At 38.6% G+C, this 288,358-nt stretch overlaps 1 long non-coding RNA gene across 1 annotated transcript; it reads left to right on the top strand.

The window, feature by feature from the left end:
- Positions 1-49,111: 49,111 nt before the first annotated feature.
- Positions 49,112-173,079, top strand: LOC105739642. The gene is made up of 4 exons (XR_001115592.1): positions 49,112-49,274; positions 67,123-67,259; positions 170,881-171,100; positions 172,941-173,079. It is a non-coding gene; the product is annotated as an uncharacterized LOC105739642 (long non-coding RNA).
- Positions 173,080-288,358: the final 115,279 nt, after the last annotated feature.

The raw sequence follows: 288,358 nt of genomic DNA, 5'->3' as shown, positions 1-288,358 counted from the left end.
CTGTCAAATGTCAGTCAGTTGGGGCAGGGACAAGATTAATTTTTTCCTTGAAAATTGATGTGAGTGGTCTGCTGCTGCAGGCTTCATCTTCAACATTGTCTTCAGCATAGCTTGTAAGTGGCAGAGCCAGGATTTGAAGATATGCCATGAAAGCCAGCATCTGTATACTCTTAACCATTACACTATGTGATAGAGAAGCAAACTCTGATGCTTATCTGTCCCTTTGCTGAGACATACGTGACTGATGTGAGCAAACCAGAGAGTGTGTGTGCCATCCAAAGAAGGCAACAGACCCTCAATTCCAGGCACTTCTTGCCATGTTGGAATACATGTTTAGTGTTGCCAGATCTTCTGAATTTTATATAGCATCACTCAGTTTTAAATATGTCAATTAAGTAGACATGTTCTTTAACGTATGTATGTATATGTGCGTGCACACAAATATACATGTATATGTATATTAAAGCAAAGTTCACACCCAGCAAACATGTAGGCTGTGTTTGGTTTACAACTCGCATTTGTGAATTCTAACTTTACTGAAACCAAATAACAATCTACATTTTCTAACACACACACACACACACACACACACACACACACACACACACACAGATTAGATGACTTGTTCAAGGTGATAACAATTTGTTAACTCTGGGCATAAGAAAGGCATAGCTTTTGATCTTACTACCATATCTATTCTATACAGTGTTTATGTAAAGACCAGGTGAAAAAAGCAGCAGCTAACGAGGAAGTTGCCAGCCCTTCACATAGAATGCATCTCAACAAACCTGTAGTACATTAAACTGGTAACAGATTCTTTTCTGTTCTTGTCATTGAGAGATGGAGTCTAATTCTGCTTTCTTGGTGATTTGCTTGACCAACAGAATGTGGCAGAATAAAATTCTGGCATTTCTGAGATTAGTCGTATGAAGTCTTGTAGCATCTTGCCTGACCAAGTGTCAGCTCTCCACCTGACAGCCACAGCTGAGATCCCAGCCATCAGAAAGACTCAAAAGTCAGGCATCCCAGTCCAGGCTTCAGGGAAGTAATTGAAGATACCATATTAAATGTGCATCCTCCTGCCTCAGCTGTCCCAGCCCCTTCAACCACCCAGTTGAACCTTTTCTAAATTCCTGACCCACACAAGTGTGAGTCAAATCAAAATTAAATTTTAAACAAATACAGTTTGGGGTTGTTTGTTATACAGTAAAAGATAACTAGACCAATTCCTTTAAGCAATTTACCCAGGAAAATGCTCCAAAGCCATCCCCTTTACCTTCGAGTTCTCCCAGAGGAATTTCATTTACTGCTGGGACCTCACATAGCGTTGGCGTGCAGAGAAGTCATTTTTATAAAAGATGACTTGGGAGATTCCATTTTCATATTGAATGCATTTGTCAATTGGACACAGCTAGCAGGTAGAAACCTTCAGACAAAGGAGGTGAGTGACATATGAGTGTATGTCCTTGCCCATAGGATTTATCACTCCCTCTCTGTGGACCTTTGGAAGACAAGTAGAGTTGGAAGGATGAAAGGAGTCTCTGTAATGATTCTGGGCCCTCTCAGGATTCCACCTGGATTCATGGTGTTGATTAGAAGTGATACTTGTGGAAAAAGAGAGCAAAGTGTGGGCCCTGGGTTGCTGTGTCTGATGGCTAGGACTTGTGTATGCTCCAGGTAGTGACATTTCTGGCCTTAGAGATGGCTCTTTATCTTCATCTCATTGCAAGTGGGTGCCAGACGCTGAGGATATTAAAATGAACAAATACGCTCTATTCCTCAAAAAGCTACAGACTATATACTTTTATAAATACAAATGTATAAAACTAATTTATTACTTGGGCTGAGCTTTATAGAATATAAACAGGAAATGGCTTTATTTTTCTCTGATTATTTCCTTCAATGTGTTTTATCTCTTCATTTTCTTTCCTTGCAGTTTGATGACATCTTGGGCAGATTCCATAAGTGTTCAATCCTTTTAACTACTTTTTGACAATATAGAGTCCATTCCAGGTTTAAAAAGCCAAATTCTGACTTTTTTAAACCCTCAAGCTCATGTTTAATTTAAAGCTTCTTTCCTTCCTTCAGATTGCACCTCGGAGACCAGAGTGGGGTCCAATATGGTCTCTCCTCAATCTTCCTTCACTTTCTCCCACTTCTACTTCATATTCCTTTAAGTTCTGCCCTGTGGGAGGTGGGAAGGGGTGTGAGGAAACAGACATTAGAAGAATAAAGGATACAATGACTCACATGGCTAATGGCTTGTAATACAGGCATCTGCACTCCTGGCTCTAGCAAGTGTTCAGATACTGTGGTAAGCTGTTCATAGGGTTTTCCTGCACAACACCCTACCCTCAACATGGGGATTTCTGCAGTGTAGTTTCCTGACACAGGTGGCACATTTTCTTGCTGACCCTTTGGAACCTCCTTCTAGCCCCTGCCCCTCTGAGATCAATCCCAGGCACGGAGCCCTCTTCGGTAGGATCTCATTAAGTTGTCTTAAGCTCAGCCATTCTCTACCCATTGACCCATGCACTGAGTCCAGAGGAAATTCACATATATTCTTCAAGCCCAACACAGCTCTCCTGCTACCTGCTGCTCCTCCCTGCCATCCTGGACTGCTCTGGCAACCCTATGCTGCCAGAGTCTTGCCAGTGGGAAGCAGGCTCCATTCTCTCTGTCCACATATACCCCCAAACTCAAGCTCTCCCACAATCACTTACTGTATGCTTCACTGGAATCCCGAGCTGCCATGAGGCCTGTGGTTCATGGCACAGTAGACATTCCTCTGGGGGGCTGGGCCTCCAGCCTCCCTTTCTTGCAGACACCCCCAGGATCTACAAAGGATGCTCTTCAAGCTTCTTCCCCAGCTTTTTGGTTGAGAAAAGTCAAGTACTTTCAATTCCTCCCTGAGCCTCCTCTCACATTTCTAGTGTCTTTCACACAGCCTGGAGGATGTAGTGGTCTTCAGCTTCTCTTTCTTTAGAATGTGTGAGGACTCTATTGCCCTCAGTTTTTGCCCAGATTCTAGGACAATTTCATTAAATACAAATGATTTTGAACCACGTTGGTAATTGTTGAAATGGAGCCATGCCACTGAATAGATTCAGCCAGAGAAAGAGCAGGAATACCTCAGGCAGCCAGGCATGGCGGAGACCGAGTTCTAGGAGAACAAATGGAGGTTCATCAGGAAGGAGAGTGAGGAAGAACACTGGGCAGAGACATGAGAACATGCTTGATGACAAAAAAGGGCTTGGTGAACTCAAAGCACAGCACAGTGGCTGGTCATCTGCAGGGAGAAAGGATTCAAGACTGCAGAGGCAGCTTGGAGGCAGAACAGAGAAGGGGTGCCGCTGAAGAGCTTCTTGGAGGGAAATGGGGTGAAGTCATTTTCTAGTCAGAAGGGGCCAAGGGACAGAATCAGGAACAACAATTAAGAGGCACGGGGTCCTCCAGGTAATCTCATTTACCTTCAAAATGTTACCCTCTTACATATTCCTTAGGTTATTCAGTTGTCTTGGGTTCCCAAATCTCTTTGCCTTCCATGTTCCCTTCTAGAAGGTTAACAGCCACGGGTAAATGGATGGCAAAGGATTTATTTGGTAGTGGTGGAACAGGGTCATATGGCCACAGTCTATTTTTAGTCACCTCGGTGAGAATGAATGAAGTAAGATGTATGAAAATGTTCTATAACATTCTAACCTTAGAAAACATAGGGAACACTTATTGTTAGGCAGTTAATGTTTGTGCAAGTCATTTGGCAATTAATTATGAATTACCTGTGACATTTCTTCTCTAGTTTTCTGGAATTGTTATTTAGGTCTATAAATCCACTTGCCTCATCCCTCAGGGCTCTGCTTCTCTGTTTCCAAGGTGACAACTAGCTAGCATGTGGATTAACCCATGCTAATCTGTTAGTTACTACCAAAGGAGGCAATGCTGAGTGATGGCATGCATTTTAAGCCTAGTAATGTTCAGATTTCTTTTTAAATAAAAAAAATTATTTCAGATCCAAAGTATTGACCTAGATAATTATTAATTATAATTTTAATTATATAGGTATGTAGACCATTTGGGTGTGTCAGATATGTACCATTACTTTGTATACTTACATTCAGATTGAATAAGATTGAGCCTTCTTCCTCTCATCAGGCTCACAGGAATATTAATCTAGTTATTTGAGGGTTCCCTGAATCTCAGCTGACACATCCACTAAAGGTTGTCCAAAGGTCTTGGGAGGGGGGTCTGGGGCAGTGCCAAAGCATGTAGGCCATTGGCACCTTAATTATCAGTGACACAGCCTTATCCACGTTTCAGGGCAACTTAAAGTCCGCTGTTCTGATCCCTTTAGGACATGCTTGAGGCCCAGGAATTGAATTCTAAAATCTCTAGGATCCAGTTTCCTAAGGTGAACTAAGCAGCACTTTATCCATCTCCCAAGCTTGTCCTGAGAGGGAGTAGGACGTGGAGGCACCCTCAGATATTCTTCTCCTTTGAGACCTGGGTAAATCTGCCATCCCTTACTCTACCTCTTCTCTTACTAGCAAGAATCATTGCCTTTTTTTTTTCCTCTTTTTGGTGTACTTTGCATATATCCTCCATCAGCGAAGCATTCACAAAAAGCCCTGTGTGATATGTTCCTCCAGTAGTTTTGGTTGTGACCCTACAAATTCTCCTGATGTTAGAAAACATGGGTAACTGACTAGCTACTGGAATGAAAGAGGGAAGTGATGCAGACCCCAAATGCAACCTAACATCTCAATCAATTCTCCTACCCACATATAGACATAAAAGTGGATATAACTTTTCAAATGACTCTAAATCTTCACAGAACAATAAACATAATCATTATTCATTAAATACAAATATACAACCCAATCAAATTTATATTAACAATATTACTCACATGTGATGATGATATTTGTGAAGGAAAATCATTGTTCCTTACATCAATATAGCTCTGATTATTGTTACATGGCCCTTTTGAGGTAAGCATGGGTGTACTATTATGAATTGTGTGATGATGACTTGATTTTCCCACAGTTTTTCTGCTTCAGCTACTTTGACCTTTTTTTTATATATACCATCACCTGTGATGCGGTTTAGACTTTACATTGTGCCAAAGTCATTATTTTCACAATAAACATACTGTACTCTATTTAAATTATTCTGGGACAATTAAGGTAGTACTAATTGATATAGGCTCCATCACCAATACAAACATAGGCTTGGCCATGGAAATTGTGGGCTATTGTCTGAATTAAGATAAGTCCATATACACTTACCTTTTCTATAATACCATTGAACTGCAAATGGAAAAGTAAGAATTTTTTTGGGTTGAATGTTTGGAACTTCCGGCATGTATTTTTGGAACTCCAGGGCCCATGGAAGCCAGTTTGGAAACACTGCTGCAGTTGCTTGAGTATGAGCTCTGGAGTCAGATGGAGCTGAATTTGAACTCCACCTCAGTTTCCACATTTGTAGCATAAATATGGTAATATTACCTTCAGTATTAGTTTCTAGTGCTTCTATAAGAAATTACTACAAACTGGGTGGCTTAGAACAAGAAACAATTATTACCTCACAGTTCCAGAGGCTAAAAGTCTAAAAATTAGGAGTTGGTAGGGCCATGCTCTCTCTGAAGTCACTGGGAAAGGATCTGCTCAGGGGTCTCCTAGCTTCTGGTAGCCTCAGGCATTCCTTGGCTTGCAGATGCATCATTCTGATCCTCTGTCTTCACCTGGTGGTCTTCTTGTGTCTTCATATCATCTTTTCTCTGTGTGTGTCTGTCTCTGTATCAGATTTCCCCTTTTAATAAGGACACCAGTTATATTGGATTAAAGCCCACACTAATGACTTCATTTTAACTTGATTACCTTTATAAAGACTCTTATTTCCTAATAAGGCCAGATTCTGGGATACTAGGGGTTAGGACTTCAAAATATCTTTGTTGGGAGGAGGCACAATTCAATCCATAACACCTTTCTTTGGTGTTCTGAGCAATAGAGATAATGGATCAAAATTGCCAGGCTCATTTTAAATGCTCAGTAAGGAGTCCTCAGTATGTTCATAACAGGATGGTTCATTGCCCCTTTCAGATACATATGTCATGGTCATATTTACATTTAGCATTCCAACTGTAGTTCAGAATTTCTGGCATTGCGATGTGTCAGTGAGAGAAAGGCCCTTTGCTGTAGACCAAATTCCACTAAAATGTTTACTTACGCTCAAGGCTAAGGCTGTCAGATTTCTTTGTTTACTGTGTTAGTTCTCAAAATCACTTTGGACCAGACTCTGAATCTTTTGATCACATTTACTGCTTTATCTTCTTTGTCTAACAGCTGCTTAGTGCATACTCAGCCCCTCAGTCCTTCCAAGTTTAGGCTGAGTTTCTTTTGTTTGAAAGAAGCAGGCTGCTATATATTTTTTCTTTGTTTTTACTTTTTTTTCAGTTGAATTTTGGGGCTGAGCCTGACCCTCCCACAAAGAAGAAAATTAATGCCAAGCTAGAGGCAGTGATAATGAGGAACATCTCAGAAAGAGGACTTTGAAGGGAAGGGGATGTGTGTGATGTGCTGTCATGGACATGGCTAACTGCATCAAAAGACCTTAAAAGTCTCTGCATTCCAATACTGAGTTATCATATTCCTTGCAGATTAGATTGCTAAAGAGAATCTGATCTGTGGCCTTTGCCTCATGGACATAAAAGTTTTTTTTTTGAGTCTCATGCCCATTAGAGCAAGGAATGGAACCTGGCTCATCAGGCTGGCTGAGGTTTTTTATGTGGTGGAGGGAGAGCAGGAGACCAGCTTTATAGAGTGCCCTATCAGGTAGATACACATTTGACACAAGAACGCTGAGTTATCAAGTTTTCTCCAAGGGCAATCATATATCTTGGGAATCCAGAGCCAAATTATATTTGACATTTCATTTAAAGCCTGAGACATCTTGATGTTAAACCAGAGTCTAAGAGTGCTAAAGCAGGAGTCCATTCAATTTGACAGAGCGGATGTTTCTATTCCTATCTCGCCTGCATGGGTAATAGACAAATCCTGATACTTCTTCCTTATTTCATCCACATGAAAATCACTGAGTTAGCTCCCTGCCGAAATGATACTAGCTCAAAGTTATTTTCTCTTCACATCTCTGTGCAATGTGAAAAGAGTGTATCAGGAGTCATTTGGAAGTTGAATGGTGGCTGGTCTTATTTATGCAGTGGGTAACAAAGTTATATTTACTTGGCTTACATTCCAGATTGAAGAGATATGGGAAGCTTATGTGTGGGTGGAAGATACATAGGCACAATACTCATCAAGTGACATACCCTTCAGATGTAGTGGGTGGGGCTGGGGGCTTGGAAAACTGCCTTTAACTCAGGTTGCTGCAATTTCCATCTCTTTCCTTTTCATGAGAATTTTATACTTGTCCATGAGGATGTAGGAACGAGGACAGGGAGGAGAAAAACAGGCAAAAGGAAGGCTAGTTTAGCCCAGTATTTTCCAGAGAGTGTGCAAATAAATATTGTCTAAAAATAAGAAAAACATTATATTATGTTAGCATAATGGTATATGTATATAATTCATAGAGAATGAAACATACATATGTTGAGAGACAATGCTCACTTTGTATTTATTTTCTTTTTTTACTTAGGAGAGTACATGATTAAAAATGTCTGGAGATAACCAGTCAGTGGTTTTTACTGGTTAGTATGTTTAATTAGTCCCTTAGGAAGTTACAAAAACAGTGAGTCCACCTTATAGTCAGTAATTATTTTATGAATTCTTAATATGTAAATAGTTCTGTGCTAAACTTTGCAATAGAAACAAAGAAGTGTAAATGATGGCCCTTGTCTTCAAGACACTCCCATAATGGGGAAGAATAAGAAGACTGTTGAATTCCAAGTTAGTTGATGTAGGCTTGGATCATGCATCCGTATTTTCATGCCAAGTTGAGAGGTGCCGAGCTTCACCAAGTAGCTTGGGACACTTAGTGAAGGGATGGAGAACAATTGGTGGAGTAAAGGAATAAGGGACTGAGTGAATAAAAAACAATGAAAAAGTGTTCTGGCAGACTTCAAGCTGAGGGAGAACTCACAATGGATTGGGCTGTAGTGGTCGCAGAGGAATGAAAAGAAAGAAGAAAAACATACAAGCTGTGAGTTCCTACTTTATTTGTAAACTTCTGCAAGTGCAGCCAGTTTCTCTTTCAGGGGTCCCAAATAGGTCCTCTGGCCAAAAAAGGCCTCTTCAAGGATACAACAGATGCATTGAACCCCAGACACTATCTATTAGCGTACCTCCCTGCTCCAAAATGTATGTTTTGCCTCATTGTCATCTCTCTTTAAAAAATATCACCATAATATTACAACCAAATGTTATAGCATTGGTGGAGGTGCCTTAGAAAATTTAGGTAAATGAAAAAAAGCATATTCTCATACTCTCATCATCCAGAAGCCACCAGCATTAGCACCTTGTTGAATATCCACCTTAGCATATTTACAACATTTTACATCAAAATGAGAGCATACTATATACACTGTTTCGTAACCTGCTCCTTTTTCCAGTAATGATGGCTACCTTTCCATTTAATTATATTGTAAACTCATCAAATATTCTCCCAGATGACATTCACATGACTTGTGCAGTTTGTTTCTTCTAGGACCACGCTGAGCCAGGTTGTAATGTCACTTAAGCAGTGATATGTTGCAGCGGCTTATACCTCGCACAATACTCAGTTGTTAAGCTTTCAGGAATTTTAGGAGTGGGTTGAGGTCACATTGGTAGCTTGAAAGTGCCATGGTGGAAGTATTTACAATATGGAAATCAGCAAATATTGCAAATCAAAGCCTCCTCATCACTCCAAATTGGTTGTGAAATATTACTAACACATCTTTGCCCCTGTTTGCCACTAGTCTCTTTTAATCCAGAAGAGCAGAAGAGCACCCCCTTGCTTCTTTGCTCCTTTTTTTTTTTTTTTTTTTTTGAGATGGAGTCTCGCCCTGTTGCCCAGGCTGGAGTGCAGTGGTGCAATCTTGGCTCACTGCAACCTCTGCCTCCCAGGTTCAAGCGATTCTCATGCCTTAGCCTCCAGAGTAGCTGGGACTACTAGTACGCGACACCACGCCCAGCGAATTTTTTGTATTTTTAGTAGAGAGAGGGTTTTGCCATGTTGGCCAGGCTGGTCTCAAATTCCTGGCCGTAAGTGATCTGCCTACCATGGCCTCCCAAATTGCTAGGGTTATAGGTGTGAGCCACAGTGCCCAGCCTCATTTTTTTCTTTTATGGCACTGACTTGTTAATGAGAATAGATCAGTTGTCCTATGAATGTGCTATCTTCTGTATCTGGCTTGTGCTGTCATTTAGCTCATAAGTTTCTTACATTTTACATGTGTCCCATATCCTAGAAATTATGTTGAAAGGCTTAATGCATTCAAATTAAACATTTCTGGCTGATTTTAATTGATTTTAGATATATGGGATTGTAGTACACTGGAAGACATATAATATTTCATTGACCCATCATTAATGATACTAACATTGACCTTGGATTACTGTAATGACAATTCACTCCTCCATTGTAGAATAACACTTTTCTTTTGGGCCCAGAAAGTAATCTATGTAGTATTAATTTGCACTATATCAAAGTATTACTGTGCAAACCACTCACCTAGTGGTTGTGACACCAATTGATAATCCTTGCCTGAAGCAGTTAATTTAATTAGAGTTTCTAAAACGTTTTAAAATCCCACCACTCTTTCTTCATTTATCAGCCAGGATTTCTACGTAAAAAAGGTTTCTTCACCAGGTGGGCAATTTTGTTACCCTGAAACCCAGTTACTAGCAGAAAGGCAGAAAAAAAAGATCAGTTCTTTCACTTTATTTCCCAGTTTTCAAAGAATTGTTTTAATACCTACCTCAAATGGTGACGAATGAGGTTTCTATGACTTTCTTTCAAAAATATCATTATGGACTCATTGACTTTTCATTGATTCAATCTGTTTCAATCCACTAAACTCATTATTCTTTTTGAGGTTCAAATTGTCACAACTTTAACCTATGGATGGCTCCACACTGGCTCCTGGTCTGTTTGTCACAGCCCCATTTGTCTTTGCAGGCTTCCTTGCTTTCTAGCGCAAGAAGTCCTAAGCTTACATTGCTCTTATTCTGTCCCAAACTTGAAATCAACCATTTTTCTGAGGAGCCTTGTGTGTGTGTGTGTTTTTTTTTCCCCATGGGAATGGTAATAGGGCCATACCTGGATATGAAGAATATTAATTGCTATTGAGGTTACATTGCTTCAAGGACATTTCAGGCTCTTTAAATATATATTTGAAAAATCATGACATCATATTTATAATTTAAATAAAATATTAACATTTGAGTGTTTTCACTTTTTAAAATTTTATGTTTCTATCCCATTTTTTGCCCAGAAAGTTTTGATACCTAATGTCATTAAAATAATTGTTTCCATATTTATTATTAAAAATATTTTGAAAATATCAATATTAATTTTACAACAAGCAATACAATTACCGAGGCAGTTTAATTTTTTTTTGTGTGGTTATTTTTGCCTTAGAATATCTCATACCACATACCGACAATCAAATTACTGCATTTTTTTAGTTCTTTGAATGAAATAATTTTGCTGTTACCAATTTGATATACAGTTAGGTTCTTTTAGTTCAATTTGTTTTCAACTTGAGAAGTTATTTTCCTAATATAATTTTCTTGAAAAAGTTAATATATTTACATAATTAAAAGGTCAAAACAATACAAAATGTGTGCACATAAATATTTTGCTTTAATTATTTCCCCCTTGCCAATTTGTGGAACAATTTAATAATTATGTTCTTGTTTATCATTCTAATCTTTTGTTTACATAAATATAGTTTTTCATATTCTATGTATACTATTCTGCATCTTGCTGGTGGTTATTCTATGATAGTTATTGTGATTTTGCTATGTCAGTACATAAATATTAGTCTCACTTTAAGAATCTTTGCAAACACTCTTTCTTGAGGGTGCACCATAACTGTTTAACCTGTCTCGTCTTCCTGGATAATTAGATTCTTCCCAGTATTCCCTTATTACAGTGAGCGATCATGTATAAATGCCATTTCACCTTTTTTGCAGGTGTATATGTGGTATAGGGTCCTAGAAGTGCAATTGCAGGGTGAGAAAAAATCCACTTGTCATTTTGTTAGGTATTGCTAAATTCTCTTCCTCAGAAGCGGTATCATTGTGCAGCCTCACCAGCGATATAAAACCATGCACTGCAGTATCTATAATTTAGTACTTCAACTACAGAATGTATTGTGAAATTTTAGGTAAAAAAATAGTATCTTGTTAGAGCTTTCATTTGCATTTCTTTTAGTGTATGTGCGATATTGAAAGTCTTCTCCTATTTTTAAGGGAAACTTATAATTTGCTGTTGTCTGTTGCCTCTTCTCTATTGGATGGTTGGTCTCTCTCCTCTAGATCTCTAGGAACTTTGTATAATTATCTTAGCTCTTTGTCTACAATGTAGGCTGCACTTTTTTTCTGTCTGTCATTTCTCTTGGCTGTCAGTGATGCTTTTTACCAAACAAAAGTTTTTATTTTTATGTGTTCACATTTGTCATTCTTTTCTCTTGTGGCATCTGGGTTTTCAGTTATAGTTAGAGAAACCTTCTCTGCTCTAAAGTTTTACAGGCATTTGCTGTTTTTTCCTGATATTTACATAATTTCAATTCATTTGCATTTAGATATTTGATTCATTTAGCTTGTTATTTTCCATCTGTTTTCAAAGCCCTTGACACTTTCCTCTCACAGTGATATTTTTCACTGATTTTTATGGTACCCTAAGTTATGGCTCAGTCTCTTATACTTTAGTTCCTCTATACCTCTGCTTACACAGTTCTTCTCCTCTAGTACACCCCTTTTCTCTGTGCCTTTCAAAATCCTACTTTTTCTTGTCTCTAAGCTAGTCATGTCTTCATTGATGATGTCATTGACTGCTATAGCCAACGTTTGCCTCTGTATCCTCTGAAGTTTCTATAACATTTGCCCACTGGTATCTGTGGCATGATGGAAGATTTACTGCTTTGTATTTTTAGTTGATGCCTATATGAGATACATAACAATTAAATGGTAAGACACTTGAAATCAGGAATCACATTTTATTTTTCTATGCACCCCCTTCACCTCCTGAAAAGCCACCTGCCTCTGTTTCCTATCCAAGACCTCTGGCCATTTGAAGCATCTCATTCCAAAACAGCAAAGATATTCTCTCTCAGGCCTTTCTAGTTGGCTGAGAAGTTAACTGTCACTCCTACTTTGTGTAGAGGAAAATTGTATTAGATAAATATTTGGTGCCATTTATTAGTGTGAACAGGAAAGGATATAAACATAATGTGTGAAAAATCATGACCAGTAGTTCTGATTTCCCCATGAAGGCCATTGCTGCTGGACAAACCATGGGACCAAGATCTATCCTCTGAGACAGAAAAACACAAGGCCCGACCAGATTTTCTGCTGATTGGGCAACTCCAGAATGTACTTCCTCAAAAAAATGACTCCATACAAAGGTATTCATTTTTACTCTGTTTAGAGCCCTTCACTGTCTGGTACCTCGGACAGCAACCCAAGCAGGGAAGCAGTCAACTGTTCATTGGCTGTGGTTGGTAGACTTGGGTCTATCACCGGTGGAGAGAGAATAAAAGCAGAAGGGGAGTTGGGAAAGCAAAAACCCACCGTATTGCTTGGGAGAAATCACAACAGAGCCAGAGACAAGGCAAAGGAGAAAAGGCCAGATTTATGCCAGGTAGTAAGAAGAGTATGTTTGGGGCTGGATAATGTTTGCTCAGCTTACACTAGATAGCTGCCTTCCTTCTTAGGGGCTACAATTTTCTTCAACAACTGACTCTTCCTTACTCAGCATGACAAGGTGCAGACCTGTCTGTGCTGTAGTGAGCCTGCAAATGAGAAAGGCCAGCCTTCTTTAGACAATTTCAGGGACTTCTCCAAAGGGGTCTGATGACCCAGGAGGGGATGATGAGTTCAGGCTTTGTATCCTGTGTAGAAGGAGGCTGATGATTGCTATCACTGAAGTTTTTGCTTAAGATTGGGTCCTGAAGAGTTTTGTTCTTAACTGGTGAAAATTTGCTCTTACATGATAGAAGAATACAAAGTTCATAGCTGTTTTTATTTATAACTTCATTCGTTCATTTATTCAATATACAATTATGGACTGTCTACTACTTTCTAGCAGCTTAGGCTCTGAATATGTAAAGCAAAAGAAGATATAATCTTTTTTCAAGGATCTTTTTGTATAGAGCAATGGTCCACCAGTTGTTATTTTTTTTTAAATCTCACATATGAGCACTAAACACTTTCCAATACGTATCCTAATTATTCTCAGTTTGTTTTTTTATGAGACAAGTTCTTGCTGTTTTCCAGGCTGATCTTGAACTCCTGGATCCATGCAATCCTTCCACCTCATGCTTTCAAGTAGCTGATATTACAAGCACATTCCACTGCACCCAGCTCTTCTTAGTTATTTACAACAACATATTTTACTGTCCTAATATAAATGTTATAAAACTCACACAAAAGCAAACGTTACAAAGGGGTTATAAAAATACAAATCCAAGTTTTAATATCTTTCTCTCTTAGAATGGTTTTGTGAAAATTACTAAATACAACACAAATACAATATGGACTATTAAAACCTGTTGCACATCCAAGCATAAATTAGGCCAGTTAAAACAGAATTTGTCAAGGGTCTCGTTACTTGTTTTACCCTATCTAGGCACCAGAAGATCATGCTTCCAATGTTACCATGGGGTTGTCTAGCTCAACTAAACCAAAGTGACCTTTTCTTTTTAAAAATAAGACTTATGAGGACAATAAAATATTCTTTGGGAGAGAAAGGAGTGCTAATATGCAACGTGTACCACCTAGTTAAAGGCAAAAAGTCCTGAAACTGGACCCCAGTTCATTCACCATAAAGAACTGGGGCTGACTGAAGTGATGTGGCTAAGGGGCCAGTTTGGATCCAGGCTTTATTTTCTTCCGGTTGCTCCGCAGGGTTCTTTTCTCTAAAGTTGGATGCTAACACATCTTACTCTTGGGTAATGGCACTATTACTAAGGTATAGTCTATGCTTAAGCATTTACTCAAAACAAAAGCGTTATATATCTAACTTCTATTAGCTGTTATTCGCGTAAGAGTTGCTGCCACTCCAGTGGTCTCTGAGCATAGCAGCCTCTAGCTATGTGAAATTGCAACATTTTGTGACCTGGGTCTTCTTGGTGAAGTCATTTCTGTATGAATTGTGGTGCTTGAGGGTTCAAGTGGTGTGATCAACTCCATTTTGTAGAAAGACTTACTTCATTTTTGAAGTCCTGGTTGAAAATGAGTTCCCTCATTGTGCAAAACATAAGCAACATGACATTCCCTGCAAACATTTAAAAAATTCATTATTTTTTAAATTTAATTTTAAAATTGATACATAATAGATGTACATATTTATTCTCAGGGTCCTGTAGAAATTATTAAAGATCTCTATGGGAATAGTGAATTACGATGCTGCATTCATCACACATGTTCAATATTTTGTAGGTAACAATGAGATAATAGTATCAGTGCTGAATGTGACATGTAAACTACTTTACCTTCAGGCTTACTACCCTAAGTTCAAAGGAAAATTTAAATGAAATATTTTTCAAGTGTTCCACAGGAAACTCATTTTCGAAGATGCTTGCAAATCATTTACAAATATTTTAAAAATATGTCACTCCAGTTCTCAGCATTTTACTTTGCAATATCAATATACTTAGCAAAACTCCCCTCACAGACAACTTAGAAAAAGACTTCAGCCTGAGTCAGAATTATTTAGGTTTCAAATGGTACAATCCAAATTACTGAAGCCTCAATTCACTTTAAGACTGGTTTAAGGTTAAGTTAAACCAAGAGGAAGTCACGCTTGGTGGTGAGGCCCTTCTGTGGGCAAGAGATAGCCTCTGATGGGGAGAGTGTTGGCAGGTGCTCTGTTCTCTCTTTATGGGCCTACTTAGCTCTCTCTGTGTGATTTCCCATTTGCAATATTAACATAATAACATGCACATACATATATTTATAGAGTGCCTCCTTTCCAAGGAGGAAATACATTAAGATTAAGCCAGATATTTTCATTTCTCCAACCACAATGTAAACAAAACAATTGATTTCCTTACCTCTGGGGTGGAAAGCCTCAGTTGTCTCCAAGCTACCAAACTATACTGAAGATAAAAGTGGCTGAAATTATGGCATTGTTTTAAACAACAGATAAACTGACACAGCCTTAATACAACTTTTGGGATTACTGAAAATGAATTTGAAACCTTAACGTTTTATTAGGGAGCATTTGGTCATCCATATGGTATTAAACAGCAGAGAAGCAGTGCCTTCATTGAGATGATCCTCATGACTCATTCTTTGCAGCAGTGTCCAAGAATACTTATTGGTTATTAATTAGGTATTGTGTGATGCATATACATGTCCTGAACACTCTGCACCTGCATCTTCCCTTATAGTCCTTTAATATTTGCACCTTATGTTTGAGTGATTATTTTATTAATGTCTCTATTCCCTCAGGCTACCATGAATACTTCATGAATGCAGAGAGTACTTCTGATTTATACCCTGTCTCTGTACAACGACTGGCAAATAGTAGTGCTAAATCCATATTTTTAGAAGGAAGGAAGGAATGAGGAAGGGAGAAGGAAGGAAGGAAAGAAGGAAGGAAGGAAGGAATAAAGGAAGGAAGGAAGGGAGGAAGGAAGGAACAAAGGAAGGGAGGGAGGAAGGAAGGAAGGGAGGAAGGAAGGAAGGAAGGAAGGAAGATGAGATAGAAATGAAAGAGAGAGAGAGGGACGGGGGGGAGAGAGAGAGAGAGATGGGATTTGGAAATAGCCCAAATGTTCTGATGTTTCGTTGTTTACCTGACTATTTTCTCACCATATATAGCTAGTAGTCATCTGGCTTCATACTTCCTTGGGAAGGACAGCAGGGCCAGACCTGCCAAATGTTTAATTGCAGCTCATTGTAAAAAGAATAAACACTCCAGTAAAAATGGACCCACAAGCAAGCTGCTCAGATCATTGTAGATCCTGAATTTCAGAACTGTGAGGAACTTGGATGCTTATCACATCCTCATTTTGGCCTTGAGGAAATTGAAGCTCATAAAGGCTAGGTAACTTGCTGAAGGTCACACAGCTGGTGGCAGAACAGTGTTACCTCTATTTCATGCTGCTGCTTGGGTAGACTGCAGAAAACATGTACCAAACTTTAATTTCTATTGCTGTCAGTGCTGGGGGGATGCCAGAGTTCTTGCTTCACAATGAGTGTTCAGAAGCAGAATAATTGAGGAACATCACAGCAGGCTCTGGGAGGAATTTGTGGTCAGTCATATGAAATTTGAGTGTCTGGCTGAAACTGACTCTAGTCAATCACTGGCTGTTTCTCTGGCTATTGAGAAGGAGGTAGTGGATTTTTGGGGTATTGCTTTAGTTGCTATTACAGAGTGATATTTTGAACAAATATGCCTTTTTTTCTTTCAAATCTCTATTTCTGGTAAAGTTAAATTCAGCACTTAATTTATAGTATTCAGCACCAGGGAAAGATTAGTAACTTCTCCCTTCAAACCTAGCTGTGGTTTCCAGCCCTGGTATTTAATATACCGCAGGCCATGTAGGCCATTCATCTTAATTATGTAATTATTAAAAAGATTCCGATATTGTCTACTTTTTAAAGATCTCTAGAATACATACCACACCCCTATGATTAGGGGTGATTAGAGAAATACCTGAGACCAAACTATTTTCACATTTCCTTCTCTATTGATTGTCCAAAAGGTGATTATTGCGGCTGCTCAGCAGGCTGTTCTGATTAGGGCTCCATTGATCGTGAGCTGGTTATGGTTCCAAATGCCAGGCTAAGTGTGTTGTTTTGAATTTGTAGTGTGAGGCACCCAGATAAGATAAAGAAAAATTAAGGCCAGCATTTTAGTCTCCAAGTTCTGGTTAAATTGTTCCACCTTCATACAGCTTTCCCAGATTCCTGCCCCAAAGAAACAACATTAATTAGTCTTTTCAGCTATGCAGTCTTTGGAAGCAATACTCTTGATTTATTGAAGGCTGCATTATTAAAATTATCTGCTGTGTCTGTCCTTAATAAGGTCAAAGAAGGAATCTATGAAAGCTGTTTCATCACAAAGGCTCTGGGGATGCACATCACTGAGAAAGCCAATTTTATTTTCCCTACTGCAAGACAAAACCGGATTGCAACTTTCCTTGCTTATCAGGAAGGCAAAGCCCAGAGAATCCACTATTAATTTGGAGAACGACCTAATCAGGACATCTGGCCTTCTTTGTGGAGGATTCCTCACGACCAGGCTGCATATGTAGTATGGAGTGGTAAGGGAGGGTTTTAACTGTCTAAGTGAATGATAAGTTCCTCTCAGGAGATGCTTGTCGGAATAGATTTCCCTCCATGATCTCAGCCTACATTTCTTTAATAGTTATTAATGCCACTGTATCAGCAATCCTCTTCTCTTACCATGATAAAATCTCCCTGAAGAGAATTGCTGTTGTGTACATTTAGCAGGATTTAGGAAGACAAGATGCAGGGGAAGAGAATTGATTTTCCCTCTTTCAGTAGAAGGCAATGATGGGGACATCAGTGTGTCGTGTATCACACAATCTGTAAATTACTTCAAAATTGCACGGGATGTTCTCCATAATACCCTCAAAACGTAAAGTCTCCCAGCTTGACCTATTTGGCTTAATTTGTGCTTTCTGCAAAAGAGTTATTTTTTTCTTTCCAGTGAAAAATTGTAGTTCTGGAATTTTGGGGGCAGCCAGCATAAGAAAATAAAATCGTGTTTGGCCTTGTATTGCACCAAACACGTAGTAAGTCACCTGTGAATATTTGCTGAATTGTGGATACGATGACAAGATAAAAAGCTACAATTTCCCATGAGTTCATTTCAAAACAGTTCCCATTTACAAAAAGAAATTAGAGCTTTGTCTTCAACATAATATATTTATTAAATAAATGTAACTGTGTAATCATGGAATCTAAGCACTGGAGGATTTCCAAGCTTCACCTCACATCAAATGCAGGCATCATATAGCCTCTAGGTCTTGGGTTATGTCAGGGTTTTTTGCTTTCCACTTACAGACTTGCAGTTGTCTTTCTTAGAAGATATGAAACATGTTGGTCCCACCTCTAGTCAAGTAAAAACAGGTATGTGAATAAAATGAGTGTCAAAACAGGTTCTTTTTCAAAGCCTTGGAAATATTGGATTTCTCTTGGCTGTGAATGTAATGGGAGTCTTGATGACTTCGTCATATTAGGGAGCTTTTTATTCAGCATACTCAAAACATGTATCTAGCAATTTCTAGAGGGTTCCAGGCCTTTTCTTGGGGTTAGAGTAATGAAGATGATTAAATAATGACCTCTATCCTGTTGATGCAACTGATTAGATTAGCTAAATGTTACAGGGCACGGTGGTATAAAAAAATTCCTAGAAGATGGAAGATTTTGTTCACCACATAGGCAGTCATGGGGTAGGTGTTCCACAACTAGTTGGATGTGTCAAGGCACAGCATCCTACAAAAACATAGTCTGTTTTGAAAAATTCAGTCTGCCTGAAGGTGGGTGGCTGGAGAAAACCTTGAGAAGTTAGGAGGGACCAGGTCACTCAATACCTGGTTAACCAACTAGGAGAGATTGAATGACTACCTGTATAGCCAGCAGAAACATTTAATGTGGGGTACAAGATCACCTTTGCTCTTTAGGAAGTTTGTAGTCATTCATAAATCCAAAGGAAAAAGCAAAAATTCAGGCCATGTTATGCCTCACATGTAAAATATCCTGCTATCCAGCCCTGGGCATTGCATTATTCCAGTAAGGGCTAATGTTGTATATTCTTCTCAACTATTTCAATAAAAAATGTGGAGGATACATTCCGGTTGAAAGATCACTTATTTGAATTTTACCTTTTAGTGCCAAGATTGCAGGGAAAAATATCATTTCTGAGCCTCCCGGAGGTTGGCTGATCTGCAGATGGGATAAAATATCCTGCATGTACTCTTCATTTGATTTGTAATTTACATAGTATCTCTTTGTTCAGCAAGGAACACCCTGCATGACTTCCTGACACTGACCTGGATTTTACTTACAGCTGCCCTAAATTGTGTTATCACGGTGTACCGGTTGTTCAGTATTCAGCCTTGCTCCTCTGTAACTTAATATTATGATTTATTTCTGACTTGGCTTTTCTTTATTGAATGCTGACTTTTTCTAAGAGGTTCATGTGGAAATGTGCTACATGAAAAAAAAAAAAAAGGAGCACAGTTTGGCCTCAGGGCAAAAACATGAATACTGACCCAGGGACATGAATACAGGGCAGAAGAGAGTGGCACAGGCAACAAAATTAACTCATTCCTTTGCCTTTTGTGTGTTCCTAAGTGTGTGGAGTGACTCAAATTTTAGCACAGAAAGTAAAGTTAGAAAGCAGCTGCTATTTGCCAACAACCCATTCTTTAATTCTCAAAGATCAAAAGTTTGCTTGAAAACTGACATTTTCATTTTCTCCTGGCCCAGTGAACAAAGTTTTAAGGTATGTGGTCGCTCTGATACCACCTAAGAAGCAAATATTTCTTGCAGTCTACTTCTAGATGTGAATGAGCTCAAAGTAAATGACTCAGAGATGGAGTAAATGTCCCTTGAAATACACCCAAACTTAATAATTAGGAGAAGAGTGCTTGAATAAACACATTTAGAGTGTTATTGAGCATATACAAGCTTAGATGGTCCATATTTCTAAAAGACAGTGAGTCTATCGCACATTCTTTGGAGATGAGAAAATTATGCCATAAATAAAACTGGCAGTGGAGGCATTTGTTTTATCATTCAGTTAAGTAGAAGGAATTCTTTCATACCTAGAGGGACTTAGGTAAAACTAATGAACAGACATACTTAACAACAAGAACAACAAAAAAACAATAAAGCATTACCATTCAAGAGTGTGAAATCACTTCTCTGAGAGCCTTTTTGGATTGAATACTTTTTTTGGGCTGGTAGTGTCAAACTAAAACTTTACCTAAACACAGATAACTAGGTGGCTCTTAGCATACCTTTCAGGGCTTATGGTCTCCAATTCTTCCACTCACATCCCCCTATACATTTCCAAATCACCTCTTTCAGTGTCTCCAGTGTTTAAACATGAACTGGATAGAGTGTTGCGTGGTAGTATTAAATAAAATTTAGCCTAAAGCTGTTTCCTTACATATTATAAGTTCTGTCTAAAGGTTTCTACATGCATAGTGTACATGTCATTGGATGTGTAAACAGACTATAACCTACTCTGATACCAATCACTGAGTTTTGGCCAATCAAAGGTGGCCAACTGCTCAAACCACATTCAAATATGGCAAATGCTGAGCTGTAACCAATCCCGTTGTTTCTGTACCTCATTTCTGTTTTCTCTCTGTCACTTTTCTTTTTCTTTCCATAAATCTTCAACCACCTGGCAGTGCCAGAGTTTCTCTGAACCCATTCTGCCTTGGGGGATGCCTGATTCACGAATCATTCTTTGCTCAATTAAACTCTGTTCAATTTAATTTGTCTAAGGTTTTTCTTTCAACAGTAGAGATAGGAGTACAATACACTTTGAGGTGTACAGGAGTGAGTTCAAATCCTAGCTCTGTTATTGGCTTGATTTCTCATCTTGAGCAAGGTACTTAGTTTCTCTGAGCCTTAGTTTTTGCACTTGTAAATGTGGAGAAGTGAAACACCAGACTTGGGAGGTTGCTCTGCTATCTGAATGAGGTAATGGGAAAATGCTCAGCCAGTGTTGTAACTCAATCTTATCCAACAGTGAGCCCCTTGGGCACCCAGACGCAGACTCGCCCTTCTAGTCTCACCTCTTGCACTCTCTGGCACATCTCATGTAGGCTCTGTTGCCTGTCATGTTTTCCAGTCCACAAATACCCTTGGCATGCTCTCATGTCTGTACTTGGTCCACATTATTCTAATGTGAATACTGAAACTTCTAATGACAGTGCAATCTTTCTAGACAATCTCTGAAGAAGAAATATTACTAGTCTGTGGTGAATATAAAAATAGGCTCATAGGGAAAAAAACTGTGATTGAAGATGTAATTCTGCATTTTCTTGGGATATACATAAATAGCAAGTAGTCATTTTTTACTTAAAAAAAAAAAAGAAATCTACAGAAAGAAAATGTAGCTGTCTTTCTGTTGCTAACCTTCCAGGAGGCCTTGGTTCTCCTTTGAGGCTGAAGTTTGTTTGTGACAGGTTAGTGCTGCTCATGTTTGTGGCTTTCCAGAAGCCACTCTGGAAAAGGCAGAAGTCTTCTCCTCCCATTATGCTGAGTCAGACATGGCATCTACATGACTCATCACCAAGTGGTTCTCCAGAATTCACTTTGCTTGCTTTTCCCCAATCCAGATAATCCTCAGGACTGGTAGCCCACCCAACTCACTCCTGCATACTGCTCTTCCTCTTTAGAGGCATCCACCATGCCTGTCTGATGCTGCCCCTCAAGGTCACATCGGAGTCTCCTGTACCTACCTTGTCTGTGGCTACCCAACTCTATACAATTTCTGAAGCTGTCATAACACCCAGATGGTCTATAATGTAATATGTGTTTAGATAATCCTTAGGCCAAAACATCTTTCCAAAATTTAACTGTAAATATGTCACTTCCCTGGGTTATGTTAGTCTTTTCCATGTTCAAATGGCTCTCTGAGCTCCTGGGGAGGGGAAGTCACTCCTGGAGTTTTCTCTCCATCATTCATAGTGTGAATCTCACCTTGGGCTGGGAGGAATTTGTCATGGGCATACAAGTGAGAAAAAGGGTGCAAAGGGGTGAGATGGTGTGTTAGTCAGGGTTCTCTAGAGAGACAGAATTAATAGGATAGACATATATACAAAGGGGAGTGTATTAAGGAGTATTAACTCACAAGATCACAAGGTAAGGTTACATCATAGGCCATCTGCAACCTGAGGAGCGTGGAAGCCAGTCCAAGTCCCAAAGCTGAAGGACTTCGAGTCCAATGTTTGAGGGCAGGAAGCATCCAGCATGGGAGAAAGATGTAGGCTTGGAGGCTAAGCCAGTCTAATCTTTTTTTTTTTTTTTTTTTTGAGATGGAGTTGCCGTCTGTCACCCAGGCTGGAGTGCAGTGGCGCCATCTTGGCTCACAGCAACCTCCGCCTCTCAGTACCTGAGATTACAGGTGCATGCCAACATGGCTAATTCTTGTATTTTTAGTAGATACAGGGTTTCACCATGTTGGCCAGGTTGGTCTGGAACGAACTCCTGACCTCAGGTGATCCGCCCACCTCAGCCTCTGAAAGTTCTGCGATTACAGGCATGAGCCACTGGGCCTGGCCAAGCCTAATCCTTCCACGTTCTTCTGCTTGCTTTTATTCTAGTTACGCTGGCAGCTGGTTAGATGGTGCCCTCCCAGATTGAAGGTAGATCTGCCTTTCCCAGTCCACTGACTCAAATGTTAATCTCCTTTGGCAACGCCCTCACAGACACACCCAGGATCAATATTTTGCACCCTTCAATCCAATCAAGTTGACATCCAGTATTAACCATCACAGATGGCTAATATGGGAGATACTCATGAAGGGTCTGGGAAAGGGATTTGGAAAAGATATAGACCCAAAGGAAGGAGGAAAGAAAAGGGGAAGTGAGACGGGAACCAAACCAAACGCGCTGTATTGCACAATTGAGCCTGGAGTTGGCCTGCTCGCCACACAGCAGCCACAGGTTTTCAGGATGCTTTAGTGATAGCAGCCGTCAGTACCTCTCATTAGGAGCAAAAGCCCTGATTGGTAATAGCATATTCTATTTATTTAGAGAATAAAAGTTGCCTGTTAGAACCAGCCTTCTCAGAATGGCCTTCAGGTTTTCAGAAAAGCACAGCACCAGCATATTTCTTATCTGCCTTGAAGGTTATACTAAATCCCTTCTTCTATTAATTCATAAATCCTTTAGCCCTATGCCATTTTGGGGCCATAGGCTTTCTTTCCTCCCTCTAACCCTTGGAAAGATCTTTCATGTCCAATCTCTGTAGATAATCTGAATGTGAAATCAGGTATGGTTATCTTATCCCTCTAATCAGAAGGTCAGCAGTTACCTGCGGCTTTTCCATCTGTCCTCCAGCTGAATGCTGCCATTTAGTAAAACAAAAATTGGTTACAAATTAGCAAAGCTGACTGGCTCAATGAGATCTCGCCTGGAGTCTTTGCTGGAAGGGGAGAAGTTTAAATACGGTTTGAAGGGAGATTTGAGGTGAACTCTATTTGTCAAAGCCGTGGAGTAGCAGCATAAAAGATGAGAGATGTTCTCCTGGGTAAAAATGTCAAATCACATGGGAAATGGGAGTATTTCACAAGGTGATTACTGAATTTTACAATTGTTCGCAAATTGATTCAGCCCAGAAATCAATTGGGAGTCTCCCACAGGTGTCCAGCACTCTGCAGGTATTAGCGTGATACGGGTAAGTCTCAAAGTACAAAAAAAAACATGTGAAACAATTTGTAAACAATGAAGTGCTAACTTGTGTGGTGTGAATTACAGATGCATTAGGACACCAGAAAAGGAAGAAAAGACAGTGGCAGCTGAAGACATTTCAGGAATGTTTCATTGAGAACTTAAGTCTTGTTCTGGGCCATAAAGAAAAAGGGAGGGTGTGGTTTCTATACCAGAGATAAGAAAGGAGAAAATTGGACACGGAGGAAAGATACAAGTACCAATCCCAGTGAACAAGGAAGAGTGAGTAAATCTGTCCAGCTGGAGTTGGAGGTACGTTCTGGAAAATGGTGAGAGAGGCTGTGTAGAGTAGGGGGACACGGAAAGATGGGCCAAGACATTTGGAGTTGATATTTGATATGGTTTGGCTGTGCCCCCACCCAAATCTCATCTAAAATTGTAATCCCCATAATCCCCACGTGTCGAGGGAGGGACGGGGTGGGAAGTGATTGGATCATGGGGGCAGTTTTCCCCATGCAGTTCTCGTGATAGTGAGTGAGTTCTCACGAGATCTCATGGTTTTACAAGCGTCTGGTATTTCCCCTGATTGCACTTCTCTCTTCTGCCTCCCAGTGAGAAAGGTGCCTGCTTCTCCTTCTTCCATGATTATAAGTTTCCTGAGGCTTCCCCAGCCATGCGTAACTGTGAGTCAATTAAACCTCCTTTGTTTATGAATTACCCAGTCTTGGATAGTATCCTTATAGCAGTGTGAGAATGGACTAATACAATATTTTAGATCAAAGGGACTCACTGATGTTTCTCAAAAATAATATAAGAGGAGAATATAGGTGGTGGTTTAGTGTCCGTCTACCTGACCCCTAGGGTTGAGCCTGGGAAGCAAGGCCTGGAAGGGTTAGCATAACAATCTGGGCATGATTTAATGGGACTGGCCTGTGATAGTGAGGTGGAGAGAATAGGCAATGTGACAGTGAAAAATATAAATGAAAACCAACAGGACTCCAACACAACAGAAAGAGGACTTTCCAACCTGCAGGGGAGAAAAAGGTTGTGCCTCTGGCCATCAGGAGCATTCAATTGTAATGTCTCCATTTCAGCCAAACTGCTGTGCACACATGTGAAGCCTGGGCCCCCTTTAACAGCAAGAGGTCTGTTGTTCCCATCCTTGTGAAAGTGGGTTCAGCTAGTCAAATCGAGGTCTTGATGTAGCCTGGGGCTGCCACTCTCTGTGGAGCCGAATGGGCCTGACGGGTAGACAGGTGCTGGTGGTGATACAGGAGCCTCAGTGGTTTGAGATTTAACAGTCCTGGCCTTCTATGTTTTGGACTTTGGGGCTCCCTGGCTACTTGCACTAGGTTTAAGGCACAAATTTGAATTGTATGTGCTGAGAGCCAGGTGTAAAAGTTCTGGCAGTGATGAGCTTGAGTGTGGACCTAGCTGACCACCTAGTATTTGCATCTCAGAATAGCTGAGGGTTTCCTTTCTTACCATTTTACTGTACATAGTAACTCTTATTGAAGGTCTGAAGGGGGCACTGAATGTTTTTCTTTTAGAATTTTCTGTATTTTATGTCAGAAACAATATGCTAAACTATGATTTGTAAATCTAGGTAATAATAAACATCTCTGAACATATTCACGAATATGAAAGAAGCAGTAGAATCATGTTGGGGCCTGAGCCTGTTCAGTCTTGGTGTTGCCAAGATGTGTGGGAGGGGAGATGTGGGAAGAGGCAGGGCAGATGGCAGTCAGGGATGCAAGGTCAGGAATTCTACTAAGCTGGAGAGAGGGCAGGCAGCTTAGGAGAATGGTAAATCAAGAGGAAGAGAGTTTCTTTGCCTGCAGCTGTAGGTCTACAGCTACCATTTATGGCAGCGTTCACTCATTTAGGGAAGATAAGTGAGGGGCCAGCAAGGGCTCCGTTGGAGCCAAGATTGGGCCCCTGCCAGTGATGAGTTTTCTGAGCTAGTGACAGAGGCAGTTCTTCTTCCTCAGTGTGGCCTGGGGTTTTTGAGGCTGTCAGAAAGAAACTGAATTCTTAAATCCCCAGGGCCATCACTGTCTTATTTGGTCCCTGCAGCTGGGGCTGAAGGCTCTGAAATGGGGCATGTAACTAGGGCTCCTATTCCCCTTAGCAGTCATTTTCACACTTGCAAAAAATGATGTATTTTCTCAGGCGGGTATGTGGCTGCCTGTAGCAGCCTTCAGCTAAATGAAAGCATTTTCTTGGTCTCTGGGGAACCAGAGGCTGACAGATGGACTTCCAGGATTTAAAATTTCCTAGGTTTGTTATTTGAACCTAACAACAGAGAAAAATCCATCCTGGATACAATTAGAGCATTTTTTTCTTTGTCTTACCCTCCCACCCTCAGTGAAACAGAGAAATGTGAAGGACATACTTTTAGTGCTGTTATTGGTCATTTTAAGCTCAGTGTGGGTGAGATGATATCTGATAACAAATAAGTTTGTGTGTGTCCTTTCAGCTCTCCGAAAAGGCTATAATGTCATGAGTATACTCTGTGCAAGAGGGAAATTCTCAGTATATTTAAATAACGGACAGTTTTACTGTGATACATCATGCAGTAAGGCTTCTGTGCAGGCTAGAAGCTCCCAGAGGAAAGCAGTTTCCGAGCAACTACCACTGACTGGGAAGGGCACTTTGACCCTGAGGGGTATAGCAGAAGAGTGTACACATTTTCATTATACAACTTCATAAACAGGGTGTCTTTCCTATAGGTATGTGGTAATCAGTTGTGAGCTGTGTCCTCCCAATCTTGTTACTAATAAAAACTGGCATACTTTTAAAATTAACTTTGTTGACTTATATTTGCCTACAGTAAAATTTACTAATTCTACAAGCGCAATTCAATGAGTTTTGACAAATGTGTACAGTCTTGTAATCTCTACCATAACCAAGATTTAGAATATTTCCATCACCCTAAAATGTTCCCCTTTGCCCTTTTATAATCAATCTCCTCCATTCCCTCTACTCTGTGGCAACCACTGTTCTGATTTCTATCACCATAGTTTTGTCATTGTTTCTCCTTTGCTGTATTTCTGAACTTACCTTCTAGGTAATTACCACACTGTTTCTATAACTATACTGGTATTACTTATCCCATTTTTGCCAAGTCTTTGACTTTAGAACCATTAAGTCTCTTTAAAGTAACTTGTAGGTTTCCACTTTGATCCATAACATGTGATCCATACATGATTGTAGTTTAATTCTCATTTCCTCCCCCCTCCCCAGTTTCTTAGTTGAGGGTACCTCATCGTCGCCTTTATTTATACTTCAAAAGTTGTGAAAGGAGATCATACATATGCTGGGAGGCAGGGTGGGGTCAAGAGGAGGGGAAAACTAGGAAGAGGCTGAGTGGAGAAGTAAGTCTGGCCTCACAAGAGGGGCGAGCATCACTGATGGAGCAGATCCTGGAGGAAGGAAGATGGAATATGCTATTGGCCTGTTGGCAGTTGGTGGGTGGGTAAGGGATGTGATAAAGACACATCTTCCTAGACAGCAACTTAGGATAGATAGATATTGTCAACAGCTTAACCTGGAGGTGAAGAAAATGCCAGCAAGTCATGTGATGACAATAACTAGAATGGATAGTCAGGGATGCTGAGGAGTGTGCTGGAGATTTACAGATACTGGAGTAAATGTAGCACAGTAATGGCTTAGTTTAAAGAAATAAATTGCTAAGGGGTATAGGAGATCGGTCAGAGTTGTGGGAGAAGCTATAGGGAAAGGAACAGGCCTTCTGAAAGGTTGGAAGGCTCTGCATAGCTTTAGAGGAGAATAAGCTGAAGGCAGCTGTTCTCTGACCTTGATGCAGAGGGTGAAGAATAGGTACAAGGGAGTGTAGGGGAATTTATCTTAATTAGGCTTGTTTACTTATATTGTCTGGAAACCGACCTTTGATCATCCGCATGCATGTCTGCTCCCTGAAAGGGGGAACAATAATGTTAGTTACCCGCAAATTGTGTTTGCTCCAGGCTTTCGACATCATGTCTGTACTGAATAAAAGCAAGCAGCTCCAGCTGTTCAGGACTACTTACTCTTCTGCCACTAGTGCTGGGCAGTCCCCTAGCTGCTCTTACACTGTATACCTGTGTCTGAGTACTCCTTTCATCCCTCACTTGGCCAGGGTCTATGGGACAGACCTGGCAAAGGGGCATTCAGGGGTCAGTTGCTCCTTTAGGTACCACTTGGGTACCATTTTCTGTGGGTGCTTCTTTGGTCAGGCAGATCCTTAATCCTGCTCAAATAAATTTTTTATTAAAAAATTTTTCACACCTAAAGAAAAGTTTCCAGAATATTACATTGTACTCCCATATTCCTTCACTTAAATACAATCCATTGTTAACATCTTGCCACATTTGCTTTATCTCTTTCTCTTTTACATAAAACATCCACAATATTTATTTTCATAACTATTATAATTGTGATGATTATTATATTATTATCATCTTGCTCTACCATTTGGGAGTAATTTGCAGAGGTCACCACTCTTCATCCCTTCAGCATACAGTTCATAAGAAAACAAACCTTTTTTTTTTTTTTTTACATAACCACACAGTAAAATTCATCAAATTAAAAAAATTAACACTGATACAATGGTACTACCTAACATATAGTTCATATTCAATTTTGTCCAATTAAAGGGGCTTGCATTTTAAATGATTTTCTTGGAGACCAAAATAGACTAATGACTCAAGAAATGATGCTTTTGTGGCCAAGAAACAGGAAAAAATGCTCACATCACCAATCATTAGAAAAATGCAAATCAAAACTAAAGTGAAATATCATCTCACACTAGTCAGAATGCTATCATTAAAAAGTCAAAAAACAGGGCTGGGCTCAGTGGCTCACACCTGTAATCCCAGTACTTTGGGTGGCCGAGGTGGGTGGATCACTTGAGGCCAGGAGTTCTAAACCAGCTTGGCCAACATGGCAAAACCTCGTCTTTACAAAAAATATACAAATTAGCTGGGCGTGGTAGTGCATGCCTATAATCCCAGGTACTTGGGAGGCTAAGGCAGGAGAATCACTTGAACATTTGAACCTGGCAGAGGTTTCAGTGAGCCAAGATCACACCACTGCACTCCAGCCCAGGCAACAGAGCAAGACTCTGTCTCAAAATAAATAAATAGATACAAATAAATAAAATGGAAAGTCAAAAAACAACAGATGTTGGCGAGGCTATGGAGAAATGGGAATGCTTATACACTGTTGGTGGGAATGCAAACTAGTTCAGTCACCATGGAAAGAGTTTAGAGATTTCTCAAAGAACTTAAAATAAAACTATCATTCCAGCCAGCAATCCCAGTACTGGGTACATACCCAAAGGAAAATAATTTATTCTATCAAAAAGACACATGCATTCATATGTTCATTGCAGCATTATCCACAATAGCGAAGACATGGAATCAACCTAGGTGCCTACCAATAAGGGATTGGATAAAGAAAATGTGGAACATATTCACCATGGAATACTGTGTAGATTTAAAGAAGAAAATCATGTAATATGCAGCAACATGAATAGAGCTGGAGGTCATTATCTGAAGTAAACTAACACAGGAACAGAAAACCAAATACCACGTGTTCTCACTTATAAGCAGTAGGTAAACATTGAATACACATGAACATAAAGACGGGGACATTAGACACTGGAGACCACTAGAAGTCGGGGGAAGAGAGAGAGGCATGGGCTAAAGAACTATCTGTTGGGTACTGTACTTACTGCCTGGGTGACTGGATTAATGGGACTCCAAGCCTTAGCATCACACAATTTACCCCGTGTAACCTGTGTGTGTGCCCGTTAATCTATAATAAAAGTTGAAGTTAACTTAAAGAATAAAAACACAAAACAAATCAATATATTTGTAACTATTTGTAATAAACAGTTCATTGCTTTATTAAAAATAATGCTTTTGGGGAGCACTAATTGATGGGGGTTGCTATTTGAGAGCAGAGGGGTAGCTATTGACCACATTTGAACTAGTCTTGTAGAAAGTGTGCAAAATGTGTTTAGGTGACCTGAAGTATTTGTATATTGGTTAAAAAATCATTTGCCTATTTTTCATTTTTTATTTTCAGCTTTAGGGACCCTGCTGGTACTGAGTGAACAAGCCCAGGCCATTAGCTATTTGGAACATTTCATCTCAGCACCATTTCTCTGGCGACTTGTAACAGACAGGGCTATACAAAAGAAAATCCTTTTTACTACCCCAATTCATATCAATCAAAGACCAAGGAAAGGATCCTAATATCTTTTTAAAATGTTTTCATTTATCTTGGAGTTTACTTGTCATAAAAACCGCGTGTTTAAAGTGTCCGTTGGGTGTAAATGGTCCCATAAACTCTTGTAACTGAGTGACACGTGATAATGAAAGTAGCTTCACAAAGAACAACAAAATAGATCTCTTTTTTTATTGTAATCATCAAATAGTGTGCCCCAAGGTATTGATTGAATTATACATAAACCTGATATGGAGCTATAAAAAGGATGATAGCATGCTGCTTCAAAACAAACCACAAACAGATTAGCCTTTGAGAAATAACCTTAATTCCAACAACATTCACAACCTTTGCTGGATGAATCACAAAACAAACATATTTCTGGAAGAAGGTATTTCCTGTATATATGTAAACTAAAAGTACACTCTGAGAAATTTTATCAGCCAAAAGGTAGAATTGTGTATTCAAACAAGGAAGAGACATATTTACTTACGAGGCAAGACTAAATACACAGGAGAATATCTGGTATCTAATAGTCCAGGTGAAATCCAGAGTTTCACTTTTTGTGGTTTCTGAAGTCAACCACAGTCTAAAAACATATGGAAAATTCCAGAAATAAACAATACATACGTTTTAAATTGGGCGCCATTCTGAATAGCATGATGAAATTTCCCATTCTGCCCAGCACATGAATCATCCCTTTGTCCAGCATACAGGCTGTAGACACTCACTGCCCATTAATCACTTAGGAACTGTCTGGGTTATCAGATCGGCTGTCATGGTACTGCAGTTCCTGTGTTCAAGTAATCCTTATTTGACCTAATGATGGCCCCAAGCCACAGTAGTAGTGATGCTGTAATATTGTTATAATTATTAGTTATTGTTGTTAATCTCTTACTGTGTGTAATTTATAAATTACATTTTATTATAGGTGTGTAAGTATAGTAAAAAAGTAGTATATACAGGATTCATTACAACCTGTAGTTTCAGGCATCCACTTGGGGTCTTGGAATGTATCCCTCTTGGATAAGAGGGAACTACTGTATCTTGATAAGATGCTGTAATGAAGTTGTTAGTGTTCAGAGAAGCTCAAGGTCTGGAAAAATCTAGGGAAGACTTTGTGGAGAAAGGTGGTTTGACCAGGGTATCTGGTTTTGTATACTTTCTACCTGAAATGTTAAACTGTTTTAAAGAAATAAATTATTTATTTTCTTTGAATTTTCCAGTTTAAATTGATTGAATGGTGGACTGGGCAAGATATTGGAATTTGGAATTCTGTTTTTTGTTTTCGTTTTTGTTTTTGTATGTTTTTTTTACTGGTTCATTTTCCTCCAGATAAGGTAACTCTTTAAACATCCTTATCTGCAAGGAATATTCAGGAATGGAAAACATACTGTTACTCACATTTTTCTTCGGTTTACATTTTATTCTTTTGATATGCCCCATGTTTTTTTTGTCTTCATGCCTCTGCTCATGTATTTTGTTCCTGCTGGAATTCACTTTTTCTCACTTCTATGTGTGCAAATCCTACCCTTCTGTCCTCTTCAGTGAGAAGGCTCCCCTGAATACCCTAACTGGGAGTTTTTTTAGAAAATTCTTTTCTAATTCTTTCACCTTTCTTAATGTCTCTGAATACTTTTAACTGTCCCTCTCTTATCACCCTTACCAGCTTCTATTTGGTATGGTGGGTGTGAATTAAGTATGCTTCCTATTCCTTCTGGCCTATGGACCCCTCAGAGACAGAACTTGAACATATTCTTTGATGAACAAATTTTTGGTGCCAAACTTGTGAAATTATTAATGAACATTGCAGATTCAGATTCAAAGCGTAACAGTCATGTCAACTCATCTTTTCAATGAATTATTCTACAATACATAAAAAAATGCTGTCCTATCTGATATTTTCACAGTCTGTTCTGTAATTTTAAAGGTACCTTAGGGTTTCTCTTTGAAGGCAGATCCACATGTATATGGTTAATTTATTTTTTACAGAGGTGCCAAAGAAATTCAATGGGGAAAGGATAATTTTTTTCAACAAATAGTGCTGAAATAATTGGATAGCTATCTGTAAAAGAAAAAAAGAACCTCAATCCTTGTCTCACACCATATAGAAAAATTAACTTGAAATATATTTTATTCTTAAGTATGAGCTAAAGGTATAAAACATTAAAAATAAAACACGGGAAAACATCTTAGTGACTTACAGTTTAGTAAATATTTTTTAAACACAATACAAAGGCACAATGTACAAAAATTACTGATGTATTGGACTTCATCAAAATTAAAAACATTTGCTGTTCAAAATACACTGTTATAAAAAGGACAATACAAAGGCCCACTTTGGGAAAAACATAGTAAAACATATATAGAACAAAGAACTTGTATCTAGAATATATGAAGTGCTCATACAACTAAATAAGAGGAAGACAAAACACCCAATTTAAAAAAATGGGTGAAGAATTTTAGAGACAGTTCACCATAGAAGATGTTCAAATGGCAAATAGTCATAATATTATTAGTCACTAGGAAAATACAAATTAAAAGCCATAGTGAGATACCACTACACTCTGTTGTAATAACTAAAATAGGAAGACTGACAGTACCAAGTGTTAACAAGAATGTGGAACAACTGGAACTCTCCTATATTGCTGGTGGGAATGTAAAATGGTCTAACTATTTTGAAAAGCAGTATGACAGTTTTTTAAAAAGTTAAAAATCTACCTCTCATAAGACCTATTATTCTACTTTTAAGTATTTAACCATGAAAATAAAGGAACATAGATTCATGACATACAAAGACTTACATATTAATTTTTACATATTAATTAATACATATTAATTTTTATATAGCTTTGTTTTCAGTAGCCCTCATTTGGAAACAACATAAATATCCATCAACAGTTGAATGCATAAACATATTGTGGTACAGTTATACAATGGAATATTCTTTAGCAATGAAAATAAGTAGACTATTGATACATTCAACAACATTGCTAAATCTTAAAATAACTATGTTGCATGGAAGATGTCAGATTAAAAAAACGCGTACATATTGTATGACTCCATGTATATGATGTTCCAGGAGATGAGCACTAATGAGAAAAAAACAGATCAGTGATTTCCTGCAGGTGGGACAAAAAATAGGAGAAAAGAATTTCAAATAATTACAAGGAAACTTTGGAGGTGAGGGTTTTGGGTTGCTCATTATTTTATTGTGATGGCGATTTCACAGCAATGAACATATGTTAAAATTAATCAAATTGTATACTTTAGACATAATGCTTTTTTGTGTGTGGGGATGTCAGTTTTACTTCAACAAAGATGTTAAGATTGCTCCCAAACTGATATTTTTGCAATCTGTTTTGGAGAGTCAAAGTGATCTTTTGGTTTCTTTTGGAAGGCAGATATGATATAAAGCAAATGGACTGCTGAGTTATGGAGATATGAACTTGTTACATTGGTGTGCATTTCCCAGATGAATTTAGAAACTTAGCTCCTTCTCTTCTAGAATTCTACAGGAAGACTCCGGAGAAGGCACTGTGTAAGCCCAAGTGTGCACAGGACTGTCTTAGTTTATACTGAGGTTTGAAATTTAGTTCCCTCTCTTCTGGAAAACAAGCATGATCATAACTACCAGATATGAGTGCTGAGAAGATTACACAATGTAGGCAAAGCACACAGCACAATGATACAGGGTCCTTCCCTTTCTTTTTCCTTTATTTTTCTCTCTTCTGCACAAAGCCAAGCACAGGTTGCCTGTGTAACAAGTGTTCGATAAATCTTGAATTATTCACCATTGACTGTTCCAATTCAGCTAGTTAAGGCATCTAAAAGAATAAAGAATTTTCCAATCTATTTTTTTAGGTCTTGGAATAAAACAACAAAAATTTTGAGTACAAGCAATTAGAACACTTGGGACAAATTTGACAACTGATACAATATTCACTAAGGTAGTTATAGAAATTCGAACCCCTGTTTCACACAAAGCAACTAGTCCAGATTTAATGAATTATTGGCTTTGAAAAACTTACATAATTATTTTGAAAGTCCAGTTACCTGACTTTGTCAAAATTATGCAATGCATATTTCTTTAATTTAGAAAATAGGACAAGCGCAGTGGCTCAAGCCTGTAATCCCAGCACTTTGGGAAGCTGAGGTGGGTGGATCACCTGAGGTCAGGAGTTCAAGACCAGCCTGGCCAACATGGTGAAAACCTGTCTCTACTAAAAATACAAAAAAAAAAAAAAATTAGCTGGGCAAAAAATTAGCTGTGGCAGGTGCCTCTAATCCCAGCTACTCAGGAGGCTGAGACAGGGGAATCACTTGAATCGGGGAGGAGGAGGTTGCGGTGAGCCAAGATTGTGCCACTGCACTCCAGCCTGGACAACAGAGTGAGACTCAGTCTCAAAAAAAAAAAAAGTTTGACTAATCAAGCAGACATTCAGGAATGCAAGCAACAAATGCTTTCTTTAGACTTTAAGAGACTCTATATGGAATATGCCACACTGATGGAATTTCTTTCAAGCAGTTGCTTATTGCCTCCTCAGTCTGATATGAAAGCCCAGGAAGGTACTGGGAAAGAGGGACAAGTATTCTATTTTTAAATATCTTCAATAAGGCCATAGAAAAAGTTTCCTGTTAGCCTCAGGCATTCTGAAACTGTGGTTGACACTTAAAGACAGCTTGTTTTCCAGGATTGATCAGATCAGATGGAAATTCCTTTATATACTATTAGGTAGCCAGGAAGGAGTTACAGAAAGCTGCAATCTGGGCAGAGATAATTTCTAAAAAGCTGCATTATCAGTTGGAAAAGTGTAAAACAACTAAATTTCTGTGAGCCACTGTGTAGTGACCACTTAAAAAGTTACTGTCATATAGAAAAGCCACAGACTAACCAACAAAATCCTTTACAAATTCGATCTTGGTTAGTTGGTATTTGAGGTGTTCAAATAGTGCTTGGGCTGAAGTTTGCATTTGTTTAGAAAATTCTTTTGTCAAAGATTGCTAATCAGATTGCGTTGTGATTATAATGAAGATCCATAAACTATTCAAGCATATTAACCTCTTCAAGAATCTATATATAGTTTAAAATTTCTCACTGTTAGGAGGCTCTTAGGCGTGTTACAAACCATGCAATATGATTTTATCTCATTAAATGTGCATTTGTGAGAATCAAATTAGTTTTTAAAGGAAGCAGGTAATTCATGAATAAATCAATAAGAAATAGGACCTTTTAGCTGACATTGTCAATTCCCTACCTACATCCCTGTGGCAATGGTGCTTCATACATGACTTCCAAACTTCAGTCTACCTGCACCTGCAGCTCTGTCTGAGTGTTGTCTGGCTGTCGAAGCCACTGAGCAAGCCAACATTGCCCATATAATCTCCATTTCCCTTTGGGTGGGTAGTAAATACCCACATTCGTGTCCTCATGAAGTGGGATAGCTTTGAGGCCCATGTTCTAAACTATTTTCTAGTTCCCAAGATAAATTAAGCTCCAGTTGTCTACAGTGGCAACTTTCTTGAGGACACACCCTTTGTTAGCCCTTTTCTTTCTTACTTCACCTCCCTACTCTCCTACCAGTTTTCTAGAATTGCCTTTCAAATAAATCCTTTATCTTCCTCTCAGGATTCTCTTCTGTTGGAATATAAACTAAGACAGAACTGTGCACACTGGAGCTTACACAGTGCCTTCTCTGGAGCATTCTTGTAGAATTCACAGGCTTCTAGGAAGGGGAATTACTCCCGAAAAACTTGGTGTGAGTCCATTCTCAAGGAGTAAAGCCTTATACTATTAAACAGGACACTTCTGAAGAAAGAGAAAGTTAAGAGGGAGGGTTATTTCCAAAAGCCGTATTTCCCCTTTTCACAACTCTTTGGGTGGGGAAGACTGACTATGGACATTAGGAAACCCCTTCACTAAATGTGGGAAGGGCATTTGAAAGGGGCACGTCTGCTTTCTGTCTTGGAAAGTGTTGCTTGTAGCATATTTCCTGACATTTCAGTAGAGAATGGGGCTCTGTGTAAGTTCAGAAGCAGCCCCAGAACCACCAATTATAGAGACAATAATTTCTGCTCAATAATATGTAAAAATGCTACTTAAAGCTAACCCTCAATTATAGCCTATAAATGATGACAAACATATTTCTCTGTTGTGGCAGGAATTAAAGGCTTGCTTACTGCTTAAGACATAATTTATTTGATGGGAAAACAAATGAATGACAATATGTGGTCTTCCTTTAGTAACTGTATTTGCTGTGGGGTTAGCATCAGAAGAGTGGGGAAGGAGGCAGGGTAAAGAAATATGCGTATGTTGTATGGTGAAGGCAAGGCAAAAGGTCTATCCATGGGTGAACATGGGGCTGATGAATCCATGGTCAGGAAGTCAATTTCTACTTGGACAGGTGAATTTCATGGCAAGAGAAAAACAGTGGTCCTGGAATACCAGGTAGGAATCAGAATTCCAGCTTGTCATGCCATGCAATGCAAATAACCTCTACCTTCATCTTCTTGTAAAAATATGAATTGTCAGGAGGATACTTTAATTTCCAGTAACACCATGGGGTGTTTGCCTGCTTCACCCCCAACTCTAATTGTAGGCTAGAACTCTTGTGTGCGGATGTATTAGTCTGTTCAGGTTGCCATAATAAAATACCATAGGAATGGGTGCTTAAACAACAGACATTTATTTTCTCATAGTTCTGGAACCTAGGAGGCCAACATCAAGGCGTGGTCAGGGTTGGTTTTCGGTGAGGGGGCTGTTGCTGGCTTGCAGATGACCACCTTCTGGCTGTATATCCTTACATGGCCTTTCACCTGTGCTTCTGATGTTTCCTCCTCCTCTTATAGAGACATCAGTTCTATTGCATTAGAACCCTTGTGACTTCACTTAACCTTTGTTACTTCCTTACAGGCTCCATCCCCAAATACAGTCACATTGGGGGTTAGGGCTTTAACATATAAATTTTAGGGGAGGACACAGTTCAGTCCATAACAGCGAGAATTAACTGCTTAATGATCACGGTTCTAAAAAATACTTCTGTTCTTTCTTCCTCCACCATCCCCAGAGTACTAGGGTCACACAAAAATGCCTTGTACTCTGCAATCTAGAGACGAAATAAATAAATTTTCATTTAGTGAATATTTATTCTGTGGCAGGCTATTTGGTATAATATTTTAATTCTCACACCAACTAGGTCCTATGCAACAGATACTTTTTTATTTTCTAAACCAGAAAATTTAGGCACAGAAAAAGTTAGGTACATAAGCCAGGGTCCACACACAAAGCTCTTGTGTTTTCTGTTTCATTACTCTGATTTTCTTCAATGCAGAATTGTTTTGATAATTGATTATGGTTTTAACTTTCTGTACTCTTCCCTGATATTTAGTTTTTTCCAATTGTTAAAACTTAATGGTGAAGCTTTCAGATAAAGACATATAGATAAAGGGTTATAGGTTATTAAAGGTTTTTTTTCCATTTGAGATTAATTACACATAAGTGAATGAAAGCATTTTGAAATGTATCATAGAAATCAATGAAAATATAGCATTTATTTACCAAATGTTAACTTACAAGAAGAATTCTTCAGAAAGAAAATTTATGAAGGTAGTAAAGGCTATTAAACATGATGGACTTATATTTCATTCCACTTATGGAAATCGAGGATAGCTGCTGTCCTACCATTTCATTCACTCATCTATCTTATACGTATACATGGTATTCTTTTTTTATGCAAAATTTTATGCTGGACCCTGTTCTGGCTGTACATAGTAAAGAATGTACTTGAGGTACTTTTTACTCTAGTAAAGGCAATAAAGATACCTAAAAAACTATTCAGAAAGAGGGTTCAAGATAAGCCAAATAATCCAGATTAAAAGCGATAACAACAACAATTCAATTTCTGTATCTTGTTATGTCAAGTTTTACCAAACCCTTACCCCAAACTTCATTTATATGAAGACAGCTTGGTATAACCCAAAATAAATATGACTATAATATATAGTCACATTTATTGTGATTATATGTGATAATATATCTTTTTCAGAAGAGGAATATAACTAAAAATACCCAAATCATTGAATTCTTGATATTGAGGCTTGAAGCCTTCTTCAAGGTTATGTGAGCCCATCTCTTGCCCTTTGCAGGAATTTTTTCTCTTGCAATAGGTACTTCCGCTTCTATGTGAAGACCTCTAATGATAGATTTTTAAAAATATTCTGTTGATGCCCACCTTGAGACCATGAAGAAGTATTAATACAAGTAAAATTGACCTTCCAGCTGGAAGTCTCATGTATTGATTGCACAGGGTTTTTTTTTTCCCCCTCTCAGCAATGTGCTATTTCAATTTTTTTTTTTTAATACACTCTCATGCTCACATGACTCTTAAGATCCTGGTCACACTCTTTAATTTTCACAAGATATTCTCAGGCCCACTGCATTCTTTTTCCATTACGTTTCACGAAAATCTTCCTTTGAGGGTAACTAAGTTTTACATTGGTGACTGATATCTTGAATTTTCAGCATTCTGCTAACCATTCATATACAAACACAAATGTGCACACACACCAGCACACACAAACCATCCTACATTGACCCATTTTATAGTTTGCAGTTTAAGCTAGGCAGTAATCGATAACAATGACTTTTACTGTAAGCTCACTGCCTAGGAAGATAGTCTTCTTTCTTAGAAAGAATTGTTGTGATCTATCATTCCAAGTGTTGATTTATGGTTCTTTATGCCAAAAGGAGTAATATGAGTCTACTTCAAGATGGCAGCCCTATGATTATATTTTTTTTTCTTCTCCATTTCAAACCATCACCGATTTCTCCATTGCTTTTTCTATGGTATGGTTTCCAAATTCTTTACCATTGTGTCTGCTTTTCTGGTTTTATTGCTTATTGATGTATCTTCTCAAAAATGGCTTCTACATATGACGCTAACCCTGACATTTTGTGATCCCTGAGTGTGGTTGTGATACTGTTACCTGCTTTCAAAATATGACATTTCTACTAACATAGGCTAAGATTACAGAAACTGCAACAAATCAGCATCACATAATTGGTTGATATTGGGCTTTCAGTCACCCTGAAATTTTCACATGAACTCTGGCTAAATTAGGTATTGGTCATTATTGACTATATTGTCTTTGGAGAATTCCCTAACCGCCCCTTAGCCTCAGTTTCCTGAATATATCTATCTTACTAATTGTTACAAAAGATGAGAGAAAAATGCATGTAAAGTGTCAACTCTTGCCTGAAACTTAGTGTTTATTAATTAAATAATTGTTGTTATATTTATTCTAGCTATCGATTTCCAAATAATGGTGAAATGTAATTCAAGGGTGAAAATCTCCCCATCGTATGAATTTTAAATTAAACTTTCAACTTCTAGGTCTATCAAATTCTATTTTTAACACATAATTGATAAGCAATTTTATATGCATTGACTCACTTGAGTGGTATAAAACCTGTGAGATAGAAGTGACAGGTATTATTATATCCATTTTGTAAAGGAGGAAATAAAAGTTCAGAAAGGTTAAGTGACTTGTCCATTATTCTATACTTTCTAAGTATTTAAGCAAAATATCTTTGGGATTTTTTTATATTTTAGTGTGGCAAAATAAAATATATTTTGTTGTTTATAGAATTTGCAATAATGTCCAAAAGCTAATTGTCCAGTTAAATATATTTTTATTGCCCAGAGTTAAATGAATTTTAAAAATACATAAATTATCCCAATTTATAAGTCTAAGAGAATAGCTAACTTCATTTTAGCATATTGTTTTCTTTCTATTTTCATTGATATACAACCATATTGTATGTAATTATAGAAATTGTACATTTCTGAATCTAAATTTTTAGTTAATAATGTTATAAACATTTTTCCTTGTAGTTACATAGACTTCATTGCTATTGTTTTTTAAAACCTACATAATATTTTATTGATTTTAATAGTTTACTCAATTTTTTCAAAAAATATAGGTTAGATAATGCTGCAATGACTATTTTAAAAAATATATTATTTTCTTAATATAAATTACCTGGAATGATTAGGTCAAAAAGTAGGAATATTGATCAAATTGATACGGATCAAGTTACATGTATTTATGTTGCATTTCAAAGTCTTTATATGCCAACAATGTAGACATGGCCTAAGTTAGACTGAGTTCTAATAAATTATTTTGTAATAATTTTGCTAATTTTGATATGAAATGCTATTATATTTTTATTTTTAATTAGTGGTAAAATGAAATATTTTTCCATATTTTGGACATTTCTTCAGAAATCCCTCATAAGCTTTGTCAATTTACTTTTTAATAAATTACCTGCCAGGCCGGGAGCGGTGGCTCACGCTTGTAATCCCAGCACTTTGGGAGACCGAGGCCGGCGGATCACGAGGTCAGGAGATCGAGACCACAGTGAAACCCCGTCTCTACTAAAAACACAAAAAATTAGCCGGGTGCGGTGGTGGGCACCTGTAGTCCCAGCTACTCGGAGAGGCTGAGGCAGGAGAATGGTGTGAACCCGGGAGGCGGAGCTTGCGGTGAGCCGAGATTGCGCCACTGCACTCCAGCCTGGGCGACAGAGCGAGACTCCATCTCAAAAAAAAAATAAATAAATTACCTGCCAAACATTTCTGAATCCCAGTGATGGATAAAGCTGAGGGTGCAACTTGTACTCCTGATGACACTGTAATTAGAAATAAGATTGAATATCTCTAAAGGAGTTACTTCTCCATATCTGTTACACTGGATGTTTTTTTTGGAGTCCTCTTGTGAGTAGGGCTCAGGTGAACTCCAGCAGTGTCCCTGGTGTGGTGGGCCCTCCTGGCAGTAGGAAACATCTCAGCCATGCACACTGGGCATGGGCTCTAGAAGAGGGACCTCACTCTCTTTTTCTTTCCTTTACTTTTATTTAATTTTATTAATTTATTTGTTGAGACAAAGTCTTGCTCTGTCGCCCAGGCTGGAATGCAGTGGCAGGATCTTGGCTCACTGAAAGCTCCACCTCCCAGGCTCAAGTGATTTTCAAGCCTTAGCCTCCAGAGTAACTGTGATTACAGGCATGCACCACCACACCCGGCTAATTTTTGTATTTTTAGTAGAGACAGAGTGTCGCCATATTGGCCAGGCTGGTCTTGAACTCCTGACCTCAAGTGATCGCCTGCCTCGGCCTCCCAAAGTGCTGGGATTACAGGCATGAGTTACCATGCTGACCTTACTTTCCTTTTAAATAGGAGATTTTTAGAACAGGCCTTGCACCAGGGGACAAATAGACTGCCTCAGCCCCACGCACTTGGACCTCACATGTCAGCTCTCCGCACCTGCTGATCTTGTGGGAAACTGGGTTTGTGCACAGGCTGTCCTGCTGGGAAAGAGTGCCTGGACACAGTTTAGTTTTATTAGGTGCTCAGGGAAAGTTTCCAGGGTGGGGTTGGGGATGTTCATTGGATAACAGGCCTGTAGGTACACAGGACTCAAATGAGATAAGGTACTTGGAGCCATTATGAAATAAAAGTTGCTAGACAAGGTCAAGGGCTGAGTGATTCCCAACATGAGCACTTCTCTAGTAACAAGGGTATGGGAATGGAAGTTTCTAAAGTCTTTTATAAATTAACCAGTGATATGGTTTGGCTGTGTCCCCACCCAAATCTCATCTTGAATTTTAGCTCCCATAACTCCCATGTGTTGTGGGAGGGACCAGGTGGGAGATAATTGAATCATGGGAGTGGGTTCCCCGACACTGTTCTTATGGTAGTGAATAAGTCTCATGAAATCTGATGGTTTTATAAGGGGAAACTCCTTCCCCTTGGTTCTCATTTCTCTCTTGCCTGCCACCTTGTAAGATGTGTCTTTCACTGTCAGCCATGATTGTGAGGCCTCCCCAGCCATGTGGAATTGTGAGTCCATTAAACCTCTTTTTCTTTATAAATTATCCAGACCTGTATATGTCTTTATCAGCGGTGTGAGAACAGACTAATACAGTAAGTTGGTACTAGTAGGGTGGGGTGCTGCTGTAAAAATACTAAAAAATGTGGAAGCAGCTTTAGAACTGGGTAACGGGCAGAGGTTGGAACAGTTTGGAAGACTCAGAAGAAAGAAGACAGGAAAATGTGGGAAAGTTTGGAAATCACTAGAGACTTGCTGATTGGCTTTGACCAAAATTCTGATAATGATATGGGCAATGAAATCCAGGCTGAGGTGGTCTCAGATGGAGATGAGGAACTTCTTGGGAGCTGGAGTAAAGGTGACTCTTGCTTTGTTTTAGCAAAGAGACTGGTGGCATTTTGCCCCTGCCCTAGAGATTTGTGGAACTTTGCACTTGAGGGAGATGATTTAGGGTATCTGGCAGAAGAAATTTCTAAGCAGCAAAACATTCAAGAGGTGACATATACGCTATTAAAAGCATTCAGTTTCAAAAGGGAAACAGGGCATAAAAGTTCAGAAAATTTGCAGCCTGACAATGCCACAGAAAAGAAAAGCCCATTTTCTGAGGAGAAATTCAAGCCAGCTGCAGAAATCTGTATAAGCAAGGATAAGCCAAATGTTAATCAACAAGACAATGGGGAAAATGTCTCCAGGACATGTCAGAGACCTTTGTGACAGCCCCTCCCACCACAGGTTGAGATGCCTAGGGAAAAAAAATGGTTTTATGGGCTGGGCCAAGGGCCCTCCTGCTGTGTGCAGCCTAGGGACTTGGTTCCCTGCATCCTAGCCACTCTAGCCATGGCTAAAAGGGGCCAAGGTACAGCTTGGGTCATGGCTTCAGAGGGTGCAAGCCCCAAGCTTGGCAGCTTCCACATGGTGTTGAGCCTGTGAGTGTACAGAAGTCAAGAATTGAAGTTTAGAAACCTCTGACTAGATTTCAGAGGATGTATTGAAATGCCTGGATGTCCAGGCAGAAGTTTGCTGCAGGGGCAATGCCCTCATAGAGAACCTCTGCTGGGGCAGTGCAGAAGGGAAATGTGGGGTTGAAGCCCCCACATAGAGTCACCACTGGGGTACTGCCTACTGGAGCTGTGAGAAGAGGGACACCATCCTCCAGACTTCAGAATGGTGGATCCACTGACAGCTTGCACCGTGCATCTGGAAAAGCCACAGACATTCAACACCAGCCCAAGAAAGCAGCTGGGAGGGAGGCTGTACCCTGCAAAGCCACAGGGGTGGAGCTGTCCATGACCATGGGAACCCACTTCTTGCATCAGCGTGACCTGGCTGTGAGACATGGTGTCAAAGGAGATCATTCTGGAGCTTTAAGATTTGACTGCCCTGCTGGATTTTGGACTTACATGGGGCCTGTATCCCCTTCAGCCAATTTCTCCCATTTGGAATGGCTGTATTTACCCAATTCCTGTAACCCCATTATATCTAGGAAGTTAACAACTTGCCTTTGATTTACAGGTTCATTGGTGGAAGGAACTTGCATTGTCTCACATGAGACTTTGGACTGTGGACTTTAGAGTTAATGCCGAAATGAGATAAGACTTTGGGAGACTGTTGGAAAGGCATGATTCATTTTGAAATGTGAGGATGTGAGATTTGGGAGGGGCCAGAATGATATGGTTTGGCTGTGTCCCCACCCAAATATCATCTTGAATTATGGCTCCCATAATTCCGTGTGTTGTGAGAGGGACCAGGTGGGAGATAATTGAATCATGGGAGTAGTTTACCCCATACCATTATCATAGTAGTGAATAATCTTCACAAGATCTAATGGTTTTATAAAGTATTTCCCCTTTATCTTGGTTCTCATTTCTCTATTGCCTGTCACCATGTAAGAGGTGGCTTTTGCCTTCCACCATGATTGTGAGGCCTCCCCAGCCACGTGGAACTGTGAGTATGTTAAACCTTTTTTTCTTTATAAGTTACCCAGTCTCAAGTATGACTCGAAACATACTTATAAATTACCCAGTCTCGGGTATGTCTCAAGACATGCTTATACCCAGACATACATATAAATTAGCCAGTCTCTAGTATGTCCTGAGACATACTTATAAATTACCCAGTATTAAGTATCAGCAGCATGAGAACAGACTAACACAACCAGTGAGTATACAAAGTCTTTTGGTTTTGAGAGAGAGAACAGTCATCTTAGAGATAGCAAGGTCAGAAGTCTAATAAATCACATTTTAATTACGAAAAAGCAAATATTACCTATTCCAATTGTATTAGTATATTAGATAATTACATGATTGTTTTTAAAGATTGAAAACTTGAGTTTTAATATGGCAATAATTACTCCTCCTAATTTAATACTTTTTCATTTCAAATATTACTCAACTGCTGTAGTGTCACACTTATTCTTTATTTTTGTACTCGTATTTCCTTTCTACGAATAGAATTAGGTTAGAATCAGTAGACTAAAACTTTAAAATAAAACTGTTTTCTTCTGAAGCATTTTACTTGAAAGACAATTAGTTTTGTTTCTGTTTCAAAGGTAACCTTTCTATTGAAGTTTAATATTAATGCAGAAAAGTACATAAATGTATACATTTCCAATTTCCACAAAATGAACACACAGATGTACTTAGCAATAGATAAAGAAATCAAAGTTAACTAGTTCCCAATGAAGGTCACCACCATCCTCTAGCACCATGGATTTGTTCTGCCTGTTTGTGAATTGTATGTAATGGGATAATGCAATATGTACTCTTTGGTGTTTGGTTTCAAAAGGTGTTTTACAAGGAAATCTCCATATGTACTAAGAATGTATTTGACTATTTCTTTTCCCAATAAGGTTCTTTTGCAATTGAATCAGCCATGCATGATGATTACAGTAAACTTAAAAAATATAGAACAGTAGGGAAAAACAACAAGGATTTATAATCCTATCACCCAAAGACAACCATCTGGGCATATTGCCTTCTAGTATTTTATTTATACATTCATTAACTGATAAGTGTATGCATCAAATATTTATGGAACATCTACAACATGTAGACATTGTGCTAGGCACAAGAAAAACGCAGGCAAACATAATCGTTTTTACATAGTTATAATGAAACTCTTTGTAAACTCTTATATCATGCCTTTTTTTTTTAACCTTATAGGTCCCATGCATTTTCATGCTGGCTGTTTAAAACAAAGGCAAGAGGGAGGAGATCTCAGTTATGGAGTAGCTCTCAGGTCTTCAATATGTTATTTTTGGACCTCATTATCTTTCAGAAACAACAGAAGATTTCTTGTGACCCTCCTGATGCAGGGAGTGGAAGAAGATGTGATGGAAGGGAATAAGGGACAGGTTCCAGTGACAGAGTGATAGCTTCTTGCACCATGATGGTGGGCAAAAAGAAAGGGGTTGGTCTGGTGACTGAGAAATAAGTGAATACAAACTTTGGGGCTTTAAAGTTGGCAGAAATCCAGAGGTTGGGAAATCTGGAAATTAGGGAAACAACTAGGGAGCAGCTAAGGAGTGAAAAACAATGAGTCCAGGAAGGTAGTCAACTATTCTTAGAAGTAGATGCAAGGAGAGTGAGTATTCATAAGGGCATTAAAAGTAAGAAACAACAGAAGAAAATGTAAGCTCTGTGGTATGAATATGTCCCCTTAAAATTCGTATGTTGAAAACCGATCCCTAATAAGAGGTGATTAGGACATGAGGGCAAAGCCCTCATCAATGGGAGTAGTGCTCTTATTAAAAAGACCCAAGAAGCTTGTTTGCCCCTTCTGCCATGTGAAGACAGCAAGAAGGCAGCACTGGTGAGGGGCATGGCCCTTCTCAGACACTGAATCATTTGGCACCTTGATCTTGGACTTCCCAGGCTCAAGAACCGTGAGCAATAAATCTCTGTTGTTTATAAATTACCCATTCTAAGGTATTTTGTTATAGCAGTCCGAATAGACTTAGTCAGAAAAGTGAGGTGGCCCTGAATCAGAAGCTTTCATAACTGGATGTGAAGGTCAGTGGAAGAGCCTGCTGCTTAAAGGATAGGTTATAAGCTTCAGATGTACCAATTCAGCCCACTTCAGGAATAAAAGGAGAGCCAATATTACAGGGAGGTTTTTCTGGCCTCATCCCATTAGGTCATAAGGGATGAGGAGGAGAAAGGGAAAGAAACTAGTGATAAACTCACCTGAGGTTTTCAGGCCTAAAGGAGAGAATTACAGAGCCCATTGCTTTGATGAGACAATTGTCACATTTATTTACACACACATTATCTTGTAACTCTATCAATCCAGGTAAAAATAGAACTTTTGAAGCTAGTTAACACTTTAAATGATACTTTTAACAATTTAGTCCAAGAAACATTTATAATAACTATCATTTTTATTGGTTAAAATATATTGAAGACCTTGCAGTGTTCCTAATGAACCTTATTCTCATGAATCTTTACAAAGACCATATGACATATGTAAGTCTATTCCCATTTTAGAGATGAGGAAACAGTTTCAATATGGTTTGGTACTTTGTGCAATAGACTCAGCAAATACATGGCAGAGGGAATCTATATGCCATCTGACCTTTCTAGTAAGTATTATGAAAAAAAGAGCTTCTTTCTTCATGGAGATCTCGAGACTCCTCCATAGGCAATCACCCCTGCCTACATAAGGGGAGGTGACAGCGGGTAGCATTCCCTTACTCCCTCACTCATGGGGTGGCCCATATTCACAAGGGCTTATGTGTAACTAGGACCTCCAGGCTCCGTGGGCAGCTGCAGAATACTTGTTCCTTTTTTTTTTTTTTTTTCTAAAGGGATAACCAGGGTGGTAGATGCTGTAGATGTGTAGCAAAATTCTAGGAAGGCAAGGATTATATAGTTGGAATAAAACAAATGCCTCTTCCCCAGTATAACTGCCAGATACTTGCATGTGCATTGCAAGGATCTTCAAAGAGAGGTTTTGTCAGGCTCCAGGCAGCCTACCTGGCCTGTCAAGTTCAAAACCTGATTCCCTCTGCTCAGCTGAGTTTACCTTTTAATCTGGTGAGAAGTTGTCACTTTAAAAATGTCTTCATGGGCATGATAAATATTTTAAAACCTTTAGAAAGGCAGGTGGACTTTAAAGCTTTCTGTTCTTCCTTGGGTGATTTTGCAAGCTCCTGCTGTGTCTTCTCTTCCACAAACCCCGGGAAAAGCATGAGAATATTTGTATGGCATTCTGGGATATGCTGAGGGGATTTAGGAAATTCTTACAGGGCTAGGCTAAAATGGTCATTACCTTTTCTTTATATTATATAAGAACAGTAAATACAAAAAATAAAAGAACATAGTATTACATATTTACAAAATTTCAGATGAATTTCTATTTATTTTATTATGAAAACTGGGATTTCTTCCATGAATATACCTTTTTAATGTGAAGGTTAATGCTTGAAATGATTACATATGATTTCTGAAGAGTTTTTAATGATGTCTTCAAATTCTTCATTGTCTTTGTAGACAAAGAAATTTTATTCCACAATGGTTTTACAAAAAAAACCGTTTTTTGTGATTATTTTACAATTTACAAGAGTTGACATTACGTTGAAGGATCTAACAGCCCTTCCTTTTCTTTCATGGACTAAAATTTCCTGTGATAATGTGAAAAGATTCAAATCTAATTGGACTTTTTCATATCAAGTATTTAGAAATAATGATGGAGTTCTAATTTGTAGAATGTGCATGCATTGTTAGAGCTGTCACACTTCAGATAGTTTGGATTCTATTAAAAGGGCACATTGGCTGCAGATTGATAGAAGTTTTGACATCTATGAAGGCAGGGAGTCAGGGTGCTGCTGACACTTAGCATACTAGGCACTTGTGCCTGGCCTGTCGTATCCCCTCACGCCCCTACCACCACTCCCAACTGGCCACACCTTGGCCTGGATAGCACTCCTTGACCACTCACAACATGACATTTTCTAGAAGTGTTGTTGGCTCTTTCCTCCATTTCCACAGCAAGGCTGTGCTTTGCAGCTGGCTTCTGAGGTGTAATGCCAAGTAGTGCAGCACCTCCCTGTCTGCATTCAGCCTAACTGGGCACACAGCAACAATGACAGACATCACTCATCTTGTCAGTGGCCTGGAGGTATGTAGAACCTCAGACCCGGCTTCTCTCCAAAATGCTCCAAGGAGCCTGAAAGAGGCAGATTGGGGTTGCAACTGACCTGGCTTTGGCTACCCTAGACCCCATCTGGCTGCCCCAGGGCCAAAGGCATCAATATCTCCTGGAACCTGTTGCAGCATTCATGTTTTGGAAAGCTCTCATTTACAGGGACAAATTTCTTCTTTTCCCTGAATCCTTAGGAAATTGAAGGGTATATGTGTGTGTGTGTTTGTGTGTGTGTGTGTGTGCGCATGTGTGTGCATGCTAGTCCTGTTATTTTGCTTACCATCTTACTCAATATTCTTGCAAATAGCCTATCTGGCAATATAAGAGGCAGCAAAGTGTAATTCCTCAGAAGGTAGATTCTGGAGCCAGACTGGCAGGTTTCAATTTTAGCTCAGCCAATTGCTGGCTTCCTGTCCTGTGTTCCTCTCCTAATCTATATATAGAGCTAATAATAGTGCTGTTTTTCTAGAGTTGTTAATTAATTAAATTAACTAATGCATGTTAATTTCTTGCAGTAATGCCTAGAATAGAGTAAGTGTCGGTGATAACGTTACTGGTGTTGTTAAAAAGTTGACTGTTATTCCAGTAGAGAGTTCTTTGTTTTTACCAGACAATAGTCATTGCTTTGGGTTTCTAATATTTTCCACTAACATTGCACTCTTTGTAACCAGAATGGATATTATCTATTCATTTTAACCACTTGCAACAAGACAACAAGCCAGGAGTAGGGGTAGGGTTTGAGGCATGGAATAGTATCAAGCTACTTACCTCTAGGAAGACTGAATCCTACATTCATTTTCACTGAGTTGGCTAGAGTAACCTGTAAGCTAATGCAAAAACTCATCTTAAACAATGACATAAGTTTTAAAAACTGTATTATGCTCCTTGATACCCATAATAATCTTGATTTTTCACGTTCTTTGAAACTTGGACTCAAAGACTAGCCACAATAATCAGGAGACCACTTAAAATTTTAGTCTTAACTGAAGACATAAGTTGGCTACACAATTGAAATGGAAAGTCTACAGAGGGAACAGACATGTCTTTTGCCTATTACAGGTTTTGTCACAGAAAAGTGGATTAATATAGTAACGCTTCATTGTAAATGGACATTAATGAATGCTAAATTACCACCAAATTCCTATGGAACTGCACATAATGGCTACTTTCACATTCAAAGAGTTTTTCATGATTAATGTTATTGTAATGAATACCAAAGAAATTAATAACCATTTGTCACTTTAAGAAGTGTTGCTGATTAATTTTATGCTATTTTTTATTCTCATTTGCTGTAAGAGTGAGGACCTAGAATTTTGATGTCTAATATGTGGTGTGAATTAAAGAAGTGGCCTTGCTATGCTGACCTTTTCAATATTCTCATCTTTGTTTTGCTGACCTCTCAGACCTCTTCCTGGCAACAGTTAGGCTTTTGAGAGGAGGGAGAGCTGAGCCTGTTGGGTAAGTGAACAAAGTGATGAAATATTTTAAGACATACTTTCATAATTCACTGACTGTACTGGAAATTCAAATTTTCAGACTATTCATTATCTTGACAAACATTGTAATGTGTGCAGAATATGGCACCACATAAATCCATTCTAGTGACAAAGAGTGTAATGAGAATGGGAAATAGTAGAAACCCAAAAGCAATCACTTTACAATCTGGAAACTGTTTAGAGTTAAACTCCCATCAGGTTTCACAGCAGTTCTTTTTTGGCCCTCCTAACAATTGCTTTTTACAGAAAGCACAACATGGTACCACCACAGCCAGGTACTCATAATGGGAGTCTGGACCCATTTATTTGGAAAGCAGTCTTCACGTAGAACATCAATTTAATGAATTTATGTTCTGTACTGTCTGTGGAGCAATGATTTGACAACATCATTGATTTATAGTAAAAATGATTCACCTCTACTTTGACAAGACATAAATATTTTCATGTATTAATTTGTTCATTTAGTATTTCATTTATCTATTTAACCAGTTAGTATCAAATAACTGCTGTGTGCACAGCATTGTGCTAGCTAATATAAGAGGCTTACAATCTAAAAAGATTGAATATAGATGAATGAACACTGAAATACAAATAGCTAAGTATAGATCCCCTTGTAATGAGACACTGTGGCTATGTTTTTCTGGAAAATATGAAGGGGATCACTCTGGCCCTGGGGAACCTTGGAAGTGGTGAGTCAATAAATGTTTACTGGGTTTCTGAAAATATGGGAATGACCCGTTTGCATGAGAAGGGTTTCTAAAAATATGAGGAGAGATGAAGGAACATTTGTGTTTTTAGCAATTTTATAAACAATTTGGTGCACCAGTGTAAGGTTTTACAATTTTTCCCAACAAATTTTAGCTAGTCAGAATTAGCATAAACATAGCACCAACAAATGTGCCTAGCACCTATTAGAAGACCTCATCCTAGAGAATGTTTAGGGAGGTAGAAATCAACGAGCTCTGGTGTTTGACACTATGTCTCACTCAAACTTACCAATATTTTCATGCCTTTGATGATCACACAACCTTATACCTAGAAGAGCACAAATAACCCAAAGTGACCAGGCAAAAATCATCATCTTAGACTAGGGTAGGCTTTAAATCCATAGACAAGAATCCTTTTAAGAAAATAGAAGGGAAGAAGATAGAGAGCAGAAGGCAATGTAAAGACAGAAGCAGAGATGGGGTAGCAGCTACTTGGAGCTAGACAAGAGGAGTGAAATGTATTCTTCCTCAGGGACATGGAATTGAGTCTAGGAACCCATCTCCAATTTTAGACTTCTGGACATCAGAACCTGTACAAATAGGTTGCTGTTGTTTTAAGCCACCCATTCTGTACCAGTTTGTTATGGCAGTCTTCAAAATCGAATACAGATAGTAATGCTAGTAGAGGCATTGTGTGTATTAAAGGTAGACTCCGAGCTAGAATATAACAATGTCAACCAAAATAAAACTTCTCATTTTCAAGGTAGCTTATCCAGTGTAATGAACTTGCCACCAGGAGTCTGTTCTACGTGAGGTTTGGTATCATACTGAAGTATCAGCATTGGCCTCTATTGCTGAAAGACTGGATATTATTAGTGACTAGATCGGCCTTAGTGAGATCATACTGTGAGCCATCATGGCCCTTGTGTCTGCCACTTTAGCTAATTCATTCATTTTCTTTTCTTTATTTTTTATTTCCATAGTTTTTTTGGTGTACAGATGATGTTTGGTTACATGAATAAGTTATTCAGTGGTGATTTCTGAGATTTTGGTGGACCCATCACCCAAGCAGTATATGCTGTACCCAAATTGTAGTCTTTTATCCCTCATTCCCCTCCTACCCTTTCTCCTGAGTCCCCAAAGTCCACTGTATCATTATTATGCCTTTGTATACTCATAGCTTAGCTCCCACTTATGAGTGAGAACATATGATGTTGGGTTTTTCTCTTCCGAGTTAACTTCACTTAGAATAATGGTCTCCAGTTCCATCCAGGTCACTGTGAATGCCATTTTTTCATCCCTTTTTATGGCTGAGTAGTATTCCATTGTATATATACACACACACACACACACACATACACACACATACACATACATACAACAATTTCTTTATCCACTAATTGATTGATGGGCATTTGTGCTGGTTCTATGTTTTTGCAATTGTGAATTCTGCTGCTATAAACATGCATGTGCAGGTATCTTATTTTGCATAATGACTTCTTTTCCTCTGGGTAGATACCCAGTGGTGGGGTTGCTGGATCAAATGGTAGTTCTACTTTTAGTCCTTTATAGAATCTCCACACTGTTTTCCATAGTGGTTGTACTAGTTTACAGCCCCACTGACAAGCAGTGTAAAAGTGTTCCCTTTTCACCACATCCACGCCAACATCTATTATTTTTTTATATTTTGATTATGGCTATTCTTGCAGGAGTAAGGTGGTATCTCATTGCAGTTTTGATTTGCATTTCCCTGATCATTAGTGATGTTGAGCATTTTTTTCATATGTTCGTTTGCCATTTGTAGATCTTCTTTTGAGAATTTTCTGTTTATGTCCTTAGCCTCCACTTTTCAATGGGACTTTTTTTTTCCTGATTCATCTGAGTTTCTTATACATTCTGGATATTTTTCCTATGTGAGATATATAGATTGCAAAGATTTTCTCTCACTCAGTGGGTTGTCTGTTTACTCTGCTGATTATTTCTTTTGCTGGGCAGAAGCGTTTTAGTTTAAGTCTCATCTATTTATCTTTGTTTTTGTGGCGTTTGCTTTGGGTTCTTGGTCATGAAGTCTTTGTCTAAGCCAATAACTAGAAGGGTTTTTCTGATATCTTCTAGAATATTTTTGGTTTCATGTCTGAGATTTAAGTCATGGATCCATCTTGAGTTGAAGTTTGCATAATGTGCAAGATGGGGATCCAGTTTCATTCTTCTATATGTGGCTTGGCAATTATCCCAGCACCATTTGTTAAATAGGGTATACTTTCACCACTTTATGGTTTTGTTTGCTTTGTCACAGATCAGTTGGCTGTAAGCATTTGGCTTTATTTCTAGGTTCTTGGTTCTCCTCTATTGGTCTATGTGCCTATTTTATACGAGTACCATGCTGTTTTGGTGACTATGGCCTTAGAGTATAGCTTGAAGTCAGGTAATGTGATGCCTCTGGATTTGTTCTTCTTGCTTAGTCTTGCTTTGGCTGTACGGACTCTTTTTTGGTTCCATATGAATTTTTTTTTCTAGTTCTGTGAAGAATAATGGTGATATTCAGATGGGAACTGCATTGAACTTGTAGATTGCTTTTGGCAGCGTGGTCATTTTCACAATATTGATTCTACCCATCCATGAGCATGGGATGTGTTTCCATTTGTTTGTGTCATCTATTTCTTTCAGCAGTGTTTTGTAGTTTTCCTTGTAGGGATCTTTCACCTCTTTGGTTAGGTATATCCTAAGTATTTTATTTATTTATTTATTTTGCAGCTATTGTCAAAGGGGTTGAGTTCTTGATTTGATTCTCAGCTCGGTCGCTGTTGTTGTATAGCAGAGCTACTGATTTATGTACATTAATTTTGTATCCTGAAACTTTGCTGAATTCATTTATCAGTTCAAGGAGCTTTTTGGAGAAGTCTTTAGGGTTTTCTAGGTATACAATCATATCATCAGCCAACAGTGACAGTTTGACTTTCTCTTTACTGATCTGAACGCCCTTTATTTCTTTCTCTTGTCTGATTGCTCTGGCTAGGGGTTCCAGTACTACGCAAACAGAAGTAGAAGTGGTAAGAGTGGGAATCCTTGTCGTGTTCCAGTTTTCAGGGGGAATGCTTTCAACTTTTCCCCATGTCATAGATGGCTTTTATTACATTAAGGTATGTACTTTCTATGCCGATTTTGTTGAGGGTTTTAATCATAAAGGATGCTGGATTTTGTCAAATGTTTTTTCTCCATCTATTGAGATGATCATTTCACTTTTGTTTTTAATTCTGTTTATGTGGTGTATCACATTTATTGACTTGCATGTGTTAAACCATCCCTGCATCCCTGGTATGAAACCCACTTGATCATGGTGGATTATCTTTTTGATATACTGTTGGATTCAGTTAACTAGTATTTTGTTAAGAATTTTTGCATCTATAGTCATCAGGGATATTGGTCTGTAGTTTTCTTTTTTTGTTATGTCTTTTCCTGGTTTTGGCATTAGGGTGATACTGGCTTCATAGAATGATGTCGGGAGGGTTACCTCTTTCTCTATCTTGTGGAATAGTGTAAATAGGATTGGTACCAATTCTTTGAACGTCTGATAGAATTTAGCTGTGAATCCATTTGGTCCTAGACTTTTTTTTTTTTTTTTTGCTGGCAATTTTTAAATTACCATTTCAATCTTGCTGCTTGTTATTGGTCTGTTCTGAGTTTTTATTTCTTCCTGGTTTACTCTAGGAGCATTGTATATTCCAGAAATTTATCCATCTCCTCTAGGTTTTCTAGTTTACACATAAAGGTGTTCATAGTAGCCTTGAATGATCTTTTGTCTTTCTGTGATATTGGTTGTAGTATCTCCCATTTTGTTTCTAATTGAGCTTATGTGGATCTTCTCCTTTTTCTTGGTTAATATCACTAATGATCTATCAATTTTATTTATCTTTTCAAAGAAGCAGCTTTTTTCACTTATCTTTTGTATTTTTTTGTTTCAATTTTATTTAGTTCTGCTCTGATCTTTGTTATTTTTTTTCTTCTGCTGGGTTAAATTTGGTTTGTTCTTGTTTCTCTAGTTCCTTGAGGTGTGACCTGAGATTGTCTATTTGTGCTTTTTAGACTTTTCAACGCAGGCATTTCAGGCTATGAACTTTCCTCTTAGCACCACCTTTGCTGTATCCCAGAAGTTTTGATAGATTGTGTCACTATTATTGTTCATTTCAAATAATTTTTAAACTCCATCTTGATTTCATTGTGGGCCCAATAATCATTCAGGAGCAGGTTATTTATTTTCCATGTATTTACATGGTTTTGATTGATGCCTTTTGGAGTTGATTTCCAACTTTATTCTACTGTGGTCAAGAAAGTACTTGATATAATTTAAATTTTAAAAAAATTTATTGAGACTTGTTTTGTGGCCTATCATATGGTCTGTCTTGGAAAATGTTCCATGTGCTGATGAATAGAATGTATATTCTGCAGTTGTTGCGTACAATATTCTGTTAAGTCCATTTGTTCTGGGTATACTTTAAATCCGTTGTTTCTTTGTTGACCTTCTGCCTTGATGACCTGTCTATTGCTGTCAGTGGAGAGTTGAAGTCCCCCACTATTATTGTGTTGTTGTCTATCTTATTTCTTAGGTCTAGTAGTAGTTGTTTAATAAATTTGGGAGCTCTAGTGTTAGGTGCATATATATTTAGGATTGTGATATTTTCCTATTGGACAAGTCCTTTTATCATTACATGATGTTTTTCTTTGTCTTTTTTAACTGTTGTTGCTTTAAAGTTTGTTGTCTTATATAAGAAGAGCTATTCCTCCTTGCTTTTGGTGTCCATTTGCATGTTATATATTTTTTCACCCCTTTGCCTTAAGTTTATGTGAGTCTTAATGTGTTAGGTGAGTCTCTTGAAGATAGCAGACACTTGGTTGGTGAATTCTTATCCATTTTGCCATTCTGTATCTTTTAAGTGGAGCATTTAAGCCCTTTACATTCCATGTTAGTATTGAGATGTGAGGGACTATTCTATTCATTATGCTGTTTGTTGCCTGAATACCTTATTGTTGTTTTTAATTTATTGTGTTTTTGTTTCATAGGTCCTGTGACATCTATGCTTTCAGGAGGTTCTATTTTTGTGTATTTTGAGGATTTGTTTCAAGATTTAGAGCTCCTTTTGGGAGTTCTTATAGTGCTGGCTTGGTAGTGTCAAATTCTCTCAGCGTTTGTTTGTCTGAAAAAGACTGTATCTTCCCTTCATTTATGAAGTGTAGTTTCACAGGATACAAAATTCTCGGCTGATCATTGTTTTGTTTAAGGAGGCAGAAGATAGGGCCCCAGTCCTTTCTAGCTTGTAGGGTTTCTGCTGAGAAATCTGCTGTTAATCTGATAGGTTTTCCTTTATAGGTTACCTGGTGCTTTTGCTTCACAGCTCTTAAGATTCTTTCCTTCATCTTGACTTTATATAACCTGATGACTATCTTCCTAAGCGATGATCCTTTTGCAATAAATTTCCCAGGTGTTCTTTGAGATTCTTGTATTTGGATGTCTAAGTCCCTAGCAAGGTAAGGGATGCTCTTCTCGATTATTCCTCAAATAAAGTTTTGTTTATTATACTGGATTTGTGCTGATTGGCCTCCTGCCAGGAGGTGGCACTTACAAGTTTTCCAGACTTCTAGGTTTCTCTTCTTTCTCAGGAACACCAATTATTCTTAGGTTTGGTCATTTAATAAAATCCCAAACTTCTTGGAGGCTTTGCACATTTCTTTGGATTCTTTTTGTCTTTGTTGGATGGGGTTAGTTTGAAAACTTTGTCTTTGAGCTCTGAAGTTCTTTCTTCTGCTTGTATAATTTTTTTGCTGAGACTTTCCAGTGCATTTTGCATTTCTCTAAGTGTGTTCTTTATTTCCAGAAGTTGTGATTGTTTTTTATTCATGCTATCTATTTCACTGAAGATTTTCCCTTCATATCTTGTATCATTTTTTTTATATTATTAAGTTATACTTCACCTTTCTCTGATGCATCCTTGATTAGTTTAATAACTGACCTTCTGAATTCTTTTTCTGGCAATTCAGGGATTTCTTCTTGGTTAGGATCCATTGCTGGTGAGCTAGTGTGATTTTTTAGGGGGTGTTAAAGAACTTTCTTCTGTTATATTACCAGAATTATTTTTCTGATTCCTTCTCATTTGGGTAGACTATGTCAGAAGGAAGATCTGGGGCTCAAGGGCTGCAGTTCAGATTATTTTGTCACACAATGTGTTCCCTTGATGTAGTGCTCTCCCTTTTTCCCTAGGGATGTGGCTTCCCGAGAGCCAAACTTCAGAGATTGTCATTTCTCTTCTGGATGTAGCCACCAAGTGGAGCTACTGGGCTCCAGACTAGTACTGGGAGGTATCTGCACAGAGTCCTGTGATGTGAACCACCTTCAGTTCTCTCGGCCATGGATAGCAGCACCTCCTCTGGTGGAGGTGACAGGGGAGTGAAATGAACCCTGTGAGGATCCTTAGTTGTATTAATAGTTTTGTTTATTGCACTAGTCTTTTGCTGATTGACCTCCTGCCAGGAGGTGGCACTTACAAGACAGTATCAGTTGTGGTGGTATAAGGAGAATCAAGTGGTAGATGGGTCCCTAGAGCTCCCAAGAGAATATATCCTTTGTCTTCAGCAACCAGGGTGGGTGAAGAAAGACCATCAGGTGGCCGGCAGGGTTAGGCATGACTGAGCTCAGACCCTCTTTGGGTGGAACTTGCTGCAGCTGCTCTTGGGGATGGTGGTGTCATTCCCAGGCCAATGCAGTTATGTTCTCAGGGGGATTACGACTGCCTCTGCTCTGTCATGCAGGTCTCCAGGGAAGTGGGGGAAAGCTGGCAGTTATAGGCCTCACCCAGCTCCCATGCAACCCCAGAGGCCAGTCTCACTTCCACCATGTGCCCCCTCAATAGCACCAAGTTTGTTTCCAGGCAGCAAGTGAGGAGAGCTGAGAACTTGCCCCAAGCTGCCAGCCTCCTGGCTGTGAAAGTAGGCAGGCTTTTCAGGTTCAGCACCTCCCCACCTGCCATGGCTTCAGTGCTATATCTGCACTCCAGGTTCACCTCCTCCCCTAAGTTCTGTGTGGGAAACTTCACACATGGTCAAAATTGTTACAAAGTTCAGCTGGAAGTTTCCTTCTCCCTGTAGTCTTTTCCATTTATCTGGCAGCCCTTCCCAGGGACCTCTGTGAGACAAAGTCAGAAATGGCTTCCCTGGGATCTGAGAGAGACCACACAGCTCATCCTGCTGCTGCTTCTACCCCTGTATTTCACTCAGATATCCAAAATTGTCTCAGCTCCAGGTAAGATCAAATTCTTCCGTGATTCGGACCTTCAGGTTCCTCAGTGAGGGTGTGTGTTTGGGGTGGACGATCCCTCTTTCACACTTTTACACTTCGGGTACTCACAGTTTTTGGACTGTCTCCCAGGGCCTTCAGAAGCAATCTGCTTCCTTCAAAGGGTCTGTGGATTTACTCGGCTTTCCTGGTATGTTCCTGGTATGTTCCTCTCTTGGAGAGAAAGTTCACAATGTGAGTCTCCATATGCTGCTCTGTCCATCCAAGTGGGAGCTGCAATTTAGTCCTGCCTCCTATCTGCCATTTTCCTGACCTGTTGTGGTTAATTTATTCTTGATTCCATTGCACAAGTCCTTGGATGTCTGAGGAGAGAGGCTAACTGACATATACTGGTAAAGGCATCTTCTCCACTTGGTTATTTGAACCTCTTTTGCAAATGATGATTTATTTGGGGCATTAAATTCAATATCAAAATTCTCACACTTTGTATCCACTACCCTAAGTCTAACATTTGCCTCTTTCCAAGATATTCTTGTACTAGCTTTCCAATGTTGTAACTTCAAGGCCTCTGAGCAGGTAGGCAAGTCATCTACCACCTCACATAGTACACGTATCATCTTCCCTTGGATCACTTCACATTCTACCCAAAGTGAATGGCAAGTTTCTTCACCCAAATCTCTGCCATTGAGAGGACTTCTAATCTTTTTCTTGCAAAGCCACTCCTGAGTGGGGCTGTCATGAAGCAGCAGTCTATTTTTGGTTTCTACCAATATTTCAAGCTGATTCATCCATGAACCAAGGTTGAACTTCTTTTCCATTAAATGGTCTTAGTGAATGTCTCATAAGACCATAGGTATGAGCCCCATGGATTTGCTCAAACCTAACTTCTGATATAGCATTTCCACTTTTTGATTTATTGTTACTGGACTTGCCAAATCTCATGATTTGATGCATCTAATAGTTTGGAGTATACAGTGGGCAGTTATGATCTTAGGGTCCCTTGATTTTTTTTTTTTTGTCTTGGAAAGTGTCACTAGTCACATTTTTTTCTTCCCCAGAATACAGTACTGTTTTGAAGAAATTACTATCTTCACTGAAGGGACAAATTTTAGATGCTTTCCATTTGACTTTTCCTACACATTAGCCTTTACTTTTCATGTCAAGGGGCCAATGTGAGTTTTCTTAACTGCATTGTATGTCCCTTCTAGTTATATGGTTTTTAACTAAGAAACAACTACCAGGTGGGCTTATGGAGTTATCAAACCCATTGTGAGATAGCTCTGGGCCAATACTGCATTTATTACTGGAGACCTATACTCTAACAGGGCACCATAAGGACTTCTGTGGATAGCTGGTTCTCAGCATTAACTTCATATCCTATATACAATTGTCTTGGAAATAGTCTAGTTATTCATCTCTCTCCAGGGCATGTTTATCTAAGTAAAGAGCAATGAATCCCATTTCAAAAAGTCTGTGAAGAACACTATTGTGCCTACTTTCTGTGGTGTTACAGAGTCCTTCTTTATCAAGACCTGGCCTCTTCTTCAGTTGGTGGATTCTGAGTCTGATAATTGACTTAGGTCTGGAAACTGGCCAAATCCATTAAGTGGATAATCTCAGCTCTGTTCATCCATTGTTTATCTTTTCTCATTATGATTTGTTGAGCAATGGCCTTAATGGTTGTCCATCTTGTTCCTAGGCATACTATATTTTCTTATCATTTTCAGTGAATAGCCCTGCCCTAGCTGCTATTCCAACCTTGCTGCCTATTATGGTAATTTTTACCACCTTGCTTATGATTATTAAGTGCTGCCAGCCACCTGGCCTCTACTATTCCCAGCTCTGTCATTCCCATGAACATAAGTTCAAGATATTTTCTAATTCTCCTTGTGATTTATTTCTTTTACTCTTGGGATACCACTTTGGTAAAAACATCTACTAGCTGCTGATTTTTTTTAAGACTATGTTTTTGGCCAGGCATGGTGGCTCATGCCTGTAATCCCAGCACTTTGATAGGCTGAGATGGGAGGATCACTTGAGCCCAGGAGTTGAAGACCAGCCTGGGCAGCAAAGTGAGACCCTGTCTCTACAAAAAATCAAAAAGTTATCTGGGGATGGTGGTGCGCACCTGTAGTCTCAGCTACAGGGGAGGCTGAGGCAGAAGATCACTTGAACCCAGGAGGCTGAGGCCATACTGAGCTGTGTTTGCACTCCAGCAGTCCAGCATGGATGACAGAGAAAGACCCTGTCTCAAAACAAAACAAAGCAAAACAAAAAGCAAACAAAACATACAAAGTTTTTGGAGTTCTTTTCTTAGTAGTTACTAGAAATTACAGTATACACCTCAATTTATCTCAACCTATTTCAAGTAAATACTGACCTAATTCCAGAAAAATATAGCACCTGTATTCTAAAATAGCTCAATTTCTTCCAATCTCCCTGTAAGCTATAAACCCCTAGTACAGTACTATTCTTATTGCCCTATACAATTTTATTTTTTATTATAAAAATTAGAAAATATATTTATATACTCTTATTTACCTATGTTTTTACCATTTTTGTGACTCTTCATTTCTTCCTGTGAATTTAAATTGCCATCTGGTATTTCCCTTCAGCCTGAAGGACTTCCTTTAGTGTTTCTTGTCATACAGATCTGTTAACAATGATTTCTCTCAATCTTTGTATATCTGGGAATGTTTTATTTTTGCCTTCCTTTTTTAAGAATAGACTTGCTGGTTAGATAATTCTTTGTTGACAGCACTTTGCATGTGTCCTTCCACTGCCTTTTTGCCTCTATTGTTTCTGATCAAAGCCAACTTTAAATAGTAGCAGTGATTCCTGTGCACAATGAGTCTTGCTGCTTTCAAGATTTTCTTTTGTCTTTGTTTCACTGCACTTTGCCTATGATGTGTTGAGGTGTTTATCTCTTTGTTTTTAGTCTATTTGGGTTTCATTATCTTGGATCTGTAGATTAATGTTTTTAAACAAATTAGGAAGCTTCAATGATTATTTCTTTAAATGTTCTTGTTCAAATAAACTTTATTTTTAGAACAGTTTAAGATTTACAGAGAATCGTGAAATTAATACAGAGAATTCCTATATACTTGATACCCAATATTTCCTATTATTAACATCTTACATTATTATTTGTTACAATTAATGATCTTATATGGAGACATTATTGACTGAAGTCTGTACATTTTTCAGATTTTCGTGGTTTTTACCTAATGTTCTTTTTCTGTTTCATGATTCTTTCCAGAATATCACATTACATTTAATCACCATGTCTCCTTAGGCTCTTCCTAGCAATGACACCTTCTTAGACTTTCCTTGTTTTTGATGATCTTGATAGCTTTCAGAGTTAATGCACAGGCATTTTGTAGAATGTTTCTGTATTGGGATTTGTCTGCTGTTTTTCTTATGATTAGACTGAGATTATGTGTTTTTGGAAAAAAGATCATTGAAATAAAGCGCCATTTTATCAAATTATATCAACCAACATAACTTATCACTGTTGGTGTTGACCTTGATCACATGGCTAACAAGTTTGTCAGACTTCACTGTAAAGTTATTTTGTTCCTCCCTTTCTGTATTATATTATTTAAAAGAAAGTCACTAGGTACATCCTATATTTGAGGAGAGGTAAAGTTATTCTCTACAACCTGAGGGAGGAGTATCAATAGAAATTACTTGGAATTCTGCAGGAAAAATTTGTCTATTTTACCCCAATTATTTAGGTATTCAATATTTTTTTCCATCAGTATGGACTTATTTATTTTATACTTTGGGTTATAGTTTGATATTGTTTTCTTGCTCAAATTTTTCCAGTTGTGGCCATCAGAAGCTCTTTCAGTTGTTCCTGTGTCCCTTTGATAATATTCCACAATTGTAGTTTTGTTGCTGTTTATTTTCTTGTTGTTGTTGCTCTTATTTGGTAAGAACATTTTCTTATTTTCTGGCACTGCAATTGCTCCAGGTTCATCTTACATATTTCCTGCCCCAGTCCTAGAATCAGCCATTTCTCTGAGAAGCTCTGGTTTCCCTTCTTTGGAGAATGCTATCCGAAACCAGTGCCTGGACATTAAGAGTGCTGGTTGCTATTTTGGCGTCATTGTTTTTAGGCCCTCTCAGCTAAACAGAGAAAGGAAATATTTATGTGTATACTGTCCCATGAGTATACATATATATCTGGAAATATTTCCATATGTAACCATCTGTATCTATATTAAAATAAACACGAGTCCGTGCTGATGTCTCCAATTCTAATCCATTACCACATGGATCATTCTAGCCTCTTCCATGTGCTTATTTGTAAACTCTGATTACAATATTAGGAAACCTAGCTCCCACCATCCACAATTCATTTGCTTAATTGTTCAATTCTAGTATGTATGTATCAGAATCATTAGTTCATACCTCCATTAGGTATGTGTTCTTTTTCAAGTAGAGTATAGTGCTTATGAACAGCCATCTTTTTTAAAATTAATATTGTGTATATTTAAAGGATACACCATGAGGTTATGGGATACACAGAGATAGAAAAAAAGTATCTAACTATAGTATTTAACTATAGTGAAACAAATTAATAAGTTCATCATCTCACATGTTTACTATCTTTTTTTATTCTTAGTAAGGTAACTAAAATCTATTCATTTGTCATGAATCCCAAATACATATGATTTTATCACCTATAGTCCTCATGCTATATATTAGTTCTCTAGACTTTTTGCCTATTGTTTGGCAGACTACTCTAATTTCCAAAGTTGCTCAGGTCAGCCTCCTTTCCCCAGCTTTATTCGAGGTTGTATTAAATGCATACATTTGTAATATAGTTAGATTGTTTCATCACATTCAACATTCCATCCTGGGATTCCTCTAACATCTGAATTATTTTTTAAGTTGCATACATTAAGGTTTACTCTTAATGAATAAGGTTACTCCAAAGAGTAAGGTCTACTCCTTTGTGTAAAGTTCAGTGGGTTTTGACAAATGCATAGTACCATATGTTAACAGTTACCTATCATATGGAATAGTTCACCACCCTAGAAATTCCCCGTGTTTCACCTAATTCAACCCCTCCTCTCATCTCTCTGGACCCCTGACAAATACTGATCTTTTCACTGTTTCTATAGTTTTTCCTTTCCTAGAATGTCATCTAATTGAAATTATAATCTTTTTAGATTCTTTTCAAAATATTTCACTAAGCAATATGCAATTTGTAATTCATCCATGCCTTTTCATAGCTTGGTAGCTCATTTCTTTTTATCACTGAATAATATTTCATTGTGTGAATAAACCACAGTTCTATTATCTACACAACTTTTGGAGGACATCTTGGTTGCTTCTGGTTCTTGTCTATTACAAATAAAGTTGCTATAAACATTCACATGCAGGCTTTTGTGTGGATGTGTTCACCTCAAATTATTCTAGTGAATACGTAGGAGTAAAATTGCTGGATTATAGGATAAGCCTATGGTTAGCCTCGTAAGGACTGCCAAATTGGCTTCCAAAGTAGTTGTACCATTTTGCATTCCCACCAGCAAGTGGAAGAGTTTCTTTTGCTTTGCATCCTTGCCATCAACTGGTTTTAGGAATTTTCAGATTTTAGCCATTTTAATAAGTGTAACATTTTATTTTGTTTTACTATTTTATTTTGTTTTATTGTTTTAATTTGTATTTCCCTAGTGACAAATAGTGTTGTGCTTCTTTTTCATGTGCTTATTTGTCATTTATGTATGAGATGTCTATTTGAATCTTTTTTTTTTTAACTGGGTTTTTTGTTTTGTTATTGCAGAGTTTTAAGAGTTCTTTGTGTTGGATACAAATCATTTATTAGATAAGTGTTTTGTGAATATTTTATCCTAGTTTATAACTTCTTATTCTCTTAACAGTGTCTTTCACGGAACAGAAGTTCTCAATTTTAATTAAATCCAACTTAACAATTTTTTTTCTTTCATCAATCATACTTTTGATGTTGAATCTGAAAACTCATTGCCAAACCAAGGTCTCCTAGATTTTCTGTCATGTTTTCTTCTGTAAGTTTTATAGTTTCGTGTTTTATATTTAGGTCTAAGATTTACTCGTTCTCATTAATTTTTTTGAAAGATGTAAGGTTTTTTTTTTGAAAGATGTATGATTTTTTTTCATGTGGATGCCTACTTGTTTCAGGACTATTTGTTGAAAGACTATCTTTTCTTCATTGAATTTCTTTTGTTTCTTTGTCAAAGATTAATTGACGATAGCTGTGGGGGTCTATTTCTGAGCTCTCTATTCTATTTCATCCATGTATGTGTCTATTCTTTTTTGAATACCATGTTACCTTGATTACTGTAGCTTTATAGTAAGCCTTGAAGTTGAGTAGTGTGAGTTCTCTAATTATCTTCTTTTTTAGTACTGTGCTGGTGATTCTAGGTCTTGTGCTTTTCCTTATGTACTTTAGAATCAGTTTGTTGATATCTAGAAAATAACTTACTGAGATTTTCCACTTTAGGTGAGTCTCGAGGGCTAGACAGGCCTGTAGTTAGGGAAATAGTTTTCTCCCAAGTAGGGATAAGGCTCTGGTAGCCTTTCTCCCTTGAAAGTATAGGCCTGTGTTATGGAGAGCACTTTGGGTATATTTCACAATAGTACTTTTACCCTCTTCTTGCCAAAGCTACAAGGGAATTTTTGTTGCTGCTACACTGTGAAAGTATAATCAGATTCCTAGTGGTTTAAAAAAAAAAAAAAAGAATGTTTGTATCCCTAAGACTGCAACCCTTAGGATATTCTCACTCTCAAGTTAGTTTCCTGGCTCCAGCAATTAATCAAAATTACCATTTAAATATTTCTACCGGTTCGTTACTCCAGTGGCTCTTCCTCCAAGGCAGCAGGTATTGGCTGTAACTCTTTGGATGAAGCTGTCTTGCCAGATTCGGTGTGGCAGTTTGCCTTTAGATTTCAGTTCTCTAACAGGTCTAAGAAAAGTCATTATTTTTCAGTATGTTCAAATTTTTTCTCATTGAAATGATGGAAGTAATGACTTCTATTATTTTTTGATATCAGAGCTGGAAACAGAAGTTCACGACAAATATACTTGTCTGCCATTTTCTTTCTTTCCTCTTGCTGGGACTCTCATTTCATGTATGTTTATATCATGGGAAAGGAAAAAAATGCTTTCATCTGCCTTGCTAGGCTCTGTGACCAGGCCCGAGAATTTGGCCTGAAAATCAAACACATAAGACAGATTAACAGGAGAAAAGCATATGCATTTTATGTAATGTTTTTATATGTATTTGGCAGCCTTCATAGAAAAAATAAAGATGTGAAGAAGCAGTTAGGACTGAGAGCTTATAAACCTATTTACCAAAAGAATAATAATTTTGTGAAGAAGTGATAAGACAAAGGAAAAGGGATTTAAACTTCTGTGGTGGTAAATTGTGGGAAACTCACTATGAGATATATACATGAAAATAATAGAAAATAAGAATTATTTTAGTAGGTTTTATAGATACATTTTGATGTTGACTCCCAGTGTGTAGTGAGTAGAATATTCTTCTCTGTGTTAAAGGGAAGACAACTTTTTAATGGGAAATTTTATGATCTGCTTTTAGGTAGAAAGGAGGAGGTCAGAAAGCCCCTCCTGCATTTGCTGTTTCTCAAGTGGCTTCAGTTCAAAACAATCAATATGCCAAAGTGCAATATTTTGGGGTGGCACATTCTGAATCCCTTCAGTTTGTGTACAATTTTCTGACAAGTCTCTGAGTCTCCGCTTATTTTTCTGTAACTATTTTCTTTCTAATCTTAAGGTAAATTAATTTCTATTTTTTTCTTCAAAATCATTGATGATTTTTTCTGCCATCACAAATTTGCTATTAAATCCATCTAGTAATTTTTTCATTTTTGTTATTACATTTTTCAACTTAAAGATTTCCATTTGGATTTTTTTAGCTTTCTATTTCTTTACTGAGCTCCCTTATTTGTTGAGTCATTGTCCTCAAATTTTTTTAAATTCTATGCAATATATTCAGAATAGCTATAATGAAATTTTTGCTGCAGAATCCTACTTCTTAGTCTACTTACAGTTAGTTCTATTCAGTGGTTTTTTTTTTTCTAAATCTGGTCTATACTTTCTCTAAATATGGTTTCACACAGTATTTTTTGTATACTCTAATATTTGATTGGACACTGGACATATGAGGTAATACAGTAATTTTGTGTTCTGATTTTACTTTTTCTTTCTTTTTTCTTTTTTGTAACTCACTTGAACGTTAACTGTGAAATTGATCTCCCCTGTAGCATATGGCCATTTGTATATATGCTAAGATTTTTTATTTTTGTTATCTAGCCTGGCTTCCTAGGGGTCACCCCAGTGTCTGCATAGCTTAGTGGTCATCCAGTGATTTGGAATAGGCTATACTCAAATTCCATGTGCCCATAATTCTTCCTCCCTCTGCTGACTGGTCTTTGGGTGTGGGCACAAAGTTGTCAGTTTTCAAGTCTTCTGTGACTTTCACTTTACACTCAAACTTCCTTGGTTTTGCCTCACACACATGTATAGCCTCCTAGTCAGCCAGGTGTTCATGAATAGCTTCTCTCATCTCTTCTATGGCTCTCTTATTTCTAAGAGCTCTCCGCTAAGTTTATGCCTGGTTTACCATTTGCCCCAACCAGTACCACAAATTTAGGCTAGTAGACCTGTCAGTCACCCATTTATTTTCTACTGACAATGCTGCCTGTTGTAGGTTTTTGTCCTATGCCTGAAATTGAGCCCACCTGGTCTGGCATCAAAGTTATAGGTTTCCTGGCCAGCTGCACACTAGCAATGCTGTCATTATTATTGACCAAGCTGGGATGGGTGGTGAACATTGGCTCCAGACAAGATTACAGGCATTATTGTTTGTAGCTGAAGGACTAGCAGTTTTTCATAAATATATATTTCTCAAATTGTTCTTTGCATTTAGTCAGTTTTTAGAGTTCCAAGATGGTTGTTTTTGACAATTATGTCCAGTTTTATCCTTTTCTTGTGGAGGTAAGAAGAAGATTTGTTAATCTCTCCACTCCTCTGTAGCTGTAAAGCTCCCTCCCTATTTTTCCCTTTTTTGTTTGTTTATTTTAGTAGAAAATTATGCTTACGGATCATCATCTGGTTGCTAAGGAGAAGTCATTGCTACCAGTTTTGGTGCTTTTTAAATTTATATGATAAAATACATCACAAATTCACCTGATAAAAAACTTCAGATTTAAATTTAGGATTAAAAGGTTTTTTTTTTAATGTAATCTCTTTGATCTTACATATGTATCTTTTTTTCTTATATGCCAAAACTCCTGGTTCTTAATAATGTCAATGTAATTATTAATTTTGTCTAACAATATACATGCATCAACCTCAGAATAATAGCATCAACATTACCACAAATATAGTTACTTAAAATGATTTGATGGTTTTTGCGTGTGTGTGTGTTTTTTTTACACAGCACCGTATGTTTTATAATATAATGGTGATGATCTCTTCAGCTGCAATATATTTCTATATTTTCTACAGGTATCAGAGTATGTCTGCTTGTCCTGGGGAAAAAAAAGTCTACATTCTCTCTTGCCGAATCCATAAACATGCTGTGCTTTACATCCATGATCAATTATACAACACATTTCAATGAAATTCAGAGCTATTTCACTGTCCAGTTCTGCTGAGTGTTTTTATTACACCATAATTCTGTTCACAACCTGATTCATTTTACATTCTGACTTTATGTCAGATGTACTAATCTACTTTTAAAATAACGAATATTAAAGATTTTCAAAAATAGTTGTAAAATTGAGTATTTTCTGCCATTTCACAGCTCCTTCCCATTTATGAGAGAGCCACATGACATCAGCCCGTAGACTGTGGAGAGTATTCCAGATCAATCACATTTCTGTGATTCCCAGAAGGCTGGTCATGAAAAAATTCCCTCTTCAGTTTATATATATGGCAGTAGTAAATGGAGGCACCTAGATAGAAAATTTTACTCTGGCGAATTATATCTTGTATATTCTTCAAACTCAAAAGAATAAAAACAAACTAAATTCTAGAAAACTAATGAACAAGCAAAACCTTCCAAATACCCCTTCTCACCATTACATTTATTTGGAAAAATACATTTTTAAAGTATCATGAAATTTTTCAATCATATGCAGATGTAGAAATAATAGTAAAGTAAAACTCCATGCACTCACAACCCAGCTTCAGAAATTATACAATCATGACAAATATTGTTTAATCAATACCTCCATTCACTTATACTCATTGAGTATTTTTGAAGCAAGTCCCAGAAGTCAAATTATTGCCTTTGAAACAATTTCAGTGTGTATTTCCAAAACATAATACTTTAAAAAAGAACTACAGTTGCAGTCACAAGTAAAAATAATAATTTAATATCATCAAATACCTAACCATTATTCAAATTTCAAATTCTCTTACAAGTACTATATTTTTGTAACCATTTGTGTGAATCAAGTCCGAAAATTTTTAATTCTTTCCATTGTTGAAGGAACCAGGTTATTTATCCTGTAGAGTTTTCTGCCGTCTGGATTTTGATAATTGTGTCACCATGGTGTTGCTTAACTTCTTCCTATACTCTCTGCTTTTCCTGTAAATTGAGCATTGGTGCTAGTGGTTTAATCAGATACAGGTAGGTTTATTTGTAGCAATTCTACTTGATAAAGGTTGCTGTGTTTTTCCTTATTAAGCATTTACTGTCTGGTTGCCTCTCTTTTAGCAGGTGGTGATGATCAATGACTAGATACATCAGTTCATTAAAGGTTGCAAAAGGAGGCTGTTCTAACTCTATTATTCTTACTTTATACATCTCTTAGATGTATATATAGGTGTATCTATGGATATATTTCTGAAATATGTTTACCAATAGAAATTTTATAAACCAAGTAACACAGTTTTTATAGGAAAGGCAGGATAAATGCAAAATGTTACATCTCACAGATGAGCCATAAGCATAAAAGCATGTGGTGCAATGCCATAGGAGAAGGCAGTATCTCCAAAAGCTTTCTCTCTTCCTCAGATTCTAAAAAGCCCTTTGCAATTTTTCACTCAAAAGTTCTAATTACATATATTCCTAATATTTAAAAAATAATGTTTATAATTGTTTTCTGTCTAAAGAGTTATGCATGCTTATTTTAGGAAATATAGATGGATCTGAAGAAGGGGAAATCTCTAATTTCATTGCCTGGGGAAAACTACTGCCCAAGTGATTTCAAAGATGACTATTCTATAAGGGTCCCAGAACTTATTAAAGAATAAAGTCAGTAAAGAGTGATAATACTTGAGCTACAGAATGAAAACACAAATGATGTTAAAAAGTACTTCAGTGAGATTTTTTTCTGGAATTTTATATTGTGGTAAAATACACACAACATAAAATTTGCTGCAGTAACCATTCTAAACCATTCAGTAGCATTAAGTACAGAACCCATGTTGTGAAACCACCACCACTATTTAAACCCAGAACGTTCTTATTTTCCCAATTAAAGATCTTGTGATAGGTCTACAACTCTGTGAATATACTAAAAATAATTAAATTGTATATTTTAAGTTGTTGAATTTAATAATAGAACAATTGTATTTCAATTAATCTGCTTTTAAAAAAAAATAAGAGCAGAGAATAAAATAGAAAAAAGTCTCTTGCCTTCAGGGAATTTGCCTTCTAGTGATAGCCATTACCATTATAATTCTCTAATACCTTTAGCAGAAACACAAAGTGATAGCCATTGCCATTATAATTGTCTAATACCTTTAACAAAAACACAACAAATGAAACAGATTGCCTGTAGAAGATAAAGACTGGATATGCTATTTTTATAGACACCCTCGGATTTCCTGAATATAACCTCAAGTTTACTGTATCTGACCCTAGTTCCCATGAACAGATGGCCAACCAAGGCTGAAATGGGGCAACTAATCCTGTATTTTCCTAAACTCCTAAGTTAAAATTTGCAAGATACATTATAGAAAGATAAAAACAGTATCTTACAGAGTGATGCTGATGTGGACTTTTAGATCTGGAAATAGCCTTAGAGATTATTAATTTTAGCCTAATTATTTTACAAATAGGCAACTGACACCCATGTAGATCAAGGATTTAGCCATAACCGATCAAGCACGATCTGACTCTACAAAGCAGTTATATCCGAAGGCAGTGTTGTTCTGTTCTGTTTTGTTTTATTTTGTCTGTGTGTTTTTCAGAAGCATTATCTGCTTGACAGCCCACTGATGATTTTACAAATCCTTATTTGTAAAATAGACTTTACTTTGCTATCCCAGAAAAGACGAAGGTTGGGTTAATACAGTGTATCAAAGAAACACTTTTAGTTTAGATTTTTTGATGTCAATTAATAATGTTGAACCACAAAGCTGCACAAGAATGAGAGGCAGAATTAGGAATGATACTGAATTTTTACCTGTCTCATGCATGACTGTCCTGGGGTATGGCGGGTTCCCACATGAGCCTGAAGAACAAACTTAGTGTGAAAAGTCTTCATTTTGTCCAGTTGTCTCAGAAAAATGTGTACATACAGAGAAAGTGATGTCCCTGAGTGGTGAACCTCTTCCTTTTGTTCTTAGTTGGTGGCAGAGTCAAAACAGACCTTCAGGCACCCAGTCATGTAGATTCTTTGGTTTTGCTGCTTTGCAATATAAATAATTTCCAAATGACTAACACTCTCTTATGCCTCAATTAATCTAACCTAGTGAACATGACTGAAGCTTTCCTTGCCAATTAAAACCCTTGCCAAACCGCAGCACCCTGTTTCTGAGATTTTTGTTTTTGTTTGTTTGTTTTTGTTTTTTGAGATGGAGTCTCACCCTGTCACCTAGGTTGGAGTGCAGTGGTGCGATCTTGGCTCCCTGCAACCTCTGCCTTCCAGGTTCCAGCAATTCTCGTGCCTCAGCCTCCTGAGTAGCTGGGATTACAGGTGTGTGCCACTATGCCCAGCTAATTTTTGTATTTTTAGTAGAGATGGGGTTTCACCGTGTTGGCCAGGCTGGTCTCAAACTCCTGACTTCAGGTGATCCGCCTGCCTCAGCATCCCAAAGTGCTGGGATTACAGGCATGAGCCACCACACCAGGTCAGGGCTCTGTTTCTGAAAGTGAGTACTCATTCACCTTGTGAAGTGTGGATTGTGGATGGAGAGAAAAAAGCATAAGGAGATTAGACTGAAGCTATCAATACTTAAAGTGAGACCTTTCAAGCTCCAATGGGACCACTGGCATGACTTTCAATATGGCTTCCATATTGCTTTGGTGACAGGATGAGAAGAAGGCAATACTGAGCTTGGCCTGCTCCTCAGAGATTGTGGGATCTCTTAATCAATTTTCTGTTGCTTACAACAGAATACCCGAAACTAGGTAATTTATAAAGAAAAGGAATTTCTTTTAGTCCTGGAGGCTGAGAAGTTCCAGGTTGAGGTGATACATCTGGTGAAAGCCTACTTGCTGGTAGGGGCTTTCTGCAGTCCCAGGGTGCTGCAGTGCATCGCATAGTGGGTGGCTGAGAGCACTGACATGCTAGCTCAGGTTTCTCTTCCTCTTCTTACAAAGCCACCAGTTACACCCCATGATAATCATTAATCCATGAATGGATTAATCTATTCAAGAGAGCAGAGTCCTCATGAATGATCCATTCAACTATTAAAGGACCCATTTTTAATGCTGCCACATTGGGGATTAAGTTTTCAACACATGAAATTTGGGAGACACATTCAAACTATAGCATGAGGTGAAGGAAGCATGAGTATTTCCTTGGACTGAATGTGGAGCCCAGGAAAGGGTAGCACTGAGGCCTTTGTTTTTGAGGGGTGAGGAGGTCTTAGCAGAAAGAGGCAGCTGGACATGGCTAGCAGCCTACAGGCTAAGCACAGATTTACGGTGCGTCAATTAGAACAGAAAGGAGCCTGCCAAAACTCATGTAGGGTCTCAGATTTTAGTCCTCTAACAGGGTGGTGGGATAAAAATGTAAATTAAACTATATGTTGAAAAACAAAATTGCATTTTGTTTACATTCAGTGTAGAGCTTTTCAACATACAGTTTAATTTGAAATTATGCTGCAAGCTTAGGAATGGGGAGGAAGAGGAAAAGTAGGGGTAGTAGTAAATGAAGGGTCCACAATTGTTACTGAGAGCAGGCTTGCAATTTCAATAGGTGCAGGCTGTGTGGTGTCTGAGTGGCTGGCGTGATTTAATAGGAGCAATTTGGACTCATTATACATATATATTTCTTTTTAAAAATTAAGCATCGTAACAGCTATGATAGATAGATTAGACACATATTATTACCTTCATTTTAGGTGAGGTGGTCCAAAAACAAGGTGATAGCTTTCCCAAGGTCATGGATTTGTTTATTCAGTGGTGTGAGTTAGTTGAAGTGGAGCAAGCAGTCAGATCTAAGGGTGAGCCAGGTGGCCTTCCTTCTACCAGTTCCCTTTATCATGCTTCCTTTATCATGTCCATTACAGAACCATGTTTCTTCTAAGGACCCTCAGATTGCTAGGGCAGATCCTGTATTCAAGTATCTTGTTTTTGCCTACTGCTTTTGCATCAGTCTGAGAATTTGCTTGAAGGCATCTATCATGCTGATGGTTAGAACATAAACCTGTTTTGGGGGAAAAGATTTGAATTGCCTACAATAATTTGTGGTTAATGAATTGTCCTAAGGGTTTTATGTGTCCCTCTCCCACTGTTTTGCTTGGTAGTTGTCTCATCCCCATTAAAAGAGTTTTCTCATTTGAATTGTTTTTATGAATAAAGGGCTCTTTCATTTTCCACAGCCGATTTCCTTTTATTATCTTTATTGTATTTTAACAGGGAGACAAATGACACCACAAACAGAGGCAAGGGAGACTGACTTCTCCTGCCTTGCCTTTATGTGTTTTTATTAACCTTTGTTCATCCCTTAGCTCAGCCTGTGGGATATAGACCTTTAATGCAGGTCATAAATGAACAGCCAGATTTGAAACTTGATAGAAAAGCTCTCTAATGGGACAGAGGAGTCACTGAAACAATATTTGTTTTTAAAATTGTGTTTGAAGTTATAATGACAATGATAGAAATATCAATTATAGTAATAAACATTGTAACACTGAGTATTGAGGTATATAGGCAGAAAGAAATATTTAGTATCCTCTATATGCTAGGCATGCTATATATTTTTCTGCTATATAAATAATATGTGAATACATTTATATGATACAAACTTTAAAAGATACGGGAGTATATGTGATAAATGGTCAAAATTATCTTTCTTTTTTCCCTCAAATGCCACTAGTTTCATCATATGTATCTATTAACAATTTCATCTGCATATACATATACACATTCATATCTTAATGTTTTGTTTTGTCATGCATGAGTTCAAAACCTCTGCATATTATTCAGTGACATTCTAATTTGCTTAACAAAATCTACTCTGCATATTATTCAATGACATTCTAATTTGCTTAATTTTAAAAGGCTTACTATTTGCACTTTATATAAATCTTCCTTACTCTTTGTTTTTTTGTTGTTAGCAGCATTTCCCTCTTAGAGATTTAATTTTTTTGGTGGTTGTTAATACAGTGAAAGCTTCAGTAAACATCCTTCAACATACATGTCTTCCCGAAGGATACATTTCTAGAAATGGAATGCATGTGTGGAAGGATTTGTACATCTTCCATGTGTGGAAGGATTTGTACATCTCATGGTTTGGTAGATAGTGACCAATTCCCTGTAGTGGCTATGCCACTTCAAACATCCACCGTATTGTATGAGTGTGACTCCCATCTCTTTGTGTGTTCTTTTATTCCTCAGAATACCCTGACAAAGGAAAACTCTAATCCTTATTTTTATCAACAGAGAATAACAAGCTTCAGAAATGTTAAGTAAAATTGCCTGAGGTTACACAGCTATCATGTGGAAGATGAGCTTTATTCCCCACAAAGGCCCATACTCTTTCTGTATTCAGGACATTTTCGGCATGAAGTCCATAATATCTAGCTTTGCTACTAAGTTGGTTTTATGTGTTTGGGAAGTCACATCACCTCTCTGGTTCAATTTTCCTTTTCTATAGAATGAAGTAGTTAGACCAGGTGCCTTAGTCTCCTTTGGCTTTGAATTGTAAACCTGTTTTGGGGAGTATTTTATAAGTGCTAGTGCCAGTATCATTTTGCCTAGATTTTGAACATATTTCTTCTACTTGGGAGTTCACTTTTCAAAGGGGAAAAGGACTTGAATTGGGCTTAACATTAGGAATGTTAATAAGGTTAATATTCATCATCATAAGTAAAATTGTTAAGCATGGTCTGTGTGCTAAATACTGTTCACTTTTCCAAGTGGTTTACATCCATTATTTTGTACCATCCTCCCTGCATTCCGGTGAGCCAGGTGTGGTTATTGTCTTAATTTTACAGATAAGTAAAAGGATGAGGGATGACAAGACTCTTGTCTAAGATCACACAGCATGTGGTGAGCATTTGAACTCAGACATTCAGAGACTGAGCTGAGAAGCAAATTTTTTTGTGAGTGTGGGAGGGGGAGGCATTTTGTGGAGGAAAAATACAGTAATTATTCCTTGGACTATGATTAGGAAAGGAAGGGTCAAAAAACAATGAATTTTCTTGATAACTAAAACCCTCTTTAGGTTCAAAAGTTAAGCTTTAACAACTTGGGATAAAAATCCTTTTATACTGTGTTACATACTCTTCTATTTACATTTAATTTGTTTAACCATTTCTTTTGGGGACAGTGTCATTGTATAGGTATTTGTTAGTTCCTTAATAGATTCCTGCTCTTGGGAATAATCAAACTGAATAAACCATTCTCCTTTTCTCTGAATGATCTCAAATTGGCATGCATTTTGAGTGTTTTAGGTTCTTTTTTACAGTTATGTTTCTCTTGCCTCAGTGTCAAGGTGTCAGCTTTGAAGGCCACTCTTGTGTGGAGAAGGTGGGACCAACTGACTGGGGACAGGGTGTGCCCTTTGGATAGGGGACCACATAACTCAACATCCAAACTGGGACACTGTTATTATTTAAGCAGGACAACAGGAATAAGATGAGTCTGCTTATTCAAACTGGGATTTACAGTCACTTTACTTAGGGCCAGGTCCACATCCTGACTCACTTGCTTGTTAAGGAATCTTGTCACGAAGTATTTAGTTTCTCTGAACCACAGTTTCCTCAGTTGTAAATTGGGAACAATAATGCCAACTTGTAAGAATTAGAGAGAATGTACATAGTAGGTGCCTTATTATAGAGCTGCCACATGGGTTGTTGAGAGGAATGAAAGTCAAGGGCATAACACAGTAACTACTTTTTGCCTGTTAACTTTGCTATTGTTTAGGCTATGATTATTCTGCTTTCTATTGCTGTAATTGTGTCTACATCTGGCTGCTCCCTCCAGCATTCTCTTCTTAGCTACTTCCAATCTGATGTGGGCCCAGGAAACAAGATAACTGAAGTGTTAGTATTCCAGAAAATACTCATCTCTGAGTTAGGGGCGAGTTTTTCGGTTTTGTGTTTTGTATAAGTTTTCATCTTAACTGCTTAAAGTATTAGTCTTTGACCTTGTCATTGGCCTAAACAATAAATGTTATGTGATAATTCATCACTATATAGGTAATGCTTCTTGGTGATTTTCTGTATTTGAATATTATAGTTTGTCAGCATGGTACTGGTATAAAAATAGGTATAAAAATACAAATATGTTTTATTATGTAAAAATATAAATCAATAGAACAGAATAGAGAACCTAAAAATAAAGCCAAATTCTTACAGTCAACTGATCTTCAACAAAGCAAACAAAAACCTAAAGTGGGGGAAAGAACAGACACACTATTCAACAAATCATGCTGGGATAACTGGCCAGCCATATGTAGAGGAATGAAACTGGATCCTTATCTCTCACCTTATACAAAAATCAACACAAAATGGATCAGAGACTTAAATCTAAGAACTGAAGCCATAAAAATTGTAGAAGATAACATCAGAAAAACCCTCAAGACATTGGCTTAGGCAAAGACTTCATGACCAAGAACCCATAAGCAAATGCAACAAAAACAAAGATAAATAAATAGAACTTAATAAACCTAAAAAGCTTCTGCATAGCAAAGACAAAATCAGCAAAGTAAGCAGACAATCCAGAGTGGGAGAAAACCTTTTCAATCTATACATCTGACAAAGGAATCCAGAATCTACAAGGAACTCAAATCAGAAAAAAAAAAAAAAACACCAAACAGTCCCCCAAAAAGTGGGCTAAAGACATGAATAGACAATTCTTAAAAAAAGATATACAAATGGTAAACAAACATATGAAAATATGCTCAACTTCACTAATGGTCAGGGAAATACAAATCAAAACCACAATGTGATACCACCTTACTCCTACAAGAATGGCTATAATCAAAAAATCAAAATATAATAGATGTTGGCGTGGATGTGATGAAGAGAGAATACTTTTACACTGCTGGTTGGTGGGACTATAAACTAGTACAACCACTGTGGAAAACTAGAAGTAGAACTACAGTTTGATCCAGCAATCCCATTACTGGGTATCTGCCCAGAGGAAAAGAAGTCATTATACAAAAAAGATACCTGCACATGCATGTTTATAGCAGCACAATTTGCAATTGGAAAAATATGGAACCAGTCCAAATGCCCATCAATCAACAAGTGGATAAAGAAAATGTGGTGTATATATACCATGGAATACTACTCAGCCATAAAAAGAAACAAAATAATGGCATTTGGAGCAACCTGGATGGAATTGGAGACCATTATTCTACGTGAAGTAACTCAGGAATGGAAAATCAAGCACCGTACGTTCTCACGCATAAGTGGGAGCTAAGCTATGAGGATGCGAAGCCATAAGAATGGTACAATGGACTTTGGAGACTCAAGGGAAAGGTTCAGATTGGGGTGAGGGATAAAAGGCTATACTTTGGGTACAGTGTACACTGCTCGGGTGAGTGATGGGTGCACCAAAATCTCAGAAATCACCACTAAGGAACTCTTCACGTAACCAAACACCACCTATTCCCCCAATATATTGAAATAATTTTAAAAATTATAGTTTTGTTGACAGGATATTTTTAGCTATTAAGATAGTTTAGCTCAATAAGGTTTAATTTCCCACCAGCTTGCAGGGAGGGGCTTCTCCAAAGCACTGAAATTGGGTATAAAAGAACTTTTATAGTATCTGGTAATTTGGGAGGTAAAGTTCCAGAGTGTGAAAGTAGGAACAATCTAATTTTTTGCTTCCCAGAAAAACAAGACATATTAATAATTATTAAGAAAGAAGTGAACTTAACTGTCCTTTTTACACAAAGGGAAAGAATTGCAGAAGTTTATAACATGCTTGTAATATGAAAGGCTCATGTAGGATAAATTAAATTCTGCTTTAATTTTCCTTTGTAGTTTAAAAATCAAAATAAGGAATTACTATTTTTTCTATTTTCTCTACTAAAATAGAAGCCATATATGTCTTACTACTTTATCCCCAGCATCCCACACAGACTGTGGCACATAGTAACCTCTCAATATTTAATAATTAAAAAGAATATATCTCAAATGCATATTGACAACATGAAGTATAGATAATTGCAATCTAGTAAATTAAGTGTCACTCTCCTCAACAGCTGTGTAAGAGTATATGCAGAATAAAATGACTTTTGCTTCATTCTGCATCTTTTTCAGATAACCTGGTGACCTATTCTCAGTAGAGACTAATTATTTGGGGGATATGGAGATATCACTGCAGTGTGTGTAAATAAAGGGTAATAGTATTTTTTCCTGAGCAAGAAAACATCTGTTTAAACTAATGGTCCCATTGTACTTATTTATTTTACGCACACTAATTCAGTCACTCAAACATTTAGAATACCTGCTATATGCCAGGCACTGTACTACATATTAGCCATGGCTGGAAAAAAGAAGGAGTGGTGAATGAGTCACTTTATAATTATTCGTGATGAGTATGAGTATTTTGGTTTTACTTACAAAAGCTACCGAGTATGTGTGTATGTATACTTACTGGTCATTTTTTCTTTTGTGTGTGTGTGCATGTGTATGACAAGATGATAGCCATTGTCTTTGTTTCCCTGTGTTTCCCATTTCTAGTTAAATGATTGGGCATCTTTCTTCTGCCCCAAAAAATGAGAGTCTATAATATGCCTCATCACTGTAAAATGGAGTACACTCTAGACAGCCATGGTGAATGACTAACAGAAATGCCAGATGCTGGGATAGTTAATATTGAGTGTCAACTTGATTGGACTGAAGGATACAAAGTATTGTTCCTGGGTGTGTCTGTGAGGGTGTTACCAAAGGAGATTAACATTTGAGTCAGTGGACTGGGAGAAGCAAACCCACCCTCAATCTGGGTGGGCACCACCTAATCAGCTGCCAGCACAGCTAGGATAAGAGCAGGCAGAAGAATATGGAATGAATAGACTTGCTGAGTCTTCCTGCCTCCATCTTTCTCCTGTGCTGGATGCTTCCTGCCCTGGCTCTTCAGCTTGCAGATGGCCTATTGTGGGACTTCACATTGTGATCCTGTGAGTCAATACTCCTTAATAAACTCCCTTTCATATATATGTCTATCCTATTAGTCCTGTCCCCCTAGGGAACCCTGACTAATACAGATGCCCCCTTCCTTTTTACCAGTTTTTGTTGTGTTTGGGTGGAAATGTTTGCAAATACATCCATGTTCAACTGTTTTCATTAATGGTGGTGAACAGAATGTGGGTGGGCAAACTCAGCAGCAAACACTTCCAATGTGATTTTTGGGTTTGGCATGTGGTCAGACTCTGCACAGCCAGCCAGCCTCTCCTCTGCCTTCTCCCTCTCCCCGACCTTCCTTTCTCTCCTCCTGCCCCCACCTTTAATTCTCACTCTTTTAAATTTTTGATGATCCTTTTGTTGGTTATGTATTTAGCCACCATTTGCTGAGCCCCAGCTTATGGTCCACTGTGTCAGGGCCTATGGCTCTAAATGTGGTTTCTAAGCTTTAGAAAGCTAACAGTCCAGAGAGGAAGATAGATACAAAAATAAATAGCCATGTGAATATGTTTAATTAAACATTTGTGAGAAGAATTATGAAACCCCTGAGGAGGGCTTGATTGTGCCATCTAGGGAGTAGGAAATGGCTTCATAGAGACAGTCAAGAGTGGACATCAGGGGCTATGTCATTTCCAGGACCAGTCTCAGGCCATGTGTTAGGATATTTAGGCTCAATTTCAAGTCTTCTAAAGAGTTGTGTGAGTTAAAGAAAATATGTTAACTTTTTAGTGCTTCAGTTTTCTTATCACTAGCAGTGGATAAGAATCTTCACTGCTGTGAAGACAGAGTAAGACAATGTTTGAGAAAGCTCTATGATAAGTTTTAGGCAATTCCAAATGTTATCTTCATTTTGCTGTTATAAGAAATAGCCTGGGCCATTGAACTGATGGTTCTTCCTAGCCAGTTCCTCTCTCTACATCTTTCTGGAAGAATCTATGCAAGACCAGGCCCCTTTCCTGAAAGATACAACAAAATGAGACATAAGAGCTTGAATTCTAGCCCTTCAAAAAGCTGGAAGTTTTAAAAATGATGGTAATGATGGCATTGCCTTATTCTCTTGGAACTCTTAGTGCGTATCCCAGCACTTACCCAGCCAGGATCTCATATGTCATTTAGGTTAGAACAGGTATCACCATCTTTGCTTTATAGACATGTTTACCATGGGACAAAAAACAAGGAGGATTGATTTGTGCTAACACCAGAGTAGAGTGATTGAGTGTCAGGATTCTAAAAGGCAAGAGATCTTAAAAATAGCAGTGTAACCACATGTAAAGAAAACAATACAAGCATAGATTTAATAACCTTTGCAGGGTCACATAATTAATTAGGGAATAGAAGCAGACCTCCAACCCAGGGCTCTTCTGACTGTTGCTGAAACATACTGGACCACATCTTCATCTGGAATTCATCTTCAGTGGTTGAGCTTTTCAACTTTTGCCTTTAAATTTGATGATGCACACTCTTCCTTCCTACCTCACAGCTTTCCTATCAATTGACTGATAATTTTAAAAACTAGGACTTAGTTGTATTAAGGGAACTTACTAGATGCAGTAATCCAACATTTTGCAGATGAAATAACACAATTATTTTACCATTTATAGGTCTTCCTCCATTTTACCAATTAGCTCATTTTGTAAAGTTGAATATTCTGCTCTGGAATTTACCTAAAGCACTCTCGGCATGTCAAGACTTGCTGCAGGCGCTATGGACTTCAGACTTAGCCCTTGACTCCATCTCGTGCTCTGAAGGACATAAGGAGGGCAGTACATCTGCAGAGCTTCAAGCGTTAACTCTACCTGCTCCCTAAACCAATCTTGGCAAAATTGACCCTAGGCTCTACCCCACCAGTAAATATGCCAGACAAAAATAGATTCAATTAATTTCCTCTCATTTAGATCACTGATGAACTGACACTTAAGATACCAGTGTTGCTTTAGATGGCTTTTAGTCCTGTGTTCATGTTCTGTGATTCTTTGGCATAGATAGTAAATGGCTAGGTCTTGGGTAATCCTCATTTCTGGGGAAACAGATATTTCCCCTTACTTCCCTCTTTCTGCAACAACTGATCACAGAAAAGAGGGGACTAAAAACTATTTGTTAGATATTGATAAAGGATGTAATATCAATAAAATAGAGTGAAGACTATTAGCATATTAGATAGAATGGCCCTGCAGGAGGGATGAACTTTATCATATAAGTTTACTTCAAAGGAAGAGCTCATATTCCTCTTCCTCAAGTGCAAGCCCCTCTTAATGAAACTGACGGTATGGAATCTTCCAGTCATTGAAGACCTGCTGCAAGCCTGGCCCTGAGTACAATATTAGAGGCTGGAGATTTTAAAGAAAAATAACATCCAGGTCCCAGCAACCAAGATGCCTATAGTGTAATTGTAGGAAAAAAGCAAAAGACAAAAAAGAGTTGAGGAAGTTTCTTGGAGGAGGTGACACTGGAATACAGCCCTGAAAAAGGCAGAAAGAGAGAGACATGAGGTGGAGGGGAAGAACTAATTGTGTTTGAGAAAACATTGATGAGATAGTCAATGATTAAGAACAAACTGTGGGATAAAACTTTCCAGGTAATCTATGTGCATTTTAGCTAAAACGCTTTTTAGTGTAACTGCCTCCCTCATTATTTTTTTGGCTAACCAAATATATTTTAACATAACAGTTGTGAAAAGTTAATTTATAGAAGACACATTCTTAAGTATAAAAAATTAATTTACTATTAATTAAAAATACAAAATAAAAAAGAGATAACTAGCTTTTGCCTATCAATTGGCATAGGTCTAAAAATAACAATAAAATATACTGCTGGTGAAGATAAAGAAAGACAAGCAATCCCATACATTTCAGGTGAGAAATTTGGTACAATTATTGGGAAACCATTTGGCAATATGTATCAAAGCCTTAAACATATTTATACCCTCCAAGACACTAACCGTGTTTAAAGAAAGAGTGTTTTTATAGGAGTAAATAAAAACATATATTCAAAGAAATTCATTGCAATGTTCCTTTATTTAAAATAAGGAATATTAGAAAAAAATACCTACATATGATAACAGATGGTTAAATATGTTACATACTTAGGATATTATTCTTGCATTAAAATAAGATTTTAGCAGTACTATGTAGCAATAGCTACCATGTATTGAGTATTTACTATATATCAGGCACTATACTAGTAACATTGACTATAAATCTTACTTTTTTTAAATTTTATTATTATACTTTAAGTTTTAAGGTACATAATCAATCTATTGTATTAATGATTAAAAGTAAGATTTACAACAGGACACATGTAAATCTTACTTTTAATCATTAATACAATAGATTGATTTCTCATTGAATTTTATATACTTATTATTTTTATAAATTTATGGGGCACAAGTGTAATTTTATTACATGCATAGATTTCATAATGGTGAAGTCAGGACTTTTAGGGTATCCGTCACTCAGTTAATATGCATTGTACCTGTTAAGCAATCTTTCATCATTCTCCTCCTCCCACCCCTTCACCCTTCCAAGTCTCCACTGTCTATCATTCTATACTCTACATCTATGTGTACATATTCTTTAGCTCCCACTTATAAGTGAGAACATACAGTATTTGTCTTTCTGTCTGACTTGTTTCACTTAAGATAATGACACCTAGTTTCATCTAGTTTTCATTTTTAATGGCTGAATAGTATTCCATTGTGCATGTAGATCACATTTTCTTTATCCAGTCATCTGTTGGTAGACATTTAGTTTGTTTCCATATCTTTGCTATTGTAAATATTGTTGTGATAAACATACAGGTGCAGGTGTCTTTTTTATATAGAAAATATTTTCCTTCCTCATTGAATTTTATTATTGTTTTAGAGGAAATGTTCAATGAGAGTTGAGTATTAAGATGTTTCCAAAACTGGCCCTGACCTACCTTGCTAAGCTTCATATTTTCTTACTTTAGAGATGGGAAACATGAGGCCCAGAAAATTATTTAAAGTCAAAGAACAAGTCAGAGGCAAAGTCAAGAGTGAAACCTCCAGATCTTGATGTCATGTCAATGAACTTTTCATTCCGTATGTTCTTCTGGAATAATTACATCTCGCCTTACAAACATTTATGGAAAATCTATCATGTGCCAGGCACTGGTCTAGGAATTAAACACACAATAAACGTAAATCCTGTGCTCTCAGTTTACAACCCATGGGGAAGACAGACTCACTAAAATAAATAAATAAATAAATAAAATAAATAAATAAGCTGGCTGGGCGCAGTGGCTCATGCCTGTAATCCCAGCACTTTGGGAGGCCGAGGCAGGTAGATCATGAGGTCAAGAGATTGAGACCATCCTGGCCAGCATGGTAAAACTCCCATCTCTAGTAAAAATAAAAAAATTAGCTGGGTGTGGTGGTGCACACCTGTAGTCCCAGCTACTCAGGAGGCTGAAGCCGGAGAATAGCTTGAACTGCGGAGAAGGAGGTTGCAGTGAGCCGAGATTGCACCACTGCACTCCAGCCAGCCTGGTGACACAGTGAGATTCCATCTCAATAAATATAAGCAAGCTAGTGACTGAACCACAAATCAAGTCCTTTTTGGATGAAAACAGGGTATCAAATGACAAAAAAACTCTCCAGTGTGACAGATGTGATAACAAATGGACATACTGAGCCCAGTGCTGGCAGAGAGGAGGAGCTTATTGACCTACCATGAGTGGGTTAGCAGAGGCATCTCAGACTGATGACTAACATTTGTTCAGAACTTATCAAATCCCATGCACTCTTCCAAATGCGCTATGTAGGTTAACTTAAGTAACCCTCCCAGCAATCCTGTGAGGGTAATACTATGATTAGTATTATTTCCCACTTTGCAGAGGATTAAATCAAGGCAATGAGAGGCTGAGTGACTTGCCCAGCCAGTCAGTCAACAGGAGCCAGAGTTTGAGCTCCAGTCTCTATTGCCCGCTTGCCTCTCTCTACCCAGTATGATGCTTGGATTGGCAATTGAAGGATGTAGAGAAGAAACTAATTCTAGGAAGAGAGAATGAGATGTTTGCCACAGGGTGCTGAATTTGTTTAGAAAACTTTAGGAAATTCACTTTTGGGAGGTGGAGGTGATCTTTGCACGGTGGGGGTGAGGTGTGCTCGGCCATGAGGCATGAGCCTTACCAGGCCTTACTGAGGAGCTTGGCTCTTCTCCATTAGGCAACTGGAAGCCATTGAAAGCTTAAGCAGGGAAGAAACACGATCCAGCTTTCCTCTTTGAACAACTTCGCATTCGTCAGTCCACAAAGTGACTGAAATGGGTTCAGCCAGCTTCTAGATCCCTGACCCTGTGACCAGGGTTCGGCCACACTCTTCTTCCAGTAAAAAAGGAATGGCCTGAAATGGAAACCATTGCTACAGGGGGGTTAATAAAATCTCCCAGGGCCAAGAAAGCTAAACCACAATTTAAAAACCTTCCCGCATAGCTGGCGGCTGCAGTGCGTGGCTTGTAGGGGTGGGTGATCTGTGTCGTCTTCCTTGACAGTATATTGCTTTGCATCCTCCTCGTAAACCTGTTTATTTTGTGGGAGGGTAAAGTACCTGACAGAACTTATCTAGGAGGAAAATAAAAAAAAACAGTGGGCCTTAAATCTTCATCAAGTTTCAGAAACCTGCAAACCAACACAAGAAACTCTCAGATTTGGGACTTGGAAAACTGGGGGCTTTACCTGCCTCCTGCCTCCCTCCCATTCTTCGCTCCTGATTGCATGACACCTTTTCCCTTTCTCAAGTCTTATCTTTGAATTCCACCTCCTAACAGACCAATGTTCTCATAGTGCCAAAGCCTCATGCTGCAGTTCCCCAGGGCAAGCTTGCCCTTTCCAGAACTGCCCACCTTTCAAAATTACTTCCTTACATTTCTAGTTACAGCTATTAAATTCCTCCTGGGGCTGAGTTCAATCAAATATGTGTTAGAAGGAGAGTAATTTAATTAAATTGCATCCCACTAAGGGGTAAATAACATATAGCCCCAAACCCATCCCTACAATCATCCCAGGTATGTGGAGGTCACATTTCAGGATCCCTTAACACATGCCTCCTTTCTAGACGCCCTTGCCAGAAGCTGAGGCAGACTTGCTCCTCGTGTACTCTAGCCTCTATCCTGCAGTTTTTGAAACATTTGTATTCACCTACTTAGGACCAGCTGCTGTCCCTTCCCCCGAACTTGGGGTGCCCTGGCCTGTTCCCTACAAACCTGTGAATGTTTGTCTTTGCTGTGTGGATCATATTCAGTCTCAGAGCTTGGAAACAGGAAGGGTAGACAAATGATTAGGAGACAGGGGACAGGTGTGGTGTTCACGCCTGTAATCCCAGCACTTTGAGAGGCCGAGGCAAGTGGATCACCTGAGGTCAGGAGTTTGATACCAGCCTGGCCAACATGGTGAAATCCTGTCTCCACCAAAAATACAAAAAAAATCAGGCAGATATGGTGGCAGATGCCTATAATCCCAGCTCCTTGGGAAGCTGAGGCAGGAGAAACACTTGAACCCATGAGGTGGAGGTTGCAGTGAGCTGAGATTACACTACTGCACTAAAGCATGGGCAACAAGAGAGAGACTCTGTCTCAAAAAAAAAAAAAAAAAAAAAAAAGAGGTGTCGCTGAGAATGAATTATGTACATCTAAAAGAGAAATGCAGTTTTCTTGAAAAAACAAGTTTATCAGATGTGATTAGAGGAGTTTGCAATGACAATCGAATGATGTGACAAAATATCCAGCAAGTTTATGGTTGGGTGCTGAGTTTGGACTAGGAGATGGGGGACTTTCTAACTCCAACTTTGTTTAAGTTACCACCATCTTTGGGTCTAAGTGTCATTATCTGTAAAATGAGTAGGTTGGGCCAGATAGCTTCAGCTCCTTTTAGATCTAATTATAATTATCAAGTATTGGATATCACATGAAGACTTTGGACCTGTGTGCTGTAACACTGACCTCCTGTTCTGTGGACCACTAATTTCTCTGCTATAGTGCAGATGAAAGGCCACACTCACAGAGAGACATGGTAGAAAACACACTGAACTTGGAACCAAAAGACTTGGGTTCCAGTCTGGGTTGGCCTAGTAATGCAAACAAGTGGTGTTTCAGTTTCTTTGTCTATAAACTAGGGTTAGCAATTCCTCTCCTGTTTTTTTTTTTTTTCTTCCCATGTTGGAAACCACACAGCTACATACTTGCTGACTCTTTTTATTATTTTCAGAAATGTCTCTGAGCTGTGTGTGGTGGCTGACATGTATAATTCCAGTGCTTTGGGAGGCCAAGGTCAGAAGATCAAATGAGCTTAGGAGTTCGAGGCCAGCCTGGGTGACATATAGAGACCGTATCAGAAGTATTGCTTGAGCCCAGGAGTTTGAAGCTGCAGTGAGCTATGATCATGCCACTGAACACTAGCTTGGGTGATAGAACAAGACCCTACCTCTAAACATAATAAAAACAAATTAAAAATTGAAAAAAAAAATTAAAAAGAAGCTACAGATATGTATTTTAAAAAAAACATGGCTTTGGTTCTGAAAGTCATGTGTAACTAGAATTTGTATTACCTGGTGGCTGCTGAAGGCAGGGACAGGTGCAGGGGTGAAGATAGAGTTTCCTGACTTGTGTTTAACAGACCTTTGTGCCCCAATTATATGTAACTGGATTACTCTTTTGTAAGCCACACAATGGAAAATCATCAATTACATTCCTGAAAATGAACACTAATAATTAAATAACATGATAGCATAGAATAATGACATTTCAGTTGTATGAGATAAACAATTTAAATGTTTTCTTGCCTTAAATCTCTAAGTGAAATGCTGAGGAAAAACAAGAAGATAAAAGATCTCCCAACCCAAAAAGGGAACACTTTCGAAAGCAAGCTCAGGTCCTGGACTATCAACTCTGTCAACAAGAGGAGAATAGAGGTGAGGTTAATGGCATTTTTCTTAATTCCATCTGTTTCAGGCACGGATGATCTTTGATCTTTCTGAATTTTATCTATCACTGAAAAGATTCTCTTGGACTACATGGGTTTTAGTGTCTTCTCTGACTGGAACACATGATTGACAAGCATATACTTCCCATCATAGCTAAAGGTGCTGGTTACAGGCAAGAATGAAAGGAGTTTCGACCTCAGCCTCCTTCAAGGGCAGGACCCCAAGGGAGGTCATGTTTGCTTTGCATGGTTGGGAATTGGTTACCCGAGCTTCTGCTTCTTTTGTGCTTCACATTACACAGTTTGAACGTCATCTTGAAGTTATAAAAGTCACTCAGGTTAGGACTCTCGCTGCCCTCATTCACACTGTGTGCCCTCCCCCTGTTTACTCATCTTGGCAGAAAATGATTTGTAATTTCATATTGCCATCTTTTCGTGTGGCTATGCCAAATATACTGAAAGAAATTATAAGCTCTTTTGGATCTGGAGCTCTATTTTGTACCTCTTTATCCCTTAACTATTGCATTTCTGAGTCAGAACACACACCCCTCCTAGGTTTAAATTTCTTCTTTCATCTTTGTACCTTCAGTACAGTTCAGTTGGACACAGAGTAGGCACTTTATAAATTCTTATTGTGAAACAATATATATTTTTTTAATTTAATGAAAGCCCTTTATCGGTAAGATTATGACTCAATGATAATTCAGTCAGCAGCAAATAGGGAATCTCTTTGATTTGAGAAGTGCAGAGATTGAGGATCTCTTCAGAAGCTATGCCTCTCTAAAGTTAGCCTCCTGGTAAGATAAGACTGTATTTCTACATCTCTTGCAAGAACCCAGGAAGGACAGAGGAGGGAAGAAACCAAAAAGTCAGCTTGGTGGTACTGAAGATATCGGCTTGTGGCCAACCACTTATTTACTGCAGGGAACATTAAACTACAACAATCCCAGATCCCTGCAATTGGTGGTTGGCAGATCCTTAGAAATGATGTAATTCAATTTTCTTATTTTACAAATAAGGACACCGAGGCCAAAGAACTTAGGAGATGACTAATTTAGAAAATATTGTTTTGGGAAGTAATTGTATTAAAAAAATAACTCCATAGCTTAACAAAAGTGGTTTCTATGTTCAAGTTCAGTGTTTGTGTGGAACACTTGAAATTAAGTTATAACAGCAGAAACACAACAATGAATTTCTGTGGCTGAGACCTCTTAACTATCCTCCAAAGATTTCTTCTTTCCTTCCATGTCACAGGATTGTTTCTAGGAAGCGGATGCTCAGCTAGGGACATTTTTTTCTAGCTATCTTCGCATTTACTTTGGACCTAGTATCTAGCCTGGACCATGAGATGTAGGTAAAATTCTTATATTTCACCTGCAGAATTCACCTCCAGGAAGTCACACCATCCTCCACAATCTCTTTCCTGCATGGTCTTACTTTGTCAGAAGTTACCATCATTGATAAACTGGGAGTTAAGACAATTAAGGAATAAGGATCTAACCTCAGCTGAAATTTGCCTATCAGATTAAGTACCTATAGGACAGTATCGCCTTGCCTGTATCCACATAAGCTCAGGGAAATTTTTTTTCCCATCTGTCAGATTATCAAACTCAAAGTTTGAAATGTTCTTTGCTGGTGAAACTGTGGTGAAATAGGCTCTTTGATGTATTGCTGATAAGAGTATGAACAGGTACAGCCCTTGTAGAGAGCAGGAAATATGTATCAAAATTAGTTATGGGGCCAGACATGGTTGCTCACACCTATAATCCCAGCAGTTTCAGAGGCCAAGGCGGGAGAATTACCTGAGATCAGGAGTTTGAGACCAGCCTGGCCAACGTGGTGAAACCCTGTCTCTACTAAAAATACAAAAATTAGCTGGGCGTGTAATTAGCAGATGCCTGTAATCATAGCTACTCCAGAGGCTGAGGCAGGAGAATTGCTTGAACCTGGGATGTGGAGGTTGCAGTGAGCTGAGATCACACCATTGCACTCCAGCCTAGGAGACAAGAGCGAAACTCCATCTCAAGAAAAAAAAAGATTTTACACTCATTTAACCTGTAACTTAGTAAACCCATATCTGGCATTTATTCTTTACACACACCTGCACATATTTTAAATGGCATGTGGGAAGAGTTATCCATTTTAGCATTATTTGTAACGTTAACCTGTGAGAAACAGTCCAAGTATTAGAGGGCTGGTTACATAAACTGTGTATTAGTCTGTTTTCACGTTGCTGATAAAGACATACCCCAGACTGGGCAATTTAAAAAAGAAAGAGGTTTCATGGACATACAGTTCCACATGGCTGGGGAAACCTTGCAATCATGGTGGTAGGCAAGGAGGAGCAAGTCATGTCTTACGTGGATGGCAGCAGGCAAAGAGAGAACTTATGCAGGGAAACTCTGCTTTTTAAAACCATCAGATCTCATGAAACCCACTCGCTATCATGAGAACCGTATGGGAGAAACTGCCCCCATGATTCGATTATCTCCAACCAGGTCCCTCTCACAATATTTGGGAATTATGGAAGCTACAAGATAAGATTTGGGTGGGGACACAGAGCCAAACCATATCACCCTTGCACATCCACACAGTGCAATACAGCACAGCTGGATGAAAGAACAAGGAAGATTGCTATTTATGGTTATGGAAAAGTCCCCAGGATATTCTGGGAAGTGTAAAAAGCAAAGTTCAGAACAGTGTATGTAGTATGCTACCATTTGTTTAAAAAAGGAGAAAAGGGATAAGATATATTTTCGCATGTACTCTCAACTGCATGAAGAAATTCTGTGTTTGAGGAGAGCTGAAAAAGGAGAAGATAGGCACAGAAGTGAGAGGAGGGTTTCTTGACCTATACCTTATTATATCATTATTTTAATCTAAGTTAATTAACTGCTTATTAAAATACAATTAAATCAAAAATAAAATGGAAAAAAACTACAGAGCCTATCCCTGTTGGGTTTTACACAAAATGGCAGAGAAGCAGGAATTACTAGCTAAATCAATGTTAAAAAACGATTTGTTATTAAAGAAAAGACAAACTTCTCCTTGGAATGATTGCTGTAGAATTACAGCTATGCTTCTGTCTGTTCCAGCTAGGTCAGTATATTGCATTCATTGACTTTTGTTTTCAACTCTAATCATTTACTTGATTGAATGATGCTTTCCTGCCTTCCTTACATCGTTGATACCTTTCAATAAATAATAAATTTTGCTCCCATAACCTTATTTGTTTAAACTTCTTTCCCTTTGTAGTTCCTAAGAACTACAAAGTCTCCCACCTGTCAGATGCTATGTTTGGGGCTGGAGATACAAAGACAATAAGACACGGCCCTAAGAGATCATAGTTAGAGGAGAGTGAGAGATAAATATCTTGTTATGGGTGAAATTGTGTTCCCCCAAAATTCATATGTTGAAATCCTAACTCCTAGTAAATCAGAATGTGACTGTATTTGGAGAAAGCATCTTTGAAAAGATAATTAAGGTTAAATTAGGTCATTAGGGTAGGCCCAATCCAATAGGACTGGTGTCTTTATAAGAGAAGATTAAGACACAGACATGCAGGGAGGAAAGACCATGTGAAGAAAAAGGGAGAAGACTATCTTTGAACAAGCTGAGGACAGGTGCCTCAGGATGAAACCAATTCTGCTAACACCTTGATCTTGGATTTCCTGCTTCCAGAACTGTGATGAAATAAATTACTGTTGTTAAAATCACTCAGCTTGAGGTACTTAGCAAACTAATAACATCTCTAATGCATTTCAGTTAGAGGCGTGATGAGAGATAAAGAAGCACAGAATAGGGACCCCTACTTTAACAGTTCGGACAAGCAGAAAGATGGCACCTGAACAGAATCTATGAGGCAACTCTTTTGCTATCCTACTTTACAAGTGAGGAAACTGAAGCACAGAACTGTTATGTAAATTGCCCAAGATTACAAGACTAAGAAGTAATAGGGCCTTCATTCACATTAAGGCAAATTCCTCTGAATTGGTGCTATTATGGCTATACTATGCTGTGCCTGATAAAATAAGTTATCAGGAAAAGTGATGAATGGAGGAGGGAGAGCACATAGAGTGTTCAGGGAGTTACATGTATGTGGCTTGAACATAAAGTAAAAGGTTAAATGGCAGCAGGTATGTTGGGGTGGGTCGTATGGGCCTTATATGTGATACTAATTTTGCATTTTTAAAAAATCCCCAATGCATTAAATCTAGAAATCAGTGAAGCCCCATTTTTGCATTTCAAAGTAGGAATTTAAGCCCCTGTGCCCAAACCATAACTATTCAACTCAGTGAATTTTCACAAACTGACACACCCATGTAACTGGCACCTAGATCAAAAAGCAAAGCATTATAAGCCCCTCCAAGGTTTTCTCCTGTTCCTTTCATTTACCTTCTCCAATTATAACTACTATACTGACTTCCATGTGCATAGATTCGTTCTCCCTCATTTTGATCTTTTATATAAATGAAATCATACAGAAGGTACTCTTTTGTATCTGGCTTCCTTTGTTCACTCTTATATTATGAGATTCATCCTGTTGCATATAGTTATAGTGATTTCATTCTCTTTGCTATATAGTATTCCAGGGTGTACTTGCCTCAGTTTACTTATCCATTCTATTTTTGGTTGACATTTAAGTGGTTTCCAGCTTGAGGCTATTTTGAAAAATGCTGCTATAATCATTCTTATAAATATAGTGAACATATGCACCTAGGGGTGGAATCACTGGTTGATAGGATATGCATATATTCAGCTCTACTAGATACTGCCAAATAACACATATACCTAATTGTGAAATACTGAAAGCTTGCCATGTTGACTTTCTATTTACTGGCGACACATAGGAAACAAAATTTTTTAATGACACAATTATCCATAGCTTCTTAAAGCATCAATTAAGAATTAGTTGATTAAAAGATACTCATTATTTTTGTACTGAAAATTACAAAACATCATTAAGAAGAATCTATAGAAGAATATTCCATATTTCTGGGATAGAGGAGTCAATTCTATAAAGAGGTCTATTTCAACTTCCATAAATTTCCATTTCTGTAAACTCACACCATGCAGACTCTACATGAATGAATGCACTTTCTTTTCTTTTGTGGAATGCTTGTGATGACAGCAACCACCAAATAACTTGATAGAATTTTAAAAAATTGACAAGAACAAATTTAGTTCAGTCACCTGAATTCTGTGCAGCGGTGCGTTTGAAAGGACTAGAAACGTGCCATATTGGAAACAGGTACGCCATTTCTCGATAAATCCAGTGCTGCTTATTTTTTTCTTCCAGTATTGAAGCATCCAGTTATTTCTTTAGCTGAGTATTAGATGAAGTGGTCAGCTTGCCTTAGTGCATATTGTAAAAGCTGTGTCTGTTCTCATTAGGTTTTCACTTAAGGGAACTAGGACCAGACTGAGAAACAGCAGATTGATAGCTCCCACCTCAAGCGCACTCCGAGGCATATGCTCAGTGGAGGAGAATAGCTGGTTGGGTCGCCCACACTATTTAAATTGTTGGTTCTTTTTCTCACCCTTTTTTTTGGTTTGTTTGACAAACATATGTGGGTAAATTGCAGACGTTAAATGTCTATGTGCTGAGATTGCCTTATATCTGGTTACATATTCTTTCTTCAACCCTTCCTACTTTATTATGATTGCTAGCACCTCAACATTCCCTGACTACAGGGGTTTATGATTCATTTTGGTTTACAATTTGCATGGGTAAGTGTCCCATTTTTGGATAACAATATAGTTATTTCTTTAAAATTGAAGAAAACAAGATGCTGGTAAAAAAAGGAAATAACTCACTGTTTCTTTTCATGAAAATAACAGGTTGTTTCCTTGTTAAACACTTTTAGTAATTTGTCAAAAAAATTACAGTATTTTCCATCCTCATCTAACAGGTTTTCACATGCTACAGTTACAAAGGCTGAGTTTCTCCAACAGAAGCCCATGAAGTTGTTGGCATATCCTTAAGTGTGTTTCTCATTTTAGTGCTGGGATATTTGAAACAGGCCATCACATTTTCCATAAATCTCATCTTTTCTAATTCACTTCCACTAATTCTAATTCTATCTGAAACAATGAGGCTTCTAGGTTGCCTTGCATGTCTGAGCAGGACAAAAAAATTAATGAGGAAACAGATAATGGGGCTGAAAAAACTGAAGGAAGTAAGAAAAGTAAAATCTTGTGTTGGAGAAGAAAAAGTGAGTGAGAAAAAGATTAGATGCAGCTACCTTTCATAGCTTAAGACACAGAGGAATTATAGAACTTAATTACCGTATGAGAACTTCACCATCATTTACAATAGATAAATAGTTTGACTATTAACAATTAAAACCAAGTAAGCATTGTAAGGTCCAAGTTTTTGAAATTTCTTGGTGCAGATGCAACAGTTTTTCCCCATGTTTTTGTTTGGTATTTTGTTAATGTTGCATAGCAACAAAAAGACTTAATTCAAAGTACTGAAAAATGTAATATCTTGTAATTTACTGTTGCTCAAATTAGGGATGATTCATTGATTTGGAGAAGCATCTTTGTGATCTTTCTCTACTTCATGCCAAACATTCCTTCAATTATTTAATTCCAGGGAACATGATTCACCAGATTGGTTACCTGTGTATTTTTGGAGGCTGGAAAAATGTGTTTTGTTTTTTATTTTAAATATTTATTTTAAGTTCGGGGTACATGTGCAGGTTTGTTATATAGGTAAACTTGTGTCGTGGAGGTTTGTTGCACAGATTATTTCGTCACCCAGGTGTTAAGCCTAGTATCCATTAATTATGTTTCCTGATCCTCTCCCTCCTCCCACCCTCCAACCACCAATGGGCCCCAGTATGTGTTATTCCCCTCCATGTGTCCATGTGTTCTCATCATTTAGCTCCCAATTATAAGTGAGAACATGTGGTATTTGGTTTTCTGTTCTTGCATTAGTTTGCTAAGGATAATGGCCTCTAGCTCTGTCCATGTTCCTGCAAAGGACATAATCTCATCCTTTTTTTTTTTTTTTTTAAGACAGAGTCTTGCATTGTTACTCGGGCTGGAGTGCAGTGTAACAATCTCAGCTTGCTGCAACCTCTGCCTCCTGGGTTCAAGTGATTCTCTTGTCCCAGCCTCCTAAGTACCTGGGACTATAGGTATGTGCCACTACACCTCGCTATTTTTTTGTATTTTTGGTAGACACAGAGTTTCACCATATTGGCCAGGCTGGTCTGGAACTCCTGACCTCAAGTGATCTGCCCACCTTGGCCTCCCAAAGTGCTAGAATTACAGGCGTGTGCCACCACACCCAGCCTCTTTTTTATGGCTGCTTATATTACATGGTGTGTATATATCACATCTTCTTTATTCAATCTACCATTGATAGGCATTCAGGTTGATTTCATGACTTTTCTATTGTGAATAGTGCTGCGATGAACATATGTGTGCATGTGTCTTTATGATAAAACAGTTTATATTCCTTTGGTTGCAGATCCATTAATGGGACTGCTGGGTCGAATGGTAGCTCTGTTTTTAGGTCTTTGAGGAGCACAATGGTTGAACTAGCTTATACTCTTACTAACAGAGCATAACTGTTCCTTTTTCTCTGCAACCTTACCAGCAGCTGTCATTTTTTACTTTTTAATAGTAGCCATTGTAACTGGTGTGAGATGGTATCTCACTGTGGTTTTGATTTGCATTTCTCTAATGATCACTGATGTTGAGCTTTTGTTTATATGCTTTTTGGCCACATACACGTCTTCTTTTGAAAAGTGTCTGTTCATGTCCTTTGCCCACTTTTTAATGGTGTTATTTGTTTTTTTTCTTATAAATTTGTTTAAGTTCTTATAGATGCTGGATATTAGATCTTTGTCAGGTGCATAGTTTGCAAATATTTTCTGTCATTCTGTAGGTTGTCTGTTCACTTTGTCGATAGTTTCTTTTATTGTGCAGAAGTTCTTTATTTTAATTAGATCCCATGTGTTAATTTTTGCTTTTGTTGCAGTTGTTTTTGATGTCTTTGTCATAAAATCTTTGCTTGTTCCTACATCGAGAATGGTATTGCATAGGTTGTCTTCAGGGTTTTTTATAGTTTTGGGTTTTACATTTAAGTCTTTAATCTATCTTGAGTTAAAGGAAGGGATACGGTTTCAGTCTTCTGCATATGGCTAGCCAGATATCCCAGGACCATTTATTGAATAGGGAGTCTTTTCCCCATTGCTTGTTTTTGTCAGCTTTGTCAAAGATCAGATAGTTGAAGGAGTGTGGCATTATTTCTTGGTTCTCTATACTGTTCCATGGTCTATGTGACTGTTTTTGTACCAGTACCATGCTGTTTTGGTTACTATAGCCCTGCAGTATAGTTTGAAGTCAGATAGTGGGATGCCTCCAGCTTTGTTCTTTTTGCTTAGGTTGACATTGGCTATTCAGGCTCTTTTTTGGTTTCATATGAATTTTAAAATGGCTTTTTCTAGTTCTGTGAGGAATGTCATTGGTAGTTTAAAAGAAATAACACCGATTCTGTAAATTACTTTAGGCAGTATGGCCATTTTAACAATATTGATTCTTTCTATCCATGAGCATGGAATTTTTTTTCCATTCCTTTGTATCATGTCTGATTTCTTTGAGCGGTGTTTTGTAGTTCTCCTTGTAGAGATCTTTCACCTCTTTGGTTAGCTATATTCCTATGTATTTTATTCTTTTTGTGGCAATTGTGAATGAGATTGTGTTTCTGATTTGGCTCTCGGCTTGACTGTTGTTGGTGTAAAGGAATATTAGTGATTTTTTGCACATTGATTTTGTATCCTGATACTTTGCTGAAGTTGTTTAGTAGCTTAAGAAGCTTTCAGGCTGAGACTATGGGGTTTTCTAGGTAGAGGATCATGTAATCTGCAAACAGGGATAGTTTGACCTCCTTTCTTTCTATTTGGATGCCTGTTATTTCTTTCTCTTGCCTGATTGCTCAGACTTCAAATACTATGTTGTTGAATAGGAGTGATGAGGGAAGGCACCCTTGTCTTGTGCCAGTTTTCAAGGGTAATGATTCCAGCTTCTGCCCAGTCAGCATGATATGGCTTTGGGTTTGTCATAGATTATTCTTATTATTTTGAGTTATATTCATTCAACATTTAATTTATTGAGAGCTGTTAACATGATGGGGTATTGAATTTTATTAAAACCCCTTTCTGCATCTATTGAGATAATCATGTGTTTTTTATTTTGAGTTCTGTTTATGTGATGAGTCACATGTATTTATTTGTGTATGTTGAACAAATCTTGCATCCCAGAAATAAAGCCTACATGATCATGGTGGATAAGCTTTTTCATGTGCTGCTGGATTCAGCTTATGACTATTATATTGAGGATTTTTGCATAGATGTTCATCAAGGATATTGGCTTGAAGTATTTTTTTTTTGTTGTTGTGTTTCTGCCAGGTTTTGGTATCAGGATGATGCTGGCCTCATAGAGTGAGTTAAGGAAGAGTCTCTTTTCCCCCAGTTTTTTGGAATACTTTTAGCAGGAATGGTACCAGCTCCTCTTTGTACTTCTGGTAGAATTCAGCTGTGAATCTGTCTGGTTTTGGTTCTGGGCTTTTTTTCTTTTCTTTCCCTTTTTTTTTGTGGGGATGATGGTGATAGGCTATTTATTACTGCCTCAATTTCAGAGCTTGTTATTGGTCTGTTCAGGAATTCAATTTCCTCCTTGTTCAGTCTTGGGAGGGCATATGTGTCTAGGAATTTATCCATTTCTTCTATATTTTCTAGTTTATATGTACTGGGGTGTTCATAATATTCTGTGATGGTTATTTGTATTTCTGTCAAGGTCAGTGGTAATATCCCCTTTGTTTCTGATTTTGTTTATTTGGATCTTCTCTCTTCTTTATTATTCTAGCTAGCACTCTATCTTATTATTTTTTTTCAAAAACCAGTTCCTGGAATTGTTGATATTTTGAATAGTTTTTCATGTCCCAGTATCCCTCAGGTCAGCTCTGATTTTGGTTATTTCTTGTCTTCTACTAGCTTTGAGGTTTGTTTGTTCTTGGTTCTCTAGTTATTTTAGTTGAGATGTTAAGTTGTTAAATTAAGATCTTTGTAACTTTTTGATGTGGGCATTTAGTGCTATAAATTTCTCTCTTAACACTGCCTTAGCTGTGTCCCAGAGATTCTGGTATGTGATATCTTTTTTTTTTTTCATTAGATTCAAACAAGTTGTTGATTTCTGCCTTAATCTCATTATTTACTTAAAAGTCATTCAGGAGCAGGTTATTTAATTTCCACTTTTTTTTATGGTTGTGAGTGAATTTCTTAGTCCTGATTTCTAATTCGATTGTGCTCTGGTCCAAGAGATTGTTTGTTATAATTTCAGTTCTTTTGCATTTGCTGAGTGTTTTATTTCTGATTATGTGATTGGTTTTAGGGTTTGTGCCCTGTGGTGATGAGAAGAATGCATATGTATTAGTCAAGGTTCTCCAGAGGAACAGGAATAGTTGGATAGATGTATGTATAAAAGGGACTTTATTAAGAAGTATGTACATGTACGATCACAAAATGAAGTCCCACAATAGGCTGTCTGCAAGCAGAGGAGCAAGGAAGCCAGTCCAAGTCACAAAACCTCAAAAGTAGGGAAGCTGACAGTATAGCCTTCAGTCTGTGGTCAAAGGCCCAAGAGCCCCTGGCAAACTTCTGGGGTAAGCCCAAAAATCCAAAAGCTGAAGAACTTGGAGTTTGATGTTCAAGGGCAAGAAGCATCCAGCACAGGAGAAAGATGAAGGCTGGAAGACTCAGCCAGTCTAGTTCCTTCCATGTTCCTGTGCCTCCTTTTATCCTAGCTGTGCTGGCAGCTGATTAGGTGGTACACACCCAAATTGAGGGTGGGTCTGCCTCTCTCAGTCCACTGACTCAAATGTTAATCTCCTTTGGCAACATCCTCACAGACACACCCAGGAGCAATACTTTGCATCCTTCAGTCCAGTCAAGTTGACACTCAGTATTAACCATCACAGCATATTCTGTTGTTTTGGGGTGGAGAGTTCTGTGGATATCTGTCAGGTCCATTTGATCCAGTACTGAGTTCAGGTCTTGAATATCTTTGTTAATTTTCTGTCTCCATCATCTGTTAAAAGTCTCCCACTGTTATTGTGTAGGGCTGTAAGTCTCTTTGAATGTCTCTAAGAACTTGTTTTATGAATATGGGTTCTCCTGTGTCAGAAGCTTATATATTTAGGATAGTTAGGTTGAATTTAACTCATTATCATTATGTAATGCCCTTCTTTGTCTTTTTTGATCTTTGTTGGTTTAAAGTCTGTTTTGTCTGAAACTAGGATTGCAACCCTCAATTTTTTTTCCCCGTTTTCCATTTGCTTGGTAGATTTTTCTCCATTCTTTTATTTTGAGACTATGTGTGCTATTGCATGTGAGATGGGTCTCTTGAAAACAGCATCCTAATGGATCTTGGTTCTTCATCCAGCTTGCCACGCTGTATCTCTTAATTGGGGCATTTAGCCTATTTATATTCAAGATTAGTATTGATATGTATGGATCTGATGCTGTCACCATGATATTAGCTGGTTATTTTGCAGACTTGTTTACGTGCTTGCTTCATGGTGTCACTGGCCTGTGTACTACAGTGTGTTATTGTAGAGGCTGGTAACAGTCTTTCCTTTCCATATTTGATGCTTCTTTCAGGAGCTCTAGTAAAGCAGATCTGGTGACAACAAATTCCTTCAGCTTTTACTTGTCTGAAAAGGATCTTATTTATCCTTCTCTTATGAAGCTTAGTTTGGTTGGACATGAAATTCTGGGTTAGAATTTCTTTTCTTAAGAATGTTGAATATTGGCCCTTAATCTCTTCTGGCTTGTAGGGTTTCTGTGGAGATGTCCACTGTTAGCCTCATGGGCTTCCCTTTGCAAGTAACCTGACCTTTCTCTAGTTGCCTTTAACATTTTTTCTTTCATTTCAACCTTGGAGAATCTGATAATTATGTGTTTTGGGGATGATTTTGTGAAGCATCTGACTGGGTTTCTCTGCATTTCCCAAATTTGAATGTTGGCATGTCTAGCTAGGTTGGGGAAGTTTTCATGGATGATATCCTGAAATATGTTTTCCAAGTTGGTTCCACCCTCCCCATCTATTTCAGGGATACCAGAGTCATAGATTTGTTCTCTTTACATAATCCCATATTTTTCAGAGGTTTTTGTTTGTTCCTTTTCATTCTTTTTTCTCTATTCTCTCTTTTTTGTTTTTTTTTTTGAGACAGAGTCTTGCTCTGTTGCCCAGGCTGGAGTGTAATGGCACAATCTCAGCTCTGCCTCCCAGGTTCAAGTGATTATCCTGCCTCAGTCTCCTGAGTAACTGGGATTACAGGCATACACCATCACGCCCAGCTAATTTTTTTTTTTTGTATTTTTAACAGAGACAGGGTTTCACCATGTTGGTCAGGCTGGTCTCAAACTCCTGACCTCAAATGATCCACTGGCCTTGGCCTCCCAAAGTGCTGGGATTACAGGGTTGAGCCTGCATGTCTGGCCTTTTTTTCTCTATACTTGTCTGACTGTCCTATTTCAGAAAGCCAGTCTTCAAGCTCTGAGATTATTTCCTCCACTTTGTCTACTATGCTATTAATATTTGTGATGGCATTATTAAATTCTTGTAGTATGTCTTTCAGCTCTATCATGTTGGTTACATTCTTCTCTATACTGGCTATTTTGTCTCTCAGCTCCTGAATTGTTCTATTATGATTCTTAGCTTCCTTGAATTGGATTTCAGTGTACTCCTATAGCTCAATGATCTTCATTCCTTTCCATATTCTGAATTCCATGTCTGTCATTTCAGCCATCTTGGCCCAGTTCAGAGCCCTTGCTGGAGAGGTGATATGGTCATTTGGAGTAAAGAATGCACTCTGGCTTTTTGAGTTGTCAGGGTTCTTGCACTGGTTCTTTCTCATCTTTGCAGGCCTATGTTCCTTCAGTCTTAGAGGTTGCCATCCTTTGGATGGGTTTTTTTTTTATTTTACTTGATGACCTTGAGGGTTTGATTGTGGTATAAGGTGGATTTAGCTGAGGGGCTTCATTTCTAGAAGATTTTAAGGGGTCAGTGCTCAGTTCGCAGCTCCTGGGCTGTGTCCTCTAACTCTGGGGGACTTATGTTGGGCCCCAGCTTTGTTCTCTTGCTCCTCAACATTAGAAATCCACTGTGCCAGAGGGACCAATGTGCCCTCAAACCTCTAGTTACTACACTCTGATTGGTGGTATCAGCCAAAGTGTATTGTAGTGTGGTGTGGTGACCACAGGATTCATCCTCATTCACACCTGCCAGCAGCCATGCTAACAGCAGTGCAGTGGGTTGCACATTTGTCAGCTGCAGCAGGGTGCTCATGGGTGCTGGGGTGCCTGCCTCTCTGCAGGTGTTCACCACAGTGACAGAGGCAATGCAGCTTTGCAGGGCGGGAGACTGTGGCAACTGTTTGAATGGTCCTGCTGCTGGTGGTAATGGCTTGGGGGTGGGATGCTGTCTGGTGTAGGTCTCTGTGCCTTCTCTGTTTGCTGCAAGCAGGAGTGATTGCTCAGTGCAGGGGAGGATTCACTGTTCTCTGCACCTAGTTTCACTCCTGTGGCAGTGTTAGTGCAAGGTTGGGGCACTGGCGGGGGGCAGGGCTGGCTGGTTCTGTGCCCTTCAAGTCTCCATCTGCAATGACATTTGGGGAGTGATGGAAGTGGGCTGTACTTTCACTGCAGCAGTGGCAGTGGTGTGCGCACATACTTGCACACTGGTTGGACAAGGAAAGCAAAATCTGCCTGCACAGACATGTGCAACCAAAACAATGTGGGGCATTGTCATGAATGCAGGGTGGGATGAGTGGGAAGCTGCAGTGTGGGGAAGGAGCATGCAGGTGGGTGCATGGCCATGGGGGCTGCCCCCTTGGTGCTTTCAACCCATCAGGCACAGTCTTCCAGTGCAGATGCTATGATACATGCCCTCAGGGAACCCATGGCTGCCATGCTAGCAGATGTGATCAGGCTTGCCCCAGGAGAGGCCAGAAGACCAAAGAGCACTCGGGTCAGACCAGCGCTGTCTGATGGGCGACACCACCCTGCAGAGTTCAGGCCTGACATTTTCCTAGGGCTAAAATCTTCTATGGGAGCAAGTCAAGCCTAGAAGGATAGCCATCCCTGGCCATGTTCTGCTGCAAATACTCCTGCACCAAACACTCTGGGCTCCACATCAGCTGACTTGCTCCCCCTGTGACTTCTCTAAATAGCTAATTCTGCCAACTTGAGTGCCTGTGGTGATAGAGGGATCTCCTCCTACTGGCGTTCCAGAAGCCTGTGGTGAAAGTGGGTTGCTCCTTGCCAGTTTGACTCAATCGTTTCCCCAAAGCTGTTGGGGCATCAGGAACAAGTCCAGGTGTGCAATAGCCCTGTGTAGGATTCCCAGCTTTCTCCTGCTTCTGCTCAGCTTCTGTGCCTTCCCTCTATTTGCTCTAGATACCTTCCCTCTGAAGATCTGTTAGGAGTATGCCAGTCATCTTAGTCCCTCCATGGCAGCTGTTCCACCTGGTTATGTCTAGTCAGTCATTTTGCCCTCCCTCTTCTCTGGATAAAGGTTTTTATTGAACTTAACTACTTGGTAATTAACATTGGTGGATATTTTATACTATCTTTTAGATAAATTGGCACATTTCAAAAAATTTAGAATACAGCAGAACTGTCCCTGTCACAAAAGTGTTTTCACTCTGAGTAATAAGTCTATGTATCATCTTGACTTGTGAAATAGGTCTTCCTAATATATAGTCACACTGAATACAATGTATATATAAAACAGAACAAAAATTAAAATTTTCAAAGGGAATTTCATTCAGAAATTTTTAATGGATTTTATGATACAATGGAAGAGAGTGTAATAATATAAGTGCATTAAATCTTTAAGTCTGCCATTTTAAAACTCAATAGGCATACCCACTTATTCTTCTATTCATTGATCAATTAAGCAAATATTTAATGAACGTCTCCTAAATGCCAGGCATCAAATTAAGTGAATAAAAACACTATCAGGAAGCCAATAAGAAAGAACTACATGTAATTACTACTTGGTCCCAAAACTTGGGAGGGACAGAACGTGGTTCTTTGAGGTCAAGAACAAAAAACCTTGATGTCACAGGACTAGGGTTGGGGTAGGGACATGTATGAATTGGAATTGGCAGTGGTCTGGGTCAGACAATTGCAGAACCTTGCAGTCCATGTTAAGGATTATGGCCTTTGCCTAACATCTTCAGAAAGGCCTTACATGGTTTTATATGGATGGAGATATAATCTTATGTTCATTTAGCAGAATAAATCAGAGGGATCTAAGAAGATTTTTCTTAGAATCAGTTAGTAGTTTATTTTTGTGGTCCCGGTGAGTGATAAGGAAAAGGCATCTTAGACCAGTGTTGTAGTCTTGGAGATGGAGAGAGAAGAGATGTCCAGGAAGAAAATCAAGAGGACTTAGTAACAGAGTCTTGGGAAGGAGGAAGATGTCAAGGATCACTTGTAGGTTTCTGCCTTAATGATTCCGATTTACACTATCAAAAAGGGTTTGCATGTTAGTATGGGGAGATAGATGATCAGCATCACTTTATCCTGCATAGGTTTTGTGGCTCAATGAATTATTAGCATAAATTCATAGATCATTGCACAATATTAACAAAACCTGAGTCATAAGTTTTACTTGACCCCTAAACAATTTAGTTAACTTTACTGTCTTGCTTGACCACAAAGTCTATTCCTCATTACCACTTTCTTGAAAAGCATGTTGATCACAAATGGCCCTGGGAGGAAACATGAAGCTGTTTCATTACAAATGTGTCTTTAAAAACAACTGAAAATGTTTGTTCTACTGATACAGATAATGAGTTCCTTCAGGAAACTCTCAGCACAGAAGGAATTAGTACATCCTGACTAGCCTAAGGGGAGAGGGGTGGCAGGTAAATGTATGTTATAGATTTGTCTCTCTGAGCCTACAAACCCTTAATAAAGTATCTCAGGTGAGAGGTAATAATGGAACTCAGTAACACAACCAGAAAAAGGGAGGAAAAACTCTGGGTCGTGAGATGTTCTTGGGGATTAGAAAATGACTTGGTTGACCGTCCTCCAGGGGCAAAACCCATTAGTAGAAAGCAGCCTGTTCTCTGATCCTGTGGAGCCCTTGTAATTACTGAGGAAGCCATCATTCTCAGGACTTAGATCAGGACTTTAAGCTTAGTGACTGATATGGTTTGAATCTGTGTCCCCATGCAAATCTCATGTCAAATTGTAATCCCCAATGTTGGAGGTGGGGCTGTGTGGGAGGTGATTGGATCGTGGGGGCAGTTACCGTCAGTGCTACTCTTGTGATAGTGAGTGAATGCTTGTGAGATCTAGTTGTTTAAAAGTGTGTAGCACCTCCCCTATCTCTCTCTTCCTCATGCTCTGGCCAAGTAAGATATTATCTGCTTCCCCTTTGTCTTCTGCCATGATTGTAAGTTTCTTGAGGCCTCTCCAGAATCTGTATAGCCTGCAGAACTGTGAACCAATTAAGCCTCTTTTCTTTATAAATTATCCAGTTTCAGGTGTTTCGTTATAGCAGTGTGAGAATGGGCTAATACAGTGATGGAAAGAACCAACTTCATCCTGCTCACACTCAAATCCCCAAAGCACAGCCAAGTGCCTGTCTTATGGTTTATGTGTAATAAATATTTTATGAGTGATTGAATGAAAATGTTCCGAACCACAGTACCCAAGAGAAAGTAGAGCTCAGTCATTGATTACTGCTTGTGCTCTTACCCGCTGATGAGCAGCTACAAATTTAACTAGCAAACTGTATTGTAGAAGCTGGAGTCAGTTTGGGCAGTCTTTTTCTCAAGTTGTAGGGGCCCTACCAGCATCAAGGTATAAAGATAATAGCCTAGACACACAGGTAATGGGCTAGAAGGCCCTAGACTAGCTATCAGGATATAGACTAGGTAGTCCATAGAGGCATGTCTTTCCAAACTTAAAAGAAAATGACTCTTGGGTTGACTGTTTTAAGAATTTCAAGGCTGGATGCGGTGTCTCACATCTGTAATCCCAGCACCTTGGGAGGCTGAGGTGGGAGGATCTAGAAGTTCAAGGCAAGCCTCGGCAACATAGTGAGACCTTGTCTCTGCAAAAAAAAAAAAACAAAAAAAAAAACAAAAAAAAAACTAGCCTGGTATTGTGGTACATGCCTCTAGTCACAGCTACTAGGGAGACTGAGATGAAAGGATGACTTGAGCCTGGGAGGTCAAGGCTGCAGTGAATCGTGATTGATTGTGCCACTGCACTCAGCTTGGGCAAGAGTGACACCCTGTCTCAAGAAAACAACAACAACAAAAAAAGAATTTCAAAATATAATAAGTTTCTTTTTGTAGAAAGAAATGTACAGAGAAGACATACAAACAAGAAGCTTATAAAAGTCATATAAAACCCAGCTTCTTAGAGACAATCATTGCAAATATCTTGGTGAATACTCTTCTAGATATCTTTCCATATGTATATACACAGAGATACATTCATATAATTTTACTAAAAAAAGATTCATACCAGTATGCTGTTTTTTCTGAAAGCTGCTTTTGTCAACATCATCAATTTTTAATGGTAATAACTAGAGATAAATATCATAATTTTAAATTACTGCAAGGTTACCCATCTCCTGTATGTCGTTATTTACTGATTCCCTAATGATAGATAACTGATTTGTTTCTTAGTATTAGCTTTTATAAACAACATATCAATGAACATAACAATGGTAGTTCGTGCATCATTTTACATTTAACAAAAGTTAAAACTTAACTCAGACAAAGACTAAATCCATGTCAAATATTTATTTAACTCAATTATGAAAAAGCCATCAGGATAGTAAAGCTGGTTCATTAGGCATTTGCACAACACATTTACACATTTAGAAAGAAAAGGCATGCTTAAGTTTGGTAAGTTGAAAACACCATTTCAGGGCAACACAACTCTAATTTTGAGTTTATCTTGTCTACTAGACAGAAATCATTTTTGCCCTCCACCAGACAGGAATCTACAAATTAACATGTAACTTAAGAATGTCTGGAATGTAACAATAATACCTTCTATATCAAAATAGACCCGTTATCTTAGAGAGTTAAATAATCTTGGGGGAGATCTATTAGATGGTGCTCCAGTATAAGATTGTAAGCGCTTGACTTTTTTTCCCTCTATTTCCAGGTTTTATATAATATTTCTTAGGACATATGTGTTGTCTAACTTGACTCCATTTTGAAAGATGTGGATTTTGAAATATGAGAAAGATGAGATTAGGCAGACCAAGTAGACAGGGGTGAGGATACCTAGAAGGGTGACAGAGATTTCCTCAGGCAACCTGTGAAGAAGGATCTGATTAACTTTATTGCAAATTTATTAATCTTTGATTACCAACTAGATTGTAAGTTCCTCAAGGGTGGGGACTGTGTCTTAATTTCTCCTGTATTCTTCAGAGCACTTAGATGGGCTTGTTAGAAGCAAATTGAAAGCTATCTCAGAATGTGCATTTTAATGGAGATGAGTGAAGAGTTTCCTTTCTATACAAATTTATAAAATAAAGTTTAAGTGGCCTTTGGGCATTACTGGAATAGTGGAAGAGGAAAAACTTTCTTTTTAGAATGTCTTAGTCCTAAAGGATTGATTGGTCTAGCAAGTAAGGGATTAAATGTTGGACTCTGACTTCACAAGAGGTAAGTCCTACTTTGCTACTGGCTTCACCGTCAGTTTTAACCTGGACTTTTCCCCAGTTCCTGGGCTGGAATATGGAGGCCAGTTGTCAGCTTTCAAACTTTGAGTTCCTCCTTCGAATTTTGCCTTAAGTTTTGTTTACAAAAGAGTATGTACCCAAACAGCTAGAGGGAATTAAGATGGCTGTTTTGAATTGCCAAGCTCCTCTTGACTAGAACAAGAAGAGTTTCTATGTGATGGCTGTTTTTCACTTCACAGCTTGATCTGATTAACTCTGATCTCTGGTGATGGCTAGTACATCATTGCACGTCTATTGATAGTATCCCTTCTACTGCATTAAACAGGATGAATTTTTTCTTAGTGGTTTTAGTTTGTCCAATTGGGTGAATATTAACAAGGAAGTTTTTTGATTTTAGGAACATTAATGTTGCTCATTCACATGATTTTCTTTTTGAGTTAAGCCATTTAGAAAATGAGTCAGTGAATACTACTGGGGACTGAGGTAGAAGATTCCAGCTCAGTTATCTGCCTCTGTCTCCTGCTGAAGGCTTCAGCAGAGGGTTTACAGAAAGTTTTCAATAGGTACAACAGTATCTTTGCTTAGAATCAGTGATAGCATCGTTGGTTTTCTTTTAACATTAAACATTTTATTGGATAATTTTCACATCCCTTAGGGAGAATGTGTGACTCCTTTTAAAATAAAGTAAGAAAAAAATCACATGATGAAATTGACTTGCCTCATAGAGCCGTTCTCCCTGAAACCACCTTGAAGAAGAAGAGTAAATGCTTTAAAGTTTATTTTCGGGCTTTATTAAAAGGAAAACATGCTTTCTGGGTATGCCTTCGATGTCAATATAGATTCAGGCCAATCTGCAATTCTGTCTCTAGCCGCAATAGAAAAGCCCGTCTAGGCAGGCCACTGTGTGGGAGGATCAATGAGCAAGGAAAATGTCCTGTTTTGGACCGACCAAGACTGGAAACTGTGCTTAGATATTTTAGTACTACAAATAGAGAAGTAATATAATATTAAGGATCAAAGAATGTGGCGGTTTGGGTCAAGCCATATGACTTTGAGAAAATAAAATCTCAGAACCTCAGTGTTCTATTGTAAAAAGTAAGAATGAGGATTGTGGGATCTCAGAGGAAATAAAAAAATGAGTTGCCTTTGTGTTGTGATTTAAGAGTCTTGGAAAGCTTCCTGGTTCAGAGTCCCTCCCCACGCTACTATTTGGACTTCTAATATTAATAATTCATTTCCTGGAAACCCACTGCCCTCTCCTGCCACTCTTGTAAATTTGAATACCCTGCAAAGGGTATAGAATGCAGTTGTTTTACCTCAGTCTCAACAGCCTTATCAGTTCATTTATGCCAAAGGGAAAAAAAAGGAACATTTTCAACAAAAGAAATTTGGGTATTCTGGGGTGGGCTTGGGGTGGGTGTGAAATCTGCAATAATGCAAAAGTGATGGAAGAGGAGCACAGAAGTCAACATTTTTCTGCTTTATAGTTTTGTATGAGTTTAAGAGGCATGCCCTGTCTAAAAGCATGTGTGTCTTTTAAAATCTGCTTTGGAATTATCCCATTTTCCTCTGCTCTTATGTACTCAGATTTTCCCTCCCATTGCTTCTGTTTGGTTTTCTAACAGTATTGTTTAACTTTGTAGAGTACTTAAAATGCTGAATTTTGCTCTCAAAGACACATTACAAAATAAAGCCACAGGATATTGCATTATAAGTGAAAATGATAGGGAACCACTCAGATTGAATCTGTAATGTTCTCAAGTTAGAGTCATGGGAGTTTTCGGATGCACTGTGCAAAGTGGAAGATGTGCTATTAAATCTCCCTCCATAAGGTAATATTCCCAAGTAACTTGCAATAAGAATCTCCACTCCTGCCATCAGATCACAGGGCATAGCCAAGACCTGCTGAAAAATATGCAGCACTCTGGCTGCTATTATATCGCACACTTGAGGGGAGATAGAAAGATATTTCCAGAGAAATGTTATTAGAAATAAACTCAGGATGAAAAAAATAATGGAAATAATATTTTTTTCTGGCAAGTACTTTATTAATGTTTAATATTTTCAGTGTTAGCATAACAGCTGTATTTCAATTGGAAAGACAACCAGGGAATTTGTTTAATGAAATGCAGAAAAGTCAAACCATCTCACGAGCTTATTTGTTAGTCATAAAAATGATGACAAAATCGTGTGCATGCAAAAGTGATTGGAGCAATGAATAATTATGTCCACGAAGAAACGGAATCACTTATCTCAAAATTTACCGGTAAATGTTAAGACATTAGAGCTAGGCATTTTTTGTTTGCTTGCTTGTGTGTTTTACTGTTTTTGCCTTGTATTTTGAAAACTTTAATATTTCCAAATGTTCAGTGGCCAAAGAACATTTGGAACATTGACTTTTGTTTCCTTTGAGGGCAGTCATTTCTGTGAGGGAAGAGGTAAAGAAAAAAGGGAGAGAGGAGAAAGAGAATGACAGACAATCTGGAATTATCCTACTTTTACTGATACTAGCAGTTTTCCAAAAACTCGCATCTATGCTGGCTGCCCTGCTCACAATCTTTTGTTTATTCTGGAGATGAGCAAGCCTAATACAATATTAAAATATCACAGATACATACTAATTGTCTTCCCTTCAGTATAGTTCAACTCAGTTTGGTTCATCAGTTGAGTGCTCAATCTTTGCCAGATATGCGGGATTAAAAAATGAATAGGAGAAGGTGTCTGTGAAGAGTGTGTGGATCAGACAAATACACAGAAAACTGCCATGTAAGGTACCAAGTACATGGGGCCAGAGAAAAGAGGCAAGTCAGTTCTGCCTGAAAGGGAGGGAGAAGGCTTTGTGGAGGAGGTCACAGCAGACTTACGTTTATTTATTTATGATTTATTATTTACAGATTTATTGGTTTATTTTGAGATGAAGTCTGACTCTGTTGCCCAGGTTGGAGTGCAGTAGCATGATCATAGCTCACTGAAGCCCTGAACTCCTGGGCTCAAGCAATCCTCCCACCTTAGCCTCTTAATAGCTGGCATTACAGATGCATGCCACTATGCCCAGCAAGAGTTATGTTTTGAAAGATAAGGAGGCGTGACATGATGAAACAAATCCAAGGTATGTAAACACCTAGAGGTGAATAGAACTCGCTAGTATTGCAGAAGGGCTGTCCTGAAGTGAGTGACACAGAGCAGGATCCTGACTCCATAGCAGCGCTGCATGCACACAGTTAAGGCTTGAATCTTGCCTGTGACTGTAGCATTGGTTCCACCAGCAGCAAATAAGAATTTTTTTTTTTCCCCAGGAAAAGTGCTTGTGACTAAAGCAGATAAAATTATTCTAATGCAGGTGGACCAAGAGATACAAAAACAAAATGTAATCAATTGACTGAGAGAAGAGAAAAAATAGACAATGTAGGAACATATAGTATTATTGGAATAGAAGTTTACAGGTTTTTGTTAAGTCTGTAAGCAATCACTGAGTACTTACTGCATACCTACATGGTACCTGTGCCTGGGCTGGGCACTGTGAGGGCCATAAATGAAAAAGTTCTGTCCCCATCCTTAAGGAGTTACCTGGTTAAACTACAAAGTGCCTGGGTGGGAGAGGCGTGTACCTTATAAGAAAGGGTCTATCAGTCCCCTTTTAGTAGGCTCCACAACTCAACGAAGTTGTACTTAGCAATCTTTTCAACTGGTCCTGGCTACAACGAAGTTCTTCCCCACTCTCTTCTTTCGGGGTGTCCTAAGGAACATCTTTCTCAACAGAAGATAAGAGAAAATATTTTTTCAAAAGCTAAATTTCTTGTTTAAAAGTACATAATTTAAAACAAATATGTTTAGTTTCCATACCACACTCTTCATCCCTGCCCCAACTGGATAGGAAGCTTTGTGGAAGCAGGAATTTTTTCTATCCTGTTTGCCACTGACTATATGGATTTTAAATTTGTTGGTTTTTCTCAAAGCCCACCAGTTCATACACTAATGCTTTATTATCGAAATTTTTATCAATGCCCATATAATTGATGAAACATATCTTATTGCTTTTTTATTATTTGTGCTTCTTAGTGTGAGCACCTTTAATTATAGAGCAATTTTCCTATGTATCTGTTAAAAATTATATATATTATTATCCTGTGTGTCTTTATAAAGTCAGCATATAGGGCATTCATTGTTCAGTCAGCTCTGTGCCTGGAGGGGATACTGTTGAATACTGTCTCATTGACGTGAGATCAATCCAACCACAGATGGCTTAGAAGCCATAGAAGCATAGATACTTCTCATCACCCTACACAATTCTACTGCTTTAATTTCTCTGTCCCATTTTTGAGTGCTGGGGCTGCTTTCTAGAGACATGGGTCTGCTGTTCTGCCAGCTTCTCTATACTGCTGGGCCACTTAACTTCTTTCTTATTCTCACCTTGGAAGGGGTAGAGGGAGGGAAGTGAAAGGAGGGTCTTATCCTCTTACTTCAGTATTTCCCCTAGCCAAACAGCTTGACAGACTATTTAGCCACCATGAGGAAGCTTTATCCAGCAAGGTCTAGCCCTTCTTGACACTGAAGTCTAGGGACAGGTGAATGCAGATGATGTCATTGAGATGCAGGACATCTGACCAAGCTGATTTATTCCAACACCAGAAAGCTGCCTGTACCTCCATATCACCCGGCCTTCCAATACTGGAGCAATCCTTCCTCACTGACCCTCACACTGCTCAAGCCACTGTCCTCTGAGCTTTGAAGGGCGCATGAAGATTACTTGAATGGATTTAGTCATGCTGCTTCTTCTCCATATGCAAGCCTTCTTTAGCAAGATAGGCAGCTCTTCTAGAACTAGAATACAAAATTTCTTCTGAAAACTCTGAGATATTCTAGAGTCTTAGTTGTATATTCAGAGAAACAACCATGTAAGAAAGCATAAAATACGTCCAAGATTGCATGAGCTCATGTTTCTTTTGCAATTAATAATAGTGATGATAAAGAATAAGTAACTTGCTGAGATCTAAGTGCTAGAGGTGTGCCAACGTTATTACAGACATTATCTCCTTTAATGCTTCCAGTGACCTCATGTATTAATATTATTTCTGTGAGGAAAGTAAGACTTAAAATAGAGAACTAGAACCCAAATCCCTCTGATTCTAAAGCTGTACCTTTTCACCGCAAAAACAAAATAGGTCCAAACATTTTCCCCAACCATCACCTGGTAAAATTCATCCACCAAAACTTCAGAGGTGTCTTAGTTTCATCTGTCATTTTCACCCCCGAAAAGGACTCACCAAATTACTCCCAGAGACAATTTGACTGGCAAATGAAGTGGCATGAACTGGAAGTTAGGAAAGGTGTTCTTTAGGAAAAGGGACTTGAGCTGTACCTGGGTGTGGAAGAGAAATCAGGATTTGTGTGGAAAATAGGAGACGGGAAACTGTTTCTGATGGAAGTAGAAGAAAGCATAGATTTAGGGAGATAAGGATGAGTGGGAACAAAGCAGACATGCCATTTTTTAAGATTTTTTTTTCTCTTGCATCTTGCAGTGATAAAAAAGTTACTTAGAGTCATCCTGGAATGAATATAAAGATAAGTGGTTCATGTCTCATTCACTTAAAGAAAACAGTTCTAATGAAACCTCAAAAATGAAGCATCAGCAGGAAGAAGAGTTAAAAAAAAGGTGCAATTTTCTTCTGTGAAGCCTCTGATCTACTTTAAATGTAGCTCTTTTAATTATTTCCTTTAGGCAAAAATACCCAATTAGGTAAAATAATGAATTAGCCAATGTTTGAAAATACTTTGAAGAGGAAGAAAACAGCAGCTCACCAATGAATGACATTATTATTTCTATTTCCCCATTTTTTGTTTTGCAACTAGAAATTCAGGAATTAATTCATGTCACCAGTTCGAAATTTCATCTCCAGTAAAAATGATTCAAGGGGAAACAAAGAATCCATTTGAAGTAGTCTCATCATTTGTGTTCACTTTTTGAATTAGCCTGTGTATGTTTACAGTCTCTTTGGATGATTGGTGACTAATATGTAAAAAATAGCTAAACAATGATGTTTCTTCAGAAAAGGACATTAAGGAGTTTTGTGAGACAAAAAGGCACAAATATCAGCCGGGTGCGGTGGCTCTAACCTGGGTGACAGAGCGGGACTCCATTTCAAAAAAAAAAATAAAGACACAAATATCACTAGATGATGACTTAGGTCTTAGTGAATACTTGTACTATAGATAACATCTCATCTGAAGTCTTTCTCTCTCTCTTTAATTCTAGGTGAGGTGTGACAGAAAAGGGCACATTTTAGTAGCCATTTATGGAGAGGCATCCAGGAAAAAAGTATCATCTAGAGGAAAGATGGAATTTTAGCTGTTTAGCCTAGAAAATATAAGACAGATGAAGACAGACCTGATAGCCATCATCCAACCTTTGACGAATTATTATGTTAGTGAGAGTCAGATGTATGGTTTTGAAAACCGAAGGTTGGAAGTTAATGAAGAATATCCTGACAATTAGAGCTGTCCAACAGTGGGACTGCTGCTTGATGAAGTAGGAAGTTCCTCTTCGATGAAGTGTCCAGACACAGGCTGGAATACCATCTGGCAGGCTGTCATTTGCTGGGTCTGTCTCCACCACCAATCACAGTGTGTGGAAGGGGGAGGGCTGTGTGCTTCACTCTAACTGCAAGCTCTGAAATTTTGCATTTGAAATGGAACTTCATCTAGAATGGGGATGGTGAGGGCTTGATACAATGAACTCTCACAGTTTCTTTTCATCACTAAGATTTTTTGCTTTCCAAGGATATTGGGAAAGGATAAAATCAAAGTGTTCTAAAAGAAATTTCAAAATCTTGGAAAATAATTTAGTAGAGAGAAAATAATTATCACACCTTAATTTTCACAGACACAATACTTGTAGGAACACACAAAGCTGGCTAACGTTGTCTTTGTTTTTTTCTGAGTTGAGTTTCTCTCTCTCTCTCTCTCTCCCCCCCAATTCTACCTTTTGTCACACCCATAGATTCCTGCCTAAAGACCATCTCACCAGGTCTGTCCAAGAACCAGATGACTCCAAATTCTACTTTCCTTAAAGTAGAATTCCTTAAAGATAGAACCCCAAGATTTTAATTCATGATTATTAAATTAAACATGAATCTAGGTACCACTGTGAAAGAACAGTGCCTGTAGTCCTTATAATTAGTAAACTGTGTTTAATCTTTCAGGATTTTTTTTTTTTTTTCTCAAAAAGAGGACCCAGGCTGGGCTTGGTGGCTCACACCTGTAATCCCAGCACTTTGGAAGGTCGAGGTGGGCGGATCATGAGGTCAGAGATAGAGACCATACTGGCTAACATGGTGAAACCGCATCTTTACTAAAAATACAAAAAAAATTAGCCGGGCATGGTAGCATGTGCCTGTAGTCCCAGCTACTTGGGAGGCTGAGGCAGGAGAATCACTTGAGGCGGAGGTTGCAGTGAGCCGAGGTGGTGCCTCTGCATTCCATCTTGGGCCCATTAGGCTAGTCTGCCATAAAAAGGAATAAAATAACGTATTTTGCAGCTACTTGGATGGATCTTGGAGCTGGAGGCCATTATTCTAAGTGAAGTAACTCAGGAATGAAAAATCAAATATTATATGTTCACACTTATAACTGGGAGCTAAGCTATGAGGATACAAAGGCATAAGAATAATGTAATGGACTTTGGGGACTTGGGGGGAAAGGGTGGGAGGGAGATGAGGGATAAAAGACTACATATTGGGTACAGTGTACACTGCTTGGGTGACGGGTACACCAAAATTCCAGAAATCACTACTAAATAACTTATCCATGTAACAAAAACCACCTGCACCCCAAAAACTATTGAAAAAAAAGAAGTAATTTTTTAAAAGAGAATCCAGTAGGCAAAATGATATTTCTATTGATGGAGGGCACAGGGCTGATATTTTGAGAGGTGGAAGCTTCCTGGCACTTCTTGCTTACTCAAGTTTCCATGGATCCAAGGCCATACCTTGGCATCCCTCACAAGCTCACATACCATCCTCACCTCTGCCACATTGGTACATGGGCACACACAAACACAAGCACATTACGAAAAAAAAAAACTTCTGGACACCATACTCTCAAAGCCTACTGAGCACCTAGTTTGACTTATTTACATAATGGTTCTCTGTGTAAGTCTATGGCCATACCACCTTCAATGCACTTCACCTCATCTGATCTTGGAAGCTAAGCAGAAATCAGGCCTAGTTAGTAATTGAATGGCAGATTAAAGTAGTCAAATACCACGTGGATATAGCCTCAAATGATGTTGCATTCTTATTTTATAAAAATAAGCCACCATGACTTTTCATTATGTTTCTTCTTTATCCAATTTAAACACTCAATGTGAAATCTTAATAGAATTTGACAGCTCCAACTTTTTAATCAAAATTGGCAGCAAACAATAAATGTTTGTAGAGTTCTATGTATTGTATTTATTAGGTGAAGGAAGAGGACACTTTTGGGTACAGGCCACAATTCTACTCTCTTAAGATTTTTAGTATACTGATGTGGGCAGTGCTATATTTTATGGAATGTGAAATAATCATACTTTATTAAAATGTTTGTCAAAAATTAATCATTTCCAAAAAAAAAAAAAAAACTGGCAGAGTAAAATGTAAATCCTATTAACCTAGTGCCTTATGGTAGTAATACTTCATTGGGTAAATTTCCACTACTCTTGGTCAAGATGAATAGTAAATTCAGCAAGTTTGGTTTTTAACAATGTTTTTGGGAATGCAGGCCTTTGCTTGTTAAAAGATAGTCACAATCCAAGGCAGGATTAAGTGCCCTTACGTGCGCAGACAATAAGAACCTGGAAGAACATTGATGGAATACAGTAATATGAATAAGAATAAAGTTCCCTCAGGAGTTTATGCCCCAAAAGAGATTGGACAGTCAGTAAAGAATCCAAGTCATTCCAGTGGCATAAGGAAAGAGAAGAGACGTTGAATGTGTACATGAGTTGGGAGAACATTAGGAGACTAGCCTGGCCAGAGTAATGTTTGCAGGTCGGTAGAGCTCCTGTATGGCCTGAACCATTTTCTATGTTCAAGAGGCTGTGTCCTGTGTGATAGCACTGCCTATCTATCTCTAGACTCCTCTGTCCCATGCTAATCCTGAATATCACTGCTAATATTTATACACAGATGAGATCTGATTAAAATAAACTAGAGAAGCCTCAAAGGAGAGATGCGGTCACAAAAGAGCTATCACATCAGGGGTTATGTGAAGAGGAAGAGGGAAAGGGAGTGTTCTTGCTAACCCCTGGCTTGCAGGAGTGTCTCTGATGATGGTGCAGCTACGTCTGAGCCTTTGACTCACTGTATATACAGAGCACTTCACTTAGGCTGCAACGTCTGTGTCCTTCCTACCTGAAATACTGCAACCCACCCAACCATAACACTAATAGCTGTAAAATACGGTGACAACATCAGAGTGATTCCTGCCTCATGCCACAGGCAAGTTGACTGTAAGCAGGGGGGCAAAGGTTTCTGCCTACAGAATAGGAATGGTCGAAAGGCCAGATTAAGCCATAAACATTGAACATTTCTGTCACAAGAAACCAGGATGATCTCTTGCGGCTTCCTGTTCTACCTGAGGTGCCATGGTCGGTATTAAACAATATGAGATTAGGCTCTTGTCAGGCAAACTAATGAATTTTAGATTGATTTCTGTCTTCTGCAATGCTAGCGATATTTTTGACAGCTGTGATTTATAGGACTTTCATTGGGTCTATTCATGAAAGGAGTTGTTTATTTTGGTTGATGGGAAAGCTTCTAATGTTCCCAGTGGGAAATGCTGAAGGCCAAGAAGACGGCCATCTTGAAGGGGCTCTCTGACTGTCTCGGGCAGGCCTCTTATAAATTTGTAATCAAGAGCTCAGAGAACTAATGAGGGCAGGTTGGCTTGGAAATTATTTTGGCGACATTTGACCGGTGAAATGCTCCTGGAAAATATAAGTCTGCTGCTCAGCTGCAGAGCCGTAAGGGTAAAAATTCTACTTTGTGTGTCATTTTACTTGCTTTTTTTTCTTTTTTTTGAAATGCCATAGCTGGTATTTGCAGAGTGCAGCAGGAATTTTAGTTCCACAAAGTGGTGGTGGAGAAACAATGTACTTCAAAGATTTAAACTGGGGTCTTTTGTTTGTTTTTTGTAAGACTTTGTAGCTCATTGTAGAATATTTTTCTATCAGGAATAATTTGAAAATTTGCAAGTGTAATGGATATTGTGGTGGACCTCCCAGAGTTCCCTTCAGGACCAAGACACTCATTTCTATAAAGAGCTAGTGGGAATGATAACTCTTGTTAGCTCACAGATAGGTCTCTTTCTCAAAATTGCCCTCTGCTGAAGGGAACTGACTTGCCAAATGTTATATCCCCCTCTATGTCAGTTTGCATTCAATGACTGGTCGAGACTAGGTCGAAAGTCTCCTTTTCTCACTTCAGGATTTTTCTCTTGGATCATTCCAACACCAAGCTCCCTATGGGGTGAGCTGGAGCCTCTGTTGCAAGTGTATCATGGTGCAACTGCTTTCTCTCCCCAACTTTTTTTTTCTCACGCCTTCATGGATGTTGTTTTTAAGAGGACTTGTCAATCAACTTCCATAATGCAAATCTCAAAGTAGAATCTCTTTCCCAGGGAACCCAGCCTGCATCCAGGAGGTAAAGTTGAGAGAGGTGGCCATGATTGAGGAAAAGTAAGCAGGGGTTGACCACAAATAGGATTTCAGGGATGAGCAAGGAGAACATTGAGGATATATCAGAGCTTCCAAAGCTGGAGACCTTGAAGGATGAGAGGAACCCTACTTTTGTTGCCTTTTGAAGCTTATAGCTCAAGCAGGTTGCAGGAAAAAACAGCCCCATATCACCTTTCCCAGAGGAGAAATATCGGGGAACACCTGACATTTCAGAGATAGACTGTGCCTATAATATAAAATAGAGAAGAGAATGAGGTCACCATTAATAATAAGGGAAGAAGCAGAATACACATAACCAATCTTATATATCAAATCTTTTGATAATATTTCTGAACAGTGGAGAAAGTTGGAAAGAGAATGTATGATTAGGGTGGGATCACTTAAAAAATATACAGCATCTACCAGGACGTATACATGACAAGAAAAGATATGACATGCTCTGAAGTCACCAAAACCAGCTGTGATGGTTAATACTGAGTGTCCACTTGATTGGAATGAAGGATACAAAGTATTGATCCTGGGTGTGTCTGTGAGGGTGTTGCTAAAGGGGATTAACATTTAAGTCAGTGGGATGGGAAAGGCAGACTCACACTTAATCTGAGTGGGGACCATCTAATCAGCTGCCAGCACAGTGAGAATATAAGCAGACAGAAAAATGTGAAAGGAGAGACTGGTCTAGCCTCCCAGTCTAGATCTTTCTCCCATGCTGGATGCTTCCTGCCCTCGAACATTGGACTCCAAGTTCTTCAATTTTGGAGCTTGGACTGGCCCTCCTTGCTCCTAAGCTTGCAGATGGCCTATTGTGGAACCTTATGATTATGTGAATTAGTACTTAATAAACTCCCCTTTGTGTGTATATATATATATATATATATATATATATATATATTCCATTAGTTCTGTCCCTCTAGAGAACCCTGACTAATACACCAGCAATAAAACTAACAGGTTGACTGCATGCATTTTTGTAAGTATTCTGACAGTGATCACCAGCTAGTACAGGCAATGGCAGCTCTCATGAACCAGGAGCCAGCCTTCTTTAAGACCAAAGGGACATTTTTCATGTCTTTTGTATACATTAAAGAAGTGGCAATTTGTATTAGGACCCTTCTCCCCAAGGCATTCCTGGAAATTCCACATTTGTTACTTTTTTCCTCTAAATATGATAGGTCTTGATTTTATTTCCTCTATCTGCCTGAGCTCAGCATAATGTAGCTATTTGATTTTCATTTCTCTTTCTCCCTGTAATGTTAAAAAGATCATAATTATAAGATGTCAACAAAAAACTCAGCAGCAGGAAAAATCTCGGGAGTATAGAACAACAATCTATTGAAATGCCTTCGCCCAAAACAAGTAGCCAACAAAAATAGTGGCTCTCATTTATTTAATAGTTAGAAAGTAATTTTCTTCATAACAAAGTGTTGGACTTTCATTTGTAAAGGGATAGGGAGTACATATGTTTATCCAGGCTGGGTCTCACAGATAAACCAACTAGGGTGACCCCTGGCGGGTAAGTTGAAGACCTCTAAAGAGCTTGCTTGTCTGCCAAGTCCTTAATTAAGCAACCTCCATGAGTTAGAATAATAAGACCCAGACTCCTCTCCTTCTGATGTGTCTGATGGGGGCCCACAGTAGGATGAACTTGCTTTTGTCACTAAGTGGCTCCCTGGAATACTCCGGTAAGTAACTTTTTCATTGAGGCAGTCAGGAACAGCAAGATTTTAATGAGCAACTTGGCCAAGGCTTCTCAAACTGTAATGTACATATGAGTCATGTGAGGGGCTTGTTAAAATGTAGGCTCTGATGAGGTCAGCCTAAGCCTGAGAGTCTGTAGTTCTAACAAGTTCCCGGGTAATACCAGTGCTACTGGTCCACAAGAGATACTTTGCTAGGCCACAAGCAAAATAAGTGAGTAAGCAATAAAGGGCTGCTTGTTCTGTGACAGACATCTTAGAAATAATTGGCTCACTTTATCACATTTCAGTAGATTGGTTTATTAGATTACTCAGCTGTAATCTAAGGGCGATGTGTAATCATAATCTAAGGATGTAATGTGTAATCTCAGGACAATGTGTAATGTAAGGACAATGGTGGAGAGTGGGTAATTTGAAATTCCTTTCTGTGTCTTCGTGATTCACCAGAGCTTTTCTGTAAGATGGGCACCCTGTGCAGGCCAGGATGGGCACAGCAGGAGGCATGATCAATGAATGCATTCAGGTTTCTACACCCCTCTTTAGGGAGGAGGCAGGAAGACAAATGCAGCTTATTTTCTCCAGCTCAGCATCTCTTTGTATAACATGCAGGAGGGAGAATGTGACAGATAGAAAATATTAAGTGGGGCAGAATATGCTAAAGTAGGTCAAAGGAGAAAATGAAATAGAGTATTTTTTCTATTCTCAGAAAATGCTGTTAAAATTAGAACTGCCATAGATCATAAGGTCAGTATTGTAAACATTTTTTTTTTCCAGGCAAAAAACTCTCAGCTACCAAAACTCTGATTATTAGGTAAGGATTTGAACAAAGATGTGTGTCATGTACTGTGCAAGATGTGTGTGGTGTTGGTTTGGGAGCAGAGGGTGCCTATGACTTTGGCCAGGCCATGTCCTTGGTAAAATATACATGTAGTCAAACTCTGTCCACCAGCTGCACTTTCTCTAACTCCTCTCTTTCTTCACACTCTTTCACACATGCCTCTTTCTCTTTGTTTAATTCACACTAAGCTGTTAATGACATGACATATTACCTTTCATAAGAGTGTTTATATTTATCTTTCTAAAATTAGACAGCAATTTACTTTTGCTGTGGTATTGTTAGTATTCTGAGGTGAGTAATACTTATTCCAAACTACTAGATTAGATTAGATTAGATTTTATGGCGTGTTGGTTCTGCTGGTCTGAGAATCCTTTCTTCCTAGCATTATAAAATCATCACTTGTGCCCTTCCACATGAAGGGCTTTCTTGCCCACACACACACACACACACACACACACACACACACACCCACAGCCCCACCTTGTTTCTTAATGGATCATAAAAAAAGATTCTGTAAAATTCTGGGCTGGCCTTCCTTCCTTCCTTCCTTCCTTCCTTCCTTCCTTCCTTCCTTCCTTCCTTCCTTCCTTCCTTCCTCTCTTTCTCTCTCTCTCTCTCTCTTCCTTCCTCCTTCCCTTCCTTCCTTCCTTCCTTCCTTTCTTCCTTCCTTCCTTATTTCCTTCCTTCCTTCCTCTCTCTGTCTCTTTCTCTCTCTCTCTCTCTCCTTTTCTTTCTCTGACAGCATCTTGCTCTGTCATCCAGAATGGAGTGCAGTGGCATCGTGATCATAGCTTACTGCAGCCTCCAACTTCTGGCCTTATATGATCTTCCCACCTCAGCCTCCCAACGTGCTAGGATTTAAGCATCAGCCACCACACCCAGCTCTGGAATCCATATTTTAAAAGGCAGTTTTATTATATCAGGTCTGACTCTGCCCATTTGCTTTCCTCTTATTGTCCTGTGAGTTCCTCCCACCCCTTTCAGGAAGCCTGACAGCTGGACAGGTGGGACATGTCTCATTAGACTCAGAGTTTGCAATTCAATGAGGAGAGAATATAGTAAAGTTCAGTATTCAATGCACCACCAACAATAATTCCTGCAAATGAGATGGTCAGGGAGCAGTATATCCATCATCAGGTTCTCTGTCTAATCTGTTTTTATGTTTAGTCTTTGTCTCATTTCCTTATAAATGAATACATGTGATCTCACCATGATTTTTTCGTACTGAATCTGGAGACTTAAAACTCCAGTGGGTCTGGCTGAACTTTAAATCTTCCTGATGAAGCTTGGGGAGGGATAGCAGGACTGGAAGATCAACTGGGGCTGAGGAACCCTGTTAGGCTTAGAAATTGAGAATACATAGTTTATGGGACCAGATTCCAGGTTCCTAGATGAGTGAGCAAAAATTAAATCATCAGCAGTAACAATACAAGAGATTTACTGTGGAATCAGGTATGTTCTGATGGACCCTCTATTGCTCAGAAGATAGATACACCCCAGTAATTGAATAGCTAAGCTGGAAACATCTTAAGAGAAAAGTTCTCCTTGTCTCGTGCAGTTCTGAGTAGCAGAAGGATGGTCCTGATAGGAAAATGCATCTCTTGACTATACTTTGCACAGGTGTGAACATTACCCACTGGTGAGTAATGTCAGGTGAAAATGGCTCTGTTGTCACTGAGCATCCCAGATGGAAGTCTTGAGCCCCTTTCACACTCTGGCTTTTGAAAAATATTTTTCTCCGAAAGACATTTTATTTTTTAATAAATGAAGAGCTATGAGTCATCTTGCTTTAGAACTGGAAGAGAAAATTTACTTCTGCTATAATTAAACAATAATTATTATTCTTTCCTCTGAGGGAGAACTCTGGGAGATAAACAACTCCCAGATAAATAAGGCTTAGAGAACATGGGCCAAGGCTTCTGTTGATTCACAATACATTTATCTCTCTCTTCCTCCCAAATAAAAAATAATGATAGTAATTATTTTAAAAAATGTTTCCCTTTTTTAGTCATTTAAAATTGCTGTTTTCCAGTCTACTCAAGCAGTAATTGCTTTTGTGGCCCTGGTGTAACTTGTGGAGAGGATGGGGACAGAATGAGTGGCTGAGAAAATCTACTCCCTAGGCAGCAACTCCAAGGCACCAATTAGTATGAGCTGACCTTGAACTTGGTGAGTAGTAGGAGGCAAGAGGACTTGACCAGGGTATGAAAACCTGGGTTCTGCCACTTCTTACCTGTGCATAGCTTTGGTGGCAAGTCATTTAATTTCTTGGAGGATTGTTACTCTTTTAACAAATGGTTATAATTCTTAATTTATCTACCTCACTGTGTTTATCTTAAATGACTATATTATATATATATAAATATATATATTTATATATATATTTAAAATAAATATATGTATATAATGTATATATATAATGTATATATATAATGTATATATATAATGTATATAATTTATATATATATATAAAAATTACTGTAAAGTATACAAATTAGGGTCATGGAACTTTGAGATTAAAAGCATTCTACGGGCCAGGCATGGTGGCTCACACCTGTAATCCCAGCACTTTGGGAGGCTGAGGTGGGCGGATCACAAGGTCAGGAGATGGAGATCATCCTGGCTTACACGGTGAAACCCCGTCTCTATTAAAAATACCAAAAATTAGCCTGGCTTGGTGGCGGGCGCCTGTAGTCCCAGCTACTCGGGAGGCTGAGGCAGGAGAATGGCGTGAACTCGGGAGGCGGAGCTTGTGGTGAGCTGAGATGGTAGCGCCACCGCACTCCAGCCTGGGGAACAGAGCGAGACTCCATCTCAAAAAAAAAAAAAAAAAAAGCGTTTTTCAAAGAGAATGCTGGCCCTTAGTATTTTCACATTTTCCAGTTTCCTGAAGTTGGAAGCAAAGCAAACCAACCCTGGAATTCTTTCCTGAAGAAATTTGGAAGTGACATTTGTGGGTATACATAGAGAGGAGTCATCTAAAATTAAAAAGGATTCTTGAAGTTTTTATGGCACATGCAGTGCTGTCAGCTCTTTCTCAAGTGTGGGGACAGAAAGGAGCTACATCACATTTAGGTAAAAAATGGAGTAAACTGACAAGGCCTTCATCAGAGCATAAGGTAGTATATTGTAGTTATTAAGCAGGTACCTGGAGGGGTCAGTCAATCCACAGCTTACTCATTACCTGGGGATAATATTAAAATATCTACCTAATATCCTATGAATAAAATGAGATCGTCCAAGTAAAGTACATAGGAAATTACCAGGCACATAAAATATACTTAATACATGGTTTATAGGGATGGCTGTATTAATTTTACAGAGAGTACATTTCTGACATCATAGTATAATTTGAGGAGCATTGAAAAACCTTCTGATCCAAGTGTTTCCCTTTTCAATATTTCTCAGTGCTTTCCCCTACTCTTTTCATATTCAAAATCTTCTCATTCCATGAGAACTAGCTGTGATTTAACTTCCTGAGGTCAGGTACTGTGCTTCTTTTGCTTACCACTGTGCACCCAAACCTTTCAAGGTGCACTTGGCAAATATTCTTGCTGAGTAGATGTAAGTTAGTAACTTCATGGAAGCTGTAATCCATGTGTTCCAATCTCTGAGTGATGCCAGAGTTAAAGAAGTGTCTAATTCTAAAATAATGGCAAAATAAGAATATATTTATTTGCATTTCTTCAACAAACAGAAAAGGATACTGCTATGGACTGAATGTTTGTGTCCCCCCGAAATGTATGTATTAAAGCCCTAATGTGATGGTTTGGGGACATGAGGCCTGTGGGAGGTAATTAGGTCACGAGTGTGAACCCTCCTGAAGGGATTACTGTCCCTGTAAGAAAAGGAAGAGAGCAACCCCCTCTTGCTGCTGTCTTTCATTTGAGAAACAAAAAGATGGTCATCTGTTTGCAGCAGGCCCTCACCAGACATTGGATCTGCCAGCACAGTGATTTTGGAATTTCCAGCCTGCAGAGGTCTGAGAAATTAATGTTTGTTTTATAAGCTACTCAGTCAAAGGTATTCTGTAGTAGTAACCTGAATTGGTTAAGATGGATACAAAGTTTACAAAATACTTCTTAAAATGTTACTTTTTTATTCTCAATTAGCTTCTCTCACAAAAGACAGCAACTCTTGTATCTTTTGCAGATTTTTCAAATCAGGCTTTCTTCATTCCTAATCCAATGTATCTTTACCTATGTCTCTTTCTTTCCCATTCTGTACCATGAACCCTGGAAGAGCTTGCCTGATAAGACAGAATCCTCATTATAGGTCATGAGAGGTTAAAAAAAAAAAAGAAAAGAAAAATCTCAGTGCAAAGCCAAAACTTCGTTTAGTTGACAGTGAGGGAAAGCTGGAGACATTTATACGACAATGTATTGTTGTTGATTTTGTTAACTGAACAGTTTTTTAATTAAAAATTAATTTTTAATGGAAAAAAACACTTAATAAACTCTTTTCTTATACCCAGAAGCAATTGACATATGTGAAAAGTACTTGAAAATTAATCATTCACTGCTTTTTGACAGATCTATTTTTGTCTCTATATGTTACTTAGATCTTTTATTCTACTTAACATTTGTCCATTATGTCTTTTCTGCCCAATTAATAGATTTTTAAGAAAATTTATGTATAGTACCTAGCATGGTATTTTATACATAACAAGTGTTTAGAAATATTTGTGGAGACACTTTGAAAGACCTATCTATAAAACAAATTTTATCTAAGAGGGATTTTATTGTGAGCCATGACTAGTCATTATACTGATAAATTATTTTATTATATAAATGCAAGGTGTTTAAGAAGGGATGCTTGAGGCTGAGGACATGGGGTAATAAAAACAAAACAGGGTGAGGCAAGTTGGGCAGTGTGGCTGGGAGTTGAGAGATCACTGGGTTAGAACTTGCCAGAAAGAAGGAAGACAATGCCAGTAAAGAAAAGAGAGGGGCCCGTTAGAGTAATATAAAGTCTTTTAGGTTGTATTATTGCTCCACACAATTTTCTCCTTCCCTCTTCTTGGTGAGCAGATTATAATTTCCCACTCCACTGGCTTTTTCATATGGCTTACTTTGGCCAATGAAATGTGAATAAAAGGGATATGTTTTGCTTCCAGGCAAATCTTCAACAGACATTAAGGGATTCCTCTTTTGGTCTTTTGTCTCTGCTATGAGCCTGGGCTGATCCATATGGGGCCTGCTCCTTCAGGTTTGTCTCAGGATAAGATGTAGGGAGAGCTGAAGCTACCCAGCAAGTAGTTAATAATGTTAACATTTAAAAAATAATGTTTTCTAGAGAGATATTTGTGCATGGATCACTCCCTTGGTTTAAGCAAATTTGTTTTACAAAAATGGAACCAAAGATAGGCATAGCATTCTCCAACTTCCAGAGATAATCTGCAATTACCTGTATTAAAAATATGTAAATAAAAAGATATAATGAAAATGTTGATTGTTTATCTATAAAGAAAACAATGATAAATTATGAAAATTTCTTTTGAAGATACTCCAAGTTATAGAGTATATGGAAAGAACTATAAATCATTATCTAGGATTCTGGAATGTAAAGTATTCAAAACAGTCAATATTTTTTAAGGTAATGATGTATTCCCTCTCATTCCTGAACAATTTTGATTTTTAAGAATAATCAGGAAAACCTCCTGTTTTTGAACCTGTACAGAGTTTCATGGATGTTGGCCATTTTGAGGACAACATCTTTTGTCTTTTGCAAGCAGCCTACACTTGCAAATCATTCACCAGAAATCAGAATAGTAGCTGAGACTGTTGAACTTCCTCTGATGCAATTAGTGGGCAGAGAGTCATTAGTGTAGCTCTAGACATAGGCAATTGCCCAAACTTTAAACTGTTTTGGAGGCAGCTTTTGGGTCAGTAGAAGAAACAGTATCACTCAAGCTAGCCCAAGTGGTCTCTAGCTGTGTCTCCATGAGTGCAGAATTATTTCTTTTTTTCCCCTTTGTAGTAATTATTATTAGATTCTACCAAGAAATGTTGTTTTCCCTGGTTTATAATAGCTAATATTTATGAAAAATTTTCCGTGGGTCAGCATATCAACTATGATTTCTTTGGTTACAAGTGATAGAAATCCCAACCCAAGTTACTCAGATACAGAGAGAAATTTATTGCATCATATAATCAAACTTGAGTGTAACAGAGGACTAGCTGGCTTTGAGGATAATTCAGACCAAAGACCAGCACTCTCTTCTTCTCCCACCTCCACCTCTTTCTGTATATTGTCATCATTTTTCTTACTGTGTTCTGGCTTCTTCCATAGGCTGTTTGGGGCTCATATCTTTCCAGCTGTGACCAATAATTCCCAGTTTGCCTGAGACTTTCCTAGTTTCAGTGCTGAAAATCCTGCATTCTGAGAAACCCCTCAGTCCTGGGACAACCTGGACAAGTGATCATCAGAGAGGACAGGCGCTTTTTCCTTATTCTGTAGTTCAAATATGGTCTACGTTTGTCTCAATTGGTTCCTCTTTCCACCCTTGAGGACCAGTCACTGTGGCTAGAAAGTGAAGTACTATGGTTAGACCAACTTAGATCAGGTGCCTCCTGGAGGCTCTAATCAATCATTTATCCATTTTCAAATTTCTCAAGCCTGTTTCAAAGCACTTGCCTCCTGGAAGTAAGGGAAGCAGGGTGTGTAACATGATGGCATCTTCATTGTAACACTTGTCAAATGACAAGTGCAGGGCAAACCTAACATTCACTGTTGACTAGAGTTCGACACAAAGCTAAGTGCTGCATCCAATTTAGTCTTTAGCAACGCTGTGCAGGAAGTACTCTCATTATCTCACTTTTACAGATGAGGGAGCTGAGATTTCTTCAAGAGGCAATGAGACAACAAATGAAACCTTTAACACTCTTACAATTCTTTCTGGCTAGTTGGTTCAGTACTAACTCCTAGTTTGTTGTTTATTTTGTTTTGTTTTTAAGATTTTCTCTCATCATGCACTCATCTCTTTCTCCCTTGAACTTCCATGGCACTAATTTAGATTTTTAAATTATAGTTTTACTACTCATATGCCTTTTTGCTTAAAAATAATGTCTCCTCAAGAAGCTTCTATTCTAAGTTCTTTGAGAGCAGATTCTACATGACCCATCTCTTTGATCATTCTTTTTTTTTGTGAGTGTTCATCTTATTTCCTACATGATAATTTTGGATTTTTTTTAACCTTGCACCTAGTTTTTTTCCAGTTGTGTGTGTGTGTGTGCATTTATTATATTTAGAATCTTGTTGGAATTTAGATACTTGTAAATTAAAATGACTTTTATTTTTAGCATCTTTTTTTTATTGCTTGGCCTTAGGCGTGGTCACCATTAAATGTGCAACCTAAATGTGTGCAACAGTTGCAGAAAAAGACTGACATGATAATTAAAATAGAATCAGCACCACTTACTCCGAAGTTAAGTAAATGGGAGGCATAATGTAGACCAGGCGGGGATAAAAAACAGTGCAACTTCAGAAAGATATTTAAAGGCTACTTATAAATGCTTAAGCAAAATGAGAAATCTGGGAAAAGTTTTTATGCTAAATGTTTGCAGAAATTAGAATATTAAAGGAATATTCATTGAAAAGTCACTTGGCAAAATGCTGATTTCCAACCTGCTTACATTTTTTAGTGTCCTATAATTTATTTTTAGAAGACATGTTTTGTTTTTAAATCTAAAAAGCAAGTGTTTTAAAATAGATATGTGAAATTTGAAGATGAATAAAAAATAGTAAGGATTGTCAATTATAAGTTGTTACTTGAGGCCAGTTACTTCACGTCTCTGAGGCTCAACTTTGTTCTCTGTAAAGTGGTGGTGATAAAGTTGGGCCCAAACAACCTTGTGTTGTATCTTCCCACTCTAACAGTTTTCGGTTTTTTATTTTATTTCTATTGTTGGATTCTTACATTAATTACAACTGGACCAAAACCTTTATAAGAATATTAAGCACTGTTTACTGAAGACATGATAAAAATAGTTGGCATTTTAGGCCTTGACTAGATGAAGTTTATTAATTTTATCAAATATGAATTTTAGATAGCCATACCTATAATTCAATTAAAAAGTGATGTTCATATTCTCATATAGATGAAGCCTAAAATAGAGGCAAAAATAACAGAAACAGATTCTATGGTTAAGGATAATTTGATGGACTTTTAGGTTTTGTGATTCATACTTCCTGCCCATAATTTAAAATTATGGGAATAATTATTATCTTAAAATAAGAAACCAGATACCTTGTTTTATTCTGTTAAGAGATGTCTACCTATATGCAAGGTGCTAGCTTACCTTCTTGGTTTTCTTTTAACCAGGATCTTCCTAAATTTGACATAGGTTTGGTTAAATAGGTTAGATAGAGGACTTTCATTGTTTCTGGAAAGGTAACTCATGAAATTCAGTACCTTTCATGAGATATAATTTTAAGCCCTGCATAGAACCTAGTGTAGTTCTGGGGTCATGATATATACTTCAATATGGTTGACTCAAAGATATTCCTTTATCCTAATAGGTCATACCTGCTCTCAATGTTTGCAGCATCCAGGGAAGAATAAAAATGGAAGCTTACATTCCATGTGTCTAAATATTTAAAAGTTACACATCAAGCTAGTGAACTGTTGAATCTAATGCATTCTATTTTCTCCTTCCTTGGCCAATGTATCTATATAATAACGTAGAATGACAGGTTTGAGTTTAGATACCTGAACACACCCCTCTGGCCTAAGACCACATCCTTTGTCTTCCCACCCATGTCTCTGTTCTGCACTGTGAGGGACCTTATATGGGCATGAGTAAATGCCCCATATTAAGCTTTACCTCTACCCTTCCCACAGCCTTCCTGGAGCAATCCGTTGGGCCCAAGGGCATCTACACCAGTCACTCAATCCACCCTGAATCGAACAGTACAGAGAAGAGGTTCTTGAATAGGATTCTGGGGAATGTGGGCTCCAGGTAGACACATTCCCTTGGGTTTCTGTGGAGGGCATGGCTGGAGAAATGCTCCAGTATGACTGGAGAGGCATCTTTTGCTTGATTCAGACTCTTTCAGTTATGAAATAAACTCAAGGAACCATATTAGAGGAATCCACAAGGATAATTTATTTCAAGTTTACCAGGAAGACTCAAGGGCAGGAATGTGTTGGGTATTGGACCAAGGACAGAATCTCCCTTTTCTCTTGATGCTGTGCCTCTGTGCTTTAGTCGGTCTCCCTGCAGGTAGTTTTTCTAGGTCCACATGGCTGGAAATCTGAGCACAGGCTTTTCCTAGCTGTACCTGTTTTAGTCTGAGCAACCAACAATATGCTTTTATTTCTCATTCTAAAATTCTATGGCAATGAGTTTGCTCTTCTTGGGCCAGGTTGCTTATCCTCAACAAATCGGTGGCTCATGCCTGTAACCCCAGCACTTTGGGAGGCCGAGGTGGGCGGATCACCTGAGGTTAGGAGATTGAGACCATCCTGGCCAACGTGGTGAAACCCCGTCTCTACTAAAAATACAAAAATTAGCTGGGCATGGTGGCGCCTGCCTGTAATCCCAGCTTCTTGGGAGGCTGAGGCAGGAGAATCGCTTGAATGAAGGAGTCGGAGGTTGCAGTGAGCCGAGATTGTGCCACTGCACTCCAACCTGGTGACAGAACGAGACTCCATCTAAAAAGAAAAGAAAAGAAAAAAAATCACTATGAACAAGGAAATGGAGTACCATGATTGGCAGAGAGTGTCATGGCAAATACAGAAAAAAAACTTCATGAGAAAAAACAAACTCTTGAAAAATAAAATATAAAAATATGAAAAGTTGATTTTATATTGTAATTGGAACTCTGAGCTAATTCTTGTAAGAAAAATAAAGAATATGCTACAACTTAACCATCCTTTGCTTTACATTTGGCTTTTCTAGCACCCTCATGGAGAAAGTCCTTTCTGTTTAAATATTTAAGGGCTTCATCAGATATATCAAAGAGCCACCTTAATTCTTTGTTATTTAAATCTTTCTTTTCTGAAGCACTTATTCTGTTTTTCTGTTTTGTTTTTTTCTTTTCATTTTTGCTGTTAACTAGTTTATACTGATTTTTCAAGGGCTTTTGTGTGTTCTAAGCAGTTTTCTATGATCACTTTCATAGACCTCAGGAAATCTTGAATCTTCTGCAAAATGTATGATTTCACCTTCCAGTCATTTTGCATTCCATATTCATATGTGAATGCAGTGCAAATAAACAAGAGACACCCACCAGAGTGGTAGAGCGGGAAGGATGGGTAGGCTAGGTTTAAGGACTGTGGGGACGTAAAAGGATCTACTTGTGTAGACAGTTGGCTTATTAGTAAATCTTTTCATGCTTTTTGTTTTTTTTTTTTTGAGACGGAGTCTCACTCTGTCACCCAGGCTGGAGTGCAGTGGCGTGATCTCGGCTCACTGCAAGCTCCGCCTCCCGGGTTCACGCCATTCTCCTGCCTCAGCCTCTCCAAGTAGCTGGGACTACAGGCGCCCGCCACCACGCCCGGCTAATTTTTTTTGTATTTTTAGTAGAGACGGGGTTTCACTGTGGTCTCGATCTCCTGACCTCGTGATCCGCCCGCCTCGGCGTCCCAAAGTGCTGGGATTGCAAGCGTGAGCCACCGCGCCCGGCCATCTTTTCATGTTTTAAAGAATTTTTTCCTCCCTAAAATGTCATTATTGTGGGAATCAGATAATAAATTTTCAGCAAATGAGGACCCCTGAATAAACACGTGACTAAGCGTCGGATTTTTTGGTGGAGGAGGAATTCTAACGGTTTTGGGTATGGCTCTACCAATCATTTGTAGTTTCCTTCCATGCAAGGAACTTCTCTCCAGTCTGTAGTCCTCCTCTATAAAATGGGGTCAAAAGCCTCCTTCTCACTGTGGAGTTGGAAAAATTAAAAGGGAAAATTATTTGGCACTAGTGTTTTCTCAGTAAATGGAAGCTATTTGATTGAGACACATTTCTGGTCCTCCTAGGAGCTTAGTTTAGAGGGGATAAAAACATGTACAGTTAATTACAACATACCATGAAAAATGCAATAACAGAGATTTACAATGGCCATTCAACAAATCTTTAGGAATGATAAGTCATCCAGGAGAGGGGTGTCAGGGAAGTCTTCCTGCTGGGGTGATATCTGAGCTGATATCTAAGGCACAGAAAGAGTTATCCAGATGAAAGAGGGTGGGGAGGTACTGCTAAAAGAAGAGGTCCAGACCAAGGCCCACTAGGAGCAAAGGCACAAGAGTGACACAGAACCCACATTCAGACAACTGCTAGCAGGTCTTTGAGGCTGGAGTCAGATGAAAAGGCAAGATGCAACAATAATTCTTTGTAATTTTATTTGTGGGGAGAAATGAATTTCAAGTTACAAATATCTATTCGCAATCAACAAACTTGCAACTAACTACCTTATAAGTTATATTACCTTATGATCATGTGAACATCTTACCTTCCCAAACACCAAAAAATATAATATAATTCCTAATTTAATACACTCTGGTATTGGTATGGTTAAATAGAAATATTTATATACATTTATAGAGAACTTTATAGGTTTTTTTTTTTTTTTTTTTTCAGATGGAGTCTGGCTCTATTACCCAGGCTGGAGTGCAGTGGCATGATCTCAGCTCACTGCAACCTTCTCCTCCTGGGTTCAAGTGATTATCCTGCCTCAGCCTCCTGAGTAGTTGAGACTACAGGCACCCACCACCACGCCTGGCTAATTTTTGTATTTTTGTAGAGATGGTGTTTTGCCACATTGGTCAGGCTGGTCTCGAACTCCTGACCTCAGGTGATCCACCCACCTCAGCTTCCCAAAGTGCTGGGATTACAGGTGTGAGCCACAGCGCCCAGCCAGATCTTTATAGTTTTTAATGTACACTTACATTATCAGATATGAGCTTCACATAACCTTGTCATGCAGGTGAGTTAACCATTAGTTTCATATTACAGATTAGAAAACCTAGACTTAGCAATATTAAGTGACTTCCCCAAGGACACATTAAGCATAGTGCTAAGACAGGATCAGGGTCTTCTGAGAACTGGTTGAGTGCCATTGCTTTTTCCTCTGTAATAATGGTGAACAAGCCTTTTCTGTAAAAGGCCAGATTGTACACATTTTAGGCTTTGTGGGCCATATGGCCTGTGTCACAACTATTCACCTCTGCTGTTGTAGCATGAAAGCAACGATACACAATGTAAAAATAAAATAAAAGCAAACAGGCATCACTGTGGTCCAGTAAGCTTTTTTTTTTTTTTTTTTTTTTTTTTTTTTTTTTAACAAAAAGAGAATGTGGGCCAGATTCAGATTCAGCCCACAGGTTACAGTTTGCCAACCCCTGCCTTATTAACATTCTACAGCTTTTTTTTCTATATTAAGTAGCGGAGAATTTTAGGTATGTGGCTCCAATACATTTTTAATGTTTATTCATCTCTAGTGTCTTCTATCTGGATAGCACTTATTGTGTTAGTATCACAATCTCCCCTTTGTTCTCTCCTCCATAAAGATCACCTACCTCTGGAATAAGCAGGATTTTTTCCCTATTAGTTCCTGGGTCAGTTCCTACAGAAACCAGCTCTTCTTTTCTCACTAGTGTTTTCACGACCTCTTTCAGCTGCCCCTTTGTGCTCTCTACCTTGCTTCTGATCGTTGCCTGGAATTTGAATGTTTCTATTCTCCCTGTGGCTATTGTTATATTGGCTTCCACGGAAAGAACATAGAGAGGAGTTTCTGTACACTAGCCTCAGTTTCCCAAAGCGCCATTGCCACAGGCTGTCATGGGTAACAGATTTTACTGAAGGAGTCTCACTTCTATCCCTTATGACAAACTATCATGTAGGGAAATCCCACTTTTCCTTTAGAAAATCCCCTCACAGGGGCTGTTCTCACCACTGGGCCTAGCCTCTTCCTGCTTCTGGGACAGGTTGCAGCATACACACTGCAGAGCCTGTGCTATTCAGCCTGGAGTAATACACACCTGGCCACGTGCATCCAGGCTCCTCTCTCTCCCTTACTCTCAATGTCTCACCAGCCAGTGAATTCTCTTGCTGTCACTGACTTAATTAGCCTTCATTCTCTATCATTTGGAATACTGTCTCCTTCTCACCAGCCTCCAGGCCATTTTTCATTATTCTCACATTGGTCTGGTCTTCCCATCCCCTCACAACCTGAGTCATAGTTCCTAGAAGCAAATCTGATCACATCACATCCCTGCTCAAAATTCTATACATAGTCACTTTTACCCACAGCATACAATGCACATTTGTTAGCTTCACTCAAGGTCTTTCAAAATCTGACTCTATTCTCACTTTCTTTCTTCTCACACCCCTAACTGAAATAGGCCCTCCCTTTCTACCATATATCTAATAACTCCCCATTCAGGAGAGGCCTTTCGTCAAACTCATGTCTTTAAAAACCCTTTTCCTAAGCTAGAAACATGGGTGGACAATCTGCTTTCTTCTTTGCTACAACTAAAATATGGTAAATATCACTGTTTAGCAACAGTAGGCCTGGATAGGATGGTAAGGTATTGCTCTGTCTTCCAAACACCTAAACACCACACACACACATACACACACACACGCACACACACAAACACACACACATACACACTACATAGACATCAGTTTGGCCTAAAATATGCTAACCACACCACATGATGCTTAGAAGAAGAAATGGCTTACATATATGATTTGTACAGACTGACTATTACCTATGATTACCCTCATTAGATAATTCCTCAATTCCATTGTAACTACCTAGAAACACATTATCTGCTATTAGAAAAGTATTGTCTGGCCAGGCGCAGTGGCTCACGCCTGTAATCCCAGCACTTTGGGAGGCTGAGGCGGGCGGATCACGAGGTCAGGAGATCGAGACCATTCTGGCTAACACAGTGAAACCCTGTCTCTACTAAAAAATACAAAAAAAGAAAATTAGCTGGGTGTGGTGGTGGGCACCTGTAGTCCCAGCTACTCGGGAGGCTGAAGCCAGAGAATGGCATGAACCTGGGAGGCAGAACTTGCAGTGAGCCAACATCACACCACTGCACTCCAGCCTGGGCGACAGAGGGAGACTCTGTTAAAAAAAAAAAAAAAAAAAAAAAAAAAAAAAAAAAGGATTGTTTAATTGCTGAGTCTATGAAATTCATCACAAAATAAGATTGTGTTGACTTGGTGGTTTTCCCTCCCTCCCCTCATCACTCCTTCCCTTGTTTTCTTACTCTTTTCTTCCCTCTGTCTTCTTTCTTCCCCAATTTCATCAGTTTTGAGTTTCTCCTAAATGCACAACATTGTTCAGGTTGTGAAAAATTCCAAGAAGTAGATGTGGTCCTGGTTGATGGATGAACATTGAGGCCCTCAAGTACATAAAGGTAAGGAAAACAAGATAAAAGAAGCCATGTACTTGATAGAATAAGGTTTAGAGAGGGTCACAGGAGAGAGAGACTGCTTCTGAGAAGCAATCATGGGACATGTGAGCTTAAAGCAGAAGCCTAGAGAATAAATAGCATTTCAGTGAACAGAGGGCTCAGAAGTGCAGCTTCACAGGGGAGGGGCACTGCATGTCATCGGGGGCAGTAATATGACATGTGTTTGGGATATCAGTTTAGTAATGTTTAGGGAGAGATGTAAGTTTGAATCAATCTGGAATTTGTATTGTAAAGAGTAAGTATGTGATATACAATTTTTCTGTACATAAGCATATCAGGAGAGGTATTTTCTTTGTTTTTGAAATTGTACTTGAGCTCATTCCTTAATCCAGTTGAGATGAGTAAAAATCTTCCTTTGGTTTTCATTTATTCATCAAGAACTATTGATTGAGTGCCCATGTTTATCAAATACTGTTCCTGGCTCTGTTCACTTAAGACTGTGCATCAGACTTAAGTATGAATTGTATGTGAGATTATGGATTAAATCTCCAAACCTGTATTTAACTCTGTTTTCACATTTCCACATACTACTAAATGAGAGCTTTCCAGGCCATCTATTATTGAGGTTACCACTGCCTTGACTAAAGATGAAGAAGAAAAATTCAAAACTTGGTTTTATTATGTGAGCTTTACTAATTGAATTGATTTGTGAAGTTATCTACCATCTATTTTAACCACGAAGGATAATAGCTGTCACACGCGTCAGTGTCACATTTATTTTGTTATGGCAGAGTACAGAAGTAAACTGACTTATTTTCCCTAGAGATTTTGCACAAAAGGGACATGGTTGTCTTCTCCTAACTGAACTGCATTAATGGATCATTCCTTATATGTATCCTAGCAACATTGAAAACAACCTAATAACTGCTCAATTCTCCCCATCAGCAGACTGTGCAGTTTTCCCTGTGTTCACAGACACAATCTCAAGGTCATTGCCAAATCTCCAGTTGACTATATACTATTTGAAATGATTCAGTTACATTTTCCCAATTAAACAAAGGTAAAAAATGATCAGGAAGTAATCATGTGTCCTAGGAAATAGTGTGTGGGGGAGATTGTGAGGAATATTTGTTTCAATTATTATCTTGTGCTGAAGAGGTTTGATCCAAGATTAATCATCTTCTGCTTAGTTTCATTCTTCCACTTGGCTAGGTGCCTGCCTGGTGCCAGGAGAGTTGAGTGAGACTGGGGGACAGATGAGGCTGGGGATGATTGAGTATGGGTCTTCTCTTTCTACTTTTTTCCATTTATTTGTGGAATGGCACCTGGCACTTTAAATAGCATCTTTAATCAGAGTGACTTAAAGTACTTTCCAAATAGATGCATTATCTTTATTTTATAAATAGAAGAAGACAGACAGACAGTTACGTGACTTGCCCAAGGTCATAGAAATGACAGAAGAGCTGGAAATAGTCCTCAGAGTATTGCCACACAATCTCAAATCAAGGGTGCCCTGATGAGATGCAGTGGAGGCCAGGGAGTCACAGGACTGGTTTGCTGCTAGCTAGTTATGTGTGACAGAGCACAGTACTCATGCTCTCTGGCTTTGGTTTTTCTTATTTTTAGAATTAATAGGGGAAAGATTTTCTCTGAGAGTCATGCTAGCAATAAATTCCGATGTCATGGTTTCAGAAATATCTACCTCTTCACTTTTGAGATAATGGTAATTTGGCAGAGCTTAATTGACATTTACCTCTGTTTTTTTTTTTTTTTTGAAAGAAGAATTTTCAAGTAAATGACAGTTTTAATTAAAGAAGAAAAAGCCCACTTGTTTTGCGCCCTTGGTATCACTAATTCGAGGCAAGTGAGTTTATTCAGTAACATTGTCTCAGGAGGTCTAGCTGGTGTTCTATTGGCCATACATTTTTATTTATTTGGCACATTTTGTGTTGAATACTATATTCAAAGCCTATGTTAGATGCTTCTGGAATGCAGAAGTGAGTAAAATACAATCCTTGCTCTCTATGTCCTTACAACCAGTAGGAAAGGATTATTTTTAAAAAAACCCAACTCATTAGAACCCAAGGAATAATTCAATAGCAGTGAAATAAGTTAAAACTAGAGGATTGAGGCAATGCCCTGATAAAAATGGAATTTTGGAGTCAGGAAACTTGGATTTGAATTTCAACTCTACCATTTATTTGGGCAGTATATAGCAGCTCACATAGATTCTACAAACCTTGGTTTTTATCATCTGTAAAGTAAAACTAATAATAATGCCTACTTCATGCAATTAAATGACATAATTGATGTGAAAATTTTATGCCAGATAAATTTATGTATAAAAAAGAATTAGGGACTGGGAATTAGAAGAAAATCTAAGAGGGATGGTATTTGAATGACGACTTGAAATCTCAGATAAATGTCAATAACTGAAAAGGATCAATGAAAATTAACACAGTAAAAAGCCACACAAATGAGCAAAGGCCTGGGGACATTCAAGAATCTACAATTGGTGAAGATGTTCACTTCTAGAGTTGGTGAGGTTGCATGCTTTTAAAAACAATCACTCTTATTTTCAAACATTTCATTATGACTTTTTACTAATTCAGTTTGACCTCTAAGAGTAAAAACCTGTGACATTTTATTATATGTGGTATGACTATAAAGCTATAAAACTAATTTTCATGTGCAGCCTGACACCCCACAGATAACTTTAAAGTCACATTCAAAACAAACTATTCGTCATTCTTGTGTAGCTATTTACTTTCTGGAGTACCCATTTCAATACTTTCTTACTTTTCTTTTTGTATTTCCCTAGACCCATTGGGAAAATCACTTTGAGGTGTTGGCTTATTATTTCTTTGCCTCCTCTTTGCCCTATGTAAAGTGAAAAATCATACATATATTCTTGGAGTGCTTTTTGATGAATGGAATTTTGACAGGGTATTCCAAAATGTATCTTTCTCAAAATAATTTGGTTTTGAGGAATTTAAAATCTATCTAGGGACTCTCATGCATTCCTGATGGAAATGTAAAATGGTGCAGCCACTTTGGATAACAGTTTGGGAGTTTCTTAAAGTGTTAAATGTAAGTTTATCATATGTACAGCAATTCCACTCTTAGGTATCTACAAGAAATAAAAACATATGGCTACACAAGATCTCTACATGAATGTTCATGGCAGCATTGTTCAGAACAGTCAAAAAGTGAAAACAACTCAAATGTTTATCTATTGGTGAATGCATAAACAAAATAAGGTATATCCATAAAAAGGAATATTACTCAGCAATCAAAAGGAGTAAGTACCAATACATGCTACAAGGTGGATGAACCTCAAAAACACTGTGGCAAGTGAAATAAACCAAACACAAAAAACTGCATATTGTATGATTTCATTCATATAAAATTACCAGGGAAGGCAAATTTATAGAGATAGAAAGTAAACATAGAGTTGCTTATGGATAGGAGTATGAAGGGGAGTGAGTGCACATGAGCATAATTTCTGTTTTGAAGTGATGAAAAGTTTGAATTATGTTATATAAAAGTTGCACAACTCTACTAAAAATTAAAATGGGCAAATTTATGGTATGTAAATTTTACCTCAATAAAACATAAAAAGCTATCTTGAAAAATAAGATACATTTGAGGCAAAATATAAGGGAGCATTAACATTTACTGATACATGTGTAGTGTGCCTTAATTCTTAAGGGATTAGAAAAGAAAGAAAATCACTTTTGGTTGAGTGTTAGATAATTCTTTATGGAAAAAGTAACCTTCTGAAGTGACTATAAAAGAATTTGCATTTGATTGGACATTGAAAGATAAATAGAATTCATTCAAGAGCTTTAATAATTTGACCCAAACTAAACTCCTTAAACTCATGTATCTATTTTTTTAGGACACTTTAGTTTTGATTAGAATTCCCCACTCACTGTTTGTTAAATACTAGTTGATATGCATCACTCTATCCCAGAGTTTTACTTTGCCTTTTAGAAGTCCCTTTATAATAACAATAATAGCTCATTTCTTTGTATTCACCAATAAGGAATCTATCAGAGTACGTAGTTTAGTTAGTACTTAAGTGACCAACTGATACCATGCCAGGTGGGTAGGTCAAAATGACAGGAGTAGGGAGTGATAAGCCTTGTGCTTGATAGAGGGTTGATAATTCACTGGGGCCCAATTATGAGACTCTTGAATGCCGGTAGAGGAGTTTGGCAATTTGGTAGCAAAAGAGTGGCTAATACAGATGGTATAATGAAAAACAAACCTGCCAGCAGTGTGAGGGTCAGCTTGTGGGAGGAAGGCTTGGCATCAATTAAGACATGATAATTTTTTTGTGATCATACATTTTTTTTTTTTTTTTTTTTTGAGACAGAATCTTGCTCTTTTGCCCAGGCCGGAGTGCAGTGGCGCTATCTCGGCTCACTGCAAGCTCTGCCTTCCGGGTTCATGCCATTACATTTTAAGCTCAGTTCACCTTATTGAGCATCTGGTGATTGTTTGCCTTACTTTAAATTCTACGTCCTGGAAATCATTTGTTTTTTTTGTTTGTTTTGGTTCTCCTTTGACAGTAACTTGAGGAGGCTGAGTTTATTTGAAAAGTTCCTCCAGCAACATTCTTTGGAAAAAGGCAACTATTTTTTTCCCATAAATTTTACTCCTGTTCTGCTATCATTGTTTTGAGAGGCAGCTATAGAAAATAAAATTTCTTTAAGAATATTGACCCAGACTAGATATTGCATTGTATTTTGTTAAATAAGATATATTTGAGTTGAAAGCCGCTTTGTGCTACAAAACTTGTTCACACATGAGACTTTAATATCGTGTCCTCAATTCTTTATTTCTTGCTGGATAAAGGAGAAGATTCCTTGGCATAGCCGCAGCCCACAAAATCCCACCGTTAAGAGCAGCACTGTGATTTAGTTATTTCCTGTCTGAACTGCAACATATCTGACATCCCCAAATGAATGCCCTGAGCTTCGCAGGGCCCGAGGACCAGAAGGCAGTGTGATCTTGAAGTCAGTATCAATAACCATAGCACATAAGCTCACATCCAGTTGTACATTTTCCTCCATTCTCCTTATGAAATGGTGAGTTCAATACTCTTCTATTTTGAAGGGAATTGAAGTTCATGGAACAAAAGGGCTATTAATGCTACACAAATCACACTGATGTTGCAGTGGACAGCTCCTACAACTCCAGCTGGAGCTCATAAAACTCTGAAGTCTTGTGCTCCTTAATACCAAAAGGTGGAAAGATGCACATTAACTTCTTTTAAAGTGAAGGGAAGAAATGCTTCAAATCAAAAAGCATACAAAACAGCTTCCATACACATATTCCCCATCATTCAGTGAGAGCAGAATTTGGGATGGACTCAAATAGCCTCTTGCAGAATCAGATGATTAAAATGCACAGCAATGACAAAGATACACGAGCAGACTTTCAAGGAGCGAAGGCACTTACATTGGCTGGACTTTTTACAGGTCATTTGAGCTGGCGTATTTTTTCAAACAAGTTGATAATCACTTTATCCTCCCAGTTAAGTTTGGCAGAGCCACAGAAATCACGGTCAGTTTATTAAACTGAACTGTCCCTGTAGAAAGTTTTAGATAGATTAGTTTGACCCACAGTAGGACTGTTCTTGAAACACACAAATACCACTCACTGAACACCTCATTGATTTAGTCAGAAAACATTCTAGTGGTTTCGAATCATGTTGAAACCAGTTGTCACTGTTAAAATATATTATCTAGTTGCAGTGCCAAACTAATATCAAATCATGTCTACCCTTTTGCATCAAAAGCAACAATTGTGTGGTGAATTTTTGGAATGTAGACCTCAAATACAGAAATAGGCTCCAGAGAAATTAGGTCTATGATACTATGATTCATGTTAAAATATTCCCCAAGGAACCCCAGCTACCAAGATATCACATGAATGTTACTAGAAGATTATATAGAGGGAAGGCTACACAGGCTCAGCTGAGGAAGGGAAGAAATTGAAACTATGGAAACAAATGAGGTGTGTGGGGGTGTGAGGGATTTGGTGACCAGGTGCAGGAGTGTGTTGTTCCAGAAAGAGCAGTGCTCCATTCATCAAGCCTTAAGCAGCCCGGAGATCCATATGGGAGTGGCCACATGGAGTGATCACTCACTAGCAAAATTGTAGTGGGAAGGGGGCTAACCCCTAACCTCCAATCATCTATTTCACTGAGGCCTGAAGATTTACCACAAATAATTCCTCTCCTTGTTGTAAGCTTTGCCGTGCAATACTTTTTTGTTGTTGTTGTTGTTGAGATGGAATCTCTGTTGCCTAGGGTGGAGTGTGGTGGCAGGATCTTGGTTCACTGCAACCGCCTCCACCTCCCAGGTTCAAGTGATTCTCCCGCCTTTGCCTCCTGAGTAGCTGGGATTACAGGCATGTGCCACCACATCCAGCTAATTTTGGTGTTTTTAGTAGAGACAGAGTTTTACCATGTTGGCCAGGCTGGTCTCGAACTCCTGACCTCAGGTGATCTGCCCACCTCGGCCTCCCAAACTGCTGGGATTACAGGGATGAGCTACCGTGCCCATCCCTGTAATACTTTTATATAGATAAAAATACTTCTGGGAAGGGTAACACTAGAAGTTAAAACTCCAAGAGACTTTGGATATGATTTAGGGTCATGTTTCACTCTACAAAAGAGGAAACTGAGGCCCAGAGAGTTCAAGTGGCTATCTTATAGCAAGTTCACAGTGAGTCCAGTACTAAAACTCACTTTCAGACTTTTCTGCTATATTGAATCACCACATATGACACTGTGTATTCATTAACATTAAAGCAATTTGACTTCATATGCCCTTCCTGTGCAGCTGTGGTTCTGATTTAAATATCATTTCTTGAGAGCCACATAGGAGTTTATTGACTCATGTTTCTAGCTATTGCCAAAACAACCACAGTCATTTGAAAAAAAAAAAAAAAAAAGCAACAAAAGTTTTGAAGAGATATTTGCTATTAGGTTAATTTGCAAAGCATATCCTGGATGCTTTCCCCTTACCTTAGAACTTCTTGTAAAAGATTCAGGAAGTTTCTGGCATTTTCTCCCTTTTTAACTTTTTCTTCTTTTATCCTGGAAAAGAGTAGAGAGAAGATTGGTGTATAATGAATGTTGAATGATGAGTAAGAATGATTTTCCTCCAAAGTCAGAGTTGGCAGCTGGTCACTCACTGCGTGATAACAGCAATAAAAACAAAAGCTAACACTGATGGACTGTTTACCATGTGCCACACATATTGTTCAAAATGTCTTCATTATTTGATTGAACTTATTTTATCCTTATCATGATGCTATAAGAGGTTGAGCAATTTTCCCATCTCGTAAGGGCCAGATCCGGGATTCCAACTCCAGCATCTTCCTTTCAGAACCTAGGACACTAACCACTCAACCACATAGCATTTTGTTATAAAATGTAGCCGATTTCCCTGAACTTTCTTCTTGGTGATCGTTGTTACAGTTGCTCCTGTCCTCAATGCTGAAGAGTACATATGTAATCTGGATCTCTAAAATTTTATATGATATTAATTGCTTTACTCTGATGTACAGAGATATTCAGATAAAGGAGGTCCTGTGGTTATGAGATTGACTAAGATAAGGTGATAGAAAAAAGTCCAGGACTTCTCAAGATTGGTGATCCCAATGTCAAAAACTTTCCAATGGCTAGAAGCACCTCTCTATATTGTGACAAAGGAACAGTTTATTGTGAGAAATGTTGTCCAAGAGACCAGAGACTCCCCTGTGCCACTTGTGTGCTATGAGACCCTGGGCAAATTACCTTCCTTCCAGAGATCTCAGTTTGGTCAACTTTACAATCATCTTTGTGTTTTCTTCTTGCTTCAATCATTTAGGAATTTAAACATTGTTTTTTCACATGACTCTTCTTGGAGAGTAGAATAGCTAACCCTACCTACAGATAAGAGCCAGGGCAGACTTGGACTCTCACCTCCATGTCCCAAGTGAGCCCTCCTCTTTTGTCTTTATGGTGGTTCAGTGCTGAATGGCAAAGCAGACAGAGCTGCCTCCAAGACAGCTCATCACTGGCAGGAAATCATTCTAGTTCCTGGCATTGCACCTACACATTCTCTTTCATTGCCCATTTCTCCACTCCCAGTCGTAACAGATGGCAGGGGGGGGGTCCTTGTCCTATAGGCCTATTCAACTAGGAAGGTCTGGGGAGTGGAGACAGATGTGGAAAGAACTGTAAGAATGGTCCTCAGAGCTGCTTCACAGCTAGTGAGGCTGGATGCAGAGGTGGTCCATGGTATTAAAGAAAAAACAATCATCATCACCTCAACAACCACCACTCATCACTCACCCCCAGGTCTCATCACCAAATACAAAAATAGCACCTGTTTCCATACCCTGCACTCTTTGTTGACACTTCTTCCTTGATTTCTTTTCCTTTTAATCTTTCTGTACATGTTAAATAAATTTAAATAAGTTCCACTAGCATAAGCATTAAAGCAAGATAAACTTCACTATTCAATTTGCTTTGGGCTATCAGAGATGTCAGTCAGGATTGTGCAAGTAGACGAAGAGTGTGGAGATGGGCTTGGGTGGGTGTCACCTGAGGACTGGAAGAGGAAAGGGCAGGAGGAGAAATCAACAGCCAGATCATCAATGAACATCTTTTAGGTCACAAGAGTCTCTCTTTCCCATTTTCTAAACAGGATTTAGTGTGGAAGAGGCCATAAACCTGTGTTTCTTTGGCATTCTTAAGTCTAAATAACCTGGTTGGGCTGAAAACCTCTGTCCAACACAATGAGTTTCACTGTTAAGATGTGTGAGAGTCAAACCCAGCACGTTGGCTTGCGCCTGCAGTTTAGCTTCTTGAGGCTGAGGTGGGAGGATGGCTTGAGGCTGGAGTTTGAGACCACACTATGCAACAAAGGAAGACTACATCTCAAAAAAAAAAAAAAAAAGTACAAGAGTCAAAACCACAGAGCCTCAGGTTTCCAGTTAATATGGAATGTGAGAATGAGACTTCCGCCCAGTTCCCCAATTCCTCCCTCCTCAGTCTCTGTCGTTTGATTCTTTGGGTATGACAACTTAGCACGTAGCATAAGCTCACTTAATGTTAGTTAAATGGACTTATAAAATTCACAACATTGAGAATTTCGAGAAAATAGGGGCAACAAAAAGAGTAGGAAGGTACCATGCAAAAAACCTCCCCACGCTAACCAGCTCATTCACATACATAAAACACAAGAAAGTTAAACAAAATTTCATGATGTAGTTTGTAGTTTGTCTTGGTGGAAGAAATTAAATGATTTGCAGTGAATTTCAACCCGCTGGCAGAATTAATGGACCTATTGCTGTGCAGACACTGCTGCTTGAAGGCAATGGAATTGGAAATTTCCATGCACCAGGGCTCCTTGGCCAGCAGATGGCAATGTTTCTTAGTTTTACAGGAAGATGCCAGGCCAGAGGCCGTTAGTTATGCAGGGCGTGTTTATCAGATGGCTGTTAAATCGGTTCAAAATCTGTAAAGGATGGCAGATCAGCTCTTATTTATTTATTTTTACTTAGAGTTGATGAATTCAGTAAAATTTCATGATGGGAGAATGATCGCTGTGCCTTTGTGTTGGGGATGGGAGCAGAGGACGACCAGCATCCAAAATGGTTGGGTAGCTGCGTTTTATCTCTCTCAGTTGCTTTTTAAAATGAGGTTCTCGCGCTGCCTTCTGGCAGCCTGGATTTAGTCAATGTGGGACCAAAGGGCACACTGGCAACAGTTTTGTTCATTTTCTTTTACATTTCTTTATAAGTGGACTTGTCTTTCCGGATCAACCACTTGGCCCGCAGATCCTGGGGCAGAGGCAAAATCTGGGTGAGGCTGGGTCGGGAGCCAGAGCAGGGCTGCTCAGAGTTGAGGGACGGGAGGGAGGAGAGCTGCTTCTAGGCTTGCTCTCAGCCACGTGGGAGAATTGGAGACAGATCCACTTTCTGCTCCGTGAGCCCAGCAGCTATTGCACTGAGAGCCAGCATCCCTCTGGAAAGAGGCCGAACCATTTTAAGCAGAGGGAAAGAAATTTGTGGAGTAAATTGGTCTTAAAATACTGCCTGCTCTGTGTGCTAACCCATTAAGGGACATGGCACCACCTGGGATCCAGGACATTCAGTTTCTTGATTTGGAGGTGTCACTAGCCTACTGTGTGATGTTGAACTTATTTTTCCATCTGTAATATGAACACTTTGATGGAAATCTTACACCCATACTTAAATTTGTATTCTTCTGAACTAGCAACTCTGGTGATACAGGAGAATTTTTAGATGCCCAATTAAGTCAGAATATTTAGGGGTGGGACCTCGGCATGCACCTTTTTTTAACAAGCTGTCCAGGTGATGTGAATGTTCAGGTAGGCTTGAGAACTGTCGCTCTAACCAGGGGATCCCAAAGGGAAGTCTCAGGACAGCAGCATCAGCCTCACCTGAAACCTTTATTATTATTATTATTATTATTATTATTATTATTTTTGATACAGAGCCTTGATCTGTCATCCAGGATGGAATGCAGTGGCGCGATATCGGCTCACTGTAACCTCCGCCTCCCAGGTTCAAGTGATTCTCCTTCCTCAGCCTCCCAAGTAGCTGGGATTACAGGTGCCTGCCACCACACCCGGCTAATTTCTGTATTTTCAGTAGAGACAGGGTTTCACCATGTTGGCCAGGCTGGTGTGGAACGCCTGACCTCAAGTGATCCGCCCCTCTCGGCCCCCCAAAGTGCTGGGATTACAGGTGTAAGCCACCATGTCTGGCCTGAAAACTTTTCAGAAAAGAAATTATTAGTTGCCCTGATCAGAGTCAGAAATTCTGAGGGTGAGACCCCAAAATCTGTTTTAACAAGCACTCAAGGTGATTTTGATGCAGCTAAAGCTTGAAACCTACTGTCATGTTTGGGAGGATGAAACTTCCCCATACCTTTTGCATAAGTGGGGCTGGGGATTACTTCTGGGAATGGGATGTAAACACAGTGTTATATGTCATTTCCTGGGCTAAACATTTAGTTGTTCGTGCATGACCTTCCATTTTCTCATCTAGGTAAGTTGTGTGATTTTAAATGGAGAGAAATGCAGCATGCTGGAGCTTCTGCTAGTTTGGACCCCAGAGTTGCTGCATTAACATCTTGTAAATGAAACAAAACAAAACAAAAATTTTTATGTTAAATGACTGAAATTTTGTGGCTGTTTGTTATTGTATTATAGCCTGTCCCATCCTGTTGAATACAAGTATTAATGCTGTAGTTCTGAAGCTTTGGTTTGATTAATGCTGATAAGAAGAGAAGGGACTTCCCCATCCCTCCTCAGTCACCAAACATCCATTTCACAGTTCTTCTAAGAACATATATTTAGGTTTAACATACTGGGATAATTTGAGAAAAGCTTCTATATCTGGTTGTGGGTTGCACGTGCCAAAAATGGGAATGGAATTGAAAAAATATTCCGTCTCGTGTCCTGATGTATTCAAATATCTATATTTGGTATTATAGTGTTCAAATATTGGGGTCCGAGTTTGCATCCTTAAAAGTTCTTTCTATAGCTCCGGATTATTATGCTGATACCAAGAATTTGATATTGTTTCTTCCCACTGTAAGAGCTCAAATCTGGGAAGGCATTCTCCTTCTCTTTAGACCTTTCCTAGATAGACTGCTTTGTCTTTCTGTGACAGAAACTGCACGTTTTGTGCTCCTTTACTGAGGCGAGTGACCCTATGCTTGTCTTTTCCCCACCATTGCTTTTTCCTTTATATATTTATAGCCATCACTCTATTAAGACTGCTTCACAGGTTGGCTACCTTTACTTCCTGTTTTATACTCATTAATAGAAACTTTCTCAGAACTCTGTTTTCATCATTTCTACCATTAATCTTTCTTGACTGTTATTGTTTTGTTTGTCAGACCCCATTACTGTTGTCATCAAAATCATCACCACCACCATCATTAATACTGTGAACATAGTCAACATTTATTGAAATTTTGCTACATCGTTAAGAGTCTGAACTATTGATCACTCATCAAGGCATCATATATTTGACCGTCCTTTTGCCCCATCAGTTTGCTCTTCTGCTCTGCTTTGTAACTGTCTGTTACCTTTTCATACTTCTGCAACATGGAATTACTGCCCTGATCCAAGATCCTTTATGTATATTTTTCTTATTCCTACCTTAGTTCATTTATTCAAAATTATAATGCTCTCTTTTGCTTCGTTAAGATATAGCCCTTAGGATCTTGATTTATAAACAGCAAATGCCCAATTCTCATTCCCCTAGGGATCTGTTTGTGACTTAGTCCATTTTTAAATTAGGAGAGCTCAACAAAACCTGCTGTTATATCTGCGTGAGTTTTTCCCTCTGGAGTTGGTGTTGACGATCTCCCCAGAGTTGATTTGATTGGGTCATTAAGATGGATGAAATAACCATATTGACTGTTTAGTGAGCTGGTTATTTCAGTAATCTTAATGAGAGAATTAGATCGACCCCAAGGTACTCCAAATCCTTATTTGATGATTGACCTAGAAGCAATCAATTGCCCATGTTGCTCTATATGAATTCTCTGCTTCCGTCAACCAGTCTCACTCCCCACACACCCCCTAAACATGAACTCTACAATACACACACACACAAGTACATGCATGAGAAAACCCATGGGCAGATGCCTTATTGGAGATCAGGCTGGAACACACAAGTAAAAATGTGCAAGGGGATTTCATTTGTGTTTCCAAATGTTTCTAGGACTCAGTCCAGGGAGGGCAAGAAGGGGAACTGGTGGCAGAGTCTAACTTTATCACATGATGCATGTGGTCACCAGGGCAGGGTGCCCAAAGCCTGTTTGTGTGAATGTTGAAGCAGGAGGGAAATATGAAGCTTTAAAATTTACAACACACTCTAATGTTTGTGCTGCTATAACAAAATATCACAGATGGGTAATTTATGAAGAACAGGGATTTATCTTTCACAGTCTGGAGGCTGGGGAGTCCAAGATCAAGGGGCCTGCCTTGGTGTCTGGTGAGGGACTGTTCCATCGATGGTACCTTCTCATTGTGGTGACCTCTCTTGGAGGAAGGCAGAAGAGAAACAAGGGGCAAACTCTCTCTGAAGCCTCTTTTATAAGGACCTTATGTCTTAATACCACCACAGTGGGGATTAAGTTTCAACATTAATTTCGGAGGGGATATTACATTCAAACTCTCCATCCAACTCTTCTCTTTGGGAAGTTCATCTATAAGCTGGGAATTGTGACCCTAACCCTACCAACCATACAGGACTTTGTGCTTACTAAATCAGACCCAGATGGAAAGAAACTTTGAAAGGTATAAAGCATTGTAGGAATGAAGCATGATATACTCATACTCAAAGCCTAATATTGGTCATCCAAGGGAATTGAAATGTGGGAGATAATTTATCAGTATTGACTAACTTAAAAAATAATTGTTTTCTCTAATTTTTTAGTAACTTTCTTGACTTTGCTTACCCAGATAATAACCTCGTATCTCACCCAAACATTTACTTTGCCTGTGTGCTTGCATTTTGAATTTCCCTCTAAATATAAGAAAAAAGAATTTGTGTGTCTGTGTGCACACATATGTGTCTCTGGTGGGCAGAATTTGGGAGTGTGTAGAATCTTGGAAGGGCCCAGGGGCTTCAACTGAATGATCCAATCTGGCTTTGAAGCCATTTATAGGACTCAAAGCTCTAGACTATCCTGCTGAGACTCTCACACAGAGCAAGAAGGAGGGGTGAGAAATGTCCATAAGTATTTTCACTCAAACCATGATGCAGGAAAGAAATGCCACAGAGTATCAAAGAAACAACTATTGATGTCTCCTGTTTCTGAAGCGCTACAGAATTTAAAGTACTAAAATGTAAGTTTGGTCTTTTTTTCATCATCTTACGTAGTTGTCTTGCTTATAAGTGGGTTTGTCCTGTTTCCCCAACTATGTTTTAATGTTTTTATTGTTGTTGTTGTTGTTGTTGTTTTTTACCAAAAATGCCATCCTGTGTTCCCTAGAACCTGTCATTTAGGACACACATCATGTCTTTTTTTTTTTTTTCCCCAAAAACAAACTTGTCCCTAAATAATTCAGTTAATCTTAATACATTTGCTTTTACACAACTGAGCTCTACCATGGTTTAATTAAACTACCTCATGGTGTAACACTAGACAGATCTATGAATTAAGATGACAGAACTGAAGGAAACCTTGGGGTTATCAAATGTAAAACCTTTATTTCACTCATGAGCAAGCTGCAATCTAGAAATCTGGACTCCTCAAAATTTACACATATTTCTACCTTGACAGAGCTTAGAAAAGAATCAGGTCCCTTGATCCCAGCCCAGGGCTCCCTCCACTATACCATTTACTCTCAGCTCTCATTCTGACATAAACCTGCTGTGTGGCCTCAGGCATTTCATGTGACCTCTCTTTGCCTTAGCTTTCTTGTTTTAAAAAAATGAGGCTAATATAAATCTCAGTCTTTCTGTCTCAGATATGCTTTGTGTATCAGAGGAGACGAGACGTGAATTCACATTTATGTGACTAGACCTAAAATCACTTTGAAATAATAAATTCTATCCAAAAGTAATACAGTACATTGTTCTATTGAGATAGTCATGGACCAGGCTTATGTGGAATCGATATTAGTTGATGATAATGATATTGATAATGTGCACAGATGTCAGAGTGTATGTGATACTGGTACTAGCAAAGTGAGGAATACAGCTTTAAAACTGGAATCTGAGGGCAAAGGAAAAAAACAGAATACAAACCTGAACACCTCAAAATGACTCCCCATAGACCCAAGGAATGTGAGAGTTAAGGAGATTCTATTACAAGGAAGTAGAGGGGCTTGTAAAACAATAGCCAATATGTGGTAGATTAAACATCTGCTGCAGACATAAATCGAATCCCGCTCGGAAACAGCCGTATCCTCTCTAGAAATAACACTGTTCATAGGAACATTATATACGGTACAACCATGGTAAGGAGAAGACACATTAACCCATTATCTTAAAGGTTTCAATCTCATTTTTAAAATTTATATTTCAGCTTTTAATCCAACAATAGTCATTACAAGTACTTAATGACTGACTTGCTAATTGTGTATCCCTGGATGAAGCTGAGAGAAGTTAACACACAAACTGGTCATTAACTATGTTAATGATCAAGTTCTTTGGGATCATGACTATTATAAGCTATAATTAACAGTTTTTAACCATTTTTTTTTCTTTTTAGTAAAAGAAAAGAAAGAAATATTCTTGAGGCTCAGACAGAAACAATGAATGCTGGTCCCACTGTTATTTCTTCTATCATAAAGAACAGCTTCTGGGACAAGTTCTTGTTTTCTTAATCATTATATGAGCTCTTCAAAGTAAATGATGGTTCTGGTCAACTGAGCGAATAGGCTCTGTCCTGTCCTCACTAGTCATGGAGGGCTTATGCCTGGACCATACAACCTCTCGGCATCTAGAATGGTTTCCATCAATTCTCATGTGGTAAAAATAAAAGAATTTAAAATGGTGCTGCAAACTGCAAGCTTGGGGCGCAATTTGCCCCATGGAAAAACTCCTGGGCCTGATGAAGGCTTGCAAAACTTGAGCTGTGTTCGTGACATTTATCTTTTCCACACTGTGCCCACTTCTTCCTCACATGAAGTATCTTATGACCTCTCATTCTCTCTCTCATCAAAAACATTCTTTCCAGAATGAAACTAATGAACATCGGAAGATATAAATGACTGATCAATAAAGCTTTTAAACCACAGGTGAAGTCAGCTAGTAGAAAGACTGGCTTTATCTCCTTGGCCTTGGAGGACAGAGCTCTAAGGAATAAGGGCAGAGTCGATGGGAGGGCACAATTATCTTCTGGAGCTCCATCCTCACAGGTTAGGACCCCAACACGGACTTATTAGTCCATTCTAGTTCTAGTGCCTAGTAATTTCTTTAAGCTTTTCTTAAAATATCTTGGCTTATTATAAAATGAGGGGAATTAAAATATTTATTTTTATTTCTAAAATTATTTTTTTCTTTATTTTTCTCTTATGAATAGACACGGGGTCTCACTATGTTGCCCAGGCTGGACTTAACTTCCTGGGCTCAAACAATCCTTCCGTATGGCCTCCTAAAGAGCTGGTATTACAGACGGGCCACTGTGCCTGGCAAAAGTATTTTTAATATGTCATTGAGCTTTAAAAATCTTTATTGGGGCCGGGCACAGTGATTCACGCCTGTATTCCCAGCACTTTGGGAGGCCGAGTTGGGCGGATCACTTGAGGCCAGGAGTTCGAGACCAGCCTGGTCAACATGGTGAAACCCTATCTCTACTAAAAATACGAAAATTAGCCGGGTGTGGTGGCATGCGCCTGTAATCCCAGCTACTGGGGAGGCTGAGGCAGGAGAATTGCTTGAACCCGGGAGGTGGAGGTTGCAGTGAGCTGAGATTGCACCATTGCACTCCAGCCTGGGTGAGGAAGTGAGACTCCATCTCAAAAAAAAAAAAAAAACCAAATATTAACGTTAATATTAACTATTTTGTGTTTTTAAGTTACTCTACAGAAAAATATTTCAGATAAAAAATAAATATTTCCAAGATAAAAATTTGATTAGAAACTTGCTACGAGAACAAAAATTAAAAAATAGAGGCTACTATGATAAGTTATATATTTTATTTGATGTTCAGCAAACATACACTGCTAACTGTGTTCCAGGTGTAGCTTGATGGTGATGGTTACAACAAGAACTGGATGCTGTCACCTCTTTCGTGGTACAGTACGAGGGACTAGTGTTGACAAGCTACGATGAACGTGGCAGCTTTGGGTCTTGTGGGAGTCTCTATGGGTGGGGGAGGGTGGAGTCTAGCCTAGTCCAGGGTGCAGGGAGAAGTTTCTGGGGAAATGAAGTTTTGTCAAGAGGCAGACCAACTGTCTCTTTTAATGAGAACTCTTGGAACCCTGGAAGAAGGCAGGGCTTCTGCTAAGCGTCATGTCAACAGCTTATACAAAAGCTTACAACAGCTTACACAAAAGAAACAGAGGGTCATAGGATGATCAGGTGCTAGGAACAAGCCTGAAAGTGACTGCCTACAATGGAGGAGTGGTGAGAATACATAAAAAGGAAGAAATGATGTATTTGAGTCACAAAACTTCTGTATTTCTATGGTCTGAAAACTGGGGCACAATTTTTAAATGTTTGAAATCAGAATAAAATGTTTTCATAAAAAAATGCTTTATACTAGAAGAGTGGAAGTTTTTGCTGCTAGCCTTCTCTTAATGACATCAGAGAAGGGGGTCTGATTAACATTGTGTTGCATCATTCATAGAGATGAGCTCATGGTATGTAATGGAGGCCCTGCTGAACTTCACACATTGTAAGAAAGATAATGGTTCATAGAAAATGGCCAAGCCCTTTTTATATGAGTCATGTTACCAGAAGCTCTCCTTTCCTGCAATTCACTTCTTTTAATTCATTGGTTAAAATAATAACGTTCACAAAAGTTTTTACTAACACATTTATGAAGCATGCCCTACATGCTTCATAAAACCTTCTAGAAATTTCCTTTTCCTAATGTTTTTCTCTCATGCACTTGAACAGATATTGCATCTTTTGACAACTAATTATCTGACTTTTGAATATAGCTTTTATTTACTGGGCAGTAAAACAGTGAAAAGTTAAATTATGGCACCCAATTAAGCAAATATTTTGCTTGGTCAGCTAAAGGGAATGGAAAATTTATTTTTTTCTCTACTATAACTTCTTTTTATCAGTAACTTGACAAGTGGTGTCACTAAGATGATGATTTTTTTATATTGAGATAGTAAGACTGAATTTTAGAAACTATTAACTTTTAAGAAGTGTACATAATTGGATTCTTTTTCTCTAGTTTTATTCTCATATATTCTGCATTTCATGGCTTTGCTTTTTATTGCCTTCATTCTGAGTTAAATATACAGTCAGCTTTGTGTGGACTTAATATCTAAGATGTTGGGATAATGTAAGCTGCTCCTAACAATGGATCACAATTCATTTTAAATTAGTGAGTTCATTTAAATGAAATAATTGGGTCATTATTTACATATACACAGTTGTTTCCAAATTTTATTGGGAATAAAATAATAAAAGAGTTGGTGCTGACAATTTTGGCATCTCTATAACTTAGGACAAGAGATGACCCATTTTCTCTCTCCTCCTATTACAGTCCCATAATTTCCCCAATTACTACTGCATAGAAACGTCAAGTTGGTGTTGAGTTGTTGGCAAATAAATGAGAGTGCTTGAATTGTAGCATTGTTCAGCTCAGAGATAACTGCATTTTATCATGTGGAAAGGATCTGTGTTGCTAAAGTGAGGGTAACACAGAAATATCAACCAAACCCACAATAGAAGAGAAATCCACACTCTTTTAACAAGACTCATGTTCTCCCCTGACTTGACATTCATCAGCCTCCTTGATCACTCCAACTTTTGCTCCTTGGCTCTGTATTCATAAGACATTTACTGTGTTAGTTTTTATTTAGCTGATGTGAGTTGGTCTTTGCTTTTCCCCAAATAAAGTCGTTAAGAATAATACCATTTAAAATTATTTTCTGATATCTCTCCCAGTCAGACTCAGCTAAATGTAGGCAAATGTAATGGCCAAATAATCTAATAACCAGCATGTTATGGGAATACAGGAACTGACTCTGTATACTTTAAGCCTGCAATGAAACAGGCTCTGCAGGCCCCCACTGTGCCTAGTACTTACCCTTTAGTTGCTGGATTGTGGGAACATCCAGTAAGTGCTTAAGAAGGGGCTGGAGTAGCCAAAGACAGTGGCTGTTTCCTAATCAGTTTGGAAATATTTCAATATTTTGGGTGGACTGTCAACCGTAGCATTATGGTTGCTACAACTCAGATGTTTTGGCCTTCAGCAGATTGTGACTAAAGCTAAGTCTCCTTTTGACATCCAAATCATCATGTTGCGAGCCTGTGAAAGCTCACACTTTTTCTGTTTTTCTTCTCAGGTATCTCTGGACATGTCTAGGATGGCTGATAAGTTTGGTTCCAAAGATCCCTCCAGGTAGTGGTTGTCTACTGCTGCCAGGCACCAGCTGCAGGCCATTGTACCATTCTTCTGAAGTGCCACAGGTAAAGCACCTTTCCTCAGGCACCTGTTACTCCCTCTGCACCTCTTTATTTAATGTGTGGGTCAAGCCTTGCCCATAATTCCACACAGTGATGGCTAAGGACAGCTTCTAGTGCTTAGACTTTATAAAAAGTTAAAGAAAAAATGGAGAAATTCAAACCTGGACAGTGATACGACTCTTCTAAAAGTCCATTGGCTGTGGTCCCTCCTCAGGGAAATTTCCAGCGGGTCCCTTAGCTCTGGCCTATTGCAGGAACCAACTGCACCTAGTAGGTAGCTTTTGATCAAGGCTCTTCTCAAAGCCTAAGACTCAGTTTTCTGAAATCCAGAGGGAGAAAAGTCTTTTAAAAAATTCCTCTCCAGAGCTGACTCTTCTATTTGCTTTACTTATCTCTTCCCACAACTCTAAGGCCATTCCCAGCTTCTAAAATTTTCTAAGTTAGAGCCACTGTATTAGTCCATTTTCATGCTGCTGATAAAGACATACCTGAGACTGGGCAATTTACAAGAGACAGAGGTTTAATGGATTTACAGTTCCATGTGGCTGGGGAAGCCTCACAATCATAGCAGAAGGCAAGGAGGAGTAAGTCACGTCTTACTTGGATGGCAGCAGGCAAAGAGAGAGAGCTTATGCAGGGAAACTCGTATTTTTTAAAGCCATCAGATCTCATGAGACTTATTCACCATCATGAGAATAACATGGGAAAGACCCACCCCCATGATTCAATTACCTCCCACCAAGTTCCTCCCATGACACATGAAAATTATGGGAATTGCAATTCAAGATGAGATTTGGGTGGGGACACAGCCAAACCATATCAGCCAGTTAGTCCTGGATCACTTTAAAAATGGAGGGCTAAAACTTTACTCCAGATTTCCCTAAACCCAACTCTGTTCTACCCTCATATTGTCTTCATTTCAGCCTAGAGAAAATGACTGAATGTACCTCATATTCTTATTAAGTTCTTTCCCAACTTCCTGATTGCAGCTATTGAGCAATAGCACACGTGCATGCATTTCGAAAAAGTAACTTTCAGTTAAGAGGGAGTTTAAACCCTGATTCAGGGGAAAATGTAATAAGCAGATTTGCATAATTTTGCAAAAGCTAATACCTATTTTATAGCACGCAAATAAAGAGAGCATGATATCTGAGTTTGAAGTGCCTGTGTTCAGATTCCTTCATAACTTTCAGTTCTCCCCCCGAATAATGAAAGAATAGTAATCCTAAATAGGAATAAATAGGACCATCCATCAGAGTGACCACTCCCAGAAAAAATGTGATTTCTATTAGCAAAAATTACTTTCTCAGCTTCCAAATCACTCCTCCAACAAAAACAGAAGTTCCATTCTTTACCAGGTATTTTGATGAATTTGATGTATCATTAAAGAAAGTTAAAACTGTAGAGAGTATTATTAATAGAATTATTGTCTCTTTGAGTACATGTGACTGTGGAATGGTGGGGTCTATGAGTTATTGATGACCTCTAAGAGTGAAAACGTCAGAGCCATGGGGCTTTATAATGAAAACAGAGGATGGTGGGGGTGGAGAGTTGTGAATAGGTAGATTTGGGATGGAGAGTTGTGAATAGGTAATATGCGTGTAGAGAGAGTGACAAGCCTGTGCTGCTTTACTGCCTGAGGTATATTTCATCACATACATTAGGATGAAATTTTCAGATATTAACGGGGATTCCTATTACTGAACTTCTTTAACTCTTTCTCGTCTCTTGGGGAACAGTGGGAGCTTTCTGTAGGTGCTGCCCTCAGGGGAATAGCAGATTTGGTGAGTATGAGGAATCTTTGGTCAGCTTTGAGGTTGTAAAGCCCACACCAGAAACAACAGTTTAGAAATCTATGCTTTCCATATGCAAGACGCAGGATTTTTGAAATTTTTATAGTGGTTTCTATATATAGGTTTCAAAGAGTCAGATCTTGGAGGACTAAGTACAGTTTTACTTAGGCAACCTGGTAAACTATGCATTGGCACTCAGTCTGCCCAGCAGTGACCTATAGACACTTCCACTTACATCCCAGTGGCCAAAGTGAGTCATGTGGTCCTGCCAGGTTCAACCACAGAATGGTGTCTAATCCTCCTACAAGTAGGGCACCACAGAAGAGGATGCTAAATATGGGTGTCTAGACACACAGTCTGCCGCACAGACAAATGTACATTTCAGCAGTGCCCTGTGGAGAACAGAATGGGCACACCTCTGTGGACTGCTCAATCCCTGCATGCTTGACACCCCTGGAATTCAGACTGGTACTGTGTGTGTGACTAGACCTGGGAGGGCTGAGGAAATCACAGCTTATATAAGTCCTTCTACAGAGAAATTTTAGTCTAGAAATATTTCCAGTGAGCTTTGCTTTTTTCCCCACTTTTGTCAAGAAGAAAACAACCTGACAATAATGGCAAGGGGGCCAGGGGAGAAGCACAAAGTCAAAATGACAGGCATGGAATGAAAGAATCAGGCCACTAGTGATGTATGAAATGTCTACTTTTGATTTTTCATGTAGGAAACACTTAAAATTGATTTTCCATATCCCCATCAATATTCTTAGCCCCTATTGTCTATTTCTTGTGACAGGATAGATATCCTCTCTCCCTCTAGTCTTCTGCCTCCCTATTTTCTCCCCCCACTTTCCCATGTAGTTAACACTGGCCATCCTTTAAATGTACTATAAAATATAGCCTATTTGCATATTAATCCAGCAACCACAGAGGACATCAGAACACCTAAGGATGGCTGCATTTAGGGCTCAATGTAACAAGGGCCTTTGAGTCTTAGACTGTGATAAAATGTGAAGTGACATTTCGCAGAAGGAGAAAGCTTCTATTTTTACCTTAGTGTTAAGAAATGGCCCCTGGGAGGAATTGTTGCTCCATCTCAGGGCTTCCCAGATGTGTCAGATTAGAGACCCACCCACTGGAAACATTTCAGGAAGTCAGTCAGCCACTCCCTGGGGCTTTCCTAATGACTGGCCGCCTTGTCTGAGTTGGTTAACTCAGTTGGATGCAGTGTGTGGTGTTAATTCAGTAGGGCTAATTAGACCAAGGTCATGGATTTGATTTTCTTGTTTTTTTTTTTGTTTTGTCTTTTTTTTTCCTCAGAGAAAAAACATTTCTAACCTCTTATTGGCTAACTTAAAAATATATATTATTGGCCTAAGAAAAGCAAATTAACATAGTGGGGATATAGCTGTACAAACTACAACTCACCCCTCCCTTCTAGAATACAAAGAATATTTCAGTATGTGTAGTGTGCTATCAATAAGCATTAGCTTCACTTTAGTAGGATGGGCACAGGTAAAGAGTTTGCAACACGCTTTGGCTCATTTCAGCTGCTGCTGTGCAGTGCTAACAGTGGCTATGTTACTGAGCTGTGCACTGTAGTTCAGTAGTCATGATCATTGAATGTAATTGGTAATGGTCAATGAGATTTCTTACTGGATGATGCCAGTCACACCACAAACTCCTCTAGATGGCATTAGTTGGGGCATCTGCTTTAGCGTGCCTGGAGACTGGTGTGTGGCTTCCCTTATTTCATTAGCAGGAGGTTGTTTCCCGTGTGTCTGGCCTTTCTAGCTCTTCCAAGGCATGACCTTGACTCTGCACCAACTTGTAGAGTCTACCTCACTGAAACGCTCCTCTGAAAACCTTAGGCCTTGAGAAGTGGCACAATCTATACATTAATATTACCCCCCCCCTTTAATGACTGTAATACCACATTTCTCCGTGTTGTTTTGAAATTTTCATCCCCATTGTATTTATGATCTGGACTTATGTTAGAGAGCATTATTGCCAAGACTTATATCTCATGTAGTGAGTTCATTTCTCTAGAAGCCAAGATTACTTCTGAGAGGTCTTTACCAATCTGTTAGCTTTAGAAACCAGGAAAAACCCCTCTGTTTTGTAATCATAAAACATATGAACACAGCCAAGTCACTTAATGATATTTTCAATTAGCTTTTAAGAGAATCAGCCCAGGGAGCACTAGTGCCTTGTTCTGTGCAAGGGTGAGTGAAGCTAGTGAGTGAAAGGTTGAAGAGAGTAACCTAGGAATCAGAAACTCTAGGATTTGCTCAATCTAGCACAAATCTCTTTGTGCCTCATTTGGCAAAGTGACTGATGCATGTAATAGTTAAAAAATTAGATCTTTTCCTTAAAAAGATTCAGAGAATAGTCAGTCCTTCTTATCCATGGATTCAGCACTTGTGGATTCAACCAACTGTAGATTAAAAATATTATGAAAAAAGCAATAGAAATTACAATACAATAATTAAAAATAATACAAATAAAAATACAGATAGCATTTACATTGTGTTAGTTATTATAAGCAGAGATGATTTAAAGTGTATAGGAGGATTTTGGTATCCTCAGTAGTCCTGGAACCAATCTCCTGTGGATATTGAGTGAGACTGTACTGAGTAACCATAATATTTAATATGCTTTTATTTTGCCTTGTTAATAGACCCACCACAAAAGCCTATATGATATTGTTGATGCTTGGCCCTCAGCAAATACTATTCTGCAAGGGCAGTGAATTACCGTGCTCCATTGCTGTGTTACTCTGTTTTCACTCTGCTGATAAAGACATACCCAAAACTGGGTAATTTACAAAAGAAAGAGGTTTAATGGACTTACAGTTCCACGTGGCTAGGGAGGCCTCACAACCATAGTATATGGTGAAAGGCAAATGTCACATGGCAGCAGACAAAAGAAGAGAGCTTGTGGAGGGAAACTCCCCCTTAAGATAACCATCAGATCTCATGAGACTTATTCACTATCATGAGAACAGCATGGGAAAGACCTGTCCCCATGATCCAATTGCCTCCCACTAGATACCTCCCACAACACCTGGAAATTCAAGATAAGATTTGGGTGGGGACACAGCCAAACCATATCAATTTCCTTTTGAGAAGACACCTATAGATGCTAGAAACACCAGCCCACCTTTCTCATTCTGCCATCCCTTCACTAAAGGAAACAAGAGTGTCAAAGTCTTTTACATATAGCTATTAGGTTATCTGTTTGACCAATTTAGTAATTTATTTGATGTTTAGTTTAACCTGATTTCATCTGCTTGAATAATGTTGTGGAGGGGTTGAAATAAGGTATAAAAAAGTATGAAATTGGAATGTGGAGGTCATAAGAAAATGAAAGAATAGAAGACTGTAGGTTGCAGCACTGATGTATCAAACCTTCCAAAACTCTTGGAAAGCCTATCACATTTTTCAGTGGATACTGAATTCAGTAGCATTTTAATGCTTTGAAAAAGCCAATCAGCTCTACAGGGGACCAGTCTCTATAGCCGTGCTGCCCAACTGAATAGCTGCTAACCACATGTGACTATTTACACTTAAATAAAATTAAAAAATTAGTTATTCAGTGGCATTAGCGACATTGCAAATGCTCAATAGACAGATGTGTTAAGTGGCTACAGACTTGGACAGTGCACATACAGAACATTTTCATCATTGTTTGGAAAGTTCAACAGGACAGTATTCTAGAGAATTTGAGAATCAGAACATTCACTCAGACGATAAGTGCACATTAGATAAATATGCAACACGTTTTCTGGAAAGGTTCTTTTACTTGCTGTTGGAGTAAGCAACTGCTGCTCAGGTATTATGATAGACTACATGACAAAGAAGTGTTTTCTCATCATATTGATAGGAGATGTTGGAAAGGAAAGATTGTTAATGTTATTGAAATATGTTGTATGTGTGCTAGACATTTTGCTGGGTGTATTAAATATCACCTCACTTATGACACAGCTGACCTGAGTGAAGTTTTACAATTAGCTCAATTTTTACAAATGGGGAGAAGACCCAGGTTCTACAACTAATAAATGGAGAAAAAGCAGTTCATCTTAGTCCCTCTAACCATCACACACACACACACACACACACACACACACAGAGTTACTGTGTGTTAAAACCAATGTTACCCTCATTAGAATTTGCCAGATCCTAAGCATAAAGTACTAGACTTACTTTTACATGACTTGTATGGACCTAAGAACTGGATTAAAAAGAATTGCTATCAAAGCATGAATTGAACAATTTGCCATGATTAAAACTCATTTTTCCATTTGGAAAATCTTCCCTTCAGGACAAGATGAGAAACATTCAGAATAAAATGCATGTAGATTAATATAATCTTCAGAGACCGAGGCAAGAAAGATGTAAAAGAGAAAACAGCAAAAAAAAAAAAAAAAAAAAAAAAAAAAAAAAAAAAATCAGCCATTCGCTCTAATTTTCTGGTAGTGAGGAGCTTTCCTGTACTTGTTATGCATAGCTTGAGAAATTCATTTCTCAAATAGACCAGCTGAGATACATGGGGAACAAAGACCAGCACATCTCAGATGTGTATACAGGCTCACTTAATTTCAAATTACTAAATTACTGACAGGCAAAGATCGTAAAGAAGCACATAGCTAGTCAACTCTTGTATTAAAAACAAGGTAATGAAAGAGCCTTTCACCATAAGATGTCAGGCATGTGAAGAAATAATACTTATTTCTGCAGTAATGAAGTGTTTTTACAGACTCCGTATGCAGCCTGTTTGATTGTTGAGAAGCTCTACTATGGCCCTGAAGTCAGACAGACTTGAGTTTGAATCTGGACATGACTCCTTAATTGTGTGGGGTTAGGCAAATGACTCAATTTCTTTAAAATTTGGTTCTCCCATTTCTAAGGATGGAGATACTACAGTTTATTCTACACAGAGTTGTGACAGAAACCAACTGAGAGAATACCTGTAAAGCTTTTGGCACTATGACTGGCTAACTAAAATACTCAGGTTAAGCTATTATTATTAGAATTATTAGCAAGCCCTTTTTATTAAGACTAAACTGCCTCATTTAGCTAAAACCCATTAATCTTATTGGGCCCTCAGAATTTGCAAAGGACAAACTGACTCTACTGTATGGCAACAAAGTCTAACACACTAATCAGGTCTAGGTCTCTCAACAATTCCTCATATGACAAAATTTTCTAATATGATATTATTCATGGTATCCTGCTCTTCTGTGCATTAATGGCTATTGTTCTTTTTTAAATGTGATTCTGTAAATAAAATTCAGCACTTTTGATAAGGTGTAACAATGCCAGAGTACACTGGAACTATCAATTTGTAGGACTGATATGCAATATCTTTGTTACTGACAAATAGGTTTATTTTAAAAGTTAGCCATAAGATATCTCTTGCATCTGGGAAGATGGAATAGACATATTTCCAAATTCCTCTCACTAATTGTACTAAGTACAATTAACGACCCTGGACATTATGCATGTAAGAAACAAAAATACTGAAAAGTAGAGGGAAGGAAGATCAAATAAGGAACCATGGAGCCACAGATTTATAAAGTGGTGAGTTCTCTGGGTTTTTCTGCAGAAGAAAAATTTTATATGTCCCAGATGGGTTGCTAGAGACGCTGACAACCTAGAAATCTCAATGGGTGCACAGCATAAAGGTCAAAATAAAAGTCTACTCTCTCTAGCTAAAGAACCAGAAAAACAACAAGAAACCTCTCCCTCATCTTGCTGAGATAGCATTAGATAAAGCCTAGTGGAGAGTCAAAACTTTTACCATGCCCCATTAATAATGGGGCTACCTTCCCTTCTGCCCTCTGGTTTTAGTGAAGGCAGAATGGTAACTACAAATGAAGCACTTCCACTCCTCCCAGCCAAAAAGGTATCTGTAAAGGTGTAACAGAGAGCTAGAATTATCACTTCCACCCAGTGGTATCGAGGAGCTTCTCCCCATTTAGGTGTCAACAGAGGTTGAGTGGAAACCTGAACTTCTGCCCCTACCTGGCAGTGATGAGAGTAAGGAGCTGATACCTTGTTCCCTTCCCCTGACAAAGTGTTGTCAGGACAAGGCAGTTGAATAAAACAATATTTAAATAAGATCTACAAGCTCATAACATAATGTCTAAAATATCAAGGTTTTAATTGAAAATCACTCATCTTACTAAGACCCATAAAGAATTCACACTAAATAAAACAAGATAATCAATGGATGTCAACACTGAGATGGCAGAGCTGTAAGGATTATCTAAGGGGAAAAAAGTAAAGCAGCCATACTAAAAATGCCTCAACAGCAATTACAAACAAACACTAAACAAAAAATAACCTCCGAAAAGATATATGAAGTCTCAACAAGAAATGGAAGATATAAAAAAGAACCAAATAAAAATGTTAGAACTGGAAAATAACCAAAATAAAAAGCTTAGTGGATAAACTTTACACCAGAATGAAGGGGGGAAGAGTCAGAGAATGTGAAGATAGAACAAGAGAAATTATATAATCTGAACATCAAAGAGTAAATAGACTAAATTTATGAAAAGAACAAAGCCTCAGAAACAATTGAATTAATATATAAGTAGATATTCATTGTAAAATGTTTCAAGCTATAGATAGATACATACAATAAAATAGTAAAAGGCTTCTCCCTGTTTAAGAAATACCTTATAATATTTCATAGTATAGATGAAATATGACCTACACCATTATACTTGCCATCATTTTTCTTATGTGGCAAACAATGGAGTAATATACATTCTTATATATTTGTCTTTGTGTACATGCATAATTATTTTTATAGGACAGATTTCTAGAAGCAGAAGTTCAGGGTCAAAGAATATGTCTGTGAGTAATTTTGATAAATAATACTAAATTTCCTCCTAAAAAAACTGTATCCCTTTAAAATGTCACTCATTTCTCACACCCTTTTCAACACTGGATTTTGTCTTTAAAATCTTTAAAATTTCTATCAATGTAGCCTAGTCTTCCACAGTAATTTTTCCCGAGACCTTAAACAATCTCTTTGTTTTGTCTTGTTAGAAGATTCTGTAAAATGGGTTCATAAATTCTACTTCAGGAGAGTTGTGAAGCTCCAAAAGGGATTTGCTGTGTCCTGTCATTGTTGCATATTCTCATGAAAACCCTGAGAAAAATTGCATTTACCAATGCAGCCTAAAACACTGTTTTTAAACATTAAGAGATAAAATTCTTCCTCATCCAGAACTGTTCACGGGGAATAAATTGTGTAGTTTTTCAGAAGTACAAAGGTGTAAACCAAAAATGAAATTCTAAGACCACGCCTACAAGCAACTGAATGGACTCCTTTCCTCAGCCAATGGCATTCCAAAGTTAACCTGAAACACAAGTTCAGGCCATGATGGGAATGGATGGTCAGACATGCCTCATTATGCCCTGCACCTTTTGAATTCAGAAACAATTCACCAGCATTAACATTAAAACAGACCTTAAGATTATCTATTCTCTCTGAAGCTTGTTACCTGGAGGCTTCATCCACATAATAAAAACCTTGGTCTCTACAACCCCTTATCTTAACGCAGGCACTCCTTTCTATTAATTTGAGGTCTTTGTATAAACTCTTTCAACCAATTGCTAATCAGATTTTTTTTTTTTTTTGAGACAGAGTCTTGCTCTGTCACCCAGGCTGGAGTGTAGTGGAATGATCACTGCAACCTTCACCCCTCTGGGTTAAAGCTATTCTTGTGCCTCAGCCTCCCAGAAAATTTCTGAATCCACCTACGAACCCTCCCGCTGGAACCCTCCCACTGACTCCTTGCCTAGCTTCAAGTTGTTCCTTTTTTCTGGATGGAACCAATGTAGATATTACATATACTGATTGATGTCATATGTCTCCCTAAGATATATAAAACCAAGCAATCACTTGAACACCTTGGGGCACATGAACTCAGGACCTTCTATGACTGTGACAGGGGCATGTCCTAAACTTTGGCAAAATGAACTAAATTGATTGAGATCTGTCTTGGATACTTTTGGTTTACAGACCCCTTACATGACTCCATACATGCAATCATCAAATATGGCATAGTGGAGCATGAGGTGGGGCTACAGAACCCATTCAAATTTACTCAGGTTTCTTGGGTGTCCTGCGAATGGGCTCACATTTTCCCTCTGGATTTTTTCAAAGCACTGATGCTGTGAGAGTTCTTCATAGGACCATACGGTCCTCTTCGTGGAATGTAAGAGTAGACTAAAAATACTGATGCTAGATAAATGTTTCCACTTCTTATCTGAAAACACTGGCATTATGTGGCCATAGTCAAAAGCAAGTCACCATTACTTGCTCTAAAATTTAATTTAGGAGACTATAACCACCCAATGGGTTTACCTTGCCCACTGCCTAGACAGAGCTGGTTTATCAAGACAGGGAAATTGCAATAGACAGAGAGCTCATGCAAAACTGCCTATATGGGAGATCAGAGTTATATTATTCCTCAAATTAGTCTCCTTGAAAACTCTAGAATTGGGGGTTTTCAGGATAATTTGGCAGATAGGGGCCAATGAGTCGAGAGTACTGATTTGTCGAGTGGGATATAAAATCATAGGGCGTCAAAGCTGTCCTCCTGCTCTGAGTCAATTCCTGGGTGGGGGGCATGAGACCAGATGAGCCAGTTTATCAACCTGGGTGGTGCCAGCTGATCCATCAAGTGCAGGGTCTGCGAAATATCTCAAGCACTGATCTTAGGTTTTATAATAGTGATGTTATTCCCACGAGCAATTTGGGGAAGGTCATAATCTCATAACCCCCAGCTACACAACTCCTATACCATAATTTCTACTGTTGTGGCTAATTTGTTAGTCCTACAAAGGCAGTATAGTCCCCAGGCAAGAAGGAGGTTTGTTTTGGGAAAGGGTTGTTATTTTCTTTGTTTTAAACTATGAACTATAAACTGAGTTCCTCCCAAAGTTAGTTAGGCCTACACCCAGGAATGAGCAAGGACAGTTTGGAGGTGAGAAGCAAGATAGAGAGTTAGTTAGGTCAGATCTCTTTCAGTGTTGTAATTTTCTCAGTTATAATTTTGCAATGGCAGTTTCAAGACTCCCATGCTACAAAGAATCCTGGCATTCTGCCTCCTCACAGCAAAGGAAGCAGGATAATAGCTGTTGAAGTACATTTTTAGACTGAATGTGCCAATATTTTAGAGTTTCCACGGAGAAAATTTTCTAGCAGTGACCTTTGATGTGACACCATGACTCTGACTCTAGCCCATTCTTTGACTGGAATGGACCCAAGGAATACCCTCCTTTTCTGCCTATCGAAGAGGCTAAGCAGGAGATGGGTGCTTTTCATGTTAGCCAGTCAAGAGATATTTATAGAGATCTGCTTTGTGACCAATCCTGTGCTACATGGGGTTGTGGGGAATAGTCTCTGTCCCAGACTATTTTGCACAAAACAATTGGCAAAGAGTTTTAACATTTTGCTAGAATGGCTGGTAGGTCAGAGTTGTTTTTTGCATCTCTGCCTGTCATTCCCATTGCTACCACTCTGATTTAGGTGTTGTATTTTCTTAAGTCCATGGACATCATTTGCAGTTTTCTTTTACTTAAAAATATATATTGCTACAATTTTAGTCTTTATGTAACTTCTGTTCAAAAGCCTTCAAAGGCTACCCATTTGTCCAGAGTTTAAATCCAAATTTTTAATACTTTTGATTCAAGGTGTGAAGGGAGAATGTGGGGGCCCCCAAATTACTAAGCTAAAGGGAAAAGTCAAGCTGTGAACTGCTCAGGGCAAACTTGCCTCCCATTTTCTTTAAAGTCATCCCTGAGATAGACGCATCTCTGATTGCCTCCTTTGGAAGGGCTTAGCAGAAACTCAAAAGAAGGCAACCATTTGTCTCTCACCTACCTGTGACCTGGAAGTCCCCTTCTTGCTTTGAGTTGTTCCCACCTTTCTGGATGGAACCAATGTGCTACTTACATATACTGATTGATGTCTCATTTCTCCCTAAAATGTATTAAACCAAGCTGAGCCCCAGCCACCTTGGGCATATGTCATCAGGACTGCCTGAGGCTGTGTCATGGGTGTGCATCCTCAACCTTGGCAAAATAACCTCTAAATTAACTGAGACTGTCTCAGATATTCAGGGTTCACAAAGGGTATACATTACCTGATTCTCACTATGCTTTCTAGCCTTCACTACCTTTGTCCTCAAGTTTGCTCCATCTACCTATTTTAGTCTACTCACAGTTCTGCCAACATGCCACCAACTTCCCTCAGTAGCATTGCCCATTTTTGTGAAGAGTCCTCACCTCAAGGCTCATCAAAACTATTGCCACCTCCAGGAAGTCTTACTTGATTATTTACAACAGCAATTCTACCTCCTATTTCTAAATTCCTATGGCATTTGGTTTGCAAGTCTCGTGATACTTAACATCCTTTTTCCTTGGGTAGGTGTTACAGGCTCTGGAATGGGGTAAATACCCGAAGGGCAGAGATAAAATGTTCTTCTTTGTATCTTCTTTCTCATAGCAGAGATTGGTAAATAAATGTAGCAATGATATAAAAATAGAGAAATTCAGAGAAGAGGGCTATCAGTGTAAGCTGAGGTAATTAGCGGAGCAGTAAACGTGAACATAAATTTTTCAGGATTCCCCACAGGGTCAGCCACCAGTCTCTGTAGGGCTTCTCTGAAGCCATCTGAAGTCTTCCCTAAGAATTTTTGGAGACAAGTGTAGCCAAAATCCTATAGCCACCTAAACTCAGCAGTTGATATTACAGGATACTGCATGAGATCTATTTGCAATTTGTTTGAGGCCACAGCACAGCTGCATAACATTTTATGGGCCCATTTTATACAGTGGGGTTTCTCATTTTCAAATAGACCCATTAAAACTCTTATTAAGCTATTAAGTGTCTACAAGGTGATTTTGTGGCTGTAATTACAAATGCTCTCTTCATGGCAGACACTTAGGCAGAAGACCACTCACTCCCACCTTCACAGAGCACATTTTGCTTTTAGCTTCTTCCCAAATGTGGCTGCCTATTTCAATTTTGCCTTTTTCAGGGGGAAAAAATTTCAAAATGTTCACTATTTTTAAAGAAGAAAGTCAACTTGCTCAAAGTAAACTTGGAACTCATATGAACTCTTGAAACATTTCTCTTCTTTAGTGCACCAGTTTCAGAGGGGTGACTGTGGACTTTCTTTATACTCGAAGGCAGGCATTTTTCCAGAATATTAAGTGCTACCACAACAGGTTCCTGTCTGTATTGACCCAATAGCGGGAGCAGAGGGCAAGTCAAGGACCATGGCAGCTTCCAGATGAGCCTCTGGATGCTGTCCATTCCAAGTCATGTGGCGTCAGATTGCTAGTACATTTCAAGCCCACTCCTGCCTCAGAGACTTTGTACTTATTGGTCTTTCTACCTGGAGTACTCTTTGCCTAGATATCCGTGTAATATACTTCCTATTTTGTTCTCTTCTCTGAGGTGAAATGACTTTACCAGCAAGGGCTTTACTGACTACTCAAAATAGATTAGCATTCTACTTCCTATCCCATTGCTCCTTCCAGAATTCTATACCAGATTCCATTTATTCTGCTTAATTTATCTTCACAGCACTTTCTACAATCTAACTTGATACATATTTACTTATTTACTTTTGTATTGTCTTTCTCCATCCATTAGAAGTTAAGATCCTGGAGGGCAGGTTCTTTGTTTTAAATTGAAGTATTCTTAGGCTTTAGAACCATGCCTGACACATGTTAGGCACTAAATAAATGTGCATTGAATTTTTAAAAATTATTCTTTAAAGCTCAAGAAAATAATTCTAGTGACCAAAAACACCTTAGAAATGATTAAGGGCAACCCTCTCCCTTTACAGAGGGAGAAACTGAAGACCATATTGGTGGAATGACCTGCAGGGTGACTTGGTGATCAGTTGTAAAGCTGGGACCCAGCCTAGCATGTCTGATTTCCAGACCACGCCCTTCAAACTCAGGGCCATCTCAACTCCAAATGAGGTGATTTCTCACATTTTAAATGTTTCAGCAAGAAAAAGAAAGAAAAAAGGCTAGACTTCTTTTGAAAGAACAGAATCAAGTAGGGTCTCAGGGTATTTGGTCATTTGCCAGGGCAAGGAGCAAGTCCCACATGACTGAGAACTCAAAGATAAACCTTCTGTATCTACTCTGCGTATTTAACATATACATTGTCATTGTTGTAACCAAAGCAATTGAGCAAGTAAGAAACATACTGAGAAATCAATATCCCTTGCCACTTAATAACAACATATCATTTTGTAAAGTAGCATGCCACAGCATGGTGGCAGCTGATGCCATTTGTTCTTCATGGTGACATTCTGTAAGGTATAACAACTCATTATGCCTAGTTAGCAGATGTTCTCTGAGTTCCTTCAAACTGGTTGATAGAAGAGTTTGCCAAGAAACATCCTGTTTTGGAAAGATTATTGGGATCTACTCAAATAAAGACATTGTGATGTTTTACTGTAATTATCATGTGACTCATTTTCTTTGGCGCTGGCATCAAACTCACCCAGACCTCATCAGCCCTGACAACGCTGTGTCTCTGTGATGCTTGTGCCCATGGGAATGCCTGCAGACACCTCCTCCTTCTTTGTGGTTCTGGGCAGTATGGCCATTTTCACGATATTGATTCTTCCAACCCATGAGCATGGAATGTTCTTCCATTTGTTTGTATCCTCTTTTATTTCATTGAGCAGTGGTTTGTAGTTCTCCTTGAAGAGGTCCTTCACGTCCCTTGTAAGTTGGATTCCTAGGTATTTTATTCTCTTTGAAGCAGTTGTGAATGGGAGTTCACTCATGATTTGGCTCTCTGTTTGTGATTGGTGTACAAGAATGCTTGTGATTTTTGTACATTGATTTTGTATCCTGAGACTTTGCTGAAGTTGCTAATCAGCTTAAGGAGATTTTGGGCTGAGACAATGGGGTTTTCTAGATATACAATCATGTCATCTGCAAACGGGGACAATTTGACTTCCTCTTTTCCTAATTGAATACCCTTTATTTACTTCTCCTGCCTGATTGCTCTGGCCAGAACTTCCAGCACTATGTTGAATAGGAGTGGTGAGAGAGGGCATCCCTGTCTTGTGCCAGTTTTCAAAGGGAATGCTTCCAGTTTTTGCCCATTCAGTATGCTATTGGCTGTGGGTTTGTCATAGATAGCTCTTATTATTTTGAGATACGTCCCATCAATACCTAATTTATTGAGAGTTTTTAGCATGAAGGGTTGTTGAATTTTGTCAAAGGCCTTTTCTGCATCTATTGAGATAATCATGTGGTTTTTGTCTTTGGTTCTGTTTATATGCTGGATTACATTTATTGATTTGTGTATGTTGAACCAGCCGTGCATCCCAGGGATGAAGCCCACTTGATCATGGTGTATAAGCTTTTTGATGTGCTGCTGGATTTGGTTTGCCAGTATTTTATTGAGGATTTTTGCATCAATGTTCATCAAGGATGTTGGTCTGAAATTCTCTTTTTTGGTTATGTCTCTGCCAGGCTTTGGTATCAGGACGATGCTGGCTTCATAAAACGTGTTAGGGAGGATTCCCTCTTTTTCTATCGATTGGAATAGTTTCAGAAGGAATAGTACCAGGACAAGTAACTTAATCCAAGATATTAATTTAAGAAAAAGCACAATTTCTACTTTACCTGATTGCTGTGGAGTCTAAGGAGGCAAAATATGTGATGTATGTGGCACAGTGCAAGGCCCAGAGATCTTTGCTGCTATTGTGCCTCTAGTTAAATCACAGGTCCCCCCAAAGCAGGAGCCCCCAAATTTTGTCCAATTCTTGTTACGATTGGATGTGACATAGGGATTCTGATTAAAAAGAAAATGGCTGCTGATCAAGACAAATTTAAAAGGCACTGGTGGAACAGGAATAATACAGGGTGGTTGCAGGAGAATAGAGAATTCCTGACTGGGTGCAGTGGTTTGTGCCTGTGATCCCAGCACTTTGGGAGACTGAGGCAGGCAGTTCATTTGAGCTCAGGAATTTGGGACTAGTCTGGACGACAATGGAAAACCCCATTTCTACAAAAAATACAAAACTTAGCCAGGCGTAGTGGCATGTACCTGTAGTCCCAGATACTCAGGATGCTGAGGTGGGAGGATGACTTAAGTCTGGGAGTTTGAGGCTGCATTGAGGTGTGGACCTACCTGGGTAAGACTGACTGAACCCAACATGGCACTGGATTTGACCTAGGTTTCACCTAGGATCTCATTATATGTTCATTAACATACTAAATCACACACACACCAGCACCATGACAGTTCCAGGAACATCCATGTTTGGTGTAAAAATGGGTGGCACCACAGTTCCAGGAAACCTCCACCTCCTTCAAGGAATTTTCATGAATATTCCATCCCTTGGTAAAATAAACCCATAAAGGTAGCAGCTCCAAAGCCCCTTGGGCGTGACTCTCTCTTGAGTATGCCCACACTCCCCTTTGTTGAGTATGTACTTTTCCCTTTGCAATAAATCTCTATAGTTTCACTGTTTGTCAACTGGTCCTTGAATTCATTCTTGCAATGGCATCAAGAGCCTGGACAGCAGCTGGGGTTGAGGTCCCACTGGTGTTTGGGGACCTCCAAGTGATACCCAGGTAGTGATACCTGCCCACTGGTATCACTGAGACATCTCATGTGCCTACCAAAGTTTTCTGCCATGTGACTCCTGAAAACACACCTTAGTTATTGACTCCTTTGATCGAAGCACTTGCCTCTTTTTGAGGGTCTTCTCTTCAAATATGCATGAATGAGAGACTCTTCTATTTACAATATAGTTGGATCTGTTCACAGCTTGAGGCTTGTTCCTGCAAAGTATTGGAAGAGGAAGATGGGAGTAGGAGAAAAGCAAGGAAAAGAAAGTCACTCCTGGTTAAAACAGTCCCTCTCTTCTTAATTCACAGTTTTGTTCAAAACTGTCCCAGCATATATGAATTTTTCAGAGAGCCACATGTCCTGCTTTGTGCCTTTTTAGTAGGGTGAGCAAGAAAAGAAATACTTAAGTACATTTTGGGGGTGTGAATGCTTTAATACAGGAGCACTTATTGTTTAAAGTAACTTGTTTCCTTAGAAAAGATTTAGTAGTTTTTCTGAGTTTCAGAAATGTCAGCCTTGCTCAGATGGAATCCGTAATTGAACAAGACACAATCACTCCCAAATATTTACTGGGAGTTTGCCTAATATCACTGCAATGTGTGCAAACAATACAAAGCAAATTGGGTTTCCTCCCGATGAAGCTGTGGATGTAATGCAGCAGGAAGGATGATGGGGCTCAATCTAGTGTAAAACCAGCATCAGCAAAAGGGCCTGGTGATTTGTTACCAGGAAAAATCCTGTCTATCCTGATGATTAAATTAAAATGAGGTCCTACATTGTCACTGTTGGTGAAATGACTTATCTGCCTGCTCCTATCATTCTCTGTACAGTGCTAGTGTGTGGGATGGACATGGAATGAAGTGTTTGAAAAGAAAGACATGAGCACGTGTTTCTCCAAACATTGAAGTTTCATTGCGAATCTCTCAACAACATGGAATGCTCCTGTTGGAGCCAAAAGCCTAATTATCATCTCTAGAAAACTGGAATAAAAGAAGAGTTCAAATCACAAGGCCCTTCCAAACATACCCTCTCTCCCTTGCTTGTGCTCTCTTCTTTCAAATTTTTTATCTTCATCAACGCTTAACACTGGAGGCAAGAGGGTTCTTGGCTGGTCACACAATGCTATGGGAATTTAAAAACAAATGGACTAGCTGCAGGTTTAAAAAATGCTACAGTCCTCAGACACTGTATATTATTCATAGCTCTTTCAACTCTATTATCTCATGTGTTCCTCTCAGTGGCTCTGTGAATTACCCAGGACAGGAAAGAAATGATAGAATGTGAAGATAGAAGAGTCAGTAGAGGTCAGAACCCTTCCCCAGCCCCTCAGCTTTTTTTTTTTTTTTTTTTTTGAGACCAAGTCTGGCTCTGTCACTCTGTAGTGGTGCGATCTGGGCTCACTGCAACCTCTGCCTCCTGGGTTACAGCGATTCTCCTGCCTCAGCCTCCCAAGTAGCTGGGACTACAGGTGCACACCACTACACCCAGCTAATTTTTGTATTTTTTAGTAAAGATGGGGTTTTACCATATTGGCCAGGCTGGTCTGGAACTCCTGACCTCATGATCTGCCTGCCTCAGCCTCCTAACGTGCTGCAATTACAGGCGTGAGCCACCGTGCCCAGCCCCACTTCGTTCTTCTTGTTGAGGAACCTGAGACAGAGAAGGAAAGTAACCTCCCAGAGTCACAGACAGGACCAGAAATCACATTGCCCAACCCTCAGCGCAGGTTTTTATAACTGAAAACTGATGAAAAGGCAAGCAAGAAAACAGGCAGACAACATATGTATGTAAATAAATTATGTTGATTTGTGGCTAATTAGGCAGGGAGAAAGAGGCCTTCAGAATCTCAGGCAAGGAAGATAAAGGAAGCTTTATATTTTGAAAAAATTGACAGGGGATGTTAATCCACACAGCCCTCCCACTCCCCTGCTGTAGAGGGGAAAAAATAGCATTTCATCCTTCTGCATTTTTAAATGTCTATCCCAAATTGTGGAAAGAAAAAGATGCATAGGAAATGTGGGAGGAAGTGGGAGAAGGGCTTGCTAAATGCCCAGTGACCAGGCATCCACATAGTTACTGGGTAACTGAGGACGGACATGATGCTATAAGAACTGTATTTGAGGTAGGTGAAGGCTTGGCTTTCTGACTCTCCTAAGAGTTTTTCTGAGACTCTTGATTTCTCCTGTCTATGATCACTTTTCAGTGTAGCCTCCAGGCACTCCTGGGAGACAGCACATATTATATGCAAGACTATGAAGTTTTCAGTACAAAGAATTGGATTCTAATCTTACTGGCCATTTATTAGCCCTATAATCTTGAGCAAGTTATGGTCCCATTTTGCCTCACTTTTGTCATCTATAAATTTTGGAGGATAATACCTTCCTCACTGGGTAGCTTTGAGGAATGCATGAGCTAGATCTGTGTAGTGGATGTTGTATTTTCAGCCTGCCTAGAACTTTTAAACACCCTCACTATGCATGGGGAATGTGTCACCTTAATAATCCCTTCTCTTATAGAAGGAGATAGGAATTCATATCCTAGTTTTCATGCAAGCAATAACACAAGCTTTATCAGTGATGTGCATTTTGTGGGCCATCAGTGGTTGTAAAATCCTGTTTCTGGTCTAGAATTGGTATCAGTGCTAACAACATTTGTGGTTCCTGGTAGTTATTGTTATTATCCAACATACTGGTTGACTGATTGACTTAATCTAGTCTCTTTTTTAAAGCTAGGTTAAGTTTTTCAGGCTTTTTGTTTCCTGAAGAAATTTATGTAAGTATATATGAGTGTGTTTGTGTATATATGTCTGTTTTATTCTTGAGCCTAGGGCTCAGTCCATTTAGGTTTATATCAAAAACAGTAGGAGATAAAGTGATTCTTTTGTTAGAATTTTTCCTAAAGGATCCTTGAGGGGCCTTGACTTAAACTGAGTGACTATGTGGACTTGCCAGTTTAGGTTTTCATATTCCTGATCACTGAACATTAGATTTTGGTCTTCTTCCCCATCCTGGTTTTCGAGGTTTTAATTTTTCTTTTCTTTTCCTTTTTCTTTTTTTTTCTAGGATGAGTGCTTAGTTCCTGCATTCTAATTTGGATTCTTGAACCCATCATTTCACTCTCATTTCTTTTCATGTTTTACAGGTTCAGTGCCATGACAGTTTTAATCTTCTTGTTCCATCTGCATAGATTTCAGTCTCTAATTGAGCAAAATCATCTGTTTTTCTCAGGAGCCCCTTGATTCAAGTTTAGACAAAATATGTCTTTGGAGACTATCCTGTTAATTAAAACATTTCAGATTCCACTTGTATGTGAGACAGATGCTTCTCTGGCCATCAGCCAGGTACCACTAAAGGAGGTACAGGTAGCAGATCATTTAATTTTATTACATTTTCACATGTCAGAGACAGGAGGTATGAGATAGTATTGCACAGCCCCTGCCTGCCTGCCTTCAAAGAGCCTGTAGTTTAAAGGAGTTACATGTAACTAAACTAATGTGGCCATGGTAAGGATGCACAGAGGAGGGGCATTTTGTTCAGCCTCAGTGTGTGGGGCTGGAGTGGGTTCAGTAAAGGCTTTCTGGAGATAATGCCTGACAGGAGGCTTAAAAAGTAAATCAACATTTTCCCAAGGAAGACGGGAGGCAAAGATATGCCAGAGTGGTAGAGCTGGGGACACCACTGTGACTCAAGATGCAGAAGCATGAAGCAGACTGGCTGGCTAGGATACTACAAGCAGTACTAAGAGGTAAAGAAGAAGGCAGAGAGTGGCCATATGGGCTGAGCAGCTGTTGAGAAATATGAAACAGAGGGTCTTCTTTCTGATCATGGGCACTGATGCTATGACACGAGGCAGACGTGGATGAGGACACGGTTAAGTGGAGGCAGGCATAGCTTACCTCTTGCCCTTGAACTAAGGGCCAGTGTGTTAGTCTGTTCTCACACAGCTATAAAGATACTACCTGACACTGGGTAATTTATAAACAAAAGAAGTTTAATTGACTCACAGTTCTGCATGGCTGGGGAGGCATCAGGAAACTTACGATCATGATGGAAGGCAAAGGGGAGGCATGGCATGTCTTAAATGGCAGCAGGAGAGAGAGGGAGCACAGGGGAAACTGTCACTTTTAAAACAATCAGATCTTGTGAGAACTTCCTTACTATCATGAGAACAGCATGGGGGATCCACCCCCATGATCCTTTTACCTTTTACGAGGTCCTTCCCTTGACGTAAGAGGAATATAATTTGTGATGATATTTGGGTAGGGAAAGAGCCAAACCATGTCATTCTAACTCCGGCCCCTCCCAGATCTCATGTCCTCATATTTCAAAACCAATCATGCCTTCCCAAGGGTCCCTCAAACTCTTAACTCATTCCAGCATTATCCCAAAAGTCCAAGTCCAAAGTCTCATCTGAGATAAGGCAAGTGCCTTCTGCCTATGAGCCTGTAAAACAAACAAAAAAAACAAGTTAGTTACTTTCAAGACACAATGAGGGTACAGACATTAGGTAAATGTTCCCATTTCAAATGGGAGAAATTGGCCAAAACAAAGGGGCCGCAGGCCTCATGCATGTCCTAAACATGGCCAGGCAGTCATCAAATCTTAAAGCTCCAAAATCTTCTTTGACTCCATGTCTCATTTCAAGGACACACTGATGCAGGGGGTGGACTCCCACAGACTTGGGCAGCTCTGCGGCTGTGGATCTGCAGGGTACAGCCCCTACGGCTATTTTCGCAGGCTTGTGTTAAGTGCCTGTGGCTTTTCCAGGTACATGATGCAAGCTATCGGTAGATCGACATTTCTGCAGGGCCCTCTTCTCACATCTCCACTAGGCAGTGCCTCAGTGGGGACTCCAACACAACATTTCCCTTTTGCAATGCCCTAGTAGAGGTTCTCCAGGGGGGCTCTGACCCCAAAGCAGATTTTTCCTGGACATCCAGGCATTTCCATACACCCTCTGAAATCTGGGTGGAGGCTCCCAAAGCTCAACTCTTGTCTTCTGCATACCTGCAGGCCCAACACCACATAGAAGCCACCAAGGCCTTGGGCTTGCACCCACTGAAGCCATGGGCTAAGCTGTACCTTGGCTCCTTTTAGCCAGGGCTGAAGCTGGAGTGGCTGGAACACGAAGCTCCATGTCCAAAGGGTGCACAGAGCATCTGGGCCCTGGGCCTTGCCCATTAAATCATTTTTCCTTCCTAGGCCTCTGGGCCAGTGATGGGAGGGGCTTCCTTGAAGATGTCTGAAATGCCCTGGAGACATCATCCCCATTGTCTTGGTGATTAACATTCAGCTCCTCTTTACTTATGGAAATGTATTCAGCCACCTTGAGTTGCTCCCCAGACAATGAGTTTTTGTTTTCTATCACATGTTCAGGCTGTGAATTTTCCAAACTTTTGTGCTCTGCCTCCCCTTTAAACATAAGTTCCAAATTCAAACCATCTCTTTGTGAGCAAATATAGTTTTATACTTTCAGGAAAAGCCAGGTCACCTCTTGAATGCTTTGCTGCTTAGAAATTTCTTCTGCCAGACTCTCTCAAGTTCAAAGTCCTACAGATCTCTAGAGCAGGGGCGAAATGTCACCAGTCTCTTTGCTAAAGCCCAGCAAGAGTGACCTTTGCTCCAGTTCCCAGTAGGTTCCTCATCTCCATCTGAGGCCACCTCAGCCTGGACTTCATTGTCCATATCACTATCGGCATTTTGATCAAAACCATGCCGCAGTTCTCTAGGAAGTTTTAAACTTTCGCGCATCTTCCTATCTTGTTCTGAGCCCTCCAAACTGTTCAAACCTCTGCCTGTTGCCCAGTTCCAAAGTTACTTCCACATTTTCAGGTTATCCTTATAGCAGTGCCTCTCTCTGCCAGTACCAATTCTCTATATTAGTCCATTTTCACACTGCTATAATGTTGCTACCTGAGCCCAGGTAATTTATAAACAAAAGAACTGACTCCCAGTTCCATATGGCTGGGGAGGCATCAGGAAGCTTGCAATCATGGTGGAAGGCAAAGGGGAATCAAGGCACATCTTACAAGGCAGCAGGAGAGACAGGGAGCACAGGGGAAATGGCCATTTTTAAAACAATCAGATCTCATGAGAACTCCCTCAGTTTCACAAGAACATCATGGGGGAACCACTTCCATGATCTAATAACCTCTCACCAGGCTCCTCCCTTGACATGGAGGTATTACAATTTGTGATGAGATTTGGGTGGGGACACAGAGCCAGCCTCTTGGGAGGAACTTATTTCTTATTGCAGGTGCCTCTCCATTCCTAGCTTACTCAGCATACCCTCCTTCCTCAAGCAGGTGTGACTTAGGTCATCTGCATCATGATTTCTCTTGTCACTAAGATGAGAAACCTCCAGAGATTACCCACACCAAGACTGCAACCTGTTGATGTGACTACCTTTCTCTGCCATGGGTAGTTTGTCTCCTCTATTCATTTACTCTGAGGATACAAATCTTTCTTGTCATCTTTGGGGTGGAGGGATAGGGTAATTCTACCTTTTACCATCTGCTACTTTCTGCCTAATCAATACTTCAATCTCCACCCCAGAAACAGTCATTGATTTTTTTTCCAGATTCTCCTCTGACTTGTTTGAAGGTCCCCTATCATGTTATATATCACATCCCATCTAGGGCACCCTCTACAATTCATGGAACATTCTAGACTTCTACATTTTAGTAGGATCTGGGGAATCAAATTTAAACCTTGGATGTTTCAAGCCTACCAGGGTAAAAAATTAACTTTACAATTAGAACCACACTTTGACACTTGAATGAGTTCTCACTGCAGGAATGCGTTTGAAAAGAGATCTGGCTTATTATGATTGATAGATGGGGTGGAGCTTCTTAGCAAACTGCTTCCTTTAGAGGTTAATGGAAGAACATCCATGTTCAGGAAATCACTGTTTGCTGGTAATTGAGGCAATCAGATGTTTCAAAGTAGGTGAACTGTGAACAAATGAACTCCTGAATGACAGCAGGGGACAGCGTGTGGCCTCAATATTTATACTGTGTAACCATGATTGCCAAAGTACTCTCATCTATTTTAAAACAGAAGAAACTATCATCAGTGGATAAAACTGGATTTAAAAGCAAGCCACCAAAAGCTCATGATTTTTTGAACTGAGCATTTTTCAAGGATGATAACATAAATACAGTCAAGCTACTTCTATAGATTTTTTAACTTTGATAACTTTTTGGAAAACAGATCCCACAGAACAATCTTAGTAAAATGCATTATTTTTATAGGGGAAAATATGACTAAAAACCCTTAACCCTAGACTCTCCATTCTTGGCTTAATATTTATCAATTCTTTTTGATTATTTCTTTTATATTTTCCAGATTATTTAGATTTTAGAGCTAGAAAGATTATTTGGTAATGACATTTTAGTGGCATTTTAAATAACGGGTTCACAGTTCAGGTCAGTGTGTTAGGTAATGGTTGTAAGTTGGAAGCAGGCAAAGGCAAACATCAGCCCTAACTCATGTGATAGCTGGGTTAAGAGAATCTTTGTGTATAAATAGCCCTTCTATGAAGTAGTTATAACAGCATGAGTCACCCTTTTTTTCTTTCTGGGGCCCTGAATGATTTTATATAAATGTTAATGAGTACCCAACAATTCAAGTTTTCTTTAAACTCCTTCATAAGTATTCCTAACTTCAGACTCTCCTTTTTTCAACTATTTTGCATATTAATAGCAATTATCCCACACGGGGAGAGGAAACAGCATGCCAAACCCTGCTTCAGAATCACTAGCTCATCTTAATATTAATCCTGAACACAACCACAGTTACTACATCAACCTCATAAAAAAAAAAAAAAAAATGAGTCTCAGCGATGCTAAATAACTTGCTAAAGTTTGGACAGCGATTTTGAGGCTAAGTTAGGATTCTTTTCTTTTTTCTTTTTTTAAGGCAGTGTCTCACTCCATTGCTCAGGCTGAAGGACAGTGGTACAATCACGGCTCACTGCAGGCTCGAACTCCCAGGCTCAGGTGATTCTCCCACCTTAGCCTCCTGAGTAGCTTGGACTACAGGTGTGCACAACCATGTCCAGCTAATTTTTGTATTCTTTGTAGAGATGGGGTTTTGCCATGTTGCCTAGGCTGTTCAACTTCTGGGCTCAAGTGATCAGCCTACCTTGGCCTGCCAAATTGCTGGAATTACAGACGTGAGCAACTGCACCTGGTCCCTGAGTTGGGATTCAAAAATAAATTCTGATGAACACACTGCTGTTCTACAGTATTTTTACTTCTGTTGTGGTGAGTTTGCCTGATTTTTCTTAATTCGTTTAGGGTGGTTCCCAATGATTGCCTTTAAAATCTACGTGTTTAATAGCCAGCCTTGTAATTTTGCCAGTAAGGAATGTTAAGCTCCCTGAAGGTAACTGGATATTCTTTCCATGTTTTCTGTCCTGGGCTTCCTATCCTTTAATAGATGTCCTGTACATTCTTGTAAAAGATGTTTTTGTTTTGTTTTGATTTTTTAAGAAAAGAACAGCTGCAAAATAGGGTTGAGTCCTGCCTGCTCTCTGTAACCTGCCAATATTACCTGACTTTGAGTTGCTGCCAACATCTGTGACTGTAGCATTCCCAGTTCTCTTCCCATGCACATTACAGGGATTTCTCCATCATTGTCCTGCTGACATTTGACCTTGCAAATCTGTTCAAGTTCTCATTTAGGTTGAGCATCAAGAGTAAATATGTGTAGGGGCCAAAGGAAAAGCTTCCCTTTGACCTCTAAAGGTTTGCTGAAAAATCAACTGATAAAAGGCAGATTAATAGGAGAAATGACATACAAATTTATTAGCATGCATGAGCAGAAATTGCAGAGTGATTGCTCCATCTCCCAATAGGGTACAGATACTCATATACTTTACTTCTAAGGGGAAAGGGAGACAGGGAAGTGTGGATAATTTTAGGGGGTGGTAAATAATTTTTAGGAGAACTCAATGGGCTTGAAGAACGTACCTTGGCCTGGGACAAAATCTGTTGAGCCTGCAGAGCAGACAATGGCTTTTGACAAGTCTGTTGACAGACTTTAGCCTTTCTTCCTGCAATATGAGTTCAGTTACTGAAAACTCAGGGAAGGGACCAGAGATAATTGTTTTCTTCTTTGGCAGGTCCAGATGTTAGGCAGATAAGGGAACTTCAGATAACAATTTCATCCTGTCCTTTGGGAGAGACAGGATTAAGACATAGTGGGAGCTGGGGTCAGGGGTTGGGGAGTGGAGATCAGAGAGACCTTGACGCTTCTAGTTCAGTTGAGCATGTCAACATGCCATTTTTGGGGGGTATTAGTTTCTGAACCCCAACACATGGAAGTAGCACAGTTGATAACTTGTGTCAGATTAATGTATTTAAAGACAATCCTAAACAGGGATTCCATTCTCTCCTTGGAGGAACCTTTCTCGAAATAAGACAAATTTATTTATCTTCTAAGCATATTTATGTTAGCAAGACTGAATGTAATATTCAGGGGAATATACTTAGTTTTATTATTTTTTCTTCCTGTATGAAACGCAGGTTGGAAAGGACATTTGTCATAAGAGGACTTTTTTCCCCAGGTCATTGTGCATTAATCTTCGGAATGTGATGGACCATGTGAAACATTATAATTTGTCTGTGGGATAAAGTCCAATGGGAATCCAGAAAGCCATTCATGCAGAAACACTCTAGGAGGCCTTTGTAGGCCAACTTTGAATACATACTCAGTCCTTTCATCTTTGGCAACAGCCAACTGCTCTTTTATGAAGCTCCACCTTGTTATTTTCAAAGAGTTTATTATTAAAATTGAGCTAAGCACAGTTCTGTATTCACCATCTGCTAGAAGGTGGATTGCTGCTGGTATGTTTACAAACTACCTTACATACTCATTATCACTGGCTTATACTTAGAAAAAATATATATGTATATATATATATTTTATTGTTTTTATGTAAACATACTGGGTGACAATATGGTATTCAGCTTGGTCAACATTTGGTGTAATGAATCAATAGAAAAAATATTTACATTTTTCCTAGTGGCTAATGTATAGGCATTTTTACAACTTCTGACTAAGTCAAACCAGTTGATTGTCCTTGTATACACAGCAGTATTTATGTGGTGTCTGGGTTCCAGGGACCTTTTCCTATCTACCCATATGATGCCCAGATATCAGTTTGAATGAAAAGCCTAGCCAACATTAGGGCTCAGGATAAAATAGTGGAAAGTATGGTGCTTTGGCATGCTGAGCACTTTGAATTAAAATAAATGGGGGACATTAGGGGCTGCCTCAGAACCAAAAACTTTCTATCCTTCTCGTTTGTCCTCTCTCAAACTCGGGAAGGTACTCTGTCTGGAATTTCCTTATCTTACTGAGGAAACTTCTTTGTAAAAGAAACGCCACTGTCCTAAACCTGGTTCCCTCAGAATCCCATTGCAAAAACAGGAAAGATTAATCACAAAAGAAAAGAAGATACTAAAAATCCTCAACACACCCAGTCAGATTTTTCATCTATTCTTCTAAGGGCATCTTCCAGAGATTACCTGAGAGACTTTATCTACATAATAAGGCAACATTTGTTCACAGGGCACTTCCACCCCTCAACTTCTTGTAACTTGCCAGTCCCATTCAGTTTCCAAAGGAACCATTTATAAATTATTGTCTGTACTTTGGGCTCATTAAACTCTACTAAAAAATCATTTACTATCCCTGAAAATTGTCTACATACTCCCATCTCCCCCTCATCTATGAAGAGGGTGCATTTAAACCTCAGCTACCTGGCCCTTCTTGGAGTCTTATATTTTTTATGGTTCCTGGGCTCATGTACATTAATATATTTGTATGCCTTTTTTGCCTGTTAATGTTTCTATTGTCAGTTTCTTTCAACAGAGTTGAACTTTCAGAGGGAAAGGAAAAATTCTTTTCACTCCTATACCAATCAGCTGTATATTTTGTTGATATAGTAAAAAATAGTAAATAGTAAATAATAAACTTTCATATTTTCAGGAATTTGTTTAGGAAGAATATTTGAATAAACTGGATATTTTGCTTAATTAGCAATTATCACACTATAAACATCATACATATCACACAGATGATTATTTTCCAAATAAATAGGGTACAATGGAATTAACGTATCACTAAAAGTCTATTAAAAATCATTGACAACCTGATTAACAATTTGAAGACCTTTCAAAGCTTTAGGTTCACCATTCTAAATGTATATTTAGTTACCAAGAATCTTAGATAGAAGCAGGGATTATGTGGTGGTAGGATTTTATTTGCAAATTCTGGAATATATCCTCAAAGTTGCTTTGTTTCTCTAATAAATTCCACAGATCAGGTTTGTGACTTCATTATAAGAGCCAAGTTATGCAAGAACAAAATCAAATTGGATATTTGAATTCTAGGTCAAGAGAGAGAATGATATGAGAATAATTTAGCTTTATCTGAAGATATAGATGATTTGGACTATAACCAGAGCTCCCACAACAGGATGTGAGGTGAGGTGTTTTTTTTTTTTTTTGCTGGTCATAAGTGCTTATGAAAGATAATAAACTCTAAGCTTTTCAAGGACAGTCACCAAGATGTGAACAATTGTTGCTGTTTTATGTATTATCCATGAGGATAAATGAGATGCATTACAATAGGAAAAGCTACTGCATTCACCTTCCAGACTGTGTCTTACAAGACCATTCAATCAAAATTCTCAGGGAATAGCACCTCTTCCAATGTTCAACTTAAATATATGTCTGTGAAATGCATTTGAAAGCTTAATGTGTGTCTTTTGGAGTGACCATTCTTTGAATTTTCATTGTGCATTTCATTTCCAGAAATGGTAATACTTCACTTTATCTTTATAAGCACTGCCCCATCCTTGGTCTTATTTGGTTTGCATAACTATGTACCATGGGGATAGAGTTATAATTCCTATGTACTGGTAAAGAAAAAAAAAATGAAAATGTCTCTGAATCCAGCACAGGCAGGAAAGTTGTGTTTGGGAATCTACCAGGTAAGAAAGAGGCAGGTTAGCCAGCGAGAGAGAGAAATAATCACTTATGATTTCCTTAATGACTCACAAAAATGGCATTGGTCATTAAAATGCATTATACAGGTGTAGTTTTATTTAAGCCACATGCCAGGTTATCTTCTTTTTGTTATTTATTTTTCAACGTTTTATTAACCAAGTATTACAGGCTAAGCATGGTTCTCATCACTGGAATAGCTACCACCTGTGCTGCTGTTCCAACTAGAGGAGAACCATGATCAGTCACTTCATCCATGAGTACCAGCATAGAAACTCCTCTCCCCCATTGCATCTAGATGCAGGGGTCCCTGTGGTTTGTAAGAATAAATAAGAATAAAAAATAAGAGGCTCAATTCTCCTCGTCAAATATAAGGGAGGAGACTTCTCTCTGCCTCCTTTTGTTAGGTGATTTACTATAGAAAACTTGTAAATTCTTTCTCTATCTCTTTAAAATGTATGTTCAGCTTCTTAGAAATTAAATAAGGCTCCTGCCAGCGTTATGACCCAGAAATGTCTTTTTCAAGAACCTGGGAGCCCTCTTTTTGAAATGGAAACATCAAGAGAAACAGTACCCCTGTATCCCCATTTCTGTGGGAGGGTAGGAGCCGAACTTCGGTGGGTGCCTGGCTCCAAGCCTCAAAATTACCTTCTGTCAAGAAGATATGGAAAGTTTATTTTTCCTTTGTATAAAACCAATTAACTAACACAGATGGTCACCCCAATTAACAGGTAAATTTAGGATAAACTATATGTAATAAATGGCACTGTCAAATCCTCTTACTTGAGGACTAATTATTGTCTATTTAGAGAGCGTGTAGATAATGAGTTTTATCTGGTTGGCTTTATAAAAGGGTTAGATTTCTTTCTGTCTTTGCAATCTCTTAGCAGATTGCCTGTGATGTGTATCACATTCTGGTTTAAGGTTTATTCAATAATAAAACTGTTTTCTTTACTATCTTTATGGAGAGGTTTTCTGGGTTGGGGGCAGATTTCATTTTTAATTATATTTATCCAACAATCTTATAGGCAACTTTAAGGCCCTGTGGGAAAACATCCTAATTAGGAGGTCAAATGAGGTAGAAAGAAACAATTCCAGGCCAGAGCAGGCATTGTTGTTACTCAGACTGAAATGTGAGTCTTGGCTGACTGGTGGAGGCTGTGGGTAAAGGCACTAGTTACCACTTACATGAAAATGACAAAGCTAGCTAGCAAGTTCTCCTTAGCTTGATCCCTTCCTTGAGCATTTAAAACATGTCCCTTATCCATGCTCTCTCTTTAGTCCACTTTTTCAAGCACTTCTCAGACTATTGAACCTGTTCCACAAAAACTCTTCAGGACTGGGTTCCAGACTTCTGGGCCTTTCCACTCAAGACTTTGGCACCTACTCTATCCCACAGTTAAATTAACTTTTTCTTTCATTCCTCAATGCATTCCCTTCTTATTTCCACAATTGCTCTCAAATGATCTCTCAAAGAGAGTTAAGAGCCAAATACTTATTCTGACATCTGTTGAGATGACCATATGGTTTTTATTTTGTTGATGTGGTATATATTAAAACAGAAGTCAAACCATTAGCAGCACAGGACTCATTTGAGGCTTTGATTTTCAAAAACCAAAGGACCTTGAAAATGATATGGTGGTGGTACTGGTGGTGCTGGGGACAATAGGGTGATTTCTCCAGGTACAGGTAAATAATAAAATTAAACATTAAAGTTTTATGTTTTTTAAAAAGTTGAATTTTCCAAGCCTTTTCCAAGTGCATTTAGCTAATTGCTCTGCATTGCCTGAATCCACATGGGATGTTTTGGAACAGGGTTTGTGTGCCTTGTAATTCACCCAGTCAAGACACATCTTCCCTTCTGTAATAGTGTTAAAAGAAAACCTTAGATAAATTAAAGGTAATAGAGTTTAATGGGGCAAAGAACAATTTGCATGAATCAAGGAGACTCTCAAGCCAGCGTAAGCTCAGGGAGACTTCAGCGCATCCATGTGGTAGAAGATTTATGGACAGAAAAGAGAAAGTGACGTACAGAAAATGGAAGTGAAGTGCAGAAACAGCCAGATTGGTTACAGTTTGGCATTTGCCTTATTTGAACACAATTTGAACAGTTGGCCACCTTTAATTGTCAAAAGCTTAGTGATTGGCACAAGGGGGAGTTAGTCTGCTTACACGTTTAGTTAGGTTTACTGTGTACAGAGGAACCTTTAGGCTGAACTTACAATATGAAATGAGGCAGCTTTAGGCTAAACTTGATTTTACAATAACTCAAGGCAATATTCACAAATTTGGGCATTTCCTTACCTTGATGCTTTATTACATCTCAATAAAATTATACCTAAACATTCAAAAGCAATAAATTATGCAAGCAATATTTGTGCCATTTGGTTAAAGTATCATTTTATTGTGTTTCTCAGTGTGACTTTTTATTACTTCATTTGTCTCCAATGAGTTTCATGCATAACAGACAAGAAGATTTTTCTCTCTTAGTATCCACCTCCAAGCTACTTCATGGCTTCCAGATTTTACTTTGGTGTTTTCCCAGCCATAGAATGACACATTCTTCTCAATACCTTCCGTATTAGGAGCTAGCACTGGATAGCCTTTAATAATGCCATTGTTTAATATTCACATTGACCACTTAGATATAGTGTTTCCACCTTTTTTCAACATGCTATAACATATACCAGTTTATAATAACAATAATGATAATGATAGTATAATTTGTCATTTTTTGAGCTTTTATAAAGTATAATAAATTTCATGGTCATTTTATATACATGAGTTTATTTGAATTCTAAAACCATGTGAAATAGGTATGATTCATATCTCTACTATCCAGAAAGCAAAACTGAGGGTTAGTAAGGTGAAGTAACTTGCCCATGCTCACACAGTGAAGTATCCTATTTTGGGTACTTAGCCCCACAGTTAGACCCTTTAGTCATGTCATACTACTGTAAAGTAGGCAGTTTTTGTTTAGTTACTAACCTTCCTTCAAAAGGGATTCAAGGGAGCATTGTTCTCCTTTTATTAAACAGAGAACTGGATCTGTATTTCATAATAATTAAGGATGTAGCTTCTCTGTCTGAAGGCCTGTGTTAGTGGTTTCTATTACTGTTATGCTATTATTAAAGAATAAGAAAAAATTTTTAAACTATACTTTAAGTTCTAGGGTACATGTGCACAATGTGCAGGTTTGTTACATATGTATACATGTGCCATGTTGGTGTGCTGCACCTGTTAACTCGTCATTTACATTAGGTATATCTCCTAATGCTATCCCTCCCCCCAGGAATAAGAAAATTAAAAATACTCCTTAAGTTTGGTAAGAGAACATTTCCAGTCAGGAGTGGGGATTTTAACCCAACAGATACTTTTTCTCTAGACTGTTGCAATAGAAGGAACAATTTTGTTCTTTGGAGGCTGTTATCCACAGAGCCATCCCAAATCACCAGCTTCATCCATTAACTCAAAGTAAGTAATCTGAGAAGCAAAATGGATTTGGTTTGTCTAATAAAGGGACAAACTTGTGATAAAAATATGAAATGAGTTCAAAATAGTACCAGTGCAGACATAGACCTATTATTTTTTGACATTTGGTAATTTGGTAAAATCCAAATATTGTGTCATTTCAGTTAATACTTTTTTTTTTTTTTGAGACCAAGTTTCACTCTTCTTGCCCAGGCTGGTGTGCAATGGCACGATCTCAGCTCACCTCAACCTCTGCCTCCCAGGTTCAAGCAGTTTTCCTGCCTCAGCCTCCAGAGTAGCTGGGATTCTAGGCATGCACCACCACGCTGGCTAATTTTGTATTTTTAGTAGAGACGGGGTTTCTCCATGTTGGCCAGGCTGGTCTTGAACTCCCAACCTCAGGTGATCCGCCCACCTCGGCCTCCCAAAGTGCTGGGATTACAGACGTGAGCCACCACGCCCAGCCCAGGTAATTCTTTTGGTTTCCTAATTTTAGACCTTCAGAACTCATTCCAGGGATATCATATGGCATTTTAAAATAATAACCTCCAAGAATAAAATATTTAACTTAATCAGAATATTGAACAATACTGAGTAATAATCTTTAATGGGCTACTAACTGAATCTGAAAAAGGAGGAATATCAGTCAAAGATATAAAATAAAAAAAAATTGGTACAGTCCATGAAAGCAAGAAATTGTCTTCTAACACTCAGGACTTACATACAACCAATTAGCCCTGTGAAAAGAAAACTCTCTGTCTTATGTGCCTAATATTGATAGAGGTAGGAGGCAGAGAAATTCTGGGCAGACAGGGGCAGGTCCCTGGTGAGATTCCACCTTCAAGCCAAAGTAGCTTGAGACCTGCACCCAAAAGTGAGAACCTCTATCCCTGTTTGCCCACTCTCTCCTGATTGGTTCTTTCTGAATAATGTCTTTTTTTACCAATTGAATGTTACCTTTTCCAAAACCACCTCTGGCTTGCCCCACCCCCATCCTGTGCCTATAAAGACCCCAGGCTGAGTTGGTAGAGGAGAGATGGCTTGACTTTGGAGAGAAGATGGCTGGACTTCGGGGAAGAAGAGATGACTTGACTTTGGGGGAAAGATGGCAGGACTTCAGGGAAGACTACCTGCTGGTCCCATACTCTTTCTAGCTCCCCTCTCTGCTGAGAGCCATTCCCACCTCTCAATAAAATTCTTCACCTTCACCATCCTTCAAGCGTCCACAGGATAATGCCCAAGGAACCAGCATGCATAGGAAGGAGGACTCTGGCAGAGATGGAGAGCTCAGGATGTTAGCTGGAAGCCTAATTCTTCTTGGATGCTGGACAAGATCTCGGGACCCACCGAGTGCAGGTACTCATAAGAATGTTGTCACAATGGCCCTTTGCCCTCGCTGGTGGACAGCTGCCCCACATGACGAGGCAAGGGGCCAGCTGAGCTGTTAACACATAGCTGTCTGTGGGCGGCAGAACTAAAGGATCATTGTAATACCTCCTGTGGGGCCTTGGGGTCACAGGTACCCCCCTACACACACACCTGGGCACTGCCCCATGGAGCTTGCTCCTGCTGGCACCCAGAGTGGCTTGCTGGGTCCTGTACTGTCTCACTGGTGCCTGGTCTGGCCAAGGGCCCTGTATGGAGCTTGTTCCTGCCAGCGCCAAGAGAGACCCTGGCCAGATCCAACATTCACTCGCTCATGCGCTCCCTCCCACAAGGGGTTGAGCATGGAGAGCTGAGTAAATGGAGCACCCCTGTCACAAGTCTGATGAAGAGGCTGAGAAAAATCCTGCATCAGTATGATGACTACCCCTTAGCAAACTACATCCTGATTTTCAACAGCAAATTCTCTTTAATGCCTTACAGGGGTTTTGCTACACTTCATTTTTAAACATAAAACAACAAACATACTAGCCTGGAGAAAGTTCATTTTTAGCAAAGCTGCCTTTTAATTCAGGTATAACACAGTGCCCCAAGACTCTTCTAAATTTGTCCTGGTAGATATTTGCAGATCTATTTATCATGGTCACAGCATGAAGTAGTTTCTGATTTATGTGGTGAGCTTCAGACTTTTGGTATTTTCTCTTGTGGCCTCAATCCATCAGAAAGCAGGCCTGCATCACATTTAACACCAACATAGCAGTGTCGATAATTCCCAAGCAACCAGCATGCATAGTAAGGAGGACTCTGGCGGAGATGGAGAGCTCCGGATGTTAGCTAGAAGCCTAAGCAGCATAAACAGAAAGATTTTTTCAAATCTATCGGATTTGTATACATTTGGAGGGGAATAATGTGGGCTGCTGAATTAGACACCCAGATAAGATTTCACATATAAGTGGAGAATTACAGTTAAACTCTATGTGCTTGGTATGGTTTCAGCAAAAGGCTTTCAGAAGGTTTCAATGAGAGAGAAAGTGGGTTTCTCAGAAGTCTGGGTCAACCGGACCATAAACATCAGCATCATTACTTTCCCACTGTCTAGTATAGAACCTGCCATAGTAAAGGTGATGATAACTACAGTTTAGGTCTAACTCAAAGTCGGATCATGCTGTAGCTGCTTGTAACCTCTAGATTCCTAACTTTCACCATATCATCACTTCACACCTATGTTTTGCTTTGTATGGCACCCAAAATATTTCAAGCTGCTTTCCTATCCAATTTCTCATTTCTGGCTAGGGAGCCATGTTATGTCCAAATCCTAGTAGAGGTTATTTTGGCTGAAGAGAGCCATGAAACAAGTTATATATTTGTAATTGAGCATAAATACACTTTCTGAAGCCTAGCCAAATGCTTGCCATGCTATTACATTGTATTTCTGCACATGCTAGATACTAGGTGCTCAGTAAATTTGCTGACGACTTTAGACAAATGAAATGGAAAAAGAATGAGGGGCTGTCATGTGGATGCTAGAGTGTTTATAACAAACATTGGCCAGAAAACATTTATTTCTTCAGCAAATATTTACTGAGTATATACGATGTGGCAGACACTCGACTTAACGCTTAGATGTAGTCTTGGCACTGGGAGCTCAGAGTCTATTGTAGATAACACCCACATTAACAAAATAATTATGTTCTGGAGTGGTGGAAGCTGTACCAGAATGTGAGAAAACTCGGAGGACAACAAAGAAATGGCGTGGGGGTTTGGAAAGAGATTAATATAAGAGGGCAAAACCAGTCTCATAGAATTGTTTATCTTTTCTTGTAACCTTTTTTTTTTTTTGGTGGTGGTTGTGAAATATAACATGCTTAAACATGTTATACAAAACTGTGTAGAACAAAGATATACCACATAGTGATTTATCATAAATTGAACATTTATGTTAAAAAGTGCTTTTCAAACTATCTGTAATGACAGACCAGATTTTGTTTTTGTTTTGTTTTTTCTAATCCATCAGTTAAAAAATACAATTAAAATGAAATACTAAAAAAGGAAAAGGAAAACACATGTTTTTATAAAGACATAAACTTTTGAATAAACCAGTAGAAAAGAATTACCAGAAAAATAAAAGAGAAGGAACAAAGATAAACAAAATCCAAGTCAAAATTTTAAATTATTATATCCAACAGGCATAAAATTACTCGGTAAAATAAAGTTTCTTAATATTTATTGTGAATTCCTGTACTTATGTGAACCCATGGATTAATCATGGCAATTAGACAAGGTTCAATTGCTAAAGAAACTGACAGGACCCAAACTGACTAAGCTTACAAAAATGCAGTCTGTTCCAGAAGAACATACAATATTGCAGTAGCATTGAAGTAAGGCTGCACATCATGGCCAGGCTGCCTCCCAGCAAGATGTCCAGAGAGACCAGATGCAGGTTCCAGTTGTCTTACCTCTGTAGCATCATATTGGATACACTTTCTTTTGGACCATTAACATACACATTGAATATTTAGGCTCTGGGATCCCCAGATGGAGTTTTGCTGGTGCTTCCTGTGCCCAGCTGGTCACATAGGCATATTCTTGCTATGTAACCAGTCCCAGTGACAGAGCTCTTCAGTGGTCATACTGGAACCAACTCTAAATCATTAATCTCAATGTTAACAATGAACAGTGCTGACAAGCTGGTACAAACCACCCTAAACTCCTTAGACTCATGTTAACAAAAACACACTACAATCAGTACCTTGGTCAGCATCTTGCAGGTACTTTAGCAAAACAGCGCAGGCCAATTTCAGGCCTATTGGAATTAACTTCACAGTGTTGGAGCCAAGGGAAGACTTTCCTATCATCCTCTGAAGGTTCACTGAAAATCACTGACAAGAGGCAGATTAATAGGAGAAAAAGGATGTAAATTTATTTGATTCTAGTTTTATGTGACACAGAAGTCTTCAGAATGAAGACCCAAAGATACAGGGGAAATTATCCATTTTATGCTTAGGTTCAACAAAATATGGGCAGCTGTTTTTAAATATGATTGGACAAAAAGAGTCTGATCTTATCTTAACAGACTGAGCAGAGAAACCCAGCAAGGCCTGTGCGTCTAGTTTTTCTTGGCCTCTCTGAGCATGTATTTCTTCCTTGTGTGCATGGGGCAGGAATCTCTTTGGAATGAGGGTCTTATGACCTATGGTCAAACAAGGCAGGTCAGATAATTTCTTTTTGGCCAGTTTTTTTTTTGTTTGTTTTATTTTTATTTTTATTTTTGTTATACTTTAAGTTCTAGGGTACATGTGCACAACATGCAGGTTTGTTACATAGGTATACACGTGCCATGTTGGTTTGCTGCACCCATTAACTCAACATTTACATTAGGTATTTCTCCTAATGCTATCCCTCCCCCTACCCGCCACCCCATGACAGGCCCCGGGGTGTGATGTTCCCGCCCTGGGTCCAAGTGATCTCATTGTTCAATTCCCACCTATGAGTGAGAACATGCAGTGTTCGGTTTTCTGTCCTTGTGATAGTTTGCTCAGAATGATGGTTTCCAGCTGCATCCATGTCCTTGTAAAGGACATGAACTCATCCCTTTTTATGGCTGCATATTATTCCATGGTGTATATGTGCCACATTTTCTTAATCCAGTCTATCATTGATGGACATTTGGGTTGGTTCCAAGTTGTGATTGTGAATAGTGCCGCAATAAACATACGTGTGCATGTGTCTTTATAGTAGCATGATTTGTAATCCTTTGGGTATGTACACAGTAATGGGATGGCAAATGACCAGTTTTTACCTGAAAGGTGGTGGTGGGGGGGAAGTTAGAGTAAGATTTTTAGGTTTTATGGTGACCTTTGGGGAGAAAGCATTCTGGTTTTTATGACCCATCTTGGGGAAGAGAACTTCTATGGTTAACCTTCAAGGAGAAAGAGACGCAAAGACAGGAGGGTGGGAGAAGGTCAGAGAAAAACTTTTGCTTCTGAGGCTGTTTCTGAGGTCTCCGTTTTGGTTATGGTTTTCTGAGTCCCCAAAACAGCATAACTCATAGCAGTTTATGGATGGGTATGGGGTTATAGACTACACTTTGAGTAACAGTGATCTATGGAACATTAGACTGGAACTAAAAATAGAATGGAACAAAAACCAGAATATGACCAGTACCCCAGCAGTCTTTATTATGCCCTCACAATTATTAATCTCTCCTTTCTTCAAAGGTAAACAAACTATCCTGAATCCATGATGATTACTTTCTTTTCTGTACAGTTTTTCACATCTCTCTTTTTACATTTTATATTAATAGAATCATAAAGCATATATTACTTTTTGTATGGATTCTTTTGCTCAAAATCATATTTATAATATTCCTTCAATCTGTTAGGTAGTGTTGTAGTTTGTTCATTTTCAATGAAGTAATGAATTCCATTTGTGGCTGTACTATGATGTATCCATTTGAATATTCATGAACATTTGGGTGGTTTTAAATTTTTGACTATCAGGAATAATGATTCTGTGACCATTTGTGTTGGTGTACATTTTGTAATTCTCTTGCACGTATAACTAAAGTGGAACTGTAAAGTCACAGGTTATATATGTTTAGCTGTTGTGCTTGCTGCCATATAGTATATTAAAAGAGTTGTACCAATTTACTCTTCCACTAGCAATATAAAATTTGCTTTGGCTTCACATTGTTGCTAATAACACTATTATTAATTTTTAAATTTTTGCCACTTTAGAGAATGTAGAGGATAATTTTACTGTGGTTTTCATTATATTTCCCTGATTATGGAAAAGAAAAGGTTGAACATTTATTGGCTATTAAAATAGAGGCTTTACTTATATAGGTCTTTTGCCCATTTTTCTATTGATTTTTATTTTTTAGTGACTTGCAGCTGTTCTTCTTCCTCCTCCTCCTCCTCCTCTTCCTCTTCCTCTTCCTCTTCTTCTTCTTCTTTTCTTTTCTTTTCTTTTTTTTTTTTTTTTTTTTTGAGGCGGAGTTTTGCTCTTGTTGCCCAGGCTAGTGTGCAATGGCGCGATTTCGGCTCACTGCAACCTCCACCTCCCAGGTTCAAGCAATTCTCCTGTCTCAGCCTCCTGATTAGCTGGGATTACAGGCGCCTGCCATCACGCCCAGCAAATTTTTTGTATTTCTAGTAGAGACAGGGTTTCACTATGTTGGCCAGGCTGATCTCGAATTCCTGACCTCAGGTGATCCACCCACCTTGGCTTCCTAAAGTGCTAGGATTACAGACGTGAGTCACCGTGCCTGGCCAGCTGTTCTTTTTATATTGTGGATATAACTCTTTCTTCAGGTATATGTGTTCTAAATATAATCTCTTATAGTGTGGATACCTTTTAAAGGCATCTTTTGATGATAAACATTTTAATGTAGTAGCACACTGTGTAAGTACTTTCCCTTTATAATATAAAAATGATATTATGCCATATTCACCTTTTGCCATCCCGAGATCATTAAGATTTTACAGAAGCCTCATTGCTTTGCATATCACACATAGATATGTTTTTTATTGTGTGAGGTTAGAGTCAAGTTTTATTATATTTTTCACTCTGATATTCATTTAATCCAGAACCATTTATTGAAAGGAATGTTCTTTTCCCATTGGTCTACAGTAGCAATTTTGTCATTAATCAATTACTTATTTTTGTGTGGGTCTCTTTCTGGGCTCTTTCCTCTATTTCATTAATTTAATTTTCTATCTTTGTACCCGTTACACAGTCTCAGTGACGAGTTTTGTGGTAATTCTTGCTACCTGGTAGAGTAAGTTCTTCTACTCTGTTTTCCTTCAGTGGTATCTTACCTAGTCTTGACCCTTCACATTACCATGTAAATTTTAGAATCAGCTTGACAAGTTTCACATAAAATCTTTGTCAAATTTGGGGATCACTGACTATCCCTCCATTTATGCCTGCTTTCATGTGTTTTACTTAATAGTATTTTATCGTTGTGAGGGCTTGCACACATTTAATAGATTTATTCCTATGTATGTGTTGCTGTTCTGGTACCTGTTCTAAAATTTCATTTGAAAATGGAACCAGTATTTGTATTTTGATTTCTGTATCCACAAACCTTGTTAAACTCATTTATTAATTGTAATAATTCATCTATCTTTTGAGTTTTCCATACCTACAGTCATATCAACTATGAATAATTACAGATTTATTCATCTTGTCTATTGAAGGTTAGATTCCCCTTACATAGCCCTGAGACAAACATTCAGGTGTAAGTGGTTTATATGGAAGTGGATCTCAGGAAACGTTGGAATGGGAGTAAAGAAGTGAAAGAAGATAGCTGATACAGGGTTCACTCTCAAGAAAGTTACCTTGAAAGCTTAATCCAACTGGGAAATTAATGAACCAATGTAAAAAATTTGCATCTGAGTTTTCACATTAAAGGGGTAAGCAATCTAAAAAGTACTTATTGTAAAGTACTTGTACCTGTGGTTGAGGGATGTTCCCAGGAGTGAGTTAATTCTCTGGGATGAGCAATTTCTAGCCTGCTAGTAGGACAGATGAAGTGACTCCAACAATGAAAGAAAGACTTCAGCAAAGAAATGAAGGTGCTAGTAGTTGGCTGGTGTACAGTGAAGTGGTAAAGTCAAGGTGGTATAGATGCAGTACCAATAGCACCTACTACACTGTCCAATTCTTTCAGAATTTCTTTCTTTCTCTTACATTGCTGTACTGGCTAAAACCCCTAGTCCATATTGATTAAAAGAAATGATAAAGGTCATCCTTGCATGCTGTCTGATTGCAAAGGAAAAGCTTCACCATAGGTTTACTATAAATACCTTTATCAAATTATGGAAGTTTCTTCTATCCATATATATTTTTAAATTATGAATGAGTGTTAAATTATATCAAACATTTTTATTTATCTAAAGAGACAATCGTGTTACTTTTATCATTTATTCTGTAAATGGGCTAAATTTCATTGATTATTATTATTTTTTTTGAAACCTGGCCTCGCTGTGTCACCCAGGCTGGGGTACAGTTGTGCCATATGGCTCACTGCAGCTTGGAACTCCTGAGCTCCAGTGATCCTCCTGCCTCAGCCTCTTGAGCAGTTAGGACCACAGATATGAGCCACTGCGCACATCCTAATGTTTGAATACTTAATTAATATTGCATTTCTGGAATAAACCCACCTTGTTTGTTTTGGTTATTATATTACCAAAACATTTTGTTAATATTTAGGTTTTTGCATTTATATTCCTATATGAGATTGGCTGGTATTTTTGTTTTCTTTTTCTTGATTTGCTCATTAAATTTTCCTAGGAAGGTTATCCTGGTTTACTGAATGATTGAGAAGTATTTTTTCTTTTGCTATACTCTTGGAGAATTTGTATATTATTGAAATTATCCTTTCCTTAAATTATTGGGAGTATTTGCTGAAGACATCTGGGCCTACAGTTGTTCTATATGGAAATATTTAAAATTATAGATTTAATTTCTTTAATAGTTACATAAATATTTATACTTTTGATTTCTTCTTGTTTCAGTTTCATTACATTGTATTTTTAAAGCAATTTTTTTCATTTTATTAAAATTTTAAAATTTATTGACAAAGCATTTAATAATAAATTTTTATTTTGTTTATAATAAAAAAGACTTCTACACTCCTAACATTGGTTATTTGCATCTTTTAACTTTTTCTTTCCTTGATCAGTGTCACCAGGGATTTATTAAATTTATTGGTCCTTTCAAAGAACCATATATGGCTTCATTGACCCTCACCACTTTGTGGTTGATTTCTATTTCATTGATTTATATGTTATTTGCTTACTTTTCCTGTTTTGATTAACTTTACACAACCTTCTGTCACCCACAGGAAGAAAGTATTTCTAAAAGTCAGTCTCTGCATTTTGGCCTGATAATTATTTACTATCTTGTTAGCGCTTCAATATTTTCAAGCAGATGTTTTAAATTTTTGTCTCTAGCATTTCCAGTTGTACCTGTGAGAAAGTATTGGCCCAATTTAGCTAATCCACTATTACCCAAGGGGAAAGTCTCCACTGGTTTAATTTTTGACTTTTTTTTTGGACAAGATGCCATCTTATGTTTTTATCTGAAAGCCTTTCCAGCAGTCTTTGGATATAATTGAATTCTCTAATTAAAACTGCATTAATCAGTAAAATAAAACGTTTTACAGGGAATGCAGAGTAGGGAAGGGGAATAAGGGCCTGAGACAGTAAGGCCGTTACTACCTGTAATTGGCTTGCATCTGCTCTTAAGCTCACCTTTAGATTCAGGACCTCATCTAAAGTGTGATGGGAGCTATTACATGTGAGGAGGAATAACATTCTAAGTGTTCCCGTACCTTCTACCCCTTTCCTTTAATGTTTCTTGCAGCTCTTTTTTATATGCCAGAACAAACTGATAAACATGAGCCACCCACTATAAACTATAAACAAGAGTTGTAAATCTTGGTACCTGAAACAAACTTATGGCTTAAGTGTAACAAGAAAAACTTCAGATGCATACTTGCTGGGACTAGATAAAAAGACAATGGCTGAAGTGAGGACAAAGGAGTGTGATCATGTGGATAGCAGAGGGTGGGACTGAGGAACCATGAGATACACTGTGGTAAAAACCATTAGAACTGGGAAGCTTCATCAAAGCTGGATCAGTGTAAGTGGTGTCTTTCATCAATGTCTGGTGAGACCAATTGCTGATAATGGTTAGTGTGTTGTTTGTTTCAGTTGAAATAGTCTTACCTGCATTGTATGATTCTACCTTACCCTGGTGCAATGTATGCCTTGTGAACAGCCTTCCTTTTTTGTTGTTGTTGTTGGATTGGGCATTTATTTCGCAGCATTTCTCCGACAGCAGAAGAGAGAGGTCTTGAATTCTTCAAGGGATGTTGGTGACATTAAGGTAAAACCTCACCCCTGACCAAATTGTGCCACCAGAACTAATTTGTAGCAACTGTGTGGTGGTAACAACAAAGCGTATTGCCTTCCCTCTATATGTATAAAATGTATACTTAAATGCACACTCATATATTTGTAACTCATAGTTTTTACCCTCGCAGAATTTATGGTATAGTTCAGGAGGAAAGACACACACACACACACAAACACACACACACACACACACACACATGCGCGCAGGTGCACAGGCACACAAAGAAAGGCCATTGGGTTAAATATCCATCAAGAAGTTCAAGGCAGAGAAGTGTGGGCTGGAGTTGTAAGGAGGTGTTTATGCAAGATATGAGATCATCTAGGTCTTAGAGGTTATAAAAAAATGAAGGACAGGAGAATAATAGATTAAACAAGATCAGCATCTTGACCTGTACCCTATGAACAATGGCCTTTTACTCAAAATTGCATATGTCCTTTAGCTTACTACAGATATGACTCTCACTGCTACACTATTTGAAATAGGATGAACTCATGCATCTCAGTTTAGATCTTTCTTCTTTGATTTCTCTACATTCTTTTTTAGAGTTATTTTAGGTCTAGAATATAATAAATACTTAATTTAGATTTGAGATTTTGAGCCAGCACAAAGGATATTGTCTTAGAATAACACATTTTCCATAGAACATTGACAGAATAGGTTGCCAAGACCTAGATACCTGTAGTCAAGTGAGTTGTCAGATTGATTTCTCAGTGAGTCATTTTTGGTTGGTTGTTGAACCATGGCTGCCTTCTGTAGGTGGTTTATAGGGCTATAGCTTCAGATGTTCTCAGTTTTATCCGAGGTCAAGAAAGATAAGTCAATGGTAGACATATAGACAAAAGTCTCTTTTCTTTTCCTTTTTCTGTTCTTTTTTTTTAAAGATGGAGTCTCACTGTGTCTCCCAGGCTGGAGTGCAGTCGTGTGATCTCGGCTCACTGCAACCTCTGCTTCCTGGATTCAAGTGACTCTCTTGCCTCAGCCTCACAAGTAGCTGGGATTTCAGGCACAAGCCACCACAACCACCTAATTTTTGTGTTTTTAGTAGAGATGGGGTTTCACCATATTGGCCAGGCTGGTCTTGAACTCCTGACTTCAAGTGATCCGCCTGTCTTGGCCTCCCAAAAGTTCTGGGATTACAGGCATGAGCCATTGTGCCCAGATGACATAAGTCTATTTTCTTCTCCTGGCTCAACCATACCTCTTGTTCCAGCAAGATTATTAACACCCTCAAGGTCTTTCTCGACAAGATCACTGAGGCATTTCTATCAATCCATTAAAACTACAGTGGATTTTGTCTTTAGGATGGCAAGCTTAAAGCCATAGCAAACAATAAATTTATAATTCTGGGGGGACTTCAATCAGTAGATAATAGTAGCAAGAACCTATATGTTTAGGCTTTCTATGAGCAAGGAAAACAGAGAATATAATTGAGGTGATTAAGTTTTTGTTCTATAATGTAACTCAGTGATAATAATTTGGAGTGATTTTTTTTAAAACACAAATATCTGGGATAATATCAAGTAGTTTTCTTAATGAAGTTTCTATTATTATTTCATGTAATCTCAATAAATATCACAAGGTAGATATTTTTAGTATCAATATAATTTTTACTAGTTTGGAATAAGTTTGGTTGTTTGAAATAAAAACTCCACTGAAAGTGGCTTAAATAACACAGTTCAATTAAGAAAATCTCTCATAATAAGAAGTTCCAAAAAGGTGGCTCCCAGACTGGCTAATTCAGCAGTTCGACTCCATCAAGTCTCATTTCTCTTTTTTGCAGTTCTTTCATCTTTCTTTTCATGGTTCATGGTTGGAGAATATTGGATTCAAATATGACCTCCTCACACAATAATATTCAATGCAGGTAGGAAGTGGGGAGTGTCTGGGGATGGTCTTCATATGCTTTACTCTCTATTTATCAGGGAGGCATATATTTCTAAGAAATCTTCGGCAGTATTTCTCTTTGGTTTTATTTAGTTTTGTACTTTCATCTTGCTGTTGGGCTGAGAGACTGCCTGCCAGTATTTGAGTGGATTTGGGCATTTCTAACCAGAATAAAAAGGCAAGGGGAATTGTGACCAACAGTATAGCTGCCATATTTACCAAGACTGACAGAGATACTATGATCTTTTAATATTCTTGTAGGCTTTATTTTGAAGGTGTCCTGTCATGGTAATAGAGAAGTAGGAGAGAGGAATTGTTTTGATATTAATGACAATACAAATTACAATATTAATTGCTCTCACTTATCAGCACCTACTTTCTCCTAGGAACTGTGCTACTTGGTATTCTTTGCATAGATTATTTCATTTAGTCTTTTCCCCATGAGACAGTAAATATAATCCATCTCAATTTATAGATGAGAAAACAAAGACTTAGAAAGGTGAAATAATTTGCTCAATATCTCTGAAGTGGAAAAGAAAAAACTGAGTTCAAACCCAGGCAATCAGTTTTTAGATTACGAGTTCCTAATGACTTACCATTCTACTTCCCTGTGAAATAATTGTGTTTCTCCAGGAAGTCACTGGTTTTCTCCTCTCTGAAAGGATTGCAGTGTTCAGAAAAAAGTTCAGGGCCCACACTGACTGCTTGAAGACTTGTGTTTCCATAAGCTGTGGTTGAATCTATTTCTCAGGGTAAGATCCTGCCAGAGAGAACAGAAATGACCATGTGCAAATCAATTGCTGAGATTTGAGGGGCTCCTGAAAGTCTGCAAGATTGTCAAAGAAATAAGTCTTGCCTCTATCGTTCAGAATAGTATTCCCAGTGCCTAGCATAGCACCTGCTAGGCTTCTAAGCAATTTTTATTTATTTATTGTTTTTACTAGCTATTATTGCTTCTCTGACATCTCACTGCATGAAATGATAGAGGCAAGCATTTGATTTAAAGCTTTTCTTTTTCTTTTTTACTATATTTTAAAAACACTAACAATTTAAAACGATTGTCTGAAATACAATAAATAAGCCATTTTTAGATATAAATTTATTAGATCTCTCTATCTCTTTTCTTTAGGATATTTAATTGAGACTTAAGACTTAATCAAGATAACAGGAAAGGTAGTTATGGAATAGAAGTAGAGGGGAATTATGAGGATGTTTAGAGGTTGAATATTACCCAACAGGGATGAGCGTGGATAAAGCACTAAACAAGGTGGCTTAGTAACACTGAAGCCTTGGATTAATGGGATGTGTGTCACCAAGAAAGGAGAGAAGACCACTGTTATTTTGATCAGTATTATTTCTACCTGAACTATGAAACTACCAAAACTTACTGAGATGTAATAGAAAGAATTTCAGATAGAAAGTTAAAGACCCTTAATTTTAGACCTGATTCTATCAGAAACTTCTTTAGTGACTTTTATACATTTTTCCACTGAAATGGAATTAAAACTTTTTTTCTGGGATACAAGGAGCAAACTGATATTCTACGATTCTGAGAGAATGGCCTAATTTACCCATTCTAACTAATCAGAGATGGCAAGTGTGTGACTAACACACAGGTCACCATTCCTAGCCATACTCCTATTGCGAGCATCGCTAATCAAGTGCTGCATTATTTCCTACTTAATTGAGATTTAGCATCAGAAATCAACACAGAACATCAAGAGTCCTCTGCTTTTCAGTCTAAGCTGGCCACATAGAGCAAAAAGAAAAAAAAAAAAACAACTCACTGCTTGGCTGGGCGCAGTGGTTCATGCCTATAATCCCAGCACTTTGGGAGGTCGAGGTGGTGGATCACCCGAGGTCAGGAGCTCAAGACCAGCCCGGCCAACATGGTGAAACCCCGTCTCTACTAAAAATACAAAAAATTAGCTGGGCGTTGCGGTGGGTGCCTGTAATCCCAGCTACTCGGGAGGCTGAGGCAGGAGAACTGCTTGAACCCAGGAGGTGGAGGTTGCAGTGAGCTGAGATCGTACCATTGCACTCCAGCCTGGACAACAAGAGGGAAAGTCTGTCTCAAAAAAAAAAAAAGAAGAAGAAGAAGAAGAAGAAAAAAACCTCACTGCTCTATTACTTTTGTAGGTAATAAATTTATTTTAATGCTAATATCACTTATTTAAAATAATTTATTTTTTCTTTAGAAATAGAATCTCGCTATTATTCCTGGGCTGGCATTAAACTCCTGGCCTCAAACAATCCTCCTGACTCGGCCTCCCAAAGTACTGAGTGTATAGGTGTGAACTATCACACCTGGCCCTCTTTAAAATATTTTTGTTGTTACTTTAATTTTCTATTGCTGCTGTAAGAAATTACCACAATTTTTGTGGATGGAAACAAAACAAATTTATTACCCTACAGTTCTAAGATCAGAAGTCAAAAATGTAGGTGTTAGCAGGCAGGGCTGTGTTCCTTCTGGAGGCTCTAGAGGAAAATCTATTTCTTTGAGTTTTCCAGCTTCTAAAGATCACTTTTGCTCTTTGGTAGTGGATCCTTCTTTCGTTTTCAGAGCGAGCAGTGTAGTATCTTCAAATCCCTGTGACTTCTGCTTTCATCTTATTTTCTGACTCTGCCTCTCTGTTATGAGGACTCTTGTAATTACACTTGGCCTGCTAAGATAATGCAGAATAATTAGCCCCTCTCAAGACTCCTAATCACATCTAGGAAGTCCTCTTTTTCATATCAGGTTCTGAGGATTAGAACAGGGGCTTTTGGTTTTGTTTTGAGACAGAGTCTCGCTCTGTTGCCCAGCCTGGAGTGCAGTGGTGTGATCTCAGTTCACTGCAAACTTTGCCGCCCGGGTTCAAGTTATTCTCATGTCTCAGCCTCTCGAGCAGCTTGGATTACAGGTGACCACCACCACACCTGGCTAATTTTTGTATTTTTAGTAGAGATTGAGTTTTACCATGTTGTCCAGGCTGGTCTCGAACACTTAACCCCAAGTGATTTGCCTACCTTGGCTTCCCAAAATGCTGGGATTACAGGCCTAAGCCACCGTGCTCGGCCTGAACAGGGACGTCTTTGAGAGGGCATTATTCTGCCTACCATAGTGATTAAAGTCTTTCCAGAGGCCCTCTTTTATATGTTGTTTACTGCCTCTAGCATATTGTGCTAAATATTCTCAATTATAGAACTGTATGTCATGTAACCAAATATCTTTCAGAATCAAGTTTGATCATCAAACTAGGCAAAGCTATTTTAGGTTAAAAGTGAGATTTACCTATGAAGTAATGAGACATTTTCTTTTGGAGCTACGCATCTAGTTCTGAAAACGTTTCCTAAGGGAGTTACCCAGCAATATAAGAAAGAGCACTGCTGTTAAAATAAGTGTAAATATCCCAAACTGAGTGTTTCAAATGCCATAGTCATGCAGATGGTATATTATAGCGCCAAGGAGAATGACTGAGTTTAGAGAGGTTGAACTGCTGTGCCCTGTAACATCAGCACCTATCACAGTGCCTCACTCATACATAACACCAAATGGTTGAATTAATAAAACAATGGCATAGACACCTAATATACATGGAAGTGAATTGACAGTTCTAAAACTTTATAAAAATGGGAAACATCTTTATGAGCATCCCGAAATATTAAGGATGGCCATGATATTAATATTCAAGCAGATAAAATCTATTTAAAACATTTCCTAACTATCTTGTCTCCTTAAAGGTGTTGCAATTTAAACGAAGAGAGAATAACAGGGATTGGCTCACTTCTATTGTCTGCTTTTCTGTCTTAATCAGATTTCACAGTAAAAAAAATATAGCATCCTTTAAAGGAGGAAAAATAAGTGCAGTCCTTGGTGATTTTAATCACTTCTTAGCTGCTTTCCTGAAAAAGCCCCATCTGCCCTTCTAGTCCATCTGCTGGTTGTTAACACTTAGTCAGTCACTTGACAAATCCAAAATCTGAACTGAGAGGGGGTAGGGGGATGTGAGATCATGGTTTCTGATGATTACATGTTGTGATTGACACACACACATACACAAATCAAGATGCCTTTGTTCAGGCTCAGCTTGAACAGGACCTGGAGCCAATTTTGCCCAGGAATGTAATGTCAGTGTGCCTAAGGGAAGATGCACCATGGCAAATGTTCATGGTTTTGCTGGACATTCCTTTGTTCAAGAGTTAATTTTTCTTTGTCATGAAGGCTGGTGATCAAATTATTTGATCATTTAATCACCAGTACAATAAAAAAAGAGATGAAATTTGATCCAGTTTCTTGGTAGAAAACGTGGCTGTTGGACTCCTTAGACTGATTTATTTAACACCAATATCTGTCAACATTCAGAACAGATTCTTGAACAGATGGCTTGAATGTACTTAGAAAAGGAAAGGCTGTAGGCTCTTCTATTTGAAAAGGGGCATAGTAACTACCCAGGTGGGTCTTACTCTACAGCCAGGAAAACCAAAGTCTAGCAAAGTTAAGGGAGCTACCACGGGCCATTTCTAATGCTTATCAAACCCCATTTACACAGTAGCCTTTTATCTGGTGGAGTAGAGCACATTCTTCCATATAACCCTTGAACCTTCTTCTTGCAGTCCACATTTCTGAGCTCTGGAAACTCCACATGGGACCTCCAGCTGATGTCCCACTTCACCTGACATATTTCCACTTTAGCTTGAAGCTTTTAGCAATGAGATAGCTGTCAATTTCAGCTGGAACAAAATCATTTTATGTGATCATCTCTTTGGGGCAATACATTTTATTTGATAAGTTCAAGATGCAAACACCTGACCAAATAGTAACTTGTGTGGAAAATACTTGTAGATCTTTCTTTAATTTGAGCCAAAATTATGTGATATTAAAATATCACATTATATAATATATTAACATAAACTTAGAGTTTATTACAAGCAATATAATGCCATGATTAAGAAAACTAGCTATTCCATTCAAATACGCATTGGTGGTATGACATTTAGAGTATTGTGCTTTGATCTGATGATTATATTCAAGAGAAATTTTGATAAAATTCTTAGAGTCCAGAAGAAGGCCAAAGGAATGACCAGGTTGTCTGAAAATCATGTTACATGAAGAACAATACATAGAATGAGAAATGTTTGACTAGGAACAAAAACATGTTAAGAGAAAGACATAGTATCTGCCTTCAAGTAAATGCAGTACTATCAGTTAAAATAAGTTGGAGTTGGTTTGTGTCACTTCAGAGAACATAGACTTGGTTGGAAGGTTCCGCAAAGCAGATTTTGTCTTAGTACAAATAAGAAAGAATTTCTTGAAAAGTAAATCTGCCAACAGCATAATGTTTAACTGCTTCAAATAAAGGCCAGAATGCCTGGCATGAGTAGAGATGTCTTTTGAGGAAAGAGTTTCTTTAAGTTTCACCCAATTTGGATGCTAAGATAAGGAATTTCCAAGGATCTACTGTGTAAAATGCACTGTTAGATTGTATGGAGTTTCAAAAGAAGTATACAACAAAGTTTCTTTTTTAAGATGCTTATACTCTAGTTTGAGAATTAAAATATGAAAACATGAGCATCTACCGTAGCCTTCTGGAGAATATGTGTTATCTAATTAAGAGAATGGGATAATCACAATAGACAGGGAAAGTCAGAAAAGAATTCATGGGAGGGGCCTTAAAAAAAAAGAATGGTAATAGAAAGAGCGATGGGAATTGTGAGGCAGATAAGTTGTGAAAGTGTGACTATATGTGCTGTGATCAGAGGAACTTAGTCCAGGTTATTGGGTTGTTTTGGGAGAGTTGAGATCGTAACAATAGAGAGATGATTGTGAATAGATTTCAGTATAACTTGAAAGGCATATTTAGGAATTTAAACTTTTATTTTTATGCAGTTGGTAACCATTTTGTGCCTTTGCATGGATAGGAAAATGGTATGATGAAAATGGTATTGAAAGAAAAAGACCTGGATGTACTTGAATAAGGAAAAGCTGAAAGCAGCAAGCACAATGAAAAAGGCTGCATCCTTGGAGAACACAGACAGCATTCTTGGAATGGCAAATATGCTGCAGGTTGCTTCAACCACTTCAGGCATCGACAATTGCCTTGACACTCATTTAGCAACTTGTCTATGTCAAATAATGAGAGTTACCTCTTTGGAGCCTTTAGCAACCTAGCAACTACAGAGCCATAACAATGTTGTTTATCATCTCCTTGTCCAGCCTAATGATGCATGATTCTGTTGCTTCTTAGACTGAATTGGAAAAAGAAAAAGTCTGTTGGAACACACAGGAATTTTACATTTTTCAAAATAGACAAGGCTATTAGCCTCCTAAGTCTGAGAACTCATTTTCATTTCTAATTAGTTTCTAGAATCATCAGAGAACACACATCTTGCCTCTTTACTATATTTTGGGGCTGAGTAAATGTAACAGGGGCATAAAAAAACTTTCTTTCTGCTCATCATAATTTCTGAGCATAGGTAAATAAGTAGGATCTTTACATTTATATTAGCTGCGGAGATATAAATGTCAGTAATAGTCACATACTATTCCAGCTTGGTCAAATCATACCATAACCATCATATAAATCTTTCTTGCTTCAGAAACAGTTTCCTACTTGTTTAATTTCGTATTAAATTTCCAAGATTCCTCTTCTTTGCAAAATCCTTTCTCATTTTATCTTCACAATAATTCGCTAATGAATTCAGATAGAAACAGCAAAAGAAAATTGGATTTTGAATCAGGAATCCAGAATTTTAGTCTTGTCTCTGCTGCAAACTTGCTATAATGCCTTGGTATAGTCATCTAAGCTTTCTTCTTCAGTTTTCTCTCTTTTTACATTAAAAACAGTGGCATTACTTTTTTTTTTACATAAAAATGTACAAAAACTTTTTACATTAAAAGGTTCAATATGCAAACACCTGAATAAATAATAATTTGTGTGAAAAATACTTGTAGATATTTCTTTAATGAGAGCCAAAATTATAATGCCCAAGCAAACAAATAATGCTGCTTTATCTATTTCAAATAAAAAAACCCACATAAGCAAATACTGTTGCTCTACCTATTTCAAGTGTGGTTGTGAGCATCTGAAGAGACATAAAAAGATAGGAGAGCATTTTGATAAATATTACACCTGTGCTTATGACTGCCATTATTTTCAGAATTAACACCAGTGTAGGAGGAGAGATTATAAGTATGAGAAGGAATTGTGAAGGTTACCCTGAACTCTGTTTTATTCCTCACCTACTGCACTGAAAATAGCTAAGCAAGTCATTGAAGTTCTTGGAAACTTCACATTTTAAAATCAAAGATAACAGAGTGGAAGAAATAGACCTATGCACATGTATAAAGCGAGGGGGGACGTAAAAACTGGGATGAACTCATCAAAGGAAATCTTTTAATTATATTTCTTTTATTAAAATCACAAAGCCCAAGCTGTATGAGTTGTATTAAAACATCAAAAAAAGAATTTAAAAAAAGAAAAACAGATAAATAAATAAAGAAAAAAAACCAAACAGGCCTATGAGGATTTATCTGGTGACCAGAAGCATTGCCAGCAGCTAGTATAGCGTATTTGAGCATGTGAATCTCATAACTATGCCCCTTTTATGTATATAGAAGGATCCAATTTGAAGAAAGATACTTGCATCAGTTTTCTATGCCATATCACATATTACCACAAAATTAGTGGCTTAAAATCATACATATTTATTATGTTGCAATGTGCATGAGGCAGGAGTCTGGACATAGCTGAGTCTTCTAATTAGGGTCTTCAATACTAACTGGGCTGTGTTCTTATCTGGAGGTTTGACTGGAGAAGAATCTGCTTTCAAGTTCACTCAGTACCTTTACAGAATCCATTTCCTTGAGGCTGTGTGACTGAGAGCCTGGCTCCTTATTGGCTGTTGGCTACCCTCAGGTCTCAAAGGTTTTGGCTGTTCACTGCCACATGATTCTCTCCATATGCAGTTCACAGCATGGTTGTTTGCTTTTTCAGGGTCAGCAGGAGAATGTCTCTCTCCAGTTTGTTAGGACATTCTTACACAGCATAAATAAATCCTGGGTGCAATATCCTACCACATTTGCCATATTTATTAGGTAGAAGCAAGTCACAGGTCCTACTTGCATTTAAAGAGGGGGTTATACAGGGACCTGCACTAGAGGATAGAGAGCATGAAAGCATCTTAGAATTTTGCTTACCATGGCACTAAGCCAAGCCTAAGTAGCTTTGATTCCCATTGAAATAAGTTTTACTTTCTTTCTTTAAAATTGCATTTATGGTTTATATATTATCTATTATGTTATAAATGGCATAAAAATCCTGATCACATTGGAATACACACTGCCAGTCCAAAATTTGTCATAGTGAAGTATTTCCAGGTTTTTGCACCTCTAATGGTCAAGATATTATACAGCTACAAAATACCAAAATGAGAGAGAGAGAGAGAGAGGAGACTACATAAGGGGAGTAAGAAATAAAAAATGCTGTTGAGTTAAGAACAACTCTGTTTGCCAAAGTTTCCCACTGAAGTTGCCCACTTCAGTTTTCCAACTTGATCTCCTCTCTCTTCAAGAATACAACTTTCTTTCCTCAATAACTTTCAAGCCAATTTAATATAGCTGTGTCAAGCTGTATTCAACAAAGTTGCTGATTTAAGAGAATTAATCCTCTAATTTGGAGAATTAAGAGCTTCTTAACTATCTCAATATGAATTTGTTTTTATTGTTAGGTTCATTTCCTACTCTGCCACTGATATATACATGAGTAATACCTACCTCTCTTATTCCTCAAAACTCCAAACAGCCTTTACTTATATTAACCCCAGTTAAAATCTGAGTAGTGCAATTTCAGGAAAATATGAAGGAAAGTTAAAGATGGGCTAAACAGGTCAGCAAAAAGGGAGACAAAGATTCATCAGGCAGGGCTCTTCTTGACCCATGTGGTTCCCCAAGTCACTCTCTCTCTGCTCAGTTGGAGTCAGGTACTATTTTTTTAAAAACTTATTTATTCTGTAAGAATTAATTTTCAGTACAGGTAAAATTATAGTAGCCTGTGTAATAAGAAAAAAGGAAATTCTCTCTTTCCTTTTCAGTAAGTATTTCTAAGAGTGTTCAGAGGAAAAAAAGTGAATTTCTGTCTAAAAAATTTTTCCACTTTTATAATTCCAGAAAATTTATTTATTAATTATATGATTAATTTAGAAATACAGCTATATTTATAATTTAAAATTATATCAATATTTTCCTTTCATAGATTGGGTGCAGATAAACCTGAAATATGATACATTATAATATTTTTAGACTCCTGAGCCCCATTTTTTTTTTACGTGACCTGCTAGCAATATTAACACCTCATTAACCACCTTCCAGGAAGTATTCTGCGTAGTCCAAGTTAATTTAGTTGTAATATTTGTTTAATTACAGCACTTAAATTTTATAGTTGGTTATACAAAATTCATGCTTGTTTGATTTTAATTCAAAAGGAAAGAGAATATTTATCATGTAATTGACTTCTCCTGTAGTCATTGTGATTTTACAACAAGGAAACTGTTGTGATGCAATTTTCCAGAAGGCTCAGTGGCTTAACTAGAAATTCTCTCCCATTTTGCTTCTTAGAATAACTGAAATAAGGACTGTAGAGACATAAATTACCAATTATAATAGAATGCAATTAGTTATGTAATAGAGTTATATGAAGAAGACAATGGTAGTGTAGAGGAAGATCAGCTCCCTCTGCTTGGGGGAAATAGAAAGGCTTTTTTGAGAAGGCCAGGTTGTCCTTGTAAATTTTCTTGGAGGATACCACCAAGGCAAAGGCACGTGGATGTGGCAGAATCAGGCATATTCCATGAGCAGGAAATGGTTTTGTATGGAGGTAGAAATTGTAGGGGCAAAGTGAAGACCTCCCTTTTGCCCTCTGAAGGTTTGCTAAAAAATCAACTGACAAAAGGCAGATTAATTGAAGAAAAGGCATACAAATTTATTAACGTGCACATGGAGGAGAACCACAGAGTGATTATCCCAAACTCCCAGTGGGGTTCAGAGCTTATACACCATCTTGAGGTTACAGAAAGAATGCGGGCTCGGATCATGGTAAAACAGGTTTTGATGGCAAGACAGGTTATATAGGAAGGGAAGAAGAGGGGGTCTGGCTAGCAAAGGTGGTCTTGTTACGTAGATGAAACTTCACAGAAAGCAGCCCTCAGAGAGAAGACATGGTAAATGTTTCTTTCAGACCTTTAAAGGTGTCAGACTCTCAGTTAATCTTTCTTAGATCTGGACAAGGGAAGGCCTCAGAGAAAACCTGGCTGCATTATTGCAAATTTTCTCATCAGTGCAAATCTTCCCCACAAAAGTAGCTTTGCAGGGCTAATTCTGTTTGTAGGCCCTCTGAACAACCACCTCAAAATAGGTCAGATAAGAATATTCTGAGGTGAAATATTTTTATTTCCTTCAAAACCAAGGGAGGTAGGGAACTTGCCAGGTTCGATACAGGTTGGGTCCAGCTTGTGGAAATCTTGAGTATCGTGGTACCATGAGTTTGTTTTTTAGCTGGAAGAGAAGGATGCCTTGAGGAACAAATGGAGGAATCAATAGGATAAGGTTAATTGAAGAACAAAATGTTTGAAGAGGTGTTATAGAGTTCTGGTTGTAAGAATGGAGTAGGTGAGGCACGAAGGAAACAAGAATGAATAGATAAAGATTAATTTTGAGCTGGAAAGGTGAGAGCTAGAATAAGATTATAATTTGGAAATTTGTTTATATGCTCTATAGTAGCCCCTTATTAAAACGCACATCCTTTTTATGTGTAACAGAGAGCTCTTTTTGATTAATATGTTAGTAGGGAATTCACTTAGCCACTGAGGGCGAGGCCCTTTGAGAAGAGGGGATGGAACAGTAACTGGCCGTCATCAGGGATGATAGAGAATGGGAGCCAAGGATGTGGCAGGGAGATGAGAGAGGGACCTGAGCCTAAAAACTGGAGGTCTGGAAAAGCCAAACTAATCTCTTAAAAATCCTTTCAAGGGCTGGTTCTGTTAGATTGGTGCAAAAGTAATTGCAGTTTTTGCCCTTACATTCAAATGCAAAAATCACAGTTACTTTTGCACCAAACGAATAGTTCTTAAGATATAGCATTGCCTATGGTACCAAGTGCTTAGACATCTCTAGACTAGTGTGTGGGTCCTTGTCTTCTCCTCTGAAGCATCAATGGCCCATTAAGCCCTGCTGGACCACAGGACGACAGTCAAGATGTTTGGGTACTGAGAGAGTTCAACTTGTCTGGTGATATGAGAAAATCATTTTTTTCTGAGGAATATCAGTCCTTTTAAGTCACCAGGCCTGGAGAGGATTTAAAATGAGGTAGCAATCATGTCCTACCCCCTTGCTTTTAAGCTGTAGAATCATCTCTGGAAACTGCTTGCTATTGCCACAAGTGGTTATAAATTTAAATTTTTAAAATTTGTGTTTTAATAGTTTTTGGGAAACAGGTGGTTTTTGGGTTACATGGATACGTCCTTTAGTGGCGATTTCTAAGATTTTGGTACCCCCATCATCTGAGCAGTTTACACTGTACCTAATGTGTAGTCTTTAGGCTGTCACCTCTCACCCACCCCTGAGTTCCCAAAGTTCATTATATCGTTCTTATGCTTTTGTGTTCTCACAGCTTAGCTTCCATTTATAAGTGAGAATATATGATATTTGGTTTTCCATTCCTGAGTTACTTCACTTAGAATAATGGTCTCCGACTCCATCCAGATTGCTGCAAATGCCATCCTTTCATTCTTTTTATGGCTGATTAGTATTCCATGGTGTTATATATATATATATATATATATATATATATATAACACATTTTCTTTATCCACAAGTGGTTATAAATTAACCTAATAATGCCACATTAGACATTTTAACTCACACCCTATAGCTTAACAATGTATAGTCGATCAGTAGTTTGTTATATTAATGTGAATTATTGGTGAACAACTTAGAAACTGCCTCCTCTTTCCCTTTAAAAGTCCACTTGTAATTGTTACTAATTGCAGTGTATATTCAGGGAAACTTGAATCTATATATCCACGTTGCAATCCTCAAGCTAGGCCCAAATAAACTCTCTACTTACATTAATTTTGCCTCGACTTCTTCCTTTTAGATCTACACCAACTTGGCTTAACTGTGATTTCCACTGATACTGGGCCTTTGCAGGGTTATACTGTGACTGGGGAAGCTGTTATACACATATTTTGGGGGTTTTAGTACAGCTTGCATTATTACAGAACTATGAGCAAACACGACATAAATGACTCCAAACGCCCTCTGCATCATATTGTGAATTCCTGGGATTTCATAAAAAAAATAGAAAAATACTCATCAACTAAACTGTAGGTGTTGCTTGGTGTTGAGGGAGGAGGGTACAAGTTAGTACCAATAGAATAAGTGTGATTAATTTTCGAGTGCTCTACTTTTGCCAGAAGGTCTGAGTTGGTGTTCTAGTTTTGTCAGTTGCTGCTTTCTAATTTTTTTTGAAGTAGTGAGAACTGAATAAGATACTGTTTCTGAAAAACCTTTGTAAACATCAAAGAGTTGCACATGCATAACACATTTTAGTAATACTGCTTTTGTTTGTGAGACACTCAAATATCACGTGCCACATCTAACACATATGTGTGAGAAATTGTCAGTCTCAGACTTAAATACAAACAGAATTCATATTCCACATATTCCATATTTTAAAAATCAAGGTTATTTTTATTATAAAACTAATGCCTGCTTATTATAGAGTTTACCACATGAAAAGTAGAGAAAAAAGTTGATTGTCTATCACTCAAAGCTAGCACATTTGAATGTTTTTCTTGAGAGATTTCCTGTGAAAATGTGTAGTTTGTTTGTTTTATGTAGTTGTAATTATACTTTATAAGTTTTAAGTCCTGACTTTTTCATTTGACAGTGTAATATAAGGATATTCTCATGTTATTTTAACCTTAAGGAAATATTGTTTTTAGTGATTTCACAAATTTCAACCATTGGATATGTCATAGTTTGCTCATGAGTCTCATAAGAAATTTAACAGTCTGTGATTTTTGCCATTATAATTCGCTCCTATGGTAGCATATCTTAAGTTATTCTTATGTTAGGTTATATCTGACTTTACAAGTACAAAACTCCAGAATGAGGTGGGTAATTATGGGAAGGGTAAAAAAAAAAAATGAGGCTAAATACAAATACTTTAGTTCTTGTTGTCTTGACAACAGAAGAAAAGACTTTCTTTTATTAAATGGAATTATCGAGATCCAAGGTGGACAAACTAGGCCTGTAAAGAGGCAGATAGTAAACATTTTAGGCTTTGTAGGCCATGTCACCCGTTTCTCAATTGCTTACCTTTGCTTGTAGTGTGGAAGCAAACAATAGGTAAATGAATGGGTGTGACTGTGATCCAATACAATTTTATTTACAAAAATACAGGTTGGGCTGAATTTGGTCCCTGGGCAGTGGTGTGCTGACCTCTGCTTGAAATTATGATTTCAATTATGTACACTTTGAGTGTGGTATATACTTTAAAATGTGAATTTCAAGTTGAAAAGTGTATTGTTTAAAGCATAACCAGAGTAAGGTCCTTGGAGTGATGGGCCTTGTCAGGTATTCTCCCTAGAGGAGTGCACATTCAGGTAGGGACAGTCTTCATGTATTTATTCCATGTAACAAATACGTAGCTCTTTGTATATGCCAGGTACAGTTCTTGGTGCTTGTATTAGTCTGTTTTTGCACTACTCCAAAGAAATACCTGGGACTGAGTAATTTATAAGGAAAAGAGGCTTAATTGGCTCATGATTTCACAGGCTGTACAGGAAGCATGGCAGCTTCAGCTCGCCTTCTGGGGAGGCCTCAGGAAACTTACGATGGAAGAAGGCAAAGCAGGAGTCAGTACTTCACATGACAAGAGCAGAAAGAACAGAAAGTGGAGGGGCAGGCACTACACACATGCTTTTAAACAACCAGATCTTGTGAGAACTCTACCATGAGAACAGCATGAGGGGAATGATGTTAAAACATGAGAAACTGCTCCCATGATCCAAACACCTCCCACCAGACCCCACTTCCAGCACTGCAGATTACATTTCAACAAGAGATTTGGGTAGGGACACAGATCCAAATCATATCAGTACTTTAAGTATATTTATTCAATGAAGCTTGGGTAACACTGTTGAGTTTGCTTACTGTCAGGTTACTTATTTACTCTTTTTGATTCCTTGAAGATCTTTCCTCCTTTGCTTCAATACTCCAGTGAATTTGAGTTCTGATTATCCAAACTTACTATTAGGAAAGAACCACATATGTCATTTACACTAGATGTCCTGGTAATGAACATCAGGAAATAGTATCTCTTGGCACGCTTTCTCACTAACGAGACTTAAAACAATCTCTCTTTGTCCCTAATTCTAATTTACAAAATGGAGACTGTGATTAGATGGATGGCTTTTACAGCTCACTGTAGATCAGAATTGAAAAAAGCATTTAAAAATATCTCTATTTAAAAAATATCTCTTACTACGTGATTACTAAGTGCTTGAAAGCTTAGTGCTTACTATGCTTGTTAGATTCTTATGAAGCCAGCCCAGTGGTCTTCAATCTTGCTATACATTACACTCATCTGAGAAGTTTTACAGACACTGATACCTCAGTCAAACCCTTAGAGATTCTAATTTCAATGGTCTAAGATATAATCTGGGCATCAGGATTTTTATAAAGTTACACATGATTCTATTGTGCGGCTGCTGAGCTAGTCTGAACTTAATCATCTGATTTGTGTTTGCAAATGGGTTTGGAAGAATTTCAACATATTTTCTTTTCCCCATTATGAAGAGTCCAGGACTTTATATTATTAACTCAATATAATATAAAAGAATATGGTACTTGGGTTATTATAACCATGTTTATCCAAGGTTATGTTCAAGTTATTGTTTCTTTGGAGTATACCAAACTTAACTAAATGATTTTGAGAGTGCTGTATTACTGCTCAAGGCCTTAATAAATTGTTTGTAAAATATTTGAAGCATAACACAAACTATAAGTCAAGATGTTCTCATGGGAATCAAAACGTACATGTAGCATGTTGAATAACTGTATTTTTAGATCACTTCAGGTAAAGTCCCGAGACCATGTTGAAGAGCAGAGTCTGTTGCTGGTTGTTTAAAACTAAATTCAATTAGAAGACCTGGATTTGGCATTAGAGGCTGGAAGATTCAATGATCAATCATCAAAAAACTAATTTATATCCTATATTGGTGTAAAAAAGGTACCACACTCTTGGCTTTGGAGGATACCAAACTGAAGAAAATATAATCTCTGACTATGAGTAATTTGTAATCTTAATAATAAAACTTAAACAGAGAACAGGATAGTAAGTGCCAATTTGTAACTGCTATGTGAATTCAGAATAGCAAAGCTGATAGGTGGACAAGGGGTAATTAGAGTGGCTTTCAAAGTGAGGCCCGTAGGCTACTTGCACAGGAATACTTTATACATGGTAGCATGAATACATGGCAACACCTTATACCATGGATTCCTGGCATTCTCATCCAGGACTACTCAATTAGTCTCTGGGACAGGGAATGGAAATCTGCCTTTTAAACAGATTCTTCAAGTATTTATTATATATACTCAGCTTGAGTACAATAGATACAGTAGGTACAATATGAGCCAGGCCTTAAAAGATGGTTTGGAGCTATGTAATTGTGATAGCAGTTAACATTTGTTAAATCCTAGACACTTTCTAATATTATACATGTATTACATCATTTAATCCCCATAAAAATGTTAGGCACTTTATTTTTTATTATAGACTCAGAGGGTACATGTGCAGATTTTGCAGGTTTGTTACCTGGGTGTATTATGTGATGCTGGGGTTTGGGTTTCTGGTGAACCCATCACCCAAATAGTGAACACAGTACCCAATAGATAGATAGTTTTTCAACCCTCACTCCACTCTCTCCCTCCCCACTTTTGGAATCTCCAGTGTTTATTATTCCCATCTTTATGTCCATGTGTATCCATTGTTTAGCTCCCACTTATAAATGAGAACATGCAGTATTTGATCTTCTGTATCTGGATTATTTCACTTAGGATAATGGCCTCCAGCTCCATCCATGTTGCTGCAAAAGATATGATTTCCTTCGTTTTTATGGATGTGCAGTATTCTACGGTGTATATATACCACATATTCTTTGCCTAATTCACTGTTGATGGGCACCTAGGTTGATACCATGTCTCTGCTGTTGTGAATAGTTCTGCAATAAACATATGAGTGCAGGAGTCTTTTTGATGGCAGTTATTTCTTTTCCTTTAGGTAGATACCCAAAGGGGGATTGCTGGGTTGAATAGTTGTTCTATTCTAAGTTCTTTAAGAAACTTCCATGCTGTTTTCCATAGGGGTTGAACTATAAATAGTTTACATTCCCATCCACAGTGTATAAGTGTTTCTTTTTACACGCATCCTCGCCAACATCTGTTGTGTTTTTGACTTTTTGCTAATAGCCATTCTGACTGGTGTGAGGTGGTATCTCACTGTGGTTTTAATTTCAATTTCTGTGATGATTAGTATTATGAGCCCTTTTTCATATGTTTGTTGGTGTTTGTATGTCTTCTTTTTTTTTTCTTTGTTTTTTAATTATACTTTAGGTTTTAGGGTACATGTGCACAATGTGCAGGTTTGTTACATATGTATCCATGTGCCATGTTGATTTCCTGCACCCATTAACTCGTCAGTTAGCATTAGGTATATCTCCTAATGCTGTCCCTCCCCCCTCCCCCAACCCCACAACAGTCCCTGGAGTGTGATGTTCCCCTTCCTGTGTCCATGAGTTCACATTGTTCAATTCCCACCTATGAGTGAGAACATGCGGTGTTTGGTTTTTTGTCCTTGTGATAGTTTACTGAGAATGATGTTTTCCAGTTTCATCCATGTCCCTACAAAGGACATGAACTCATCATTTTTTATGGCTGCATAGTATTCCATGGTGTATATGTGCCACATTTTCTTAATCCAGTCTATCACTGTTGGACATTTGGGTTGGTTCCAAGTCTTTGCTATTGTGAATAGTGCCGCAATAAACATACGTGTGCATGTGTCTTTATAGCAGCATGATTTCTAGTCCTTTGGGTATATACCCAGTAATGGGATGGCTGGGTCAAATGGTATTTCTAGTTCTAGATCCCTGAGGAATCGCCACACTGACTTCCACAATGGTTGAACTAGTTTACAGTCCCACCAACAGTGTAAAAGTGTTCCTATTTCTCCACATCCTCTCCAGCACCTGTTGTTTCCTGATTTTTTAATGATAGCCATTCTAACTGGTGTGAGATGGTATCTCACTGTGGTTTTGATTTGCATTTCTCTGATGGCCAGTGATGATGAGCATTTCTTCATGTGTTTTTTGGCTGCATAAATGTCTTCTTTTGAGAAGCGTCTGTTCATGTCCTTTGCCCACTTTTCAATGGGGTTGTTTGTTTTTTTTCTTGTAAATTTGTTTGAGTTCATTGTAGATTCTGGATATTAGCCCTTTGTCAGATGAGTAGGTTGCAAAAATTTTCTCCCATTCTGTAGGTTGCCTGTTCACTCTGATGGTAGTTTCTTTTGCTGTGCAGAAGCTCTTTAGTTTAATTAGATCTCATTTGTCAATTTCGGCTTTTGTTGCCATTGCTTTTGGTGTTTTAGACATGAAGTCCTTGCCCACGCCTATGTCCTGAATGGTATTGCCTAGGAGGTCTACAAACCACTGCTCAATGAAATAAAAGAGGATACAAACAAATGGAAGAACATTCCATGCTCATGGGTTGGAAGAATCAATATCGTGAAAATGGCCATACTGCCCAAGGTAATTTATAGATTCAATGCCATCCCCATCAAGCTACCAATGACTTTCTTCACAGAATTGGAAAAAATGACTTTAAATTTCATATGGAACCAAAAAAGAGCCCGCATCGCCAAGTCAATCCTAAGCCAAAAGAACAAAGCTGGAGGCATCATGCTACCGGACTTCAAACTATACTACAAGGCTACAGTAACCAAAACAGCATGGTACTGGTACCACAACAGAGACATAGATCAATGGAACAGAACAGAGCCCTCAGAAATGATGCCGCATATCTACAGCTATATGATCTTTGACAAACCTGACAAAAACAAGAAATGGGGAAAGGATTCCCTATTTAATAAATGATGCTGGGAAAACTGGCTAGCCATATGTAGAAAGCTGAAACTGGATCCCTTCCTTACACCTTATACAAAAATTAATTCAAGATGGATTAAAGACTTAAATGTTAGACCTAAAACCATTAAAGTCCTACAAGAAAACCTAGGCAATACCATTCAGGACATAGGCGTGTATGTCTTCTTTAGAGAAGTGTCTGTTCATGTCTTTTGCCCACTTTTTAGTGGGGTTATTTGGTTTTTGCTTATTTGTTTAAGTTTCTTATAGATTCTGGATATGGGTGCTTTGTCAGATGCATAGTTTGTGAATATTTTCTTCCATTATATAGGTTGTCTCTTTATTGATTCTTTTGTTGTGTACCAGCTCTTTAATTAAATCCCATTTGTCTATTTTGGTTTTTCTTGCATTTGCTTTTGAGGCCTTACATAAATTATTTTCCTAGGCCAATGTCCAGAAGAGTTTTTCCTAGGTTTTCTTCTAGAATTTTTATAGTTGGAGGTCTTACTTTTAAGTCTTTAATTTATCTTGAGTCAATTTTTGTGTATGGTTAGAGGTAGCTAGGGGCCCAGTTTCATTCTTAGGCATATGGTCAGCCAGTTTTCCCAGCAACATTTATTGAATAAGGTGTCTTTTCCCCTTGGTCTATTTGTGTAGACATTGTTGAAGACCAGTTGGTTTTAGATGTATGGCTTTGTTTCTCAGTTCTCTATTCTGTTCCATTGATCTGTATGTCCATTTTTGTACCAGTACTATGCTGTTTTGGTTACTATAGCCTTGCCGTATAGTTTGAAGTTGAGCAATATGATGTCTTTGGCTTTATTCTTTTTGTTTAAGATTGCTGTATTAGTCTGTTCTCATATTGCTATAAAGAAATACCTGATACTGGATAATTTACAAAGAACAGAGGTTTAATTGACTCAGAGTTCTATGTGGCTGGGGAGGCCTCAGGAAAGTTATAATCATGGTGGAAGGTGCCTCTTCACAGGGCAGCAGAAGAGAGGATAAGTACCAACAGGGGAAATGCGGGACGCTTATAAAACCATCAGATCTGGTGAGAACTCATTCACTATCACAAGAACAGCGTGGAGGAAAGTGCCCCCATGATTCAATTACCTCCCACTGGGTCCTTCCCACAATATGTGGGGATTATGGGCATTTCAAGATGAGATTTGGGTGCAGACACAGCCAAACCATATTATTGCTTTGGCTATTCAGGTTCTGTTTTGGTGCCATATGAATTTTAGAATAGCGTTTTCTAATTGTGTGAAAAATAATATTGCTAATTTGATAGGAATTGCATGAATCTTAGATTGCTTTGGGCAGTCTAGTCATTTTAATGATATTGATTCTTTCTATCTATAAGCATAGGTTTTTTTTCACTTGTTTGTATCACTTACAATTTCTGTCATCAATGTTTTGTAGTTCTTCTTATAGAGGTCTTTCCTATCCTTGGTTAGATATATTCCTAGGTATTTTTTTGGGAGGGGATTGAGTTCTTGATTTGGTTCTCAGCTGTAGTTGTTGGTGTATAAAAATGCAACTTGTTTTTTGCACTGATTTTGTATCTTGAAACTTCATTAAAGTCATTTATCAGGGTAGGCATCTTTTGTGAGAATCTTTAGGATTTTCTAGGCATAGGATCATGTCATCACTGAGCAAAGATCATTTGACTTCCTCTTTTCCTTTCTGGAAGGCTTTATTTCTTTCTTTTGCCTGATGTCTCTGGCTAGGACTTCCAGTACTATGTTTCATAGGAGTGGTGAGAGTGGACATCCCTTGTCTTGTTCCAGTTCTTAGGGGGAATGCTTTCAACTTTTCCCCTTTCAATATGATGTTGGCTGTGGGTTTGTCATACATGGTTCTTATTATTTGAGGTGTATTCTTTCAGTGCCTTGTTTGCTGAGGGTTTTTATCATGAAGGAATGTTGAATTTTACTGAATATTGGTTTTTTCTGCATCTATTGAGATAATCAATAGATGCTACTATTCTATTTGGAGGGGTTAAATAAACAGAATTCTGCAGTCTGGAAACATGATATGAACAGCTTTAATACGATTATAGTGGAATCAGCAGAGTGGGCCCAAACATAAGCACCAAACCAATACAATTTAATGACCAATGCTTCCTCTTTTCTTGAGGCTAGAATCAGTTAAACTTATGGTAAGCAAAGTGAAGTTTTTCTTTAGATGGTGGAAAATACATATTTTGGAGACATTTTCAGCTTTAACAAATGTTGTATTCATTGGGCATTCTGGAAGTTATCATGGGAAGCAATGATGCAAGTTGGTGCAGACCAGAAGCAGAGGCCTGAAGATGCTTAGTGGGTAGAGTGGCAGCTAGTGGCAGCAGAAAAGAAGCTCAGACTGTCCCAGGCCAGATCAACACTGCTTTCTACATGTTCTGGGTAGCACTGGCAACATAAATGATATCTGAACAGGTAAATGCACCAAAGGGGTGGGATAGAGCAACCAGTCTTGGTAATGTAGTGGGAATATTAAAACTTTTAACTCACTGGTTTGCAAGGACCCTTCTTCCTTTTTGGATGTCATAGTTGACCTCTCAAATAAACCCTTTAAATATTCAAGAAAAGGTTATTATAAAGTCCATGTGAAACATGAGGTACATCAAAACAGAAATTTGTTGGCTAAAGTGACATTTAGCATTGCTCTTGGTTTTATACAGTCAGGACCCATCAGTAGGGATTATCTGTAGCTGTGTATAGTGGGTGTTTTTGTTTAGGACCTAATGTCAACAATAAAATTTTTTGTTTAGAGTGACTAAACCAATGAACACTGTGGTAAGACTTTATCTTTTTGCATAGATTTTAATCAACCTATGGAAAGGATGGTTTATCTTATACTCTAAGTTAAGAAGACAGCCTAGTGACCATCCACCATCCACATTTCAATTGAACTGAGCTACCCCTTCCTCTTTTTCATATCTACAATAGGGAGAACTGAATTCATCCTACTGTATGCCGAAGCTGTGAGTGCTTGAGTTTCCTGATTATAAACATTTGTGTTGAATGATTAGTAGATCAATGATGCAATATGATTTGTCTTAGTGTACATTTTACTAATTTTATAAAATAATTTTAAAATTACATAGAATTATTGAGGATCTGAAATAGTCACTTAATTTGTTTCTATAATACTCTATTGTATTTTAAGAGAAAAAATAAATGACTTGGATGTTATTCATAAATTGAGAATTCCCCAGTATCTCAGGGACACATCATGTGAGATTATCAAGTGTTGAGTATCTATAGGTTTTATTACCTAGTACCTTAAAATCATTGTATAAAACATACTACAAATATTTTAATATGGGGTTCCTTTTTTAGAATCTTATTTTGAATTGTATTACAAAGGAAATGCATACTCTGTAGAAAATGCTTACAAGTGAAACAAATCTCAAAGATAATTACTTCTTAAAATTTTAAATGTATAGTTTCAGATATAAAATATTTTAATAGACAACTGAATCACTCCATGGGTGCCTACTATTTTTAACATAGATTTTTTCACTTAATAGTATGTCATGAATATACTTTCATATCTAAAAATAGTTACTGTATATTAATGGCTAACATCTCCTTTTATGTTTATACTAAGATTTATTTAAGCAATCCTCTATTTTAGGGTGTTTAAATTATTAAATATATCATTAACTTCCTTTGGCTGAATGATTAGAACTGGGAATGATGAATCAGGGAAAATTCATTTTCAATTCTTTTAAGGTATAAGTAAAAAATGACTCCTGGAGAATGATATAATTTATACTCACTTCACAAGTACAGAAGTATCAATTTGATAAAAAGAGGTAGTCCTTATTTCATTTATGCTTCTTCCATTACTTGTAAGTCCTATCATTTTTCCATGTGCCTATTGTTAATTGTTATTTAATATAATGCCTATCCATATCTTTGCCCTTTTGTCTTTTGGTAGGCTTATAATTTTTATTTTCTAGAATTCATTAACTATAGCAAATTTTTTTGGTGCCTTGCATCATGCACTCTTGACCTGCCTCCAATTTCAGTCATAGCTGTGGATGACGGTCCTGTTCAAGGCCAAATTCTCATCAGCATGCATGTCATGTCTTTCTGCCTTCCATTTCAGAGCATTCTCCAAAGTCTTGCAGCCTACTTGGTTAGAAGGAGGTAATACTCAAGCAATGAGGGATTGGAAGCAGTGGATCAAAGCCCCAGCACACCTACACTGGGTGCTTAATCCTGGGAAACGTGTGCTTCTCAGAGGTCTCAGTGGCTCCTGTGGCCTTCCATGGTGACTTTGTTCAATGCCAAGTGTACTAGTTTCCTCTTGCTGCTATAATAAATTGATACAAATTTAGTGGTTTAAAGCAATTTTAAAAATCCATCTTGTAGTTCTGTAAGTCAGAAGTTCAAAATGGGTCTCACTAGGCTAAAACAATAGTGTTGGCAGGGCTTCATTCCTTTTTGGAGTCTCTAGGAGAGAATCTATTTGCTTGCTTTTTTTTTTTTTTTTTTAATGTTCTAGAAGCTGACTACATTCTTTGGCATATGGCCCCTAACTCCATGTTGGGATTTGTGTATTACTTGCTGACCAAGTGCCTTGAAAAAAGTGAAAGTTATTGATTTTATAAGATTGAGTCATGTTCTGCCTTTCATAGTATAGCGGTAGGCTTAGTCTGTGGAAGATTCAAGTCTGTAACCAAGCTAGGTGTGCTGGAGTAGAGGGAGAGAAAGAACGTCTTTGGAGTTGAAGATAAATTTAAAGTCTAGCTCTTATACTCACTTTCATGTGTTCTTAGGTAATGTGCTTCACCTCTCTGAACTTCAATTTTCTTATCTGGTAATTGGGGATGTAAAGTAACATATTTCATAGGAAAGGAGTAATTAGGAAAAGCAGAAAATAGCATTTATAGTAAAGCATCTGTCACGGGCTTGATGAATAGTTGCCATTTTAGAATGTTATTCCAGCAATTCTCCCCCTACTTCTGGCATTGTAAACTTTTCTCTCTCTACTGCCTAATTTAAAGCAGCATAAAAAATGGCAGTATTTCTTCCATCTACAGAAAGGCTGTCACTTAAGCCCACTCTCCCCTTAAGATACCACTCATTTCTCCACCCCTTTTTTCATTCATGGTAACATTCTCCAAAGAGTAGCCCATACTCTGTATCCAGTTGTTCTTCCTCCCTCTTTGGGTCTCTATTTCTCCCTAATTAGAGTATAATTTATATGCCATAACATTTGCTAATTTTTCAACTACAACTCAATGATTTTAATGAATACTTGCTCCTGAAGGGATGCTGTTGAATGATGTAGAGGACACTTTTTGGCTGCTCACATCACCTTGGATCCCTTTTAGCTTATCTCTTAAACTGCCTTCCAGCTTCAGTGAGGCTTTGCTGCTAACAGCAGGCATCTGCAACTGTGACAGAGTCACTCCAGGGTAGTAGAAACATGTTGATTCTCTGGAGAGCAGGAAGTACCTGAGGCTTCATGTTACCACCCCAACCCTGAAACCCAGGCCATAAAGGCCAATGGCTAGCTGCTGTGGGAGGACTAAAGCCTGGCTTCTTCATCTCAAGTCAGGAAAAACTCTGAGGTATGATTTACATCCCAGAGCTCTCCAGGGGAAGGGGATGAGGCTGAGGCTGAGACGTGTAGCTTCTTTCCCTTTATTATTCTGATCCCCTTGCTTCTTAAGTGCTTTTTTTCTGGGGATGCTTCTTAATAAATCACTTCTACTTAACCCCTTGGCTCTGAGTCTGCTTCTGGGAGAACCTGACCTCCCCAGATGACCCAATGTCAGAACTGGTCACCCCCACAAGCAGGATTTATGTTATATGCATGGAGGGAGCAGACAGGCATCACAAAAGTCTAAAACAATATGGCATCCTGTAGTGGGAGACACTTAAGGGAGATAGGGAAGACCAGGGTCTCAGATGAGCAGTGTGGACAGTTCCTCTGAACAGTGATTCAAGCAGACAGCACTCTGGCCTTACACATCATCTAGTTTCATCATCTCTTCCTAGACATAGCTTTCTGTCTCTGTGGCCAGGCTTTGTTAGTGCATGCTTAGGTCACTGATGTAACATGCTGCCCTTATAAGTCTGGTGACAACTTGTATTTGTATTTGGACCTTCTCCAAGGTCCATATTTTGTGAGTGTGAAGAACTGAGAAGGAGACCTACAGGACTTATTTCCCAGTCCCGATAGGATAAAGTAAAGAAACTGGCAGGAATCAGCAGATGGCAACAAAAACTACCCTGGCTACCCTCATTGCTCATTAGCATGAGACACTCTCATGAGTGCCATGACAGTTTATAAATGTCATGGAAACAACCAGGAAGTTACCACCTCTTTCCTCAGAAGTTCTAAACAACCTGCCCTTCAGTTTGCATTAACTCGCCCTTTAATTTGCATGTAGGTGAAAGAGGTATATTATACAACTGCCAAAAGCCCATAGGCTGTCGACTCTGGGCACACTGCCTATGAGCTATACCAGTCAATAAAAAATTGCTGTCTAACAACATTGGCTCACACTTGAATTCTTTCTTCAGTGAAGCCAGGAACCCATCTGGGCTAACCCCCAATTTGGGGACTTGCTTCTTCCTGCATTGGAACCTCCTTGGAGTTCCTAGATCCCTTCTTTAAAGTCTTTTTCCCTCTTTAAGATCTGTATTCCCTGACCTTGGCCATAAGAGTTACCTAGTTTCAGATAACGCGAGTTATCTGTGAGATCTTCAGTTCAACTTCATATTACATGAGACAATATGCACAATGGCAGAGGAAGAGGACTTGTGGGAGAAGCACATCTGTGAGGGAGCTGGAGAAAGAACAAACAAATATCCACACAGCAGGTTGGACCCTGTCCATCTAAATAAGTCACAAGGTTATTTTGATCTTTTACTTAGTCGCGGTCAGGCAGGCCTGAAGTAGGTCTAGTAGGTTCTGTTTCACATGGTAGTGTGAAAGGAAAATAAATCTTGGGACAGTAAAATCACTAAGCCAAGGGAAAAGACAGGCTTGGAATAATGTTAGGCAAACTGGCCCCCCATTTTATTCCTAAATAAGATAGCTACAAAGATGAAGAGCTACTTGCCTCCCTCGTGATTTACCTACAAAGAAACTCCTTGTGAACAAAGTACAGACAGAACTCAAAGTCATCCCTCTAAGGCTCACCTGAGACAAATCCATATTTAATTGTTTCCTGTGCCCTATTGTTTATGTAAAATGCAGATTCACTGAGCCAGACTAAATTGTGTATTCAGTGGAGGGCTGATCAAGAACTCAAAAGAATGCAACTTTGTGTCTCTTATCTACTTATGACCTGGAAGCCCCATACTTCAAGTTGTCCTGCCCTACCAGACTGAACCAAAGCACATCTTACACATATTAATTGATATCTCATATCTCCCTAAAATGAGTGAAAGCAAACTCTAGCCCAGCCACTTTGGGCACATGTTATCAGAACCTCCTGAGGCTGTGTTATGAGCATGTCCTTAACCTTGGCAAAATAAACTTTCTAAATTGATTGAGACCTGTTTCAGATATCTTTGGGTTTACAGTAGAAAAACATATGTGTTTAAAACATTGCCAATGAATTTGAATGGGTAGGTATCTAAGGATTTAAGTCAGTTTTATGGAATACTTACTCATGGACATTAATTATATTTTGATTTTTACTATTTTCTGCCTGTTGAGTTGTACCCAAGAGTGTATTTGCTGGAGTTGAACCTTTAGGAACTTTTATTTTATTATCTGCACTATTCTTTTTGCATTTGATAATTATTCATTACATGCTTATTATTAGTCTGGCTGTGTCAAAGTATCATCTTATGTTCATAAGCAGTTGACCTTCAGAGGCAGGGTCCTGTCTAATGATTCTCTGACTTGTAGTTAATAATCATTTGTAATAACTTGTCAGCAATATTTTTTTCAGTTAATGCCCAATCCTTGTTATCTTAATTTGTCCCCTCTCCCGTTTTAGTAAAATCTCTCATTTGTAATAAATTATTTGGATGTTAATAAAGCCAACCTGATACCTGTCGAATGTTTGGGCTATGTCTTTCCTGATATTTTCTCTGCTAAGGCTTCAGATGACTGAGAAGCCCCAGCTCTGCTGGCGGCTAGGAGACAGGATATCCTCTTGCTTGTGTGGTCAGAGCCCAGACGTCTTCTTGACAAACCAAAGCTTAGCAGTGATGATCAACCAGTCCACTGAGCTCCAAATCTCCCTTCTGTGTCATAGCATCTTTCTGGAGCCTATGGAGGGTGTTGTGAAAGGGCAGAAGTTTCTGACAAAGACAGGACCAAGGAGAGTGAAGCAATGTATCTTGTCACTGCAGTCGTACAAATAAAGAGTGCTGAAATGCCGATGTCCTCATTAGTGGCACAGGATATTGGGAAGCTCCCAGCTGCTTCCTCATGAACCACAGCACTGCCCTGTGACAAGGGTTATTTGTTTTGTTGTGTTGGTTGTCTGTGAAAGCCCACTGTTCCTTCTGCTCCATCATATCTACTCTCTTTTTCTTTTTGTTTTTGCTTATTTCTTCTTGGCAGTTGTTTCCTATGTTGTCCGTACTTCCTGAATGGTGCTAGGGAAAGAACACAGGTAAGATAGAGCAGAAATATGATTCTGTTTTAGACAGTCATGGAACAGTGGAGGAGGCGTCTTTTCTTTTTTTTTTGTACTTCCTACATGTTGCATATTCAGCCAACATTTTATATATGTCGATTCATTTAGTCTTCATAACAGTTAAATATTATTTCCCACAATATGATGGGCAAATAAACCAAGGTAAGTACTTTGTCCATAGCTCTACACGGACAGGATTTTCTTATTGCAAAGCCACTAGTTACTTACTCCTAGTTACATACTATTTCCTGCCATCTCCCATGCTGAGTTTTGATACAGCCTCATGAAGAGGGATTTTCCTGCCTGACAATCAAGAAGCTATGTAGTTAAGAAGATTTGGTTGTATTGCGGTAAGAAGCAGACTGGACCTAGAATTAGAAGACTTAGGTTGGAATTCCAGCTCTGGCACTCATAATCTGTGTATGCTGGATAAGATAATGCAAGATAAATCTGAAAGCAATGGGCACATGCAAGATAATCATTAATTCAAAACAATCTGTTGCTGTGTAGCTTTGAGTAAGTCACTTAGCCTGTTATTTTCAGTTGCATCACCTCAAAAGTGATGTTAGTTGTATTCCTGAGTAAATAGGTTCAGAGATGATTAGATGCTTAGCCCTTGGCCTCCTGCAGGACTGCAGAGTGAGAAAATTTGAATGCTGACTTTCTCATTTCTCTTTTTGATGGCGACATGCTCTTCAGGGCCCAATAACCCTATACCCTCTTGCCTTTCTTTTTACTTGCAAGCATTTAGTTTTAACTCTTTAATTCCCATTGAAATTTGATTTCTTTTAAGGATTACACATTTAAACAAGGGTTATTGTAAGGGAAGACTTTAGTCTTTAACAGCCAATGGGGAAGGCGCTCTTGAGAGCAGCAGCCCCTGCCCTTGGTTTCCCAAAATTATTCCAGGTGATTTGATATGTGTAAGGCTGAATCTTATGGTTACTATTTTGATGTCAGGCTGAGAATCACTGTGAGCTGAATAATGACAGTACCTAGCACTTCTGTAATGTTCACTGTGTGATAGGCATTGTGATCATACATCACATGTATTACCTCATTCAGTTTTAAGACACTCCCATGAGATGGGTACTAATATTTATTCCGGTTTTCCAGAAGATGAAACTGAAGTTTGGGTAAGTTAAGTAACTTGTTTATGGTCATGGACTAATATGAGACAGTGGCAGGACTTACCCTGAGCAGCCCCAGTGCATACTGTTCACATACTGCTTCACAGTCTCAGGATAAACTCAAATGAATCATTGTATTGGTGTATTTATTTTTGTCATCAGCAGAAAATAGAGCTTAGGGACTTTGAAGAAAGGGATACTTATCAGTGGGTATTTTCCCTTGAAAGACACTTATAATACAATATTAAATTCTCTCTTTCAAGTTCGTCCATTTCAAATAATATTAAGAATAAATTAGAATCCACAATCCTTTTTCCACAATGCCAAAATCAAAAAAGTACCCCACACAAAAAGTTTTCATAAGTTTATGGCAAAATGGTTTGACAGCCAAACCTGATCTGACCTTGAACAGGGTTGTGTATAACTTTACACCATTTAGTTTAAATATGTTTATATTTTGCTGCATAAAATTAATGCATTTAATGTATTTGAATCAAAGTTGTACCTTATGTAATATACAGCATATGCACAGTATTGTCTTTGTAAAACAAAAAAATTAAGAATCTGAAACATAATGTCTCAAGTTCAGAAAAGGGCCTCTGGATCTGTATACTTGGCCGACTGTCCCTGAGTAATAATTTTTCCACCTTATGATGGTGCAAAAGCAATGATAGCCAGTACACTCCTCAACTTACCATGATAGGTTTATCAGGAAATAGCCTCATCGTAGGTCACAAACATCTGCGTAAATAATACTGGCTGAAGGATCTCATTGTTGACTGTGTGGTGCTGCAAAGGTTGAATATGATGTAGGTTGTCTTTGTCTGGTATAACATTGCATGGAATCACTAAACAGGTCCTATTAGAGAATGATGCCTACTCTATCCCTTCTCTCATACCCCAGTTCATGACAACCTTCACTGCTTGGTATATCTACTGGCAGTGGAAAAGTTAGCATCTGTAATAAAACTGGGAAGATTCCCCAAGAGTTTCCCTTTCTTAGAATGCACAAAGCCATCTGTAAATAATATGTTCTAAAAATGTGCTGGAGTTTGATGTCCACCCAGAAATACAGAATTTGGACTTTTCCTTTTTGAAGATTGGTACTTTTACCCCTACCTTGTCGAGTTATTTTCTCATTCCTGCTTCTATCTATCCTTGTTCTCTCTTGCCTATTACTTTCTTCTTTCCATTCCTCTCTTTTCTCAGTCTGGGAGGATGGGGAGAGAGATGCCATTTTCTAAGGGAGCCAGATAAAATCTAGAACTCAGAAGTAAAGGAGAGTCTAATTCCAGGACAGACCAGGGGCAAAAGCTGGAAGATTAAGTAGCACAAAATGAGAGAAAGCATTACCCTCAGCATTACTCTCTCTCAGGCTCCTATCTTTTGAGTTAGTTCTTTAATTCCCTTTCAGGAGAATGGAGTCGTAGCTCTGGAACTGCAAAGGCAGAGGCTGATCAGAGAAAGAGTGTAAGTATATTTGTCAGCTGCATGAGGAAAATCACTCACATTAAATCACAGATAAAGTTTCTGGCTTTCCACGGAGAAAGGGATCTTGGCCTGAAGGCAAAAGATGGAGCACTACACATATCTGAAATCCTTCAAGATGATGTTTATTTATTTATTTTTATTTATTTTTTTGTTTTTTTATACTATAAGTTCTAGGGTACATGTGTACAATATGCAGGTTTGTTACATAGGTATACATGTGCCATATTGGTTTGCTGCATCCTTCAACTTGTCATTTACATTAAATATTTCTCCTAATGCTATCCCTCCCCCAGCCCCCCACCCCGCAACAGGCCCCAGTGCGTGATGCTCCCTGCCCTGTGTCCAAGTGTTCTCATTGTTCAGTTCCCACCTATGAGTGAGAACATGCAGTGTTTGGTTTTCTGTCCTTGTGATAGTTTGCTGAGAATGATGGTTTTCAGCTTCATCCATGTCCCTGCAAAGGACATGGACTCATCCTTTCTTATGGCTGCATAGTATTCCATGGTGTATATGTGCCACATTTTCTTAACAAAGTCTATCTTTGATGGACATTTGGGTTGGTTCTAAGTCTTTGCTATTGTGAACAGTGCCACAATAAACATATGTGTGCATATGTCTTTATAGTAGCATGATTCATAATCCTTTGGGTATATACCCAGTAATGGGATCACTGGGTCAAATGGTGTTTCCAGTTTTAGATCCTTGAGGAATCACCACACTGTCTTCCAAAATGGTTGAACTAATTTATACTCCCACTAACAGTGTAGAAGTGTTCCTGTTTCTCCACGTCCTCTCGAGCATCTATTGTTTCCTGACATTTTAATGATCGCCATTCTAACTGACGTGAGATGGTATCTCATCGTGGTTTTGATTTGCATTTCTCTGACATCCAGTGATGAGCATTTTTTCATGTGTCTGTTGGCTGCATAAATGTCTTCTTTTGAGAAGTGTCTTTTCATTTCCTTTGCCCACTTTTTGATGGGATTGTTTGTTTTTTTCTTGTAAATTTGTTTGTGTTCTTTGTAGATTCTGGATATTAGCCCTTTGACAGATGGGTAGATTGGAAAGATTTTCTCCCATTCTGTAGGTTGCCTGTTCACTCTGATGAGAGTTTCTTTTTTCGTGTAGAAGCTCTTTAGTTTAATTAGATCCCATTTGTCAATTTTGACTTTTGTTGCCATTGCTTTTGGTGTTTTAGACATGAAGTCCTTGCTCATGCCTATGTCCTGTATGGTATTGCCTAGGTTTTCTTCTAGGGTTTTTATGGTTTTAGGTCTAACATTTAAGTCTTTAATCCATCTTGAATTAATTTTTGTATAAGGTGTAAGGAAGGGATCCAATTTCAGCTTTCTACATATGGCTAGCCAGTTTTCCCAGCACCATTTATTAAATAGGGAATCCTTTCCCCATTGCTTGATTTTGTCAGGTTTGTCAAAGATCAGATGGTTGTAGATGTGTGGTGTTATTTCTGAGGGCTCTGTTCTGTTGCATTTGTCTATATATCTGTTTTGGTACCAGTATCATGCTGTTTTGGTTACTGTAGCATTGTAGTATACTTTGAAGTCAGGTAGTGTGATGCCTCCAGCTTTGTTCTTTTTGCTTAGGATTGCCTTGGCAATGCAGGCTCTTTTTTGGTTCCATATGAACTTTAAAGTAGTTTTTTCCAATTCTGTGAAGAAAGTCATTGGTAGCTTGATGGGGATGGCATTGAATCTATAAATTACCTTGGGCAGTATGGCCATTTTCACAATATTGATTCTTCCTATCCATGAGCATGGAATGTCCTTCCATTTGTTTATGTCCACTTTTATTTTGTGAGCAGTGGCTTGTATTTCTCCTTGAAGGGGTCCTTCATATCCCCTGTAAGTTGGATTCGTAAGTATTTTATTCTCTTTGTAGCAATTGTGAATGTGGATTCACTCATGACTTGGCTCTCTGTTTGTCTGTTATTGGTGTATAGGAATGCTTGTGATTTTTGCACATTGATTTTGTATCCTGAGACTTTGCTGAAGTTGCTTATCAGCTTAAGGAGATTTTGGGCTGAGACGATGGGGTTTTCTACATATAGAATCATGTCATTTGCAAACAGGGACAATTTGATTTCCTCTTTTCCTAACTGAATACCTTTATTTCTGTCTCTTGCCTGATTGCCATGGCCAGATCTTCCAACACTATGTTGAATACGAGTGGTGAGAGAGGGCATCCTTGTCTTGTGTCAGTTTTCAAAGGGAATGCTTCCAGTTTTTACCCATTCAGTATGATATTGGCTGTGGGTTTGTCATAAACAGCTCTTATTATTTTGAGATACATTCCATCAATACCTAGTTTACTTAGAGTTTTTAGCATGAAGCACTGTTGAATTTTGATGAAGGCTTTTTCTGCATCTATTGAGATAATCATGTGTTTTTTGTCATTGGTTCTGTTTATGTGATGGATTGCGTTTATTGATTTGCATATGTTGAACCAACCTTGCATCCTAGGCATGAAGCTGACTTGATGGTGGTGGATAAGCTTTTTGATGTGCTGCTGGATTCGGTTTGCCAGTATTTTATTGAGGATTTTCACATCGATGTTTGTCAGGGATATTGGTCTAAAATTCTCTTTTTTTGTTGTGTTTCTGCTAGGCTTTGGTATCAGGATGATGCTGGCCTCATAAAATGAGTTAGGGAAGATTCCTTCTTTTTCTTTTCATCGGAATAGTTTCAGAAGGAATGGTACCAGCTCCTCTTTGTTCCTCTGGGAGAATGCAGCTGTGAATCCATCTGGTCCTGGAATTTATTTTGTTGGTAAGCTATTAATTATTGCCTCAATTTCAGAGCCTGTTATTTGTCTATTCAGAGATTCAACTTCTTCCTGGTTTAGTCTTGGAAGGATGTGTGTGTCCAGGAATTTATCCATTTCTTCTAGATTTTCTAGTTTATTTGCATAGAGGTGTTTATAGTATTCTCTGATGGTAGTTTGTATTTCTATGGGATCAGTGGTGATATCCCCTTTATCATTTTTTATTGCATCTATTTGATTCTTCTCTCTTCTTTATTAGTCTTGCTAATGGTCTATCGATTTTGTTGATCTTTTCAGAAAAACAGCTCCTGGTTTCATTGATTTTTTAAAGGGATTTTTATGTCCCTATCTCCTTCAGTTCTGCTCTGGTTTTAGTTATTTGTTGCCTTCTGCTAGCTTTTGAATTTGTTTGCTCTTGCCTCTCTAGTTCTTTTAATTGTGATGTTAGGGTGTCAATTTTAGATATTTCCTGCTTTCTCTTGTGGGCATTTAGTGCTATAAATTTCCCTGTACACACTGCTTTAAGCATGTCCCAGAGATTCTGGTACATTGTGTCTTTGTTCTCTTTGGTTTCAAAGAACACCTTTATTTTGGCTTTCATTTCATTATTTACCCAGTAGTCATTCAGGGGCAGGTTGTTCAGTTTCCATGTAGTTGTGCAGTTTTGAGTGAGTTTCTTAATCCTGAGTTCTAATTTGATTGCACTGTGGTCTGAGAGACAATTTGTTGTGATTTCTGTTCTTTTATATTTGCTGAGGGTGCTTTACTTCTAAGTTTGTGGTCAATTTTAGAATAAGTGAGATGTGGTGCTGAGAAGAATGTATATTCTGTTGATTTGGGGTGGAAAGTTCTGTAGATGACGATCAGGTCTGCTTTGGGCAGAGCTGAGTTCAAGTCCTGGATATCCTTGTTAACCTTCTGTCTTGTTGATCTGTCTAATATTGACAGTGGGGTGTTAAAATCTCCCATTATCATTGTGTGGGAGTCATAAGTCTCTTTGTAGGTTTCCAAGGACTTGCTTTAGGAATCTGGGTGCTCATGTATCAGGTGCATATATATTTAGGACAGTTAACTCTTCTTGTTGAATTGATCCCTTGTCTTTCTTGATCTTTGTTGGTTTGAAGTCTGTTTTATCAAAGACTAGGATTGCAACCCCTGCTTTTTTTGCTTCCCATTTGCTTGGTAGATCTTCCTGCATCTCTTTATTTTGAGCCTATGTGTGTCTCTGCACATGAGATGGGTCTCCTGAATACAGCACACTGATGGGTCTTGACGCTTTATCCAATCTGCCAGTCTGTATCTTTTAAATGGGGCATTTAGCCCATTTACATTTAAGGTTAATATTGTTATGTGTGAATTTGATCCTGTCATTATGATGCTAGCTAGTTATTTTGCCCATTAATTGATGCGGTTTCTTCATAGCATTGATGGTCTTTACAATTTGGGATGTTTTTGTGGTGGCTGGTACCAGTCATTTCTTTCCATGTTTAGTGCTTCCTTCAGGGTCTCTTGTAAGGCAGGCCTGGTGGTGACAAAATCTGTCAGCATTTGCTTGTCTGTAAAGGATTTTATTTCTCCTTCATTTATAAAGCTTAGTTTGGCTGGATATGAAATTCTGCATTGAAAATTATTTTCTTTAAGAATGGTGAATATTGGCCCCCACTCTCTTCTGGATTGTAGGATTTCTGCCAAGAGATCTGCTGTTAGTCTGATGGGCTTCCCTTTGTGGATAACCCGACCTTTCTCTCTGGCTGCCCTTAACATTTTTTCCTTCATTTCAACCTTGGTGAATCTGACAATTATGTGTCTTGGGATTGCTCTTCTCAAGGAGTATCTTTGTGGTGCTTTCTGTATTTCCTGAATTTGAATGTTGGCCTGCCTTGCTAGGTTGGGGAAGTTCTCCTGAATGATATCCTGAAGAGTGTTTTCCAACTTGGTTCCATTCTCCCCATCACTTTCAGGTACACCAATCAAATGTAGATTTGGTCTTTTCACATACTCCCATATTTCTTGGAGGCTTTGTTTGTTTGTTTTTACTCTTTTTTCTCTAAACTTGTCTCCTCACTTTATTTGATTAATTTGATCTTCAATCACTGATACCCTTTCTTCCACTTGATCAAATTGGCTACTGAAGCTTGTGCATGCATCACGAATGTCTTGTGTCATGGTTTTCAGCTCCATCAGGTCATTTAAGTCTTCTCTGCACTGTTTATTCTAGTTAGCCATTCATCTAATCTTTTTTCAAGGTTTTTAGCTTCCTTGTGATGGGTGAGAACATGCTCCTTTAGCTCAGAGAAGTTTGTTATTGCTGACCTTCTGAACCCTACTTCTGTCAACTCGTCAAGTCATTCTCCATCCAGCTTTGTTCCTTTGCTGGCGAGGAGCTGCAATCCTTTGGAGGAGAAGAGGTGCTCTGGTTTTCAGAATTTCCAGCTTTTCTGTTCTGATTTCTCCCCCATCTTTGTGGTTTTATCTACCTTTGTTCTTTGATGTCAGTGATATAAAGATGGGGTTTTGGTGTAGATGTCCTGATGCTATTCCTTTCTGTTTGTTAGTTTTCCTTCTAAGAATCAGGTCCCTCAGCTGCAGGTCTATTGGAATTTGCTGGAGGTCCACTCCAGACTCTGTTTGCCTGGGTATCACCAGCTGAGGCTGCAGAACAGCCAATATTGCAGAACAGCAAACATTGCTGCCTGATCCTTCCTCTGGAAGCTTCATCCAAGAGGGGCACCTGCCTGTTTGAGGTGTCTGTCGGCCCCTACTTGGAGGAGTCTCCCATTTAGGCTACACAGGGGTCAGGGACCCACTTTAGGAGGCAGTCTGTCTGTTCTCAGAGCTCAAACGCTGTGGTAGGAGAACCACTGCTCCCTTCAGAGCTGTCAGACATGGACTTTCAGGTCTGTAGAAGTTGCCTGTTGCCTTTTGTTCAGCTATGTCCTGCCCACAGAGGTGGAGTCTAAAGAGGCAGTAGGCCTTGCTGAGCTGCAGTGGGCTCCTCCCAGTTCGAGCTTCCCGGCCCTTTGTCTACCTACTCAAGCCTCAGCAATGGGGGACACCCCTCCCCCAGCCAGGCTGCCACCTCGCAGTTCAATCTCAGACTGCTGTGCTAGCAGTGAGCAAGGCTCCGCGGGTGTGGGACCCACTGAGCCAGGCATGGGAGAAAATTTCCTTGTCTGCCAGTTGCTAAGACCTTGGGAAAAGTGCAGTATTTGGACAGGCCTGACCCATTTTTCCAGGTACAGTCTGTCACAGCTTCCCTTGGCTAGGAAAGGGAAATCCCCCAACCTCTTATGCTTCCCAGGTGAGGCTACACCCAGCCCTGCTTTGGCTTGTCCTCCATGGGCTGCACCCACTGTCCAACCAGTCCCATTGAGATGAACCAGGTACCTCAGTTGGAAATGCAGAAATCACCTGTCTTCTGTGTTGATCACGCTGGAAGCTGCAGACTGGAGCTGTTCCTATTCAGCCATCTTGGAACCCAACTCAAGGATGATGTTCTTGAAGGATGCATTCAAGACTTCCTCCACTGCTATTTGTAATATGCTGACACATCCTTCTCCCCAGAGCTATTCTACGTGCATGTAGTTTCTCTGTAGGTCCTAGTATACTTGCTTCAGTCATGTTGTGAGTTGGAGTCCACCTGTCTTGCTTCATGCACGAGCATGGGTACCCATGGGTGTGATGGCCTTTGGGCTCTAGGTTTGGGTCTTCATTTCACTAAGTATAACTTCTACTCATGCATCATGGTCTGACAAATGAAGGTGAGCAGTAAGCTCAGGATATGATATTTGAGTCCATTTTTTAAAAAGTTGAACATGATAAGTATACAGAAAATATCATAACATTCTGCGTGTAGGCTATGCTGGCTTCCCTTATCAGATGCACTGTCTGGGAAACATAAATTCCAGGCTTGTAGCTGAACTAAAGATACCAAAAGAGACTTTTGATCTCTGCCACTTTACACGTCCACAGTTGTTAATAAAAGTTTTTTACCTCGGCCGGGCGCAGTGGCTCACGCTTGTAATCCCAGCACTTTGGGAGGCCGAGGCGGGCGGATCATGAGGTCAGGAGATTGAGACCACAGTCTCTACTGAAAATACAAAAAAAAATTAGCCGGGTATGGTGGCGGGCGCCTGTAGTCCCAGCTACTCGGAGAGGCTGAGGCAGGAGAATGGTGTGAACCCGGGAGGCAGAGCTTGCAGTGAGCTGAGATTGTGCCACTGCACTCCAGCCTGGCCGACAGAGCGAGACTCCGTCTCAAAAAAAAAAAAAAAAAAAAAAAAACTTCTTTACCTCTTTCAGCTTCACTTATAAAAATGGACATTGTGAACTATTTGAGCTCTAAAATTTCTGTTTTGCATGTTTAGTATTCTAAAACAAAGAGGTTGGAATCTGCACAGTTACCTGGTAAAATCAGAATAAATCTCTGTCCAACAACTTCATCACCATGGTGAACATATACCCTGATTTGCCAAGGCAGTTCTGATGGATGTCTGTTGTGCTGGTATGGTTATTAACACTGTAACAGTAAAGGGGTATAGTAACCCCTTTACTCTCCAAGAGGTCTCCAGTTTAAATGATAATTTACATGGTCATCCTATAGATAACACCCATTGTCCCTAGTCAGACTCTTTGTATTCCTCATGAATGTTCTCTAAATAAGGGCAAGTTTTGGATGCACTGCTGAGTCCTGTGTCCTATTAGGTTCCCTTTTCCTTCTGGCCCTGACAGGTGATAAATAAATAAAACAAATGGCCTCTTGGGAGCTGTTGTCAACTTTGCTCCTACCCAGCCCCAATTTGAGGTGTTTTTTGTTCCTGTTCCCATCGCTCAGGCCTTGAAGGCTAATAGATTTCTGATTTCTTCCCTGAAACATGACATGATGAATAAGGCTGCATGCTTTACTGCACAGTCCAAGAGAGAGAACTATAAAAAGTGATTGTCCTATACACTGGGAAATTATTTAACAGGGTTGGTCTTTGCATGGGGAAAAGTAGGGGCATGATTTCAGAGTTCAGAAAAATGTTCTTTCCCAACAACAGCTCTGGGGAATGAACAGTCTTAAAATTTTCTTGAACTAATGTCAAAACATTTATCTGCAATGAGAGAACTGGTTTAAATTGTATACAATTTTGGGAGAGTAAATTTCATGACATTCAAACTGTTATTTTACCCCCAGCAACCTAGGTCCCATAAAGAGAAATAGAATTTTCATATCTCAGGAGGTGAGATGCCAGTTCTTCTGTGCTCTGCATTTGTTTGGCACACAATATCTAAAGTAGTGTGATCAATTTTAGGTGTCTCAATATCTACAAATATTAAAAATGTCAGCCGGGCGTGGTGGCTCACACTTGTAATCCCAGCACTTTGGGAGGCTGAGGCGGGTGGATCACGGGGTCAGGAGATCGAGACCATGGTGAAACCCCGTCTCTACTAAAAATACAAAAAATTAGCCGGGCGTGGTGGCGGGCGCCTGTAGTCCCAGCTACTTGGAGAGGCTGAGGCAGGAGAATGGCATGAACCCGGGAGGCGGAGCTTGCAGTGAGCCGAGATTGCGCCACTGCACTCCAGCCTGGGTGACAGAGCGAGACTCCGTCTCAAGAAAAAAAAAAAAATGTCCAGCACCATTTTTTTTTACTTTTTACAATATCATCCCTGTGTCTAGGTGCGTTTATTTTTGTTTTCTAATTTTTATTAATCAGATTGCTTTTCTCTCATCACCTGACATATCTCAGCATAGTGAGGACCAGGAAGTTGGAGTTCTGAAGAGGCATTGTGGGAGATCAGAGAAAGGACAGGAATATTAGTTTGAAACTTGAAACCTTCGAAGAGAGTTGCCTTAGTTAAAATGCTCTAGTGATATAATTGAGTGGTCTGGGGACAACAAGAGCTACTGCCCTGAATTTCTCACTGCCTCATCTGTGCTTTGGTGTCTGTCCACTTTCCTCTCTATTGACTCTACCTTAATGATAAATTTATTGAGCATTTTACATGTAATAACTTATTTAATTCTCATAAAAACCCTGGGAGGGAAATTCTATTAATATTGCTATTTTATAAATTATGAACTTGAAGCTTGAACAGGTGAAGCAACTTGCCCAAGGTCTATGTTACAGCTGGTATGCAGGAGAGTCAGGATTCCAGCTCACACATACATTCCAAGCCCACACTCATTTTGTTTTGTTTTGTCTTTTGTTATTTTATTTTTTCTTTTACCTTTTTATTTTTACCTAATTTCAGACTTAAAAAGAAGTTGCAAGAAAAAAATCCTGTATACTCTTTTCACCCAGATTTCCCAAATGTTAACATATCACCATATTTGCTTTATCATTTTTATTCTCTCTCCATTTTGTAGTTGTGAGATACCTCTTTGCCCCCAAATACCTCAGTGTATTTTCTAAGAATAAGGTTTTCACTTACATAACTATCGTATAATTGAAATCAGGGTATTAATATTTTTGCAATAGCTAATCTAATCCACAGACTTTATTGAGATTTATATATTCAATAATGCCCTTTATAGTCCAAGAAAATCCTGCATCACACATCACATTTAATACTCATGTTTTCTTAGTCTCCTTTAATTTGGAACAGTTCCACAGTCTTTTTTATTACATGATATTAACTTAAAAACTACTGGCCAGTTATTTTGTAGAAAGTTCCTTATTTTGGATTTGTTTGCTGTATCCTCAGGCTATGCATTTTGGCCAAGAATACCAGAGAAGTGACCTTGTGTTCTTCCCAGTGCATCACATTGGAAGGCATGTGATTTGGCTCTGTCCCATTACTGCTAATGTTAGCTTTGGTCACTCAGTTAAAGTGGTATCTGAAGTGATTCCATTGCAAAAAGTTACATTTTTTTTCCTTTATGATTAAGACGTATTTTGTCAGGAGATACTTTGAGACTATATAAATGTCCAGCTACTAAACAAAGTTTCACCCACTACATTTAGCATCCACTGGAGATTCTTACCTAAGACAATTATTATTATAGTTGTTGTCAAGAATTACTTTATTAATTCCAATATTGGTTCTACATTTAGTTAGTCATTCTACTATAAAGAAGAACTTTCCTCCCTTTGCTCCTTCTGGCCTTTCTTCCTTCCATTTTTTCTTTCCTTCCCTTCTTCCTTTATTTCTTCCGTCCAGACTCTACAAACCTAACACTCAAATATAGGTTTGGAATACATTATCCACCAGGAAGAACTGTCTGTCCGTCCTTCCTCCCTTCCTCCCTCTTTCCCTCCCTCCCTCCCTTCCTTCCTTCCTTCCTTCCTTCCTTCCTTCCTTCCTTCCTTCCTTCCTTCCTCTTTCTTCCCTCCATCCCTCCCTCCATTCATCTCTTGTTCTATCATTATTTCTTCATATTAATAATAGACTCATAGGCCAGGCGTGGTGGCTCACGCCTATAATCCCAACACTTTAGGAGGCAGCGGTGGGTAGATCACAAGGTAAGGAGCTCAAGACCAGCCTGACCAACGTGGTGAAACCCCGTCTCTACTAAAATTACAAAAATTAGCTGGGTATGATGGCATGCACCTGTAATCCCAGCTACTCAGGAGGTGGAGGCAGGAGAATCGCTTGTACCCGGGAGGCAGAGGTTGCAGTGAGCTGAGACCGTGCCACTGCACCACAGCATGAGACTCCATCTCAAAAAAAAAAAAAAAAAAAGACTAACAAATTATTATTTAAAGGATTATAATTCATTGCTATTGTTTTAAAGAAATCGATGCTCACTTGTCCTAGATTTGGACAGAGGGTATCCATTTAAGCTAATGCCTACATATGAGATGTTTGTCAATACTCCATCATTCTTCAAACACATTCTTACTTTGAAGGTGTTCTAGGCTTGTCTTGTATTTCTCCAGCCCTGGAATCAATAGTTCTTGTTCTTTTTGGTGGATAATGCATTCCAAACCTACATTTGAGCATTAGGTTTGTAGAGTCTGGACTCCTAACCACTGTGATCACTGTGTCTCCTAAGTTCTCTTGTTTCTTCTCTGGACTCTGTGACAGCACGCTGATGATGTCCCTGCAGCCGCCTTGATCCACTCCAGTTTGTTTTCCACACGGTAGCATGATGTTCTTTTCAAAATGCCTCCATGATCTTGTAAACTTTCTGCTTACAAGACCTCTTCATGATGTCTCTTTGTAATGAACTAAAACCATGCTTAATCTGCTTCCTGAGACTACTCCTGGCCTCTGAGACCACTCTAGCCTCTTCTCACTCTCTTCTCTTCCTTACTCTCTGCCCTCCAGGCTCCCTGGTCTTTCTTTTGGTTTCCTGAAACTCCTATGTTCCTCCCAGTTCAGGGCTCTGCCTGTGTTCACTCCTCGTTGAATGCTCTCACATGCAATGCTCCACCCAGCACAGCTCCTCAGATCTCAGCTCAAATGTCACTTCATTAGACTTCAGTCTAGATTAGAGTCACTGGGCCCTGTTTCTTTATCTCTGTTTGTGATTATACACTCACTACTGTGATATTTTGATTAAATTATCTTCCCTACTCTTCACTCTAAGCTCCATTCTCAACACTGCTTCCTTAAAACCTGGGCAGGGTTTGGCACATAGTAAGAGTTTTATACAAATTTGGTGAATAAAGTATATACTGCCCATACAGAAGCAAGGAGTGATTGAAATACTACTACATTGGAAATGCCCAGACTTAGCCTCTTTTTGTTGTTTTTTATAATTGCCTTGAAATAATTATTTTGTTGCTATAAGGAGGTTGCAGAAATATTAAAAAGCAATGTAATTTTAGAAATCAATATATAGAGGGGAAATCTGATGCTTTGAGTTTTCGATAATAAGACTGTGCATTTGGCTGAAACAGGCTTTTGATTTGAAAGAGATATCAATATTTTAAGTAACAGTTCTTTGAGAAAACAATTAGTCATTCTAAGATGAGATTTAGAATGGAAATACCTTTTTTTCAACCTACTTAAAGACAATGCTTTGGCTGTCATTGGTATTAGATTCCCAGCATTATTGTTAGAAACACCATAGTATTAATTTGAATCAATAGCACCTTAATTACAATACAATTTTCTAAGTAACATCGTTGTCCCCCAAGTCATTGTGATCTCTCTAGTTAAATGTGTTTTTCCATGATAAAATAATCATCAAGCTATGTCTATCCCTTAAGACTCAGAATGTTATTCAGTCTGCACCTTTTTCAGCATCAAACCACTATTACTGTCAATTAAGTTTCACTTTTAAATGGTAGAAGGGGAAGTAGTAAGTTCCTTCGACACTTACAAAGCCTTTTTTTTTTAAAAAAAAAAATCTTATTCCAGCACCATCCTTCCTAAGGATTTTTAATTTTCTTCTATACCAATTTTTAATAAACTAGCAACCCACAGATGAGAAATAAAAACCCATATAAGAGGTGATTAATACATAATGAAACATTATTCATTCTCACAAGTATCCTGAATTCCCTTGGCAAATTACCAAATTTTACAGTTTTAAAATAGGGAAATGGATATGAAGTTAGTAGAAAAATTTGCATTGGTGATGAAAATTATACATATGCATAATACCCATAAGAAAGACAATTACTGCAGGTTTACTCATTGGCCAGAGGGCATTTGCCTGATATGCACTTAAGTTCTGTGGAAAAACCTGGCTTATTTAGCCAAATGCCATCTGATGAGAATAAGGATCAAGAATTTACTGAGGCATTTGTTTCCAAGCATTGTGTAAAGTCTTTGTCTTTAAGAGTGTTTTTTCTTTCTTTCTTTTTTTTTTTCTTTAAGACAGAGTGTTGCACTGTCACCTGGACTGGAGTACAGTGGCACAATCTCGGCTCACTGCAACCTCTGCCTCCGAGGTTCAAGCGATTCTCCTGCCTCAGCCTGCCCAGTAGCTGGGACAATGGGACTACGGGTGCCTGCCACCACACCCAACTGATTTTTTTTTTTTTTTTGTATTTTTAGTAGAGACGGGGTTTCAATATATTGGCCAGGCGGGTCTTGAACGCCTGACCTTGTGATCCACCTGCCTCCGCCTCCCAAAGTGCTGGGATTATGTCCGTGAGCCACCACGCCTGGCTATCTTTAAGAGTCTTGAAGCTGTTCTCCCTAATTGAGACTTGGGTCTTCAAAGGAAGACCTTAAGCAAAGATGGGAGGTGAACATGAATTCTATTGAGTTCCTGCGTTTAGAATTATTGTTACCTTTTGACACTTTAAAAAATTGATATAACACTATGTGGTTAGCATATGTTGTGCACATAGCAAATTACATAAGGTACACTAATATTATGAATAAAGCTCAATGAGTATAGACATATGTACACACTCAGGTATCTACTACCTGGAAGAAAATATGGGACATTTCTAATGCCCCAGAAGGCTCTCTCATGCTCCTTTCCAGTTGGTGGACCCCCTCCAGCCCATAACTACTACTCTGATGTCCTTAATGAAGTCCTACATTCTACATCTTTTGCATCTAGCTTCTTTCATTCAACTTAATATCTATAAAAGTTACCCATATTGTTGCATGCATTAGTTATATTTTTAAAATTCTTATATAATATTCCATTTCATGGAAATACTACCATTTATTTGTCCATTTTCCTGTTGATTGACATTTAGATGATTTTCTTATTTTGATCATTACAAATAAAGCTATTATGAACATTATTGTACACATCTTTTGGTGGCCATGTGTACTCATTTCTCTTGGATATATGTCTAGGAGTAGAACTTCCATTTAATGGGTAAGTGTATTAGTCTGTTTTCATGCTTCTGATAAAGACATACCCAAGACTTGGTAATTTATAAAGGAAAAGAGGTTTCATGGACTCACAGTTCCATGTGGCTGGGGAGGCCTCACAATTATGGTGGAAGGCAATGGAAGAGCAAAGGGATGTCTTACATGGCAGCCAGCAAAAAGAGAATGAGACTGAAGCAAAAGGGGAAACCCCTTATAACATCATCACATCTCATGAGACTCATTCACTACCACAAGAACGGTATGGGGGGAATCACCCCCATGATTAATTTATCTCCTACTGAGTCCCTCCTACAACAGATGGGAATTATGGGATCTGCATCACAAGATGAGATTTGGGTGGGGACACAGCCAACCTGTATGAGTAAGTATTAAAAATTTTGCATTTAAATGTATTGCCTTTTCCATGATAAAGGCAATGATTATTTTCCATGATAAACTAATCATCAAGCTATGTCCATCCCCTAAGACTCAGTCTTCCAACTTGGTTATACTATTTTACATTCTTGCAAACCATGTGTGACACTTCCAGTTGCCTCAATCCTTGCTGATATTTGGTATTGACAATCATTTTAGTTTTAGCCATTTTGATGATGTGCATATATATATTTTGGTAACTTCTGTCTTTAGATTTTTATATGGTCTTTAGCTTTCCAGTTTCATTCTCAGATTTAGCACCTCAGATTTAGTCCATCTTTGTATCTAGTCCTGGTGTTCCAGGCCAAGTTCTTCTAACTATGTGTTCCAAGACAGATCTCTCTGGCAGAGTTAACAGTCAATCTGCAGATCAAAGCATACTGCCATGGAAATTTCATCTCCAGGGAGTTGTCTCAGAACTTCCATCCTCCCTGGGTCGCCTCTGAACTCACACTCACGAGAAGGGCTTACCTAAGCATGCCCACCTGGCCACTATTATGACTTACTTCTGCCCAGGAGAGCACCAACTCAAAATCCTGTAGGTAAAAGGTAGTAGGGGACCTCTGTCCTTGCTCCTTTCTTTCCCTACCTTATAAAAATGTCTGCTTTCTGCTCCAAAGGTGAAGTAGCACCTTTAAGGGCAGGATGCTTTGTGTCATCTTCCCCTTTCTGAATAAATTCACTGTTTTGTGTGTGTCAGGCTTTACTCTCGTTAATTGAACTCTACATACAGGGAGCAACTAACCTGCTTTTCAGTTACACCAGCCACCTTCTCTGATGTTACTTTTCCTGATTTCCTCCTGTGTGTTTGTGTAGAATCTCATTCTAGCTACGACACTACCCCAGTTTTATTTTTATTATTACCTAGGCATTAAAAGGTAGCAGTTATTTGGATGTACCTGGAAAATAAGGTAGACAACTTAGATAACTGCTTGCTTGTTTAATTAAAAGGTCAGGTAATACATACAGACAAATATATAGAGAAAACAAATGTGCTACTTCACACTAGCACCATCTGCTTTCCACACAGCCAATCTGAGATCACTGGAAAGAATTAGGCTGACATTATTTATATAGAATTGAGTAGAATAGACACTGGTCCTTAAATGATGGTTAGGCCTTGTATAACTGATCCAAAGGCTCATCCCAATGGATAGAGATGGAAATACTTCAGTGTTTTTGCTTCTGATAGCAGAGCTAGAAAAAAATAGAAATGACCATAAAGATTCAGTTAACCAGCACATGCAAGGTGTGGGAAATTTGGTCAATAATATCTCATGAGGAATCGAATATCTAAACCAGATTAACACATTTTTGTCAAACTTTCTGATGGGCATTGTCTTAGTGTCCACATTTGTTTTACGTCTCAGTAAGGAGAGGCTCTTGAACGTGATTGATTTTGTCTCTGTAAACTGGGGATCTTAAAGAGCCTTGGCGACATCTTAATGGCCCTGAATTCTCAGTGTGCTGTATTAAACAGAGACAGAGAATGAGTTCACACCGAATCTATAATGACCTTAGGATTTGCACTGTATTTTTGAAGTAAAATGCTCCATTTTGGTTTTCTTGTCTACTGCTTCTTTCTCTTAATCCATTGAACTGAGAAAAATATTACATTTGCCAACTGGCTACTTCAGTTCCAATTAATTGAGGCTGCACCATCATTTGCTAATAAATATACTTTCCCAAGGTGGGAAGCCTACTAGAAAAGAGACATGAAAATCAAAAAGTCACACAAGAACACCCAAAGTAAATATTGTGTTATGACTCGGTGAAGTCCACTTTATTAGGTAAAAGCAACAAGTTCTGAACTTACCTAGGGACTGAAATAATTAACTTGATTAAATAGGTATATTTCCTTTTTCTTTTGTTTTGATATGGAGTCTCGCTCTGTCACCAGGCTGGAGTTCAGTGGTGCGATCTCAGCTCACTGCAACCTCCACCTCCCAGGTTCAAGCAATTCTCCTGCCTCAGCCTCCAAAGTAGCTGGGACTACAGGTGCACACCACCATACCCAGCTAATTTTTGCATTTCTAGTAGAGACAGGGTTTCACCATGTTGGCCAGGATGGTATCGATCTCTTGACCTCATGATCTGTCCACCTCGGCCTCCCAAAGTACTAGTATTACAGACGTGAGCCACCGTGCCCAGCCAAGTAGATATATTTTCTTGAAAATAACATGAGATTTTAAAGTCCAATGGTCAGGGTCCAAGTTCCGGATTTAGTGTGACATTTGGCATGATGTTAACTTTTTTGTGAACCAGTTTTGCCAGCCAAAAACAGGAAATAGTAACAATAATACTTATCTTAAAAATTATTGTGAGAATCAGAGATATACAAGAAATATCTATATGATTGGTGAAACCTTATGACAACAGAAGATATCATTATCTATGCAAATGAAAACATGGAGTACAGAGGGTGTTTGATAGGGTGTGAGGTAGTGTCTTTACTGTGCTCATTTGATCATATGTATGGAGGTGAGATGATGTCACTTTTAGTAATTAGTGAATTACTCAAAGTCTTCTTGAGCTGTTTGTTTGATAGAAAGCAGCTGGGCTCACCTTCCAGTTTGAATTCTAATTGCTTTGGTTATAATAAAACTGAAACTCACCTGTTCAGGGGTTGTCTCTGATGAGGGAAACATTACCTTAAGTTATCTGATTAAGCATAATTTGGGTGAGAGAAACTGGCAATCAGTGACTTGCTCCAAGGGCCAGAGGATGCCCCTTGGCTGTACTTGTAGGCTGAAACAGATGAAGACCTGAGCAGTGCAGATTTCCAGGAGAGGAGAAAGGAAGGTTTGGTGCACTGAAACGAATGCTGGTCTGAAAATCTGGAAATCAGGATTTCAGCAACAAGGAGGTGGAAGACCTTGGCAAATTGGCGTCTCTTCTTTTTTTTATTCTTTCCCCTCCCTCCCTCCCTCTCTCTCTCTCTCTCTTCCTTTCTTCCTTCCTTCCTTTCTTTTGTTTTTTCTTTTTTATTTTTTTAATTTTTTTTTAATTTTTATTTTTTTATTATACTTTAGGTTTTAGGGTACATGTGCACATGTGCAGGTTTGTTACATATGTATCCATGTGCCATGTTGGTGTGCTGCACCCACTAACTCGTCATTTAGCATTAGGTATATCTCCTAATGCTGTCCCTCCCCCCTCCCCCACCCCACAACAGTCCCCAGAGTGTGATGTTCCCCTTCCTGTGTCCATGAGTTCTCATTGTTCAATTCCCACCTATGAATGAGAACATGCGGTGTTTGGTTTTTTGTCCTTGTGATAGTTTACTGAGAATGATGTTTTCCAGTTTCATCCATGTCCCTACAAAGGACATGAACTCATCATTTTTTATGGCTGCATAGTATTCCATGGTGTATATGTGCCACATTTTCTTAATCCAGTCTATCGTTGTTGGACATTTGGGTTGGTTCCAACTCTTTGCTATTGTGAATAGTGCCGCAATAAACATACATGTTCATGTGTCTTTATAGCAGCATGATTTATAGTCCTTTGGGTATATACCCAGTAATGGGATGGCTGGGTCAAATGGTATTTCTAGTTCTAGATCCCTGAGGAATCGCCACACTGACTTCCACAATGATTGAACTAGTTACAGTCCCACCAACAGTGTAAAAGTGTTCCTATTTCTCCACATCCTCTCCAGCACTTGTTGTTTCCTGACTTTTTAATGATGGCCATTCTAACTGGTGTGAGATGGTATCTCACTGTGGTTTTGATTTGCATTTCTCTGATGGCCAGTGATGATGAGCATTTCTTCATGTGTTTTTTGGCTGCATAAATGTCTTCTTTTGAGAAGTGTCTGTTCATGTCCTTTGCCCACTTTTTGATGGGGTTGTTTGTTTTTTTCTTGTAAATTTGTTTGAGTTCATTGTAGATTCTGGATATTAGCCCTTTGTCAGATGAGTAGGTTGCAAAAATGTTCTCCCATTCTGTAGGTTGCCTGTTCACTCTGATGGTAGTTTCTTTTGCTGTGCAGAAGCTCTTTAGTTTAATTAGATCCCATTTGTCAATTTTGGCTTTTGTTGCCATTGCTTTTGGTTTTTGAGACATGAAGTCTTTGCCCACACCTATGTCCTGAATGGTATTGCCTAGGTTTTCTTGTAGGATTTTAATGGTTTTAGGTCTAACATGTAAGTCTTTAATCCATCTTGAATTAATTTTTGTGTAAGATGTAAGGAAGGGATCCAGTTTCAGCTTTCTACATATGGCTAGCCAGTTTTCCCAGCACCATGTATTAAATAGGGAATCCTTTCCCCATTGCTTGTTTTTGTCAGGTTTGTCAAAGATCAGATAGTTGTAGATATGCGGCATCATTTCTGAGGGCTCTATTCTGTTCCATTGATCTATGTCTCTGTTGTGGTACCAGTATCATGCTGTTTTGGTTACGTAGCCTTGTAGTATAGTTTGAAGTCAGGTAGTGTGATGCCTCCAGCTTTGTTCTTTTGGCTTAGGATTGACTTGGCGATGTCGGCTCTTTTTTGGTTCCATATGAACTTTAAAGTAGTTTTTTCCAATTCTGTGAAGAAAGTCATTGGTAGCTTGATGGGGATGGCATTGAATCTATAAATTACCTTGGGCAGTATGGCCATTTTCACGATATTGATTCTTCCAACCCATGAGCATGGAATGTTCTTCCATTTGTTTGTATCCTCTTTTATTTCATTGAGCAGTGGTTTGTAGTTCTCCTTGAAGAGGTCCTTCACATCCCTTGTAAGTTGAATTCCTAGGTATTTTATTCTCTTTGAAGCAATTGTGAATGGGAGTTCACTCATGATTTGGCTCTCTGTTTGTCTGTGATTGGTGTACAAGAATGCTTGTGATTTTTGTACATTGATTTTGTATCCTGAGACTTTGCTGAAGTTGCTAATCAGCTTAAGGAGATTTTGGGCTGAGACGATGAGGTTTTCTAGATATACAATCATGTCATCTGCAAACAGGGACAATTTGACTTCCTCTTTTCCTAATTGAATACCCTTTATTTCCTTCTCCTGCCTGATTGCTCTGGCCAGAACTTCCAGCACTGTGTTGAATAGGAGTGGTGAGAGAGGGCATCCCTGTCTTGTGCCAGTTTTCAAAGGGAATGCTTCCAGTTTTTGCCCATTCAGTATGTTATTGGCTGTGGGTTTGTCATAGATAGCTCTTATTATTTTGAGATACGTCCCATCAATACCTAATTTATTGAGAGTTTTTAGCATGAAGGTTGTTGAATTTTGTCAAAGGCCTTTTCTGCATCTATTGAGATAATCATGTGGTTTTTGTCTTTGGTTCTGTTTATATGCTGGATTACATTTATTGATTTGCGTTTGTTGAACCAGCCTTGCATCCCAGGGATGAAGCCCACTTGGTCATGGTGTATAAGCTTTTTGATGTGTTGCTGGATTCGGTTTGCCAGTATTTTATTGAGGATTTTTGCAACAATGTTCATCAAGCATATTGGTCTGAAATTCTCTTTTTTGGTTATGTCTGTGCCAGGCTTTGGTATCAGGACAATGCTGGCTTCATAAAATGTGCTAGGGTGGATTCCCTCTTTTTCTATCGATTGGAATAGTTTCAGAAGGAATGGTACCAGTTCCTCCTTGTACCTCTGGTAGAATTCGGCTGTGACTCCATCAGGTCCTGGACTCTTTTTGGTTGGTAAGCTATTGATTATTGCCACAATTTCAGAGCCTGTTATTTGTCTATTCAGAGATTCAACTTCTTCCTGGTTTAGTCTTGGGAGAGTGTATTTGTCGAGGAATTTATCCATTTCTTCTAGATTTTCTAGTTTATTTCCATAGAGGTGTTTGTAGTATTCTCTGATGGTAGATTGTATTTCTGTGGGATCGGTGGTGATATCCCCTTTTTCATTTTTTATTACATCTATTTGATTCTTCTCTCTTTTCTTCTTTATTAATCTTGCTAGCAGTCTATCAATTTTGTTGATCTTTTAAAAAAAACCAGCTCCTGGATTCATTAATTTTTTGAAGGGTTTTTTGTGTCTCTATTTCCTTCAGTTCTGCTCTGATTTTAGTTAATTCTAGCCTTCTGTTAGCTTTTGAATGTGTTTGCTCTTGCTTTTCTAGTTCTTTTAATTGTGATGTTAGGGTGTCAATTTTGGATCTTTCCTGCTTTCTCTTGTGGGCATTTAGTGCTATAAATTTCCCTCTACACACGCTTTGAATGTGTCCCAGAGATTCTGGTATGTTGTGTCTTTGTTCTCGTTGGTTTCAAAGAACATCTTTATTTCTGCCTTCATTTCATTATGTACCCAGTAGTCTTTCAGGAGCAGGTTGTTCAGTTTCCATGTAGTTGAGCATTTTTGAGTGAGTTTCTTAATGCTGAGTTCTAGTTTGATTGCACTGTGGTCTGAGAGACAGTTTGTTATAATTTCTGTTCTTTTACATTTGCTGAGGAGAGCTTTACTTCCAACTATGTGGTCAATTTTGGAATAGGTGTGGTGCTGAAAAAAATGTATATTCTGTTGATTTGGGGTGGAGAGTTCTGCAGATGTCTATTAGGTCCACTTTGTGCAGAGCTGAGTTCAATTCCTGGATATCCTTGTTAACTTTCTGTCTCGTTGATCTGTCTAATGTTGACAGTGGGGTGTTAAAATCTCCCATTATTATTGTGTGGGAGTTTACATCCCTTTGTAGGTCACTCAGGACTTACTTTATGAATCTGGGTGCTCCTGTGTTGGGTGCATATATATTTAGGATAGTTAGCTCTTCTTGTTGAATTGATCCCTTTACCATTATGTAATGGCCATCTTTGTCTTTTTGATCTTTGTTGGTTTAAAGTCCATTTTATCAGAGACTAGGATTGCAACCCCTGCCTTTTTTTGTTTTCCATTTGCTTGATAGATCCTCCTCCATCCCTTTATTTTGAGTCTATGTGTGTCTCTGCACATGAGATGGGTTTCCTGAATACAGCACACTGATGGGTCTTGACTCCTTATCCAGTTTGCCAGTCTTTGTCTTTTAATTGGAGCATTTAGCCCATTTACATTTAAAGTTAATATTGTTATGTGTGAATTTGATCCTGTCATTATGATGTTAGTTGGTTATTTTGCTCGTTAGTTGATGCAGTTTCTTCCTAGCCTCGATGATCTTTACAATTTGTCATGTTTTTGCAGGGGCTGGTACCAGTTGTTCCTTTCCATGTTTAATGCTTCCTTCAGGAGCTCTTTTAGGGCAGGCCTGGTGGTGACAAAATCACTCAGTGTTTGCCTGTCTGTAAAGTATTTTATTTCTCCTTCACTTATGAAGCTTAGTTTGGCTGGATATGAAATTCTGGATTGAAAATTCTTTTCTTTAAGAATGTTGAATATCGGCCCCCACTCTCTTCTGGCTTGTAGAGTTTCTGCCGAGAGATCAGCTGTTAGTCTGATGGGCTTCCCTTTGTGGGTAACCCGACCTTTCTCTCTGGCTGCCCTTAACATTTTTTCCTTCATTTCACCTTTGGTGAATCTGACAATTATGTGTCTTGGAGTTGCTCTTCTCGAGGAGTATCTTTGTGGCGTTCTCTGTATTTCCTGAATCTGAATGTTGGCCTGCCTTGCTGGATTGGGGAAGTTCTCCTGGATAATATCTTGCAGAGTGTTTTCCAACTTGGTTCCATTCTCCCCGTCATTTTCAGGTATGCCAATCAGATGTAGGTTTGGTCTTTTCACATAGTCCCAAATTTCTTGGAGGCTTTGTTCATTTCTTTTTATTCTTTTTTTTCTAAACTTCCCTTCTCGCTTCATTTCATTCATTTCATCTTCCATCAGTGATACCCTTTCTTCCAGTTGATCTCATCTGCTACCGAGGCTTCTGCAATCTTCGCGTAGTTCTCAATACTTGGCTTTCAGCTCCATCAGCTCCTTTAAGCCCTTCTCTCCATTGGTTATTCTAGTTATCCATTCGTCTAATTTTTTTTCGAAGTTTTTAACTTCTTTGCTATTGTTTTGAATGTCCTCCTGTAGCTCGGAGTAGTTTGATCATCTGAAGCCTTCTTCTCTGAACTCGTCAAAGTCATCCTCCGTCCAGCTTTGTTCTGTTGCTGGTGCGGAACTGCGTTCCTTTGGAGGAGGAGAGGTGCTCTGCTTTTTAGAGTTTCCAGTTTTTCTGCTCTGTTTTTTCCCCATCTTTGTGGTTTTATCTACTTTTGGTCTTTGAGGATGGTGATGTACAGATGGGTTTTTGGTGTGGATGTCCTTTCTCTTTGTTAGTTTTCCTTCTACCAGACAGGACCCTCAGCTGCAGGTCTGTTGGAGTTTACTAGAGGTCCACTCCAGACCCCGTTTGGCTGGGTGTCAGCAGCAGTGGCTGCAGAACAGTGGATTTTCGTGAGACCACAAATTCAGCTGTCTGATAGTTCCTCTGGAAGTTTTGTCTCAGATGAGTACCCGGCCGAGTGAGGAGTCAGTCTGTCCCTACTGGGGGGTGCCTCCCAGTTAGGCTGCTTGGGGGTCAGGGACCCACTTTAGGAGGCAGTCTGTCCGTTCTCAGATCTCCAGCTGCGTGCTGGGAGAACCACTACTCTCGTCAAAGCTGTCAGTCAGACAGGGACATTTAAGTCTGCAGAGGTTCCTGCTGAGTTTTTGTTTGTCTGTGCCCTGCCCCCAGAGGTGGAGCCTACAGAAGCAGGCAGGCCTCCTTGAGCTGTGGTGGGCTCCACCCAGTTGGAGCTTCCTGGCTGCTTTGTTTACCTAAGCAAGCCTGGGCAATGGTGGTCGCCCCTCCCCCAGCCTCGCTGCCGCCTTGCAGTTTGATCTCAGACTGCTGTGCTAGCAATCAGCGAGACTCCGTGGGCATAGGACCCTCTGAGCCAGGTGCGGGACACAATCTCCTAGTGTGCCGTTTTCCAGGCCTGTTGGAAAAGCGCAGTATGAGGGTGGGACTCACCCGATTTTCCAGGTGCTGTCTGTTACCCCTTTCTTTGATTAGGAAAGGGAACTCCCTGATCCCTTGCACCTCCCGAGTGAGGCAATGCCTCGCCCTGCTTTGGCTCGCACACAGTACGCTTCACCGACTGTCCTGCACCCACTGTTTGGCACTCCCTAGTGAGATGAAACTGGAACCTCAAACAGAAATGCAGAAATCACCGGTCTTCTGTGTTGCTCAGGCTGGGAGCTGTAGACCGGAGCTGTTCCTATTCGGCCATCTTGGCTCCCTCTTTTGTTTTTTCAAGATAGGATTTCACTGTGTCATCCAGGCTGAAGTGCAGTGGCATGATCACGGCTTATTGCAGCCTCAACGTCCTAGGCTTAAGGGATCCTCCCACCTTAGCCAATTTTTTTAAATTTTTTTTAAGAGAAGGAAGAATTCACGTGGTCCTCATAATTATTTCTCACTGTGTTTCCCATGTTGGTCTCGAACCATCACGGCTGCTCAAAGTGCTGGGATTACAGGTGTGCATTACTGTGCTTGGCCTGACCTTTCTTCTTTAGACCTCACTCTTATGTGTGAAATGGTTGGGCTGTCCTCACATTCTTCATTCTTGTCTACTCCCCAGTGTAGTATTCTTATGGTGTCTTTTTGCCCTCCATTAAAATCTATCAGGAAAGATGTAAAAGCCATCCATACTGAACTACAAATAACTGATGAGATTTCCACTGTAGAAGAGATGGAAGTTTTAAGCTAAAGGAATGAAGCACCAGCTGTAGAATTCCAGGCATTAATCAAAAGGTAATTATTTTGGAAGGAAATAGAAACTTTCTGAGAGTCTACAATTAACACTTGGAGGTTGCTGTGCTTTTTTTTTTCTATGTTGTCATCTGGCATGAGTGGAAACATAGATATGAGAGAAGCAATGTGTTTGGGAAGTTCATCACAGCGTGCAGGCCCTGTATGGATGCCAAAGAGGGAAAAACAACTCATCATCCTGCCCTGCTTGGCTGGCTTGTGCCCTGACTTCCTTCTTAGGGTTTGCAGAATATTTTATTTAGTTTCAATGTCTCATTTTTGAAACTTGTACTCTGTAATTAAATAAGATTGTACCATTCTGAAAGAGAAGAGGATTGACTAAGTATGTTTGGTTCCTGGACAGCAGTAGCAGCATCACTTGAGAGTTTGCTAGAAATTCAGAATCTCAGGCCCACCCTGGACTCACTGAATTAGAATCTACATTTTAACAAGATCCCTGGGTGATTTGTGAGCACATTAAAGTTTGAGAAGTGCCGAATTCATGTATCAGGACATTTATTCCCCAGTAATTAAAATCCCTGGTGTCACCAAAGGCTCTTTTCTCTAATTTAAGCAGTTCTCCTTGCAATGCTGTTTTCATCCTCTGGCTACTAATATACAGTTGTCAGATCCCTCAAGCCCACTCAGAATTGCTGTGAAGCCCAGCCTTACATATTTAGTTCTTTTAATGTTTGCTCATAAATCAAGTCCTCCATCCCCTTAATCAATCCAGCAACTCTCCACTGAATTTGCAGCAATTTGTCAACATCTTTCTGTATCTGAGAAGCTCTGGGCCTGAATGTAATTTTCTGTGAGGAGACACAGGTATTATTTACAGGATTTAAAATTCCTGTAAGATATGTGGTCAAGGCTAATAATCAAACAAAGTGAAGGCAGTGTATGTGCAAAGACTAGACAATCAATTAGAGATACATTTAATAGTAGCATCATCACCATGGTCCTCCTCATCATTAACTGCAATTCAAAAGATATCTCTCAAACTTTTATCATGTGTAAGCATGGTGGCAGGTACTAAGGATAAACAGAGGTATCAGACGGGATCCCATTTCTTAGAAAGGTTTGAGTCTCAGAGACAAAGGTTTGCAATAAAATAAGTACTAGAAAGTAAAATAAGTGATTGAGGCCCAGTAAGGAGAAGAGAATTATTGTGGACTAGGGCACTTAGAAAAGTTTTGGGGAGGTCTTAAGAAAATTTAGCAATCTGGATTAATGGAAAAAAGTAGAAAGAATATTCTAGGCAGATAAATAAATTGAAACTATGGTTTTAAACAAACAAACAAAAATTTTAACTTTTAAAAGTAGACTGTCCGCCCACCACATTCTAGATTGCCTATTTCTTTTTCTCTCTACATTTTTCATATCTTCTAAAGGTTTTTATTAATCATACATTACTTTAAAAAGAAAAGTAAATGATACTTTATGAAGCAGAGAGAAAAAATTGTTTATGTATTTTTAAATCTTACTATCTCTTTCATCTAAAAGAAGGGAGAATTCAGCAAAACAGTATATACAGAGGAAAAATCAAGGTTCCCTTAGCTGCCCTTCTCTCATCTTCAGGCTGGCATAGGAAGGGAATGGATCTGCAAAAAAAGCCTCCAACAACATTTGCCAGTGAAACATTTGAAATCAGGCTCAGGAGCTCTGAGTTCCACAGCTGGTCTGGTTGTGACTGAGTTTTGTGATGTTGGGTGTCACTTAATCTTTCGTACGCCAAATGGGGGTTGTATTATGATTATCATGTGTTTCATAATAGCCTTATTAGGATGATAAAACCTTAATATGGGCTTCTAGCATCTGGAGCTAAGTCTGTGATATAGTGATATCAAATAACTGTGTGATTTATTGTCCAAATTCAGATGTCTTTGAGAATGAGAAGGGCTTTTGTTAATATTCACACCACAGCAGCCCATAACAATGAGGCCTGTCTGCACCCATAGGTCTGTTTGGTCAACCCAGCTAGTACAGACCAGAGTATCACTACAGCTCTGTTGTGGGAGAAAGAAATGTCCTTTTCTAGTAACAGATTGTTTGGTTTTGTGAGACTAAGATTTTTTTTTTCCCCAGTGTAAGCAGCTCTGCCCAGAACCCATGTTTTGGGTAAAGGATACCCTTAGTCCATGGAGTGAGAAACAGGGATTTGCTGGATATAATGATCTTCTAGCCTCTCCCTCTCACCTCTGCTATTGAAGATTGAGTTAGACCTGCTCTCAAGGCCACAGAATAGATTGATGCATATTCTAATTCCTAATGCCTGCAGGGCAATAACTCAGGCTGATTCCTTCAGCTACAATAACAAGGTTTATTTTATTGCAGTTTGAAAGCTGTTTGGGGCCTCACTAGGAGAACATGTCCCCTGGCTCAAATAGGTTAAACATCTGCTAACTTTCCCCCCAACTTTCTCCTTAACTTTGTTTTATTGTTATCGCCCTCATGAGGCCACTAAGCAGGAGTTCATGGGAGGAAGAATGGAAGTGACATTTCTATCATTATTCAGCACATTCAGGCAGTTTATTATCTGGGAACTCATTCCTCCTCAACCCCAAAGGAACTTAATATGAAATAATATTAACACATTAAGCATGTAATGTGAGGCTGCATTAATTAATATAATGTACAGATCTCTTACAAATTGTGGCCCAACTGTACTATTACTGAGCTCAGACATGGAGCGGGTGTTACGTCCATATTTTTTAAGAGAAAACATGGTGTCCAGAGGGTGACTAGGCACGTGAGATGCCTAAAAACAACCTTATTCAGTGTGCAGACGAGAAATTGGAATTTATCTTCTGGAAACTGAAGGCTTGCCATGGGGAAAAGAAGTGCATTTATATTAGTGATGATCCAGAAGACAGAATGAAAGCAACATAAAAAATAACTTCCTGCAAGGTAGATCTGAGGCCAGCCTATGTATGTGGGAGATATTTTAGAAAAGGCTAGTTATTAGGGGTGAGGCAGTTTTCTGCCCCGGGTAAGTGCAAAACTGTAAAGAAACTCAAAATCTAGGATTTCATGGCCTGTAATTTGTACTCTAACTTGAAGTTTATTAGTCCTTCTAAGCTAGAAACCCACCTGAACTTAAAGCAACTGCATGTCAACTTTTAGGTTACTATTCTCCACATGGGTTCTTTCTACTCTGTAAAGTAGTACTTTGCTTTATAGTAATTGCTTTCAAATTTCAAGAATATTTCTTCTAATTATAATTGTCATGAACATTTCTTGTTGCCTCCCAAACATGAATTTTCTCCTTTTTGACAGATTTTACTCAGGTTTCTGTCTTTCTCTTGTGCAGCTATGTTAACCAAGAAAAGCTGAGCCCATCTCTGGTTTCACAGATGGGCTCTGATTAGTTAAATTAATCGTGGTAATGACTTAACAGTCATTGATCTGAGAACAGACATATAACCCAATTCTGGCCTGTGAGACTTAAGAAGAAAATGGTTGGAGGCATTTGCAAAGATTCTGCTTTTATGAGAAAGGAAAAGTGGGTCATTTTTTTTTCTTTCTCAGAAAAGACAAGAGGAATCTTGGCCTCAAAAACTGATATCCATCGTAAGATTATGATGAAATACAGCCTGAAGCAGGTCCAGAGTGAGAAGAGAAAATAATCACAGAAATGGGTCTGGAGTTTCAACTGTATTAAGCCAGAAGACTACCTAACTCCAAACTTTCAAGAAGCCAACAAAGTTCCTGACTGTTTAATTTGAGTTGGATTTCTATTGCTTGTATCTAAAAGCATCCTAACTGGTCAGCTAAACCTCTGGAGTTGATAGTTAGGGACTTTATTTACTATTCATCTTTACTTATTATTATTTTACTTTTATTTTAAACTAATTTTAGAACAACAGAAAAGTTGACAAAAATAGTAGAGTTTGTATAAACTCTTCACTAATATTACCATCTTACATAACCACAGTACACTGATCAAAACTAGGAAATTAACTATAGTACAATACTATTAACTAAACTGTGAACTTTATTTGAATTCCACTAGTTTGTCCACAAATGTCCACTTTTATGTTCCAGGATCCTATCAAAGATCCCACATTGCATTTCGTAATAATGTCTCCTCAGTTTCTTCCAATCTATAACAATTCCTTAGTCCTATCTCTTTTAATATCTTGACACTTTTGGAGTGTACTGATCAATTATCTTTCATGATTATTGGTTGCAGGTCTACGCAGCTCTGGTTTTGCAAGCTAAAAAGTCTTATGATTTTTGATGCATTCATGAATATAAATTACTCAGAGTTTTTGGCTTCTTTTGTAGTAGTCTCTCTTGGAAACATTTCCTTTTCGTGATTATATTTTAAAGAAGACACCATCAACACAGTATAAGAGTTTACTTGGGATTGCCCTCTGGCGTTATTAACAAAAGGGTTGCTGCTTTAATTATTTTGTAGCTTATTTCCAACGGTCATTTTGAAGGTTTTTCAAAAGTTTGTTGGACTTTTAGGCCACAAAAAAAGACATTCAACAAACATATATTAAACACTCACTCTGAGCAAGAAATTGTACTTCCTGTTTGGAACACAAAGGTAATATGACATAGCCCATTCTCTCAAGAAAAACAAAATACTGGGAGACATCTTCAGAGAAAGGTAAATTGTGGTCATTAGATCTGTTTTAGCAATTGTGGTTGAAAATCTGTAACGTGTTATTTTAATCAACATGGAATGTGTCTGGGCCAGTTGCTTAGGGAAGAAACATGAGTCCTAAAAGAGTAAGGAGAGAGCATTTTTCACTTCATTCTAAAATATATATATATATATATATATATTTACATATTATATATATCTTCATGTATAAATATATATTCTATAACTATATTGTAGAAATATATATGCAATTGAAAACAAGCATATCTAGAGTTACCAGAACCAAGAAATCTGTTTACCTTTAATGGAAGATTTAAGCAGATTAAATTTTCTTCATATAATCTCTCCAATATTTTGCAAATTTTGTGTCTGATGGTTGGACTGTCAGATCTTATGACCATTTACTATAAGAATCATCACCAGACTATTGAAAGAAATGTGGAATTAACATTATTATAGCCTTTACGAAGGCAAGGTACTAATGAAATGTACCTTGCAATAATTTTGGGCATTCAAGTTAATTAGAATTAAAATGAATATGCTATTTTCCTAGAAACAATAGTCACTCTCCGAAGCTCTACAAATACTGTAGTTATAAAAATTATAATTTGTTCTGAAATAGCTAAAATGTGTGAAGCTTAATCTGTAATGCCTTGTAGCCAATGAAGCTGTGTCAAGTTTCTGCCATTGATTAAATGTAGTCGCAGAGCTGGAGCATTTAATCAATCATAAAAGCCACTTTAATGCATTGTATCACTCTAAAGCTAGAGCGATTAGGGCAGTTGCACTGCAGGCCAGAATGCAAAATGCAGAACAATAAAAGGGAAGGAAAAAGACTCTCTGTCCAGGTCTTCATGTTTCAAAACGTGCAAATGGATAGTTTTGTATGCATTATGCATGTCATTTTACTGGCACAGATATGGCAAAGCAATCATTATTTGCAATGTGTACAGCTATGTCTGCACACATATAAGTGAGCATAAACAAGTATAGTAGTTTGAGAAAAAAATAATAATGGATTTTGAACAATGATGAATATTTTATGCAGTATATCACTTCTGAAAGTTACTTAATTCCCACCTAAATGAGAATTTCTAATGTTACTCATACCACTGCCACAGGAAAAAAGAAGGTATTGCCAGAAGAAGAAAGAAGAGAAGAAGAAAGAGGTATGGGGAAAGAGAAAGGAAGGAAACAGGGAGAGGAAGAACTGAGGCCATGTGACTCGTATATCAGATTTGATATAATAGGATGGTCAGTGTAGGGATCACCATGTGGCATAGAATGATAAGACCAAAGAAAGTAATGATGCAGTGAAACCATACAAAGAAAGAAGATAGATGAATGATCTATTTAAATGGATGAATAAGGATTTTTCTTGGTCCATTAAGAGGAAGAATTATAGTGAATACCACAACCACATGGTATTGATAAATTGCAATTCGTTTTACCTACATATATAACCTATATATATAAAATATTATATTTAGTTCATAATCTGTTTATGTCATAGTATTCAATTAATGTACATGTTCAATTACATTGAATATGTGATCTTTGTCAAGTCTTGAGGCAATAGAACCTCAGCATTGCTGTGGAGAAATTCCTGAAAGAGTTGGATCCAAACTGACATTTGAAGTTGAAACTACGGATTCCAACACTGATAGAAAGGCAAGAATTATCCCTGACAATGATCTCATGTTGTATCACTCTGCAGTATTTACTGCCAAAATGTTTACCCATTTGTACAACTAAACTGGAGAGGAGTCGGGCTTTGCAATAGTTCCACGGAGCCTGGCCCTCACCTTTTCTTCATGCTCAAATTTTAGCTTTAATATTTTGGAATATATTGTGGATTTTGATTATTAATCATACCTGTGTACCTTCATTATTTTGCATGGATGCCAACTTTGATTGTACAATGACAGTCATACAATAAGCACCATATAAATACTTAACAAAATTACCTCCTCAGGTTTGAAGCTTTGAGCTGGTACTGAGCATATTAAATGACTACTGTCTTCAAGGAATTGTTAATATTACCGAAAAGCCAATGTTAGTACATATGGCATTACATGTGAATATCTTGTATAATAGAGCATATAAATGCAAATTGCAGGCAAAATTATTGTAAGAGCTGAGAAAAATTCAAAGACAAATACGGCCAGTGAGAACAAAAGTGATCAAGCAAGACTTCAAGGGGGAGGTAGGATGAAACTCAAGCCATCATGATAAATTAGACTACTTGAAATAATAGAAAAATTGATCAAGAGAATTTAGAAGCATCATAGGCTTAAGAAGTGTCCCAAAGTTTCCTGTCAAATGACTGAGGGAATAAAGACTTTAGGGGTGGATCAAAAACATTAGAGAAGACAAGGACCTGAGCATAAGTGCTTCAGAAGACAATATTTTCCAAAAAAGTTTCAAGGTGAATATTTCTAATATGGCATCTGTTCATGCATTTCTTTTGTTGACACAGTGTAACCATGCTGAGGAAATTCCTGAGAGAGTGGAACCAAGGAGGGCACTTGGTTTTAATTCAAGTTAAGGAGTGGCTTTGAGTGTGCACCGGATTATCCTAAAGGTTCTGAGTGTTTAAAGACAGTATGGGATCGTGGGGGTGGGCAAAGAGCAGTACTTGGCTTTGGAAGACTGACATCTTTTATTCAGTATTTCATAGCAGGCTCTGACTATCCACATACATGGCTGAGATGCTGTTTATCTCCCAGTTTTTATCCTCTATCTTTTCCTTTTAGGATTAGAGCCTCTAAATTTTAACTGGACACATGCTACCCAAAATAAAGTCTTAAATTTCCAGACTTCTTTGTACTTAGTTGCAGCCATTTGTCTAAGTTTTGGCTAATGGGATGTAAACAAATTCATATTTTGAGTTTCCAGGTTATGCCCTCCATGTAATTTGAATCTGTATGGCTGCTAAACCTCATGCTAAAATGTAATCCCTGGTGTTGGAGGTGGAGCCTGGTGGGAGGTGTTTGGATCATGGGGGAGAATACCTCATGAGTGGCCTAGCACCACCTGCTTGGTGATGATTGAGTTCATGCAAGACATGGCTGTTTAAAAGCGTGTGGCACCTCGCACTCTCTCTCTCTTGCTCCCACTATTTTCTATGTGACATGCTGCTTCCACTTCACCTTCCACCATGATTGTAAGCTACCAGAGGCCTTCCCAGAAACTAAGCAGATTCTGGCACCATTCTTCCTGCACAGCCTGTCAAACTGTGAACCAATTAAACCTTTCTACATAAATTGCCCTGTTTCAGGCATTTATTTATAGCAACACAAAGAACAACTTAATACAACCCTTAAAAGAGAATGGACATGGTCTTTATGTCCTCTTCTTCCCCTTTCCTGTGGGGTTAAATGTGAGTGTGGTGATGAGCTATCTTGGACCATGAAAGACAAGGGCAGCGCACTAGGAAGGGCAGAGCTACAAGATGGAAGAAGGCAAAATCTCCAGCTCTGTTGTGTCATCATTCTAGCCTTCGACTACCTAACATACTCACATAAGAGAGGATTGCACTACTGTTAACTTAGGCCAGTATATTTGGGAGTCTTTTTCCTTCTGCGGTTGTTGGCATGATGTAAATATTTTGATGATTGCTTACTAAAGGCTTATTGATTCCTTGAGTAAATTCAGAACAGGTGTTTCAATATTCACTCATAGCATGTGCTTTGATCACATTTTACTTGTAAAGAATTTAGTTTCCTTCTTAGCCTTGGACATAATTCACTCCGCAGGAAGAACGGCAGCTTTATGACCCCATCTATTTTTTTCCCATATTCATTCACATTGATAGTGGAGCAAGGTACCATGAACATGTGGTTTGATGTTTCTGAGTGTTTTGTGTCACTGCTTTTGTCACTAGAGGAAGACAGCTCCTTATTTCATGATCCTTATTTTGGAGGCTCTTTTGAAATTAGTTTGAACACATTGAAGCACATAACTTTTTTACAAAGGTTATCATGTCTCTACTTTGAACTTTGAAAAGAGTAGAAGAGAAGTAATCATTTGCAAGCAGCTGTTGTGTGGGGTCCTTCATGTCAGCAGGTTATGACAAGCAGAGACACAGAGGTTTGTTCTCTGTTGGGTTTCATAATTTCATTTCCCTGACTTCATTAACACCAGAAAATTGATGGCTATGACATTTAAATGCATGTGGGTGTTGAAGTCAGGCCTGGGTGATGTTCTCAAGAGAAGAAATGCTTTCCAAAAGTCACTGGATGTTACCTCTTGCTTCATTTCCTCTGCTGCTACCATCTGCTAATTCCAGAATCATTTCTGACTGAGGCAAAAGATTAGCACCTTTGCAACAGTGCCCTTCCAGGCCAGCAGGGTGAGTCCTCCCTGTACTCTGAAAGAGAGACATGTGGTTTAAATCAGGTCATAAACCCACAGCCTCTGAGCTAATCAGCAGTGGGAAATCTCTGGGAAGGCAGGTCCAGGGTTATCAAACTATGTTAGAAGCAAGAGCATCAGTTATGCAAATAGCATCATAGTAACAAAGTCAAAATCCCTGGGGAAAAACATTTTTCTTTCATACTTCTCATCGAGATATAAAATGCATTAACATTTTAAAAACAGCTTTATTGAGGTATAATTGACATATAATAAACTGCACATATTTAAGTGAACATTTTATAAATTTTGACACTTACATATTTGGGAAGTCACCACCACAGTCAAAATAATCAGCATGCCCATCAGTCCCAAAAGTTTTATTTTTAAATTTTTTTTTACTTTTATTTTTAGTTGACATATTATAATTTTACACAATTATGGGAAACAAAGATTTATAATTTGTGTTGTATACATGCAAAATCCTCTCTTCTAGCTTTTTGAAAATGTGCAATAAATAATAGTTAAGCATATTTATCCTACAGTGCTGCAGGACCCAATAACTCATTTCTCCCATTTAGCTGTAATTTTGTACCAATTAACCAAACTTTTCCTATCCTCCCCTCCCTACTACCCTTCCTAGCCCTAAGAATCACAATTCTACTTTCTACTTGTATGAACTCAAATTTGTTTAGCTTCCAAGTATGAGTGAAAACGTGGTATTTATATTTCCGAGCCTGACTTATTTCACTTAACATAATGTCCTTCAGCCTCATCCATTTTTCCACGAATGACACGATTTCATTTTCTTTTTGGCCATATATTGTTCCATTGTGTATATATACCGCATTTTCTTTATCTATTCATCTGCTGATGAACATTTAGGTTGATTTCATATCTCAGCTCTTGTGAATAGTGCTGCAATAAACATAGGAATGTGGATGTCTCTTCAACATATTGATTCCTTTACTTTGAATAAATACCCAGCAGTAGAATTGCTAGATTATATAGTAGTTTTATTTTTAGTTTTTTAAGAACTTCCATGCTGTTTTAAATAATTGATTTTCCAATTTACATTCCCACCAATAGTGTGTAAGAGTTCTCTTTTCTCTACATCCTTGCAAGCATTTGTTATTTTTTTTCTTTTTGATAATAGCCATTCTAACTAAAGTGAAATGATATTTCAATGTAGTTTTGATTGCATTTCCCTGATGATTAGTAATGTTGGAAAAATTGCATTTTTGCCTCTGCTTGTTTTCTTACCTTTCTTTCTTTCCTATCTTCTACCATTCCACCTTCTACTTGATGAAGAAATAGTACTTACAAGGTCATATGGGAGGTGAACATAGTAGGATGTGAGGAAGTGAAGGTTCAGTAGCCCCAGAGTTCTGTGGTATGGAAAGATAGGCACACATGTCTGCAGAGCTGCCTATTCTTCCTGCTCCAGAAGCAGCCCTGCTCAGTCTCCACACCTAGCAAGATGCCCGGCAAAGATTCAGTGACATTCAAGTCTATCAAGCAGATTTCCTAATTTATGTATGTGGGCTTTGCAAACTTCATCATAATGTATTCTGAAAGTTCTGCATTCTTTTGACAAGATATATTGAATCTCAGGCCCTGGTCTCTGATTGATCCCAACACTGGGGTCATATGTTAGAGTGTTACACAGTTATCTGACAGGCCTTTATTATATATTGTAGAAGGCTAGCATCCTGGGTGAAAATCCTCAAAGGTCATTCCTGGAAAAGGTCTTTAGGCTTTTTAATTGGGTGTGAAATGGGGAGCTGTTTCCACTCACAGTGTTGGCAGTACCACATACATGCTGTTGGCTCCAGCTGCCTTTATCAAGGTGTGGGATGCCTGTTTGGAGAGAACTGCCTTAAACCAAGGTCATGACATTCATTCTCAACATGAGAGAAATTGATTTTTAAAATTTCTGTTTCATAGCTTTAGAGTGCTTGTAACCTAGGCCAGCCTATTCCAGATAAATATCCTGGGAACCAAGGGGACCCCAAAGAAGCGTTGATATGGCATGCCACCAATGGCTTCGCTTGGGAAAATCGAGAAGTCAGCAAAACTTAGAATTTTGCCTGTCATTTTACTCAGATTTCTTCATTTCTCCGATCTCTATTGGATGACCAAATCTTAGAAATTTCTGCAAAGGATACTGGTAATAACACAACTTGTGACTACTAACAGAGATTTAATCAGTGTCTTGAGGTTTAAAAGCCCCAAACCTCAAAGGAATAAAACTGTAAGGATTGAATGAAAGCCTATTTGTTTAAGGTTTGGGGAAGGAAACTAGGACACAGGCCCCGTAAATCAAATCTCTGACAGGCTTCCATCCAGCCTGGCTGATCCATTTCCTCACCTGGGGTAAAGAAAGCAAAACACCAATAGTAGATCAAGAATACCAGCTGCATACAAGGACATTATATGCATTAAAAAATTATCTTGGGGGGCCGTCATGGGCCCTTTCTCATATTAGCTGACTCACCTTAGAAATATTACTTCCCCATTGGTTTGCTGAAGAAGTTAGCATAGATGATTTCATCTAGCCGCTTGAAGTGAATCTCTTTTTCTCTCTGTCTCCTGTGGCATACAGGGAAATCAGTGAGAGAATGAGGGTAATGGTAACTACAGAAGCACTGGTGAAATTTTCTTAGTGTATGCCAGTCTGCATGAGAGAAAAAGATGTCTGACTCAAGGTTAGTTACAGGGAGATGTTGCTCACAACTAGGATTTATGACAGTTCCACTCACTGTTTTGGAGAGCAGATTCTAACCTTACTCATTGGATACAGTTTGTGGAATTACTGCAAAGTGTTATTCTTTGCAACAGATGGCATTCCAGGCATGTGGCAAAATTACTCTATTTTATTTGGGCATCAATCAAATTTTAGGAGGGTGAAATGAAATGATTTGGAACAAATAAGGTATTTTTCCCCACTCCATCAGATACAAACTTTTTAAAATAAAATTGTTTGCTGGGAAATACATTTTATTTAAAGTTACAGAATACTAAGAGAAAGCTTTTCAAATTGTGTATCCTCTGCCTTGGAAAGGGAGAAGTGGCACAAAGCTAAGCAGTGATATTATCATTGTTTAGCCTGGGGAGAAACTTAAAGCCTAGCAGTAGAGTTACCAGTTTTAGAAGGTAAAGATAACCAGCTTCTTCCTCTGTGTGATTTGAGAAGTGATAATAAGGTCCTACTGGACGAAGATAATTTGTGAATTCTAGGAAGTTAAGCCTTCAGGGATCCAGTTGAGTTTTCATTGTGGGATGATGGTATGACATTAAACACATGAAGACACTTTAGAAAACCACTAGACACATGCTGTACATTCAGTCCATTTCAGTTTTCATTATTGTAGTGATTATTGTCACAATCACAATGTTTCCCTGTGAAACCTTAGAAAATCACTGGACACATGCTATACATTCAGTCCATTTCCGCTTTCATCATTGTAGTAATTATTGTTACTATCACAATGTTTCCCTGTGAAACCTTGTCACTAGACACATGCTATACGTTTAATCCATGTCAGTTTTCATCATTGTAGTGATTATTGTTACAATCATGATGTTTCCCTGTGAATGTTTCACCCTTTGCACTTTTTACAATAATTTACCATTGTTTATTTATGTGACTTTCTCCTTATTTGACTGGAGCTCCATGAAAGTAGGAGCTGAGCTTGAAGGTATTTCTTAGCATTCCATGCTTATCTAACCTTGAATATTAGAGATAAATAAAGCAGGTGTTATTTTGCACATGGAAATTTTCCTCTGCAACTGTTTTTCTCTTTTCAAAGAAAAATAGCAGCCACGGCAGCACTAATAGTCAGGGTTCAAATAATAAGTTTTATATTAAAGCTGTATGTGAATCAAAAGCCACTATATATAGGTAAACGTGACTCTTGCAGAATCTGAAGATTGGTTTACTCAACACCACTCCAACCCTGTTGTAGTATGTTACCTGTAGCCAAATGCTGCAATTACCAGACTCCCATAAGCTCAAACTATTGCTGTGATCTGAGTCAGCCAGTCAAATACACCTGGATGAGACTTGGAAAGCAGACATAAACATCAGAACACAGAGATGTACAGTTTTGTGAAATTATATTCATGGAAATACTTGTGTTTTGTTTGTTTCATTTGGTTCTGTGGCATTTTCATTGGAATACCTCGGTGATGTATATGGGTATCTATCTCTGCTTAAGTTAAGCTAAGAATAGACTGTGTTGCCTGCAACTAAGAACTCTGATCCATACAATAATTGGTAACAGAAGTGGCAGATAGGCGATCCAAAAAGGAGTGAAAATCTGAGATGGATTCTCTAATTTGGAGGGGGAAGGATTCAGTTACTGTGAGAGGGTGGGGTATTGGTATTATTCCATGTCACCCAGTGCAAACTGTGATATTTAAATTATCTCTTTGGGCCACCAGAAATGAAAGAATGGTTTTGATAGACTGAAATAATTCTACAATAGAACTTTACAAAAAGAACAATAATGATGCAAAAGACTAGCGAATTCTATCCATATTGAATAATTAAAGAGAAAAAAAATAAAATAACAGACTCAGGATCTTAGATTCTAGGCCAAGATAGAAAACAAGGAAGATTCTGTGACCTACATAAAACTATGTCCTCTAGCTCCAGGGCTAATGTGTGCACCAGTAGTCACAGGACCTGATCATGTAGGTTGCTGAATTTAAAATACTTACATTTACAGTTTATCAGGTCTCCCAGGCAAATGTTAAGGCATTGATTGGTAAAGAATTAGACTCCACAGGATTAGAATTGGGATGCTTGGGGAAATTCCAATAACTCCAAATCCCCTGAAACTCCCAGAGCAGGCAGAAGCAGTCCCCATCTCCTGTCAGATAAGGCTGATACTGTGATGCTTGAAGACATTGTAATGACTTCAAAGAAGAGGGTGCTAAGACTCCTCCTGCCTTGCTCTACTACTTCACCTGGTAGCTGAAGGTAGATCCCAGTATGCTCTTGGGGATCAATTAAAGAAACCAAATCCAGATGCTGACTTATACATTTCAACATTTTACATCAGCAAAAGACCTTGGAAATGTGGGTGGGAATTAGTCCTAAGGGCGCTAGACCAAAGAGGGGAAATTGTATTTTACATCAGGTTGAAAATGTCTATATTGGTGCACTTGCAATAAATTCTGGATTTAATGTATTAGGTCAAACTAGCCCAAATAGCTGGAAGTAGATTTAGTAATTTTCTTGGACTTTTTTTTTTTATTATTAAAGCTGGACCAAATGGTAGTCTATAGCAAATGAAGTGAAGATATCAGAAATGCTTTGGTTTAATATAAATCAAGAAAACCAAAGATTTAGGAAAATGTTGGAGTTGGGGGTGGATTTATCACGTGTGACTTATTCATCCTTTCAAAACATCTAGTCTTTCTTGCAAAATAGCCTAGATGTTTTTTTCTTTTCACTCAGCATAGAAAAATACATTGGTGAGAGAAGCAACAGAGGCCTTAAAAAGTACTTCAATGACTCTCCTCTTTAGGGTGCGATAAAGGTGAGAAATGTAACCATTTAAATGGCTTCCTGATCTTAATGATAAGGTTGGGTACTTAGAGTAACAATGACAAAGTAATATTTGTTAATGCTCAGAAGCAAGATGGGCATGCTATGCTACCTTTGAAAACAGCAGGCATAACTGATAATCAGAATAATATGATTTACATGAAATTTTGGCAATGGCTAATTGATCATGGGGTTCCTAGAGCTTAAATGGGTAGGCATTTCATCAAAATTTGACTTGATTTGCATACCTAAAAGAGAATAACTCAGGGCTTGATGAATAGAAGCTTGACTTGAATCAATGGTGTAGACTCTCCTAGGCCCTCAACCAACTTATAAACCTGACCTAGCACCAATTGAATGAAGGTAAAGTTGAACATGCTTAAGGAGGGACCATGTCTCAGTCTGTTTTGTGTTGCTATAACAAAATATTGGAAACTGGGTAATTTTTAAGGAACACAAATTTATTGTCACACAGTTCTGGAGGCTGGAGAGTCCAATATCAAGGTGTCTGCGTCTGGTGAGGGCCTTCTTGCTGCCTCATTGCAAGGCAGAAGTGAGAACATGAGAGAGAGCAAGGGGAGGTAGGGCTTGTTCTTTTATAATGGCACCAATCTCATCCATGAGGGTGGAGTCACCATGGCCTAATTACCTCTTAAAATTCCACTTTTTTATAGTGTTACAATGGCAATCGTATTAGTCCACTCTCTCATTGCTATAAAGAAATACTTGAGACTTGGTAATTTATAAAGAAAAATGGTTTAATTGGCTCATGGTTCTTCAGGCTATTTAGGAAGCATGGCACTGGCATCTGCTTAGCTTCTGGGGAGGTCTCAGAAAACTTCCAGTCATGGTGGAAGGCAAAGAGGGAGCTGACAATTCATATGGCCAGAGCAGGAGAAAGAGAGAGGGGGAGATGCTACACACTTTTACACAACTAGATCTTATGAGAACTCAGGACAGTATAAAGTGGGAAATCTGCCCCATGATCCAATCACCTCCTATCAGGCCCCACCTCTAATACTGAGGAATACAATTTGACATGAGACTTGGTGGGGACACAGATCCAAACCATATCATTCTGCTTCTGGCCCATCAAATCTCATGTTTTTCTCACATTACAAAATACAATCATGACTTCCCAATAATCTCCAAAAGTATTAACTCATTTCCAGCATTAACTCAAAAGTCCAAAGTTCAAAGTCTCATCTGAGACAAGGCTAGTCCATTCCACCTATGAGTCTGTAAAATCAAAAACAAGTTAGTTACTCCCAAGATACAATGGATGTATAGACATTGGGTAAATACTCCCATTCCAAAAGGGAGAAATTGGCCGAAAGAAAGAGGCTACAAGCCCCTCACAAGCCTGAAACCCAGTAGGGCAGTCATTAAATCTTAAAGCTCCAAAATAATCTCCTTTGACCACATGCCTCACATCCAGGACATACTGGTGTAAGGTGTAGGCTGTTAAGTCCTTGGGCAGCTCTGCCCTTTTGGCTTTGCAGGATTAAGCCCCAACAGCTGCTCTCAAGGGCTAGTGTTGAGTACCTATAGCTTTTCCAGGTGCAAGGTGCAAGCTGTCAGTGGACCTACCATTCTGGGGTCTGAAGGATGGTAGTCCACTTCTCATAACTCTATTAGGCAATGCCACAGTAGGGACTCTGTGTGGGGGCTCCAACCCCTCATTTCCCATCTGCATTGCCTTAGTAGAGGTTCTCCATGGGGTTCTGCCCCTGCATTAGGCTTCTCCCTGGACATCCAGGTTTTTCCATACATCCTCTGAAATCTAGGTGGAGGCTCCCAAGCCTCAACTCTTGCACTCTGTGCACCCTCAGGCTTAACATCACATGGAAGCTGCCAAGGCTTATGGGTTGCGCCCTCTGAAGCAGTTGACTGAGCTGTACCTGGGCCCTGTTGATCCAAGGTTTGAGCTGGAGCAGCTGGGACATGGGGAGCAGTGTCCTGAGGCTGTGCAGAACAGTAGAGCCCTGGGCCTGGCTCACAAAACCATTCTGTCCTCCAAGGCCTCTGGGCCTGTTATAGGAGGGACTGCTGCTAAGGTTTCCAAAATGGCTTTGAGACCTTTGTCCCATTGTCTTGGCTATTACCCCTTGGCTCCTTTTCACTTATGCAAATTTCTGCACCCTACTTGAATTTCTACCCCCCCACAGAAATGAGCTTTTTTTTTTTCCACCACATGGCTAGGATGCAAACTTTCTAAACTATTATGCTTTGTGTCCCTTTTAAAAATAAGTTCCAATTTCAGGTCATTTCTCTGCTCACACATATGAGCATAGGCTCATCACCTAAATAATCACTCTCAAGTTCAAAGTTCCACAGATCCCTAGAGCAGGGACACAATGCAGCCAGTCTCTGCTAAGGCATAGCAAAAGTGACCTTTATTCCAGTTCCCAATAAATTCCTCATTTCTATCTGAGACCTCCTCAGCCTGGACTTCATTGTCCATGTCATTAACATAATGTTGGTCACAACCATTCAACAAGTCTCTAGGAAGTTCCAAACTTTCCCTCATTTTTCAGTCTTTTTCTGAACCTTCCACACTCTTCCAACATCTGCCCATTACCTAGTTCCAAAGTTGCTTCCACAGTTTCAGTATCTTTACACCAATGCTCATTCCTTGGTACCAATTTTCTGTATTATTCTGTTCTTGCATTGCTATAAAGAAATACCTGAGACTGGATAATTTAAAAAGAAAAGAGGTTTAATTGACTCACAGTTCCACAGGCTAGGAAATGTGGCAGCATCTACTCAGCTTCTGGAGAGGCCTCAGGAAAGTTACAATCATGGCAGAAGACAAAGAGGGAGCTTGCATTTCACATGGCTGTAGGAGGAGGAAGAAGGAGAGAGGGGAGGTGCTATACATTTGTAAATAATCAGATCTCATGAGTACTCAGGACAGTACCAAGGGGGACATCTACCCCCATGATCCAGTCACCTCCCAGCAGGCCCTACCTCCAACACTGAGGATCACAATTCAACATAAGATTTGGTGGGAACACAGATCCAAACCATATTAGTCATTAAATTTTACTATGAGTTTTAGAGAGAGGAAACAAATCACCACAGACCCTGTAATGACTTTCCAAGTATTCATTATGAATTTTTCTCCTAGCTTTTCCCGAAGAGATTGGTGGCAAATTTAAGGTTAACTTTGCCTTAATTGCCCCCTGGTATTTGGAGAAGTTATTGGACATTGACTCTATGACCATACTGTTCTCTGGTAAATCACAACAGTACTGTGGTCCAGAGGTCATGGTTGAGACTTATGAGTGAATATCAGGTGGTTAAGAGAATTTATGCTGGATATTATGTCCTAGTGGGCCCAGAGGATTCACAAACTCATCCTGTGGCTACTGTGGTATAGATGGAAAAGATATATACTCAGCAATAAGCAGAAGTTCCATGTTAGCCTTGTACTTGTGGAGTGGTAGCTATTAAAAGACAAGTGAAAGTCCTTGGAACTGAAGGAAATATTCCTAGAATAACTGCAGAGGTTGGTTCATAATCATAGACTCAAAAGATACAAAGATGGTTGTTTCTATTATATTCCACTTAACACTGTGATGACTATGTAGTGAAAGAAGAACCTTGGTAATGACAAAGGATTATTAATGTTAAGTGTAATTAAATAATGAATCCAATTGTAATTTTCCAGATATATTATCTTTGCTATTGGCAGATTATCCCAGCTTTTGGCCCTGTTGTTTAGCTATTTAGCTTGAGAGTATTTTTAATTCCTCCTCCACCCCATCCTAATAAACAGAAAATGCCAGAAATAGATTTTTCCCACACCTGGAAGGGATACCAGTGTACCATAACCATTTATCTGGGCTTAGTACCATAACCATCTTCATCTGGGCTACATGTCTTGATTTTGTCCTCAGGAACTTTCTCCATCACATAATTTCTCAGGATAACATGTTGATCTACAAAATTGATGACATCATGTTGATAGAACCATGTGAGCAGGAAGTAGGGATATTGGGTGATATATACTTTAACATTTGAGGCTACACCTTCCAAAGAGAAACACAAGTTGCAGCACATTTTATCTTCTCTCATTAGGATAGAGGCATAATGTTTAATGGTCCTATTTGGATTTTGGAGGCAACACATATCACATTAAAGTGAACTGTTTCAACTTATTTGCCCAAAATGCCTATAGCCCTGGGCAAGAGGAAGGTCTTGTATATAAGCATCCATCTTGTATATAAGCACCCTAATGGTGCTAAAAACATCTGAGGTAGATCAGGATGTTCTATGGGCCCTTTCTCAAGCTCTATGGGAAATTATAGTTGAGGACCCAGTTTTGGAGCAAAGTCAAGCCCTCTTCTGAAACAATTTTCCTTTAAGAAATAGTTGTGAGCTTGCTAATGAATCATCACATAGAAGAAATCATAGGACATAAGTTTACATTTAACCTAAGTTGCTTATCTTTAACTGAGTTTAGTCTAATCTACTGTGTCGTAAATTCAGATGAAACCAAGAGCTTTTTATCAATAAATTTAACTATTATTTAGAATATTGTGCAAATTACATAGGATATTGCTGGCACAAAGCCAGCTGCTACAAGTGATGCCTCTCACCCCAGTATGTCTGAGAGGCTTATGTGACTGGTACTCACTGGAATGGTGTCCTAAGAAAGACATGGCTCTCTCTCTCCTTGGGCTTTGACTTCCATTCTCTGGAATGGGAAATACAGGAAACTCAGTTTATGATAAGCCACATCAATTGTGGGAAGGGTATGCCTGGATCTATTTGTTTTAGGAAATAGGTTGTCATGTGTCCTTTTTTTTTTTCTATTTATTTAGACACATGAGGAACTAAGACTAAGAAAGGTTAAACAAATTTCCCAAGGTGACAGTTTTAGGAAATGGTTCAGTTGACACTAAAGTTCTCTCATTCTTTATCCAATGTACTTTTCACTATAATTCTGTTTCACTTGGGCTTTAACTGTTATTTCTTTAAGAACTCTCAGATGATGCCTTTATATAGTACTAAAAGCTGTTACCAAAAATCCTTATTCTTTTAATTTCCCAGGGACTTCTCTATTTCCCAATCCCAAAATTACCTTCTGCCCTCCATCCCAATCTGTCGCTGCTCCATCTTACTCTTAATGCATCAGTAGTTTGCTTTCTGATGGGCTACTTTTATCTTTGGAATTTCACAGTGTAATTTCATCATCATCATTCTTTCCCCTTACCCTTGCCAACTTTAGGTGTATTGGTTTCTGTCCATTGCTTACTTTACATCATAAAAGCCCAGAAATTGGAAAAGTAAAGGAAGATTCAAAGAAACGTTAACCAGATCAAACCTAAATGATAAGGCTATAATCCTATAGAAAATAATAATTTGTATCCCAAGACAATATTCTTTCAAATATGTGAAGACAATGGTCATTTTCCCCTTTGAGTCTTCTTTTCTCCAGGCCTTCCAGCCTTCCTAGGATTTACTGCCTCAGTCCTTCTAAAGCATTTTCATAAGCCCTAGTTTTGCTTTCTTTTTACTAATCTTGTTGGTGGGCTCCTATTTTTTTATGTGGACAAGTTGACCAACTAGCCACTACCAGCATGGAAAAAAAAGACGATATTTTCTCTTGCTCTGATCCTTATATTTTACTAAGAATGTCCAGTTTTATTCTCACTTTTTTCCTCAGTAATGTCACACTTTGTTTCTCTTTTGTTCAGCTGAAACCTTCAATGTATTTTTACCTTGTATCTTCCTTTAGCATTCTTGAATTGTTTCACATTCCTGCTACATGACTAATATTATCACCATCCATTGTCTTGCTTTCTCCTATGGGATGTGCTCTTTATTACAACTACTGGTAAAATTTCTCTACTGTGACCTCTCTTCCAGTTTCAGAGTTATGTAAGGATACTTGCTTACAAGCCTAGATGTGATCCAATTGGCTATCTATGCTAATATAATCCTGCTTCACATTGAAGGCACAATACCTGCAAATTTGCTTTACATCTATAGCTTGGAACTGACATATTCTTATTTTGGTTTTTTGGGAAGACATTTAGTTCTTCTTGGTCCTGTCTCAACACTATCAAAGAGAATTCCCTCCTTCCCTTACCCCATGACTTTCAGAAAGTTATTGTGGCATTTCGACAGCTATAATGTTGATAGTATGTTTCCTTTATTTCCTCCTCTGACTTAGGTAGAACTCTATAGAGCATTGGAGACTCGTGAATCAATGGGGCAGATATTCATTTTTCGCTAACTTTGACAACTGTCTTGTATGTTTCCCTTCCCCATTTGGCCCAGAGCTAACCTGTGGCTGTCTTGCTGAATATGGGGACCTGGACGTTTCACAGGCTGACAGGGTGAGACACAAGCAAATGCAGCTGGCCTGATGGGGATGTTGTCAGATGCAGTCAACCCCACTGGAGGTATACTCACTCACAGAGGCTGGTCCTGAGTGCTCCTCCCATCTGCCTCCCTGTCCCACGGTTGTGCCCTGGCTGCCCCACGCTGACAGTGGGGCTAGCCAAACATGGCTGTTGTAAAGATCTCAAGACGATTCAGAGAAAAAGCCCAGACATCATTTTGCAGAGGATATTATACATACAGACTTGGAAGCATTTTGAGGAAAGGTGGATAAGGTCCAAGGCATTTTTTTTTAGCCCTACTTGAGGGTGTGGGAGGGGTGAGTGGGAATGGGGGTGGGGCTGCAAGTCCAGGGAAAAAATACCTGATGTGACTGACCATCTTGAGTGCAAATTGTTAACTATAAAAATCTTGAGTGGTTGGCAGCTACTGTTTTTGTTTGCTTGTTTTTTGAGTCAGAGTCTTGCTCTTTTGCCCAGGCTGGAATGCAGTGGTGTGATCATAGCTGACATCAGCCTTAAATTCTGACTTATTTATTAATTTATTTATTTTTAGAGATGAGATCTCACTATGTGATCAGTCTGGTCTCAAACTCCTGGTTTCAATCTATTCTCCCACCTCAGCTTCCCCAGGAACTGGGAGTATAGGTGCAAGCCACTCTGCCTGGGTCTTTTTTTTTTTCAAGCCAACTTTTTCCCTCTGTAAAGACGTTCCTCTCACTTTCCACCAAACCTGGACTTCGTGGTTGCCACTTTTATGCATTGTGGAAGGGACAAATGTGACGGGAATTAGTATGTTTTCATATACTTAAGAGAGTGCCTATCTTTTATTGCATTATGAATATGGCATTTGGTCAAGGAAGTTGAGTCCCATAGACAGTCAAAAAAAATGTCCTGTAGATACTGTTCCAGGTTCCAGGTGTTCTTCAGGCTGCCAAATATTAGCTTTCTTCAAGGCCCAGTCAAATTCCACCTTATGTTGGAAGCACCTGCTTATTAATTCACCCAGCAGAAATTATTCTCCTTCTGGGCTCGCCAGAGCATGCATATTGTCTGTGATGTCACTTACTTGGCAGATTTTGAAAGAGGCAGCTTGTTCTGCTCCTGTGTGCTTCCAGTCTTGAAGCTTGCCTGACTACCTGTGTGGCCTTGGGGAAGTTAGCAAGCCTGGCTGAAGCCACATGCTCTCATCTCTCCAAGAAGGATGATAACATTGCCCCACTGTTCTAATTGTTGGGTGCTGCCATGATTCACTGTTACTATGTTAGTGCCATTGCTTCATAAGCTGTGAGGAATTCCAGGAAAGTTAGTAATGATTATTATGACATCATATAATTTCTAAATTGGAGGCATCTTTTTTTTTTCCCAACCACACTGACAAGTACTTGAGATCAAGGATTAAACATTATGAATCTCTGCTTTCCTAACACTGTAATGCTATGAACATAGTAGAAAGTTAATAAATATTTATTGGGGGCCAGACGGGAGTCGTGATTCCCTTGAAAAATTACCAAAATGTTGACATATCGTCGCCAACCTCTTTCCAGAAAAAGAGTCAGCAGATTAAATGATGATTTATTTTGCAACATTGTAACTTTAAAGCCGTTGCACTGTGGAATTTGTGAGTCACAGCTTCTTGTCTACAGTATCAACTCTAAGAAGAGACTATAAAATAATGAGACCAGTTAAACAAACTTGCCAGAACTTTCCATATCTAAATGTTTCAAAATATTTACTTTAGGAGGCTTCTCAGTTATTTCAGAAGCCATTGCTCACCACAATCAAATCCTAGTACAATTCAAAATAAAAACAGACAAACAAAAAGCAATCATTGCTCTGCCCAAAACAATGTCTACCCATCCAAATTCTTCAGTCTTCCAATCAAGGCCCATCTCAAGCTGGCTTCAGCCCACTTTTCCTCTCTTACTATTCACTAAGCAGATTTAGCATGGTGAAGGTAATGTTAGATTTGTAAGAAATGTAGGAGCAAAACCTAGCTCTCTGTCTCTTATTTTTCTATGACCTTGGAAAAAGTGTCTCGTCTATTCTGAGTCTTAATTCTTATATCTATGAATGAAGATAGTGATGTTTTTCTGTCTCAGCATAAGGATTAAATAAGATGAAATACAATGTATGTAAAAGTGTCAGTTTGGGAAATATAGTAGGCACCTAACAAGTGCTAGGTCCCTTTTTTGGCATTCTTCAGACAAATTCCTGATTTTCTCCATATTCACTGATCTCAGTGTTGGAAATGTCCACCCAATGTCTCTTCCTACTTAACTTTTACAGACTAATTTAAGTTACTTTTACTGGGCAAAACCTTTACTGTCCCCTCTGGCCAGAAAGGTCTCTTTTTCTCAACTTATTTAGTACTTGTAAAACTAATCATGTATTTGCCCTTTGCTGATCCATATTATTAAGTAAAAAAAATTCTTTTCCTCCACAAGATTGCAAGTTAGCTAGAAGACATGAATTTCTCATACATATTTATATTTCCTGTACTCTGTAGGAAGGTGTCATGCCTATAGGGAGGCAGCTCATTGTAGGGGAAAGAACCAATGCTTTTGCATGAGACAGGCCAATTTCCAGCTACAAAGTGGACAAAGTCCTTGAAAGATCATGTATTCATATACACAGTCAGGTAGATGAATGTTGTATTTCTCCTGTTAAGTACATATGTGTCCATTAAATATAGATACACATTTTTCTTTATGAGTATAGGTAAGATTGGATATAGGAAGTTATGAGTCAATAAAAAAGTTCTGGTAAAAGTCAAAACTGAGCCAAGAACAGGAATCACCAGGCAGCACCAGCAACCCTTAAGAATAAGCAAGATGCTGTGTAAGATGATGGATCAGACAAAAATGCCAATAAAAGAATTGACTGAAAAATTATCTTTTGCATCACTTGAGTAAATGTCATCCTTGGCTCCCTCCTGCTTCCACTCCCCATATTTAAATCCATTCCCAAAATATGTTCCAAATCTGTCTACTTTTTTCTGTTTCCACAGCTGCTACTCCACATGAAGCTACCACTCTCTATCATCAGGATTATTTTACAGTCTCTTACCTGGTCTCCCATTTCTGTCCATTTTTCCTTTCTTTACAGAAGAACCAGAATGACTCTTTAAAAACATAAATCGAATCATGTCATTACCTGCAAAAATATCTAATAGCTTCCCTTTGAAATAGAATATTTTAATCCTGGCTTATACGTTTTTTAAAGCCAACCAGCTTTTTACCAGAAGATGGTATTACACATGGATGACTGGCAGATATTTCTCTGGTAGAAAAAGATTTGATGCTGGTGATTTGATATATGGCCAGGGGTCAGAGTTCAGTCAATATTGCAATTTGTATTTAAAAAGAAATGATATTCTAGGCATTCAATATGGAGGAAATTTTTGTTTCAACATGGGCCATACCATATATCTTTGTATTGACGCAGGAGTTTTTCTTGACCTCTTCATCAGACTTGCAATGGGAGTGCCCTGTTTACTCGGGCTGCCACGCTCAACCCCTTGCAGGAGGAAATGCATGAGCTAGTGAGTGCAGGATCTGGCTGGCCATTTTGGGCACTGGCAGGAACAGGCTCAATGAGCGGCCCCATTGTAGTGCCCAGCTGGGGGTGCCTGCTACCCCTGAAACCCCAGAGGGTGTGTTACAGTAGAATCTTAGCTCCACCATCCATTGGCAGCGTGTGTTATCAGCTGAGTAGGTCCCTTACCTCATCGTGTAGGGCAGCTGCCCTTTGCCAGTGAGGGCAAAGGGCCAATGTGCCAGCCTTTGTTCAGTACCTGACTAGGTGAGTCCTGAGCTCTTGTCTGGCGCCTAAAAAGAATGAGGTCGCATGGACACTTGAAGGATGGTGGAGGTGGAGAATTTTATTTAGTCATGGTTAGGGCTCTCAGTGGAGAGGGGAGCTGGAGAGGGGATGGGACGGGCAGATAATCTTCCCTGAAGTCTGGCCATCCCCAGCCAGCCCTTCTCTGAAGTCCAGTCATCTGGACTTCATCTGAAGCCATCTCTCCTCCAGAGTCCAGTCATCCCTCTGAAGTCAAGTTGCCTCTCTGCAGTCAAGCAGTTTCTCTTCCTCTACCAATTGAATCTGGGGTCTTTATAGGCACAGGATAGGGAGCAGGACAGGCCATAGGCAGTTTTAGAAAAGGCACCATTCAATTGGAAAAAAAGACATAATTCAGAAAGAACCAATCGGGAGAGAGCAGGCAAACAGGGATAGAAGTTTTTACATTGGGCTGTGGGTTTCAGGCTTTTCAGCTCATAGGTGGGGTTTTGCCAGAGACCTGCCACTGTCTGCCTAGCATTTCTCTGCCTCCTGCCCCTATCAGTATAGAGATAGTGAACAAACCAGAATGATAAATAGCCCTTGAGCCTGGCTTTCCTGTCTTAAGTCCTTCCTACTCTGTTCCAATGAAATCTTCCATTGTGTCTATAAAAAGCAGCTGAGTTTTTGTTTACATGTCTAAAAGCCAAGAATGAATAAATACTGCAGTGTAGTGAAAACTACAGGTCACTTTGTGTATTTATTTTATCTGAGTTTTACAAAGCTTCCTGATAATTTCACAGAAGACAAAAAAGTCCTGTGAAAGCTGAGACCTTTACATTTTCTGAACTTATAAAATGTCTTTATTTGGTTCTACATGACCTCTGATAAAATGCTCATGGCAGGAGTTGAGATTCTGTGTACACTCTACCCACCCCCTTCCCAAACACACTAAAAGTTCTTCTTTGATAAAAATTTATAGTTCTTGGGATTTCAGCAACCCATCGTCTTACCAGATCACTTTCTTGGCTTTATTGTCATCTATATTTAAAAGCGGCTCGTCTTGTAGCCACAAACTGCAACTTGGAATGTCAACATAATATTTTATGAATGCTTATTATAATAAACAATGAAAGAAAAAATACAAGCACAGAGTTATATTCCAAGGATCACAGGATATAAATAAGCAACGTGGCTTACAGAAGGAGAGAAAAATGGAAGTGCCATGTTTGGATATGAAAAGAAGAGAAGGTTTCTTAATAAAATGTGATCATAAGGCGGAATCACCAACTATATATTATTGAATGAATCCAACATACCCTAACTAACTGTGTATATCTTTTTAAAGCAGTATAATTGACAAGTTAAGTTTTAAAATAATGTAGACCTGTCACTGTCACTGTTGGAAATAGTCAAATAATCCTTTTTTTTTCTTTTACAAAATACTTTTGTATAATTTGTTCTGTAAAGTAGACTAAATCATGTTAAAGAAAGTCATATCAATAAATATTTTGAGCTCCTACCATGTTTTCTGTTCTTGAGTAGGTAGTAAATAACAGAGGAATAAAAATATTGTCTTTGTTTTTCAGGAGTTTGCTGCCTTCTAGAAGAGATAAGTCTATAAAGGCAGGATAGCATCAAATGCTAGAATTTTTGGAATAGACTTCAAATGCTCTAGCATTTTACATTTGTTGGGAGTAATATTTGAATAAAGCAGATGAAGGCCATTCAAGGTTTGGGCAAAATAATTAATATAGGAAAGATGTTGTCTGTGGAGTATATCAAGATGTACCTGTCCACCTCTCTTTTCAAGGAATGATATTATATGACCTATATGGCTGTGAGCTCAAGCTCCACAAATGATCACACAAATCCTTTCCAATATTCTATCTAAAAGTATTCTTCCTACAATATACTTGTATGGAAGATGCATGCAATGATTTGATAAATAAAATTACAGATGATTTTTTTTTTTTTTTTTGAGATGGAGTCTCGCTCACTGCAAGCTCCGCCTCCTGGGTTCACACCATTCTCCTGCCTCAGCCTCTCCGAGTAGCTGGGACTACAGGTGCCCGCCACCACACCCGGCTAATTTTTTTTTTGTACTTTTTAGTAGAGACGGGGTTTCACCGTGGTCTCGATCTCCTGACCTCGTGATCCGCCCGCCTTGGCCTCCCAAAGTGCTGGGATTACAAGCGTGAGCCACTGCGCCCAGCCAAATTACAGATGATTTTTATTCTCAGTGGCTTTTTAAAACAAGTCAAAAGAAAATTATTTTCAGTCTAACTGCAGCAGTTCTACTTACTGTAACTAAATCTGATGGGACCCTAACATACAATGTGAAGGAAAACTTGAACTAGTTATATTATCTTTCTTTTATTTGTGTCACTCATTCAAAAAGGAAGGGATTTGTACTAGATTATATCAAAAGTCCTTCCCTAATTGAAATGTCTCTTTTAAAATCTTGTATGTTTGAGATGTTCTCTAAATGTCTTAATGTTTTTTCATCTTTTTAAAAAAATCTACTGATTTTATATATATAATATTATATACATTATATACTATATATAAATATATATATTATATATATAATATTATATGTAATATATAATATAAAATTATATATATTATATATATTATATATATAATATATATAATGGTAAATGGGGTACCCATCACCACAAGCAATTATGCTTTGTGTTACAAACAACCCAATTATACTCTTTTAGTTATTTTAAGATGTACAATTAAATTGTTATTGACTATAGTTACCCTGTTGTGCTATCGAATACTAAGTCTTGCTCATTCTCAAATTATTTTTTGTACCCATATATTTGAGATGGAGTCTTGCTCTGTTGCCCAGGCTGGAGTGCAGTGGTGCAATCTCAGCTCACCACAACCTCTGCCTCCCAGATTCAAGCTATTCTCCAGCCTCAGCCTCTCAAGTAGCTGGGACTACAGGTATGTGCCACCATGACTGGCTAATTTTTTGTATTTTTTCGTAGAGACGGGATTTCACTGTGTTTGCCAGGATGGTCTTGATCTCCTGACCTCATGATCCACCTGCCTCAACCTCCCAAAGTGTTGGGATTACAGGCATGAGCCATGGCACCTGGCCGATATATTTTATAGTTATATATATTTTCATACTTCTGGATGTCTTTTAGATACTAAATTTTGAAAGATTCAGAAGACACCAAGTCTAGTAATAAACTAACCATCTAACTTTTGACATAATGCTAGGACATATGTCCAAATTCAAAACTCAAAAGGACTTTGTCGCTTATTTTAAAATAGATACTATGGATACGATAGTATCTATCTATCTATCATCTATCTATCTAGCTAGCTAGCTAGCTAGCTATCATCTGTCATCTATCTAACATCTATGTATCTACATATATCTTATTACTCTTAATTGCCTACACAGGCAAATTGGCATTATAAAAAACCTGAAGAATTTTTTAAATTTTAATTTTTGTGGGTACACAGTACATGTAAGAGTTGTATAAAAAAGTACAAAAAATTAGTCAGGTGTGGTGGCATGCACTTGTATTCCCCACTACTCAGGAGGCTGAGGCAAGAGAATAGCTTGAGCCTGGGTGGCAGAGGTTGCAGTGAGCTGAGATTGTGCCCCTGTACTCCAGCCTGAGCAACAGAGCAAGACCCTGCCTCGAAAAAAAAAAAAAAAAAAAAAAAAAAAAGGCAAGTCGTGGTGGCTCATGCTTGTAATCCCAGTACTTTGGGAGGCCGAGGCAGGCAGATCACAAGGTCAGGAGATCGAGACCATCCTGGCTAACACGGTGAAACCCCATCGCTACTAAAAATACAAAAAATTAGCCAGGCATGAAGGCGGGCACCTGTAGTCCCAGCTAATCAGGAGGCTGAGGCAGGAGAATGGCATGAACCTGGGAGTCAGAGCTTGCAGTGAGCCAAGATCATGCCATTGCACTCCAGCCTGGGCGACAGAGCAAGACTCCGTTTCAAAAACAAACAAAAAAAAATTGAATAACAAAAAAGATTATATCATCTGCAAACAAGGATAGTTTGATTTCTTCCTATCTAATTTGGATGCCTTTTATTTATTCTCTTGTCTGATTGCTCTAGCTAGGTCATCCAGTACTATGATGAATAACAGTGGTGACAGTGGGCATCCTTGTCACGTTCCAGATCTTTGAAGAAAGGTTTTCAGTTTTACCACATTCAGTATGATACTAGTTGTGGGTCTGTTGTATATGGTTTTTATTATGTTGAGGTATGTTTTTTCTATACCCAGTTTTTTAAGGGTTTTTATTATAAAAGGATAATAAATTTTATCAAATGCTTTTTCAGTATCAGTTGAAATGATCATGTGGTTTTTGTCCTTCATTCTGTTTATATGATGTGTCACATTGATTTATTTGAGTATGCTGAACCATCCTTGCCTCCCTGGGATAAATCCCACTTGGTCATGATGAATGATCTTTTTAATGTGTTGTCGCATTCAGTTTGCTAGTATTTTGTTGAGGATTTTTGCATTAATATTCATCAGAGATATAAGCTGGTAGTTTTTTTTTTTTTTTTTTTGATGTATCTTTTCCTGGTTTTGGTATAAAGGTAATACTGGCCTTGTAGAATAAGTTTGTAAATATTCCCCTCTCCTCGTCTTTCAGGGTAGTTTGAGTAAAAATAATATCAGTTCTTCTTCTTCTTTTTCTTTTTTTTTTTTTTTTTTTTTGAGATGGTGTCTCGCTCTGTCGCCCAGGCTAGAGTGCAGTGGCGCAATCTCAGCTCACTGTAACCTCCACCTCCAGGGTTGAAATGATTCTCCTGCCTCAGCCTTCTGAGTAGCTAGGATTACAGGCGCATGCCACCACCCCTGGCTAATCTTTGTATTTTTAGTAGAGACGGGGTTTCACTATGTTGGTCACGCTGGTGTTGAACTCTTGACCTCGTGATCCGCCTGCCTCAGCCTCCCAAAGTGCTGGGATTACAGGCATAAGCCACTGCACCCTGCCATGTTACTTCTTTAAATGTTTGGTAGAAGTGAGCCAGTGAAGCCATTAGGTCCCAGGCTTTTATTTCCTGGGAAACTTCTTATCATGGCTTCAATCTCATTATTGTTCTTTGTCTGTTCAGGTTTTGGATTTTTTTTTTCAGGGCTAAATCTTGGTAGGTTGGATGTGTCTGGGAATTTATCAATTTCTTCTAGATATACCAACTTATTGGCATATGGTTGCTCGTAATAGCCATTAATGATCATTTGAATTTCTGCAATATTGTTTGCAACATTTTCCTTTTTAATCTCTGATTTTTTTTATTTGGGTATTCTCTTTTTTTTTTTCTTAGTGTGGCTAAAGGTTTGTCAGTTTTGTTTATCTTTTCAAAAAACCAACTTAATGTTACCTTCATCTTTTGTATTTTTTTCCATTTCCATTTCATTTATTTCTTCTCTGGTTTTTATTATTTATATTCTTCTACTAATTTTGTGTTTGAATTGCTCTTGCTTTTCTAGTTCTTTAAGGTATGTTGTTAGCTTAATTACTTAAAGTTTTTCTGCTTTTTTGACATAGGCTCTTATTGTTATAAACTTCCCTCTCAGTACAGCTTTCACTGTATCCAATAGGTTTGGGTATGTTGTGTTCCCATTATCATTTGTTTCAAGAAACTTTTAAATTTTCTTCTTATTGTCTTCAGTGACCCACTGGACATTTAAGAGCATATTGTTTAATTTCCATATGTTTGCATAGTTTGCAAAATTCCTCTTGTTATTGATTTCTACTTTTTCTAATTTGAATTTTTTTGTTTGAAAGGTCACATATCTGTCCCGGATTGGTCCCTGGTGCCTTGTTTACTTCATTTTGTGAGGTCATGATTTTCTGGATGATCTTGATGCTTGTGGATGTTCTTTAGTGTTTGGGCATTGAAGAGTTAGACATTTATTATAGTCTTCACAGTCGGGGCTTATTTATACCTGTCCTTATTGGGATGCTCTCCGGGTATTCAATGGGACTTGGGTGTTGTTATGTAAGCTGTACCTGCATTAGGGGGCACTCCAAGCTCAGTAACATTGTGGTTCTTGTAGACTTATAGAGGTACCATCTTAGTGGTTTTAGATAAGAGCCAGAAGAATTATCTGAATTATGAGGCAGAGACTCTTTTTATCTTCCCTTACTTTCTTCCAAACACTCTCTCTCTGTGCTGAGATGCCTGGAGCTGGGTGTAGGATGACACAACCTTGTGGCCACCACCACTGGGACTTCACTAGGTCAGACCTGAAGCCAGCACAGCACTAGGTCTCCTCGAAGGCATGCTGTATTCACTACATGGCTACCATCTATGTTTGGTCAAGACCCTAAGGCTATACAATCAGCAGGTGGCAAAGGCAGACAGGCTTGTGTGCTTCCCTTTAGGATGGTAAGCTCCACGCAGCTTCGGTTGGGTCCAAAGATACCATCCAAGAGCCAGGGACTGGAGTCAAAAACCTAGAAATGTATCTGGTGCTCTATTTTACTGTTATTAATCTGATGTTCAAACCATAAGACAAAGTCCTTCCCACTCTTCCCTCCTCTTTCCACAGTCAGAGGAGCCTCTTCCTGTGGCTACCACCATCACAAACCCATGGGGAATACTGCCAGCCCATTGCTGATGTTTACTTAAGGCCCAAGGGCTCTTCAGTCAGCTTGTGGTTAATGCTTCTAAATCTGAAACTCACCTTTCAGGGCAGTAGGCTCCCCTCTCACCCATACCAGGTCAAGAAATGCTACCCAAGAGCCTAGGCCTGGAATTGGGGACCCCAAAATCCTATTTGGTTTTCCAGTCCTCTGTGGCCAAGCTGGCACCTAAGGTGAAAGAGAAAGTCCCCTTTACTTTTCCTGCTTTTTTCAAGCAGAAGTAGTCTCTCAGCATAACTACTACAACTGGGAATGTGTTGGGTCTCACATGAAACCAGCATGTCTCCGAGTCTCACCCAAGGCCCATGGTGTATTGCTGCTGGTTCTTCAGGGGCCAAGAGTTCTTAAGTTAGCGGGTGGTAAATCCTGCCAGGACTGAGTCCTTCCCTTCAAGGCAGTGGGTCCTCTTCTGGCTCACCACGTATCTATATATGTTTTCCAAGGGCTAGGGCCTGAAATGGAAGCCTCAGAACTCTGCCCAGTTCCCTATTCTCCTGTGACTGAGCTTCTATCCAGGATGCAAGACACACTCCCCTTTATTCTCCATCTCCTCTTTTTAAGCAGAAGGAAAGAGTCACTTTCATTGCTGCAAACTGCACTGCCACAGGTTGGGGTAGGGGTAGTACAAGCACAGCCTCCCAGCTGATGTCTCAGTAGGATGTGTGCCCCTACATCCACTGAGTCTGTGTCCAACACAGCACTTGGACTTGCCTAGGAATTGTGGTCCTTGTGGCCTAAACTGCCTTTCAAGTTTATTTAGCACCCCAGAGCACTTTAGCCTGCAGTTGCAAGGCTTGCCAAAACTCAAGTTCTGACAACTGGAATGAGCAATGGGCAATTCCCTTTGGCTAAGGCTGGTCTAAATGCTCCCTCTATGGATGAGCAACAGCTGAGTTTAGCCTGGTTTTCTTTCCACTGTGACAGGGCAGCGCTGACTTCAATACAGGGCCTCACAATTGCTGCACTCTCCTTCCCCCAGGTGAACAGATTCTCTGCATCATGTGGCTGCTGCTGCTTCTAGGTCAGAGTAGGGGAACAGAAGAGGGGTGGTGTCAGCTATTCAATGATGTCTTTCCTACCCTCTTCAGTTTTTCTTTCTGCAATATAAAAAAACTAGGTACTGTGATTGCTCACCTGATTTTTCGTTCTTATGAAGGTGCCTTTTTTGGTGTAGTTGTTAAATTTGGTGTTACCACAGGGAAGACAATCAGTGAAGGCTTCTATTCAGCCATCCGGCTCTGCCCACCTCTGAAGGAATTTTTATATTAAATTATTGGCTTTCCACACCCAATCCTGGCCATTTGTCTTCAGTTTCTCAGTACATATATTCATCCTCCTAAACTGTTCCTTCTACTTAATGGCATCATAATCTATTGCTCTTCAGAACTAGAAACCTTCTTATTTACTCTGGCCACTTACTTTCTTGTTCAATGTTCAAATCCCATCGATTTTAGTTCAAATCTTCATCATCAGTTGAACCTTCCGCATTCATAGGTAGATTCCACTGCTAAGCAGGTCTAGACCTTAGTAAGTTGCCTCACCTCTCAATGTCTCGTTTCCTCACCTCTAAAGTGGAGATGATAGTAAGTTCTTTCTCATTGGTTTGTGATGCGGATTAGGTGAAATAATGCAATAATATGCTTAGAAAAGTGCCTAGCACATATTAAAATAAATTCTATCTATGATTATATTACCATAATTTGCTAGACTGTTTAAAATACCTTCCTTTATCATTGGCTTGGCATCAGTGTTTGAATTGGAACTTGTCTTCCTGAATAAAAACAGGATTCTCTTTGTAAAACCAGATTCTAATTATGCTACTATGGTCTAAAAGTCCTCAGTGGTTCCTAGTGCATGTATAATAAAGTCTGAACTCTTACCAAGATGAGCAGAATAATAAAAACTGAAATTATTGCTCCAGTCTTATTTCTACATATCAGCTAACTTTGCAACAGGGATGTTGCTTACTTTTAGGACATGTAGACAGACAAGACTCATGCTCTCATGAGTTACACGCTGTGCTGGGACTACACTGAGTCCTCATGTACTTTGTTGCATCTAAGTTTTTTTCACAGTCCTCTTTCTGCTCTGAATATCCACTTGCCTCCTTTGTATGTCTAGTGTATGTGAACTCAGCCTTCTAAGATCTGTTTAGATGACTCCCTCATTTTGAAGCCTTCTCTATGATTCAAGTACAGGCAATTGTTTGAGCATTAGAGTTTCCACAGCACTTCACATATATTTCTATTATGGCACTGAACACCCTGATACATTCTTGCTTGTTTGTTCTTTACTTCCATTATCCTGAGTTATAAGTGCATTGAAAACAATTGCCTTGGCTGGGAGAAGGGTAAGGGTATGAGATAAATCTAGGCTATGCATCGTTCCAGATATTTTTCTTATGCTGTTCCATTTAATCCTCACAATGAGGCTATAAGAATTAATGAGCCCAAAGTAACTTTAGGAGGTTAAGTTACTCGTTACAGTTATGAAGTATAAAAATTCAAGCTACTGTGAACTAGGAAGGCAAGTATTCTCTCAAAATTACTGAATGTATTGCATAGATAAAGTTTTTATGGATAATTGACATCTCTACTTGTCTTCACCAAGAACTAGCCTTTTTTATCCTGATGATGAGAATACACATTTATAGTAGCTTCTCTACACAGAGCAGAGCTTTTTAATGGTCATCCTCAGAAATCCAGGATTGCACACATCTGCCTCTGAGCCTGCTTTGGAAAGTAGAAACTACAGCCTTTTTGGCTTTAATCCTCTTTAAGTGGAGAAACTATAGTCTCATTTGTCTTCTATATTGGGATTCCTTTATGTTTCTTAAACAAACTATGCAGTTTACAATATTTAAAATTCACTAATCTATGGCATTTTTAAAGCTTATACCTCATCATAATTCCCAAATAATATTTCACCCAAAGCCAACCACAAATAAATGATAAATCAATTTTTAATTTAATTCAAACTTAACGTAAGTTATGCCAAACCATTGTGAAAGGCCAGAGGGTAAAATCAAAGGGTTGGGGAATGAAGTTTTTTGACTTTCAATTTTACCCCAGGCTGGCTTGTAGCTCCAAAAACAGGGCAGCTGTATGGCAGAGGGAAAGTGACCACCTAGATCACCAGGGGAAGGAAGGAGGACAGCTGGAAGCTCATTCACCCAGACTCCACTTTTGATTTCTGGGGAACTTTCAGTATAAACTTAGTGGCCACAACTGAATGCAGTACATGTAGCTTTCACAGCAGGACAGATCAGCTCTCTGGATCTGTTTTCATGGTTTCTGCTCACTTTGCCATGGACAGTCCTTCTCTTTAATAAATCTGACGTTGCTGAATGGGTATGCAATTTCCCATCTCCCATCTGAGGCTAACTCAGGAAGAGATTTATTCCTGTCTATGTGGTAAAGCAGCCCTGCAGACAGTGTCAATAGGAAAGGTCACCTGATGATTGGCTGCCAAGCAGCTAGTTCTTCAGGCCATATCTGCTGCTGCTGCATTGAAATGTGTTCAGCACCTCTTCAGGGACAGAGGCATTAAAGTTAAACGTTACAGATGTGAACGGATGGCAGCGAGCATTTGGGCTTGCAAAAAAGCTCTGACTCGAGATGAAAATGTTGCCTGTGGTGACAGAATTTATTTTCCAAGCAAAAGGAGTTTTTAAGGATAAAAAGAAAAGGAAATTAAGAAATGAAACTCGCCTGCCTCTAAAATCCAACCCCATCCTACCTGTCCAGCCTTATTTTTTCTAATGGAGAGCCACATCCCTGGTCTCCTCTCTGAAAGCCTGTATGCATTTCATATCTGGTTGAAAGGCCTCCTCCTCTGCTTCCTTTCTGTCCATAAGCTAAAGACTCAATGGATATTGGTAACTTGATTTGTCATGCAATTCTTTGTTGTTGCTGTGTTGTTTTTTTTTTTTTTTCAAAGTCAAGGCTATTGATTTTTTCTCATTTTAAATGCCTACCTTCCACAGAGCTTTCTTTTATTATTAAAGTTATTATCATTTTTAATGTGAATATTTATGGAGTCACATGGCCTAGGAAAGTTAGAACTACCCAGGCCATGAGATTCATATCTTAGGACCCACTGAGATCCCACATTGCAAAAATAGCTAATAACATGCAACTGGAATTGGCAATTTATAGAATCTCCTTGTCAGAGCTGTAAGAGACCACTGATATAATCTTTTCTAACTGTCTGGTGTGATTAATGAGCAAATTCTTTTATATTCAGAAGGAGATTATCTGCCCTTTATGAATAGGGTATACACTTGATCTGATTTTCTAAAAATAGAGATGGTTAAAACTAAGAAACCCATAGACTGTTACCCAGGTATTTTTGTAATCAATACTTTAAATTTGTAAAGTGAATGATTGGGATTTTCCAAAACAGAGGTAAAAGTATAGAGTGGTGTAGTGATAAATCTGAACCAAACTTGGTCAGATTCCCAACAGTAAATATTAAAAGAAAGTCTCCATAGATAAGTAGTGAGTATCCATAAGTTTGAGGGGCTTGTAGCATGGGCACAACCAGAATTAATTGTGTTCCCAGCAGGACTCTTGTTTTTGAAAGTGGGTATGAGAATAAGGCTGGGTCCCAGTTCCAAAGAAGCAAGGGTGCATTCAGGTTTCACAGTAAGTATATAAATGTTCCAAATAATGAGAAAGACACCATTGTTAGGGATAAATTATGAGAAGAACATTCATCAGGTTTGTAATTTCCACATACTCCCTACTTTGTGTGCTGGCATAGTACAGTCCTAGACAATACATTGTACAGTGGCATATTCAATTTTACAGAAAAGACAAAGATGACTTTTTGGCTTTGGTTAACCCAGTATTTCCCAAACTTATCTTTAACCATGGTTCTCGTGTGTGTGTATGTGTGTGTGTGTGTGTGTGCGTGTGTGTGTATGATATGCCTATTAACCACTCACGGAATTAGTATGCAACTAAATCACTTTGGAAATGCAGATCTACAACTCCTATGTTTTAACTGCCTTGTGATCTGGACTTAAAGTTCTAGTCCTGAGAGGGCTGAATGGCTTCAGCCATGGGGGTTAGAAGGCACATGGGGCAACTGACTAGGCAGACTGTGAGATGAATTGAGTAAAGGTATACCTGCAGAAATTCATATATCTCAGTATACATTGAGGAAGAGATATAAATAAGGAAAGTAAAGATGATGATGAGAAGACAATATTTCTCTACAGATAAACTGAGTAGGTAAATCTGGTGGATGTAGTTGAATGTGGTAGGAAAGAAGGATCATTATTTTGAACATGGAATTGTAAGTATAAAATTGTATTAAAGGATAATCTACTGTGATGTCACATACGATGAACTGTAGGAAGAAAAGGTAGAAGATAAGGCAGCCGAATGACATTTGGTTGAACTAAGAAAGCATGGAATGATATAGATCTGAAATTGAGTGATGACATTGTGAATGGAACCAAATGTAGGAAGGAATGAATAAAAGACCAGATATGGTATCTACCATGATAGTTGAAGAAAAAAGAGTTAAAGATTATTTTGGAATATAGAGCCCCAGTGATTAGAGAAGTGGAGGGTTTTGTAACACAAATGATACTGTTCCACAGATAACCAGGACTTGAAATCTCATATGTAAGGAATGAAAAAAGGAAAAATCACATTTTTCTGAGGAGATCAGCAGAGATAAATCAGTATGTTAGTAAACAAGTTGAGAGTCATAATTATAATTAAATGTCTGAAGCATCTATATAAAAGTGATACATAAGCAATGTTATATGTTGGTTTAGGTTATCCAAGGTTTTTTTTTACTATTACAGAATATCTGTGTTGACCATATGTTTATGCCATGAAGTGGGAATTATAGCCAACTTCTTCTTTTTCTTCTTTTAGAGTAAATCTCTTTCTTTTTTATTTCTTGATGTAGGCCAAATATGAAATTTGGAAATTGTTTTTAAACACATTATTGTGCTTTTATGGGGGTATAGCTTGAAACATGTTAGAGGGATGTACCATCTTTGCAATCTTTAAACAATAATTTTGGAAATAATTTCATCTGCTTGCACAATTAATAAACTAAAAAATTTGAACATAAATTAAATTTCTCCAATATTTAAACATGGATTGAAAACTTAATGAAATGTTTTATAATTTCATATATCAGTTTCTCTTAAAGGCTTTAAGCTGCTTAAAAGATTATAAAAGCTGATTTAGCTAAAATAATTAAAAAATTCCAGTAGTCATAATGGAATTATGACCATTTAACTTATTGGCCATAGAGAAGTTTTGATAAGAAGGTGTCTGTCAGATGGGTGGGGATTTTGCTCTTTAGTATGTGGAGCAGTATTTAGTATTTTTGCTCTTTAGTATGTGGAGGGCTCCTCAGACATTGGCGAGAGAAACTACACTCTGGGTCTTTTCCACATTGATAGTAAGCTCCTGAAGACATGTTAAGCTGGTTTTATGCTTAGACCCCAAAGTGGTGTGAAAATAACTTAAAAAATTTAATTTAATCAAATAATTAGTCAAGAATCAACTTTTCTTATGACTGTTAAGTATCTGATCATTTGCAGATATTTAACTTTTTCGCTAAAAATAAATGCTCATTTAACTGAAGTGCATTTATGTAAAACATAATTGAATGTGTTTGCCTTCCTAAGAATGGACTTATAATTACAAATTGTATAGAATGAGAATGATGGGTTAGAGAACAGATAAAAGCCCTTCTGCCAACAGATGCACAGTGAAAATTACTCCAAGATTGAAAATTACTATATATCCTGGCTCTCTTGTCACTTCCTGGTTGCCTTTTGGTGTGAAACTTCAACATTCTGAGTCCTGATCCCTCATCTATAAAATGAAATGATAACTAATGTCTTACATGGTGGTGAGGGTGATTAAATTTGACAATAAATGTAATAGTACATGCATAATGCAAGTCAATATGTTATCATGCTATGCTTTGGGTAGCTAACATGTACAAGTATGACTAGATAATAATTATAACAGCTGATAAGACTTTATTTCTCCAAATTCAAGATGAACTTGAAGTGAATATGAATGGATAAGAACTATTTTATTACAATATAAGATGACTTCTATGGAGGGTGAATGGTCAGAAGTAACATCACTAATTCTTCTTGTTTGTTTTTTTAGGCGTCATAAACTTTCTAAGATAATACCTTCCCTGAAGACTATGTGTTCTGTGCATCCTAGGACCTCTATGGAAATTAGATAATTCTTGATGAAGTTAAACAATTATAAGAAACTCCTCAAATCAAGAATAAATAAAAACAAGAGTAGCATTAAAATTTACTGCAGAGTACATTAATACAGTTCAAATCTAAATGTCTGCTCTTGCATTTCTGTGACTTTTCATGCTATACCGATTTCTGGAATGGAAACTCTCATCCATCTTGGTGATTTCCTAGTGCCCTGAGGATGGTTTCATTTAAAAGCATTTGAAGATTTAAGTTCTTTCTGAGATGTGCTCTTGTTTTCAGGAATAAAAGTGGCATTATGATGAGTTACTACGAAGTCCCTATTCATTTACCAGTTTTAGGATTCCAAAAATTAGCTGTCATTTTCAGCTTCTAAATTCTTTAGCTTATAAAATGGACTTGTGTGGGACTCAATGACTAGTACTGTGTAGTTTACCTCCCATATACTTGGTGCTCTCCCATTCAGCTATGCATGATGTCTTTTCTGCCTCAAGTGCACTTCTGCAAAGGTTCAGACAATCATTGAGGTAGTGGAGAAAGGTCATGTAAAGTCCTTGAGGGTTTTGTCAGAACTTTGGCTCTCGCTTTGAATGACTTGAGGAATCATCAGATGTTTTTGAGCAGAAGAGTGAGATTATCTTCATTTAAAACTGTAACTCTAGCTACAATGTAAAGAACAAATGGTGAGGGACAAGGTTGGAAATAAAGACGAGTTGGGAAACTACTGAATTAGCCCAGCTGAGAGACAGTGGTGGCTGGAGTCAGTGTGCTATGGAGATTCTGGATGTATTTCAGAGTTGGGGCCAAAGATATTGACAGATTGGGTGTAAAAATGACTTGGAGATTAACATGATTAAAAATAATTTTGGACTGAGAAAACAGAAAAGAATGGAATTGTGATTTACTGACAAGGGTATAACTGATGAAAACCAGGCCTTAAGAGGGGGATGTCAAGAGTTAGGATTTAGATGTGTTAAGTTTGAACTGCGTATTAGACATCCAAATAAGGCTGTCCCACGTGTTGTTGGATATGTCTGTAATTTGGAGGGTAAGGTAAATAAAGAGGACAGGCAAAGGTGGGCAGGATGCTATTTTATATAGTATTATAAGGGAAGACTTCTTTGTCACTGTAACATTTAAGAACGGATTTGAAGAAAAGAAATAAATTAATAACTAGAACTATCAATCTGGGACTTTTGGGGGATCTATGTAGTATTCTGCAGCCACTTGACTGGATGAGATTGGCTAGGCAGTTAGTGTAGGTAGAGACTAAAGAAGTCCAAGGACTGAGCCATGGGACTGTCCCACAGAGGTTGGAAAATTTAGGAGCAATCAACAGAGGAAGTTGAGGAGCAGTTAGTATAACATTAG

This window comes from Nomascus leucogenys, chromosome 4, assembly GCF_006542625.1.
Source record: "Nomascus leucogenys isolate Asia chromosome 4, Asia_NLE_v1, whole genome shotgun sequence".
NCBI classification, from domain to species: domain Eukaryota; kingdom Metazoa; phylum Chordata; class Mammalia; order Primates; family Hylobatidae; genus Nomascus; species Nomascus leucogenys.
Note: the sequence above shows the minus strand (reverse complement) of the source record. Positions and strands in the feature narration are given on the sequence as shown.